Raw genomic sequence first — 245,619 nt, 5'->3', positions numbered from 1 at the left:
TACATTTTTTCTTGTTTATTTTAATCAAACATCAATTAATTAGAGAATTTTGATTCGTATCGTATTATTCTTTTTAATGTTTTAAATATTAAAATATAATAAAAGAACTATTAAACACATTCTTTTTCTAAGCAGTTTTCACTGGGGAAAAATTTATTTGATTTGAATAATTAATTACTTGACTATTATCAATTAAATATTTAGTTAAATCAAATAATTTTTATTTCAGTCAATTAATTGGTATTTGCTTCAAATACTAAAATTATAGGTTTAATTATAATTTAATTGATTTAAATCAAAATTATTTGATTCAAGCAAATGTTTATTTGTCAATAGAAAAGTAATCGATTATTTGAATAAAATACATTTTTTGATTGCAAAAAAAATTGTTTTTTATTGTAAAAAAGTACAATTATATTAAATAAATGTAATAAGGAGTCGATTTTTTTTTTATTCATAAGAATTGTTTCTTGGTATGATTTTTAATGGAGGGGTTGAAATAAAATTCATTTTTCTTTCATTTTATTGTATAAATATTATATGTATATTTTTTTTATTATTTTCCACGTAGTTCTCTTACTTTGAGGTGGTTCATTTATAGTCAGCATTCTGAGCATCCCCTTTAAAGTAAAGCTTGAGAATATTTTATAGTCGGCGCATGAAGGCAGTTTCTACTCAACAAGCATGCCATATAACTACAAATCAGACAACTGCCAACGAAACGACATGTTTAGTTTATTTTCCCTCCTTCCCTCTCTCCCCGAGCTTATTAACATTTTGACATATTTTGGTTATATGCAAATAAGAAAAAAAATATAAACAACTTTTTTTCTCCATTTCCAAAGTAAATGAAAATCGAAAAAGGAATTGACAAAATGTACCTATTTCTTTATCGAAAAAAAATTTCAAACAATTTTTTTTATGTTTACTGAAAATATTTTTAGTAAAAAATATTCTATATTTATTTTTATTTCTATTGAATATATAACATTTGAAAAGAAAGTGATTTTTGAAAATCACATTATTTTTAAATATTAAAACTTTTTTTTCGCGTTCAGCTTAAAATAAATGAAAGTTTGACAAAATAAAAAGGGAATCGAAAAACAGTAATAGTGTGATATCTTATTTCATTTTGTGATGCGAGAGAAGAGTTTTACAGGTCAATAAAATTTTATTTAAAATCTTTCAATTTCCAAATAGAGTTTTACAATTAAATGCGCGTATAGAGAGTAATAAAAAAAAGAAGCTTGTGTGACACTTAAACGTTTATTGATTAATGAAATACTGTATTTTATAATATATAGTGAAAATTAACTTTAATAAAATGTCACTCTCCAATTGCTTGTTAATTTTAAAAATCATAATAAATTAATTGATTATTTCGATCTCAAACAACATGTTAAAATTCCTTTCACATATTTGCATGACATTATAAATTGCCTCTGTACTCTCTGTTAAAATACCGCTTTGCACTAAATAGCCAACATAGCTTGCGGCCAGAATGTCAAATTATCTTCTGCCATTATGTTCCTTTTTTTATAATAAAAACTTTAATTCAGAATATTATTGCCATTTTTTAAAAATTTTATAAATTATTCACTATTTTTTATAGTATTTTGTTTTAATTTACTATAAATTTTCCGACAATATAATATAATAAAAATAATAAAAATAATAAATATAATAAAAATAATAAAAATAATAAAAATAATAAAAATAATAAAATAATAATAATAATAATAATAATAAAATAATAAATAATAATAATTATAATAAAATAATTTTTCTTGTCATGTTATTAAATTTCATTATATTTATTAATTTTTGTACAAAAAAAACTTTTTCTTTGCTGTCCGTTTATTCAATTGAATAGTTTAACAAAAAGAAACAAAAATACTTTGTGAAATTTTAATGATTACGAAACAATATTTTACAGTTATATGATAAAAATGGAATAAAAGAAAACATTACAAAATGAATGTAATGAAAATTAGCAATAATACACTTTTACAATATCTTGTTAATTAAAATCCATTTGTATCAAGAAGAAAGATACAAAAAAAATGATTAATTAGAGGAATGATGCAATCTCTTCACAGTAATATAGCAATGAAATTGTTTCTTTGATGTTAATGAGAAAATAATTTAGTTTTTCTTTTAAATTTCCCTTCTACTTTTATATGCGCAAATAATATATTTTCTAATTAATGTTTCTGTTTGATATATAACAAGTTGAAAATAATTAAAAGAGTTTATAATTTCAAAAAAGAGGAAAAAAAAACTTAAATGCATTTATTGCTATAGGAAATATGTATGTTCTCTCGTGTGAATTACAATCTCCTGAAGTAAGAAGAATAGAGAGAAAAATTTTATAACACTGTTGACGTTCTTTGAAATTGTTTCATGAAATTCTGACGAATTTCTGTGAGTTTCTCTCTTTTTCTCTCGTGAAAAAAATGGGAGAAGAGAAAAAGGAGGGAAAAAAAAGGATAAAAATTCTCGTATAAGAAGAAAAATAAGAAAATGTTACCTTGTTTGTATATTATGTGTTTTTCTCTGCTTCTCTTCTCCTGTGGTATAATATTCAAAAGAATTTGTGACATTTTAGTAGAAGAAACGAGATGATTATAATACTCAAGATAATGAAAATCTTTTTTTATAAACGATAATACATGGAGTTATTTTTTATTTTGCTGTTTTTTTTTCCTTCTATTTTTTCATCATAAAAAGATTCATTTTACGCACTACTGAGAATTCAATTTTTTTTTCTCAAATTCTCTCTCTTTTTTTGTCCAACGCACTCAACGTTAAATCTCCATAAAAGTCGCACAGCAAAATAAATCTTCGTTTGCGAATATAAAAACCAATTTTATGCTTTACAATTTTAAACAGACATTTCAATTATATATTAAAATGTTTTTCTTCTATTTTATTATGATTTAAAAAATCGTATTCTCCTCTGGACAAAAATATTAAATTGGCGAATAATATAAAATTATAACGAATTTAATTTATTTAAATAAATTCGTATTTTGAACTAAATATAAAAAGAAGATAATAAAATTATTTTTCAATTTAATAGAAAAAAGTGGATAAAATTATTTTTTAATTAAATAACAAAATTATTTTTTAATTAAATAAAAAAATATTTTTTATTTAAATAAAGAAGAAAAAATATGATTTTAAAGTTAACATAAAAAATAAATTAAATTATTTTTGGGAATAATTTGAAAAAAAGAATTTTTGTAAAAAAAACCCAAACAATTGTTATATAAACAGGATAAATTTATTTACTCCTTAAATAAATAGAACACCATATTGAACTCTATACAACAAAATTCATTATTTATAATAAAGGGTACATAATATTGAATCTTTTTTTTCTCTGCTCATCACTCTCTTAAACACTATTATAATTACACATCAGTATTTTATACATTTTCTCACGATCAAAAATTTTTATAATTTATTTTTATTTTTTTTACGTCAGGTTGACCATTGCAGTCACTTTATAGATGAAATTTGAAAGCCTTAAACATTTATTTATAGCAGATTTATTTTTTATAAACGTATGTACCCTGCACCAGAACTTCGATTCTTTCACTCACCGATACATTCACAAATATTTTAATATATTATTAAAATTGTGTCCATATTTAGTATTTTATTATAATTATATATACACATCGTAATTATATTTTCGTTTTTTCTTTCTTCATCCTAAATAATTAAGATCGACATTTTTTTTTTTTTTGGACAATTATAGACAGTTATGATTTCTTCTTCTTTTTTTTGTTTTGTTTGTACAATGACTATTTGAAAATTTATCTAGACACATATCGCTAACTGAAAATGAAAATACGCGTAAGGAACTTGTTTTAGATAAAAATAAAAGTGACTAAAAAAAAAATTTATTCTGAAAAATTATTTATTAAAATTATAAAAATTATTTATAAAAATTATTTATAAAAATTATTTATAGAAATTATAAAAATTATATATAGAAATTATTTATAAAATAAAAATATACAGAAATAATTTTTTTTTATCGATGATATGATAAAAATGCAGCAATTAATGGAATTTTTTTTTTTTAATGACAAATTTTGAAATATTTATAATAGTACAATGTTTTTTTTTCATGGTCTTATTGTCTGCATGTCATCGAGAGTAATTTAATATAATATTACAATGAAAAAATTTATTTACAAAAATCACATGAAATCATATGAAATATTTACTCACTAAATTTTTTAATTTATTCCCAAAAAATTGTGCATTTTGAAAAGAAGGAATTTTCTTTTTATTTGCAAAATAAATTTCATGTGCGGACTTATGAAAAATTTTGCAATTATAGGTAATTACACCGTTTAGGCTTAGGCAATAAGCTTAGGCACTTTTGACTGATTATAAATATAATTAGACTTCTGATTTCAATTTATTGCGGTTTGATTTCACTTTTATTTGAAATCACAAGTCTGAGACAATATATATGAAATATTAATTATTTTTATTTATAATAAATAATTAATGAACGAGTAATATTTATTATAAAATTAATGAATAATTAATATTTAATATATAAGTAATGAATAATTAATATATATTATATAATTAATAAATAATTAATATATAATATATAATTAATTTGCAATTAATATACAATTAATATATAATTATAATATATTAGTAATAATTTAATAAAAAGCAAGCTACAAATTAAATAATTTTCTTTTGCGCAAATTGTTATAATTTAAGCATTGTGACATGCACAAGTTGTTTTTTTCTATATTTATATATTTTATAACATTGTTTTTTCTTTCATTTTGCTCGTTTGCTTTTTTTGTAAATAAAAATGCAATAACACTTTAAAACGACAACGTTAATATTACTGACATATTTGATAACAATTTTTTAGAGTTATTCAATAAATTTTTTTTTGTTTATAAAATGGTAGACATTTATAATTTGAATTTCTTTAAAATTTCATCAAATTATTTTAGTTTTTAGTTTAGGAAAATGTTTTACAAAAGTTTATTCAAATTTGAAAGAATTGCTTTGCTATATCTTTTTTTTTTGTAAAGATGGTGCGAAACGTAATTATTGCATTATACAAAATTTTCTTTTTTTTATGGAAAAAAAAAATTAATTTACACTAAGAATTTGTAATTTATGTTATTGTCTCCTGGTGATTAGATAACCAATGACGATTAATAAAAATGACGACCTCAATATGGCAGCGCCTGTAAACAAAGTGATAGAGAAGAAAAAAATTAGTTTTTCCTTTTTTTTGGGGGGGGGGGAAATTGTTTATATTTATTATAAATATTCTGTTTCTTGAAAAAAAATTTTTTTTTTAAATTATAAATATTTTTTATAATTTTAATAAGGGGAAAATTTGGAAATTATTTTTAAAATGCAATAATGAATTTTCGGTTTGTAAATTAATTTTGTTTAATACAAATATTTGAGGCAATGTTAAATCGCCTTGGGAACAAGTGTAGGTATATTTTTTTTATAGTGAAAGAATTGAATTAATGTCATTTTACGGTATTTCAACATTCTTCTTACTAAAGGACAGAGCAGCGAAGGCTAATTTCCCTTGGGTTTCCATTTCGTCATTGTGGTTAATGACCTATGGGAACGTTCTATGTTTCGGGACATGTGAACAAAAAAAAAAAGCTAAGCACAAAATTAAGCAGTACCTTACGTTTATCACTTTATATCAAATATTTTCCGAGAGAAAATCAAAATCAGATTTTTTTTCTCTTTTTTTCCCAAGAAATTACACCGGAGAATACAGATTTTTCATTTTTCTGTCAAAATAAATTTTATAAAAAGAAATAGAAAAAACCTTTTTCAACAATATCAAATTAATTAATTATAATAAATTATATAATTAAATATATATCGAATTATAATAAATAGTTAAATATAAAAATAGTTAATAAATAATTTAGAATTAATAAATAATTGATAACTAACAAATAATTAATAAATATTAATAAATATTAATAAATATTAATAAATAATTAACAAATAATTCATAAATAATGAATAAACAATTAATAAATAATAAACAAAAAATTAACACTATATTAAAAAATAATTGCAGTAGTAAATAATATTATTAAAAATATTTTTTCCACCAATAAAATATTGGTAATATTTATTAACCCTTAACAAAATTCAAATAAGTATTTTACTCTATATTTTCATTTTTCTGCATTGCTGCGATTAAAAATTTACCCCGAAAAAAAATTATTTTATAACATTAATGAGCCTCAGTTTGGCGCAGAATTGCAGCAATTTACTTTGGTAGCGAGTGAGAAATTATTCCTCATAAAAATTTATAGCATAAAAAGAAAGATTGGTCGAGAGAAGAAAAAAAAAAGCGGAAAACAACAATTGAACGTCGTCGTTAAAGTCATTAAATATAATAGCAATAAAAAAGTTTTTACAAAAAAAAAGAAGAATTAAAAACTCATGACGCTTGAAAAATTTATTGTCGTAAAAAAAGAAACAATATCTAATTAAATTTTTGGATATGGAAACAAGACAAGTTTTGCTGCAAAAAAAATATCTGTGTCAGAGCTTTAAAGTAATCGAACATTTCATGTGTATGTGTATATATATATATGATGCATGTATTTAGGGAATATATATATGTATATATAGAAAGAAGGGGGGAAGGGGAGAAACCGCACAACACAAATACACTTGTGCAACGATGAAAGTGGTGTGGCAGGCGCCGGTCGTGCAAGCATACTATGCTTTGACTCCAGAAACATGTTTTACTTTGCGGACATTTTTACGATCTGGTAAACCTACCACTGCTTTATTTTTCAGTGTTCGCTAAATCACGCGGCCAACTGAAATTTTCAAAGAAAATTGCCATTTTTCCCCTTTGGCCCCACTATTCGAAAAAAGGAAACAATAAATGAAAATGTCAATTTGTGATCAATTAAAAACTAATTATTTCCATCGATTTTTTTCTTTAAAAGGTATTTTTTTGCTGCCAGACTAAAAATTACTGTTGAGTAAATAAACATTGTAAACTGTTATCCAATTATTGGAATGCTAAAAATGATTATTTATTGAAAAATTAAACTGCTTATTATTTATTGAAGTATTAAAAATTATTTATTAAAACATTAAAAATTATTTATTGAAACATTAAAAATTATTTATTGAAATAAATACTATTTAATAATTCAAATATGAAAAATGACTACTTAAATATCTAATCAAAAAGGATGAATATTATTATTCAAAAATATTCAAATACTCAAAATTATTTTTTAATTATTATAACATTAGAAATTTATATTTATTAAAACATTAAAAATTATTATTTAGTGGAATATTGAAAATTATTATTTAATGGAATATTAAAAATTATTATTTTGGAATAATTAAAACACTAAAACCTATTAATCAATTTTTCAAACATTAATAATTGTTTATTATTCAAACAGAAATTATCATTTATTACATTAAAAACTATATTATAGATTGGAAAAAAAAACATTTATTTATTAAAAGATTAAAACATTATTAATTATTGATAGTTTAGAAATTACCATGCAATTAAAATATTAAAAATTAGTTTTAAAATATTGAAACATTATGTTATTAAATAATCCTAATTAATTTGGTAACATTTCGAAATCTATTAAAAATTTTAAATTTATTTTCTTTTTTCCTCAAATAATTGGAAGTCAAATTAAAGAAAAATCGCATATTAGGAAAAAAATCCAATTTATATTAATCACCATTGTAAATGTATTCTTGAACGGAAGAATAATTTGCCTCTGGAATGAGGACCTCACATTGTAAAATTATTGGCAGTTGTAATTTATCAATATCTAAAACACCAATTGCTTCAACACTGATTTTACCATCAGTATTATTTTTGTAGTTCACTTTTAGATCCATTATTGGCTCTCTGAAACAAAAAAGAAAAGATTACATTTTTTTTTTTTTTTTTTTTTTTTGATGTGAAGAGAAGCAAAAAAGAAAGAGAAAAAAAAGAACGTTGAGAAATAAAAAAATTTGCGAGAGAGAAAAAAAACACTATAGATATTGTAGGAATGGAAAAGACAAGAATGAAAAATGCATCCAGAGAGAAATTTCTATTTTTATGTAACTTAGGGAAAAAGTTTAAGAGGCTGATTTTTCATGGGACAGTGCATTCAATTTTTACATAGGCGACAACTTTTTCAGCCCCCGCGGACAGAAGTGCCACTATTTCATTTTTATATCATCTTGAGATCATTTTTCTCCATCTATAAAAGGGGAAAATGTTTTTTTCCTTTTCTTTTCTTTTTTTAATTTATTTGAACGATCTTGTCTCGAATGTCAGTTTCTTAATTGAGTTATTAATTATTATATATATAGTAATAGTTTTTAAGTCTTTATAATGAAGTCAATTAAATTTTCCCTGTGGTATTATTAAAGTTATATAATTCCTTTTGATTTACATCTAATAATCGACAGCTTCGATAATTCTGTGTGTAAATAATGAATTCTTAATTGAAGAGGGAAGACTTTTGTTATGAAACTTTGTACCTATATTAAGATAGCAATAAATCGAAAGGATTCATATATTTTATGACTGAATAAATCAGAATTACTGATTTTTTTTTCTTTCTCTCTTTTTGAATTTAATTTAGAGTGAATGGATTTAAAATTATAATTTATAATTTAATTTTACAATTAATAAATCCGTATTGGAATAAAAAAGACGAAAGTCTATTTATAATTCTATTAATTAATTATATTTAAAAAAAAGTGGTTGATTATTGGAATCTTTATTAAAATAGATTTCTTTATATGAATAAATTTATTAATTAATATTAATATTATTAATTATTAATATATTTTTTTCCAGGTAAGTCTGGCATTCGGTTATTTAAGGCGAAGTATCTTTATAAACCGGTGAGTAAAAAACATTAACTAGACAATTTTGAGTTAAATAAATATATTTAATAATAACATATTTATGCGAATAAATCATTTATAAATATATATTTTATAAATTATTTTAAAATTATTTATAAATTATTTTAAACATGTTTCTAAATTGTTTTTAAATTGTTTTTAAATTCATTAATAAGAAAATAAAAGATAAATGGAAAATTTACTTGTCTTGTCTAATGATGATAGTTGGTTTTGGAAACATGTCTTCGGCTCTACAGCTAACTGTGACTTGATTCGTTTCTGGATCAATGCTCGAGTGCGATAATCGCAAAAGTTTCTCCGCAGCTGAAAAATAAAAGAAAAATGTTGTCCCATTAATTTTTGTGGATAATTCGTAAAGTAAAATTTTTCGAACGTAGTAATAATTTATTATACAGGCGAAAAAAGTTCTTTTTATATTTCGTGTGTCTGACAATGACGTATTTGTACTACTTAATTTATTATTATTTTCTAAATTATTAAATTTTACAAATCTTACTTTTACATACACTTTATTTTATTATTTATCTATTTCTTTTATTAATTTCATTTCTTGAAAAAAACTTCACTGAATAGTATTGTATTCAGTGAATTGAAATCAAATTAATAAAATCAATTTTTATGACTTTATCTTCACACCTATCTAAATTACTTATTAGTTCCTAAATCTTTTATTGCTCTACGTCTCTATGCTTCCAATTATGAAATAGTTTTTTTCATTTAATTCAAGTTTCCTATAAAAAGTATTAATTGCTTTGAAATATAATTAATAAAACAAAAGTGTCTGACTATAGCCGAATTAAACTACTTAAATGACTATTTTTATACTCTTTAAATTGAATTCGTATAAAATTTCCATATTTCTCTCAAATTCGTATACAAATTGTCTTTAGTATTATTTTTTAAATAGAAATATTCCTAAAAAATATTATCTGAGAATACTGTACTTATACTACTTAAATTATAATTTTACAACTATTCGAATTTTCAATTTTCTTAGACTTCTAATTTTTTTGTAAAACTTTTCAAATTTTGCATCAAAAGTGTATTCATTAAATAAAAATTTAATAAAAAAATGACGTCTGACTACAACCACCTTCTACTACTTAAACTATTATTTTTCTACTCTTGGAAGTTTCATTTGTCTAGTATTTTAATTTTTCTAAAAAAAAAACAAATTAAATTTTGCTTAAAAAATATTCACTACTCAAAAATTTAATAAAAAAACACTAGCGTCTGACTATAACCGTCGTATACTACTTAAATTAATATTTTTCCACTTTCAGAATTTTCTTCTTTCCTTGTCCTTTAATTTTTTTTTTTGTAATCTTTTTCAACTTTTGCTTCAAAAGTAAATTTATTAAATAACAATCTAATGAAAAAAAATTACGTCTGACTATAACCGACTTGTACTACTTAAACTATTATTTTTCTACTTTTGTAAGTTCCATTTGACTAGTATTTTAATTTTTCTAAAAAAACAAATTAATTTTTGCTTATAAAATATTTTCTGCATAAAATTTTTATAAAAAAACACTAGCGTCTGACTATAACCGTCGTATACTACTTAAATTAATATTTTTCTACTTTCAGAATTTCCATTTTTGCTTGTCCATTAATTTTTTTGTCATACTTTTCAACTTTTGCACCAAAAGTAAATTCATTAAATAAAAATCTAATAAAACCAATTACGTCTGACTATAACCGACTTGTACTACTTAAACTATTATTTTTCTACTTTTGTAAGTTCCATTTGACTAGTATTTTAATTTTTCTAAAAAAAACAAATTAATTTTTGCTTAAAAAATATTCTCTGCATAAAATTTTAAAAAAACACTAGCGTCTGACTATAACCGTCTTATACTACTTAAATTAATATTTTTCTACTTTCAAAATTTCCATTTTTCCTTGTCCTTTATTTTTTTGTAAAACTTTTCAATTTTTGCTTCAAAAGTATATTTATGAAATAAAAATCTAATAAAAAACAATTACGTCTGATTATAACAGACTTGTACTACTTAAATTATTATTTTTTTACTTTTGGAATTTTTATGTGGCAAGTATTTTAATTTTTCTAAAAAATCATCCCAAACTTTGCTTCAAAAGTGTTCTCTACATAAAAATCTTCTAAAAATACAGCTACGTCTGACTATAATAGACTTATACTACTTAAATTATTATTATTTTTATTCATTTCGAATTTTTATTTTTTGTTGTCTTTTTAATTTGTTTTGTAAAATTTTTCAAATTTTGCATCAAAAGTGTAGTCATTTAATAAAAATCCAATTAGTCCATTAGGTTAAAAGTTTCGTTTAAGAAAATAACAGTAAAAAATAATTCTAAACCAAGAAAATTTAAACGTTTGACTATAATGCCCCTATTCTACTTAAATTATTATCCTGCAAATTACATAAATATTTACTTGTTTTATTATTTTCCCTAATATATTTACCAAAAGGGATTGCCCTTTCAGTAAAAGTTTTTCGTGAATGAATATAATCGTAAAAAAATGATTCAAAACAATAAATCTCGTGCGTCTGACAATAACGTACCTACACTACTTAAATTGAGTAGACTGTTTCGACTGAAATATTAGTTCAGGTAAAAAACCAAGCATGTCTGACAGTGACGTATCTTCACTACTTAAATTGACTTTCTACGGAAATGTTCCTTCGGGTAAAAAAAATCAATCGTGTCTGACCGCAACGTACCTTCTTTACTTAGGAATCATATATAGTTATATATGATTTCCATTAGCATGATATCACTATATCAACTAACCAGGAAAAAAAATTTATTTCAAACAAGTTTACCATCTTTTTTTATTTTTTTCTCACAAAAGAAAAAAAAATTGTTTGAATTTTTTTTCTTTCCTTTCCCTTACGATAAAGAAAAGGGAGAGAATTCTTATTTTTATTTTACTGAAACTTGAGTCAAAAGAGATTTTTTTGAATTTCGAAATGATGTAATAGTGACATTAAAGGAAAGCTGTAGGCGACAGATGTGGGCATTCACTTTACTCGGTGATATTTTGCATCCGTCAATCAATCTTGTTGGGAACATATACATTTATACCACGAGTATGAGGCGAGATGAATGTCCTACTACTGGTGGACGAAACCACGGAGAGTCCTGTCGTGTATGCCTCTATAGAGAATATATACGAGCTTTGAACTTCCGTCTGTGTATGCATTTTGCCACAAAGTTTACGAAGAACAAATACAACATCATAAATGACTCGTTACACTCTAATGTCAATTTCCTTACTTTAGAAATTTCATTAATTACCTTTTTTCACTCATTTATGAATAGTATCTAAAATTAGTAAAAAAAAAAAATAACAAAAGAGATAATATGAAAATTGAGTAAAACTTTAATTGAAATTAAATTAGAAATTCAGTACAATTAGAAAAATATGAAAATAGAAAATATCAATTTGTACTCTGACTGTTACTGACTTTTACAAACTCGCTTAATTCGTCCGACTCACATCGACTTATTCCTATATTTCTATCAAAATTTACACTTTAGAAATACATTGTCTGACACCAAATTGACTTTTACTACTGATACCAAAGCTTTAAAATTTCCCAGCTTATGGGAAAACTAATTTTTATATCTGGGAATTAAAAAAACTAATATTAAACTTTGACAACTGTTAGTTAAATTAAAAAAATTTTAACCTCTGAATGATGTGACTACATTCTAATACTATAAAAATTACTTCGTCTGGGCATAAATTAACTTTTACTACTTAGAAAAAAGTTTCGAAATTTCTTACGTCCTACAAAAACTAATTTTCACTACCATCAAAAAAAGCTAATGTTGAACTGAAAAAAATTAATTCAATATTACCTTTCTCATACTGACACTAACTAGGTACTAATTGACCTTTAAAAAATTTTCGTTTACTACTAAAATTAAAATTAAAAATAAAATTACTTTTGCAATATACAAATACTTTTTATTTTACTACTCCAAGTTAGACTGAAACTAAATTTTACTAGTAATTCTACAATTATAAAAATTCTTTACTTTTTAAACTAACATACTTTGACTATTGTTTTTAATGTTAAATAAATTTAGAACGTCTGATGTTAAAAAAATTTTAAAAATGCCACGTCAAAATTTCAATTATCTTTAAAAATAATAAAATTCTTCTCCAAAATAAAATTATTTTCAAAAATTTTAATAAAATTATTGACAAAATTTCAATTATTTTCAAAAATTTTCGTCAATTCAATCATTTTCAATATCTACTATTTTATAATAAAATTTTTCAAGGGAAGAAAAAATTAAATTCTTTAAAAATTTATTGATAAAATTCTTTATGATGATTTAATTTTGAAAAACATGTATTTATTCAATAAATTATTTATTTTTGTATTTAAATAATTGAATTCTCGTAGAATTTTCTAATAAAAATTGATTTAAAATTGAATTTCATTTAAAATTCTACATAATAATTGAATATTAAAACCATTATAACATGAATTTTAAAAAATAATTGAATTTTGAATATTTTTGAAAATAATTACATTTTTCGAAGAATTTACTTAAAATTGTATAAAAAATAATTGAAATCCTGTGAAGAATTTTATTATTTATAAAAGTAATTGACTTCTTACAATGCATTTTATTACATTTTTTTAAAAATTTAATTGAATTAATTTAAGAAATTTTATTGAAATTGTAGATTTTGAAAATATTTGAATTTCAGCGAAGAATTTCATTATTTGTGAAATGTAATTGAATTCTTGTAAAAATTTTTGACAATAATTACATTTTTCGAGGAATTTATTTTAAATTGTATTAAAAATAATTGCAATCCTATGGAAAATTTTATTATTCATGAAAATAATTGAATCTTTAAAACGAATTTTATTTTATTTTTTATTTTAATAATATTTTCACATTTCTATTATGATTAGAGTCTAATAAATAAATTTTGCAACTGTTGTTTAAAATTATATCCACTTAAATCGGCTGACTAATATTGACATATACTACTACTCAACATTTACGTGTTGAAATCAGTTTGTCTGACCCATAATGGACTATTACTACTAATATCCAAAATTACGCTTTTAAAATACTTCGTCTGACCAAAATTTGACTTTTACCACTTACAAAAAAAGTGACTTACAAACAGATTTAAAAGTCCGAATAAAATTTGTTTCTACAACTGTTGGAAATATTAAAAATATTTTGTCCGAAGGAATTAAACTTTGACTACTGCTATTAACATTCGAAGAATTTAAAACGTCTGACCGACATTGACTTCTACTACTTATAGAAAAATTTGTACATTTTAAATACTTTGCTTGACTTTATACTGACTATTATAACTAATATCAAATTTACTGCGCATGAACAAAAACTACTAATTACCTAAATTTCCGTCTTTGAAGTCTGACAGAAATTTTCTTTTGCTACTGTTACAAAAAATTACAAGACTTTCTAGAGTCTGACTCTAACTGTATTTACCTACTAATTCAAAAACTTTTTTTACAAATGAGAATTATACTGTTTGACTGCAAATTTTTTCTGTATCATTTACAATTAGTAGAAAAACGAAAAGTTATAATGTCTGACTGATAATGTTGACTTATACTACTGATTAGAAAATTTATATCTTGGAAACAGCTTGTCTGACCCATAATGGACTTTTACTACTAATATCCTAAAACCCCCTTTTATATTTCTATTGCTTTTGAAAATTTGTAAAAATTCAAATATAAATATCAGTAAAAAAATAATACATTTTAAATTTATCTGTTAAATTTTATCTGTTTTGTTCTAAAGACTTTTTTCAGTGAAATAATTTTCAAATATTTTAAGTGAGTGAAATTATAATTTTTCACTTAAAATTTGCAATTTAGAATACACGTTAGTATAATAATATACAGTTGAGAATATCATTTTCCTTGAGTGACACAGGATACTCACAGTAAACCAGCATTTTCCTGCTTGCATCAGCCTCATCGTATTGCGTAGAGATGACACATCTCACGTTACCGGAAAGCTCATGTCCCGGACGAACTAACTTGACAGCACGATACATTGTATCTGGGTCGCTGCTCGCCTTATATGATTCGTCAATATATTTTTGAAATTCATCTGAGCCCATTGGCATGTTCCCATGTATCCATTGATACAATAAATCTTGATTAACAAACCATTTAATTACGAGGCCTGTTTTTGGTGAATTACCCATATTGTAGACACAATCAAGAACAACATGCTGATCAGTTCCAGCTTTCACCACTTTTGGTATATTTACTGTCGTTATATTTATCGCCTCGATATCTGTCAACAAAAAAAGGAAACAAATTTTATTCTAGATATAGTAAAATTTCAACTTTTGGTTTTATTATATTCTATTATATTATTATTTATAAAAATAAATTATATTTATTTACATGAAGTATGTAATTTTTTCGATAAATTAAAATTACAATTCGGTTTTTTTTTTTAGTCGTCTGAACATAGTCAGGGTTGGACCTTAGTTAAGGTTGGACTCCCTTAAATTTGACAACCAGTTTATAAATAAATATATAAATAATTTAAAAAAAGTTGTAAACCAAGTTCAAAGGGTGGTCCAACCCTGACTATGTTCCCCTATTTAACGAAAAAAATCTACACTTTTACGCATTTAGGATCAAAATTTTCTTTATGAGAATTTTTCACTAATAAATTTTTATCCCCCCAGCTGATTTTGATCCTGAGGGATAAAAATAATTGTCAAGTAAAATTTATTGTAGGCTCAAAATTTGATCCTTTCACGTCAGTGTTAATTGACAGAGAAAAAGATGTTTTATCAATATAAAAGATACAAGAGAATAAAGTGACATCGATATTATATAAACATAGTATATGTATATTGTAAAAAAGTATAACAAAAATCCACGATCTTTTCAGTTTTCAAAAGCAATAAACCTAGTAATGGCATAGAATAAACCTTAACGGTTATCGATTTCCGTTAGGTTTCCTAGTTTTTAGTATCCATTGCATTCGATTCAATCAGAAATTTATATCCGTGTTATATTCTATCGGATTGGCAGCAAAAAAAAAAATCTGCACATGACTGTTATGTATTGTTCAACAATTTTTTCCTTTATTTTCCTTTTTTTTCACAACACGAGTGCATAAACAATTTCTTTTAACTTTTATCGATTAATTTACTGCTCCATATACCTAATTTTGACTAAAAAAAAGTGTTATCACAGTAATAAAGATAAACGTACAACAGCAACTAAAAAAAAAAAATTGCATAATCTATTTTGATGTGTACTGTAAATTTTTTTTTACTTCACATTTTAAATATTGACCATACAGAATAAAGAGAAACTGAAAAAATTTTTTTTTGACGGTATTTGTTTTGAATTTTTCTATAAAAAATTGTTAGTAATAAATTTCTGTTAAAATTTTTTTAAATGCTAGAAGTTTAAAAAAAATTTTTTTCGAAAAGTCTGATTGAAAATGTCTTTTACTGCTGAAATGGAATTTACGAAAATTTAAAGGTCTGACTGAAACTGCTTTTTCCGGAAATAAATTATTGTCTGACTATAAATCACTTCTTCTGCTTCAACTACGCAAACAAAGTCATTGAGATTACAAAAATTTAGAACTGTTTTTCACTAGTAATAACAAAGTTTTAACATTTTTCACATATTAAAAATCTAGTTTTTTAAAAACAAATTTTGATCGACAAAATAAAATATTAAACTTTGGTAACAGTTAGTCAAAGTACAAAAACTCGGAAAGTCTGACTAATACTGACTTGTACTACTAATATCAAAAATTACACTTTTTAAAAACTTTGCCTGGCCCCGAATTTTGCTCCTACTACTAAGTTTTAACTATTTTTAATAATTATTTTTAATTTGGTATAATCTTCTAAGGATTATTTTATTATTTCACTTGATTTTTTAGTATTTTAAAATTTTCGAATCTCATTTCGTTTTGTTGTAAATTTTTGTGAATTTCTACCCAAAAATAAACAGAAACAAAAAAAAGCTTTTTGTTATTTTTTCGATATTTTTTATACACTAAATTAATATTAAATAATATTTTTAGTAACTCTTTCTGAAATTTGAATGTAATTTCAGTTCAATTTTTTCCCCGTTTAAATCGAAAGATTATTTTTATATTTTAATCGAAAATGATAATAGAGGGGAAATTGGAGAAAATACTTCCGCAGTGATAGACATTTTATCATTTTCTAAATTTGAATCTCTTAGGTTATCGCGTTGCATATCATAGTTTGAGTATTTAATAGCTTAATTCTGTATTGATCGGTCGACAAGTTAACCAGACCATATTGTGATCATGATCGTGTGTCGTATTATGATGGGGCGTGGGACCGACTTGCACGCCAAGCATCATAAAACCCTGTGTTTCTCTGTTATTAAGGAAAGCATAAAAGTTCTGCATGCAAAGTCACTCGCACTTGAATTTATACTTTTCAGATATTAACAGTAATACTTCACTATTTTCTTTTTTCTTTTCCTTCTTTTTTTTTTTATTTTTATTTCACCGATAACGTCTCGAAGGATATCAACCGTGAAACTTGTATAGGTTGTGACTTTATTATACTTTGGTGAGTTTAAAATTACTTTATTATACTTTTAGTGGCTTTTGAAAATTTACACATTTATTTCTACGTTGTACTTTCTTTTCATAACTATTTAAGGACTTCAAATAAATATTTTTTAAAAATAATTTTAATAATTAAATTATTCAAAAATAATTACAAATTTACAAAACTAATAAATCCGTTGAAAATTTATACCCTCACTATCTGACATGACGCCCCAAGACTAATAAATTTTCTACGTCATCTGGGATTATTATTCTTGTTAATTTCGTGACCCCTAACTCAACTCTCTGAGGCGAGTCAGCATTAAATTTTCATCGCTAACTGAGCTTCTTACATAACCCAGAAATTTCAGTTTACATACACACACACACATGAAACATAGTTTCCATTGAAAATTTTTTCTTTTGATGAAAAATTAATTTACCAATCTTTTTCGCGCTCTCTTAAAATAGAATATCGAACACTTGGAGAGTAAACTTTTTTTTCCCCACTCCACGTGTAATACATTCTTCTAAAAATCTATATACACAGAGATGAAAAAATAGAGTAAAAAAAATTTTTTTTCTCAAAAATAGAGTATAAAATTTAAAGAAAGGAAAAAAAAATTATTTATTTAGCTCAAGAGTACCGTGATTGGAATCGATATGAGTTTTAGTTGGTCGATATATATGTATATAGATACATCAATTCCCTTCCAACGATAAATAATTGATCCAGCAGCAGGTGGTACTCTACGTTCGTTATTACACTTGGTATTACAGAACGTGGTGCTGCAGGTAAAGCCTCTTCTTATATTCAGAGTCATGCATCACACCCCCTCGTTGATCGAATTGAAAATACAGCGTTGAAAATACTCTATATATATTATCCAGAATTGATTAAGTGTAGAATATCTTGTATAAAATCCGAGGAATTATTGGACACGTGTCGTGACATAATATTTATGCCTCATGACTAATTCCTGGCGTAAAGTTTATATATAAGTCGAAAGTACAATAAAGAATTATCTCAATGTGTCGAAATTTCAACAAATATCAAGGAAAAGTGAGAAAAAGAAAAGGGAGAGATTTATTCATATCGAAATTGTCCCTAATAACAGAAAGTGGGTCAATACTAATAGTGAAATTATTATTATTATTATTATCATTACCTTTTTTTTTTTTTTTTTTTTGCTTAGGGAATTTTGGGAAATCTGTTTACAGATACCTTGGATTCCGCACTCCAAGGTTATGTGGGGTTGGTAAAATAAAAAAAAGGGAATTTAAAAAAAAGGATAAATAAATAAATGTTATAATAAATTTAATAAACTGGCGACCTACTACCAGCCCGACCCACTAAAACCCGTAACCCTTCTTTTGGAGCCCTTTACCCTCCCTCGGAACTGTCGTAAGACTTTAGCCTTCGAGGGAGGCGCTCCAACTCTATCGCTGCTGCGACTTTGTTCTGTGTCTGCGGTTCTCCTGCGTCAATAGTTAAAAAATTTAAAACTATTTCAATATAAAAGCGGAATTAACAGCACAACAACAATAAAAAACAAAAATTTTAAGAAGTTTAAAAAGTCAAAAGATAAAATTATAAACGGATATATAAAAAAAAATAAAAATAAACGCGTATAAAATATTGAAAACATAAAATTGTACAAAGATGAATAAAAAAAACAAAACAAATTAAAAAAAATGTATAGGGACAAATAAATCACAAAATAAATTAATAAAAAACAAACAAACAAATTAAAAGCTGTTTAAATTACGCTTTTTGGCGGCCGTCGAGATCCTTCCTCGACATAACCGAGATTATGAAGTTCTCGACTTGCCGCCAATTCTCCTCTGACTGGGTCATCAGCGATACCATGTTCTCCGGTGTAACTTGACTGTTTACACCTTCGAACATGGCCCGCCTCTCCAAGTCCCATTTCTTGCATGAGAAGAGGGTGTGCTCCGCGTTGTCCTCAGGGAACTGGCAATATGCACACACCTCGTTCTCGCGTAATTTAAAGCGACACAGGTACGAGTTAAAACACCCGTGACCTGTGAACGCCTGAGTCAAGTAATAGGAAACCTGACCGTGTTTCCTATTTATCCAGGTGGCGAGTGTCGGGATAAGGCGATAAGTCCATCGACCTTTTTCCTCACCATCCCATCTTTCTTGCCATCTTTCTATGAGCCTGTGCCTCGCTTCTTTGCGGATCAGGCCCTTGCTTGGTCTTAATTCCTCATCCCAGGAACTGCTTTCTTTAGAAAAGAGAAACATTTCTTCCCTTTCCCTCGCCAAAAGATCTGCTGGCGGGACACTTGCAAGGACCTGCACAGCACTCGTAGATACCGTCTTATATGCAGAGATGATACGCGTTGTTATCGATCTCTGCGCAGACAGTATCTTTTCACAGATGGTCACACATCTTTTACTCCTCAGGGATAAGGCCCACGCTGGTGCTGCATAGAGCATTTTAGCGTGGGCGACACTCGCCACCAGTCTTCTTTTTTGTTCACGGGGTCCGCCAACATTTGGCATTAGCCGTGAAAGATTAGCCGCACACTCGATCGCCTTATTTGACGCCGTAGCCATGTGGTGGTGGAAGTTTAACCTTCCATCTAACTCCACACCAAGATATTTAATTTGCTTACTCCACTTGACCTCAAATCCGTCTATCACGATTCGTGGGAGCTCATGACCACGTCTGTCTGTGACCAGCAGTGCCTCGGTCTTTTCCAGGGCCATTTCAAGACCTCTGGTATCCAGCCAGCTTTTAGCTAGTCGCAGACATTCGTTCACCAATGTCCTAAGAGCCTCCTCACTTTCGGCAGTGCACACGAATAATGCGTCGTCCGCAAAGCCGATGATCACCGCACCTTCGGGCAGATCCATTCGCAGAAAATCATCGTAAGATACATTCCATACAAATGGACCCACCCTTGAGCCTTGAGGAGCCCCACGCTGCATCTCTTCCTTGAGAGTGCAGGTGTCTCCCTCATATATAACCCACCTGTCGCTAAGATAATTATCCATTATCCGCAACAAGTAGGGCGGCATGTTTTTCTTTTCCATCGACTCGATGAGATCTTTCCATCTTGCGGAATTAAACGCGTTACGTATGTCAATTGCTACCAACGCGCAGAAGCTCTTCTTTTTCCCAGGTCCCAATTTGTTTTTTCCTGCTTTGGCTATGTCCACAACTGCCTGGATGGCATCAACTGTGGACTTGCCTTTACGGAAACCAAATTGGTGATCGGACAGACGATTCTCTTCGGTCAAGTGGCCTTGCATTCTCTGCAGAACCATATCCTCTAGAAGTTTACCCATCGTATCTAGCAGGCATATAGGCCTGTACGATGAAACCTTATCTAGAGGTTTTTCACCTTTCCTTAGGAGGACTAACCTCTGTCGCTTCCAGTCGCGGAAGAACTCTCCTCTCTCAAGGCAAAGATTGAAGCATCGAAGCAGAATCTGGGGTAAAGTGTCGATTACCAACTTTAGGATCTCGTTACTTATCCCATCGATTCCAGGCGCCTTGCCTGTTTTCAATCTTTTGCCTGCTTTTTGCAGTTCACTAAGTGTGAAGAGTTCTTCCTCTTCGACTTTGCAAAAACTCCATACCCTTCTAAGGTATGGCTCCGCAGGAGGAAACAAAGAACTTATTATCTTTCTGACCCAATCGGGATTGTCCAGGCCGGGGGTCTTTTGCCTCGTCACTAATTTCTTAGTTACGATTTTAAAAGCCAGACCCCATGGGTCCTTATCGACTTCCTCGATTAGGTCCTTCCAGCTACGGCGTCGCGACTTGCGGATCTCTTTCTTGAGGTCCTTTTTCGCCTCCTTGAAAGCCTCTTTCAGCAAGGGATCTCCCTTAGATCGGGTATATGTCCTTCTTGCTTTGAGGCATTCCTTTCTCAAGGAGGCTAGCTCCTCTGACCACCAGTGCAAGGATTTTTTCCTTGGAAAGGCGCCTTTGCGTGGCATTGACGCATTGCAAGCGGTGACTATCATGTTCCTCACCGCTCGCACCTCCCCATCCAGACTGCTCGGCCTCTTCACCCAGCCCAAGTCCTCAATTAAAAGGGCTTCTCTTAGGGACCGGCCGAACTTTTCCTTGTCGAGTCTCTTCATATTCCACGAGGAGGTTTTGCGACTAGGAGCATCCTGTCTTTTTCCTCCTCGTGTGTCTCCCATAGAGACTGAGAACTCAATGTACTGGTGGTCACTTGCTGTATATTCCTCAGAGACCCGCCAGTCGCTTATGCGGCTAAATAGTTTAGACGATGCGATTGTTAGATCTATAATTGATCCGATCGCACCTCGTCTAAAAGTCCATGTATTGCCTCGGTTTACTGCCAATAAGTCGTTTCTGGAGATCATTTCTCCAATACGAATTCCTCTCTTGTCGAGTCTCGTCTCACCCCACTCTGGCGACTTTGCGTTAAAATCACCAGTGATGATGACATCCAGCCTGGATTCTGTGAGGCTCGATTCTAGGTCTTCGATATTGGCTTCGAAGTTTGTCAGTGGGTCGTTGGGTGAGAAGTAGCAGCTATACATACGTATATTAGCCACCTCTATCCACACGAACCCACTGCTCGTCTCCAGAAACTTGTCAACCCGCAATTCTGGGTTGCACAGCTTTATGGCGGCTCTCTTCGCCTTATCCTGATACCAAGGGGCGAGATCGCTTCCTTGATACTGCTCACTGCAGAACAGGATATCGACCTCATTTTCCCTTGCTGTTTGCATTAGGAGCAACTGTGCATCCTTACTTGTATGCAAGTTGACCTGCAAAAATTTTAAGGATTTGCCCTTTTAATCTTTTGCAGTTCTTCTCTGTAAACCGGGCAGGCTCTCTTTCCGGAATCGTGATCCGTCTCTGGCTTTCCCAGGTCCAAGCATGTAAGGCACTTCGGCTTAACTTTACAGCTCTTCGCGAGGTGTCCCTCTCCGCCGCATCTCCGACAGTTTTTGCTTCTGTCGGGGCCTTTGCAGGTTCGGGTTGAGTGTCCGTATGCTAGGCACTTTTGGCACCTAGCTACTTCAACATGCTCGCGAATTGGAGCATTTATCCAGCCGATTTTTATTTTACCAAGCTTTAGCAGAGTGTTACTTTCTGCCTCTGTCAGACGTACCAGAGCAACCTTAGTTCCTCTGTATCGCGGCAAAAGTCGACACTCCATCTTCAGGTCGGGTTTACCCAGCTTTTCTCTTAGTGCTGCAGTTACCTCATCCTCTGAGGTGGCTTCGTCCAAATCCTTAATCTCTAGAGACCTTTTATTCACTAGAGGTGTGACCTCAGCTTTACCATGCAGGGCCGAAGACAGTGCATCTGCAAATTTTAAGGTCTCTCCGCCCTTTTTTACTATCACGAGAACCTCCTGTTTAAAGGTTCTCCTGATTTTCCGGATCACGGTACCCGTATCTTCTGGGTTTACCTTTGCTTTTAGCAGCGGCAAGATACCCTCATAAAGCTTTGGGTCGCTTGCCGTAATTTTAACAGCTTCCGTGCTCCTCAGCTTCAAAGGGGGCTTCGGAAGCTCTTTTTTCTCACCTGAGGGTTTCTCTTTTGGAGTCCGTTTCTTTTTGCTTTTAACAACTTTGAAGCCGTCCCCATTGTCCGCTCCGTCCTTTAAAACGGTCTCAGCATACGAACTGCCAGGACTATTTAAGGGCGCCTCTTTCGTTCCATCTAGCGACTCAGAACCAAGCTGTGGAGCATCCTTTCGCTTAATTCTTTTCCCGCTTTGAGTCGCCCGTTGCGGACTCGCATCTGGGCTTGCACCTTCCCTGGGGCGCTTATTAACGCCCTTTGCCTTATTAGGGCGTGCAGTTACGCCGTCCAGAGCTGTAGTCGTGCTCTCCGTCTGATCTCGAGCTCCCACAGTTGGATGTTGCGGCGCCTGGTCTTTGAACGGCTCGGGGATAAAACGTAAATTTTTACAAATTGTTAAGAACGAACTCTCCAAAACCGCCACGCCATCCTGGATGTCACGACTGACGTTCTTTTGGCGCTTGAATGCCTGGTACACGCTCTTAAAAATCCCGGGAATAGCCAGAAACTGATTTGCGACATTTGATTCGTAGCATGTCAGCTGGCTATCTATTTGGCTCCCTCCAAAATCCTTGGAGCCATCTGCACCGACTATCGGGGCTTGCACCCGATCAGAATCGGTGGTGGGATTACCCTCTTTCGAGGTACCCACTTGGAGTATTTCGTTTAAAATTTTGTCCATTTCATTTGTGTTTTTTTTTAATTCTTTGTCCCGTGTCGAGGGACAATCGGGCCTTAACAGGGTACTACCATCTGGCCAAGATGGGCCCTGAACCGCCTCCGTTAGTTACATAGACGTTATAGCATTGCCGGAGCATTGATGCGACGTCTATGATATCCAAGGGCACGTGAACATGTGTGTTCGGACGTGGAGGTCGATGTGTCTCTCCAAGATAGCAGGAAGTTTCCGCAAAGGGAGTGCATCCTGGTATCTCTTCACAGAGTTTACCCTCATTATCATTACCTTTATTTTTATTACTATAATAAATGTTATTTTATTATTTTTAGTGGGTCAATGCTAATAGTGAAAATTATTATTATTATTATTATTATTATTATTATTATTATTATTATTATTATATTATTATTATTATTATTATTATTATTATATTATATATTATTATTATTATTATTATTATTATTATTATTATTATTATTATTATTATATTATTATTATTATTATTATTATTATTATTATTATTATTATTATTATTATTATTATTATTATTATTATTATATTATTATTATTATTATTATATTATTATTATTATTATTATTATTATTATTATTATTATTATTATTATTATTATATTATTATTATTATTATTTTTTTTTTTTTTTTTTTTGCTTAGGGAATTTTGGGAAATCTGTTTACAGATACCTTGGATTCCGCACTCCAAGGTTATGTGGGGTTGGTAAAATAAAAAAAAGGGAATTTAAAAAAAAGGATAAATAAATAAATGTTATAATAAATTTAATAAACTGGCGACCTACTACCAGCCCGACCCACTAAAACCCGTAACCCTTCTTTTGGAGCCCTTTACCCTCCCTCGGAACTGTCGTAAGACTTTAGCCTTCGAGGGAGGCGCTCCAACTCTATCGCTGCTGCGACTTTGTTCTGTGTCTGCGGTTCTCCTGCGTCAATAGTTAAAAAATTTAAAACTATTTCAATATAAAAGCGGAATTAACAGCACAACAACAATAAAAAACAAAAATTTTAAGAAGTTTAAAAAGTCAAAAGATAAAATTATAAACGGATATATAAAAAAAAATAAAAATAAACGCGTATAAAATATTGAAAACATAAAATTGTACAAAGATGAATAAAAAAAACAAAACAAATTAAAAAAAATGTATAGGGACAAATAAATCACAAAATAAATTAATAAAAAACAAACAAACAAATTAAAAGCTGTTTAAATTACGCTTTTTGGCGGCCGTCGAGATCCTTCCTCGACATAACCGAGATTATGAAGTTCTCGACTTGCCGCCAATTCTCTTCCGACTGGGTCATCAGCGATACCATATTCTCCGGTGTAACTTGACTGTTTACACCTTCGAACATGGCCCGCCTCTCCAAGTCCCATTTTTTGCATGAGAAGAGGGTGTGCTCCGCGTTGTCCTCAGGGAACTGGCAATATGCACACACCTCGTTCTCGCGTAATTTAAAGCGACACAGGTACGAGTTAAAACACCCGTGACCTGTGAGCGCCTGAGTCAAATAATAGGAAACCTGACCGTGTTTCCTATTTATCCAGGTGGCGAGTGCCGGGATAAGGCGATAGGTCCATCGACCTTTTCCCTCACCATCCCATCTTTCCTGCCATCTTTCTATGAGCCTGTGCCTCGCTTCTTTGCGGATCAGGCCCTTGCTTGGTCTTAATTCCTCATCCCAGGAACTGCTTTCTTTAGAAAAGAGAAACATTTCTTCCCTTTCCCTCGCCAAGAGATCTGCTGGCGGGACACTTGCAAGGACCTGCACAGCACTCGTAGATACCGTCTTATATGCAGAGATGATACGCGTTGTTATCGATCTCTGCGCCGACAGTATCTTTTCACAGATGGTAACACATCTTTTACTCCTCAGGGATGGGGCCCACGCTGGTGCTGCATAGAGCATTTTAGCGTGGGCGACACTCGCCACCAGTCTTCTTTTTTGTTCACGGGGTCCGCCAACATTTGGCATTAACCGTGAAAGATTAGCCGCACACTCGATCGCCTTATTCGACGCCGTAGCCATGTGGTGGTGGAAGTTTAACCTTCCATCCAACTCTACACCAAGGTATTTAATTTGTTTACTCCACTTGACCTCGAATCCGTCTATCACAATTCGTGGGAGCTCATAACCACGTCTGTCTGTGACTAGCAGTGCCTCGGTCTTTTCCAGGGCCATTTCAAGACCTCTGGTATCCAGCCAGCTTTTTGCTAGTCGCAGACATTCGTTCACCAATGTCCCAAGAGCCTCCTCACTCTCGGCAGTGCACACGAACAACGCGTCGTCCGCAAAGCCGATGATCATCGCACCTTCGGGCAGATCCATTCGCAGAAAATCATCGTAAGATACATTCCATACAAATGGACCCACCCTCGAGCCTTGAGGAGCCCCACGCTGCATCTCTTCCCTGAGAGTGCAGGTGTCTCCCTCATATATAACCCACCTGTCGCTAAGATAATTATCCATTATCTGCAACAAGTAGGGCGGCATGTTTTTCTTTTCCATCGACTCGATGAGATCTTTCCATCTTGCGGAATTAAACGCGTTGCGTATGTCAATTGCTACCAACGCGCAGAAGCTCTTCTTTTTCCCAGGTCCCAATTTGTTTTTTCCTGCTTTGGCTATGTCCACAACTGCCTGGATGGCATCAACCGTGGACTTGCCTTTACGGAAACCAAATTGGTGATCGGATAGACGATTCTCTTCGGTCAAGTGGCTTTGCATTCTCTGCAGAACCATATCCTCTAGAAGTTTACCCATCGTATCTAGCAGGCATATAGGCCTGTACGATGAAACCTTATCTAGAGGTTTCTCACCTTTCCTTAGGAGGACTAACCTCTGTCGCTTCCAGTCGCGGAAGAACTCTCCTCTCTCAAGGCAAAGATTGAAGCATCGAAGCAGAATCTGGGGTGAAGTGTCGATTACCAACTTTAGGATCTCGTTACTTATCCCATCGATTCCAGGCGCCTTGCCTGTTTTCAATCTTTTGCCTGCTTTTTGCAGTTCACTAAGTGTGAAGAGTTCTTCCTCTTCGACTTTGCAAAAACTCCAGTCCCTTCTAAGGTATGGCTCCGCAGGAGGAAACAAAGAACTTATTATCTTTCTGACCCAATCGGGATTGTCCAGGCCGGGGGTCTTTTGCCTCGTCACTAATTTCTTAGTTACGATTTTAAAAGCCAGACCCCATGGGTCCTTATCGACTTCCTCGATTAGGTCCTTCCAGCTATGGCGTCGCGACTTCCGGATCTCTTTCTTGAGGTTCTTTTTCGCCTCCTTGAAAGCCTCTTTCAGCAAGGGATCTCCCTCAGATCGGGTATATGTCCTTCTTGCTTTGAGGCATTCCTTTCTCAAGGAGGCTAGCTCCTCTGACCACCAGTGCAAGGATTTTCTTACGGGAGTGGCGCCTTTGCGTGGCATTGACGCATTGCAAGCGGTGACTATCATGTTCCTCACCGCTCGCACCTCCCCATCCAGACTGCTCGGCCTCTTCACCCAGCCCAAGTCCTCAATTAAAAGGGCTTCTCTTAGGGACCGGCCGAACTTTTCCTTGTCGAGTCTCTTCATATTCCACGAGGAGGTTTTGCGACTAGGAACATCCTGTCTTTTTCCTCCTCGTGTGTCTCCCATCGAGACTGAGAACTCAATGTACTGGTGGTCACTTGCGGTATATTCCTCAGAGACCCGCCAGTCGGTTATGCGGCTAAATAGTTTAGTCGATGCGATCGTTAGATCTATAATTGATCCGATCGCACCTCTTCTAAAAGTCCATGTATTGCCTCGGTTTACAGCCAATAAGTCGTTTCTGGAGATCATTTCTCCAATACGAATTCCTCTCTTGTCGAGTCTCGTCTCACCCCACTCTGGCGACTTTGCGTTAAAATCGCCAGTGATGATGACATCCAGCCTGGATTCTGCGAGGCTCGCTTCTAGGTCTTCGATATTGGCTTCGAAGTTTGTCAGTGGGTCGTTGGGTGAGAAGTAGCAGCTATACATACGTATATTAGCTACCTCTATCCACACGAACCCACTGCTCGTCTCCAGAAACTTGTCAACCCGCAATTCTGGGTTGCACAGCTTTATGGCGGCTCTCTTCGCCTTATCCTGGTACCAAGGGGCGAGGTCGCTTCCTTGATACTGCTCACTGCAGAACAGGATATCGACCTCATTTTCCCTTGCTGTTTGCATTAGGAGCAACTGTGCATCCTTACTTGTATGCAGGTTGACCTGCAAAAATTTTAAGGATTTGCCCTTTTAATCTTTTGCAGTTCTTCTCTGTAAACCGGGCAGGCTCTCTTTCCGGAATCGTGATCCGTCTCTGGCTTCCCCAGGTCCAAGCACGTAAGGCACTTCGGCTTAACTTTACAGCTCTTCGCGAGGTGTCCCTCTCCGCCGCATCTCCGACAGTTTTTACTTCTGTCGGGGCCTTTGCAGGTTCGGGTTGAGTGTCCGTATGCTAGGCACTTTTGGCACCTAGCTACTTCAACATGCTCGCGAATTGGAGCATTTATCCATCCGATTTTTATTTTACCAAGCTTTAGCAGAGTATTACTTTCTGCCTCTGTCAGACGTACTAGAGCAACCTTAGTTCCTCTGTAGCGCGGCAAAAGTCGACACTCCATCTTCAGGTCAGGTTTACCCAGCTTTTCTCTTAGTGCTGCATTTACCTCATCCTCTGAGGTGGCTTCGTCCAAATCCTTAATCTCTAGAGACCTTTTATTCACTAGAGGTGTGACCTCAGCTTTACCATGCAGGGCCGAAGACAGTGCATCTGCAAATTTTAAGGTCTCTCCGCCCTTTTTCACTATCACGAGAACCTCCTGTTTAAAAGTTCTCCTGATTTTCCGGATCACGGTACCCGTATCTTCTGGGTTTACCTTTGCTTTTATTAGCGGCAAGATACCCTCATAAAACTTTGGGTCGCTTGCCGTAATTTTAACAGCTTCCGTGCTCCTTAGCTTTAAAGGGGGCTTCGGAAGCTCCTTTTTCTCACCTGAGGGTTTCTCTTTTGGAGTCCGTTTCTCCTTGTTTTTAACAACCTTGAAACCGTCTCCATTGTCCGCTCCGTCCCTCAAGACGGTCTCAGCATACGACTTGCCAGGACTGTTTGAGGGCGCCTCTCTTGCTCTAACCAGCGACTCAGAACCAAGCTGTGGAGCCTCCTTTCGCTTAATTCTCTTCCCGCCTTGAGTCGCCCGTCGCGGACTCGCATCTGGGCTTGTACCTTCCCTGGGGCGTTTATTAACGCCTTTTGCCTTATTAGGACATGTCTTTGCGCCGTTCAGAGGTGCAGTAGTGCTCTCCGTCTGCTGTGGAGCTACCACAGTTGGGTGTTGCGGCTCCTGGTCTATGAAAGGCTTGGGGATAAAACGTAAATTCCTACAGATTATCTCAAACGCACCTTCCAAAACCGTCACGCCATCCTGGATTTCCCGACTGACGTTCTTTTGGCGCTTGAATCCCTGGCGCAAGCTTTTGAAGATTCCCGGAATAGCCACGAACTGGTCTGAGACATTTGTCTCATATATTATCGACTGATTATTGTTTTGGCCCCCCCCAAAATCCGTGGGGCCTGCGGCGGTGTTCGAAGAGACACCGTCGGGAGTATTGTCCCCTTTCGGGGTTCCTCCTTGGGGTAATTCATTTATATTATGATTCATAATCATTTTTTTTTTTTGGTTTTAGAATCAGGGTACCACCCTGTTGGTTGTCCTTTAGTGAAAAGCCCCGCCACCACGGCAAGGTCTACCGAACCTTATTATTATTATTATTATTATTATTATTATTATTATTATTATTATTATTATTATTATTATTATATTATTATTATTATTATTATTATTATTATTATTATTATTATTATTATTATTATTATTATTATTATTATTATTATTATTATTATTATTATTATTATTATTATTATTATTATTATTATTATTATTATTATTATTATTATTATTATTATTATTATTATTATTATTATTATTATTATTATTATTATTATTATTATTATTATTATTATTATTATTATTATTATTATTATTATTATTATTATTATTATTATTATTATTATTATTATTATTATTATTATTATTATTATTATTATTATTATTATTATTATTATTATTATTATTATTATTATTATTATTATTATTATTATTATTATTATTATTATTATTATTATTATTATTATTATTATTATTATTATTATTATTATTATTATTATTATTATTATTATTATTATTATTATTATTATTATTATTATTATTATTATTATTATTATTATTATTATTATTATTATTATTATTATTATTATTATTATTATTATTATTATTATTATTATCATTACCTTCATTTTCATTACTATAATAAATGTTATTTTATTATTTTTACTGTATTATTGTTAATACTATATTACTATCTTTATTTTTATCACTATTCCACGTCGAAAAATTCCATGGAAGTATCCCCTGGAAATTCCATGGAATTTACGTAGACATTTTTTGAAAATTTTGCAAGTTTTATAATTTTATATTATTTTAACATTTCTTTTATGAATAAAATCTAATAAAAAGCTTTGTTGCAATTTATTTGCAAAACTTGAATGAAATACGCAATTTAAAAAAAATTGCAACCATTGCAATTAGAAAAATATTAGAAAAAAATTGCAATTAGACTCTAATTATAATAAAAATGTTAAAATATTATTAAAATAAAAAACTTACAGAATTTCCCTAATTTTTCCCTGATTTCCAGACAAAATTTATAAATTTTTCCCTGATCCTAAAGAATATTCTGAATCACTCTAAAAATGATTAGCTACTCAAAAAACTGTTCTATTACTTTTAATTACGAACTCTTTTTAATTGTCAAATTATTCCAAAACACCAATAAATTTTTTTTAAAATAAATATTTAATCATTATTATTATTCCATAGAATTAAGATTTTCAAAAAATTTCAAATTCAAATCTTTATGAAATTCAATTCCGAGTCTTCGACTCGAAATAATTGATATCTTCATGTTTCATAATAATTTAAATTTCCATAAAATTTTTTAAAAACAAATTAAATTATTTACAAAAATTTTAATAAAATCCTTCCAAAGAATTCAACTATTTTCACAACTAATAATATTTTTCACAAGAATTCAATTATTTAAAAAAATGTAATAAAATTCGTTCTAAAAATTCAATTATTTTCAGGAATAATAAAATTTTTCATAGGATTACAATTATTTTTAATAAAATTTTAAATAAATTCCTGGAAAAATGTAATTATTTTCAAAAATTTTTACGAGAATACAATTAAATTTCACAAATGATGTAATTCTTCGATGAAATTCAAATATTTTCAAAATCTACAATTTTAACAAAAATTTCTTAAATGAATCCAATTAAATTTTTAAAAAAATGTAATAAAATGCGTTGCAGGAAGTCAATTATTTTCATAAATAATACAATTATTTAGAAGATTTTAATTATATAAAAAAAAAAATAAATAAAAATTTCGTAGCAAGAATTTAACCATTTTCATAAATAATAAAATTCGTCACAGGATTTCAATTATTTAAAAAAAATTTAATTAAAATTCTTTACAAGAATTCAATTTTTCTCCTAAATAATAAAATTCTTCACAGGATTTCAATTATTTTTAATACAATTTTAAGTAAATTCTTCGAAAAATGTAATTATTTTCAAAATAATTCAAAATTCAATTATTTTTTAAAATTCATGCTATAATGTTTTTAATATTCAATTATTATGTAAAATTTTAACTAAAATTCATTATTATAAATCAATTTTTATTGGAAAATTCTACGAGAATTCAATTATTTAAATACAAAAATAAATAATTTATTGAATAAATAAATGTGTTTTAAATTCATAAAGAATTTTATCAATAAATTTTCAAATAATTGAATTTTTTCTGCTTTTGAGGAATTTTATTATAAAATAGTAGATATTGAAAATGATTGAATTGAGGAAAATTTTTAAAAATAATTTAAATTTTGACGTGGCATTTTTAAAAAATGTTGAACATAATTGAATTTCTGCGAAGAATTTTACTACTTTTGAAAATAAATTTAATATTTCTGCAATCATATTTGTAACTTCTTCTAAATTTAATTTTTTCCAGTACTTTATAAAAATTCCTGCCTTTTCCCTGATATCGCTGACATAGTTTCCGACAGTTTACAAATTTCTAATACCAAATTTAGTCTGACTTTTTAATTGCTTTTTAATAATAATATTAGTAGTAAAAGTCACTTTCAGCCAGACTTCAAAAAGCAAAAATACTGTTTCCAAAATGAAAGTTTTCTTTCTACAAGTAGTGTAAGTCAATATCAGTCAGACATTTTACATTTTTGTTTTTCTATTAATTTTATTTGCTATGGAAATAGTAATTTGCAGTTTAATTGTAATTTCCATTATTTGTAAAAACTAGTTTTGATCAAACTTTTACATTTTTATAAATTTTCTTGCAGTAGTATAAGACTGTTTTAATAGATTTAATAATGTTACATGGAATTAGAGAAAATCGGGTTTTGATTAGTGTATTTTTTGTTTCTAGAAGTAATAATCTATTTAAAGTCAGGCAAAGTAATTAAAATGTATAAATTCTTGTATAAGTAGTAGAAGTCAATATCAGTGAGACGTTCTAAATTTTTTACTTTCTATTAACTGTAATTTATATAGAAAAAGTTAATTTGCATTCAATTAGTATAATTTTTATTTGTAAAAAAAATGTTTTAGAGTTAGTAGTGAAAGACAGTTATAGTCAGACGCTAGAAACTCTTTTCATTTTTCGTATCATTAGCAAAAGTTATTTTCTGTCAAACTTCAAAGACAGAAATTTAGATAATTAATGGTTGTTTTCTTCATTGGTAGTAGATATTAGTAGTAATAGTCCCTGATAGGTCAGATAAATTTTTTCCGAGATGTAAAGTTTGTTTATTAGAAGTAAAAATGATAAGAAATCGTTATATTTTTTTGCAAGTAGTAAAAGTCAATTTAAAGTCAGACAAAGTAATTTCACGAGTTAATTTTGATAGAAGTAGAATAAGTCAATATCAATTAGTCGATGTAAACGAATATAATCAAAGTTTAATTTTTGTTTTTTCAGTAGTAAAAAGTAGGCTTCGAAAGACTGGAAAATTATTGAAATTTTGCTATTAATAGTAAAAGTCATTTTAAGGTCAAACAAAATTTTTTAAAGTATACATCTTGATAAAAGTAGTAATAGTCAGTTTAAAGTCAGACGGAATATTTAAAACGAATAAGAGTTAGTTTAAGTAGTAGAAGTCAATATCAGCCAGACATAATGTATTGAATTACTCCTCTATTACTATAATAGTAGAGTATTGACCTTGAAATTAATTTACTTAATTAATTTGTCATAAAAATATTATCTTGTTGACACTGATTGCAATTCATTTTTTTTATATCAACACAGTTATTAAAATTACAAAAATTTATAACGAAATATTTTAACTGACATAAACTGAGATAAAAAATTACACTTTTCAATTATTTTGCCTTTTGTCTGACATCTAATTGACTCGTACTACTAATCAATCAAATAATAATAATTATTTAATCAATAAAATAATTATTGAATAAATTTAATTGATTTTTATTAAAAATAAATACTTTCAAAGTTCATATAAACATTAATTATACATATTTGTTAATATTAAAATTTCTATAATCATATGAAAATTTATAATTATAATTTATAATTGTAAAATTCAAAAGTAAAAACTAATTTAATTTAATTGAAATGTGAATAATTAAAAATATAATATCTAAACATAAAATTTTTTTAAATTTAAAATGAAAAAAAATTAGAAGTTAAAAAATGTTGTAATTTTCGTTTTTTTAATTATAAAAATTCATAAATTAATTATTATTCCGTTTCTGTTGGAGAACGAGAGTAGGTTTGGGCGGTAGGTAAAAAGAAATTTTTATACATATTTGTGAGTTGCATTGCACGAGTCGCATAATCATCGTCCTTTGCACTCAATTTCAAGCTTTCTTTGTTCGACATCAAAGGCCTTGCCGTTGGAAATTTTAGAAAGAGAGAAGCACGCTTACATGTAGGGTGCATATTTTTCTCTCCTCTATTCTGTGATCTCTAAAGCGCTGAAGTAGAAGGATGCAGGCGCACTCCAACTTTAGACTGCGGGAGCGAAAGGATTCGAGGGCGGCAACGAGCTAAAAACATGGGATAAGAGGTTCCGGTTCTCAGGAAACGAGTATAATATTAAAAACAATAAAGAGTCACTGCGTGGGGAATATTAGATTATGAGACAATATTTTCTGTGTTATATCTCTCACTGAATATTTACCTCCGCTTTTATTCTATTCTTTTTCTTTTTCCTTTTTTTCATTTTTTTAATATGTAGAATTATTTTTTTTTTAAATTATTTTTCTTTTTTTAAATTCGTAAAATTATTTACTTAATCATAGAATTATTTTTAATTTTTAATTATTTGTAAAATTATCCATTTCTATTTCTCTGTAAAGTTATTTTCTGTTTTAAAAATTATTAAGGTTTAAAGTTATTTTCTACTTATCAAATTATTTTCCCTTATTTTTCATTTATTCAAAAATTTCAATACGAAAAAAATTGAAAATTATTTTCAATTTTATTAAAAAAAAAAAAAACCAGAATAATATTTAATTCATTTGAAAAAAACGTTTGCGAGTAACAGGAAAAAATGTAATTTTTTTCTCCCGTTTTTTCAATTTTACATTTCTAGTTTATTCGTTTTCTCTACTTTTATATTTTTTTCCCCTCTTTTTTTTTTTTAAATTTTTATGATGCTTGTAAAAAGATTCGTATTCACTGACAGCTTTCAAACTGTCACTTTTAAAGCGACTAAAGTATTTCACACTTATTCGACGCTTTTGAAATGCCACTCACGTTCTAAAGATCTTTGAGCGTGCATTCCAATTCCACGTGGGTCAAAAGGCATTTAGAGGAAATATGGAAATCGTCGCAACCTTTCTCCCTGGAGCTTTCGATAGTGAAACTTGAAATGTTTAAAAAGTATTTCCACTAGTGCCATTTATGTTCAATCCATAATAATGATTTATAAAGAAATTTTTTTCTTTTTAATACAATTTTCATCGGTTAATTTGCAAAATAGTATTATACAAAATACTGTTAATATTTAATACAATAGAATTGCTTTATTATTAGTATTTATTGAAAATATGTACATCAAAATCACATTCCGAAAATGAATATACTATATGGAATAAAATATGAAGCATTAAAATTTTACAAAATTGAATTGTTTCGATTGTCACTCAGTGGTGAGATTTTAATTGTGCATTTGAAATTCAAACGCTTATCATTGTATCGTAAAACACTAAATTGTTTTATTATTAATTAAAGCTCGAGCCGAATATTAACTAATTTGTGTAAATTAAATTCAGTTTTGTAAATTTATTTTTTTTCCTTTTAATTTCTTTTTTTACTTCTATATTCTTTATTTACGTTTTTATTTTTATTTTCATTTTTTATTTACCTTTTCTATTTATTATTTACTTTTTTATTTTCTACTTCCTTTTTTATTTACTTTACAATATTCATTTACTTGTTCATTTACTTTTTTGTTTCCCTTTGTGTTTCCTTTATAATTTACTTTTTAATATACTTTTTTCTTTACCCTTTCTCAAGAGGAAAAATTTTTTAATTATTCACGAAATAATTTTCCTTCCATTCGTTTTCGAATACGAGAAAAAAGAATATCGAGAATAATTTTTTTAATTAACTATCGTTAGATTTAGAAAGTTAAGTAGAAAAGAAAAATTTGTAATTATTCGTGATATTAAATTCCAATACTCGTTAAATTCGAATTCAATTTGACTACACAAGTTCAAGCTCATCCTTCTGTGAAAGTTTAGATTTCTATTCGACTTTCTGTAAAAGTTATAACTGAATTTTGTAGGTAAACTTAGTTTCCTGTATAGATCAGCAATTTAGATGTTTCGAAATTGAGGAACGTATCTAGATACATAAGTTGATGAAAAATTTGTGTCGACTTAAAAAAATCAAGGAGAAAAGCAAAAATACAATTAAAAAATAAAACAAAAATTAGAAATAAATCGAGAATTAAAAATAAATCAAAAAGTGCAAATAAATAGATTTAAAATAAATAAAGTAAATAAAATACAATAAAATAAATGAAGTAAATAAAATACAATAAATTTAATAAAGTAAATAAAATTAAAGAAATAAAATTAAATCAAATGAAATAAAATAAATAAAGTCAAAATAAATCAAAAAGAGAAGTAAATTAAAAAACAATTGAAAATGAAAATAAATCAAGAATTCAACCTATTTTACTGCGTATTGTACAATAGATCAAAAGTAAAAAATAAAAAACTTTATCAACTTGCGAATTTAAAAAATAACTCGAATTCTTATTTAAGAAAAATATTTCTTCCCCCGGATCAATATTACGAAGAAGATAAAAAGCATATGTCTCATAAGAGTCGGTATCGAAAGTATTTGAAAAAGATACTTTTGGTCGAAAAAGCTTTTATTCCTTATATTGTGTACATATATATGTTTTATAGACGAAAAAATTTTATTATTATTTATTTTTATTTTTATTTTTATAGACGAAATTTTATTTTTAAGAGTTTTCTTGAATTTTATTTTTTCTTCTTTTTAGATTTCAAAACGCATTTCCCTTTTACAACTTGATATTTTCAAATTAGAAAAATTCCACTATTAAAGTATATATAGAGAGAGTGAGAGAGAAAAAAAATTAGATATCGATTTTCGATAAAAAAAAGAGGGAGGAAAAAAATTAATAGGCACTTCCTTTTCTTATATGTATATATATACTACGTATGATGATAAGGAGGAGGAGGAGAATAGTGAAAAGAAGGAGAAAGAAGAAAACAGAGAAATTAGAGAAGAGCGGCGAAGAAGTCATTTTGTAGCAAGGCTATTAAGCATAAATACTCATCTAATTGTTCCCACTTCATTAAGCCGGCTCATTACGACTCGTGAGAGGACAGCTATGGGTGTGCTCTGTTCTGACCTGCGGCAAACTTAACTGTATTCGAGAAAAGTACTCTTCTGGTTTCACAAGAGAGCTTTCTCATATGCGTTTCCACCAAAGTTAACTACTTTTATCTTAATTGTCAAAAAAAAAAAAAAAAAAAAAATTAGTCCAACTCATCCCCTTTAAGGTATAAACATTTTTTCTTTCTTATTAGAAAAATTTTATTTGCGACGGTATCTTACCTATTCTTGCATTTTTAATTAATTGAGAATAATTGAAAAAAACTTTCCTCTTGTCTTTAATTTTTTATTTAACTAATTATTGATTTTCTAATATACAGTTCATCTATTTACTCATTAGTTGACGACGGTGATTCCTTCTGGTTCATTTGCTCTTTTTCCGATTTTTTGTCAAATCAAATTTATATCATTTATTTAAATTTTTCATTTTGTCAATATAAATTTATTTTATTTATTTAAATTTTTCATTTTGTAAATTCAAATTTATTTTATTAATTTAAACTAAAAGTTTTTTTTAGTGACAAATTTTATTAATTAAAATTTTGTAAATCTAGTGCATACAATAGTTGATGACAGTGATTCATCCTATTTAAACGTGTTCATTTGTTTCCCAAACATACCAAAAAGATTTTTTTTAAATATATTTTTAGAATTAAATCTATAAACTATAAATAACAAAAATATAAGAGTAATTTAAAAACTATAATAATTTATGAATAAAATTTAAGAATAATATTTTTTTAAAAGGAAAATGTTATTTCTATTTAATTTATGTTACAAATTTAATTATGTAATTAAATATTAATGAAAAAAGTATTTTATAATTGAGTATTTTATTGTAGATATTTTGACAACTGTTTCGTATTATTTATATTTTCTCGATTAACAATAAGTTTCTTTCGAGTTTTTTCAATAAATGTTATATTTTTGTTATTATGGGTGTAAATTTTTTATTTTTATAAACAAAAAAATATTTTTTGAAAGAAAAGTTCGCGTAGAATTAAATATAGGAACCGACGGATCGTTAGAGCAGAATAAATATTATATTTTTCATTAATTGTATGCACAAAAAAGTATTAAATAAATAAATAAAAATAATTATATTAACTAAATTGATTGAATTGAATTTAATTGAATAATACATTTATTTTATATTAATTGAACTAAAATAATTTTAAAATTAGTATTAAAATTAGAAAAAAGCTTTCGAATGTTTTTTAACTTCTATAAACGTAAAAATATTTTCATTTTATCTCAAGTAGTACTTTGTTCCCTAAAGCATTTATCGTTTTATTTATTGATTTTAATTCCATTATTATTTCTTTTTTTTGTGGGGAGGGGGAATAAAAATGAAGTCGAGACAAATATTTGCATTTTATCTCTTCCAATAGCACTGCAGTGGACAATTAATGGCACGATAAAATGAAGCGAGTGAAAACTATAAATTTTCAGAATTGGAAATTATTTTCATTACAGGGAAATATTATTATTATTATTATTATTATTATTATTATTATTATTATTATTATTATTATTATTATTATTATTATTATTATTATTATTATTATTATTATTATTATTATTATTATTATTATTATTATTATATTATTTTTAATTAATATCATAATTTTTAATATTTCTATAATAATTATTATTATTTTTTTTTCTTCTGTTTCAACGTCGATTTTCAATATTTTCAATTATCGAATCAATATCCTCGAATTGAATGGATCAGAGGAAAAAAGGGGTGAAATAAAAAATCGACACGTTTCTATTCTCTCGATGTAATGAAGCCATTCAGGTTTCAACCCTGGTACACGCGAGTCGCTGAACCCACAGACCTATGTAATTTATATCAGTAGACATATGGCCTCTTAAACCAGAACCGGATTAAATAGCAAGGGTGACGAGTTGTAATTCGAGGTTATTCCTAAAGGAAGGTTATAGGGGTTTTGGAATTTATGAATTCTTCCTTTCCGATAAAACATCCGACACCCAATAAGAATTAATATAATTTTCCGACCAATACATAAATTGTACATAAAAAAATTTAAGAAAAAAAAAGATTAAATTAAAATATTAAATGATAAATACTAATAAATTATAAAATTAACCAAAAAAGTTAAAAAATAAAATGTAATATGAACATTAAAGAAGAGAATTAAATATAAAAATTGAACAAAAAAATTATGGAGTAAAATTAAATAACAAGACTTAAGTAAGAAAATTAAAAAAAAATAATAATATAGGAAATTTAAATAAAAAATTTTAATAAGAAAATTAAATAAGAGAATTAAATAGCAGAAGTAAATAATAAATTTGTTTCACGATTTTGCGTAATATTAAATAATAAAGTTAAAAAAGGAAATTACCTAAATAAAATAATTAAATAATAATTTTAAATATGAAAATTAAATAGGGAAATTAATGTATTGATGTAAATTAATGTAATTCTTCTCGTGAAGAATTTTATTACAATTTTTAAAAATTCTAATTAAATTCTTTTGAAGAATTTCTTTCAATTTTTTTTTTTTTAATTAATGGAGTTTCTTTCATAATTTTAATTAGAATTTTTGAAAATAATTGAATTTTATGAACAATTTCTTTCAAGTTTTTAAAATGATCTTGTTTGTTAATAATTGAAATTAAACATTTAATTCTTAAATTTTATTAAAATATTAGAAAATAATTGAATTCTTTTGAAAATTTTTTTAACAAATTAAGAAAAAAATTTAATTCTTTCGTGAAATTTTTTTAAAAATAACTTAATTTTTGCAAAGAACTTTATTGGTTATAAATATATAATTGAATTGTTTCGAAAGATTTATTAAAACTTACGAAAATAATTAAATTTTTTCGAAAAATATTTTTAAAATTTAATTCTTTTATGAAATGTTACTAAAATTGTATTAAAAATAATTGAATTTTTTCTAATAATTTTACTAAATTTATAAATAAAATTGAATTGTTTCGTGAATTTTTTTTTTTGAAAATAATTGAATTTTTTCAGACTTTATAACGATTTAAGAAAAAAATGGAATTCTTTCGTGAAATTTTTTTGAAAATAATTGAATTTTTGCAAAAATTTTACTATTTATAAATATAATTGAATTGTTTTGAAGAATTTATTAAAATTAAAAAAAATAATTGATTTTTTTCGAAAAATATTATTAAATTTTTTTTTTAAATTAAATTCTTTTATTAAATGTTATTAAAACTATTGTATTAAAAATCATTGCATTTTTCCAAAGAATTTTACTATTTATAATTAAAATTGAATTGTTTCCTGATTTTTTTTTTTTTAATAATTGAATTTCTGCAAAGATTTCATACTATTTAAAAAAAATAATTGAATTCTTTTAAAGGATTTATTAAAATTTTAGAAAATAATTATAGGTATTGGTTCGTGAAATTTTATTAAAATTTTGTTTAAAAATAATTGAATTTTTGCAAAAAATGTTAGTATTTCTAAAAATAATTGAATTCTCACGAAGAATGTTATTATTTATGAAAATAATTGAATTCTTGTGAAGAATTTTATTAAAATTTTAAAAATTAATAAACAAGAATAATTAATTAGCAAAATTAGTTAATAATTGAATTTTTTAAAGTTTGAATCTGAGATTTTTCAAAAATTCCTATTTGAAAATAAAAAATTTTGCAATTTACATATTTGAAAATAAAAAATTCTGTAATTTGCATATAATAATAAATTGCATATAAGATTTTGCGCGCATAACATTTGCTAGTTTCATAATAAACTGAAATGAGAAAATTAAATAAGATAATCAGATGATGAAAAATAATAAAACTAAATAATAAAATTATTAAAATTAAACAATGAAACGAAATAATGAAATGATAATTTCTAATAATTCGAAAATTCGCCTATGACATAAAGTTTGAATTTTAATTGAATAATAAACTTTTTGATAAGTTGGGAAAGTTTTAATTTATAGTTAAATTAGAGACGAGCGTTCTGAAAATTGTTCTTGGAGTGTCATAACATATTCAAGGATAACGTGTCGTTTTACTTCTATATACGATTCGTGAGAGCAAAACTCTTATATATATATAGTATATCTCTATATCACTAATGAAGATTCCTTGCTCAAAAGCATTTGCTAAATAAAGATCTATGGCACAGGTACTAAGTTTCACTCGCTGGTCTCAGTGGAATACGAATAGCCTTTATCCCAACGCCTTAGGATTAGAGCTGTGATACAATTAATTTTAGACGTGCATGACTTTTCACTTCTTAACTCGAAACCAAGAGGAAATCTGATAAATTGAAATTTATTTTCCTTCGAGAGCTTATTTTGATTCTTTTACTTCTTATCCACTCTCCGCTGGTGAACGAAAGCAATATTTATAGGCAAAGGGGTCAGAGAATAATGTCAATAAAACAATAAAGGAGAGGCATTGATATTTTCTTCTCTTTTAACAAAAATACACTCAATTTAATGCTTGGTGGGAATTTTACCAAATTTTATTATTTTGATTAGTTTTGTTCAATTTTATTGATTTCATTTATTTATTTTTTTTATTTATTTTTTTTATTTATTTTTTTTATTTATTTTTTTAATTATTTTTTTTTTATTTCGAATTTTTATTTAAATCAATTTTCAATTTTATCGAAACATTGAAAGTAATTTTTACTATATAAAGAATTCAAATTTTTTTTTTGTTTGGAATTGTTTTTGGAAACAATTTTCATTTAAATCGAATTTCAAATTTTATTTGATTCAATTTTTATACTTAAATCGAATTTAAATTTTATTTAAAGAAATTTTAGTTGCTTCATTTTTTCCGCAGTGTCAAATTTTCCCCTGGCTGCTCTTTTCTACTTTATGGAATTTTTTTGATAGAATTTCCCTGTCACAATTCGGAAATTATTTTTAATTTAATAATTTTTTATGCAAATCAGCGATTTTATAATAAAATATGTAACTTTGTACATCGTTTAAAAAAAAGAAAAGAATTTCATATAAAATATTTTAATATATTATTAATATTTTTAAAGTATTTTCTCATTGTCAGAAACAAATGCTTCCAACAGAAAAAACTAATTATAAAATAAACTAATTAAAGCGGAAAAAGAAGTAATTTAGAAATGTGTTACTGATATTCCTCTCCACTCTTGTAATTAGTGGCAAGAGGATAAAAAATAGAGTATGAGCAAAGGAAAGGGAAAAACATGAAAATAATCTCGAAAAATCAGATTAAGGGGGAAATTTTTTTTTTCTGTTGGCAGAATTCAGAAAAGAATTTTATGTGACTAACAGATGTCGGTCAGTACTTTAAGCATTTGCTTGCTGGCTGAAAATTCTGCAAAACGAGAGAGTTTAGGTTAAGTATAACTCCCAATGGGATCTTTAAGGTAAAATCTTATGGTGGTTGCTTTAAGTACTCTTCATATGATGTTGTCGATGAACTGCAGTCACAGTAGTGGTGGCTTGTTACCAATTTAACCCGTGGGAGTACTTTTGTGAAAAGCGATAACTGCTATAAACTTTTCCAATAATAATGCAGTCAAACTTAACTATTCTGTACTTTACTGAGTTAAATTGAGGTCAATAATAATGATTAAGGAACTCTTTAAGTGTCTTTTTCTAAACTCCCTCGACAAACATCATTTAAACCATTTTCTCTTTCTCTTATCAGCGAGCTTATCACTGACAGTTTGTAAACTAATTTTCCTTCTTGAATAACAGTTTTATCATTTACTTTTTGGAAAAATTTTAACTTTGGAATGAAAGTGTTTAATTTAAAATTATATAAACAAAACTAAATAAGTTAATAATTAAAATAAGTTACTTTTAATATTTACTAGTAACAATTCGCGCGTTTACGCTCGCAGCTAACTTTTTACTAACTTTTTAAAATAAAATTAACAATTTTAAAAATAATACAACGTAAAAATTTTTAAATCAAATTTATTTTCATAGAAATAAAATATGAATTGGAATAGGTATTTTTAATAATATAATAACTATAATAATCATATATTCCGATACTGGAAATTCAGGGAAAAATCAGGGATTTTTATTAAAAATACTAAACAAATTTAATTTTTAGAATTCATAAGAAAATTCTGAATTTTTGTTTCTTTTTTTGTTAGCCTCATAAATTATGAAATTACCACAAAAAATTATAATACAAAACAAAACTTTCAATTTTTTAAATTTCTGACAATAATTTGTTTTTATAACTTAATTTTTGAACAACTATCAATAAAATACTGGCTTATAAATTATAAAATGAATCATTTCACTCAAATATTTCACAATTAATTCAATTTTAAGAGTTGCGTTAAAATTTTTCGTAAATAGATCAACTTCAAAAAGGTTTTAATTGGAAATTTAATAAAATTTCAGTTTTGAATGAATTTAATTAGAAATTTCAAAGAACTTAGATTTTTGAAAAATTTTAATAACTCAAAATCTGCTAAAATTAGTTAAATTTGTCAATATATAGGTGCCTATTTAATTAATTATTAAAAATAATTGATTTATAGAAGAATTTTAGTTACAAATACTAAAAAAACTAAATTTTAAAGAAATTACAAATAATTGCAGAAATTCTATTAGATACTTTCAAAAGTAATAAAATTCTTATCACAAAATTCAATTATGTTCAAAATTGAAAAAAAATCTCGTCAAAATTCCATTATTTGCAATAATTTTCCTCATTTAAATAATTTTTAATATTTCTACTATTTTAATAAAACTACCCAAAAGAAATCAATTATTAAAAAAAATTTATAAAAATTGAACGCAAACATTTAATTATTTTCATAAATAATTAAAATTTCTAAGGAATTTAATTATTTACAAATTTTTTAAATGTTTCTTTTCAATAATTCAAATATTTTCATAAATAATAAAACTCATCGCAGAATTTCAATTATTTTTAATAGAATTTGAATCGAATTCCTTGAAAAATGTAACTATTCTTAAAAATTGTATAAAAATTCGCCAAAAGATTTCAATTATTTAAAAATTTTGTTATAAAATTCTTTATAAGAATTAAATTTTAAGAAACATTCAATTATTCAATAAATAATTTACTTATGTATTTAAATAATTGAATTCTCGTAGAATTTTCTAATAAAAATTGATTTAAAAATGTATTTTAGTTAAAATTTTAGATAATAATTGAATATAATAATTGAAAATAATTTTAAAGAAGAATAATTTTGCAATTAAAGAAATTCGTCAATAAATGTAACAGAACATTTTTTTGAGTAAAATTTTTTCCTTTATTTTCTAAAAATTAAAAAATTTTCATTTTCTATTAAAATTTGTAATGGACAAGTAGAACTTATAAACATTTTTTTCTTTAATTCTTAAAAAACTTTAAATTTTATTAAAACAATTGTAATTAAGAAAAAGAAATGATGTAAATTATTTCCTTATGAAAATTGAAAATTTTTTACAAAAATATTAAGAAACGGGAATATGAAATATTTTTTTTTTCCAAAATAAAAGTATATTTTCAAAGTTATCAGAATTTAATTTAATACAGAATCAGATCCTCTTTTGTCATCAAAGTTAAATTCAATTCATTTATTAGTTGCCGTGTATAAAATTCTTTTGTTTAAATAAATGAATATCAAAAGTCAACAAATCTTGGTGTTAGATTAATTTTAAATTAAATTGTTATTTGAATTATAAAATATATCAATTTAATTTAACTGTGGCTGTTTATCTTCACATTTAATTAAAAATTGCAAACAATTAAAATATAAAAAATAGCTTGGATAGCATGTTGTTTTAAATTTTCTCTTTCTAATATTCAAATTTGTTCTAAATTGAAAATTTTTTAATTAAAATTAAAGTGAAATATTGTTTGAATTTGAAATTATAATTCTCAAGTTGACTGTAATTTTATTGAAGTGAAATTATTTTCACCTCTCAAGCGGTCTGTTTACATTTAGATGCAAACAATGCCCAGGCGCCTTAAGGTGACTTAGGGGTGAGCTTACAATACAATTGTATTGCAGGTCAAAACAAGTTGAACGGAAAATTCATAGCACTAAATTTAATCTATTCTCATTAGTTACTAACAGTTATTCCTCCTGTTTAAACGTGTTCACTTTTTTTCGTTAACATACCGCAAAGTCATTTTAGAATATTTTTTCGAGAATTATTAATTAATTACTAATTAATATTAATTAAATATGAAAATTTCGAATAATAATAATAAGAATCTAATAAATAAATAATTACTAATAAAATTCTTTTCTATAAATTTTTATTATATAAGTAAATAAATATTTAGTTCTGGAATATTTAAAATACGATTTTTTACTTAAAAAATATTTGAAATAATTTTTAGTGAATTCTTTTGAAATAAAAATGAATTGCTTTAATAAAGTGAGTTTTTCGTGAATAGCGTTTTTTTATAAATGGTAGTATACTGTTGTTTACACGAATGCTCAAATTTGAAAAAGAACTCCATTGTTAAATAATAATGAATAATGAATAATAATAAAAAATAATAAAAAAAGGTTTTTTTTTCTAAATTTTGAATAACGGAAGTGTTCAAATTATTAAAACCACTATCACTTAATTAAAAAAAAAATTTTTTACGTATTATCAATATTTTTTCGAGTGATTCTTTTTTCCAATATATTTGTTTATTCTTTTTTTTCTATTAAATAAAAATTTCTAGTGAGTGTTTACACATTTTTTAAATTATAATCACCAATTCATCGAAATCAGAAAATTTTCCATAATTAATTTTGCTACACAATAAGTGTAAAAAAAAATGATAAACTAAACGTGTACCTATATTTATTTAATATAATATTTTTATAAAAATGTAAAATTCCGTTTTTCCAATTTCACCAGTGGTAAATTATTATTACACATTTTTTTCGGAAAAATGATTGACTGAAACAAAATATATATATGTGCTGTGATGAAAAAAAATTCTTTCTCTCATTTCACGAATGAGAGCACAAAAAGGATTTGAACATTTTTTTTTTCGAAGGTTTTAGCTCCATGAAAACTGACATATATTGGATAGCTAGTCTCTGACAATGAACTAAAAATACATAAACTAGAGAAAAGATTGCATTTATTATTATATTTTTGTATTATCTGGGCAAAAAAAAAATTCCAGTGTGTAAAAAGTGAATATTTCATTATTTTTTGTTATTTAATTAAACTTTGAAAAATTCATAAAACTTTTTTTTTATTAACTTTTTAAATTATGTATATTTATTAATTAATTTGAATTTTTTTAACAAAAAAAAAGAAGAGTGCCTCATTAAATATATGAACTTATTTTTTAATGACTGAAAAGTGAAATGTTTATCGTTATATTGGTCATTTATCTTTTTTCATGATAGGATATATAATCGTCCAGGGAATTCAATATCCGTTCCAATTTTAAAAATAAAACGGTAGTCAGATTTAAAAATAGTAAATGGGTGATATTGAACACAACAATAAATTTAAAGCCGAGCAATCTGATTCTTTTTTAATGGATGAATTTGGAATATAAATTTTTTAAATAAAAAATACTTTATTGACATATATAAATTTTTTTAATTACAATAGTCAAAAAATAACAATTGTTCCAGTTTTCAAATCAAAGCGAAAATTCTTTATTCCATCAAAATCTTTTGTATAAATAATCGCTGTTATTTAATAAATGAAATTCATTCAATTTAATTGAAGAATTTTCAGTGTGTCATTATTTTTTTTTATTAAATTTTAATATTTCCACTTTATTGATATTTTAAAAATGTATTTATATGTGTTTTAATATTTATTTTAATATCGATTGTCTAAATATTGGGTAATAATATTAATTAGTTAGTATTAATGATGAAATAAACAAATTTTTTTCCAGATAGGATGTTGTGTGACCTAAATTTGAAATGGTACTTAAAAGTTTGGATATTATCGAAATCGCAAAATTTCGCGTTTGAAATTTAACTTCATCGGCACTTCAAAGAGTCATAATTAATTTTAAAATTTATTTCGAATGTAAACAATTTTTGAAGCAGTTAATTTTTTTTATAAATTTTTTTAACTTTCAAATATCGACCATTGTTTATAAAAAATATTAAAAAATAAAAGTTTCTAAAATTAAATTAACAGAGAAGAATATTTAGTGAATAATTTTTAAAGACTAATTTCTAGAGAATTATTTTGTGGAAAATAATTTATAGAGAATGATTTTTGAAGAATTATTTCAGGAAATTAATTTTTGGAGAATAATGTATAGAAAACAATTTGTGGAAAGTAATTTGTAGAGAATAATTTTTGGAGAATAATTTCAGAAAACTAATTTTTAGAGAATAATATGTAGAAAATAATTTTTAGAGAATAATTTTGTAAAAAGTAGTTGATAATAATTTGTAGAGAATATTTTTTGGGGAATGATTTGAAAAAATTAAATTTTTAAAGAATATGTAGAAAATAATTTCTGGATAATAATTTCTTGAGAATAATTTGTAGAAATTAGTTGATAATAATTTTTAGAGAATAAAGTGTAGAAAATAAATTTTTATAAATTTTTAAAAGAATAATTTGTAGTGAATAATTTTATTTGTGAAAATGAAAATTTTGTAAAAATAAAAAAATTTATGAACTTAATAAACATACCTGTGAAAAGTAGAAAAATGAGAAAAATTGGAATTTGAAGAAGATGCAGCATCCATCGAATATCAGTTCCAAGTGTAGGGTCCGCTTTCATGATTTCGATTTAACCAACTGCTAACTTTAGAAATTGGGATCATTCACTAATAATCAAATTTTCCTTTGAAAGCCATCAATTAGTTCGATTTTCAACTTGCGAACACAAAACCACACAAACCGTAGTTGAACATTCAGATTGAAACTTTTTTCTAACTATGATAACGTTTTCATTAAAGTTGCACATTTCAGTTAAATTATTTTCCTCATCACAATTTTCTGTCTTTTTTCATTCACTTTTTTATTGTATTATTATTTTTTTTATTATTATTTGTAACTATTGTTCTTTATTATTATTTACTATTTTTTTAACTATTGTTTTTTTTATTATTTACTATTTTAACTATTTTTATTATTATTTACTATTGTTTTTATTATTTACTATTATTTTTACTATTTTTTTATTATTATTTGTTAATACTTTTTACTAATATTAATAATTCTTATTTATTACTGTTATTTATATTATATTTTTTATTTTTCATTATTATTTTATCACAAATAAAATTATAATTTTGTCCGTAACGGATTAAATTATATTCAATAAAAGTTTAAAATGTTTCCTCCCCAAGGATTGACATTTATGTTTTCTTTTTTTTATTTCTCTTATCGCAAAGTCTTTTCTTGAGAAAGGTTACACTGTCAATGAACTCACGTCAAGTAACTTAAGTGTCGAATTATAGTAGGTCTTTAAAGATCTCAAACTCTATCCATTCATTCTGAAGACTGATGATGGAGCGCCGCGAAGCTTCGGTTATTTAATTATGAGCAAAGTTTAATTTCTTCGAGGATGCGGTTCGTTATACTATTCAATGTGGCGTCATTAAACTCTCTCCCTCTCTCTCTATCACTTTTTCTCTCTATATTTTCACGCTTAATAGAACGTCTACTTAGAAAATCAACTATTAGAAATTTTATTATTTCCCTCATTTTCGGAAAATTTGCCTCTAATTAAAATAATCATAAAAAAATATGATTTCAAAAAACCAAAAGATGAAAATTTCAAAATCTTCATAAATGAAAAAATTGCTATTTTGTTCAATTTTCTCTCAAACAAAAAAAATAATAATCTGTCACCATATTTGGTACGAATTTCTAAAAAAAATTCAATTATAAAAAGTACTGAAAAAAAAATTTTGTACTCAAGTTTGAATTTGTTTTTTAAGGCATAATACAGAATATATCTATATAAAGTGTCTAAACTCGATTTTTCAATTTTTTTTTTTTTTTTTTTTTTATGAAATCATGCGTGAACGATAAATCATTTTTGGCTCTCGTGCCTGCTGCACGGTGCTGGTCTACTGATAACGGCTCACACAAAAATTTGTTATAATCCCCCCAGATTTTTCCCTGAGACAATTCTTTGACAATTTTGCTCGTTTTTTATGATTAATAATAAATGAATTAATAAATTTTAAAAGTTCTTCTCTATATGTTATATATACAATACAGGCTAATTATCGAATGGGTAATTTTTCTTCGATATTCGCGAAAATTATTGTCAATTAACGACTTAATGTCAATTCGCAGATAAATTTCCCAAAATATACATGAATTTGATGAGTTTATTATTTGCTTTCAATGTGCCAATTATTATTTCTCAATAAATTATTATTTATAAATGAAAAGAATAATAAAAACAAAAAAGAACATCTAATACTAAAATAGAAATAATATTTAAAAATGTTTAAATTAACATTTCACTTCGAATCAAGGAAAAAAAATAATTTTCATATTTTGTTAATAATAATTATAATAATAATAATAAAAAAGTTGAGATTAACGATCACTCCGAGAAAAAATAATCTTTATTTTTTTTAATAATAATAAATTTTATTATTATTTACTATTATCATAAAAGATAAGAATGTACACTAATAATCTTTTAAATAAAAATTAATCTGATGTAAAAATATTTCTCTAGTTAATTAAATTTTGAAGAATTGACAATAGAGACAAAATAATTTGTTTTTCAAATTTTCTAATTAAAATTGTTATTTAAGCGTAAAGTGATAAATTGATGCGTCATATAAAGAGAGTGAGAGAGAGAGACTGAGAGAGAGAGATGGGAGTTGATTTTCGCGCCTTAATTATGCAACCAAAAGTCGATGGCCTCGGTTACCCACTAAAAGTGAGCTTTTCTCCCCCTATTTTCAACGAAAATGGGAATTAAAGCTCCTTTTGGACACAAATTTTAACGAATGGCGCACTTCATTTCTATTTCGTTTATTCCCCCAACGAAAGCTTTGCGCACACACTGTAAACAACTTTTCCCTGTAAATGTTTCTCAAATCTTTAGTATTCAGGATAAAAATGCTAAAGCTCCGTTTATCCTATTGAAATTCAAATTTTTCAAAAGTTAAAATTTTTCTGCAAATCTTATATTTGAAAATTGCGATAAGCGAATTTTAAGGACGAGCTTTAAAGAAAACTTTATTTTATATTCTCCATCGTTCATTTTTTATTTATTTTTCTTTTTTATTATTTCTATTATGATATTTTTGTAGTTTGTTAGTCTTCTGTAGTATTTTTTAGTGATTTTTGTATTCAGTAGTATTATAATTTGTATTTTAAAGTATTCTTTTTGTATTTTTGTAGTATTTTTTAGTATTTTGTAATTATTTGTTTGGTTGTTTCTTGTATTTTGTAATATTCTTTGTATTTCGAAGCATTTTTTTGGTATTTTGTATTGTATTTGGTATTTGGGAGATTTTTGTGAGTGTTTGAATATTTCTTGTATTTTAAAGTATTGTTTTGTATTTTTGAAGTATTCTTTTAGTACTTTCTAGTATTTTTTGTCATTCTTTACTATTTTTGTATTTTATAGTATTCTTTGTATTTCGAAGTACTTTTTGATATTTTGTAGTATTCTTTTAGTATTTTTTGACATTTTGTAGTATTTCTTGTATTTTTAAGTACATTTCGGTATTTTCTATTAGTTTCGGTATTTTGTAGTATTCTTATGATATTGTGTAATATTTATTCTATTTAAAAGAACTTTTTTGTACTTTAAACTATTCTTTTAGTATTTTATAGTATTTTTTGTATTTTGAAGTTTTTTTGAGTATTGTTTTGAATACTCTTATTTTTTAAATTTTGTTGTATTTCTGGTTTTCTGAAAGTATTATTTTTGTGTTTTGTAGTATTTTTTGTATTTTGTGCTTAATCCTTTTCGTATTTTGTAGTACTTAATCCTTTTAGTATTTTGTAGTATTTTTTCTATTTTCTAATATTATTTTAGTATTTTGTAATTGCTTTTCTATCTTGTATTATTATTTCAGATTATTTTGAATTAATCCCTTATTTATTGTAACAATAATTAAGTTTTCAATCCCAATGAAAAATTGACACAAAAGCAACGATATTTGTTACAGTGGCAAAAATTTTCCGAGACACTTTCAAATTACATTTTAGCATTTTTTTTTCGATCTCGAAAAATATCGTTGGCAAGTTCTTGTTTTCTTTTTTAAAGCACCTTTTTTAATCCATCGAAGCACAAAAAGCACTAATGTATTAGAATTCCGATTCCAAAAAAATTACGACCAATTTCGATATATTTCTTTTTTTAATGAAAATTTGTTTACAAAATTAAAAAATTTGAAATAAGAGAAAAAAATTTAGGAGTAAAATCGAGATGACTTTTTTAAATTCAGAATTAAAGGGATAGTATCTGAGAATTTCGTAAAGGTCATATTTTTTTATCGTATATACGATCAAATACGTGTTTACCGTAGGGCACAACGCGGCTTACTAGCAAATGTCACGAATCTACTCTCTAAGGTGAAAAGAGAGAGAGAGAGAGTCCTCGGAGCTTGCGCAAGTTACGGAGCTTGCGCGACGAATGAAAGCATATTAAGCTTGTACGTGTGTGTGTGTGTGTGTGTTTGTGATCCTATAAAATTCCCCAGTTCCATTTAACTAATAAAAAATTCTATGGAAAAAAATAATTACTGAAAATAATTATTTTTTAAAGAAAAATATTAATAATTTTAATTTAATATTAAATTTGTTCCTTTTATATTCGGTATAAAGGTTTTATTTTTTTATATTCACATGGAAATTTAAATTGAATTTAAATATAAATTTCTCATGTTATCAAATGTTAGCTTTTTCTTGTATCTACAATATTAGGAATTTCTATGTAGGAGGAATTGTTCATTTTAAATTCCTTACTTCAAAGAATTTCAAGCAACATTTTACCATCTCTAAAGAAAATTCAGTGAAAATACTTTGTGGAATTTGTAAACGTAGTTCATTTAATCAACTTTGATGATAATTTAATTTTAATTTCTAGTGAGAGAAAAATTTGTACATAAACGAATTTTTTTATTTTTCTTTCTGTTGAATTTAATTTGCTTACTTTTATTTTTTATTTTATTTAGCTTTTTTTAAATTCTTTTTTTGCGCATAAAAGAATTTTATATTAATTTCATTTTTTTAGTTTTCGATTTAATTTTTCATTTTACTTTTATTTGCACGTAAAGAAATTTTTTATGTCTAATTCATTTGCTTTTAATATTTAATTAAATTTTTTTATTAGTAATTTTTATTTTATCAAATATTTTATTATTTATTTTCTGTATACTTTTTTCATTTATTTATTTTTTATAATCATTCTTTTCTACTTTATTTTATAATATTATTTTTCGTTTCAATTTTATTTTCTCAAAGAGCCTTAAAAAAGATAAAGAAACTTTGTTTTCAAGGGATTAGAGAGAAAATTTATATGTTTACAATTTTTAAGATTTTAAGTAAACTTAATTATTATTATTTTTATTATTATCATAATTATTTATTATTATTATTATTTTATTTTATTTTGTGAAAGAAATGGTGAAGCGGGAGAATTAATTTTGTTTATTAAAATTGTATTTAAGTACTTTGTAACAATGTTTGGGTGAATAATGTCTATATATTCCGGGTTAAAATAAACTACTTTTGATAGTCTCCTATAACTATACAACGAAATTTCCTATCCGCAGAAACACTTGGCCACAAATTCAATCTAAAGGGAAACAGGTTAGTTCGAAACTTCACAGCATGAACGTAGTACTCCGGACATAATAGAATCTCATTATAACATTGTAAAATTAGAATCGATGCATATTGCGTTTATATTAAAATATTTAACTTTGAATTCAATTCGTTTGTTTAGTTCCCATTTCAGTGGAAACACGTTACTTGTACATCATCCATAAATGTTTCTGCATAGTTTTGTTTCAAATTCAAATTTAAATGACAACTACAAAATTAAAATTAATTAAAATTAATTAAAATTAATTAAAATTACAACTACAAAATTAAAATTAATTATTATTTCATTTTGATTATGTATTTGGGTACAAAAGAAATAAATATTAAATAATTTATTTAAATTACTTTTAAACACAATGAATACTTTTTTATTAAATTACCTTTGGGTAAATACTTTTTTTCATTAAACTATACCTTTTAAGTAAATAATACTTTTTGCGTAAATAATACTTTTTTTCATTAAAGTACTTTTTAGGTAAATAATATTTTTTTATAAAATTACCTTTTTAGTAAATAAATTTTTCAATTAATTACCTTTTTCATGAATAATACTTTTTTCATTAAATTATCATTGGCGTAATTAATACTCTCCTATAAAATAACCTTTTTGCTTGAATAACAATTTTTCCTTGAATTTACTTTTAGGTAAATAAAATCTTATCACTAAATTACCTTTTAAGTACAGAACTATACTCTGTTCACTTAATTACCTACTATAGGTAAATAAATTTTCCTCAACAAATTACATTCTGTCTAAGTATTGTTTTATTAAATTATCTTCTGAATAAAATAAATTTCTTCTGATCTTCCAAAAGAATAATGTTTGCGAAATAAAGGTGACAAAGCAGTGGCAAAGTTTGGTAACAAATTTCTTTTTATTCTTCGGCAATTGTTTTTTATATATAGGAAACATTACACTGTACATCATATTTTTCAATATTAATATTACATTTATATTTATTTATATATAATATATTGATGTCGATTTAAACTTAACGTTTAAGACTTATCTGTCGCTTATTTGGTATATTTTTGTGTTGATTAGGTACAAGACTAGGTTTAAATTCATTAAAATTTTCTCCACTAAAACATGTGTTTTGTTTTCTCTTCTTTTTTAGTGTGCTTTTTTTATCCACGCTGAATAATTTTATACAAGATACTCGATATATATTTACACAAATACTATATTATTTTATTGTACAAATATTAATGAATATTAATGATTCCTGTTTCATTATATGTGCAATTGGCAAACAAAAGTCGAAAAATAATTTTTCGTTCCAAACATTTTTGAAAAAAATAAAATTAATGATAATAATAATCATAAGAATAAAAATATTTTTTAATTAAACAGGAATCATTTACATTTGATTGTGTACGTATTTTGTCAATTCATGTTAACATTGTAATTTAAATGATATATTTTTGTCTTTTTTGTAGAAAAATCGCAAAAAAAATCAGACTAGCAAGTTGTAGGAAAATTCCTGTACAGTAATTGTACTTTTATAATTAAATTGTCGATTAAATTCGATAAAATACAATAATTTCGACGGTTCATTAAGAAGAATTTTATAATTAAGGTGAATCGATGAAAGACAAATTTATCTTTTTAATTGAATACTGTTTTTTTTAACTTTTTAAGTGAAGAATCGTACAATATCGTTGTAGGGACAAAAAACATACTTTTAATATGTTAGTTTTACATTTAGTAGAAACAAAAAACATTTTAAAAATACACTTAAAAAACTAAATTTTTTATAAAAAGCGTTAACAAACAAAATCTTAAAATAAGCGCTTTTAAACAATTAGATTCACTCTTTGGTTTATTTTTCTTTATAAGAAACAAAATTAACAGAAAATTAATAAAAAAAACATATTTTCTTTACGAATAAAGTTACAATTTATATTACTTTCGTTTGTTATGATGAAATTGTAATAAATTTGTATTATAATTATAATTCATTTATATTCTAATTATTTTTTTATTATAATTTTTTATTATAATTTATTTATATTATAATTATAATTTTTTTATAATAATTTATTTTATAATTTATTTATATAATAATCATCTTATATCCGTATAATAATAATTTTACGTGTTATATTTACAGAAATACATTTCCACACTGTGTATAATTTTTTTTTTCATTTCTGCAATTGATTTTAAGCATTAATTGCAAAAAGAATTTTAGATATGATGATAGTAATAGTGTAGCTGTTATTATTTTACAGAAAAAAATTTCATTCTCATCACGTATAGAAATTAATATTTCATATTTATACTCCATACGGATTTGAATGTGTTTTCATTTTTATAAATAATTTTCTATTCCATAGACAATAAAATTTTACTTTTACATTTAGAGTTCATGTTATGCGCATAAAAATTCCTCTTGTTTTTTTTTTACAATTTTGTTTCAATATTTACAAGTACGATTATTTACAAAATTTACCATAAAATTTTCGATCCGGTAATTCGTTTTTATCAATTTAAATTTTTTTTCTTTTTATAATTTTAATGCTTTATAGATTTAAAATTATACTTAGTTAAAAGTATAGATTTTTCGAAAGAATTTCTAGTTTGATGAATTTTTTTTATCAATCTAGTAATTTAATTGTTTAGTAAATTTTCCTCTGATTGAATAGTAAATTCTTCATTTTGGATTTGTTCTTTCTTGAATTTTTGTTTTTTTTTTTGCGGAAAAAAGTGAATTCTCTCGAGACTAGTTAATCTGAAAAGAGAATTTTTTTATTAAAATTTTATTATTAAAAATATTTCAATTTTTGTCTTTTTAATTTCTTTCAGTTCTTTTTAATTAACAAATTTCGATTGAATAAATATTGAAATATAAGAATATTATAAGAAAATTTTTTTTGCAAAAATATTTTTAAAAAAACATTAAGTTTTTTCTAATCTAAAAATGAATATTTATGAGAAAGTATGAATAATAAATGAAGAATATTAATTTTCTTATTCTAATTGAATTATAATATTGGGTTTATTGTTAGAACTCACCTATATTAAAACAAAGAGGAATTGAAGTATTATTAGGACCAGGGCTAACGACCTTTTGCTGGCATTATTAACTGTAACAGAAAGAAAGGGAAATTTGATTAATTATGCATTTATATTTGTCAAATTATGTTTGTCATTTCTATCTTGAGAATATATTATACGGAAAATAATTAATTGCTTCTCATTTGTTTGTGAATATAATTTTTTTTTGTTTTTTTCTTTTCAATAATATACGGGAATAAAATAATTGCTTTCTCCGCGTGTATCCGAAAAGTGGAATAACAATTTATATTGCTATTATTTCTGACAATTGAGTGTGTATGTACATAGTTAGGAGAGGAAGGGTTAGGTGAGCCGGATAAAATTTAACGAGGGTGTACGATGTTAGAATTTATGGGTTCGCTAAACGATGACACTATACATGTACTTACATATGAATAGAGGAATATTCGAAGCAATCATGCAAATATCTCGGGTTGTTTGGTTTATCAAAAAAAAAAAAAAAAAATAAGAGAAAAAAACGATGGAAGCATCCTCTTCATGCTCTTGTTAGTTATGCAATAAATAAAGCAAGAAATAATTCTATATTCGATAATTTCTAACAGAAAACCTTTTTCATCATTTATCTCAGGAATCTGTATGCTTGATAATGCTTTTTTAAAAATAATTCTTCGAAAATTCTTTTTTAAAAATACTTTTTTTAAAAAGTTTTCGAAAATTTTTCTTTAAAAAACACCTGTTTAAAAATACTTCATTAAAAATGATTTTTAAATATATTTCATTATTTTCATTAAAAAAGCTCTTTTAAAAATATCTTTTTTTTTAAATTATTGGATACCCAAATTATTTTCAAGAAGCTATCAAAAAGTTTTCTTTAGAAAATACTTTTTAAAAATATTTCTTTAAAAAAGCTTTTAAGAAATTTTCTTTAAAAAAATTCTTTTTATAAAAATATTTCTTCAAAAAGCTATAAAAGATCTTTCTTTGATTAATAGTTTTTTAAAATACTTCTCTAAAAAGTTTTTGAAAATTTTTCATTTTATATATTTAGAAATATTTCGTTAAAAATGCTTTGTTTAAAAATTTCTATTTTGAAAGTCTTTTCTTAATAAAATTTTAAGTTCTCTTTACAAAATACTTCTTTAAAATAACATTTTGAAATTTAAAAAAAAAATTACTTCTGTAAAAAAGCCTTTAGAACGTTTTCTTTAAAAAATACCTGTTTAAAAAAAACTTTTAAATATTTAATTTAGAAATACTTCTTTAAAATCAATTTCTTAAAAGGATTTTAATAATGTATCGAATTTTTTTTTAAATACTATTTTAGAAAGGCTTTCGAAAAATTTATTCAAAAAATAATTTTTTAAAAATATATCTTTAAAACAGTTACAAAAAATCTTTACTTAAAAAATACTTTTTAAAAATACTTTCCAAAAGTTTTCTTTAAAAAATACTTCTTTAAAGGAGCATTCAGTACGTTTTCTTCAAAAAATACTTCTTCGAAAAAGCTTTCAAATATTTTCATTAAAAATACTTCTTTAAAATTTTTTAAGAAATTTATCAAAAAATTTTCTTTACAAAACACTTTTTTAAAAAAGCTTTCGGAAACATTTTTTCGAAAAATCCTTTTTAAAATGACTTCAAAAACGCTATTTCAAATAAATAATTTGTTAAAAATTCCTTAAAAAAGCTCTTCTTTAAAATAAATTTTTTTTAGCAAACTAGTTTTGAGTAAATAATACTTCTCGTTTTATTAAATATGCATAAGGTATGTATAATATGCGTAACTAAATTAATAAAATTATCGTTTCAGTCAATAAAGGCTGGAAAAAATGTCTGATTAATTTATTTATTAAGAATTAAATTCCCCTTTGGGTTTTATTTTTTACACATAATAAATATTACTCAAAAATACTTCACGAAAAAATTAGAATTGAATTAAAAGGCAAAATTAATTTTTTCACCCAAAAAAAAAGTAATTAAAAACTACGGAATATTTTATATTTTAAAAATGAGAAACTGTAAAAGTAATTATTAAAAAAGTTGACTGTATAGTATACACACACAAAAGTGGAATTTATTCATTGAATTTGCAATAAAAAGAAAATACATTGCTGCAAGTTTGAAACAGTTAATTTAAACTTAGTTCTCTAGTCATTGTATTTAAAATTTTATTTAAAGCGATCCCCTCTCTCTCTCTCTCTCACTCGTTCTCTTCCTTTTGTCTTAATTGCAACATTAACACATCCAACGATAACTGGGTACACCGAAACCACAACCGGAAATAAAAGGAACTATGTCCATTTGCATTGCATGAAAAATTCATAAAACTTTACTTTATATGCTTGTCATACGGTATATGGAAAAGAAAAAATTCATTTCCACTATATGAAGAGGGAGAGACGGAGAGAGAGAAGGAGAGTTAGAATACATAGTATATATATTTTGGGGTGTTTATTACATGAGGACCTCGTTGTTTATTACTTGAAAATTCTCGTTAAAAAATATTCCCGCGCATATTTAAAATGAGGAAAAAAAACCCAAAAAATAAAGAAAAAAAAAATTGCCACGAAAATTATAATAATGATGGAAAATGAGCAAACTATTTTGCATACTCTTGTCTCGTCGATTTCTTCTTGTTATTTTTTTTTTCTCATCTTTTTCACTTATAGCTTGTGAAATTATTCAGCAAGCAGCAGATGCCTATTTTCCTTCGGATACTTTCGAGTCTAAAGCAGGAAAAATAAAAAATAAAAAAAAGTACTCGAGAGAAAAATAGAACATTGCTGGTGCTGCTGATGTTAGAAGAGACAATGTTTTCTTTTTTATCTTAACGATTTTTTATTATTTGAATATCAACAGCAATAACAATTTTTTTATTTTTAGTTTATTTCTTTATTTCTATTTTCATTTTATGGTTATTTTATTTTCTTTTTTCTCTTATTTTCATTTTATTTATTTATTTCAATCTTTACTTTATTCCCACTCTGTTTATTTTTCTTTTATTTTATTCTTAGAAAAACTGTGATTTATTTATTTACATAAAAAATATTGAGAAATTCTTTTTTTTAAATTTTTTTTTATTTATTTTGAAGTCATGTTTCATCATAGACAGTTCAATTTTTCCGATTTTTAGAAAATAATTTTCCTGCAAATGATAGTTGGATAATAATTTAAGAGGCTATTTTAAAAGCAGTATTTAGATTGTAAATTTTATAGGAATTTTAAAAATCAATTGAAGTGTAATATGAATTTTTTTTAACACAATTCACTGATATAGAAACAAAGAAAAAAATATGATACACGGAAATAAAAAATTTCGATAAACAGTAGTTAAATGTCAAAAGCAGAATTTTCATTTTTTTTTTTAAAGAAAAATAAAAAATTCATCGATCTTTATTTAATTGTAAAATTGATTGAAACTATCTAAATTAAAACAGGATTCATTTGAAAAATAAAAATAAATGTTATACACAAGAATAAAAATTCTATTAATAATAAAAATAGACAAAAATATTTTATTCGTTGAAAATGTAATAAAATATTCAGAGATTTTTTTCTATTTTTAAAATTGATTTGAGTGTTAAAAATAAGAATGCAATTTATTTAGGATGTAAAAAAAGATATAGACGAAAGTAATCAACCCAATAAATTTTTAATTAACAACACTTTTCTCTTTAAATAATAAATATTTAATAAAATTATTGAAAAAATTAATTTTTTTTCTATTTGAAAATGAGTGGTTTAAAATATTTTTAGGTTAGCAAAGCTTAACGCAATTATTTTCAATTAAAAATCAGTAGTTAATTTTTGTTAAACAAATCTTTTCTTAGTATTTTCTCTTTCAAAATCTGTATAGTTTGTTAATTTTAGTCAGATAAAGCTTTATGGAATTTTTTTTTAATTGAAAATCTAAAGATAAAGTTGCAAATCAGATGTTTTCATTCTCAATGTTTTTAATGATCAGTTCAAATAAATTTTAGTCAGACAAACATTTTCACAATTATTTTACATTAAAAATCTGTACTTAAAGTCTATTTTATAAAAAGAAAATCTAATCAAAGTTTTTAGTTGAAAATCAATAATTTCAGGCAATGAAATTTCAAGCAAGAAAAAATGTCAAAATTACAAAATATATTACATAGGAAAATTTCAGTTGTAGAGTTGAACATTCAGAATAATTTATCCATAAATTTTTTTCTCCAAAACAAATTTTTTCCCCAAATAATATATATATCTATTTTTCAACTTTGAAATTCGAGTAAAAGAAAATTTTCTTCTCAATAAAAAAAAAGAAAGTCATCACAAATTCGTTGTCTCGTTGAGAGCAGAGGAAAACCTTAAATTTCCCACCAGGAATCGAGGTACCATCGCCAAAAAATAAAATTACCAGGCTCTTCGCCAAAAGCGAATTCTAAATCGTGTCTTGAAAATATTCCGAGAGAAAGGATTTGTCGTTCATATGCGATTCGACACTTCTTCGTCCTTCCAATGTGCCAATTCTCAGATCACCATTTACGTGAGCCATAGTCTGAGAATAAGGGGTGAGAGTAGTTGTAGGTGGTGGTTATACATATCGAGAATATATATAGATGTAAATATATATATATATGGAGAGAGAGAGAAATTCGAGAGAGAAATAAAAGAGAAGCGAAAAATATGAGTCAAGAAAAATAGAAAGAAAAGTGTACGAATCGCCTAAAGCATAAGGCATAAGCTATTTTATGCAACCAGTCAACGTCCCAGTGGCTTATTCAATGCCTTCGGTAACGTCTCCAACCTATCCCACCAACGCTTTTCCTCGGGAGTTCAAGTCCCATTGGGATACGTCTCGATCTTTTGTTGATATAAAGGAAGATTAGCGTCTACCAGTTAGACTATATCTTTAACTCTCTCAATATTTTTAAATTCGGAATTTTCAATTATTTGTAGGGAATATAAAGAGAATTACAGCGAGAAATGTTTATGTAACACCTGGAAAAGAATTTACAAGTCTGACTGAAAATGTCTCTTTCTACTGAAAAGAATTATCAAAAAGATTTCACATGTTTTTTTTTTGTAGCTGATGTCTGACAGTAATTGACATTTACTACTAATTTTAGAAAGTAAAATCAAGTCTGACCGAAACTGGCATTTACTACTAAGAGCAAAATTAAGCGATATACGTGTATAACAAATATTAGTAGTGCTAAAATTTTTTTTTTAATAACAATTTAAAAATTTTAAAGTGAACGCAACTTTGGTTAAAAAGTAGCAAAGTCTGACTAAACTCGATTTTACTACTGAAAAAATTAAAAAGAGCTGGACTTTAACTAACCATCACTACTAAAACCCAAAAAAGATTTTTCAAGTCTGACAAAGACTATCAGTTACTACTAAGACAAAAATTATTCGAAATACTTGAAAGACTCGAGTAATCAAGCTGAGTCAGCTCTGAGCCATATTTTGAAATATTGACCACCTATTTTCAAAATCTAGAAAATTGTAGGAAAAAAAAAGAATATTTTTAAACACAAATTTTTTGTTTTGAATATTCTGCCAAGTCCAAAATATATAGCAAACTATGGGCAAAGGCAAAAATAGTTTAAAATTTTTATATTTTGACTATGGTCAGAATATAGTAAACCATATATTTTTTACCGCAGTCAAAATCTATTAAACGATGGCCAACGATAAAAATAATTAAAAACTTGAAAATTTATATATTTTGACTCTATCCACATTCCTTGGTCCTAAATTTATTTTTGCCTTTGGCCAAGGTTTGATAGATTTTGGAAATGTTAATGATAAATCGTCCAAACGCCCGTCCTGCCGGAAGGATGTTCCGAAAAAAAGGCTTTTAAAAAAAGGGAATTCAACTTTTCTTTTCTGGCACTCCTTGGGATTAAAGTAGACGAAAAGACGAAAAAATCCATATTTTTGACTTTTTAAAATAATAATTTAAACCATTTTTCAAAGCCTTCAAACTTGCTATGTTTTTAAACAGTGAAAAAAACATTTTTTCGTAAATTTAATGTAAAATCCCCAAAAATCAATATTTTTTGACCGGACAAGTCTCTTTCTCTTCAGAAACGTTCAAAGAATGAAACCTAATTGTTCAATTAAAAAAAAATTCATTTTTAATATTGTTCAGTATATCTGAGTAATACTCAGGCGCGAGTCCCTTCGAAATTGCTCTATAAAATTAATATGGAAGCAGATAAATATAAAACTAAATATATCGCTGGAAAGGTAATGAAACAAGCTTTCAAATGATGTAAATATCGAGTCTTTAAATTTATAAACCTGGGCTAGGTAGTCTCTTAAATAAAGCGAAAAGCGTCCTGCCGGCAGGACCGGGCTTCGTCATTCTGTGACTAAAAATTATGTGAATTTTTGGAACATGTAACTTCTTCAAACTACCCAGCCCTTAGTTTTGAACTTACAAGCTCGATATTTATATGCGCTGAAAGCTTGTTTCGTTACCTTTCCAATGATATATATCATTTTTTATTTATCTGGATCCATGTTAGTTTTCTTTAGTGATTTCGGAGGGACTCACCTGAGTCTTTTTCGTCCTGCCGGAAGGACGTTGGACGATCTATCATTAAAATATAAACATTTTTGGATTTCAATAAACATTCAAATTATGTCTCAAAAAGTGTAAATTAAATTAAATTAAAAAAAGTAATTAGATATTAATAAAAGAAATAATAATATTTGTAAAAATACAAAATCATTTATTTCAAAGAAATTCCTTCGAGGAATTTAGTAAAAATTAATGAAAATAATTGAATTCTTTCAAGAAAAAATAATTTAAATTTAAGAAAATAATTAAGTTCTTACGATAAATTTAATAAAATTTTTTTAAAATAATGTAATTATTCTGAGGATTTTAATTAAAATTGCACTAAAAATAATTAAATTTTTCTAAAGAATTTTATCAAAATTAATAAAAAAAAAATTGAGTTTTTCAAAGGAATTATATTACAATATTTAAAGTAATTGAATTTCATCAAGAAATTGTATTGAAAATAATTGAATTCATCTAAATTTAATATCATTTACAAAAATAACTGAATTCTTGTTAAAAATTTTATTGTTCATAAAAATAATTGAATTCTTGCGAAGAATTTTAATAATATTTCAGAAAATAATTGAATTCCTCTGAAGAATTTTATTATTTATGAAAAGATTAAATTAGATATTAATAGAAGAAATAATAAAATTTGTAAAAAAACAAATTTAATTATTTCAAAGAAATTCCTTTTAAAGAAACTTAATTAAATGCCGATAATAATGAAATTCTTATAAAGAATTTTATTAAACATTTTTTTAAAATAATCCTATTCTTTCAAGGAGTTTTACTTAAGTTTTTAAAAATAATTAAATTCCATCAACAAACTTTCTTGAAATTGCATGGAAAATAATTGAATTTCTCCGAAGAATTTCTTTATTTATGAAAATAATTGAATTATTGCGAAGAGTGTTATTAAAGTTTTTAAAAATAATTTGTTTCTTAGAAATTGAAAATTGTTTTGAGGAATTTAGTTAAAATTAATGAAAATAATTGAATTTTTTCAAGGAAAATTAATAAATTGAATTTCCATAATTTTCCTTTCGACAAATTTTATAAAATTTTGTTAAAATAATGGAATTCTTTTGAGGAATTTAATTAAAATTATACTGAATATAATTAAATTCTTTTAAAGAATTTTATCAAAATTATTGAAAATAAGTGATATGAGTTTTTTTACTAGGAATTTTATTACAATTTTTAAAGTAATTTAATTTCATCAAGAAATTACATTGAAAATAATTGAATTCCTCCTAAAAATTTAATATTGTTTAGAAAAATTAACTGAATTCTTGTCAACAATTTTATTGTTCATGAAAATAATTGAATTCTTGCGAAAAATTTTATTAATATTTCAGAAAATAATAACTATAATAATAAAAAAAGACTGCGAAACAAAAGACAAAATAAAAATTTTGAATTGTATAAAAAAATCAAAGGATTGTTTAGAACAAAAAAAATGTTTCCATTGACAGCTTTGGACAGTTTTCTAATTAACTTCTGTTAATTACCTGTAATTAGAATTTTTAATTTTCAAAATCCATTACATTTTTTTAATTACAGTTAAAGCATTATTTTCCGCATTCGATTATTATTCGTGTAAAGAAGAGAAAAACTGAAAAAGTTGTTTTTTCCGCTTGTAGACGTAGAATTTTGATCGAAAACCGACAATCACCAGAAAGTTTTTTTTCCCCTATTTTGTATAGAATTTAATTGGAAAAAATCCAGTGTGAAAAAAAAACTTTAGATCGTATTTTTCGTAATTACGTGTATATTTATATTTTTTTCTGATCGTCAAACGCAGTTGTTCTACTAACTTGGGTAATATGGATTAATAATGAACTTCTTAGTTGATTACTCTAATTATACATTCTTAGCATATATATATCTCAATATTCTCTCTTTCTCTCTTTCTTTTTAATGTTCCTTTATATTTCTCTCTTGTACACTCTTGCAGTCTCTCAGTCTCTTTCTCTTGTAGAAAGTTACAAAACTCCAGTAATAAATTCAGCAATATTTAACCCCTTCGCAGTCTAGTTGAAAATCGCTTGTGGTCCAAAAACGGTCCGAAAAAAAAGTTTACAAAAAAATATGATTTAATCATATATAAGATTTTTGGGGTCGCTGAATTCGAATTTGAGGTTAGTTTTTGAAAATTCAAAATGGCGGATCCAATATGGCGACCAAATATGGTGGATAATTTTAAAATTAAAGCGTTTTAAGGGAAATTCATTTCTCGGGGGTTTTCGAGGTCGCTGAATCCAAATCTGAAGTCAGATTTAAAAAATTCAAAATGGCGGACCCAAAATGGCGACTTCAAAAAAAAATTTTTTTCAGATTCCCTTGAAACTCGTTACTCGGGAGTTTTCGGGGTCTCTGATTACAAATATGATGTCAGATTTTCAAAATTTAAAATGGCGGATCCAATATGGCGGATGATTTCAAGATTGATGCGAAAAAAATATGAAGTTACCTCAAAAACCCCTGAGTAAACATTTTAGACAAATTTGTCAACATTCAAAAAATTTGATCGACATATTGAATCCACAATTTAGCATTTAGAAAAACGAACATCAAATTCGAATTCAGCGACCCCAAAAAACCCCGGGAACCGAATTTCGATCGAAACGCATAAATTTTGAAATTATCCGCCATATTGGATCCAACATTTTGAATTTTGAAAATCTGACATTATATTTGTAATCAGAGACCCCGAAAACCCCCCAAGTAACGAGTTTAAAGCGAATTTGAAATTTTTTTATTTTTTGAAGTCGACATTTTTGGTCCGCCATTTTGAATTTTTTAAATCTGACTTCAGATTCGGATTCAGCGACCCCAAAAACAGTAGTATGTACTTCGCTACTAAAATCAAATCATGTTTAGTATTTTTTTTTTTGAGATGGCCATATATGGCCACAGACGTAAAGGTGGCACGACTTTTCGTGGCCATATATGGGCCATGGACTGTTAAGGGGTTAAGCTCGCATATCAGAATTTTCATACTATAAACGCTCCATCTGGAAAAACATAGTCAAGTGTTTGATACCGTTCATAAGTTTTAACAGCACTTTCAAAAAGTTTTCCTCACATTCCTTGTATAATTGGAATGTCAGAAATCGTCAACGTCGCTTATTGAATTTGACTTGCTTGAAAACTTTCATTTAAACTTGGCATTTTACTTAAAGGAGTCATATTCTCTATATTTATAAAATATAATTTGGAACTGCAAAAATTTTACGAAATTTTTATTTCAGACAAAAAAAAAGTTTATAAAATACAATCTCAGACTAGCAAGATTTATGAAATATCCAATTTGAGACTGAAAAATACCGATAAAATATATCATTTTTGTAAAAAGAAATTTTGTATTTTTGTAAAATACAATTTGAGACTAGAAAAAATATAAAATTCAATTTGGGACTAAAAAATTATTCAGAAAATATAGTTAAATTTAAATATTCGTAAAATATAATTTTAAGACTATAGGAATATAGAATTTACTTTTTGAATTTGTTTTCTCAATGTGATATAAATGAATATTTGTTTATATCTGAATGAATTTTAATGAATATTCTTTTCTTTACAATATTCTAAAATCATCATTCAATACTGTTGAAATTCTACATTCAATTTCGCTTACCAACTGTCCTGACCTGTTTGCAACTTGGAAGCAGTGGTTTTCGAGGTTTGCACTCTCTTTCCCCACACACAGTAGAGTTTCTCTTGGCATTTGTGTAAATAGACTTTGCACCTGAGTTGCACAGAATTATTTACAAGAAAATGGTGTGCCAAAACGACCAAAGGTTTGGAGAAGGGTATTCTCCAAAATGTCTCTTTTAGTTTGTCCTCCTTCGAAAGTTTTTTTTTTTTGTAATAAAGAAAAAAAGAACTCTGAGAAAACCAAACATTCTTTGCTTAAAATAAACTTAAAATATCTTTGCTCTACAGTCAAGATATATTTAAATTTAAGTGAAGCATATTTTTTGGTTCATTTCAAGAAATAAAATAGGGGAACACAGTCATGGTTGGACCACCCTTTGAATTTTGCTTATAACTTTTTTAAATAATAAATTCGAGACAATTTTAATAAATCCTTTTAAACAATTCAATTATTTTTTAAATAGTAAAATCTTTACAAAAATTCAATGATTTTCAAAACAATTTTCACTAAATTCCTCGGGAAAATTCAATTTTTTAAAAAAATTTTAGCACATTTCAAAAAAATTCAATTATTTTTATACATAGTAAAATTCTTCACAAGAATTCAATTATTTTCAAAACAATTTTAATTGAATTTCTCGGATGAATTTAATCATTTTTAAATATTTCCATAAATTTAAATTAATTCCTAAAATTGTAATAAATTATTCGAAACTATTCAACAATTCAACAATTCAATCAATACTAAAATTCTTTGCAGACATTAAATTATTTTTAACCAAATTTAAATAATATTACAAGAAAGAATTTAATTATTTTCAAAAATTTCCATAAAATTCAAGTTCAACAAGAATTAAAATTAATTAAATTATTAAATTAATTAAATTAAAATTAATTAAAATTCTCTAAATATAATTAAATTATTCTCAAAATATTTTTAAAAAAATTTCTTAATTTTAATAAAATTCTTTAAAGAAATTCAATTATTTTCGAAATAACTTTAATTGAATTTCTCAAAAAAATTTCATTATTTTTAAATATTTCTATAAAATTCTTCATAACAATTTAATTACTTCTTAAAATTTTAATAAATTCTTCGAAATATTTCAATTATTTTTATAACTAGTAAAATCCTTTGCAGAAATTCAATTCTTTTCAAAACAATTTTAATAGAATTCCTCTAAAGAATTTAAATTTTCAAATATTAACATAAAATTTATTTATTTTCTAAAATTTTAATAAATTCTTCGGAACAATTCAAATTATTTTTATAAATAGTAATTTATTTTTATAAATAACTAAAATTCTTCGCAAGAATTCAATTATTTTCAATAAAATTTTTAATAAAATTCTTCTTCATAAAATTCAATTGCTTTCAAAATTTTCAATTAAAATTATTAAAGAAACTCTATTAGTTTAAAAAAAATTAAAAGAAATTCTTAAAATGAATTTAATTTAGATTTTTAAAAATTTTAATAAAATTTTTCGCGAGGATTCAGTTATTTTCCTAAATAATAAAATCCTTTGAAGAAATTCTATTATTATTAAATTTTTTGATAAAATTCTTTGCAACAATTCGATGATTTTCAATACATTAATTTTAAAATTAAAAATATTTGAAAAGAAAAATTATAAAAAAGTTAAGAAACAAAAAAGCAAACATCAAATAACTTTAAACTGCGAACAGATTACCGGAACATGTACTTTATTATTATTAATTAATGTTATAATTATTTTTGACAAAAATTTTGTTAAATATTATGTTTTGTCAAATTGAAATTATGCAGATTTTTGTTCTTTACATCTAAAGAAAATTAGAAAATTGTTAAACAACTGTGATTAATGAATAGAAAATTGATTTATTTTGCATTATTTTTCTTTATGAATCACAATTTTTTTAACAAAATTATTATTTTGTTTTAGAAAAAGAAGAAAAATATTTGCACAATTTCTATTTTTAATCTTATTTTTGGAACAGGATTTTCCATAGGAATTAAGACATTCAAAAATTTTAAATTCAAATCTTTTTTAAATTAAACAACTTAACATCATTTTAATTCAATTATTATTTTCTAGAATTTAAAATTATTTTTTATGAAAATAATTGAATTCTTTTTTCGAAAATTGTTTGAAAATAATTGAAATTAGGACAAGAATTCTTTTGTCATTTATGAAAATAATTTGTCTTTGGAGAAGAATGTTGTTATTTACTTATTTATAAAGATAATTGTGATTTTTATGAGAATTTTTTTCAAATTTTGAACATAGTTAAATTTTATAAAAAAAATTTTCTTTTTTTTTAAATAAAGGCGTTATTGGAAATATCTAAAATTATTTTTTGTATTTGAATTAAGTGTGAAGTTTTCTGAGTGAAAAGCCGAAGAAAACGAGAAATAAAAAAATAGATTTTTTCTGTTATTTATATTATACTTTTGAAATGTATTATAAGTCAAAAGGGATAAATATAAATGTATATATTTATTCATAAAAATGGGATTGTAAGTGTAAGGTGAAATGCTTGTTGGATATGTAATAAATATTATCTTCCTGCATGTATGCAAAGTTAGAGTGGCAATGAATTACCTTTTGCGAGACTTCACCACCTGTTCCTAGAGTTTCTTCACTCCATTTGCGCGCCTTGTCAAAGGAAAAAGAAAGTGAAGAAAAAAAAAGATATTCTCTATATTCTTTTTAGCATTTATATACTAACTCTCGCATTACAAAATTCTCCATTAATAAGGTTTACAAAATGAGAAATTCAAAAAGAAATATACAGAAAAAAGCTAAGCTTTCACAGACATAGCTGATTTCTCCTCTAATTTGCATAAAAATAAAATATAACTCTTCCTATCGTATGTAATTTACAGAAATAAAGGTGAAATTTTTCTTTGGTCAGAGGAAAAAAGTGACTCTTAAAATTAACATCTATTTTTAAATATTGTAATCAACAGTACGAAATACCGTCGGGGGTTTTTTTTTAACTCGAGTACAAATATCTGACTAAAAACAGTTTTTACCATACTAAAGGGAAATTTTACTTTCACTAAACGTTCCTGCTAAACATAACTTAGTTTTTACTACTTTTACTTTTAGTTAACTTGACAAATATCGAAAAATCTAACTTTCAGTTTTTTTCCACTTAAAATAAGCAAAATTACAAAAAAGTCTAAATAAACTCGATTTTTACTACTTATATTTTATATTATTTTTTTATTTTAACTTATTTAGAAAAAAGATACAAATTTTACTAGAATGTAAATTTTCTTTTTAATATACAATATTTTTATATTTAAATATTAGGTGTATATTATTTTAAAATATATTCAAAAAATTTCTTCGGTAATAATTTACGAATACGGCGTGTATTGAATATTTAAAATTCTTCCAATAAGATTACATTTTCTCGCAAGAATTTTTATAATGTCTTACGAGAGAAATTTCTCCTTCCTTTTATTTTTTATTTTTCTTTTCATCATCATTGAGGAAAAAAAAATTGCATTTTATGTGTCACTACCGGAAGCTGAGTCGTGTGTGCTCGAAAATGTGAATAGCAAGTCTAACATGTGAAATTCAAATTACTTTTCTTTCTCGTATCTGAAATTTCCAATCAAACTTTTTTCATATCAATGCAATAAACACTTTAAATCGAAAAGTTACTTTTTATTTTTTTTATCTTTCTCTCTTAAAATGGCAATTTTAACTTGTTTTTTTCACAACAATATTTATTCGTTTAACATTGCAAAATTACCATCTTTTGAGAACGGCGTCGCTTCTCTTTTTTTTTTTATTGCATTCACTGAATAATCATGTTACTTTGAAACTATATAATTGAGTGAAAAAGACTGCGCGCCCCGTATTTGAATCGAATTTTCACTTGTTGAAGAAAGTTTAATATGCTTTTGTACATCGCGCTCTCGTGTGTATGTGGTAATTATTTTTAAGTAATTGCAAATTTATTTCAAGTTTCAATTCGAATTGCTATTTACTGAGTTGACATTTGCACATCTCGCAGGCTTTTGCTCATTTCCGTAACATTCTCTCGGGGAGATTGCAAGATTGTAAAAGTTTCTCAAGCACTGGAACTTGTACATCGCATCTTTGCAGCAAAAGCTTGGCACTGATACACCCTTAACCTCGACTATGTGTATAAATATATATATATATATATATCTATATAGTATTTCAAAGTCGACTTGCCACACCGTCACAGCCAATCTCCGGCACTATATTTCCAAGGAAATGAATCATTCGCATTCGTTTGAGGGCACGTGGTTGAGGGGGTTTGCCTGGATTGGCTGGTCGGTGAGCATTCTCAAATTGACTGTTAAATTCTAATCTGATTTATTTATTTTGCAACAAAAAATATCTCTTTTAAAAAAAATTTTTTTTTTTTGCTTTTTTAGTTTCTAACTATCTCTTCTGTTTTTAATTAAACACTTTTTCTAATCGTTACCATAGGGTTATTATTAATTAATAATTATTATTTCATTTTTTTTCGGTAAAATTTGGAATAAATTTAAAAATAAAAAAACTCTAATCTTCCCGATTTTTTAAAAGCTTCTTGACCTCTTTTTCGCTTATTTGTATAAGTAGCAACAATTCGCGCGGCTATATTCTTATTACATTTTTTAAAAATAAAATTAGCAATTTTAAAAACAATAGAATTTAAAAATTTTCTAATTTAAATTTTTGTTGACAACACTAAAAAAATTCAATTTTGAAAAAATTACAAATAATTACAGAAATATAATTATTTAAAAAAAAAAATTCTTCTTATAAAATTCAACTATGATCAAAATTCGAAAAAAATTCAATTATTTAAAAAAAATTTAAATAAAATTGAATGCGAACATTTAATCATTTTCATAAATAATAAAAATTTCATAGAAATTCAATTATTTTCATTAATAATAAAATTTATTTAAGGAATTCAATTATTATTTTTGTTTTAATTTGTTTAATTTAAAAAAGGTTTGAATTTGAAATTTTTGAATGTCTTAATTCCTGTGGAAAATTTCGTTCCAAAAATAATATTAAAAATAAGAATTGTGCAAATATTTTTCTTCTTTTTCAAAAACAAAATAATAATTTTGTTTAAAAAATTGTGTTTTTTTCCAATTTTCATTTAAAAATTTTATGCAAGATTATTTTTTTTTTTAAATTTCTCCACTATTTTGTTATTCGTAACCAGAGTTTACATATTTATGAATTTTCATTAGATTTATTCAAATTTTTAGTGCCATTTTGCTTACTATTTATATTATCAAGTTAATAAATTGTATTTATAATCTGACAAATTGGATTTATGTTAAATTTTCATAAAGATTTATTCTTAGATTTAAAACTACAAAAATTACTAGTATTTTACGGCGTATTTTAATAAAATGTAAACTCCGGTTCATCTGCTGAGTTTCAGTTAAAAATTATTTGCGAAAATGTTTGTCTGACTAAACTTAGCTTAAACTACTAATTTCCAGGTAGATAACATTTCGAAAAGCTTGGTCTGACTAAAATTGACTTAAATCACTGATTTTCTAATTTTCATTTGAGAATAATTGCGAAAAGCGTTGTTAAATTGAAATTAATTTACTGATTTTCAAGTACAAAAAATTAAATAAAGCTATTCTTTTTAATCTAAAATAGAATAAAATTATTGATATTCAAGAAAAAAAATTGAAATAAGCTTCTTTGACTTATATTGACTTTAACTGCTGAATTTCAGTTAAAAATAATTGCGAAAATGTTTGTCTGACTAAAATTAACTGAAACTATAATTTTCAGGCGGAAAACATTCAGTAAAGCTTGGTCTGACTAAAATGGACTTAAAATACTAATTTTCTAATTTTCAATTAAGAATAATTACGAAAAGCGTTGTTTTTATAAACTAAAATTGACTTTAAGTATGATTATTTTTATTTAGGAAAAACTTCAATAAGCTTTGTTTACCGAAAATTGAAGTTTTTAATTAAAAACATTAAATATATCTTTTTTGACTCAAGTTAACTTTAAATATTGATTTTCATTTCAAAATAATCGTTAAATCGCTTGTATGACTAAAATTTACTTTAACTACTGACTTTTCAGTTAAAAATAGTTGGGAAAATGTTTGTCCGATTAAAATTGAATTAAACTACTGATTTTCCAAAGAGAACATTAAGTAAAGCTTTGTCTGTCTAAACTTGACTTTTACTACTGATTTTCAAATTAACAATTCTTGAGAAAATCTTTTTTTTTAACTAAAATTGAATTAACTACTGATTTTTAATGAAGAATAATTGTGAAAAGAATTGTTTGAATGAATTTGTCTAAAAGTACAGATTTTCAGTTAAAAATAATTGCAAAAATGTCTATCTGATTAAAATTAACGTAAACAACTGGTTTTCCAGTGGAAAACATTAAATAAAGTTTTGTCTGATTACTCTTAAGTTTAACCACTGACTTTCAGTTAAAAATAATTGCGAAAAGTTTTCTTTAAGTAACTTTAATTGAAACTACTAATTTACACGTAGAAAACATTGTGTAAAACTTTGTCTGACTACAATTGACTCTTACTACTGATTTGCAGGTAAATAAACATTGAATAAATGTTTAGTTTAACAGAAATTAATATAAATACTGATGTTCAAGTAAAAAATATAAAAAAAGTTTTGTTTCCCCTAAAATTGACTTTAACTACTTAATTCATTTAAAAATAATTTCGTAAAACTTTGTCTGACTAAAATTAACTTAAACTACTGATTTTCTAGTTGAAAACATTAAGTACTATACAATGTCTGACTAAAATTGATTTTAACTACTATTTTTCAGAATTTTTTCCTTTTCGATTTTAACAAAACAGTAATTTTCTCAAAATAAGACAATTCATTATATAAATGTTGATCTACAACACAAAAGGGGGGTAGGGTGGGGGGAGATTCCAATTCGAAAGTTTTTCATGGTTGAAGAAAATTTTAAAGAAAACTATAAGTGACTCTACAGAGCTATTGGAAAAAGTTGCGGGAACTTTAAATAGGGTCAACGCAATTCGTGATCGTGAAATACTTTTTTCTTTTTCTCTTGTTTTTTTTTTTTTTTTTTTTTTTTTTTTTTTTTGGTTCATTGCGAGAGGGAGCAATGGTACTTGAATGTAGACATGGGATGCAGCTCTCGGGGGTAATTCCAGATTGCAAACTGGCTTTAAGCCCTCGAGTTCCCAATAAAACGGGGGAAAACTATTCTTACATTCTCAGGTTTTTGGTTGAAAATAGCTGGGGGATTAACTCGATTGACTTTCGCGATGCCGACTCCGCTTTCAGCAATTGTAACAGTTATAATAACAAATCTTATCAACGCTCTGGTCAGTAAGTTTCATTCAGTTGGTGTTTGAAACTAGATATGTATATATATATATATATATATGTATAGAGCACATACAATGGGTTTAACGATCTTCTCCCCCTTGTTTCACAAAGCTTTCCTTCCTTAACTGTTCTTTCATTGCTAAATGCTACTCAAATAAAATTATTCGTTTAGACTCCCATTCAATTACAATTTCACGGTTATAAAGACACTGACTATACAAATTTTTCTTCACTTCAATTCACATTATTAAAGTCAAATATTATTTATTATTTTAATTTAATAAATTTTCTTTTCTCTTTGTAATTACTTGAATGTATCAGAAAACGTCTAAGTAAGTTTGAAAAAATAGTGATTTTTAAAATATTTTTGTTTTATTTTTTGCGGACTATTTTCATATATACTATTTTTTGGTGACAATAGTATAAGATAATTTTAGACAAAGATTTATAATTTTTTGAAAATTTTAAATTTAATTTAAATTTTAAACACAGTAAATCGTGAGATATTAAAAAGTGTTGCAGATTAAATTAACACCAAAAAAGATTAAAATAATAAATTTTGGTGTTATTTTTTACAATGAATGAAATTTTAGTTTATTAAATTTTTTTATAACTATAAAACATGAAGATATCGATAAGTCCGAGTCTTCGACTCAAAGTGATCGATTTCTTCATGTTTTATAATAATTAAAGATGAACGAGGAATAAAATAATTATTTTATATTATAAAAATATTGCACTTCTTCAAAATTATTTTCATTTCAATTTAATTATTATTTTCAAGAATTTTTAACTACAATTTTACTTTATATCAATTGTTTTTAATAATTTTCGAAAAAGTTCTTTGGCAATTTACAAATCCATTTGTTTACAATATTCAATTTCACGAAATTTCAATTATTCCTAAATTCTTTGATTAAATGCATATTAGAAAATAAATACTTTAAATAATTTTAAAAAAAAATTAATTTTAAAATTCAATTATTTCTAAAAATTTACGTTATATTGCTTTTAATATTCAATTATAATTTTAAATTTTAACTGAAATTAATTTTTAAATTAATTTTTATTAGAAAAATCCACAAGAATTGAATTATTTAAATGTAAAAGTAAATAATTTATTAAATAATTGAATGTTTATTAAAATTCAATTCTCATAAAGAATTTTATTAACAAATTTTTAAATAATTGAATTCTTTTGTAGAATTTTATTAAAACTTGCATGAACATAATTACTTTTTTCAAGGAATTCAATTATAATTGTATGAAAAATAATTAAAACGCTGCGATGAGTTTTATTATTAGTGAAAATAATTGAATCCTTAATTCTTACTCTTGAAAATAATTGACTTTCTGCAATAATTTGTAACTTTTCTAAAATTAAATTTTTTTCTAGTGTTTTTTACTAAACTTCTTCAATAAATCTATTATTTTTAATAATTTTTAAAAAAGTTCTTTGAGAATTTTCAAATTTATTCGTTTACAATTCAATTTTACAAAATTTCAATTATTCGGATATTCTGCAATTAAATATATATGTTACCGGCAAAGTATGAAATCCAGGCATTTTATAAAATGCCTAGGCAGTATATAAAAAGCCTGTCCATTTCAGGCAATGTATATAATTAAATTATTTTTTCATATATTGCCTAGGCATTTTATAAAATTCCTAGGTATTTTATAAAATGCCCATCGAGCATAAGGTAAAGTATATAATAGTCTCAGCAGCTTGAAACGTCTACCTTTTTCTATAAACACTTTCCACGATTTTTCTATTATAAATAGAAAATAATAAGTATATAACAATAAGTATTTTAGCTATGTTTACATAGCTGCATGTTAGCAGTGAGTAATTTTATACAATGAAGTTCAATATTTCTAACTCTTAAGAATAATACTTAATTAACAGAAAATACAAATTTTGTCAGTCAATTCTCACATTTTGAGGTAATCAGTCGCAGAAACATAAATTTGAACTTAAAATGAGTGCAGAAATAGGAAATGTTTCGGTGACAAGGGATAGATTTTTTCCGAATTTTCTAAAATTAAAAATGCAATGGCAAAAAACAGTATATTTTTATCAGACGAACGGTATAAGCAGTTGATAAGTGATGTTAATAATGTTAAAGCTACCGAGAAAAAGGAACAGGCCAAGGTTTTGTAAAATGTTCTTGTAAAAAACTGTCAAAGCAACAAATATTTATGCATAAAAAATAAGGTCCAGTGTCAGTCGAAATGTCATTCAAGTATGCCGTGTTGTAACAAATAAATTACAAAAGAAAGTTAATATTTTTATAACAGAAAAATGTATATTATTTGAAATAAAACTAAATTTTATACTTTGCCTAAAGTCTAGTGGGCATTTTATATAATGCCTAGGCAATGTATAGAAAATCTTTTTTTTATACACATTGCCTGAGACAGACAGGCATTTTATATACTGCCTAGGTATTTTATAAAATGCCTGATTACATACTTTGCCGGTAACATATATATTGAAAAATAAGAACTTGAAATAATTTAAATAAAAATCTTATTGAACTTTTAAAAAGAATTAATTCTAGAGAATTGTTTGTCAATAATATAAAAAATTAAGAATTGGAATGATTATAATTTGAAGCTATTTCAAAATTTAATTCAATTATTTAAATACAAAAATAAATAATTTATTAATTTTATGTTCCTTGAAATTAAATTCTCATAAAAAATGTTATCAACAATTTTTATAAATGATTAAATTATTTGGAAGAATTTTAATAACATTTTTAAGAATAATTACATTTTTCGAAAAACTTGATTAAAATTGCATTAAAAATAATGAAAATAATTGAATTATTGCGAAGAAATTTATAAAAAAAAATTTCTAAATAATTGAATTCCTGTAAAAAATTTTATTATTTATGAAAATAATTCAATGTTCAAGTAGAATTTTATTCAAATTTTTTTTTGAATAATTGAATTCTTTTGGAAAATTTTATTGAAATAGTAGATATTGAAAATCATTGAATTTTAGAAAACTTTTGAAAATAATTGAAATTTTGACAAGAATTTGATTAAAATTTTGTAAAATAATTGAACATCAGAGAAGAATTTTATTATTTATAAAGAGAATTGGAATTTTTTTAAATTTTTGAACATAATTGAATTTAGTAACTATGTTACTAAGTTAGTTAGTGAGTTAGTAACTAAGTTAATAACTATACCTTACCAACTTACTATTCTCCCTGAAGAAGCTAAATTCGTTAAATTTTTACAAATCGTTGACTTTGGTGTTTTATTTAAAGTAAAATTTTATTCATTGTTAAAAATAACACCAAAATAAATTATTTTAATCCTTTCTGGTGTAGAACAGTATAGCATTAAATAGTTTGTAGTCAGACATCTAACGTATTTTACATTTTATCAGTAGTAATAGTAATTTTTAGTCAGACATTTCCATTTTTTAATAATTATTAGTAGAAATAACCACTTATAGTCAGACATTTCAACTATCAATGAATGTAAAATACTGTCAGATAAATTGCAGTTGTAATCAGACAGTAAAAACCTTTCTATTCCAGAAGACAGTAGTTAAAGTCAATTAATGTCGGACTTTCAGTAGTAAATGTCAGCTGTGGTCAGACTGTCAAAAGTTTCGGATTTCGGCAGTTAAAGTTAAAGGTAAGAAAAAATTCACAAAGTTCAAGTCCGTTACTATCACTGATGACAGTAGTAAAACTAAATTATTGTCAGACATTTTTCCTTTTCGTTTGAAATTCCTTTTTTTTTTAAACAAGCTAAATCTTACTTTTTGTCTTAATTTTTTGTATTTTAGAAAACAAGGAGCAAAACTAAGTAACTTTGGGACAATTTGTATTATAAAAACTGGTGGGGGAAGAACTTGGTGATATTATTAAGTTTTAGAGACGCATTTTGGTGTGAGGACAAAGAAAAAAAAAACTTTTACTTCTTTCATAGTTAAAACAGCTGAGGAATTTTTTGCTCATGTACATGAAAAATATGAGAAAGTGGTATGAGTAGGTCGCTTTAGAATTTTACAATTTTATCTTCTTACACTCTTCTCCTCTCTCTCACTCACTCACTCTCTCCAAACCCCTCCTTTCTCGTGCTACTAGGAAATTTCTCGTAGCATGCAATATTATGGACATTTTAAAGTTCCGCTCAGTTCGCTTAACATTTCGTTCACATCTTCCTGTTGCCGTAGCGAATGAGCTTCGGAACTCATCCCCAAAGTTCTATCCTGCCGCTTCTTTAGCTAAACTTTCACTGCCGTTCGTTCGTTGCCTGTCTACGACGTATTACTTTTTTCTTCTCCCAAGGCCGCCTTCCCCCTTCTATACATTGTCTTCGTTCATCGTGAAGAAATGTAGTCAATCTTTGAAAACTTTTCGACAGAAACACTCGTTCAATCCTTTTGCTTCTGCATTTTAACTTTTACGAACTAGTAATTTTTTTCTTCCTTTTCTTTCAAATTTTTTTTTGTCGATCACAGAAAATCAGTGATTGACGTGATATTTACTTGATTTTGTAGCTTTTGTATTTTAGTTTATTCAAAATTTGTTTTTTCATATCTCTATAGTTTAAATTGAAGATTTCGTATTATTGTTTATTTTTCTTCTATTCATGCGTATTTTGTTTTCATATCTCATTGATGTTTGATTTTCAAAATAAAAATATATTTAGAACATCTTTCTCTGACTAAAATGACTTGTACTACTTATTTTTAATTCAAAATAATTACAAAAAATACTATATAAATACTATATAAATAAATAAATAGGATTTTGTTGTAATTTATAAAATTAATATTTTATTTTTATTTTTTGTTCAATGCATTTATTTCACTTTAATATATATAAAAAAAATTGTTAATAGGTTTATTAAATACTGAGAATAATTTTTTTCCTTTTGTTTCAGGTAAGCCGTCAACAATTTTAAGCGAAATGAAGAATTTGTTACATTACACTGGGTAAGAAAATAATAATATTTGAAAATTTAAATTCTAATATTCTCGTATGAGTTTTGTAATTTGAAAATAGTTAATTTGACATTTTTGGTAATCAACTTGGCTAGAGATATGGAAACCAACTACCATTTTGCGGTAAATGCTAGATTACTCAATAACCAATCGCCCTACACGTATCGCTAACCTCGGTACTCTCGTGTTATTGGAACAACATGGTTTGGATATTAAAGCTTTAGGATAAGCTTGTCCTTTCGAGTGAATTTCACTTTCGCTCTGTGTCAAAATAGCCACAAAACAACTCATCTCACGAGTATAACAGTGACCAACGTAACTATTTTTTTTTCTTTTAACCTTTGCCTCTCTCTTTAAAAAAAAAAAAAAATTTTTCGAAATAAATCGAATAAAGTCCATACATACACATACAAAATATGCACTCATACTTGCAACTTTTGATGAATTGTTGTGGTTCGACTTTTCGCTCTGAAATTCGAGATTGGATTCATATTGAAGTGAATTCAGATTTTTGTTTTTAAATTCAATATTCTGAAATTTAGCGAAAGCAAATTTTTTTGTTTGCCCATCGTTAATTTGTGACAAATTTTTCCTTTCATTCTATTTTTGTTTATTTTTTACTATTTATTAGAAATTATTAGTTTTTCAAATAGAATAAGATTTAAATTAACTTTCAAAGGGAAATATACTGTTTGCTTTCTCGTGGACAAAGCTTTATTGTTTTTTTACTAACCGAGAATTTTGTTTTCACTTTTTACTGAAAATTAATTTAAAAAAAAAATATTTCTAACAGAAAAAAGTTTGTCTATCAATATTTAACTATATTCGTGGTAAATTTTATTGTTTCGAAAATGAATTTCAGTAAAAATTAATAAACTGTACTTCAAACGTAACAAAATTTAGTTTAAAAGAAAAAAGGTACAAAATGATAAAAAAAAAAGAAAAATGTCTGACTGTAACTTACTTACACTACTGGAAAATTTACAAGAATTTTAAAATTTAACTGAAACTTATAAAAATTTCAATAACTTTAATTTTTTAAAGTATTGCAAACAGAATAAAAATTTCTCGAGAATATTTACAAAGAATCATAAAAAAAGTTTAATTGTATATTTAACAAAATGCTAGATTAATATGAATTTAAGAGCCTTTTAATTGTTTAATTAATACATTAATAACTCAGCAAGTTTACTGCCCTTTTTTTTCCCAGTGACAGTGAATAATTATGAAAACCTGCGACAAGACAAATTTTACCTTGCTTCCCTTATTTTTCCTGTAACTATTTAATTACACCCGAAACCTGTTAAAATATTTGCAAAACTTTTTGTCCCTTGCTTTTTAATTTCCCAACCTTACGAGAAAAACTCTGGAGTGGAAAATATATCTTTTCTAAAAAGTGTGATATTAACATTGCATGAATTCGTCTTTACTCAAGGAATAATTGTTTTTTCTTGCAAAATTTACTCTGTGTTGTCGATTTTGGAAAATAGTTATTTCTTTAGCTTCAATTTTTACTACGACTCTGAAATATTTTAATTTTTACTGCAAACTTAAATAGAATTGACTTTAACTACTGATTTTCAGTCGAAAATAATTGCGATCACGTTTGTCTGACTAAAATTAACTTAAACTACTGATTTTCTATTGGAAAACTTTGAGTACTACTTTGTCTGACTAAAATTCACTTTAACTACTAATTTTCAGTTAAGAATATTTCTGGAAAATTTTTAATAATTGAGAAAATCTCTGTCTGACTGAAATGGACTTTAACTACTGGATATTCAATTTGAAATAATTTCAAAAATGTTTGTCTGACTCGAATTTACTTAAACTACTGATTTTCAACTAGAAAACATTAAGTAATAACTTGTCTGACTAAAATTGACTTTAACTACTAATTTTCAGTTAAGAATTTTCTCTGAAAAGTTTTGTTCCAAAAATTCGATTTATTCTACTGATTTTTGAGTAAGAAAATTTAAATCTTTGTTTGTTTAATTAAAATTGACTATAACTACTGATTTTCAACTGAAAATAATTACAAATATTATGTGTGACTTAAATTAATTGAAAATACTGATTTTCAAGTAAAAAATATTAAGTAAAACTTTGTCTGACTAAAACTGACTTTAACTGCTATAATTTATCTCTATTACTTCGTCTTCACTGGAATAATTTATATGGAATAATTAACACTTGTATAATAATGATACCATCGTGCAAATAAGCGGTAAAAAGGAGAGAAAAAGTACTAACAAGTGAATATTTGTAAAAAAAATTAGTAAGTTCTGTGAATTAGAGTGAAAACATTTTCTGAGCGTAAAGTATTATTTTCAGTCTCTGCGTTGTGGAGTTTTAAGCTAGGAAGCCTAGAGAATATAATATAAGAGAGACATTTTTCAGGATATCAAAGTATTAAACACGAAGTTATATATAATATAATATAATATATATGTGTGTGTGTATGTGATATAGAAGTAGACACCACTAATCCGGATTCCTGGTTTAGGTAGGAAAAATTGTCGGTTTATCAATGGAGAACATGCAGAAACTTTATCCGCTGAGAATGATAAAAAAAAAAAAAAAATTTTTTTCACGGAGAAGTACACTTCATCTAGTATAGCTCTTATATGACGACGATATCATTTGTGTTATCTATAAAGTATATATTTTATTTAGTGGTCCGCGTTTATTACTCATGTCTTATCTTGAACTGACAAGATTGTCGGAGCTATACCTTCTCTCTGACAAAAGGAAGAATACCCACGACGGAATGAAGTGAAACTTTACTTCCCATCCGGTCGCCACGTTTTTGCAAGCTTCTGATAACGAAAGGCAGTGATTGATAACACACCATCTTATATATTCAAAAGGCAAAAAGCATCAAGTTTAAAATTTTTTTTTTCATCTTTTAAGAGAGGCAAAGAATCTGTTAAACAATCCTGTAAAAGGAGAAAAAGATGATGAAGAAGAAGATTTACTTCCATCTGTCACTTTTTATCGTTCTCTTTTCTTGTTCATTTGAAAACAATTAATCCTTTCCTTGAATTATCATTTCTAGTTGAAAAGATTTCGTTTATTTTTGTATCTTAATTTTTGTCTGTAAATTTTCGGTTTTTGATGTAAAATAGTAAAAAGAAAAGAGTTATATTTTAATGTCTAAAATTTTTTTGTACTATTAAAAAAAATCACATCTGACTAAAATTTACTGTTACTACTGAAAAATGGTAATTCGTAAAATAATATTTTCATCATTTCAATTCAATTAATATTTTGAAGAAATTTTCACTAAAATTTTCCTTTAAATCAATTAATTTTCAAAACAGTTCTTCTATAATTTTTAAATCAATTTATTTACGATATTCAATTTTATAAATTTCTATTATTCGTTAATTTTTCAATTTAATATATATTAGAAAATAAAAACTTCAAATAATATAAAAAAATCCAATTACACTTTTTCAAATAAAATTAATTTAAAAATTCAATTATTTCTAAAAATTCACGATATATTGATTTTAATATTCAATTATTATCTAAAATTTTAACTAGAATTAATTTTTAATAGAAATCTCTAATAGAATTCAATTATTTAAATACAAAAAAATAATTTATTGAATATTTGAATGTTTCTTAAAATTCAATTCTCATAAAGAATTTTATCAACATATTTTTAAATAATTGAATTCCTACGAAGAGTTTAACTGTTTTTGAACATAATTAAATTTCTGCGAAGGATTTTATTACTCTTGAAAACAATTGAATTTCTGCAATAATTTGTAACTTCTCAAAAATTAAATTTTTTTAGTGTTAATTACAATTTTTCTATAAATCCATTATTTTTAATAATTTAAAAAAAAATATTTTGAGAATTTTCAAATTTATTTGTTTTTAACTAAAATTTATTTTTACATCAATTTTTATTAGAAAATTCTACTTGAATTCAATTATTTAAGTACAAAAAAATAATTTATTGAATAATTGAATGTTTTTTAAAATTGAATTGTCATAAAGAATTTTGTCAAGGAATTTTTAAATAAATAAATTCGTTTGACGAATTTTAATGAAATTTTTAATAATAATTACATTTATCGAGAAATTCGATTAAAAATTTATTAAAAATAATTGAAATTCTGCGATGAGTTTTACTATTTTTGGAAAAATTGAATTCCTAAAAAGAATGTTATTATTGAGCAAAATAATTGAATCCCTGTGAAAATTTTATTATTTACAATAAATAATTGAATTATATTGCGAAGAATTTTAAAAAAAAATTTTAAATAATTGAATTCCTACGAAGAATTTAACTGTTTTTGAACATAATTAAATTTCTGCGAAGGATTTTATTACTCTTGAAAACAATTGAATTTCTGCAATAATTTGTAGCTTCTCCAAAATTAATTTTTTTTAGTGTTATTTTGAAAATTTTTCTATAAATCCATTATTTTTAATAAGTTTTGAAAAAGTTTTTTGAGAATTTTCAAATTCATTTATTTTTATCTAAAATTCATTTTTAAATTAATTTTTATTAGCAAAATTCTACTAGCATTCAATTATTTAAATACAAAAAAAATAATTTATTAAATATTTGAACGTTTCTTAAAATTTTTTTTTTCTCATAAAGAATTTTATTAACAAATTTTTAAATAATTGAATTTGTTTGACGAATTTTAATGAAATTTTTAATAATAATTACATTTATCGAGAAATTCGATTAAAATTTTATTAAAAATAATTGAAATTCTGCGATGAGTTTTACTATTTTTGGAAAAATTGAATTCCTAAAAAGAATTTTATTATTGAGAAAAATAATTGAATCCCTGTCAATATTTTATTATTTAGAAAAATAATTGAATTATATTGCGAAGAAATTTATAAAAAATTTGTAAATAATTGAATTTTTGTGAAATTTTTATTAAAGTAATAGATATATTGAAAATCACTGAATTGAGAAATATTTTTGAAAATAATTGAAATTTTAACAAGAATACTACTAATTTTTAGTTAAGAATATTTCCTGAAAATTTTTGTTTCACTAAATTCGATTTATTCTACTGATTTTTAATTGAGAAAATTGTTCTGTTTGACTTAATTTAAGGTAAATTTTTCGAATTGAAAAAATAGGGAGTAAAAGATTGTCTAACTAAAATGGAGTTTAACTACTGATACTAAAATTGTCCTTAACTAATAAATTTAAAAATTACAAAAATGTCAAAAGTCTGATTAAAAATTGAAATTACTATGTAATAAATAAAAAACGAAATATAGTGCGATTTAATATTAGATAATAATGTAGGTACTTAAAATTATTTTTTTCAAAAAAAGTTTCTCACGTAATTTTTATTAATCTCTATTATTTTTTTATAATGATAATGATTCAGAAAAAAAATTCCCCACATTCTTATTAGTGTCTACTTTACATAAAATGAGTCCAATCAAAAGCAGTAAAAAAGTAATGTCTAGTTAACCTCTATTCGAAGTACATTTTACTTAAGGCAAACGTGAAGTTTAAAAATAGTTTTTAAGTGATTTAAAGTGATTCCAAAAAGTTTTATATCGTTTTAAGTTTCAAAGCACGTCGAATGGTGGTTTTAAATTTTCCCTCTATCTACGTACATTGTCAGAACGGATAACTTTTTTTCATGGAAAGTAATATCGATTACAATGAACTTTCTTTTTGTAAATGAACTCATTAGTAAATGAGCTTTTATATAAAATATATATCTAGATAAATTTTATTAAAAAAAAGCTTTTTGAAATCTTGTTTTTCTATAATTTTTTAATTATTATTTTCAAAAATTTAAATTATTTCCATAGAGCTAAGTAGGAGAGAATTGCTTTAAATAGTTTGAAATTGAAATAAATTCTGAAACAATATTTTCTAATGCTTCATGACCCATGAAAGAGTAGTTAGAAAGTGGTTGGTTGCTTATCTTCTCAGTAACGTTTTCTAAAGTCAACAAAAGAAAATTTCCATTATCGCAAAAGGCAAGTTGTTTTTGTTTGTGTCCAATTATTCCCTTAATTACATCCTTATTTGCAAACTCGAGAGTTTTATTTTTTAATTTCGCCTTTTCTGCCCAAGTTGTTTTCCTCTGTTTCTAATGAGGTTAATTTTATTCGTCGCGTCGCGTTTTCTTATCGAGGTGAAATATTCAAACCAAAATATTTTGAATATAATTAAATAATACGAGTTCAATGATTACAAATTTATTCTGAACACTTGATGTAAATTATTATATTAAAATTTTATTTTCCCTTGTTTGCTTTTTGTTAAAATCTTAAAATCGTTTTTTTTATTATTTTTTAAAAAATATACATAAATACACATTCAAGCCTATTTATTACAAACTAGAAGTTTAACTTTTATTATTTACAGTGTTTTTCAGTTAATTATTTCGATTTATAATTTTTTTTTTATTATTGTTACAAATTTAAAAAATATGTAAATAATCAAATATTTAACGTATTTTAATAATTTTATTTAATTCTATTTTTTTACAATTATTTTATTATTTTTTTTTTTTTTTGTAATTTAACATTGACAATAATGATATTATTATTCGGGACCAAAATATTTTGCAGAATACAAAAAAAATAATTAAAAAAATATTTTATGATGGATATAAATGAATATTTTCGGTTTTAAAAAAAAGTTATATTAGTGTATGAACTTGGAAAATGGTTGTCTGTATATGTATGAAGTAAAACTTTTGTTCCAGCTGTTTCACTGCTATCGTTAATTTTAACATTTAGCAGGGAAAGTTTGTTTTAACGGGAACATACAGCAAGGGCAAAATGTTGAACATAATCTAATTTCTGGATCAACTATTCACGAGCGGTTAATGAAATTTACTTAACTCTTAGGAACGTTTATATCATATTTTTCGAATGCTACAAACTGATTCAGAACTAAGTGACTGAAAGCACATTGAATAAGTTAATAAGAGCTTTTAATAGTAGACCAAGTTTCGAGATAAGTTATAAAAGTTTTTTTCTCGACGTTTTCCGATAAAAATACATAAAATTCTTGTTTTATTAAAAAAATTCACAGCTTCTATAAAATAATTGGCATTAAATGAAATGCAGAAGTAAATTATTATTTAACATTTATCTGAATATATTATTGGTAAGTATTTTTATTTTTTTTTTAAATTATAAAAGAATCATTATTTTAATTAAAAGGAATATTCAATTTCCCTGTGTAATTTATAACATGAAAAGCAGTTTCAATTTCTTTTCTTTGAAATATTTACTTATTTTATTTATTGTTTGTAATTTATATTTTCTTTATGAGGGAAGGCTAACTTGGCTATTACTACTGATATCTTTTACATGATGTTTATTAATTAATTTATTATAGGTACTTAATTAATTAATTAATTATTTATTTAATAAATTAATATAGTATTTAATGAATTAATTGAAACGACACTTAATTAATTATTAATATTAAAATAATAATTGAAAATTCAGTTAATTAATTAATTTATAAATATTACTGACAATTTCTCTTTCACTATTGATACTAAAAATGTAAATTCAGAAAAGTCTGACTACACTTGACTCTTACTACTGGCATCTTTTTGAGATTTTTTAACTGTTTAAAATTACAGCCATTTATTTTCAGTAGTAAAGATCAATTTCAGTCAGACTTACTAGATTTTTAAACTTTTTGTTTCAAGTAGTAAAGGTTAATTACAATAAGAATTTTTAGAATTGAAATTATTTATTTTCAGTAATAGAAGTCAATTAGACAGAATTTCTATATTTTAGAATATTTGCTTTAAGTAGTAAGAGTCAATTTCAGAAAGAATTGAAATTATTTTTTTTTGTAGCGCAGCCTTATTGTAGTTAGACTTTTAAAATTTTAAAATTATATGTTTTCAGCAGAAAAAAGTCATGTTTAGCCAAACTTTCCAGAATTGAAACCATTTATTTTCAATAGGAATTGTCAACTTTAGTTAGACTTAGTAGATTTTTAAAGTTGTTGCTTCTAGTAGTAGGAACCAATTTTAGTCAGACTTCTTAAATTGTAAAATATTTATTTTCAGTAGTAAGAGTCAATTTTAGTCAGACTTTCTAAATTTTAAATAATATTTTTTTTTCAGTGGCAGAGATAAATTTTAGTCAGACTTTCTAACTTTAAAATCATTTGTTTTCAGTAGTAGAGGTCAATTGAGATTGATTGAGAATTACTAGAAGTGAAATTATTTATTTTCAGTAGTAGAGCTCAATTTTAGTCAGACATTATAAATTTTAAAATATTTTTTTCTAGAAGTAAGAGACAATATTTGCAAAACTTTCTAGAAATAATACTATTTTTTCAGTAGTAAAGGTCGATTTTAGTCAGACATTTTAGATATTTTAAATTATGTATTTGTTAAATTATAGTCTTTCTAAATTTTAAAATATTTGTTTTCAGTCATTTCGACCTTTTTCACTTCAGTTTCGTTTTTTAAAACTATATATTATACTTATCATTTCGAGAAGGAATATCATTTTAATTAAAATACATTAAAACGCCCCCATCGGATTAGATACAAAAACTTTTTTTCCTTGATTGTCTATCTACGTCTTAATTTCCCTTTTTTAAGAACACTTACTATGTTAATACTCAATTTAAAATTCACGATAATTATCGACATGTAGGAAAAAAAAGAGGAATTTTATTAAAGATAGTTGAAAAAATTTTTTCCTTTCGACTTCAGAAAATATGAGACTCATAAATTGACGATTTTTATCACGAGGGACTTTATCACAGCATTAATTGTAATTTCGTCTTAATCGTTCTACTTGAGAAAGTAATAATCGTGGCTCTGAATCACGTCGTTCATTCACGTCCAGCAACAACGTTTGAATTTGCGTGTGCTTTAAAGAGCTTGTGTGCTTTCGTAGGTGAATATATACTTATATATATATATGTGTGTATAGAAATACACATATATATATATGTATGTATATATATATATAGCTATTCAAGTTGAGGATGTTAAAGACGGTTTTTGGTAGACGAGACGAAGGTGCAGAGGGGTATTATTTATTACCGCTGATTTATAAGACCCGTGTAGCTAGGTAACTACGCCCTTCTTCTTCTTCTTCTTCGTCTTCTTCCTCCTCCGTTACACCACAAGTGCTGAAGCGTCGAAATTCACGGAAACTTGAAGGAATTTAGAGGTTTACTGCTGCGATGGAGCAAACCTTGTGAAATCTTTTGAAAAATCCTCGTCTTAAAACGCACAGAATGCAATGAGACGTATTAAATAAATAATGTGATAAGTCTTATCCTTCATGTGAAAAACACGTTAGACGACTTTCTTAAAATCGTTTTATAAATATATGGAAAATTCTTAAATTCGAGAGCTTTTCAATTCTCTATCTCTAAAAATAGTGGAAAATTTGAATTAGAAACAAAAATAAAAATTATTTTTAATATGATATTGTTAAAAATGTTATTTACTACTGAAATATGAAATATATTTTTAGCTTGAGTAGAGAAAGACTATTTTAGTAAGACAAGTGTTAAACTCTTGTTTATTTAGCAAAAAAAAAAAAAAGAAAAAAAGAAAAAAACTATTTAAAAATTTCTTATTAGTGCTTTGTGCAAAGATTTGAATTTCCTAAACGTTGTTTGACTAAATTGTAGTTTTACTACTTAAACTACATTTTCATAAACTCTGAAGTTTATAATCTCCGAACAAAATTAATATCCTGGGACAAAATAAATAAATTCTAATTCTAATATTGTAAAAATCGGAGAATTTTTAAACTTTGAAGTCTAAGTGTACCGACTAAAAAATATAATTTCAGTTGTAAAAGTCAATTTTAGTCAGACATACAATTAGATTTTGTCTAGTTTTAATTAAAACCTAAAAATAACCATAGAAATTTTCTTTTTCTTGACTTCTGTTTGATGTTACAAAAATTTAGAACTCCAGTCTGACTGAAATCTTGGTTTACTACCAATAACAGAAATATAATTTTAGCTTCAGTTGAGAAAGTCTATTTTAGTCAGACAAGTATTTACATTTTATGCAAATTAAACTAAAACAAAAATAAGATTATGATTTATGAATCATCTTATTCTTGACTTCAATTATAATAATAATAATAATAATCAATAATTATTGATGTCACGAGAATTTAATATTCCAGTCTGACTAAAATTATCTTTTTCTACTAATAGCGGAAATACATTTTGAGTTACAGTAGCGATGGTCTATTTCAGTCAAACAAATGTTTCCTTCTTGTAATTTTAATAAAAAATAAAAGACAGCATTAAAAAAGTTTTTTTGTGTTTTCTATTAAAATTAAAATTTTTTTAATTTGTCTGACTGAAATTTAGTTTAACTCCTTAAACTCAATTTTCATAAGATCTTCATTGTGTTATGTCCGAGTAAAACTGTTTTTAAATACTAATTATAAGAATAATTTTTATAATTTCATATTAATAAATAAAAAAAAATAAATAAAATTCTTGATAATTTAATTTAAGTAGTAAAAGTCAATTTTAGTCAGACAGGTAGGTATATAATAATAATAACATTAGGAATCTTCTTTTTCTCTACTTTTATTGATATCACAAGAATTTCAAACACCAGTCTGACTGAAATTATGATTTTAACTACAGTAGAAATGGTCTATTTAAGTCAGACAATTTTTAATTTCTTCTAATTATAATAAAAAATCCGATTAAGAAACTTCTTTATATTCTTTTTAGTTAAAAATTACAATTAAAATCTTCTAACACTTGTTTTTCATAAAAGTGTAATAATAAATTAATAATACAATATATTTAACTTTATCTTCTTTAAAATTACTTTTTAGTAAAAGAAATTTTCAGTTTAAGAATTTTTAACTAAAATTTTTCTTTAAATCAATTAATTTTCAAAACAGTTCTTCTACAATTTTCAAAATCCATTTATTTTCAATATTCAATTTTACAAAATTTCAATTATTCGTCAATTCTTCAATTAAATGTATATTAGAAAATAAAAACTTCAACCTAATATAAAAAAAATTCAATTAGACTTTTTCAAAAAAATTAATTTTAAAATTCAATTATTTCTAAAAATTCACGCTCCATTGCTATTAATATTTAATTGTTATCTAAAATTTTAACTGAAATTCATTTTTAAATCAATTTTTAAGAAAAAATTCTACCAGAATTCAATTATTTAAATACAAAAATAAATAATTTATTGAACAATTGAATGTTTTTTAAAATTCAAAATTCAAAATTCTCATAAAGAATTTTACCAACATATTTTTAAATAATTGAATTCTTTCGACGATTTTTAATAAAATTTTTAAGAATAATCACATTTTCCGAGAGATTCGATTAAAATTGTATTAAAAATAATTGAAATTCTGCATTGAGTTTTATTATTCGTGAAAATAATTGAATTCCTAAGAAGAATTTTACTATTTTTTTTAACATAATTAAATTTCTGCAAAGGATTTTAATACTCTTGAAGACAATTGAATTTTTGCAATAATTTGTAACTTCTCCAAAATTAATTTTTTTTTAGTGTTAACAAAAATTTTTCTATAAATCCATTATTTTTAAGAATTTTTAAAATAGTTTTTTGAGAATTTTCAAATTCATTTGTTTTTAACTGAAATTAATTTTTAAATCAATTTTTATTAAAAAATTCTACTAGAATTTAATAATTTAAATACAAAAAAAATAATTTATTGTAGGTATATTTGAATGTTTCTTAAAATTGAATTCTCATAAAGAATTTTATCAACAAATTTGTAAAGAATTGAATTCATTTGACATCTTTTTATATAATTTTTAATAATAATTACATTTATCGAGGAATTTGATTAAAATTTGATCAAAAATAATTGAAATTCTGCGATGAGTTTTACTATTTATGAAAATAATTAAATTCCTAAAAAGAATTTTATTATTTAGAAAAATAATTAAATCGGTGTAAAAATGTTATTATTTATAAAAAAAATTAAATTATATTGCGAAGAAATTTATAAAACTATATGTAAATAATTAAATTTTGGTAAAATCTTTATTATTTTATGAAAATAATAAATATTGAAAATCATTAAATTGTGGAAAATTTTAGAACATAATTAAAATTTTGCCAAGAATTTTACTGGAATTTTTGAAAATAATTGAATTTTGGAGAAGAATTTTATTATTTATAAAGATAATTGAAATTTTTACAAGAATTTTACAAAAAAATTTTAAACAGAATTGAATTTTTGCTAAGAATTTTATTACTTTTGAAAATAATTAAATTTTGCAATCATTTGTAATTTCTCTAAAATTTTCCAAATTATATCGTAGAATTTACGAACTTTTTGTCCTTTTTTAATCAAATTACGGACTTTACGGACCTTTTTTAAAAAAAATTACTTTTAAGGACTTGAATCAAATTTACGGACCTTTACGGGATTTACGGACATACTTCGAACCCTATAGTAACCATATAATAATACAATATTAAAAAAAAATATTTCACGAAATTTATATTCTTTTTAGTTAAAAATTGTTAAAATTTAGTAGAATTTCATGTAGAAATTCTATAGAATCGTTCCAATGAATATTCTATAGAATATTCTCTAGAAATTATATAAAATGATTCTATAGAATGATTTTAGTGAAATTCTATGGAACTTTTGTAGCTGGGATGTAAGGAAAGTTGTTCATCGCAAAGTAGTTAAAAAAAAGAAAAAAATCAGAAAATATTCTCATTTCCATGTTCGTTAAATTCTGTATTCAACAAATAAAAGCTCAGTAAGTGCTTGATAATTTCTTTTTATAAACATATAAATTATATTTATCTATAAATGTATAAATACGTATGTAAATATCTATATATATGTATACATGTGTGTATGTATTATGTATGTAGATGCGAACCCTTAAAAGACAGATTCGATTCAAAAGTGTCCCACTATTTCAAGTAGAGAGCAAGGCAAGTAAATTTAGCTAAGACCCATGTAAATGCTCGCAGACAAGGAGATTCAGGATTGAAGTGAAGCTTCAGCTTTAGATAGACGCAATATGTACCAAAGAGGCACTCCTTGTACGTGTACTCGTTGGAAGTTGCTTCAACAGGGTATAATATATAAGACTGCATTAACACATGCCCAAGTTTGACTATTTATTACTCAAGCATGGTAATACCAACTGATGAGGTACAAGACGAAGTGTCTGTTTTCCAACATATATATAGCAACAACTAGACTCTCAAACTTCTTCTGTGTATGTATATATTACATGTACACACAAATATATTTATATACACACCGACAGTTATACGTACCTACACATTTATACACACATACATAATGGCTTATTAATCCAAATTCATGGTTTATTACCAACACAAATTTAATCTATATCAAGTAAATTTAACCCCATCGTATACTTGTTGTCCGAAATTAATATTCAATATTATATTAACTTTTTTTTTATTAATAAACCTGAATATACTGCGAAATTTATTAAGAGATATAAGAAATTTTAAGCGATAAAATAAGAGAATAGATAGTTCACCACTGTTTTATTTAATTTTAAAAAAGATTTGTTATCAAAAAAAAATATTCATTTAATAGTTTCGGGCAACAGTTATATTTACAATTTTTAATTAAAATTTTTAAAGCTGTGATTTTTTTTTTATATTTTTCTAAAATTCAATTATTTCTAAAACATTCTACCAAATTTTAGTTGTTTGGAAATTTTTTTATTGTATTTAATTATTGAAAAACTATTATCTTTCAAAAATTATTTTAAAATGTTTAAAAAAAAGCAATTGCTTCCTTATAGAGGAAGGATTGTATTTTAAGAATTTTATTATAATTTTTTGAAAATATTGTAACTAAATAACTTTAAAAAGTGGTACTGTTAAAAAATTGTCCACAGGGTATATGAATGACCTCTTAATTACTTATAAAGTGAGAGAGAATTTTTATTTTATATATACATATATATTCTATATAAATAATTAGAGAAAATTTTTAATCAACTTAAAAATGTTTGCTTGACAAAACTTTTTACCGACTCTTTTAGTAAAGTCACAAACTGTATATTAAAAAGTATTAAATTAATAAAGTTACATTTTCAATCAACTGACTAAAGTACTTCGATATATTCATTATAGAGTCTATTTCAAGTTTATTCAGTAAACTCTAAAAGGATATATATGAGCAGTACAATTTGATAAGAAATTAATTTCAAACTAAATTTATTAAATACCATAAATAACTGGAGTAGTAGACAATTAGCTGTATTTGCAGCTGAAAAATTTCTATAAAATTTTATAGAATTTTAAAGTTTTTTTTTTTTGAGTAGTAAAAGTCAATTTTTGTCAATTCTACATTCACTTTATTTTGGTATTTAGCAGTAGATGTCAATTTTAATTATTATTTATTAAAATTGGAAACTTTAGCATCAGTAGTATAAGTAAATTTTAGTCAGACATTATTTTTTTTAATAGTTTTGAGTATTAAAAGTCTTTCAATTAGGTTTTTCTAATTTTTAATTTTTTAAACATGTATTTTTAGTAGAAAAGGCTAATTTCAGTCAGACTTTCCAAATTTTAATAAATTTATTTTAAGTAGTAAAGGTCAATTTTAGTCAGGTTCATTAGATTTTTAAACTTTTCATTGCGAGTAGTAAAGGTCAATTTCAGTCAGATTTTCTAAATTTTAGAATATTTATTTTCAGTAATAAATGTCAGGATATTTTTCCTGATTTTTAACTATACCAATAAAATAATTTAAATATCATATAAAATTATTTATAAGGTTATTTTTTGAGAGGAATTCAATGGTTATAGAATAAAAGGGGGCGGGAATATTTTAATTTCTAACCATTTTTGAATTCTTATTTTGTTTAAAAATTTGGTAGATTCTGAAATCTATGCGTAATTTTCTAGAAGATATTTTTTTGAACCCAATAAAACATTTCCAAATGAAAAAGTTGATTTTTATCATTATTGAAGCATTTTTTTTTTAAAAAAGCCTAATATTTTCAGCCTAAAAATAATTTTAGGCTGAATATATTTTTTAAAAAATTAGATATTATTTAATTTCTTTTTTTTTAAATTCATTTGTTTATTTATCTAACTAATTTCAGATGATAATTTTATCACAATTTTGTTAATATTTTTTATATATATAAAAATTATGATCTATAATTAGTTAGAAAAAGAAACAAATGAATTTTTAAATATGAAAATTGAATAAAAATAGTACTTTTTACACAGAAAAAAATAAGTGTTAAATGTGTTGCGTGTAGTTTTCAGATAGTGTTATTTTAACCCCATTTAAAATGTATATTAATTTAACACTTTCTAGTGTTAATTTAACATGTTCTAGGGTTATTTTAACACGAATGAAGTGTTAAAATCACACAGTATCGGTTAAAAATGCTGCGTGTTGTTTTAACACTACTTTTATTGTTAAAATAACACTTCTTTATAGCATTTGTAGCCTAAAAATAGTTTTTTTTTTAAAATGCTTCAAAAGTTATAAAAATCAATTTTTGTTTGTCAAATTTCTTTGTGGACTATAAAATTACCCATGTATTTCAAAATCAATTAATTTAAAAAAATAAAAATTCAAAAAAAGATCAAAATTGATTTTATTTTATGACAATTGAATTCCTGTCAAAAAAGTAATATAAAACAATTTTATTGAATATTTAAATTATTTTCCTGCTATAGTTTAAAATATCTATGTACCCTCCCTTTAAATCAATTTTGTGTCAGACAAAACCTTTGTTTGATAATTTTTAAATAGATTTAGAAACTAATGACATTAGTTCTGTATTTCATTATTCAACTATCCCAAAGAGCTTTAGAATTTCCATATTAAATGATATTTTGAATTTGTCATTAAATTGAAAAATTCACGATTATTGAAGAACAATTGAAATTGCTATTAATCGCATATTGCTTTCAAAATTATATAAAGTATTCAGTGAACTGTGAAAATGAATTGAATCGTTTATTATATTTTACTGAATTTAAAAATATGACAAAATAATATATATAGGGGATATTATTGTGAATTGTGATATTTTTAAGACTGAAAAAGATTTCTCTTATTTTGTTTGGAACGTGATCGTCTCACGGCTGATTTGTTTGAAGCCGAAAGAAGCAATCGTCCTGCTAAAATGAATTCAATGTTGGTAGCGAATTTACTTTCTCTCATTCTCTCTCTCTCTCTCTCTCTCTGGGCAACGACTCTCGGGAGGTTCCGTAGGTTCGCGAGACCTACCCCGCTAAATCGCTTGTTTTCGCTTGAAAAACAAATCTCGCCAGCAGATAATTGCACTTTTTCAATTACGTTGAAATTCCAAGCGGCGCAGTACTGTGGTACGGATCGCTGAGCTTTTTATTTGCATTGCAAAGCTCTTACCTCTGAGAGTCGCATTTGGTACCCATTCTATTTTCACTCTCACGAGCAACACATTCTTTCCACTACGAGATCTACTCTTTAGTATTTTATAGATACAAATATTATAATTCCTACTTCTTCTTCTTCTTTTCTTTTTCTTCTTCTTCTTTCCTTTTCTATCCTCTTTATTCCACTCACAGACTCTAATTTCCTCAACAAAAAAAAATTTCCCATTTATTAATTTTGCAAAGAGAAAAAAGTGGAATTATATCCACCAAAAAAAAAAACTTGAAAAACGAAACAATTTAAAACACATCATTAAGAAAAAAAATATATAAAACGGATTTCTTTTTTCAATAAAATTGGTAAAAAAAAATTGGAGAAATTGTGTTGAGAAAAATACAAGAAAATAAAATTCGTTAAAACTGGCAACACGTTGAAAGGTGGGTGAAAAGAAAATGGCAAAGCAAAAACGGCTAAGAAAAGAACGGTCGAAAGAAATATGGCTCGACGATTTAGTGCTCTCTTTCTCTCTCGTTTTCTCTTTGTCTGTCTATGTGAAACTTAAAGGGAAGAGTGAAATGTAAAACTGAGAAGGAAGGAGCGATGGGAAAAAAAGGGTATCAAGAAAAGTGAGTGAATAAGTGAGAGAGAGAGAGAGAGAAGTCGGAAAAGCATTTTATGGCCTCTAAATAGTTGCCTGAATTTATTCAGACTACTAACAAATTTACTGTCGCTTAATTACTTCTTTCAGTTGTTTAATTTTATTATCTTCGGTCCGGTGTGAAGGGAAACTCAATTAAATGAAATTCTTTTTTGGGTTTCATTTCCAGTAATCAATGCTCATGAAAAGAGGCAGTATTTTTTATGCTAGGTAATTTCTTTTTTTTGTATTATTATTTTGATTCCCATTCACTACCATTGGGAAAAATGGTTGCTTACTTTAATTATATAATTTATTAAATATTAATAAGGGTTCGATGCATTGGGGAAAAAAGGTATGATTTATTATTAAGTGTTTTCGTTATATTAGTTTTTTATATTATTAATTATAAAAAACTGAAATTAATTATGAAAAAAAATTAATTTCATTCTGGACTTAGAAATTATTTTGGGAAATATATAATAGTAAACTTTCTAAATTTAAAAATATATTTATTTATTAGTAAAGCTCAAATTCAGTCAGACTTTCTATTAAAATATTTTTTTTTATCAGTAAAGCTCAATTTTAGTCAGACTTTCTAAATTTAAAATAATTTGTTTTCAATAGTATAGGTCAATTGAAATTGATTAAGAATTTACTAGAAGTAATTTTAGTTAGATTTTATAAATATTAAAATATTTATTTTTAGTAGTAAGAGTCAATTTCAGTCAGACTTTCTAAATTTAAAATAATTTGTTTTTCAGTAGTAGAGCTCAATTTCGGTCATATTTTCTAGATTTTTAAATATTTTTTTTAGTAGTAACTGTAAATTTAGTCAGGCATCCTACATATTAAATTTTTTCGTTTCAGGATAGTGAGAGTCAATTTCAATCAGACTTTCTAAATTTTAAAATATTTGTTTTCAGTAGTAGAGCTCAATTTTAGTCATACTTTATTTTTATAAATATTCTTTTCAGTAGTAAATGTCAATTTAGTCAGACATCCAAGATTTTAAATTATTTGGTTTCAGTAGTGAAAGTCAATTTCAGTCAGACTTTGAAAATTTAAAATAATTTGTTTTTAGTGGTAGGGGTCAATTAAAATTAATTAACAATTACTAGAAGTAAAACTATTTTTGTTTTTCAGTAGTAAAACTCAATTTCAAATAGATTTTCTAAATATTAAAATATTTATTTTCAGTAGTAAGAGTCAATTTCAGTCAGACTTTCTAAATTTTAATTTCTTTTTACGAATAAAGCAAAATTTCAGTCATACTTTCTAAATTTTTAAATATTTTTGTTCAGTAGTAAGAGTCAATTTCAGTCAGACTTTCTAAATTTAAAATAATTTGTTTTCAGTAGTAGAGGTCAAAAAAAAATTAAAAAATAAAAAAATCTTAAAATTGATTAAGAATTACAAGAAGTAAAACTATTTATTTTTCAGTAGTAAAACGCAATTTCAGATAGATTTTTAAATGTTCTTTTCAGTAGTAAATGTCAATTTAGTCAGCCATCCTAGATTTTAAAATATTTTGTTTCAGTAGTGAGAGTTAAATTCAATCAGACTATCTATATTTTAAATCAAGTGTTTTTTCATTAGTAGAGGACAATTTTACTAAGAATTTCTGGAATTAAAACTACTTATTTTAAGTGATAGACCTTAATCCATGTTAGTCTTTTTAAATTTTTAAATTTAAAGAATTTGTTTTCAGTAGTAAAGGTAAATTTCAGTCAGACTTCAGTTTCAGTAGTATAAGAGTCAATTTCAGTCAGATTTTCCAGAATTGTAATAATAATAATAATAATAATAGTAAACAATGCATTTAGAGAGACTAAAATTATTAAAAAAACTATTAGTGGTAAAAGCAAATTTTAGTCAGACAATATACCACAGTAGAAATCATAGACAAAATGTAGTCCATTTTTTTTAAACAAATTTCCATTTACTCAGTGGATAAAAAATTCCCGTCTATCCAGTTTTCAAAAAAAGATAAATTTAACATAATAAACAAAAATTTCAACACAGCAAAACTTTATCTAAATAAACAAGTGCACTTAAATTTATGTCGACTCGTCTAATATATTTAATAAATAACAATAATTCCAGTACGTGACTGGGATATGTTAGACACATGTATATTGGAGAATCATACTAGTATTCTCATCAGATGTAAAGCGACTGACCTATTTCATGGCTACCACGTCTTCGCAATACTTGCACTTCTATTCCCTAAGCGAAGTAAATGTAATCGTGTCGCGCATTGCAACAGAATACATAACCAAAAGACGGCGGTAAATTTTATCACCGAAAAAAAAAATATATCATTCAATCATCAGAAGATCGTTTTCACTCTTTTGAGTGAAATTTCAAATTTCTATTGAAATTGCATTCTATTTCAAATATTCTATTCTATTTAAAATTTTAAAATGAAAATATTCTACTACCAAATGAAAGTTCTACAATTCTAATCTAAAAATTAATGCCTTCTCATATGTGATGAGAATGAAAAAAAATTTAATTTCAATACAAGTGAAAAATCGAGAATTGTAATCGTTTCTATGCGGATAAATAAAGTTAGTTGTCATTTTTTAGGAACATGGTATTGGAAAAATCACTACATCTTCGTTTTCTGTATGTTATACACACATGTATACACCTTCTATACACTACTAAAAGATCCTTCAACCGTCGAGACTTTATTACTGTTTGGCGAACTTGACTATATCACCTCGAGGCATCACCAAAAAGCTTCTTCCTCTTCACGTCTAACGCATATGTAGTTAGTAAATATTTTACAAGTAGCGTAATGGCGAAGAGAGATATGGACAAATCTGTACCTCGAAACGAAAGCCATCAAATTTCTTCGATATCACATGCACCTTGTCAATATCGAACTCAAATAATTTTACTTCTTCAAAAAGTTCCTATTCATTCTTATACATTTGTATGTAGTTATGTATATATATATTTATATTTCCAACTCTAACTTTATTCTCAACGTTTATTTTAAATCTCTCCACTTCTGTTTTTATTGATTTTTTTCTCTTTAGAGAAGACAGTATGTTTTAAAATTTTATTCTACGCTCAATTTTGTTAATTCTTTCTAAGTTTTAAAGTATAATTAATAGATTTATAAAGCTTGTCTGACTAATATTGATTTTTGCTACTGAAATTAAATGTTAAAAAAATACATGAAGTGTGGTATTGATATTTTCAGATAATTAGATTAGAAAATTATTAGAATAGACAATTATTATTTTTTTTCAGTACTAAGAGTCAATTTCAGTCAGACTTTCTAAATTTTTAAATATTTGTTTTCTATAGCAAAAGTCAAATTTAATCATAATTTCTAGAATGAAAAGATTTAATAATAAATTGTCTGACTAAAATCGATTTTTACTACTGAAACAAAGTTTTCAAGTTCGTAAACCAAAAAAAAATGTAGAAATAATTTTTTCTACGTCTGTAAGTGATAGAAACAAATTTTAGTCAGACTATTTAACTTTTATTAATTATTTACTTATTTATTTTATATTCAGACAAATGCTATAAATTAAGTTTTATGCATTTCGGGGGGAAAAGTCCCGTTTAAGTGAGGCAAGAAACTTTCTGAAATCCTATTTTCTACTCTAAGTGGTAGAAACTAATTTTAGTCAGACAGTTGAACTTTTGGTAATTATTTATTTATTGTATTCAGTCAAAAAACTATAAACGAAATTTAATACATTCCAAGCGCAAAAGTCCAGTTTTAGTGATGCGAAAAACAATTTGAAAGCCTTTATTTTACTGTTAAGGATAAAACCAAAAATTTTATACAGACAATTTTAACTATTTTAAATTATTTATTTATTTATTAATTATATACAAAAAAGAATACTATAAATTCAGTTTATTTAGTTTTAAGTAGATAGGTCCACTTTAAGTCAGACAGGAACTGTTTTAAATCGCTTTTTTTGCTGTAAGTGATAGAAACGAATTTTAGTCAGACTATTTAATTTTTAGAATTATTTATTCATTAATTATATACAAAAAACACTGTAAATTTAGTTTAATGCATTGTAAGTAGATAAGTCCATTTTAAGTCAGGCAAAAACGTTCTAAACCCCTTTTCTCTACTATAAGTGATAGAAACGAATTTTAGTCAGACGTCAATTTTATGAATTATTTATTCATTAAATTATAAACAAAAAGCACTGTAAATTTAGTTTAAAATGTTTTAAGTAGATAAGTCCAGTTTAAGTCAGACAAAGAACTGTCTAAAATCGATTTTTTAACTTTTAAGTGATAGAAATGAATTTTAGTCAGACTATTGAAGTTTTGTTAACTATTTCTTTCCATTTATAAAAAGTAAAAAGTTCTCTAAAAATCTAATACTTGTAATTTTTACTTTGACTCAAAAAGAATCAAATAATATCCATAAAGATTTGAATTTTTCGAACAGATTTTTCGTTTTAATTAAATAGCAACAAAAAAAAAGGAATACATACAGAAAAAAATAAGAGAAACGAAGGTTCGTGGCAAAATGTTTTACTGATGAAGAGATGACACTGGCGATCGTTGTGAAAATGGAAATTCAAGATACTTTTCAAACAGCTACATTTTCACATTGTAGTCATGCAGTACAGTTGTAAAATTCCCAATTTTCTCCAGGTTTACAAAAAAATACCCTGCAGGGCTGAAGGATATTTCTATATGACTAGTTTTTTTTTCTCATAATACAAATGGGGGCAGTATATTGAATCAATAGCCCAAAGTAGAAAGCTCGTCATTTTTATTTTTAAAAAATTTAATTGAAAAACGGTTAGCTATATACTTCCTCTTTTTTTTTACTGCTCTCCTTTATTTTCGTTTTACATTTGAAGCCAAAAAATTGAAAATTTTTATGTAACAGCTCACTGTATTTTTCTATATATACACATTTATTTTTATGTCGTCAGTTAGTATTCTTGTTGATTCATTTTTATATTCATTTCTTTTTTGGGCACGATAAAAATTTATATCTTTTTCAAGATGAGAAAATTTATCGTACTCGTGTAATATTTTTTTGCAAAAAGAAAAAAATGAAAATTTCTAGTTCTTCTTTTACGAATTCGAAACTATTTTTGAAAAATTAGAAAGTAGAAGTTGATATTTTAAATTTTACTTTCTTATTTTTTTATTACTTTTTTATTTATTACTTTCTTATTTTTCAATATATTTTACAATTTAGTATTTCTTTAAATTGTGAAAAAGTATTTTTTTTTTAAACACTGAGTGATAAATTTAAGAAAAACGTTTTTAGTTTGTAATTTAATCTTACAGTTACGAGAAGTCCTTGTTTTTTAAGAGAGAAAAAGAGAGAGAGAGAGAGGGGGAGAGAAATGGGAATTTTTGTTGAAAGTTGGCTTTTTCAGACTTGCAAGATTCCTTAATTATTTTATGGACAATCTCGTGAGGTTTTTTTTTCTTCTTCTTCTTTTTTTTGTCGTTTCTGGTATAACTGTAGCACCTCGAGCTTTAAGGGTCCAACAGAGTCGTTGTTAACGATGAGATACTGTAACTGCGAAAGGAGCCAGGCTCACACACCATATCTCTTGGTATGTGCCAAAAAGGTGATGGGACGAAGAGAGGGTAATAAAGGAGTGAGAAAGTAAAAAAGGAGGAGAATTGGTTATATAGAGTAGTTGAAGAGAAGAGGAAGAGGAAAAGAAAAAGAAAAAAGAGAATTGAAGATGGTAAAAGAGAATTTTATAGAGAGAAAGAAAAGTTAGTGAAGGAAGAGTGAGAGAAAGAGACAAGAAAAGAAAAAAAAGAGAATAGGGGAGAGAAGTGGGTTGCTCGTATAATCTGCCAAGCTCCGCATTACTTGTGTAACCCTTTCGCCTCTCCACAAACGTGGCCAACATGTTCCAACACACCGCCACTGTCGCCAACTGCTAAACCTTTTATGTGACGTGCCTCGAAACGACCTATACCATTCGGAGGGAGGGCGAAGGGGTTGAATCGAGCATTTCTGTATCGAACCACTTCACGGTTTTCTCTCTACATTCCCAACGAAATTTCCTCCTCACAGTTGTATTTCAATGTGTGTCAATAATACACAGCTCGAAAATGGAATCCATTTGAGTCAATTAGACTTGAAAATTAATCAATTTTTTTTTTCATATTATTTAATAATTTTCGAAAAAGTTCTTTGACAATTTTCAAATACATTTCTTTACAATATTCAATTTTATGAAATTTCAATTATTCGTAAATTCTTCAATTAAATATATCCTATTAGAAAATAAAAACTTCAAATAATACAAAAAAATTGAATTAAACTTTATCAAAAAAAATTATTTTCAAAATTCAATTATTACATTTATTTACGAATTTCATTAATTGCAAAATTATTCAAAAACATCAATAACTTCTTTTTTAAATAAATATTTGATTATTAGGTATTATTTTTTCATAGGAATGAAGTTTTTCAAAAATTTCAAATACAAACCCTTTTGAAATTAAATAACTTTGAAAATATTTTTATAAAACATGAAGATATCGATTGCTCCGAGTCGAAGACTCGGAGTGATCGATATCTTCATTTTTTATAATAAATACAGATGTTCGAAAGATAAAATAATTATTTTATATTATAAAAATATTGTTATTGTAACTTCTTCAAAATTATTTTCATAATGAGTAATTCATAACGTATAATGAGTAAATAAATAAATATTCAATTATTATCTAAAGTTTTAACTGAAATTAATTTTTAAATCAATTTTTATTAAAAAATTCTACTACAAATTAAATTATTTAAATACAAAAATAAATAATTATTGAATAATTGAATGTTTCTTAAAATTCAATTCCCACAAAGAAATTTATCAACAAATTTTTAAGAAATTGAATTCTTTTAACGAATTTTAATAAAATTTTTAAGAATAATTACATTTTTAAGGAATTTGATTAAAATTGTTTTAAAAATAATTGAAATTCTGCGATGAGTTTTATTTTATTATTTGTGAAAATAATTGAATCCCTACAAAAAATTTTATTAGTTTTGAACAATGATTAATTTTCGTGAAAAATATTATTACTCTTGAAAGTAGTTGAATTTCTGCAATAATTTCTATCTTTTCCAAAATTAAATTTTTTTTCGTGTTTTTAACAAAAATTCTTCTATAAATCCGTTATTTTTAATAATTTTTGAAAAAATTCTTTGAGAGTTTTTAAATTCATTTATTTATAATTCAATTTTAGAAAATTTCAATTATTCGTAAATTCTCTAATTAAAATATTAGAAAATAACTTTTAATAATTTAAAAAAAAATGCTATCAAACTTTCTCAAAAAAATTAGTTCCGAAGAATTTTTAGTTAAAAATATGAAAAATTCAGATTCTCAAAGATTTTAATTTGAAACCTTTTCATAATTCAATTATTTCAAAAAATTCACAGCTCTAATACTTTTTATTCAATTATAATCAAAAATTTTAACTGAAATACATTCTTAAATCAATTTTTATTAGAAAATTCTATTAGAATTCAATTATTTACATACAAAAAGAAACAATTTATTAAATATTTACTTTTTTTTTCAAATCGAATTTTTATAGAGAATTTTATCAATAAATTTTTAAATAATTGAATTTTTTTTGACGAATTTTAATAAAATTTTTAAGAATAATTACATTTTTCGACGAATTCGATTAAAATTGTATTAAAAATAATTGAAATTTTGCAATGAGTTTTATTGTTTATGAAAATAATTAAATTCCTAAAAAGAATTTTATTATTTACGCGAAAATAATTGAATGCGTGTAAAAATTTTATCATTTATGAAAATAATTGAATGATTGTGAAGAAGTTTATAAAAAATTTGTAAATAATTGAATTCCTGTGAACTTTTTATTATTTTATGAAAATAATTAAATGTTTGCGTGGAATTTTATTAAATTTTTTTTAAATAATTGAATTCTTTTGAACAATTTTTTTTAAAATGGTAAATATTAAAAATCATTGAATTGAGGAAAGTTTTTAAAAATAATTAAAATATTGACAAGAAATTTATGAAAATTTTTGACAATAATTAAATTTTGGAGAAGAATTTAATTATTTCTAATTTTCTATAAAGATAATTGAAATTTTGATGAAAATTTAAAAAAAATTTTGAAAATAATTCAATATTTGCGAAGAATTTTATTACTTTTGAAAATAATTGAATTTCTGCAATCATTTGTAATTTTATCTTAAATTCTCCAAATTATATCGTATAATTTTTCGAACTTTTCGTCTTTTCTCAATCAAATTACGGACTTTACGGACCTTTTTTCAAAAAACGGATTTTTACGGACTTCAAGCAAATTTACGGACTTTTACGGTATTTACAGATTTAGTTCGAGCCCTGGTCTTGTGAAAATATCCTTTTCGGGATAAAAACGACTCGTGAAAAGAATTGTCCAAAAAAATGTAATTTATTCATATTTAAGAATTTTCAAAGTCATTAACTTTGATTACATAATTAAAAAAAAATTAATAATAATTAAGAAACGAAAACACTGGAAAAAGGGAAAAAGTAGAGAAAACTAGAAAAATAAAAACGGAAAACGAAAAGAAGAAAAGTAATTTTAGAATAGAGAAGAGATAAAAATACTCACAAAGTAATTAATTAGAGGAAAATTGGAAATCATCATTAATGTATAAATTAGAAATTTATTTTTGGTACTAAATTTTATAGTTTGTATCGTGTATTTAATTCACATATATATCAAATTCATTTCCAGTTGGAATATTTCTGCCCGGGAGTAATAATCTGTGGTATGCTAATCTACGCGAAGTACATACATAAATAGTCTATATTAATTTGGAAAGCTGGTTTTATCAGCTAATATTGACAAACTTGTGTTAACCGCCGATGTTAATTAATTTTATTAATTAAAAAAATACAGTCTCTTTACAACGATATAAAAAAATTTTATTACCTAAATTAATGATTTTTATAAAGTTTAAAATTGAAAATTAAATTTTACAAGACCTATTTGCCAAATATCTTTTTTCCTGAACTATTTTATTAGACTACGTACTTCAGAGGTTCATAGAAAGTTCTGCAAATATTTACAGGAAAATAACTTTTTTCAAAAAAAGAAACGTTCCGATGTCAATACTCTGTGTGTTTCATTAAAAATTAAAGGACTTGTCAGTGGGGACAATTTAACGAACCTTTCTCTCCTATCAATATCAAAGGGATGAAACCTTTAAAGAGTAATAATCGCATTTTTTGATATGCAAAAAGTTGAAGACTTTTTTTCCTCTAGTAATCATGTGTTTGTAATACCAATGTAATGATGGGAATAAAGTAAATCGAGAGTGCTCTAGGCAAGTAGTTTCTATCCCATATTGATTTCCCGTCAATGCCAGAGACCGGATTTAGATGATAAGCTATCAGCAAGTGATCCTTTATACCTTCGCTTCTGTACATATAGATCCTTAAGCGTCCATATAATGAACACGAGAGGATCCTCTTCTATATATAATATACAATCGGCTTAGATATATATTTTCGTACTTTTTTTTGATCAAAAAAAGGAAAAAAAGACGAAAATTCAAATGAGAAATGTTTTTCTAATCTACAATTTTATTATTTTTTAATTTTACATTTACTACTAAAGTAAATAGTAATAGTAATAGTGAATTGAGAAATAATAAATTTAGAAATTTATTTTAATAACCACTTTCACAGATATTTAGTTTCACTTTTATTTTCACTGGCAGAATTTTATTTCCTTCTTTTTCTTTGATAAATTTTTATTTTCATTTCCACTTTAAAACAATTTTACTTTAGCTTTTTTTTAACATTCAGAGTGAAAATGAAATTTTATGAAAATGGAAGTGAAAATGCAAGTGAAAGTCGAAATGAAATAACACACTCGACCACCAGTATTTAATTATTAATTTATTTAATAAATTTACAATTCACAGAAACTCAATTATTCAAAATTTTTTTTTATAAAATTCTTCGTAATAATTCAATTGATTCAATTATTTTCGTAAATTATAAAATTCTGCATTGGAATTGAATTATTTTCAAAAATAAGAAAACTCATCACAGAATATCATTTATTTTTAATACAATTTTAATCGAATTTCTTGAAAACTTTAAATGTTCTAAAAAATTTTATTAAAACTCGTCAAAAGAACTCAATTATTTAAAAATTTGTTAATAAAATTCTTCCTAAGATTTAAATTTTAAGTAGAATTTAATTATTCAATAAATAATTTAATTTTGTATTTAAATAATTGAATTCTAGTAGAATTTTGTATTAAAAATTGATTTAAAATAAAATGAATTTCGGTTAAAATTTGAGATAATAATTATTGAATAGTAGAAGCTTTATAGAATGAATTTTTAGAAATAATTGAATTTTGAAAATATTAATTTTAATTAACAATTTAATACAATTAATATTTTTACAAAGTTAGATGGAAATTTTTTTGAAGTTATTTCTAATTATTATTCTAATTATTATTTTATTTTAGAAAAAGAAGAAAAATATTTGCCCAATTCCTATTTTTAATCTTATTTTTGGAACAGGATTTTCCACAGGAATTATGAGACATTCAAAAATTTCAAATTCAAACCTTTTTTAAATTAAACAACTTATAAAAGTTTGATTTCTTCATGTTTTCTAATAATTAAAGATGATCGAGAAATTAAATTATTATTTTATATTATAAGAATATTGTTTCTTTAACTTTATAAAAATTATTTTCATCATTTTAATTCAATTATTATTTTCTAGAATTTAAAATTATTTTTTATGAAAATAATAATTAAATTCCTTAAAAAAAATTTTATTATTTATGAAAATAATTGAATTTCTGTGAAATTTTTATTATTTATGAAAATAATTAAATGTTTGCAATTTTGCATACAATTTTATTAAAAAATTTTTTTAATAATTGAATTCTTTTTGGGAAATTTTATTAAAATAGTAGATATTGAAATTAATTGAAATTAGAAAAATTTTTAATAATAATTGAAATTAGGACAAGAATTTTTTTGACATCTATAAAAATAATTGAACTTTGGAGAAGAATTTTGTTATCTATAAAGATAATTGGAAGTTTTACGAGAATTTTTTTTGAATTTTGAACATAGTTGAATTTTATAAGAATTTTTTTTTTAAATAATTGAATTTTTGCAATTATTTGTATTTTCTCTAAAATTGAATTTTTTTAGTGTTTTCAATAAAAATTTAAATTAGAAAATTTTTAAATTCTATTATTTTTAAAATTGCTAATTTTATTTAAAAAAGGTAGTAAGAAGTTAGCCGCGCGAATTGTTGCTAGTATTTTTTTAAAGAAGAATATTGTTCTCATGAACAATTTTATTTTAGGAAAATATGAGTTTGGAACAGTAATTTAATAATTACTATACAATAGAAAACTGATAATTCCAAATTTTAAATTACAAATTCAGAGAAATAATTTTTCAGGAACAATTTTAAAAATTCTTTTTCAATAGAATAATAATGTCTAAAATTAAATCACTTTTTCTATATTAATATGTAAAAGAAATAAGTCAAGAGGTATTTATTTAAAGCTTGTCTTTTTATTTTTCAAGTTTTTTTTGGTATCTTTGAGTAAGAAAAATAATTGGTACTAAAATAACTCTCAAGTATTTTCATTTTACACAAGAATATGCTTCTTTTTAAAACTTAAAGTAGAACATTTGGATTTCATCTTTTATTAACGGTTGTTTATTCAGTATATGAATTTCCGTTTCTCCCTCTTTTTCTCGATATATATAAATAGATCTGAAAACCATTTCAAAAAATAATTCGAACAAGGGATTTTAAAGAGTAATAGAAAGAAATGTTGAAGTCTATGGCTGATATTAAAATTGATCTTTTCTTATATGTTCCCTTTATTCAAGCTCTTATACTTACAAGAACCTCAAAGACTTACTATATTGGACTTTTGTAATCGATATTTTACCTTCATCTTTATTTGCTTCTTGAAGAAAATAATATAATTGGAAAAATTTATTAACAAAATCATTGCGAAATAGAGAGAAGTCCATATTCAAAAAAATGTATAGAGAGAGAGAGAGAGAGAGAGAGAGCAATTAAAAACGAGAAATATTATTGTTTCTCGAAAATTTTATGAGAAAGCAGTATATTTAAATGTTTAAAAAGAAATTAATAATAAACACATATCTTTGATATAAAAACACAAACTATTGGAAATTTGTACTGTCCATCCGATTGCTTCCTAATAACTCAAAATACATTCAATTTTGCTTTAAAAAAAAAATTAAAATGTAGACAAATATTTATTTTTTTTTCTCTGTGAATATAAAAAGCTTCCTATATATGAATTCATGGTCAATAGTTTCGTAAAACATGGAAAATGTATAAGATACTCCTGAAAACGAAAACGTTTTAATCTATTTTGCCCTCCGGCAATATAGCGACTCTCAACTGTGAGTTGATCTTTGATCGATTCACAATATTTTCTGCACATATCAAAAGGAATGTTCCACTTTTTAAATCTCATGTTATTTCCTCGAAAAAAAAGAAGAAGAAGAGCAGAAAAGAAAAAGATTCTTGTCATTTTGTTTTCGATACAAATAAAGAAAGAATATACATTTCTTCTTCTTTTTTTCACATACAATAAGAAACTTGTGTATCAAAAAGTTCGATAAAGAATTTCAAATAACTTCTACTCAACTATTGCTGTAGAAAAAAATTCTCAAAAGCGTATTTATTAACTCTTTGTACAGGGAAAAAAATTTGATAAAAGGCAATTTTTTTATTTTTTATTTCTTTTCTCTTTTTATAGCAATTTTAGCTTTCTTCAGTAATTTTAAGAATTTTTTCGTAATGTCAATAATTTTTAAAGAATTCTAACACCTTTTTTTAGTAGCTTTAGCAACTTTGTCGTAACGTTAGCAATTAATTCTTTGTACAAAAAGAAAGTTTTAAAAAAGGGATTTTTTGTTTCTGTTTAACATCTTGTACTCTATTATTTTATTTTTGTGGTAATTTTAGCAATTGATTAGTAATTCCAGCATTTTTGTAGTATTTTTAGCAACTTTAGTATAATTTTTTTTAGTGAACAGTAATTTATTATTTATGAAAAAATTATTCTCTAAGTTATTCCTTAATTTATTTTTATTAATGAATACTTTAAAACAAAATTCCAAAAATAATTAAAATTCTCTATGACTAAATTGATACTTATTACTGAAAACTTTAAATTAAAGAATAATAAAGATTTTGCCTGACTAAACTGATTTTGACTAATTAAAATTATAAATTTAAAGAAAAACAAGTATAATTCGTCTTACTAAATTGATTTTTACTACTTAAAACTATAAAAACAAAGAGTTTACAAATATTTGTCCAAATATACTGAACGCAGTACTACTTAAAACTATTAAAAATAATAACAAATAATTGTCTGACTAAATTGACTATTACTACTTACAACAGTAAATTTAAAGAATAACAAATAAGCAGTGTCTGACTAAATTGATTTTTACTACTTAAAATTATAAAATTTAAAGAAAAACAAATATTTTCTCCGTCTAAATTGACAATTACTACTTAAAACTATAAATTTAAAGAATAAGAAATAATTGTCTGACTAAATTGATTATTACTACTTAAAATTAAAATTTTAGAAAAAAAACAAATATTTTCTCTGCCTAAATTGATTTTTCTACTTGAAATTAAAATTTTAGAGAAAAACTAATAATTGTCTGACTAAATTCATTACTACTTCTTAAAAGTATAAATTTAAACAATAACAAATAATTGTCTAACTAAATTGATTATTACTACTTAAAAGTCTTTATAAATTAAAAGAATAACTAATAATTGTCTTAACTAGTAAGAATAAATTTAGTCAGACAAATATTTTTTATTGCTTAAATTTATAGTTTTCAATAGTAAAAATAATTTATTTAGAGAGGATATTTGTCATTCTTCAAATTTATAGTTTCTAGTAGTAAAAATCAATTAAGTCAGACAAATTATTTGTTTTTCTCTAAAATTTTAATTTCAAGTAGAAAAAATAAATTTAGTCAGACAATTATTTTTTATTCTTCAAATTTTTCGTTTTAAGTAATAAGAATCAATTTAGTCAGACAATTATTTAATATTTCTTATATTTATATTTTTAAGTAGTAGTAATCAATTTAGTCAGACAAAATATTTTATTTTCTTTAAAGTTATAAAGTAGTAAAAATCACTTTTTTAGACAGACAATTATTTGTCATTCTTCAAATTTATAGTTTCTAGTAGTAAAAATCAATTTAGTCAGACAATTTTTTGTTATTGTTTAAAATTATATTTATAAGTAGTAGTAATCAATTTAGTCAGACAAAACATTTGTTTTTCTCTAAAATTGTAATTTCAAGTAGTAAAAATCAATTTAGTCGGACAATTATTTCTTATTCTTTTTTATAGTTTTAAGTCGTAAAAATTAATTCACTTAAGCTACATAATGTTAATTCTTAAATTTTATAGTTTTAAGTAGTATAAGTCAATATATTCAGACAAATATTTGTTATTCTTTGTTTTTATAGTTTTAACTAGTAATAATCAATTGAGTCCGACAAATACTTGTTTTTCTTTAAATTTATATGTTTTTAAGTAGTAAGAATCAATTTAGTCAGAGAAATATTTTTTATTCTTTATAAATTTATTATAAAAAAGGGAAAAAAATAATTTTCTAATAAAACTTTTATTAGAATTAATTATTATTAGAGCCTTTCCGTATTTTCCCAGACGTCATTTTTTTTTTTGATTGACGAAAAAAAGCAATATCAGAAAGAGGGGAACTGTCCATTATAATACACAATGCTGCTTTTATGACCATTATAAATATCCTTTGAATTTTATTTACTTTTCCATCGATGCTATGAATGAAAGGCAAATTTAATTTGAAACATAATATAATTAGAAACCAATGGAAATTTGAGGAAAAAGAAAAAATGTATACAATAAATATTGTCTCCCCTAAAATAAGCAAGCATTCTTTAACAATAAACAATAGAAATTCAGAAATTATTTGAAAAGCTTTATCGCGCAACAAACTAAAATAGACAGTTTTTGAAATGAAGAGAAGGGAAAAAAAAAGTTATTGGCCATAGTGACCGTTTGTTTGGAAGAAAAGAACTTGGACAGCGCATCAACAAACCGTGAGATTTTACTCCCTCCCTTTCTATATATATGGAAAATAAATGTCTACAGACCTACAATGGTCTATTCTTCACTTTTTCAGCTCTTGAATGCTGTACCTTTTGCAGGACACAAGAAAACCGTTTGCGTTTCACAGTACACAGTGAAAGTTTCATTCGCGAAAGTGGTATAGCAGCTTTCATACAAAATGATAAGAAAATCATGAAACGTTTGCGTCTCGACTTCTGTTGAAAGTTGAATGTCGATAGGTGGGGAAGAAATGAAGGGAGGGGGGTTGGGGAGAAAAACAGGGAGTGGAAAAGGCAACGAACGGATAGTGTGGTGGTGGTTTTTGATGCAGGGTTGGGCGGATTCGTTCAATACGCGCAGGCAAAGACGAGGGATTTAGTTACACTTGAGTTAAAAAAAAGGAGAAGGAGAAAAAAAAGAAGAAAAAAAAAATGCTCAAGTAAAGAAGAGGATGTATGAAAACAAGAAATTACATTAGCGGTAAACTCGCCGAGCTTTCGTCTAGCGAGCAAAAATCCCGTTAACTTTTCGCTTGATTGAAGCAACTCTCGAAAAACCATTAATGTCGATTCGAAATAAAACTATTTACTTTTCGAGCTAAAAGTAAGTTAAAGTCTAGAAAACAATACTTGGACGTTCAACAAACGGAATCTCTTAACTTTCTTATTTTTCACTCTCTAGATTCCCCTCTCTTTTACTCGCCTTCTCTGTTCTCCGTCAATATAACGATAAAATTGAACAAAAATTCTCAATACTCTGCCTTTCATCTATTGTTCTTTAATAATATTCTTCACTGATATTACTATTTTCCAGAAATATTATCGATCATTTAAATTCGTGTCGATGATCTAATTTCATTTCTATATTTACTTTCATTTTCACTTTGATAATTTTCTTTCTTTTGAAAGATTGTTTTCATTTTTACTTTCATTTTGACCGATTCTTTTCACATTCATTTTCACTTTCACAAATTTTTATTTTTCCTCTCAATTTTAATTTGTTAGCTTTTTATTTTCGCTTTCATTTTCACTGTATTAGATTCTTATTGTCACTTTCAGTTTGATAAAGTTTTATTTACACTTTCAATTTTACAGATTTTTATTTTAACCTTCTATCAAATTGGAAGTGAAAATAAAAATTTGTCAAAGTGAAAGTGAAAGTTAGTGAAATTTTACTAATTGTTAATAGAAATTTTACTATTTTTTAGTCGAACAATTGAGGCGCATGAATAGACTCCAATTTTTATTTTCCGAATCTTTATTTTACCAGAGAATTTATTAATCAAATAAGACGCTTAATTATTATTTCTTTTAATCAAAATAATAATTTACAGAAACATTGTTTTCGTATGATCCATTGACGGAATGTTTATTACAGCGAAAGAATATTTTTTATCATCTTCAAATCAACTAATTATCATTTCTAAATATTCTGATATTTCATAAATATTATTTACATTAATATTTCCAATATCGGTTTGTCAATTTTGATAAACATTATTTTATATATTTGTTAATAATTGTAATAATTATGCTCTCGAATTAGTATTCAATATAATTTTAATATTACCTAATTATCAATTCTAATAAAATTTTTATTCCTAATCCTAAATTTAATATATTCAGATAAATATTTGTTATACTTGAAATTTTCTGTTTTCAGTAGTAAGAATCACTTTAGTCAGACAAATACTTTTTTCATTATATTTATAATTTTAAGTAGTAAAAATCTATTTAGTCAGACAATTATTTATTATTCTTTAAATTTATAGTTTTAAGTAGTAATTGTCAATTTAGGCAGAGAAAGTATTTGTTTTTCTCTCAAATTTTAATTTCAAGTAGTAAAAATCAATTTAGTCAGACAATTATTTATTATTCTTTAAATTTATAGTTTTAAGTAGTAATTGTCAATTTAGGCGGAGAAAATATTTGTTTTTCTTTAAATTTTATAATTTTAAGTAGTACAAATCAATTTAGTCAGACACTGCTTACTTGTTTTTCTTTTTTATAGTTTAAAGTAGTATAAGTCAATATATTCGGACAGCTTTTTGTCCGAACTTTTTGTCCGACTTTTTTTTTATAGTTTTAAGTAGTAAAAATCATTTTAGTCCGACAAAATATTTATTTTTCTTTAAAATTATAATTTCAAGTTGTAAAAATCAATTTATTTAGACAATTATTTGTTATTCTTAAAATTTATAGTTTTTTGTAGTAAATAATCAATTTAGTCACTCTCTAAACTTGAATTAGTAAAAATGTTTACTAATTTGAATTAGTCACTGACTTTTTGTTTTTGAATTAGTAAATTTTACTAATAAATAGTAACTTCTACTAATTTATTAGTGAAATTTACTAATTTAAAAGCAAAAAGTCAGCTACTAGTCCATATTAGTAAACATTTTTACTAATTCAAATTTAGATAGCAGACAAAATATTTGTTTTTCTTTAAAATTATAATTTCAATTTTCAAGTAGTAAAAATCAATTTAGTCAGACAAAATACTTGTTATTTTTTAAATTTATAGTTTTAAGTAGTGTTAGTCAATTTAGTCAGACAATTATTTGTTATTCTTTAAATTTTTCGTTTTAAGTTGTATGAATCAATTTAGTCAGACAATTACTTGTTTTTCTTTAAATTTATAGTTTTAAGTAGTCAAAATCAGTTTGCTCAGGCAATATATTTATATTATTCTTTAATTAATTAATTTAAATTTTCCAGAAGAAAGAATCATTTTTTTCGAATAAAAATTGTTATTAGCGTATGAATTAAATTTTATAATACTATTGTTAATAAGAATAATAAAAATTCCGAAATTATATTTTAAATAATTTTTTATTACTCGAATTTCTATTTTTCCTAATATTTATTTTTACATATAATTAATTATTATAATTTTTATGTTTCCTAATTCGTATTTTACATAACATTCATTTCTTTGAAGATTTTGAACTTTGTTTATAGCTTTGTTTAAAAAATAAATTTAAAATAAAATAAAAAAAAAATAAATAAAATAAAATAATAATAAATAATATAATAATAATAAAATATAATATATATAATATAATAATATATATTATTATATATAATATTAATTTTTTACATATGGTTGGAAATATGTATAAAAGAGGAACACTTTTGCTGAACATCGTAAATTGATTGGTGAAAAGTTAAAAATGTTATAAACATTAAAAAAAAGTCAAGGATTGACCTTATAGTCAGGATTGGACTATGCTAGTCCATAACTCACATTTCTCTATAAAATATTATAATTTTTCAAAATTACAAATTTAGTCGAGCGTAACTAAATAATTCAATAATAATTTTTTAAAATTTCAATGGAATGGATTATAATGGAATAATCCGGTAATGCGAAAGAAATATTTCGTACTACTGTGGAAAAATTTTATATAAAAAAACTTTCACGTCCCATTTCTACCCCCGATGTTTCCATAATTGTCCCTGTTGACGGTAATTGAGTTTATTTATTGAGATTCCCTGTAGAGATTTTTTTTTCCTTTATGATACTTAAAATAATTATGAGACATGAATGAAAAAGAGAGGAAAATTGAGAATCTGAACTAAATGACAAAAACAGGTAAAACCCACTACTTTCATTTTATTTCCTTTTTTTTCCTTTATCTGTCAAATCGTATTTATCGGATTTGGGATAATAAGACTCTTGATCGCATTTGTTTGAATATAAAGGTGAGAGGTGAAAATAGAGTCACACGGAATTAGAGAGAGGATCTTTGGGTTACTTGGGATTAAGCCTTGTATAAGAGGGGACTTAATTTGAAATCCAGTGAAGACAGTATGTATATATAGTCAAGTGAGAGAGCTAAATTCTCAACCTCCAGGGAACATTCAATGCAAAACTAATCAAACAGATTCTTTATCATGCGAGACACGGTCTCCGTTTCTATGTTCGTTCTGCTCCTCTGTATATATATATAGAACTATGATGGAACGCTAGGTTTGGTAAATCATTCGGTAATGCAAGCGAAGAACGTGCCTCGAATCTACGTGCACTCATTTGGCCGTTCGTTACAATCGTAACAATTAACTTTTCTTACAAATCAATCTTTATGCGTTTTCTTCCTTCAATAAAAATTAAATTATAATTATTCATTTTGCTTTTAATTTAATCACATCTTATCAATATTCAATGGCATATTTTTTTCTTTCCGGATAAAAGTTTCACTACATTTTTCTTATTAAACGTGAACTTTCAATTTTTTTCTTCTTCTAAATTTTGAAAGTCTGAAATTTATTGCAAATTTCAATATTTTTCGTGTTTTTTCTTACTCTCTAAATTTGAATTAGTAGAAATGTTTATTAATTTGAATGAAAAAATAAAGATTCATATTATTATTTATAGTTATAAATACTATAAAATAAAGAATTTTTCCCCTATTATAGTTTTTTTAAGGATATCAAATCGAGACAAAAACTCTAATAATTTAAAATTTCGGAGAAATGAAAGCAGTAATATCAAAAATATTTCTTAAAAATAGAAAATTGTTTCCATAAGTGATTATTAAATTACTTTCTTGAACTATTCAAGCATTATAAAAGTACGTAGACAAAAGTTTTTCTCTAGTTACTTTATAACAAGCAGAGGCATAATATTCAGTGAATTTATTGACAATACTAAGCAATTTTTATTGCAAATGAAATTATCAATTCTGAAACAATGGGTATAATTTTAGCTTTTAAGTAGTGAAAATCAATTTAGTCAGACAGATATTTGTTATTTTTACATTTATACTTTTAAGAAGTAAGAATTAATTTACTAACTTTTTTTATTCTTTAATTTGATAGTTTTAAGTAGTAAAAATCAATTCATTCTAACAAAATATTTGTTTTTAAATTTATATTTTCTTAAATAGTAAAAATAAATTCATTTCAATAAATATTTCTCTTTCTTCAATGTTACTGTTGTAAGTAGTAAAAGTCAATTTAGCTGGAAAGAATTTTTTGTATTCTTTAAGTTTATAATTTTAAGTAGTAAGAATAAATTTAGTCAGACAAATATTTTTTTTTGTTTAAATTTTTAGTTTTTAATAGTATAAATAATTTATTTAGAGAGGATATTTTTTTATTTTTTAACTTTATAGTTTAAAATAGTAAAAATCAATTTAGTCTGACAAATATTCGGTATTTGTAGAAAAAATTAATTTAGTCTGCCTGACATTTTTTTATTCTCTTGAAACTATAAATTTAAAGAAAAACAAGTATTTGTCTGACTAAATTGATTTTTACTACTTAAAACTATAAAAACCAAGAATAGCAAATATTTGCCTGAATAGGGTAACTGTACCAATTGTCGAGGGTTTTAGGCAACATGTGACTTTGACATTTTTTTTCTCGGAAGTAAATGCACTTTAAAATTTGATTTTTGTATATTTGGACGAAGGATCTAATAATGTTTAATATTCATATTTATTTTTTTAATATAAACTAAGTTGTTAAGCAAAAAATATATTTAAAAGTCAATCGAGCAAAAGCACCATTTGTCGATGGTCTTGTGCTAATTTCTCGAGGGTCTGTTCCAATTGTCGAGGGTATGACATTTTTAAACATATAACCCAATATAACCTAACAATTAACCTGTACAGATATTTGAAAATCAAGTAGATATTTATTTTTTCGATAAAAATATTATAGAACATTACCAGAAAACAAATATATTTATTTAACTATAATTGAATAATTTATAATATCGATATAAAACATTTTTATAGTAGATGATACAGAACAGAAAATTATTTAACTGTTTTTTAAACTTTTATAAATAAGTTAATTAAATTTAATCAATTTTGTTAATCAGACATTAATTGAAAAAATAAATTAATTTAAGTCACATTAAATTTGTAAACGAATAAAATAAACTTTTATTACGAACTGTAAATATAATGGTTAATTATAATTAAACTATAGTACAAAATTTTTTAGTTTTAAATAATGCATTTTTTTTATTATTTTTTTTCCGTCTTCCTCGTTTTTTTGGTTGATTATTTTCTGTTGGTTGTAAATTTTTGGAGCATTTTTTTTCTTTTTCTGTGTACCTATAAATGTTTGGCATTTATGTTTGACGTTTAGTAAATAAACACTTAACCATCGATAAATGGTGCATCAGCGAAAAAAGTGACTACACCAATTTTCGAGTCATTACCTCGAAAAATGGAACTGTCAAAAAAAAAGGAACCAAATACCGATGATTTGCTTTTAAAAAATATTAAATATTTTTTTAAACAAAAAAACATGCATACAAAATTAATTTAGTTCGTGTACAAAATTATAATAATAATTTTGTACACAAAAAGTCATTATAAATACGTTTAATTTGCATTTCTAAAAATCTCTTTTAATCAACCTGAAGTATTAAGAAAACGGAGATTCGTGTAAATTTCACAGCAGTGAATTATAATATTAATTAAATAATTATTTTAGTAGAATCGCTATGAAATTTGTATATATAAATATACAGTTGAAAATGCAAAGATTATTTAGAAATTTTTTTTGTTCTTAAATATTATATATTATACTATTTATCTAAAAAAGAAAATTATTATCCTCGACAATTGGAGCACCCTCGGCAATTGGTGCAGTTACCCTATATTGACTTATACTACTTAAAACTATAAATTTGAATAAGAATTTGTCTGACTAAATTGATTTTGACTACTTAAAACTATAAATTTATAGAAAATCAAAAATTTGTCTGACTAAATTGATTCTTACTACTGAAAACTTTAATTTTAAGAATAAAAAAATATTTGCCTGAATATATTGACCTTCACTAATTAAAACTATAAAATTGTTTGGCTTCAGTGGATTGACCTTTACTACTTAAAATTATTAATTTAAAGAATAACAAATATTTTGCCTGGCTGAATTAACTCTTAACTATAAATTTAAAAAATTAACAAATATTTTAATTTAAGAAGTAGTAAAAAGTAATTAATTTCAATAAATATTTCTTATTTCAAAATTTTATGCTTGTAAGTAGTAAGAATCAATTTAGTCAGACAGTTACTTGTTTTTCTTTTAATGAATTATAAACTTTTATTTAAAGATTTATTAATGAATAAAAAATGTTTACAATTTGGTAGGAAGATTAGTGACATATATAACGGTGGATATATAACCTCTGGCAAATTTATCAGAATAAGCACAAAATTGTACTCTAGGGACTAAACTTGAAATATACCGAACTATATTAACATATGCTGACAAAGTTTACATTTTAAATACCTATAAATAAAATATTCTTGACAATGAATTTAAATATTTAAAAAATTTATTTCTTTTTTCTTTAATTCTTTTTTTTCTGACATTTTAAGTAATATATGCTTTTTAATATAATTTAATTTTTCCTATACTGTATGAAACAGATTACAGAGATGGAGATAAATAGAGAGAAAAAAAAAGAGAGAGGTCTCTTTCATGGAAAAAAAATAATAATGAGGGAAATTTCATAATACGCTTGCTGACGAGTTTAAGGATAAATCACATCTGACCGTACATTCTTTTCTGTCGGACTTTTAAAAAGTGGAATATACACCAATGAAATATATTTTAACTATTCATTTATTCTATGAAAATATGAAAAGTAGTCGTAAAATAAATTCAAAGAATAATAAAAAAATTTTTTTACTTAAAAAAATACTTTTCTTTTTTTTTAATTCTTTTTCACTCTTAAATTTAATGGAGGAAAATTTAAAAATTTAAAAAAAGGACTTTTACTTGAATTGTAATTTAAAAATTTTGTTTAGTAGAAAATAAAATTTTTCTGCAATGAAAGAAAAACTTTTGTTTGAAAAAAAATTAAAATATTTTCGAAAATAAATTGTAGTACCTACCTATGAATAATAGAAACGAAAAGAGAGTTTATAGAAAAAAATTACTTTAGTAGAAAAAAATGTAAAAAATACGAAAAAAATACTAGAAGGTATTTTCTTTTTATTTCTAGTAAAAAAAAAATCGAAAGTGTAAATTTTAGCTCACGTAGATAGTATCAGTTGGACTATTGTTTCAACTTTTGACAAGTACTGCAATACAGTCGCAGGACAGGAAAGTTAGAAACTGAAGATCAACCATAGTCATCAGAGTGCTAAAATAGAAGCACGGAACAAAAGTAAAACTTGGTGACGGAAAATTAAGTTAAATGCCCTTTGCAATTGGATTGATTGCAGTTTAATGAAAATAGATTAGTTTGCTTTAAAGTCCCATATGTAACAAGTTTTCTTAAAGTTAACTAGAATTAAAAAAAAATCTATTTTTTTGTAAAATATTTTTTATTGTAAATTAAAACCTAAATTGTAGTCGATCAACAAATTTAAATAATAGTACATTCATTATTCAAAAATATTAAAATACTTTTCACTTTATAGCTCTGCTTTATAAGTTTATAGTCAATTTTAAGTAAACTATAACTAGAAATATATTAAAATATATTTAAATAATTTTATTATTTTGTAACAAAAAAGTTCTATTTAGATTATTTAGGCTTTTTTATTAGAAAATAATTAAAAATCAGTTTTCAAAGAAGGTAAATAATATTTTTAATTATGTTAATTATTAATAATACATTTTTCATCATTTGATTTTTTGGCAAATTTATTTTTTTTGCCTAAATTAATCAATAAGAATTAAAATAATATTTTCATAATTTTTTTTAGCAAATGTATTTTCTTTACCATAATTAACCCGTTGCCTGTTTCCGACCCACGGGTGGGTCGTGAAAAAGTATGGCCATAACTGTTTCCGACCCACCCGTGGGTCGTGTTCACTATCACTAAAATAAATATAATTTGTATATAAATTGATAGATATTTTTCTTCATATCAATATTATAAGAAATTATAAGGGTCATTAATGATATTTTAGAAAATAATTGAATAATTAATTATAATTTAAATATATTATACTATTTGAGAAAGTATTAGATTCCGCTGGGCAGTTTAGGACAATCATGTTGTATTTTCCTCAAACAGTTAAGGGGTTAATAAATGTGACGCTCCACGAGAAAAGGGACCTTATTTACTCTTGTCATAAGGTCCCTTTTCTCGTGGAGCGTCACAAATAAGAATTAAAATACTAATTTAACTCTTGAAATATTAATTTTTTTTTTGAGAATTTTAGTTTTCTTCGAATATTCTCTGCAAATTATTGGCAATCAATTTTTTTCCACATTACAATTTTTATATACATGCTATCAAAAATTGATTAATTTATACTTTTTTTAATAACATGCTTTTTTTGTTAGTTTACGATAAACTTTGTAAGACGATACAGAGAACTACAATTCGTAAAAGTGCAGTAGTGCAAAAAAACAATTTTATTTCGAATATGTGTGTGTGTGTTTGTGTAAACAGACGAAAAGTTTTAAATCAAGACAAGACAGAAGAAAGACCCTTGCTTTTTAGAAATTTTTTATCTTTTTTTTTTTGGAAAAAATGTGATAGAAAAATTATATTACATTTATATAGAGAGAAGAAAAAAAAGAATGTGCAAAAACCCGGGTGCGTGCAGGTGCGGCCACAATTTTCATTCAATTTAATAGTGTCACAAATTTTTTACTCAACAAAAATTGCGAACATTTTATTGTGGTTTTTAATTGAATAATTTAAATATATTTCAAACTTAAATTTAAAATTTAATTTAATTTAAACTAATAATATAATTTTATTATAAAATAATAGTTATATAATTATATCATAATGTTTATAATTATAATTTAAATAATTGATGTTAATTTCAAATTCACTAAAATAGTTCATGCAAAAAATTTGTAACACTTTTTCCATCTTTTAAAACGTTTAAGAACTTCGCAGTCTAGTTTTATTTCTGATAAAAATAAAATTATATAAAATGTTAATTTAATAATAAAGTAAAAATTTTTTTACTCTATAATATTTGCTGATAGTATTAGTAAAAAGAAGAAGACTTTTCCTGCAATTAATTTAAAAGTAAAAAATTAATTTACATAAAATAAAAAATAATAAATTAAAATTGTGTTTCTAAAAATGTTTCTACAATTATTGGGAATTGAAATTTAATTTATAATTCAAAAATAAAAAATGGTGAAGTAAAAATATTTGTACTTGATAATATTTGCTAATAATATTGTTAGAAAGAAATAAAATAATTCTATAGTTAATTTTTATTTATTAGTTTAGAAAACAATACAGGACATTAAAAATTTTAATAATTGGATAAATTTTGTACAATATTGAAAGTCATTAGTATTAATTCGTTAATAATTAAAAAAAAATTAAAAATTAAAAATATTGAGAAATATTAAAAATCAAATATAGAAATGAAAAATATTGAAAATTTTATAAAAATAATAGGAAATATTAAAAGTTAGGTAGAAATAGTGAAAATTAAATAAAATTTAAAATTAAATAAATAAAATATTAAAATATTAAAATTATAAATGAAGTAAAGAATATAAAAAAAGAAAAAGGATTATTTTTCTCAAACAAAAAATTGCTGTAATATTTCTACTATTTTTTTTTTTTTATTTGCTAAGTTCCTAAACGAAAAGTTTTGGAAATGCAGGTGGCCCATGGTGGTGATTGGTGAATTACGGAAAAGGGTTCAGGGTTGCAATATTTCAGTCTTACCACCACCATAGCCAAAGTCTGGTTCTGACTTGTCTAGCGCCTGGATCTCCATTTTTCTCAGCAGCTTCGTTGTAGCGGTGGTAGTAGTTGTGGGCGTTCCTGCACAACAAACACCACATACGGTAAAAAAATAAAAAAAAATTATACAACTTCGCCAGATCGAAATTAAAAAATATATATAGTATTTCTTTCATTTTTTTTATTGTTCTCTAAACCAATTCTTGGGTCTTGATTTTATTTTTGATTCCCGCTTTGATATTTTATTGAAAATCATACCGTAAAAAATGAGTAAATAAAAAGTAATAAGAGAGTAAATAACTGAGTGAATTGTAAGAATATTTAATTTTATTCTCGAAAATTGTATTTTTTTGAAGGCAATTTTATTTTTTAAATTTTAAATTTAAAATTTTGTATTTCTATTTTACATTTCTCTTATATTTTCTGTTTTACATTTCTGATTTCTGTTTTTATTTTCTATTTTTACTTCTTGACTTTTGTACCTATTTATTATTTTTTTTTACCAAAATAAAAATTTTTTAATTATAAAAAAGTTTTCGAGAAATAAAATGGTGGTTTAATTTCTTCACTTGAGAACGTCAAGGTCGCCACCAGGTGGCGAGAAGTCTGATTAAATCAACTGAACTGACACCTAGCGGTGACCTTGGCGTTCGCAGGTGGAGTCTCCAATTTTTTTTTAGAGAATTAATTTCTTCATTGAATAACTTAAAATTTTAAATCTCGGATTAAAAAAAAATACCAATGGTTGACTTTTTTTTAGCGAAATAAGTGTCATTAGTAATTTATTTATAAAAATAGTAAATAAATAGTTGTATGAAGTGAAAAAGTATCAACAGTTGCGTGACTACGAAACTAGTAATATTTTTAATTTATTTTCTGGAAATTACATTTTGTAAATGTTTTTAATTTATTGTTTTCAAATTATATATTTAAATAAAGTGGTTTAAATTATATTTTTTAATAAAATGTTTTAAATTATATTTCATGAAGTTATTAATTTTATCTCAAAAATGTTAAAAAATAATTATTCAAAAAATGTGAAACTTTTCTGCATAACAAACGGAAGTTCGATGTTCATAAAATGAAACGTGTAAAAGAAGTAATTTTATAATTTAAAATCCGTATGTGAGGCCTGTAGGGCTCAAAAATAAATTTCAAAAGAAAAGTTGATTACTGTATTAATTAAAATCTAACATTAAACAACAGTGCCAACGCCTGTTTTGCATGAGAAATAAGTTTGAACCAGTTTGAAAATCCAAATCACGTGCTCCAAAATGGCCCACCCTTCACCGGAATTATTAATACCCAATAGTATTTAAGCATATACATATACACAAAACTCTTACATAATTGAATTGATTTTCAATTACAGACAAAATTATTTTCCTATTCATTTCTTTAGAACCCTCTAAAGTTAGAAAAAAAGAGATATTTCCATATAAAAGAATTTTTATATAATGTATATTTTTCTTTGAAATTCAGAGAGAATCTTATTTTAAAAATAATTTTTATAATGAGATTGACAGAAAATTTTTCCCTTCTTTTTATATTATTTTTTTTTCTTTATACCAAAGACGAAGTTGGGTTTTATAATGGCAAATAATGTGTTACAATTCCAGGGGTAATGATATTTTCAAGTACTAATGCGTATTCAAAAAAAAAAAAAAAAAAAAAAAAAAAAATGTCGCATAATGGAATGAAAAGGATTTATATTACGTGACTTCAAAGAAGCTTAGAGTGAAAATATATTTTACATTCTTCAATTGGCAGTATGCGCGAAGAGCTTTGGAGCTTTCCATTCAAAGCAGATACATATTTTTTTTACTTTTCAATAATAATGGGGAAACTTTTTTACATAATCTTTACATTTACATTTTACAGTAATAAAATAATAATTTTTAGTTTTAATAATTTTTTTTTTAAAACAGTTTTTAACTGGAATTTTTATTTACACATATTCATTTTCAAATATTTTTAAATGTTTAGAACTTTTTTGAACTTTTTTGAACTGTTTATAACTATTTTAAACAATTTTGAATTCTTTTAAAATATTGTGAACTGTTCTGAACTATTCTAAAATATTTTAAACTATTTTGGATTATTTAGAACTATTTTAAATATTTTGATCTTTTTTTTTTAGTTTTTGAAACTATTTTGAACTATTTTTAACAATTTATAATTATTTTTAAATATTTTTTAACATTTTGAGCTATTTTTAAATATTTTGAACTATTTTAAACTATTTTTGACTATTTAGAACTATTTTTAATATTTTGAAATTTGAACTATTTGGAACTATTTGGAACTATTTTAAAATATTTCAAAACGATTTTGAATTTTTTTTTTAAGTATTTATTTTTAAATACATTTTTTGAAAAGAATTTCTATTTTAAAATATACTATTTTAATTTTATTTAATTTAAATTTTATTTTTTTTTCTCCCCGTAGAACGTGAATGACAAAAAATAAATAATTTTAAAAGCTTGATTTTATATTGTCAATAGTATTTTTTTTTTTTATAAAAAGAAGAGAGATCTCATAGTGATGTAAACCACAAATGTTCGATTTCGATAAACATTAAACGCTTCATTCTATTTGAATTTATTTCATGAAATTGGGGAAAATAGGACAAAATTTAATTTCAGTAAATATTCAGGATCAGTAAATTGGAAACTTGAAAATCCTTTCTAATCTTGAAAATTTAGCAGAACCAGGAATTTCGACCCCGTTGTTCTAAATTTATTTCACAGTGGCGTTGAGCCAGGAGCACTTTGAATTTACATTACTAAACTCAAATGAAATTTTGTTTCATTTAATGGATCGCTTTTATGATAAAATTTATCGTAAGTTTATCATTTGAAATAAATTCTCCCAAAGCAATGAAAGGTTTAAATGATTCTCTCATCTCAAAAAAAAAAAAAAAAAAAAAAAAAATGATAAAACAAACGAAAAATTTCATTTTTGTTATATTACCTTTTTTTATTTTTAATAATTAAATTAATTACTACAAAATGTATGATAAATTTTAATAAATCCTCTAACAATTTCTCTAACGAAATGTATATTCAATTTTCATCCACGCAAGCGATGAATTAATTTTTTTTTTCATTCATGAAAATTTTTCACCTTTTCCACTTTTTAAAACTGGTTCATTAAAGTTTCGAGGAAATTAATAATTTTTGGAAATATAAAAATTAATTTTTCATGTAAGATGTAAATTTTTAATATTAAAATTCTATGGAAATGTGAAATATTCAAAATTAAGGTTAAAATCAAATAGATTTTAATTAAATTTTAATCATAATTTTACTTCTGTCAGATGGATAAAAGATTCTTTTTTTTTAATTGAATTTTTGAATATTAAGTCGAGTGGAGAAGATTTAATTTTTTTTTAAAATAATGATGTCTATTATTGAATAAGGAACAAAGCGAGAGGGATATTTTAAGGGGGGCGTTCATTAATTATAAATATTGAAAGCTATTAAATTTTGGTTAGAGATTAATTTACAATTTCAGGGGATACTGACCAGGTTGGTAGATTAATTCACGGGAGACGTTATAATTAGCCATTGGTATGCTGAGGGTGCACTTCAGAATTGCTAACTCGGGCAAATCTTCATCCTGCAAGTCGACTCTTGTCAAAATATCGTAATATTGCGATCCCGGCGCCATTGTAACTACCGGTTTCGTTGAATATTTTGTCTCAACTCCCCTGTAGAGAAACAAATGTTATTATTAGTTTTTGTAATTTTCTTTTAGAGGGGGGACAAACATAAAATGAAAATTAAATCAAAATTTTTCTCTAAATTTTCTATCTAGGGGGAATTGTCTTTTTTTCAAAAATATTCTCTGTTTAGAAACAAAAATTAAATTATTAGTTTTATTAATTTTTGTAAAAGTAAAAAAAAAATTTCAAGTTTTTGAAAAAATAAAATAGAAACTAAATTTTTCTCAGGCATAAAATTAAATTCTCCATTGAGACGTAATTTTTTATATTCTTTTTTCGCAAAATTTTTTAAAAGAAAAATTTCTAGAGAAATATTTTATAATTACTTTTCAGAAACAAACTCTATTATTAGTTTTTTTCCAATTTTTTTTCCAGTGGACAAAAAAATCATAAAATCAAATAAAATCTTAATTTTTCTCTCATTCTCGATTTGAAATTTAATTTTTTCTCTCAAAATCAAATTTTTCCATTGAGATTGAATTTTCTCCTTTATTTTTTTTTTTTGCAAAAAATTTTTTTATACTTGAATAAATATTTCACCATGTAAAATTATTTTCTTAGCGATTTTTTTCCCCACCTTTGTTTTCAAATTCGTCCACTGAAAATATACGAACTAATGAGTTTTAGAGAGAGAGAATATTCATATGTTAAAGTTAAAAAAAAAGGGAAAACTACATGGCAATTTCGTTGTGCAATTTTCTAGTTTAACATCGAGAAGAAAAGTTGTAAATGGCAATGTCATCGCAGATACATACTCAACGGAAATGTCGAGAGTGGGTTGAGGATATAGCCCTTCGGCGAGACACGTCACTTCCAAACCCTCTTTTTCTTCCACGACAGTTCTTCTCGTGATCAATTTAAATTTTTTTTCCGTTGCTGAAACAAAATATCGTACCATTATTTGTTAACTGAACTCTTGACTTGTCTAAACTCTTGAAAATTCACTAATATATATATATATATATATATATATATATATATATATATATATATTTACAAATTTTTTCCACTCTTTGACAAATATATTTATTTTTCCCCTCATTTCTTTTTTTTTCTATACTTTTTTTCTATTATTTTTTTTTTACTATTTTTTCCCTTATAATAAAGCGAATGAAACTTTTAGCATCTACTGTCCAGAAAATGAATTCACTTTATTTCATATATGAAATTTTTCTTCTCTTGGTTATTGTGATTTTTTTTCAGTTTATTTTTCTGATTTTTTTTTTTTTTTTTTATTTTCGAATGTGAAAACCATTACGGAATTTTTTTTTAGAACAATCTTTTTGGTTAGTTCTGCTGACCCATTTGATGTGATAACAGCTTGCGTGATCAAATATAAAAGCTTTCCGAGTCTATTTTCTATGTTGTTGACTGCATTCTCTGATATGAGCGAGTTTCTTTTTTTTTTAATACAAAATCAAATTGTCTTTTTACCAAAACGTTTTTCTTCTTACAGTTCGAAAAGAAATTCTACATTGATGAAAAATTTATTTCATACAAATAACCGATTACTTCTTTATTATGGAATCAATCATTTACTTTTAAATTAAATAATTTTTATTTAAATCAGAAGAATTGTATTTGAATGAATTTCAATATTTTTAGCGAATAGAAATTTTTTTAAAAAAAGTAGATATCGAAAAACTAAACTTAACGACCAAAAAAACTCGTTTTAGACACTTTACAAAACTGAAAACAATTCTAATCTATATTTCATTTTTTTGACTTTTTTCTAATTTTCATGAAAAATATTTATTTCTTTCTTATCCTGCTAATAAATTGAATTCCTGCAACGAATTTTAATATTCATAAAAAAAATTTTAAATTTAAATATTTATAAAAATAATTTAATCCTTGCGAAGAATATTATAAAAAAAATTTAAATAATTGATTTCTTTCGACTAATTTTAAGAAAATTCTAATTTAAATACATAGTTGAATTCCAAAAAAATTTTTATTATTCATAAAAAGAATTGAATTCTTACGAAGATTTTTACAAAAAATTTTTAAATAATTGAATTTCTAAAAAGCATTTAATTATTTATGAAAATAATTTAATTCTTGCTAACGATTTTACTAGAATTTTTTAAATAATTGAATTTCCAAGAAGAAATTTATTACTTTAAAAATTATTGAATTCTTGTGATGAATATTGTTATTTATGTTAATAATAAATAATTGAATTATTAAGAAGAATTTTATTAAAATCTAAAAGAATAATTGAATTATTTCAAAAAACAGTAATTAAAATTGTATTTAAAAAATTGATTTCTTTTTAACAATTTTTTAAAAATATTTTTAAATAATTGAATTCCTGTGAAAAGCTCTAATATTTTTGTAAATAATTGAATTCTTCCAAAGAATTTTAAAATAATTCATCATTTTTCGAAAATAATTTTTGAGCAATTTTTGTAAAATTGTATTAAAAATAATTGAAATTCTACTATGAATTTTATTATTTATGAAAATAATTGAATTGAGTTGCTATAAGAATTTTATTAAATTTTTCAAAAATAATTGAATTCCTGAATAGAATTTTATTATTTATGAAAATAATTGAATAGTTGCTAAGAATTTTATTAAAATTTTCAAAAATAATTGAATTTCTGAGTAGAATTTTATTATTTACTAAAATAATTGAATTCCTGAGAAGAATTTTATTATTTATAAAAATAATTAAATTATTGCCAAAAAGTGTATTAAAATGTTTAAAAAGAATTTCTGTAAAAAATTTGTTCGAAATATAGTAAATATTATGAAAATTTTATTTTAAATAATTGAATTCGTGTGGAAAACTTTATTTGTGAAAATAAATGAATTTTTAATTAATTTTATTAATTTTTAATTAAACAATTGAATTCTCTTACGAAATTTTATGAAAATACTAGATATTGAAAATAATTGAATTTCGAATATTTTTTGAAAATAATTGAATTATCAAAAATAAATAATTAATGATTAAAAATTGAAATTAAAAATTAAAAAGAATTTAAAAAACCAAATAATTGTTTATTTGCTTCAAATAAATTATTTCCCATTATATTTTTCTACTCGAACGCAGGTGAGAGAAAAATTATCACTGAAAAAAAAGATACGTACGTTTTGTCTTTCAAACCAAAAAAAAAAAAAAAAAAAAAAATACTGTTACTGTTTAAATATGTACATTATGGATTCGATAGTAAAATTTTAAAAAATTCCACACACACACATTCTTTTGAATACGTTTTTGAGAATCTTATCACGCTCGTTGGTCGATTGCAGACTTTCCCTTCAATACAAAAGCCGGAAGTTACACTTCCGAAACATTGTCGATGGTTGGTGGGTGGTTTTGTGGAAAGAGGGGGGTAGAAAGGGAGCAGCACACGTACCGTTGAAAATAAAAATGTAATAATAATGGATCCGCGTCGCATAGAATGCGCTGCTGCATTACCGCGACAATGCGGAACTTCTTCCAGCTTCTTTTACTTCCATTTTATATTACCGCAAGAGACTTTTATTTCGAAAAAACGAATGACTCGAAGAGAGAAAGGGAGTAAAAAAAGAGAGAGAGAGAGAGAGTGAGTGAAAAGGAATAAATAAAAGTACACCTTGGGGTTAAAATCCTAGTAACAGTAGTCACGATACAATTTTGTTTCTCTCTTTTTCTCCATCTCTCTCTCTCTCTTTTACAATTGATCAAATAAAAATCGACACATTGGTGTATCAATTTTTTAAAATATCTAAGCTTTTTTGTAGATTCTTTTGTTTCTCCTTTTATAAAATAATTAACATTATAATTAAAAAATAATAATAGAATTCTTAAATTAGAATTAGAATTAGAATTCTATTATTACTATGTAAAATTCTAGAATTAGAATTAGAATTCTTGAATTAGAATTAGAATAAGGATCAAAATGATAATTAAAATTAGAATTCTTGAATTAGAATTAGAATAAGGATCAAAATGAGAATTAAAATTAGAATTCTTAAATTAGAATTAAAAATAGAATTAGAATTATACTTCTTGAATTAAAATTAGAATTAAAATTAGAATTAAAATTAGAATTCTTGAATTAGAATTAAAATTAGAATTCTTGAATTAGAATTAGAATTGAAATTAGAATTCTTTACTTAGAATTAGAATTAAAATTAGAATTCTTGAATTAGAATTAAAACTAGAATTAGAATTATACTTCTTGAATTAAAATTAGAATTAAAATTAGAATTCTTGAATTAGAATTAGAATTGAAATAAGAATTCTTTACTTAGAATTAGAATTAAAATTAGAATTCTTAAATTAGAATTAGAATTGAAATTAGAATTCTCTACTTAGAATTAGAATTAAAATTAGAATGAAAATTAGAATTCTTGAATTAGAATTAAAACTAGAATTAGAATTAGACTTCTTGAATTAAAATTAGAATTAAAATTAGAATTAAAATTAGAATTCTTGAATTAGAATTAAAATTAGAATTCTTGAATTAGAATTAGAATTGAAATTAGAATTCTTTACTTAGAATTAGAATTAAAATTAGAATTCTTGAATTAGAATTAAAACTAGAATTAGAATTATACTTCTTGAATTAAAATTAGAATTAAAATTAGAATTCTTGAATTAGAATTAGAATTGAAATAAGAATTCTTTACTTAGAATTAGAATTAAAATTAGAATTCTTAAATTAGAATTAGAATTGAAATTAGAATTCTCTACTTAGAATTAGAATTAAAATTAGAATGAAAATTAGAATTCTTGAATTAGAATTAAAACTAGAATTAGAATTAGACTTCTTGAATTAAAATTAGAATTAAAATTAGAATTAAAATTAGAATTAAAATTAGAATTCTTGAATGAGAATTAGAATTGAAATTAGAATTCTTTACTTAGAATTAGAATTAAAATTAGAATGAAAATTAGAATTCTTGAATTAGAATTAAAACTTGAATTAGAATTAGACTTCTTGAATTAAAATTAGAATTCTTGAATTAGAATTAAAACTAGAATTAGAATTAGACTTCTTGAATTAAAATAAGAATTCTTGAATTAGAATTAAAACTAGAAACAATATAAAAACAATGTATAATCAAAGAATTAGTATTAAAATTGAAACTAAAATTAGAATTAGAATCAGAATTATGATTAGAATTTGAATAAGAATTTTAGAATTTAAATTGAAGCTAATATTAGAATTTGAATTAGAAATAGAATGATAAAATTATAATTATAATTATAATTAGAAATAGATTTAGAATGTTAAAATAAGAATTAGAATTAAAATTAAAATTTGAATAATAGAATTAAAATTGCAAATGAAATTAAAATTAGTATAGAATTCGAACTAGAGTTTAAGTCCGAACTAAGTTTAAATTTAAAATTCGGTTTAAAACTAGAAATAGAATTAAAATTAAAATTAGAAATAGAATTAGAACATTAGAATTAGAGTTAAAAAATAATTATTTATTTTTTTATGCATTTACTCACATTCATTTCTGGCATGAATTTAAATTAATATTAAAATTCCGTTTAAAATTAGAATTTGAAAATTCGAATTGGAATTAAAATTAAACTTCAATTTCAGAATTTGAATAAAAATTAAAATTAGTATTTTAGAATTCGATTTCGAAATAAAATTAAAATTTTAATATCAGAATTTGAATTAGAACAAAAATAAATTAAAAATTGAAATTAGAAGTGAGATTCGAAGTAAATGAACAACTTTAAATTTTGCATAAAAATTAAATTTATAGTCTTAATGAAAATTCAGATAAATATTATATGTAGAATGTAAATTAGAATTAAAATTTTATAATTTGAATTAAAAGTAGAATTAAAATAAGAAATAGAATAAGAATTTCATAAATATGATTAGAAATTAGAAAAAATTAAACTTGAATTACAAATGGAAATTCAATAAGAACTTGAAAAATATAATTAAAATTATCATTTTTCGATAATTAATAAAAGTTGAAATAATTATAAAATTAAAATTAGAATTTCTCCATTTTTACAGTCTAGTAAAATTTATTTGACAACGAATTGACGAAATTTTAGTCTCTCTATTGTTTCTCGGCTGTTGGGATTGAAATTTTCTATTATGAGGATCGGATTTGATTAACATTAGTCAATTTCGGTTTACTAAAGGCTTTAAGGTGGAAGCGCACGCGTGCTACAACATTATACTGATTAACTAAATCAATTGTTCAAGCTCAAGCTATTCCATGCCTGAATTTCAGTCAGAAGCTTGTTACACTAATCTACCTCAAGTTAACTACTCAAATGGATTAATAATCTTCGAACTAACACTGCAGTGATAATCCACAATAATTACTCTATTTCATTTCATATAGGAAAAGAAATTAATTTTCCTTTTTTTTATTTATTTCTCAGAAAACTCCAATTTATTTTCTAGACATTAAATGAATGACATAAATTAATTAGAATAAAATAATTTAGTTTAAAATTTATAATACGTACAAATTACAAATTTAAATGAAATTTAAATTAAATATTCTATTTAATAAGCTTCGATGCAATTTAGAATAATTTGCTAATTAATGAAAATAATTCAGTTTTGAAATGTAATTTTTCTTTTAAAAATTAGATGAGTGAATATTTTTTTTGTTGAAACTTACAGTAAACAACCATGGAGCCTTTGGCTTGAGTTTCGTCGGCAACAGTTGAGATGTCACACATATACGTGCCAGTAAGATCGACACTGGGGTTAATCAATTTCATAGCGCGATACATTGTATAGGGATCTTCGCTCGCTTTGTATTGAACGTCTATGTATTTCTGAAAACTGGGTTCAGCCGTTGGTTGTCGTCCATAAATCCACTGATATGCAACATAGCCATCATCTGACGATGATTTATCGTCCTTAAAGTACCACCATTTCACAACTAAAAGTGTACTAGAAGTTCCTTCAAGATCATAATCACAATCTAAAATCACAAAATCCTCCTTTCCCTCCCTCACTGTCTCTGGAATGCTCACATCTTTTATCTTCAATTCCAATGATTCTGAAAGCAAAAATAAACAAAAAAATTTATTTATTTATAACAATTATATTAAATAACAATTTTTTATGACAAAAATAATTTATTACTTATGTCTCATGTTGAATTGAGTATAAATAAATAAACAAATAAATTAACAAATAAATAAATATACTGATACATTTTTATTATAAATTTATTAATATTACATTTATGGTCCAAATGGACTGCGGGATATTATCATAAATAAATAAATAAGTAAAGAAATAAGCAAATTAATAAGAAAATAAATAAACAAATAAGTAAATAAATAAATGAACATACAGATAAGTGAGAAAATGAATAAATTAAAAAGGGAACAAACAGACAAACAAAAAAAGGTAAATAAACAAGTAAATAAATAAATAATTCAATAAACTGATGAGTAAATAAAAAATGTAAACAAATAAATAAACAAACAGACGAATAAACGAATAAGTAAATAAAAAGATATAAACAAATTAATAAACAAATAAAAATAAAAAATAAAGACAAACAATAAACAGATAAGTAAATAGTAAATTTAAGTAAATAACAAAAAAAAAACAATTAAGCAACTAAATAAACAAGTAAATAAACAAATCAATAAATAAATAAACAAATATGTAAGAAAATAAATAAATAAATTATCTAACAGATAAATAAGAAAATAAGTAAATTAAAAAAGTAAAAAACAGACAATTATACAAAAAAGTATATAAACGAATAATAAATAAACAATTAAGTAAAAAATAACTATAAAAACAGATAAATAAAAAAATATATGAACAAATAATTAAACAAATAAAAAAATAAATGATTAAATGATGAAGCCAATTATTAATTTTTAAATAAGAAAATAAACAAATAAATGAACAAAACAAACGAATAAAAAAATAAGTTAATAAATGGATACAAATAAAAAACAAATAAATAATCTAATAAATCAAGAAACACGCAGATAAACAAATAAAAAAAAGGAATAAATAAATAAATATTCTAACAAATGACCAAATAAATAAACTAAAATAAACAAACTAAATACTAATCTAATTAAACAAATAAATAAACAAACAGACAAATAAACAAATAAGTAAATAAATAGATAAAAATAAAAAAGTAAGTAAATTAAATTAAATGAAATAAAAAAAATTAAATTAAATTTATTTAATTAAATTCCAAGTCACTTTTCATAATTATTATTAATATCTAATAATTTTTTTATACAATTTTCTTTATTGTATAATAACCAGTTTTTATAATTTCATTCTACTCGAATAATTATTTTGCATAATTTTTTTGTCACCGAAATTATATTTTAAATAATTTTTTATTACTCGAATTTTTATTTTTTCTAATATTTATTTGTACAAATAATTAATTTTTCTAATTTTTATTTTTCCCAATTTGTATTTTACGTAACATCCATTTATTCTGAGATTTACAAATTTATTAAATCTAATAATAAATTTAAATTTATTCTCTAATTTACAGTTTTTGAATCGTTATTTGACAGAATAAGAAATGCAAATAATAGTTATTTTACCTATATTAAACTTCTGGTTAGACTGTCAATTGGTCATTCAAAAACATAGTGTTTCTAAAAATTATTTTTTCGATTAAAAGAAATTATAATTAATTCTTATTAAATAAAAAGAATTTCGATAAAATAAAGATTTGGAAAATAAAAATTGAAGACTTTTCATGCGCCTCCAATAATTAAACAAATACAATCCTTCCTGTATGAGGAAGCAATAAATAAATAGATGAGTAAACACTAAACACTGAACAGTAAATTCAAGTAAATAAACTAAAAAATAAATATAAATATTTTAACAAATGACCGAATAAATAAATCAAATAAATAAGTAAATAAACAAGTAAATAGCAAAATAAATAAAATATAATAAATAAATTTAAAAATAAATAAATATACAGATATAAAATTTTTTTCTTTTAGAAATTCAATTTTCCCAGTAATGAAAATTCTTAACTTGATGAAGAGTGAAACAATTGGAAAAATCAAGTTGATTATTTTCTTTTTTCGCTTATATAAAAACAAGAACAATAGTTCATCAGAGGAATTGTTGAGAAACAAGTTTTCGATTTTGGACGTACAAAAAAAAATCAACTAGTTTGTATCGCGCGGAATATCTCCTCTCTCGCTCTCTTTATATCTCTATACTCTCTAGTACCAGCATATCGGGTGCATATGTGGATCAATAGAGCGTGCTCTTCCATGGTATATAGTATATGTAGGGAGAGAGAGAGAGAGAAAGCCATAACGCATGGTGACAAACTGCATAAGGTTATGCAAGCATGACATCAAAATATTACCCGCACCCGCTAAATTTCGGCTCGACGATTCGCGGATTAATTCAAGCGAATGGTCAAGCCGTTCAAGTGTGAAATCAGTGTCAAAAAGCAAAATGAGCAAACGACAAAACTATGACAGATGATAAGGGTTCGAAAAGTGTAAAACACATTTTAACAGATTCCACAATTTAAAAATATTTTAAATATTACTTTTGTAAACAGTTTTCTCACTATTTAGAACAAAAGTGTGAACTATATTTCAGTCAGTTCTATACATTTGAAATTCATTTCTATTGAAGAAAAAAATTTGTTTTTATATTCTATCATATCTAAAGCTTTATTTTTCGATATTCACGAGTCGCTGGAATTGAAACTTTATTGAGTAAATTTGACAATATTTTTTTTCGATAAAATTTGATGAATTTAATATGAAAATAATTGAAAAATTCATTTACAAGTTAAAATAAATTTTTAAAGTAATATTTTTGTAAAATGGTCAATATTTAAGACTTATAATTATATTCAAGAGGTGGAAATTTTCGTTCCTGTGCATTTGAATTTCGCGCCAGTCTAGTTTTCAAAGTGTGTTTAATTTTTAATAACGTGAGGAAAATATTTACAGGAATAATAATTATTTTCAAAATAATAATTACGTAAATAATTATGATGAAAAAAATTATAATTCAAAAAATTACAAATTCTAACATTTCTTTTGAAAAGAAAAAAAAAACTTTTCTGTATCGTTTTAAAAATAATAATTAAAAAACAAATTATAACTATAATAAATAACTAGCAACAATTCTCGCTTGATTTTTTTTCAAATAAAATTACCAATTTTAAAAATAATAGAACGTAACAATTTTTAATTCAATTTTTTTTTTTAATAATATATGTGAATTGAAATATATAGTTTTAATATTATTATAATTATACTAATCATATATTTTAACATAGGGAATTCAGGGAAAAGTCAGAAATTTTTATTAAAAGTACTAAAAAATTAAATTTTTAGAATTCATAAGAAAATTTTTAATTTTTGTGTCTTTTTTGTTTGATTCATAAACTAAATATTTAATAATTACCGTCCGGGATTAATAATGGACACAACAATATAAACTATAAAATTACCACGAATTCTAATACAAAACCTTTAATTTTTTCAATTTTTGACAAAAATTTCTTTTTAAATAACTGAAATCCTGAACAACTATCATAAAATAAATAAATTATTTAATGAATAAATTTACTTAAGTATTTCAAAATTAATTCAATTTTAAAAGAGTTGCGTTTACAATTTTCATACATAAATTAACTTCAAATGGTTTCAATTTCAAATTTTATAAAATTTCAATGTTTAATGACTTTAATTAAAAATTTTAATGAACTTCGATTAAAATAGTTGATTTATAGAAGAATTTTAGTTAAAAACACTAAAATATTGAATTTCGAAGAATTTACAAATAATTGCAGAAATTCAATTATTTTCAAAAGTAATAAAATAAATAAATACAAAAATTCTTCAAAATTCAATTATTTTCAAAAATTTTAATAAAATTCTTGTGAAAATGTCAATTATTTAAAAAAAGTTTCCTCCTTTCAATGATTTTCAATATATCTACTATTATAAAAAATAATCAAAAAGAATTTAATTATTTAAAAATTATAAAAATTATTTATAAATAAATGAATTTCAAACGTTTTAAATTTTAAATTTTATGAAATTTCAATTTTAAATGAATTTAATTAGAATTTTTAAAGAACTTACATTTTTGAAAAATTTTAATAATTCAAAATTTTCTAAAATTAGTTAATGTAGGAAATTATTTGCTGATTGAGAATTTTTAATTAAGGAAGATTTCGACTATATCAGCAATTAGTGACATCTATTAGACGTCAATTGAACTCTTTGGTTTAGAGTCAGGTGTTATTCTTAAGATAATTATTCCGATATGGTTGTCGGTAAATAATTATATTTTTGAATTTAATTTTTGATCTGAAAAAATAAGCTGCGTGAACGACTGCACTGTGCATCTGTGAGGACTCGAACCCCAGTTAATAGCTGCCTTTCGCGGGACTAACGCCTACCAATGCACCATGCCAACACAGCCTGGACGTTCACGTTTCTTATAATCTCAGATCAAGCCCATACACTAGTCGAAGAGCTGTATAGTTAATGTAGGAAATTATTTGCTGATTGAGAATTTTTAATTAAGGAAGATTTCGACTATATCAGCAATTAGTGACATCTATTAGACGTCAATTGAACTCTTTGGTTTAGAGTCAGGTGTTATTCTTAAGATAATTATTCCGATATGGTTGTCGGTAAATAATTATATTTTTGAATTTAATTTTTGATCTGAAAAAATAAGCTGCGTGAACGACTGCACTGTGCATCTGTGAGGACTCGAACCCCAGTTAATAGCTGCCTTTCGCGGGACTAACGCCTACCAATGCACCATGCCAACACAGCCTGGACGTTCACGTTTCTTATAATCTCAGATCAAGCCCATACACTAGTCGAAGAGCTGTATAGTTAATGTAGGAAATTATTTGCTGATTGAGAATTTTTAATTAAGGAAGATTTCGACTATATCAGCAATTAGTGACATCTATTAGACGTCAATTGAACTCTTTGGTTTAGAGTCAGGTGTTATTCTTAAGATAATTATTCCGATATGGTTGTCGGTAAATAATTATATTTTTGAATTTAATTTTTGATCTGAAAAAATAAGCTGCGTGAACGACTGCACTGTGCATCTGTGAGGACTCGAACCCCAGTTAATAGCTGCCTTTCGCGGGACTAACGCCTACCAATGCACCATGCCAACACAGCCTGGACGTTCACGTTTCTTATAATCTCAGATCAAGCCCATACACTAGTCGAAGAGCTGTATAGTTAATGTAGGAAATTATTTGCTGATTGAGAATTTTTAATTAAGGAAGATTTCGACTATATCAGCAATTAGTGACATCTATTAGACGTCAATTGAACTCTTTGGTTTAGAGTCAGGTGTTATTCTTAAGATAATTATTCCGATATGGTTGTCGGTAAATAATTATATTTTTGAATTTAATTTTTGATCTGAAAAAATAAGCTGCGTGAACGACTGCACTGTGCATCTGTGAGGACTCGAACCCCAGTTAATAGCTGCCTTTCGCGGGACTAACGCCTACCAATGCACCATGCCAACACAGCCTGGACGTTCACGTTTCTTATAATCTCAGATCAAGCCCATACACTAGTCGAAGAGCTGTATAGTTAATGTAGGAAATTATTTGCTGATTGAGAATTTTTAATTAAGGAAGATTTCGACTATATCAGCAATTAGTGACATCTATTAGACGTCAATTGAACTCTTTGGTTTAGAGTCAGGTGTTATTCTTAAGATAATTATTCCGATATGGTTGTCGGTAAATAATTATATTTTTGAATTTAATTTTTGATCTGAAAAAATAAGCTGCGTGAACGACTGCACTGTGCATCTGTGAGGACTCGAACCCCAGTTAATAGCTGCCTTTCGCGGGACTAACGCCTACCAATGCACCATGCCAACACAGCCTGGACGTTCACGTTTCTTATAATGCAATGTTTCTTCACGCATTGGTAGGCGTTAGTCCCGCGAAAGGCAGCTATTAACTGGGGTTCGAGTCCTCACAGATGCACAGTGCAGTCGTTCACGCAGCTTATTTTTTCAGATCAAAAATTAAATTCAAAAATATAATTATTTACCGACAACCATATCGGAATAATTATCTTAAGAATAACACCTGACTCTAAACCAAAGAGTTCAATTGACGTCTAATAGATGTCACTAATTGCTGATATAGTCGAAATCTTCCTTAATTAAAAATTCTCAATCAGCAAATAATTTCCTACATTAACTATACAGCTCTTCGACTAGTGTATGGGCTTGATCTGAGATTATAAGAAACGTGAACGTCCAGGCTGTGTTGGCATGGTGCATTGGTAGGCGTTAGTCCCGCGAAAGGCAGCTATTAACTGGGGTTCGAGTCCTCACAGATGCACAGTGCAGTCGTTCACGCAGCTTATTTTTTCAGATCAAAAATTAAATTCAAAAATATAATTATTTACCGACAACCATATCGGAATAATTATCTTAAGAATAACACCTGACTCTAAACCAAAGAGTTCAATTGACGTCTAATAGATGTCACTAATTGCTGATATAGTCGAAATCTTCCTTAATTAAAAATTCTCAATCAGCAAATAATTTCCTACATTAACTATACAGCTCTTCGACTAGTGTATGGGCTTGATCTGAGATTATAAGAAACGTGAACGTCCAGGCTGTGTTGGCATGGTGCATTGGTAGGCGTTAGTCCCGCGAAAGGCAGCTATTAACTGGGGTTCGAGTCCTCACAGATGCACAGTGCAGTCGTTCACGCAGCTTATTTTTTCAGATCAAAAATTAAATTCAAAAATATAATTATTTACCGACAACCATATCGGAATAATTATCTTAAGAATAACACCTGACTCTAAACCAAAGAGTTCAATTGACGTCTAATAGATGTCACTAATTGCTGATATAGTCGAAATCTTCCTTAATTAAAATTAGTTAAGTTTGTCAACATATATTTAATTAATTATTAAAAATAATGGATTCATTGAAGAATTTTAGTCAAAAACACTTTTAAAAAATTGAGTTTTGAAGAAGTTATAAATGGTTGCAGAAATTCTATTGCTTTCAAAAGTAATAAAATTCTTATCACAAAATTCAATTATGATCTAAATTTACAAAAAAATCTCGACAAAATCCCAAATTATTATCTTTATAAATAAAAAAATTCTTCAAAATTCAATTAGTATAAAAAATTTTAATAAAATTCTTCCAAAAATTTCAATTATTCTCAAAAATTTTCCTCATTTCAATTATTTTCAATATATCTACTATTATAATAAAATCACCAAAAACAATTTAATTATTTAAAATCAATTTTAATAAAATTGTACGCAAACATTTAGTTATTTTCATAAATAATAAAAATTTTACAGGAATTCAAATATTTACAAATTTATAAGTTTCTTTTCAATAATTTAATTATTTTCAGAAATAATAAAACTCATCGCGGAATTTCAATTATTTTTAATACAATTTTAATTGTATTCCTCGAAAAATGCAATTATTCTTCAAAATTTGATTAAAATTTGTCAAAACCAAGTCAATTATTTAAAAATTTATTAATAAAATTCTTTAGAAGAATTAAATTTTAAGAACCATTTAATTATTCAATAAATAATTTACTTTTGTATTTAAATAATTGAATTCCTGTAGAATTTTCTTATAAAAATTGATTTGGAAATGAATTTTAGTTTAAATTTTAGATAATAATTGAATATAAAAATAATTTTGAAGAAGTTACAGTAACAATATTCTTATAATATAAAATAATGATGAGACGAAGACTCGGAGTGATCGATTTTTTCACGTTTTATAACAATTTTTTATAAGTTGTTTAATTTCAAAAAGGTTTGAATTTGAAATTTTTGAAAATCTTAATTCTTATGGAAAAATAATAATAATAACAATAATAAAATTAATATTAATAAAATAAAAGTAATAACTGCAAAAAAAGAACTTACAATTATAACAATAATTACGATAATAACAACACGAAAATAATAATATACCGATAATATTCCAATCAACAAAGTAAATTTCATTCCTAATTGCAAATGTTTTGTTTTTTCATAATTGCATTATTTCTCCAATGCTGTACATTCTCGGATTTAATGTTCTTCCAACAAGACAACACTGTGAATTCTGTAAATGTTTTCTAAAGAAAAAAATAAAGAAGAAAATAGAATAGGAAAAATATTCTCATTTATCACTCGAGTAGAGCAAGGGTAAATTAATCACGTTAAACGAATACAATTTAGCGAAGATTGAAGGCAAGCATAAGAAATTGTAATTGCATGGAAAATTTCAAGAGTCACAGTGAGTCATCATTCTTGCACTGATTTATCAAAAGAAAAACAAATGAACGAGAAAGAAAAAAAATTGTTAATAACCCCCTTTCATCTGCGGTATTTGTCATTTATTAACGGTAGCAATTAAATTTAATCTTGATAAATTAACAAGTAAAAAATATGTTTTCTTCGTACTGTATAAAATCGACACACTAGAATATAAGTCGACACATATATTTTGTAGGTCCTGATGGTTTGTAAGGTGTTGGCACTGATTAAGTTGGTCGTATGCAAATCGTTTGTTCCCTCCCTCTATGAACCCTTTATCATCGAGATAAACTCTCTCTCTCACTTTCTTTCTCTCTCTCATTCTCACTTTTCCTTTCCCCTCTCGCTCCGTTTTTCTCTCTCCCTCTCTTTACCAGCTCCCACAAGCGTGTGCTCCACCTTTGCGTAATTATACGTAATTTATCATAATTGAGAATGTTATCGAGATCGCCATCTAACAAGAAACAATATGAGAGATAGCAGGTCAACTTTTGCAAATGTCCTCAAGAATAATAGACATTTTTTTTCCTTTCTTTTTTTTTTTTTTTTTTGACTTTTTGTTATACTCTTTTAAATGTTCCAATTTGAACCCGTTTCACACGTAATTATATGTAAAAAAAATACTCTGCTTTTAAAAAGAAGAGTTCTCTGGTGAGTTTGAGGAAGAATTAACTTTAAAACACGTAAAGTAAACTTTATGAGAATCGTTTCCGTCACCAGGGGAAATAACTGTAATTTATTTCATTCCACTTAAAAAAAACAAAAAAAAAAAGTCTAGTCAGCAGCGTTACTTTTACGTAATTTAATTAATTAAAAATCTTCGTCACACAGAGGAAAAGGGAATTTATATGCAAAAAAAAAAAAATTTATGTTCCCTCACTATAGGCACTGTCTTTTGTCAATTTAAAATATTTCTATTGTTATTTAAGTTTATTCTTTATTTAATATATTTTCGAAATAATTTGATATAATTGTTAGTTTAATATATTATATTTATTTACATTTTTTTTTCCTTTTTTTTTGCTTTTTGTTATACTCTTTGAAAATTAATTTAATCTATTTTAATACTTTATGATTATAGGAAAAAAATCCAATCCAAAAAATCATGATCGAAAAATTCAAGAAAAAAAGTCTCAAAGTATAAAAAATACAAAATTAAAATATCCAAAGTCGAAAAATACAAAATAAATAAAAACGTGTGAAAAAGACACATTTTTACTTTGTACGCTATAAAATTGGAATGTAAAATGTTAATGTTTAAATCGCAGGAATTTAATTATTTACCTACATAAATCATAAAATTTTTCACAACAATTCAATTATTTACATAAATAATAAAATTCTTTACAAAAATTCAATTATTTTCATAAATAAAAAAACTCTTCACAAAAATTCAATTATTTTCATAAATAAAAAAACTCTTCACAAAAATTCAATTATTTTCATAAATATAAAAATTTCTAGAAAAATTTCAATTATTCTATACAATTTTTAAAACAATTATTCGAAAAAATATAATTATTTTCAACAAGTTTGATAAAATTCTTTACAAAATTTTATATCTCAATTTTTTCCATTGGACTTTTAATTTCTTTGGACTTTTTGACCAGTCTGACTAAAAATCGTATTTACTACTAGTCAAAAAATTACGAGAATTGTGAAAACAAAATTGTGTTGAATTAAAATGGATTTTTATGGCTATTGATAAATTGGCATTAATTTTTAAACTTCGTCTGACCTAAAATATTTTTTACTACTCATACTCAATTAACAACAATTTCAAACAATTTATAATATTTTGTCTGACTAAAAAGTTATGTCATTACTGATTTAAAATATAATAAATGCCAAAATCAGACAGAATATTTTGATTTCATCCAAATTTTTTGTAACAATTCGATACTTCTAAGTGAGCATTGAGTATTTTTTTGACCAGTAGTAAAAACGTTTTTAGTCAGACGAAACCTTTCCGCATTTATTTAACTTTAAAATCAGTGAAACAAATGCTTTCTAGTCAGACTAAATGTTAGAAATTGCTGTTGATTACATATCAAGTAGTAAAGAGCAATTTAAGTCAGACGAGACTGTGAAAATTGATGGTTATTTATTGTCAGTAGTAAAAAGAAGTTACATTTGTAAATTTTTAAAAATTAAATTCTTGTTTTAGTTGAGTTATTGAATAAAAATTCATTCTTAGTTGTTAAAAATCCATTTTATTTCGACGAAATTTTTTTCCAAATTTTCGCAATTTTTCCAATGTTTAATACAATTTTTTTAAGTAAAAAATTTTGTCAATATATTTTGTAATTTAGATAAAATTTCTTACTAGTAGTAAAAATGACTTTTTGTCAGACAACAATTTTTTTTTGCATGTATTTTATTTTTAAATCAGTGATGACAAAACTATGCAGCAGTTATTAATTGTTAACAGTTATTTTTCACTTTGTAAATTAATTATTAACAGCGTTATCAATAACGCTAGTAAAAATGAAGAATTTAGTAATATTTAGTCTCACTAAAATTGCCTTTTACTACTGACAATAAATAAACATTAATTGATAGTTCTTTGTCTGACTTAAATTGACATTTACTACTGATAACGAATTAGTAGCGATTTTCACAGTCTTGTCTGACTTAAATTGCTCTTTACTACTCGATATGTAATCAAAAGCAATTTCTAACATTTAGTCTGACTAGAAAGCATTTGCATCACTGATTTCAAAGTAGAATAAATTTGGAAAGTTATCGTCTGACTAAAAATCATTTTTACTACTAATAAAAAATATTATAAGAATTAAAAAAAAATATGTTGTATCTGATTGAGTTGGATTTAACTACTGATAATAAATTGTCATCAATTCTCGGAGTTTAGTCTGACCTAAATTTGTTTCTACTACTGAATCATTTACATTACTTAAAAAAGAAATTAGCAGAAGTACAAAAATTGTTCCGTTGGATTAAAACTGTTATCTTTTACTAATTACAATGCATAGATAATAATTTTTCAAGGTTAGTCTGATCAAAATTATTTTAAACTTCTGATATTAACTTATTACTACTGATATTTGTTTTCGCTGATTGAAAATTACTTTTATCACTGATTTCAATATAAAATAATTTCATAATCGTTCCGTTTGACTAAAAATCGCTTTTACTACTTGTAAAAATTACATTCGTGAAAAAAATTGTTTTTGATTAAAACTTACTTTTACTACCTTAAAAAAAAATTAGAAATGAATAAATTTTAATTTTTCAGTTTGACTGATTTAAACTACTTCATATATGACGGGTTCCACGTTAAGTGACCCAGGTCAAAATTTTAAATGTTTGGGATCGGGTAAAAATTTTGCAAAAACAGTAGTCCTATTAGATACAATTAAAAATACCAAATATTATTAATTTATTTAAACAAATATAAAAACTGGAGGGGGTCAAAGTTTAAATTTTTGGTCTAACATGGAATATTTGAAAAATTTGTAGTTTCTTTAAAACAAAACGAAAATACGTTTTCTATTTTGGGTTTTTTTGCTGTTTTTCAACACTTTCTAACGGTGTAAACAAATGTAGAGAAAAAAATGTTTGACCTTGAAAAATTAAATTAAAAAATAAAATTTCATTTTTTCATCAAATGGACAGTTTTTATTTTTAAAAAAAAATTTTTATCATAAAGGTGAGGTTTTTTCCTAAAAAAAATGTATAGGTCAAAACGTGGGACAAGAACTTTTAACTGGTCAAAATAAACATTTACTTCTGCAATCCACCGCCCCTGCTCGTTGTTGGGCTATATATTGTTTATAACAATTGAAATAAATTATTTTATGCTTTATTAATTATCTGGTGGTCATATTGGATGAATTTAAATTTATTTAGATCATGTGCATCAACGGAATAAGAAAATAAACCTCCTTTTTTAAAAAAGTGTATTAATTTGTTAACTTTGATTTAAAAAAAATTATAAATAATTAAAATCTCCAAAATCGGCCTCGAAGGATGTCTTAAGAATTTATTCCCCTTTAATTTAAGACAAAGAACACTCAAATCGGTTAAAAATTGTAAGCTATAGACATTTTTTAATAGTAAATTGTAAAAAAAATTCCACTGTGGGACGGTGCACGGCAGAAGTAAATGCTTAATTTGACCAGTTAAAAGTTCTTGTCCCACGTTTTGACCTATACATTTTTTTTAGGAAAAAACCTCACCTTTATGATAAAATTTTTTTTAAAAAAATAAAAACTGCCCATTTGATAAAAAAATGAAATTTTATTTTTTAATTTAATTTTTCAAGGTCAAATAATTTTTTTTCTCTACATTTGTTCACACTATTAGAAAGTGTTGAAAAACAGCAGCAAAACCCAAAATAGAAAACGTATTTTCGTTTTGTTTTACAGAAACTACAAATTTTTCAAATATTCCATGTAAATTTTTGACCTGGGTCACTTGACGTGGAACCCGTCATATATATATATGAACTGTTGTCAATTAAATTTAACATTTTGTGTTACTGAACAGGACTTCCATCACTGATTTCCAAGTAAAATAAATTCACCAAATTTTCGACTAAGTAAAAAATTTATCAAACACTGGAAAAATTTCGAAAATTTCGCAAAAAATGTTCTATACAAAAATTTGTCATTTTTTTACATCTCAAATGTAAAATACTTTTATAGATTCAAAATTTGTTCACATTTTCCTTTATATAATTCGAAAGAAAAGAACTATCTATGTATAAATGCGAGGTAAAAAAAATTGAATTTTCCAAGTAACAGCCACTGACTATCAGTCAGCAGAAATTCTAACATTTCTTTTGAAAAGAAAAAAAAAAAACTTTCTGTATCTTTGGATCATTCTGCATACTTCGTGACAGGTACATATTCACATTTGATATTCGAGACGCGAAAAATCAATGCAATTTTCTGCAACATCAGAGAGCGCGGTACCATAATATATATACTTATATATATATATATATATATATATATATATATATTCATATGTATGGAATAGTATGGCTTGCTTACACTCTACAAGAATTTATAAACGTATTTGCATACACAATTTTCACGCTTAACCTCGTGGAAACGGGATTGAATTTAAGATAATACGAGGTCGAATATGCATAGATTTTTTGCGCTCTCTATAATAAATTGGTGGAGATGTTCATTCTGTATTTTTATCCATTCCTTTTATTTTAATTTCAGCCCACTTTGTGTGTGTGTGTGTGTGAAACCCCTATCATGCCCATTCGTATATAGATCATGACAATTTTTTTTTTATTTTCACTAATTGATAAAAATTTTCAATATAAATCGAAAAAAGAGATTTTCTACTCTTTTTGTTTTTTATTTAAAAAAAAATTTTTTTTGTTATTCGAATTCGAAATTTGTATATCGTTTGGCTTAATGCGAATCCCATGACGTAAGAGTGTGGAATGACGAATGAGGCAGCGACGTTGTCGCCGATGCACAACAATGGCACCTGCGTCGATTTGCATTTATTCTCGCTAAATTCGCTTCTATCATGAAAGAGAAAGAGAAATTCCCCTCGCCCGCATAACAAAATACTAAAATAGTCAAACTGTCAGATAACAGCTCTCTGATATTACTAAATATGGAAGTAATAATTAGAATTTTTTTTTCAAAAGGTAAAATTAGAATTTTTTTTCAATTCCCCACAGACGGATTTTTTTTTCAGTACAAACACCGAAAATTCAATAAAAATTTTAAAAATTTAATGCAATGGAACAAAAATTTATTTATATAAATTATTAAATAATGTATCTAAATATTTTTAAAAATTGAATAAAAAAAAAAAATTCGAAAAATTTCTTTTTCAAAATTGTGTTAATATGAAAAATATATCTTTTCATATAAAAAGAGATGAGAAAAGAGTTAGCATTAGAATGTGAGAAGTAGTATCCAAGGATCAATCGTTCAGAGCAGCTGCATATGTAACCAAAAGGAAAGTTTACAAAAGTTTTACTCACGACTTGCGGCGAAATAAAACTTTCGATAGGAGATGCGGAAACAAACAGAGAACACTGCAATCGATTTATGCATGTTCAAGCCAGAAGCAATTCGAAGTCATTCTTGTAGACACTTTGAATCGAATGTCTACACCTTCTGGAAAATTTAAAAAAAATTTCTTCCTCCCCCTTCTTTTCAAACGACGAGTAAAGTTTTAAAACTTCAAGTCATAACGTGATTGTCAGGTTTTCTTTCTATTTTATCAAAAATAGAAACGAAGAAAGTTTGCAAAAAATCTTTTTTCCACAAGTCAGAAATAAAAATTTACTTATAAAATAAAAATGATTTAATTCCATACTTATATTACATATTTTTATTTTTTGCGAATTTAGAGAAATTTTACTTAAAATTAAAAATAGTAATTAGTAAATAATTTAAAAAAATAATAATTAGTAAATAGTGATTATTAATTACAATTAGTATCAATAAAGAATAAACATAAATAATAAATAATATTTTATTGAATACAATTTTAAATTTGTAAATATTAAAAAAAAAAATTGCAATGAAACGAAATTCTTTTTGCCAAATATAATCAATTTAAAATTATTTGGCGAAATTTTTCACATTTATCAATATTTAAAAGCAATATTTTATATCAACTAAAAAGGCGTATTAATTAAAAAGTAATATTAATTAAATATCCATAAAAGTCAACGTTATATTACAAACAAAATGATTTGATTGCTGATTTATAAAATGAATTTGTAAATTTTTCAAAAAGCTTTCACTCTGATCAATGTTTAATAACATAAAAGCATTAAAAAATGAGGGAGAATATCATTCGAGCATTATTAAAAAAGAAAAAAAATATCTACAGCTACTAAAATACTAGAAAATTGAAAATTGTCGAAATGAAAATTTTATTTTTGTAAATAAATCCATTTTAGAATCATTTTTGACAATCCCATTAATCATTCATATATTCGACACAAATTGAATAAGAGTATAATCTGTAACTGAATATTAATTAAAAAATTGCAAAATTTCTATAGTTCAATTTTTTTTATTTTCTGAAAAAAATATACAAGAATTCTTTTAAAAGAGTGTAAATAATTTTAATGTTATTAAAAAATATTTGTAAATTGATAATTAGTAGTAAAAGTAGAAAAAATACAAAAAAAATCAAGTTTAGTCAAATGGAGTGTACAATTTTTCTGTTGAAAACAAGTAGTAAATATGAGATTTTAGTCAGACGTTAAAATAAGAAAAATAAAGTAGTAAAAATCAATTTTAGTCGGACGAGATACTTAGAATTTGTGCGGTGTAATTTAGTTAATAGAAAATTTTTACAACTTGGGCAATAGAAAAAAAGGGTGACAAAATATTTTCGAATTCTCGTAAATTTAGAATCAGTAGTAAAAGTGAATTTCATTCAGAAAGAACGGTTTAAACTTGTATAATTTTAAGAGAAGTATAAAAATAAAATTTAAGTGAGAAATAACGTTTTATATTCTTGTAATTTTAATGCCAGTAGTAAATGTATAGCAGACACATACGAGTTCTTAGAATTTTTTTTTTTGTTTCAATGTAGTAAAAGTAACTTTCAGTCAGACAAAACGTTTTCAATTCTTTTTTTCTTTTATACTTTTAGTATCAATTGCGAATGGAAACGAATGTTTGAATTTTTTTTTGTAATTTAAAAGTCAGAGGAATTCTTAGTCGGATATTTTGATATTTATTAAAACTGCCCAAGTGGGATTTTATCTAGAGAGAAAATTTTTATTTCCTTCATTCCTTTAAAGTGATCTTCCAGAAAGTATAATTATTTTCCAATAAGGAGAAATTTTCGGAAAATATCTATAATTTTTGAATTAAGGATTTGTTTTTTAGTCGGAGGACAGATTTATTTGAGTTTGAATTTTCAGTACCATTAGTATCAATTTGATCCAATTTGGTTGCAATTGGATACCTTCGAAAAAACAGTGTTAGTAGTAAGAAAGTTTCTCGTACCTTTTTTATCTTCAAGTAGCAAAAGTGGATTTTCGTCAGACGTACTTAAACTTTACGAATTTGTCAATTTTTGTTACAGTAGTAAAAGTAAGTTTCAATCAGAAAAAACTTTTTTTCACAAATTTACTTTTTTACAAGTAGTAAAAGCTATTTTTAGTCAGACGATACCTTCCCACATTAGTTCTACATTGAAATCAGTGAAACAAATGATTTCGAGTCAGACTAAATGTTAGAAATTGCTTTTGATTACATATCAAGTAGTAAAGAGCAGTTTAAGTCAGACAAGACTGTGAAAATCGCTACTAATTCGTTATCAGTAGTAAATGTCAATTTAAGTCAGACAAAGGACTATCAATTAATGTTTATCTATTGTCAGTAGTAAAACGCAATTTTAGTGAGACTACATATTACTAAATTCTTCATTTTTAGTAGCGTTATTAATAAAGCTGATAATAATTAATTTACAAAGTGAAAAATAACTGTTAACAATTAATAACTGCTGCATAGTTTTGTCATCACTGATTTAAAAATAGAATACAACCAAAAAAATTGTTGTCTGACAAAAATTCATTTCTACTACTTGTAAAAAATGTTATCTGAATTAAAAAATATATTGACAAAATTTTTTACTTAAAAAAATTGTATTAAACATCGGAAAAATTTCGAAAATTCGGAAAAAAAATTTCGTCGAAATAAAATGATTTTTCAACGACTAAGAATGAATTTCTATTCAATAACTCAACTAAAAGGAAAATTTAATTTTTAAAAATTTACAATTATAACTACTTTTTATCACTGACAATAAATAACCTTCAATTGATAGTCTTTTATCTGACTTAAATTGACATTTACTCCTGAAAACGAATTGGTAGCAATTTTCATGGCTTTGTCTGACTTAAATTGCTCTTTACTACTTGATATGTAATCAACAGCAATTTCTAACATTTAGTCTGACTAGAAAGCATTTGTTTCACTGATTTTAAAGTGAAATAAATGCGGGAAGGTGTCGTCTGACTGAAAACGTTTTTACTACTGGTCAAAGAAATTACTCAATGTTTACTTAAAAGTATCGAATTGATACAAAAAATGTGGATAAAATCAAAAGTTGATGCAAAATATTTGTTATCATTTTGATACCTTTCAAGAAAACTGCAATTTAAAGTTTTTTAAAAATAAAGGAAAAAAAATTTTATAAATTATATTTGTCAATAAAAAAATTGATTTTTTCATATAGGAATTAAGATTTTCAAAAATTTCAAATTCAAATCTTTTTAAATTAAACAACTGATAAAAAATTGTTATAAAACATGAAGAAATTTAACATGATTTCTTTATGTTTTATAAATATTAAAGAGGATCGAGTGTAAAAATAATTATTTTATATTATAAGAATATTGTCACTGTAACTTCTTAAAATTTATTTTCATATTCTATTATTATCTAAAATTTAAACTAAAACTCATTTTCAAATCAATTTTTATTAGAAAATTCTACGAGAATTCAATTATTTAAATACAAAAGTAAATTATTTATTGAAGAATTGAATGTTTTTCAAAATTTAATTCTTAGAAAGAATTTTATTATAATTTTTAAATACTTGAATTCTTTTGACGAATTTTAATAAATTTTTTTAGAATATTTACATTTTTCAAGAAATTTGATTAAAATTGTATTAAAAATAATAGAATTATTCTATGATGAGTATTATTATTTCTGAAAATAATTGATTTTTTGAAATTTTGACAAGAATTTTATTAAAATTTTTGAAAATAATTGAATTTTGAAGAATTTTTTTTTATTTATAATGATAATAATTTAGATTTTGTCGAGATTTTTTTGTAAATTTTAAACATAATTGAAATTTGGGATAAGAATTTTATTAGTTTGGAAAATAATTGAATTTCTGCAATCATTTCTTTCTTCAAAATTCAACTTTTTTTTGGTGTTTTTAACTAAAATTCTTCTATGAATCTATTATTTTTAATAATTAATTAAATAATAAATATATATTGACAAACTTAACTAATCTTAGAAGATTTTGAATTATTAAAATTTTTCAAAAATCAAAGTTCTTTAAAATTTTTTATTAAATTCATTCAACATTGAAATTTTAAAAAACTTAAAATTGAAACCGTTTGAAGTTAATTTATTTATGAAAATTGTAAAGGCAACTCTTTTAAAATTCAATTAATTTTGAGATATTTAAGTAAAACTATTCATTAAATAATGTATTTATTTTATGATAGTTGTTCAAGATTTAAGTTATTTCCAAAGAAAATTTTGTTAAATATTAAAAAAAATTGAATGTTTTGTATTAAAATTCGTGGTAATTTTATCGTTCAAGAGTCAAACGAAAAAGACACAAAAATTCAGAATTTCCATATGAATTCTAAAAATTTAATTTTTTTAAGTACTTTTAATAAAAATTCTTTTCTTCTCCCTGAATTCCCTATGTCAGAATATATGATTGTTATAATTATAATAATATTATAATTATATATTATATTCTAATTTGTATTTTATTTTTATGAAAAAAAATTTGAATTGAACATTTTTACGTTCTATTATTTTTAAAATTGCTAATTTTATTTTTAAAAAAAATTGAGTAAGAAGTTAGAATTGTTGCTAGTTAATTTTAATTGTATAAATAAAATCAAAAATTTTTGCATGTTCCAAGCATATATATTTTGCCCCACTTCATAGGAAGAGAAACGCGAATATTACGAACCTAAAGAGAATAGATTTGAATCGAAGTAAGTGAAGTGCCACGAAAATGCTTTTGGAGAGAGGATATTAAAGGGGGAGGTTCTCTGCAGGAAACTTGGTGGATGATTTTTTCACACTACATCCATAGGCGATAAGAGGCATTTCCGACAGAACCGGAAGTGACGCGCTAGCTAACGTTGCAGGAAGTAGTGCAACTCAATTACCGACCATGGCAGGATATCTTATGGAACGCGTGGGTGGAGCTCCTTTCTATACTAGTTGGATGAAGACATAGAGGTTCGTAGGCTTGTAATCAGTTGTATGCGCCTAGTATATGTGTATATATAGTAAATATAGTACATATATAGTAAATATATAGTACTTATTCCTATACCTATACATACTCATATGTATATATATACATCACACACGTATAATACGCATGGCGTGGCCAGGTAAGAGTAACGCAGTTTGCACATGCCACGTGAATTGTTGCTTTGACGGGGGACCTTTAATTTCTACCTGCTCTCGGTTCTTGAAGTAACGCTCTTTACTCTCGGTTCCATGCGGCCAAAGAGTCAAACCACACGAATTCTAGAACGCGTTTAATTAACGTGCACTTTGCGCACGTCGTTGACACGCGGCGCGGCATACTTCCTCCTTTATGGTACAAGAGACGTATTCTCGCGGTTTTCCCGACATTCAGCTTCCACCAATAATTGGAATTTATTGCCAGAGGCACCAATTAACTACGGATTTTGTCAAGCTTCTATATACATACATACATATATATACAGAATATACGACTTCCAAGACGTTTTCAGTTCTTGAAAATTTCATTAACTATTTATAGGTAACAAAAGTCGGTGAAATTGTCAAAGGCAATTTGCTCAATATATTGGGCTCAAGAAACTCCTGTCGACGCAAGTTTCGACCAAGGTCCAAGATACACAAGAATTTAAATATCGGAGAACAAAAATTTACCCAAGGGTTTAAATATTATAAAAAAAATTTTCTTTTTCCCACGTCGAAAAATTCCATGGAAAGTACCCCCTGAAAATTCCGTGAAAATTCTGCAAGTTTTACATTTTAATATTATTTTAACATTTCTAAAATAATTAGATATTGAAAAAACTGTTCTATTACATTTGATTACGAATTTTTTTAATTTGTGAAATTATTCCCAAACACCAATAAATTCTTTTTTAAATAAATATTTAATCATTATTATTATTCCACAGGAATTGAGATTTTCAAAAAATTTCGAATTCAAATCTTTATGAAATACAACTTAAGAAAATTATTATAAAACATGAAGATATCAAACACTCCGAGTCTTCGACTCGGAATGATTGATATCTTCATGTTTTATAATAATTTAAATTTCAATAAAATATTTCAAAAAAAAAAATGTAATTATTTACAAAAATTTTAATAAAATCCTACCCAAGAATTCAATTATTTTTACAAGTAATAAAATTTTTCACATGAATTCAATTATTTAAAAAAATAAAATAAAATTCGTTCTAAGAATTCAATTATTTTCATAAATAATAAAATTTTTCATAGGTCTCCAATTATTTTTAATACAATTTTAAATAAATTCCTCGAAAAATGTAATTATTTTCGAAATTTTTTTGCAAGAATTCAATTACATTTCAAAAATAATGAAATTCTTCTCTGAAATTCAAATATTTTTAAAATCTACTATTTTAACAAAATTTTTGAAATAAATTCGATTATTTAAAAAAAATGTAATAAAATGCGTTGCAAGAATTCAATTATTTTTATAAATAGTACAATTCTTTACAGGATTTCAATATTATTTAAGGGAATTTGAACCATTATGACGTCACAATTTGTGCAAAGCATATGTTCTAAAATTATGATGTCATAATGGTTCAAATGCCCTTAAAAAAAAAATTTAGTAAAAATTCGTTGCAAGAATTCAACTATTCTCATAAATAATAAAAGTCTTCACAGGACTTCAATTATTTTTAAAAAGATGTAATAAAAATTCTTTACAAGAATTCAATTATTCTTAACTAAATAATAAATTTTTTCACAGGGTTTCAATTATTTTTTATACAATTTTAAGTAAATTTTTCGAAAAAAATAATTATTTTCAAAAATATTCAAAATTTAATTATTTTTGAAAATCCATGCTTAATAATGCTTTTAATATTCAATTATTATGTAAAATTTTAACGGAAATTCATTTTTAAATCAATTTTTATTAGAAAATTCGACGAGAATTCAATTATTTAAATACAAAAATAAATAATTTATTGAATAAATGAATGTTTTTCAAAATTGAATCCTCATGAAAAATTTTATCAACAAATTTTTAAATAATTGAATTTTTTCGACGAATTTTAATAAAATTTTCAAGAATAATTACATTTTTCGAGGATATCGATTAAAATTGTATTAAAAATAATTAAAACTCTCTGATGAGTTTTATTATTCATGAAAATAATTAAATGTTTGCGTGGAATTTTATTAAAAAATTTTTTTAAATAATTGATTTCTTTTGGTAAATTTTATTAAAACAGTAGATGTTAAAATATTTTTAAATGTTAAAATATTTTTAAAATAAAAAACTTGCAGAATTTCCATGGAAACTCCACAGAAATTCCACGAAAAACAAGATCCATGGAATTTCCAGGGAGTACGTCCATGGAATATTTCGACGTGGGAACAAGAATTTTTAAAGTTAAAATGTTATTTTATATTAAAAATTTTAAACCATCAACAATTCGTGCGCTAACTTCTTATTTACTTTTTTATATTAAATTAACAATTTTAAAAATAATAGAATTTAAAAATTTTTAATTCAAATTTTCGTTTAAAAAAAATTAAAATATGAATTACGATATTGTTATAATTGAATTTTAAAAGAATTGTGTATGCAGTTTTTATAAATAGATGAACTTCAAATGGTTTTCATTTGATATTTTATAAAATTTCAATTTTGAATGAATTTAATTAGAAATTTCAATTATTTTTAAAAATAATACAATTCTTCTCTGAAATCCAATTATATTTAAAAACATTAATAAAATTCTTGTCAAAATTTCAATTATTTTCAAAAATAATAAAAATTTCCCAGGAATTCAATTAACAAATTTTTTATAAATTTCTTTGCAATAATTCAATTATTTTCATAAATAATAAAATTTTTACAGGAATTCAATTATTTTTGTAAATAATAGAATTTTTTTAGGAATTTAATTATTTTCGTAAATAATAAAACTCATCGCAGAATTTCAATTATTTTTAATACAATTTTAATCAAATTACACGAAAAATGCAATTATTCTTAAAAATTTTATTAAAAATCGTCGAAAGAATTCAATTATTTAAAAATATTTTGATAAAATTCTATATATGAGAATTTGAATTTTAGGAAACATTCAATTATTCAACAAATTATTTATTTTTGTAATTAAATAATTTAATTCTCGTAGAATTTTTTAATAAAAATTGATTAAAAAATTAATTTTAGTTAAAATTACCGACTTACAATGGCGCGAAATTCAAATTTAAAAGAAAATAAAGAGAAAGAATAAAATAAATGAAAAAGTGTGGAAATAAATAAATAAAAAAGAAAAACTAAAGAAATAATAGAAAATAAAACAAGAAAGCGAATATGAAAAATAGATCTTGACTAAATTTCAACTGATAAATTCGAGGCAAGTAATATTTTTCTACATTTTTAATCAATTTTAAACAAAATATAAAACTTTCAGTCGATTAAAAATTACTTCCAAATGAAAAAATAATTTCTCCCTTCTAAATAAAAAATCTCTTTGTTAATTTGCATTTGAGTTTTATTCTAAAACGAGTCGAATCAGTAGTATAAAGCGAAATACAGTCAGACATATTGTGAAGCGTTATCATCATGTATATATAATAGCGAGAAATATATTACCCAGTTCTATTAAATCATCAACACAAAAAAAGCAAGCAAAAAAAAAAAATAGAAGAATATGACTTTTATGGTCTTGTGCTTGTGTATTTTTTGTTTTATTTCACCTACTTTCATTTCGTGAATTTTTATATAGACACACATATATAGAAAATATTCTATCGGAATATAAAATATGAGCCATACGTCACATTAAAGCTGTAAAGCAAATTTCATACAAAAAATTGACATTTATGTGTCTTTTCATCACTAAAATATTTTTCAATAATATTTTTCATTTTTCTCAAATATCATAAACCTTTTATATTTCAACAAACGCGTGAACATTTTTAAAATTACAAAAAACAGGAAATGAAAAAAAAATATATTTATTGAATATAATAATGAAAAAAATTGTGTATCAAAATTTAGCAACGATACGTATTTTTAATTAATTTTTATTCTCACATAACTTTTTTTGTGTGAATTTTTTGTTATTAAAGAAATAAATTATAGAAATAATACCTTTTTTCTACATTTAAATAATTTTTTTTCTAATTCATTCATTTTTGTATTTGAATTTCTTGTGTTGAAAAAATATGTCAATAATTGGAAAAAAATTTTCAAAAAAAAAGATCTAAACTCATTCTAAAGAGAATGGAAATTTGAAAGAATATTTCGCAGTAAAAGAGATGGGAATAAAACTATATAGTACGAGGGAGATGAAATGCAGTGACATACGAGTCAGACGTCGCATAAGTTATCATATATAGAAAATGTGCAGAAAGAACGCAAAAATAACGTCAACTATATAGGTAGAGATGATAGACGTCGCCGCAGGATACGTCAAGGAGTATCGAATTTATGCATCGACAGCCTCTCACTGGTCACATTGGTTACTTTTTTTCCCTCTTTTTCAAAATCAATTTTATTTTTATTGAATAAAATAAAATATAATTTTCGAAAAAAAATGTTTTACTCATTTTTTTCAAATATATGTTATTAATTTTTTTCTATTTTTGGTAATTAGAAAACAACTCTTAAAAATAAAATAAAAAATATATAAATAAATTATTATAAATCATATATTATAAATAAATAAATATAAAGAAAATGTAAACAAAAAAATAAATTTAAAATATATTCATTTTTTATTAACAAGTAAAATTATATTCACTTTAGTATTCAACTGATAAGAAAAGAGAATCATCATCATCAGTGAAAAAAGCTCTTAGAATTACTTCTCGACCTATTTTTTAATGACATTCCCTGACGTGTTAAAAAATATTAAGTTTGTGCGTGTGATAAAACACCGGCGTGAAAAATGATATTATCGCACAGCTAAGACAAGGACTCTTTTATAATGCTTTAGGATAAAAATGCAAATGAAATTAACTTCCACTAACGATCAATGAAAGTTATTCTTAATTGTCCAATTCATTTAATAAATTAAATTTATTTTATACTTAAATTTTTTTTTTTTTTATAAAAATAAACCTAAACCTTGTCTTGGATTGATCTTTAACTTCAATTTTTAATTAATTAATTAAATTTATTTTTCTTATATTTATTATCATAACTAGCCGAGTAACTATCAAATGTTACGCGCATTAAACGAAATATTCAATTTATTATTGCTATGCAAATTATGTACAAAATTTTTTATTTTCAAATATAATTTTTTAAATAATTTCATAATCAAAATTTAAAATATTCACCTATTAAGTACAATATTAATTATTACTATTCATATTTTCGAAAACATTAACAAAATTTCACAAAAGAATTCAATTATTTTTTAAAATTTTAATAAATCTTTCTAAACAATTCAATTATTTTTTTAAATAGTAAAATCTTTACAAAAATTTATTTATTTTCAAAACAATTTTAATTAAATTCCTCGAAAGAATTCAAATATTTTAAAATATTTCCATAAATTTTAATTATTTCCTAAAATTTTAATAAATTCTTCGAAAAAATTCAATTTTTTCTAAAATTTTAATAAATCCTTCGAAAAAATTCAATTATTTTTATAAATAGTAAAATTCTTGGCAAGAATTCAATTAATTTTATAAATTGTAAAATTCTTTGCAGGAATTCAATTATTTTCAAAACAATTTTAATTGAATTCTTCGGATGAATTCAAATATTTTTAAATATTTCCATAAATTTCAATTATTTCCTAAAATTTTAATTGAATTCTTCGGATGAATTCAAATATTTTTAAATATTTCCATAAATTTCAATTATTTCCTAAAATTTTAATAAATTCTTCGAAACAATTCAACTATTTTTATAAATACTAAATTTCTTTGCAGGAATTAAATAATTTTTAATACAATTTAAATAAAATTACACGAAAGAATTTAATTAGCTTCAAAAATTTTCATAAAATTCAATTTCAACAAGAATTTAAAATTCTCTAAAAATAATTCAAGTATTCTCAAAATAATTTCAAAAAATTCTATATAAAAAATTAAATTACTTTCAATGCAATTTTTAAATATATTCGCCAAAAAAATTGACTGAATTTAATTATTTTCAAAAAATAATAAAATTCTTGTGATGAATTCAATTATTTTAAATGTACTTAATTTTAATAAAATTCTTTAAAGAAATTCAATTATTTTCGAAATAACTTTAATTGAATTTCTCGAAAATAACTTCATTTTTTAAATATTTCTATAAAATTCTTTATAACAATTTAATTATTTCTTAAAATTTTAATAAATTCTTCGAAACATTTCAATTATTTTTATAAATAGTAAAATTCTTCGCAATAATTCAATTATTTTTATAAATAGTAAAATCCTTTGCAGAAATTCAATTATTTTCAAAACAATTTTAATAGAATTCCTCAAAAGAATTTAAATTTTCAATTATTAACATAAAATTAATTTATTTTCTAAAATTTTAATAAATTTTTCGGAACAATTCAATTACTTTTATAAATAGTAAAATTCTTCGCAAGAATTCAATTATTTTTAATTAAAATTATTAAAGAAACTTCATTAGTTTAAAAAAAAATTCAAAGAAATTCTTCAAAAGAATGTAATTAGGATTTTTAAAAATTTTAATAAAATTCTTCGCGAGAATTCAGTTATTTTACTAAATAATAAAATTCTTTGAAGGAATTCTATTATTATTAAATTTTTTGATAAAATTCTTTATGAATTATAAATTTAAATACAAAATTCGTATCAATAATTAATATTTTTATGTGACACAGACATGCTTGTTGGACCATAAATTCTTTAAATAGTTAAATTTAATCTCAGAAATTATTTATTAATATATTTTATAACTCGTTTAGTTAAAAGTTGCGAGTAGAAAATACTTCTATCATTCGATACTCATTTATATTACATATGATTATCAGTTAAGACAGGAATATGATGCTTATAAACGGTAGTAAATTTATAATAAAACGTACTTCACAAGTGTCTTGTTACAGAAAGGTTTATAAATTTTTAATGGCTTATTGATGTATATGAAAGTGTGCACCAAGGGAACTAAGATGAACTTTCTCATAATATATATAAAGAAAATATAGCGGTGCAATAAGCGAGCTTATTTCTCCACAAAAGTTTAATATTATTAAAAATTATCTTTCATATTAATTATAATGGACATCTCATTATATACATATTCACTCTTTTATCATTATACCTATAATTACAAAGAATTGAATATCTGACATAAAACGAATCAATTCTGAAATTATTAATAAAAAAGTAATTCACTTATTTTTTTTTTATTTGGAAAAATTTTCATTCTCTTATTAATAAAGTAATAATTTTTACAAAAAAAGAAAACAATAAAAAATAAAAAAGATTACAGAAATTTTTAGTAAATTTAATAATTTTTAATAAAAAAGATAAGAACTAAATAATTAAAAATAGAAAAAAATGCCATCTATGTCAATCAATTTGTATGAAATACAAAAGACAATATTTTTCATTGAAAAAGTAAACTAATATTTAGAGAGATAAAACGATATTTGACAATTTCCATTCATTTTGCATATTGTCACTTTTCCATTGAAACGAGTAATATTGTTCCTCTATTAAAATGTTGTCTGTATGAAGTTTATCATAAGATCACATTTCCACACGTGAGTGGATTTAACGAGATTCGAGTCCCCAATTACTGATGGAACTCTCTCTCTCTTTCTCTCTCTATATAGTATACACCGTTGGACCGTTATTATCCTGTCGTAAATTGATTCTTTTTCCCTTCTTGTTTTATTTTTTTTATTCGCAATTTTTTTTCCTATTTTATTTCCCGGTTTATCCTCTTCTCGCGTGACTTTTTGGTCTTTCAGTTATTTGGACCCAGCATTCCACGTATCAGTGTTCATCTCTTTCCCTTTTTTTTTTCTCTCTCTCTCTCTCTCTTTCTCTCGTTCACTGATGTAGAAAATGTACAGCGGGCCAAATGCCAAGTTTTATCATCAGCGACGTGGAATTAATTCTTATTTAAATAATTATACGTGGACTCTCATTCTAAAACCGCAATCTTTACTGGGAGAAATTCAAACTAAAAATGGGGAGAAAGCGATACGCTCGAGGGAAAATGCGTAAAATACATATATTAGAGTCACGCAGTATGAAATTAAAGTGCGAGGGGGAAAGTTATGAAATTTCTGCATTCAATTTATTCATGTATATATGTGAAGATTGATTGATAACATTAGGTATTCGCGTAATTTCTTCATATGCGCGAAGAAAAAAAAATTTGTAGCAATGAAGAAATTTTTTTACAGCAAATTTTGCTCATTAATATAATTACTGTTTGGTAAATATTTTGAATTTCTAAGTAACATTTTTTAGGGTAAAATTTTCTTTGGAAACGATTGCAAAATTAATAGTAAACATAATTAGGAAAATTAGTAGATAAAAGATTAAAGATAAAATTTAAAGATAAATTAGTAGATAAATTAGTAGTAAAAAAAAATTGGCAAAACAATTAGTAAAATAAATTGTCGAAACAATTGGCAAAACAATTATCAAAACGAATTTTCGAAACAATTGTCAAAACAAATTTTCGAAACAATTAGCAGTAATAAAAAAAGTAATAAAAAAATAAGTAATAAAAAAATTGTTGAAATAATTAACGAAACAATTAGTAAAATAAATTTGCATAACAATTAAAAATCAAATTGTCAAAACACTAACAAAACTTTGCAAAACAATTAGAAAAATAATTATCAAGATACAAATTTAGAAAACAATTAATTAAAAATTATTAAATCACTCAGTCGTAAAATTAATAATATAATTAGAAATAAATTAGAATTATTTTCTAGAAAAAGAAAAATAATGACGAAAAAAAGAGAAACGTATCAATTTACAATAGAAATTTATAATAAACAAAAAAACAAGTATAAATGAATAATAAATATTTTCTAGGATGAAACAAATTGCAACAAGAAACCAATTTACAAATTTAACTGTAAAATAATAGATTTTTTTTTTGGAAATAAAAGAATAAAAAAAAATTAGAATTTCATTACTAGAAAATGAGAAATGGATATAACTTCAAACATTTAAATAAAAATATAAAATAATAAACTAATTTTTACTGAAGAAGAAATAAATGAATAAATATTTACTAGAAAAACAAGAAATAAATACAATAATCGATTAAAACATTGTAGTTTGAATTTCTTACAGTAATCATTGCGGTATTAAATAGAGAGTCCTCGTATGATACACAAACAATAAATATAAATAAATAAAAAATATTTCCTAGGATGCAAGAAATTTTTACAAGAAACCGATTTACGAATTTAAAACTTAAATATAAAATCAAAGATTTTTACCTGAAAATAAATAAACGAAACAATTTAAAGAGTAAAATTTATAATAAATAAAAGAACATAAATAAATAACAAATTTTATTTAGGAAGCTACAAAATACAACAAGAAACCAACTTACGAATTTAAAATTTAAATAATAAAATAATAAATTTTTACTTGTAAATAAATAAATATTTACTAAAAATACATGAAAATAGAAATTTATAATAAATAAAAAATATAAATAATATAAATAAATATAACTCTAAACGCAACAAATAGCTTCAAAGAACCAATTTACAAACTTGAAATTTAAATATTACTAAAATTTATTAACTTTTACATAGAAATAAATATTTATTAGAAATGGAAGAGAATCTCAATGAATACTAAAAGGGAAGTAGGGTTGGGGTACAGTTTTTCTAAAATGTATTTTCTAATTTTTTATTTTCTAAAATTTTTTTTTCTAATAATGGTGAATTTCTAAAAAATACTTTTTTCTAATGAATGTGAATTTCTAATTTTCTTTCTTCTAATAAAGGTCATTTTCCAAAAACTTCTTATTCTAATAAAGGTAATTTTCAAAATTTATTTTTCTAACAAAAAAATATACTTGAGATTTCGTTAAAAAAATATAATAAAAAATATAAATTATTCAAATTTTTTAACAAAATTATAAAATAATCTAGTTAAAAATCGTAATTATCGTAATTATATTATAAGAATATTTTTACTGTATTTTCGTGAAAATTATTTTCATAATTTCAATTCAATTATTATTTTCTAGAATTTTAAATTATTTTTTTTTTGCAAATAATAATTTAATTCCTGTGAAATTTTTATTATTTATGAAAATAATTAAATGTTTGCATACAATTTTATTAAAATTTTTTTGAAAATAATTAAATTCTTTTTTGGGAAATTTTATTAAAATAGTACATATTGAAAATAATGGAAATAAGAAAAATTTTTGAAAATAATTGAAAATAGGACAAGAATTTTATTCATTTTTTTGACATTTATGAATATAATTGAACTTTGAAGAAGAATTTTGTTATTTATAAAGATAATTGTGATTGTTATGAGAATTTTTCTCAAATTTTGAACATAGTTGAATTTTATTTTGCTTGAAAATAATTTAATTTCTGCAATTATATGTAATTTTTCAAAATTTTATTTTTTTAGTGTTTTTAACAAAAATTTTAATTAGAAAATTTTTAAATTCTATCATTTTTAAAATTGCTAATTTTATTTAAAAAAGGTGGTAAAAAGTTAGTCGCGCGCTTTAGCGTGAGAATTATTACTACTTGCTATTCAGAAAAATAAAAATAAATGATATTTATTAAAAAATAAATAACTACAATAAAATAATTTTCCAATTAAACTAATTTTGTTCAAAAAAAAAAAAATACTGTAAACTTAATTGAAAGGTGTCATGTGACAAAAAAGTGGATATATAGATGAGTTTAGGTGTATCTGATACCGAATCTCTATCTCCCTCTCTCTCTCTCACTCTCTATTCCGCCAAACTAAGCCAAAGCAAGGTAATGAGTTTCGACTGCGATATCTTAGCTCCATCGCAAACTAATTTCAAACAAAGTTTCTCTGGTGATCTGAGCGGGTTGCCGCATTTGCCCGGTTACAGCAGCAGTGACCCAAACGGAAATCAAAGTTTATCCCTCTCCCCCTTCCACTCTACTCTTCTTTCAAGAAGATTACCCATGTAATGTCCTCTCCTTTCTACCCCCCACCCAATAGTAGATTACTTTTACCCGCATAGAATCACTCTTTATTTTATGCGCTGCAGAAACTTTGGTATCTGCCTTTAAAATTCTCAGCGATTCTATTAGCATCACAGCGATAAACTTGTTCACTTATTTACCTCTTTGAAAACTAAATTAAACTCAATGTATCAATTTACATTTATTAAAATTTCATTTCTAGAATGAACGGAAAATAAAAAAAAAATGTTCAGACTTTCTTTAATTATTTAATTAAAATGTGGAAAATATTTATTCGTATAATACAATCATAATTTATATTATATTATAATGACAACAAAGATATCTAAATGAAAAGCACATTTATTTTACCAACAAAAATATTTTACGAAAAAAAATGTTTTGGCTTGATTTTTGAAAAAAAAAAAATAACGGCAGGCGTGATTTAATATTCAGTACTTGACACAGTGACGTAAGTTAAAAAAATAATAACAATAAGATTAAAAATAATATCAGAATTACGAAATTGCAATATTATTACGTGTCGGGGCGAAATATTTTCATGCGCCGCTCCTGAGTATATGCGCAACCAATAGACGCTCGTGCGCTCCCCACCACTCACCCGGCGGACTATATAAGCCAGTGACCAACGCTTGACCACTCACTCTACGGAGTGGTTTCACCGCAGAATGATGTAAAACTAAAGTCGTAAAATCTAAAAAAATTAATTAAATAAAAATAGAACAAAGTATATCAACAGAATAAATAAAAAAAAAAATTAATGGTGCTAAATAAATAAAAAAAAGTAAATAAAAATACATTCAAATAGAATAAATTGATATAAAATGAATAATCAAAAATAAATTCAAATGGAGAAAATTGTTATAAAATGAGTAAGCATAAATAGAAATAAATTAAACGAAAAATAAATGAAGGTAAATAAAAATATCGAAAAACTGTTTGTTTAATTTGAGGTGGAAATCTGTTTGAATAAACACCAAGCAAAATGATTCAATTTCACTTGCAATTAATTATTATCGATTTTAACAATCGTTGGTAATAAATAGTTGCGTAGAAACACTTTTGTCAAGTAGCAGAGAATTTGTTATGGGAGTTTCTGCACACTTACGTATACATATACATATATATATATATATATAATGTATTAGGGAAATGTTATTAAATATAAGTTGGTTCATTTTATTTTATAGGATATAAACCGTTATTTATGGTAAGTGACACTAACTTCCGTTTATGACATCGACTCAGTATGATAACGTTCCCTGCGTGTTGTGAATTTTACCATTTAATTAAATTGTAGCCAATAAAACTGATGTAATAATCAGAGGTGAATAAAGTACAAAGTTGGTTTTATGTTTTGGAATTGACAATCTCTGTTCGGTATCACCTGTGACTCTTTCTCTCTCTCTCGCTCGCTCCCTTTTTTCCTCTCTATCTTCTGTATTATTCATATTGGTTTGTTATACTTTTCATAAACTTTTGCGTTAAAGTTTTTTCATCGTTCTGCTTTTATTTTATATCATTCATTACAACTTGCTAATTTAAAAACCTCTTCTCTTTCTTTTGCCCACACCACATTTCTTTTTACAGTCGCTTGTACTTTCTTGAAAGGAAAACTCTATTCCAACTTCTTCTTTTTCTTTTTTGTTAAAGTGAGAAATAGAGGAGGCTGAAGAAAAGCAAACCAGATTTTCATTTTGTTCTTTTTAAAGTGGAGAGGCGCCATTAAAAAATTTTTGAATAATGTTTCTTCCCTCTTTCTCTCTCTCTCTCTCTCTTTCTTCATTTTCTTATATTATCGATAAGTACTTTAAGTCAGAAAGTCGAAGATTAACCGAAGAACTTTTTTCTTGATCTCAATATAGTTCGGATAAGAAATGGCCAATTAAATTTTCAACTATTTTTGAATTGTTCATGATTTTTAAATCAATTACACTTTTGATTATTTTTAGCTTTTTTGCAAAATTTCGAGAGGGAATGATTTTCTGTCGAGAATGTAAAAATAACAGATCGACTTCTTCTTTTGTACAGTCGCATAAGAAGTGGATAAATTGCATTTATTTTTGAATTATCCATTTGTGATTTTCTATCCGATGACAGTATATTATTTTTAGTTTTTAGGATTTTCGAAAAAGAGATAGAGAGAGAGAGAGAGAAAATGTATAATTGGAAAATTTTCTATAAAGTACACAAATAAAATGTCATGTCCTATGAATAAATTATAATGCACTTCATATGTTATTCGAGTTCTATTAAATATTAAAGTTACCTTATCGAGAAATTAAAAATTTTTGCTTCAGAATATTATTAATAGGAATATGTATTTATATGACCGAAACATTTTTTTTCAAAATTGAATTCGTCCCTATTGACCAAGAAATTTTTATGTTCCAAATATCTCTATTGAGAGAGTCAAAGTATGATAATAAAAATTTATCAAATATAAACTTTCCTTACTTAAGAATGAAGCAAAGTATAAAATATTTTATAAAAGAATTTTTTAAAAAAATTGTTATTCGTAAAACTTCAATTAAATCTTTTTTGTTGCAGGTGAGAATCTAATTGCTTGTAAGGAAAACAAAATAGTGTAAGTATTTATTTTAAAAAAAATCCATTTATGGAAATTATGGAGAAGAGCAAAAACCTGAAAGCTTTCGTTGTGATGAAAGGAAACTAAATTTGACTTACATTTGTCCTTAATTCGTTTGCAATGCAGAGAATCGTGTTTTAACTCTCAGTCGTAAAAAAAGAAATTGATTATTGAGTGTTTCATTTTCATTTCTTTCTTTTTTCTTCTTCTTTTTTAATTTTTTTTCTTTTTCCTTTTTTTATTTATTTTTCCTTCTTTATTTCGTTTTCTTCTCTCTTTTTTCTTCCCTTTTTTCCTAAATACGACAAAGTAAGTGTAAATCAAATAACAGTTTCTCTATCTTCTTATATAGAGAAGAAAATTTTCTTGCAAAAATAGAAAAAAAAATCCAACAAATTTAAAATAGATTTTTTTCTCCACATCTCGAAAGGAAAAATGAAGCGGTATTTTGTTATAATGCATGCACGATTTATGTTTTTGGGAAAACAATAAATTTCAATAAGTTGAGTAAAAATTTTCACCTCGCGTTGTTGCATATACAAAAGAGTTTGATGCAAGCGGTGAGGGAACGAATGAAAGAGTCTTTCTTTTTTTACTATCGCAAAATTCCCCGCAGCCTCGTAACGATAAAGCAGACGTAGAAAAGGAAGAAGGATATTTGCAAGCTGAAAGTATTCGCCCGTGGCCAATTTACCCGAAGCCATATTCGAGCAAGTTAAATCGATTCCAGAACCAGAAAACGTATATTGTATGTTTAACATTTCTATCGCGAAGAAGATAGAGAAAAGAACATCCAAAATATTTTAAACTATTGTAAATTAATTCCCATTTTCATAATTTTTAGCAAAAGAAAAAAGTATTTCAATCAAAAAAAAAAATTGTGACTATTTTTTTCTTAAAAATATTTCATTTCAAGTTTTATACAATTTTTCAATCCCAATATTCGTTAAATTTATATTTATATTATTAAACTTTCACTATAAAATATCAGACAATTGAATAAATAATAAATTACCTTTTAATATCAGAAAATTTAAAAGTTACTCAAGAAAATCAATATCATTTATTTTTAAAAATGAAGAATTTATTAGTTAAAATTATAAAAATTTTATAATTACGAAATATCTCAAAAAAAAAAAAAAATATATAATATATTTCAATCATTTTTAATTATATTAATTTATTAATTATTAATTTATATTTAAATTAATTTGAAAAAAATTTTGAAATTTTAATTTTTTGGCCAATAGCAGTAAATAATAGAAAAAGAAAATGTACGAAATTTCTCAACTGCTTTGTTATAAAAATTTTAATGTAATTGTTTGATTAAATTTTCCCATATAAATCCTTAATGAATAGAATTTAATCAATTACAAAATTCTATTTTCATTTCTATAGAGAAAATATTCAGGAATAATAAATTTAAAATTTCTAATAATTAAAATATTCAAAAGCAGGGAATCGAAAATCGTTTAATTTGCAGAGAAATAAAATGTTCGCATCCTTTATTTAAAAATAAAATGTCAATAATTGTATTTCTGTTAAAGTTAAATCCTCTCTAACTAACAATTCAATAGTAATTAAAAAATTTATGTTAAATTGTCTGACTAAAATTGATTTCTTTGTACGAATTTCAGAAGTCTAAATATGTTTAATTAAAATACTTTTATTTTTTTATACCAAAAATGTAAAACTAATTACAAAATTTAAATAAAAATTGAAAAAATTGGATTGAATAAATTTTAATTATTCTACTACTGTATAAAGAATTTATCACTAAATTTTTATTCTCTTTTTAATTAAATCAGATTTTTACCAGTAAAACAAGAAATGACGAAATTAGAAAATTTGTGTCTGACCAAAAACTTTTTATACTACTGAAACTTTAATTAAAAATTTACAAAATTCCTAAAATTTGTCTGTAGCTTTGCTTTGAAATTTTTTTAGTAGTAACAGTTAATTTATGTCAGATAAAATAAATTTTTGTAACTCAAAAAGAAGTATAATTACAAAACATTTAAATTAAGCTCGTTGGAAAATATAAATTTTACTTCGTAAGCAAATTAATTAAAAATTTAATTAAAATAATTAAATAAAAAATTTGGAAAAAAAAATTTAAATATAAAAAATTAAAGGAAAGTGAATTACAAATTGGCCCGTTTTTCTAATAGTATTTTTTGTTGTATGGAGTACAAATAAATTTTAGATAAAGTATGGCTGACTATGAAATTTTTTGTTTCAGTAGCAAATGTTCTTTTAGGTCAGACTGAAGAATTAAATTTTTTTTAAGCAGTAAATTTCGTTTCACTGAGGTTCATTTTATTAATTCTTTTCATTCACGTTGAACAAAAAATTATTTTTAAAAGTAAAATTAAAATATTATAAATAAATATAAATATTACTTACAAAGAAATGGTCTTCAATTGTTTTCTATTGAAATTAAAAGTTTTTAAAAATTGTCTTACTAAAATGAACTTTTACTAATGAAACTGAATCTCTTTATTTTGAGTAAAACTGTTTCTACCACTTATTACACAATAAAATATTTTGTATTTTGTTACGGTCTTTAATTTAAAAATTCAGTTTCAGTAGTAAATGGTTTGTATGAGACAGACATGATTTAAAGTTTTATAGCTTTACTTAAAATTTGACAATAAGATTAAAAATCTTTCGTTTCTTTTTCTATTAAATTGAAAATTCACAAATATTCGAAAATAGTACCTATAAATATAAATAAAGAAATATTTATAAATTTATAATAAAATAATAAATAACTTCGTTGACTTCAATTAATTTACAAAACTGTCTGAAATAAATAGAAACTATTTTATTGACAGAAAGAGCTTTTACTCTTAAAATGATTACATGAATAAAAAATAATTATGTCTGACTTGAAACTGCCTTTACCACTGAAACTTTAATCACAAATTCAGAAATTTGCTTACTCTCAACATTTATTTTAAGTAGTACAAGTTAATTTAAGTCAGACGAAATTAAACCCTTTTATACAGAAATTCAAAAATTAAATTGAAAAATTAAAAATAATAATAAAAATAATAGTCTCTAATTTTCTTTTTTTTTATTTCGACACTGAAAATATCTGATGGAAATTAACCGAAAAATTCGTTTTTCCGTAAAATATTCTTCAAAATACAATCGTAATTATTATCTCTACTGTTTGTATTTTTAATTCTTTTTTATTAATGAAAATAACACAAATTTTCCCTCACCATCTTAAGCAATAATTATTCTTGCCTCGAAATGAATGAGGAAAATAAATATCATCTTGAATGTATATAGAGTGGAGGTAACCGTAATTTTCTCACGCCGTGAGGAAAATTCCTGAGATTCTCGTGCTTTGTAAAATTGTCTGTTTAAAGTCAGGGTATCGAGAGGAGAGCGAGAGAGAGAGAAAAGGGTAATTTTCCAAGTAGGTATACATATACACCATAATAAACGCTTTTAAAGTGATATGAATGTTATGTGTATTTAAACAAATCTTTCAGTCCGGAGAATAAGTGAATAATTGATGTTTCTTGTTGTATATATAAACATGTATATATAGGGGACAGAAGATGGTAATTAGCTGTGTGCGAGGAGCTTTCCCTGCTTTTCATGCGGCTCTACGCGAAACGTACACTTAAACAAGGGAAGGGGAGGGGGGGGCGGGACAGTTCAGTGTGCCTGCATTAATATAAATTAACACGGTTGCAAGTTTTGGGCAGACACTGCTCTTCCCTCCTCGAAAACTTGAGACCTCCCTCCTTCAATCTCTCCTCTTCATTCTCTCTCTCTCTCTCATTCTCTGTCATGTTTTCTCTCTCATTCTCTATTATGTTTTCTCTCTCATTCTCTATTATGTTTTCTCTCTCATCCTCTCTCATGTTTTCTCTCACATTCTCTCTCATGTTTTCTCTCTCATTCTCTCTCATGTTTTCTCTCTCATTATCTCTCATATTCTCCCTCTCATTCTCTCTCACATTCTCTCTCATTTTCTCCTTTATTCACTATCTCTCTCTTAACTCTCTCTCTCTGCCCTCTCTTTCTCTCCTCCCTTCTTCCCACGGCTTTTCTGAAACAAGCGCCTTGCAGCTTTAGAGTAGAGCCCTGCACACTGTAAATACTTGTTTCCCTATTCGTGAATAGTATAGACTCCGCAAATGGCTTGCCCATTTAACACCCAGCACTTTCATCCACGCAGCTATATGCTCAAAACTGAAATGCATATATACCCTTCTCTCTTGAACTTGGTTTCCGTCCTTTCAGTCGTTTGCCGCGACGCATTTCCTCTGCGGATGTGTTGCCGTACGAGCAATTTAAGCTTTCTTCTTATTGATCGTTATTTGCTTGTTTATATGTGAATATAGATTGTGGATAGAAAATACGAACATTGTAAATTTAAACCACAATATCTTGGAATAAATCTATTTATAAACTAATGATTATTTAAAACAAGTAATTTCGTGGCGAATTACATGAATTCTTTACGTCCTTTACAATTCCATCTGAATTCATACTAGTAATAATAACTCTTCAAATATTTTTGAATTAGATTCTGAGTCACAATTCGAAAATGTAAATATTAATAGATTAATATACTTTATCATTATCATAATCATAAGTTTCCTCTCCGTTAGCAAATTCTCTGCATTTATTTGTTTGTTTTGAAAATTAATTTTTGTGGGTTATTGACATTTTTTTTAATGTCAAAAACGCAAAAAAAACTCGTTTTATTCACTTCACAAAATTGACAAAAAATTCCATTCCATATTTTTTATTTTCCAGATTTTCTCCTAATTTCCAATGAAAAAAATATTTACTTTTTTCTTAAACTGATAATAAATTGAATTTCTGCTACGAATTTTATTATTCATGAAAGAATTTAAAATATAATCTAAAAAATAATTTAATTCTTGCGAAGAATTTTTCTAAAATTTTTCAAATACTTCATTTCTTTTGAATAATTTTATGCAAATTCTAATTAAAATAAGTGAATTAATAAAATTTTTTATTATTTATGAAAAGAATTGAATTCATACGAAAATTTTTATAAAACCATTTTTTTTTTAAATAATTGAATTCTGTTTGTAAATTTTATGAAAATAGTAGATATTGAAAATCATTGAATTGCGAAAAGTTTTTAAAGATAATTAAATTTTTATTATTCATAAAAAGAATTGAATTCTTACGAAAATTTTTACAAACCATTTTTTTTAAATAATTGAATTCTGATTGTAAATTTTATGAAAATAGTACAGATATTGAAAATCATTGAATTGCAAAAAGTTTTTATAGATAAATAAATTTTACAAAGAATTCTATTAAAAAATTTGGCAATAATTGAATGTCTGTGGAAAATTTTATTACATTATTTTGAAAATAATTGAATTCATAAAAATCATTTTATTATTTATGAAAATAATTGAATTCTTGCGAACGATTTATTAGAATTTTTCAAAATCATGGAATTTCTAAGAAGAAATTTGTTACTTTTAAAAATAATTGAATTATTCTGATGAATATTGTTATTTATGAAAATAATTGAATTTTGCAAAGAATTTTTTAAAATGCCTCAAAATAATTGAATTATTAAGAATAATTTTGAAATTCATTGACATAATTGAATTATTTCGAAGAATTATTTCTGTAAATAATTGAATTCTTGAGAAGAATTTTATTAAATTTAAAAAAATAATTGAATTATTACAAAAAAATTTAATTAAAATTATATTCAAAACAATTAATTTCTTTCGAATAATTTTATTAAATTTTTGAAAATAATTATTCAATTCTTCCAAAAATCATTAAAACAAACATTTTTTTAAATAATTGTTTTTTTCGAGGAATTAAATTTATGTTTTTAAGAATAATAACATTTTTTGAGCAATTCCTGCAAAATTGTATTAAAAATAATTGAAATCCTGCTATGAATTTTATTATTTATTAAAATAATTGAATGGTTGCTAGGAATTTTATTATAATTCTCAAAAATAATTGAGTTACAGAGAAGAATTTTATTATTTTTGAAAATAATTGAATTATTGCTGAAAAATTTATTAAAATGTTTAAGAAAAATTCTGCTAAAAATTTTACTATTTATAAAAGTAATTGAATCCTTCAAAAGAATGTTATTATTTATGAAAATAATTAAATATTTGAGTAGAATTCTATTAAAATTTTTGAAAATAATTCAATTGTGAAGAAAAATATAATAACTTATAAAGATAATTGAAATTTTGAGGAGAATTTAAAAAAAATTTTAAACATAATTGAATTTCTGAAAAAATAATTTTATTATTTTTGAAAATAATTAAATTGTTTTTTAGAATTTTATGGAAATTCATAAAAATAATTGAATTCTTGTGAAGGATTTTTTTTTTAAATAATATTCAAAAGAATTTAGTAAATCTAAAAATTTTGCAATTTATGTAAATAATTAAATTCTTGAGAAGATTTTTTTTACATTTTCTAGAAATAATTGGAATTCTTTGGACAAATTTAAATAAAATTTTTAAGAATAATTACATTTTTCGAGGAATTCGATTAAAATTGTATTAAAAATAATTAAAATTCTGCAATGAATTTTACTATTTAGTATTTATGAAAATAATTGAATATATTGCGAAGAAATTTTTAAAAATATAATTACGGTGACTAACTTCCCTTGATTATTTTCGAAAAATTAAAATAAAATTCTTTAAAAGAATTTAATTATTTTTAATAATAGAATGTAAAGAAATTTCAATTATTTCAAAAATTTTCAATTAATTTTTTATTAAAATTCAATTATCTTGAAGCAATAGAATAGAAAAATGTCAAAAATCTTATTTTTCAGAATTTTCAAAAAAAAATTTGCAAAAATTCAATTTTATTATAAAATTTGAAGTGTGTATCTTTTTTTAAATTAATTACTAAAAATTTTAATTATTAATCTTCGCACTAAGAAACATGAATACATTAGAATGTGACTCTTTATAAAATTTAATTATTAATCAATTATTAAATTAAAATACTTTGAAAATTCGGTTTTTTAAAAAGTTTTTAATGAAATTCTACAAATTTAATTATTTTTAGTTGAATTTCACAAAATTTCTATTAATTCGATAATTTTTTAAAAATTTATTTACATACTTTATTTGAATCAGTTACTGAATTTTTACTATCAAATCAATTATTTTTAACTAATTCAAATTTAGAGAACAGTATAAATATCTATAAAAATTGAAATAAAAAGCGATTTTTTAAAGACAAATTAAAATAATAAAACTTTTTTTTAAATAAAATTATTTTTAGACGTTGCTTTAAACATATCTCAATAAATATAGAATGTTATGGAGCTATTATAGAAACCGGCGCTGAAGGGAAACCCGGCAAATGTCTTGAGTCGTGTGTCGACTTCCTAATAACCTTACGACTTTTGAATGGTTCTAAGGGCCCTTTCATGATTTCCAAAGGTTCATGATAGCCTGGTATTGCTGATTAATTGGTAATTTAAAAAATCCCCTGGTCATAATACCTCAAAGTACTTTTTTCATATTTTTCGCTTTTTCCACAAAACCACATTTTTCGGAGCTGTGGTTTCCTCAGAACGATTTTCTTAAAAATTTAAACACAATTTGTCAATAACATTTTCTATCGTGTCACTTAAAAATTAAAATCTTTTCCAAACGATTCAATTTTATTATATTTTTGTAAATTTAGATTCATAAATTTTAGAGAATATAATCTATATTATTAAAATGTTTTATCTGTAATACTTTCTTTAAAATAAATTTTTAAAGAACCGTCCAATTAATTTTGCATTTCTTTTTAAAAGAATGACCCTTTGACAATTTTTCATTCAGCGAATTTTAAATTTAGAGTTTTTCAATTTTAACAGCAATTTTACATTCTATTCTAATTTATAAATAATAGAATTTTTTAAAGGGCAATATTTATTTAATGGAATATTTAATCTTCCTAAAAACGTTAAATCTAATTTTATATTTCAGAGATTTATTAAATAATCGAATTTATAAAATTCAGGTACTCCTCTAGACATGAAACGAGTACTAGTATTATTTTTGAATTTTTTTTTTATAAAATTTTAATTTTAAACGATTTTAAATTTCCTTCTGAAAAGAATGACTATCAGACGAATTTTCATTGATCGAACTTTAAATTTAGATTATTGTAATTATAGTAGCAATTTTTCATGCTGACTAATTCTATTAAACCAAATTTTTTTTTGAGTAATAATGATCTAATTGAATATTGAATCCTCGTAAAAATGTTCATTCAAATTTTTAGTTTTAGAAATTTTGTAAATAATTGAACTTCTTGAATTTCTATTCCTTTTTTAATTTTTAGATTTTTCTAAGTTTATTATTATTTTAAAGTCTTATTAATCATAAAACTTCGAAAGACTCAATTAAAATAATTTAATTCTTTTTTTAATTTTTTTACTAACTTATTTAAATATATTTATTTTATTTTCTGTAGAAAAAAATATATTGCAATGATTTTTAGAGAATCAATAAACATTAATGTGAATGAAAAAATTTTTCTTTTAAAATACTTGTAAATGAAAGAGTAAAGTATTTATTTAAGTTTTGAAACTATAAATTAAGGTCAAGTCGGTGAATCTTTGTTTCTTGTTCCTACCAACAAAAATAGTTTACGGATGTAAACAGAAATTCTGTTTATCTTGGAATAATATTGGAAATTCTATTATCTTATTCACATAAATTAAAATATAGTTTCTAAATATGAAAATTACTTTTTTATTTTCACAAAAATGAATTGCATTTTGACTCCGACGTGACGTCATGTCAGTCGAAAAAAAATTCTAAATACTCTCAAAAAATTTTTATAATTAGCATCAAACTTTAATTTGCCGAGAAAAAAAAAGGTAAAAAGCAACTTTTTTTTTTTGTTAACAAAGAAAATTTTTCATTTAAATAATCAAAAGTTTAAGAGTTAGTGACTTTTTTTCATACACTTTTTTTTCTTATTCAGAGTCCAAAATTATATTTTGTGCCATTTCCACAAAGATTACATCTTCCAATTACATTCATCACATCTTGTAATGAAACTTTACATTCCGGAAACTTTTAAGTTTTTGTCTCGGGGTTTTTTCTCTCCCCATATTCTTAAATTACAAAGGCAAATGTCACTGTTGGGTTCTCATTCTTTTTAAATTAGAAACTTACTATTTAAGGTCTTCTAGCTTTAAAATTACCCTTATTTATAAAAATAACTAATATTTTAATAATTATTAATTGTATTCACTTCTTTTTGTTTGTTTAATTAATTATTATGACTCTGTTATTAATTTTACTATGATTCTCTTACTGTTTTTTTTACTATATGATTATTTTTTCCTTGGCATTTATGTATTTTATTTTATTCCCCTTTTTTGCTTCTCAAACTTTATCCGCACTTATTTTATTTATTTTCTTTTAAATTTGACATTTAAAAAGGAAAAAAGTCAGTTGATGTGGAAAATAAGTTTTAATTTTTAAAAATGCATTTATTTTAGCATATTTTTTTGTGTTTTAAAAAAGAACCTCTCCTGTTGTACTTTTCATAATTTTCCACCTTTTCCTCGTTGTATTACAAACACTAATTGTAAGATATTACACTACTTCCTTAACAAAAAAAAAATGTTTTAACTTTCTTTTAAAGTTATATATACTTTCACCGCATTACACTAGAGAAAAAAAATCAATTTAAAAGTTTAAAAATTTACCAACTGTATATGGAATCTTCTTTTCGTTTTAGGATAAAGTTAAGAAAAGTTGTTTTTAATAATATAAAAATAGCTAGGTTATTAGAAAAATGGATGAAAAGAATTTCAGGAAATAAGTGCGAAAAAATGTTTTTTGAATATAAAATACTTTTACTAAATAAAATATTCTATTAGCAGAAAAATTCCTATCTGATATAAAATACAGATCTGAATATTAATTAGTACAATAAATATTAATTAGTAGTATAAATGTTAATTAGTATAATAAATATTAATTAGTAGTATAAATATTAATTAGTACTATAAATATTAATATTGATTATAATTTTAAATATAAATTGCAAATAGAAATGTTAATTATTGGATAGAAATTTTAAAGCTGAAGATGAATTCAAATATAATTAAAATACAAAGTAAAAGTTCGAATTCTTCATTCGTAATTTGAAATAGAATAGAATTAATTATAAATTTTATTATAAATACAATATAAATGCCAATGAAAATTATAAATATAAATATCGTATATCGTAAATATTAATTAATATGGTAAATATGAAAAAATGCTAAATAGCCTTTTTATTTATTTTCAGCGAGTGAAAGCATTTTTTTCTCGTCCTTTTTTGTTTTATCCAGCGCCTCGGAGGAATTTTTTAACCGCGAGTATAAAAAATTAAGATAAAGCTTCATTAGCCTTGAGCTTATTTATAACAAAGTGAGCATATTATATATGATGAAAATTGTACTCATAGGAATTAATTTAACTGAAAAGAAAATAATACAAAAAAAAATCTTATCATCTACTGGTAAAAAAAAATTATTAAATCGACAATTTTTTTTATTTTACATAACATTAAAATAAAATCAAGAGTTTAGCGCCTATTTGATGATGTTGCTCGTGTAATATCTCGCTGAGCCATCAAGAAACCCAAAGGAGAGGTGAAATTAGTAACTAAATACCTCAGTTACCTCGGCAATTCATCAAATTCAAATAGGTTTTTGTGTAACGTTATCGTAACTCGAAATCAAAAGTTGGGGTGTCGCTTAATAAGACGTGACAAGTGGTCACGTAACTTCTGACACGTATTGTATACAGCACACATAGTGAAGCTTCGATCATTACTTTGTTGGTCACCCATCATAGTGGCAACTGATGTTACTGATCGAACGGCACTTCGCGTGAATTTAGTCATTAGGCAAAAAAAAAAAAAAAAAAAAAGAGTGAGAGAGAGACGTGCTTTCAAATTAGTGACGAGCGCTCAAAGAAAAGGAAGTCACTTTTTTTTCTCGTTTCATCTACAAACGATAACACTCGCGCATATCCAATTTTACTTGAATTTAAAAACATATCACCTGCGAAATAATTCTCTCTTTTCTTTACCCCTTTTTATGACAAGAGAGAAAGCACGAACGCGGAAAAAAAAATAAAGTCTAATATTACTTGCGTGTGATATTTCTCTCTCTCTCTCGAGGTGTTATTTTCATATGAGTAGGATAAGAATGAGGAAAAAAATGAGCTTAAATCTCCACCGTGATCACTAGGCGTGTTGTTAATTTTATATATCGTATTTCTATTCTTCACGACTTTTCACATTTTTTATCGTGCGCGCGAATAATTCGTTTGATTGAAGCGTGGGAATTTTTTTTTCTTTTGTTTTATTTGCCATTTTATATTTTGTTTCTCGATATTTTTTTGTTCGAGAAATAAAGAAAAAACCGTGTGTTCAGTTAGTCTCTATTAAATTATTAAAAATGTTTATTAATAACAAACTTTTTGCTTTAGAATTAGTAAATTTTACTAATAAATTAGAAAAAATTACTATTTATTAGTAACTAGGAAAACGAAACGCGAGCGTGAAATTTTCTTTGCCACTGTTACCTTAAAAGATTTGCTTTTTGAAATTTTAATAAAAATTATTCATTTTTTAAAAAATATAACTTTTCTCACAGTTTTTCTTTAAATATAATTATTGAAGATATTTCTAACAACAATTCGAATATTTTTGATTAAATAATAAGTTTTTACTCCTGGTAATACATTTCTTATAATTTTTTTTTTAAATTCAATTATTTTCAAAATTTTTAATTCGAATTCTTCAAAAATACGATTATATTTACAAATACTTAAAAAAAAAACAAATTTTTTCGGAATTTCTAAATTAAATTATGCAAAACTTCAATACTTTTGTTAAACAAAAAATTATTATTTTTATTGTAGTTAAATTACTATTTTTCCGCAGGAATTAAAATTTCAAATAGTTTCAATAAAAAAAAACCTCATGAAAATTAAGTACTTCTAAAAATTGCAACTGTAATTCTTCCAAAATTCAATTATTTTTTTAGAATTTTTGAATAAAAAATCATTGAAAAACTTTAAAAATTTTTAAAGAAAAATACTGTAACTAATAATTTTTTACAATAAAAATTTACATATTTTTATACTTTTGATTGCCTTAAATTTTTAAGGAATTTACTTTAAAAACTTTTTAAAATCTAATTAATTCCTAAAGTTTCTGTTATAACATTTTAAATATTCAATTATTTTCTAAAATTATAACTGTAATTTTTTTAAATCAATTCCTATCAGAGAATTTATTTAAATTTAAATAGAATAATTTTTGTAAATTTATAAAATAATGTATTTTTAAAAATACAATTATATTTATAGATAATTTTTTAAAATAAAAAAACAATTCTTTAAGATACAAAATTTTAAAAAAATTCTAATTGTTTCAATTTTTCTAAATTATTTTTGGGAATTCAAGTATAGCTTCAAAAAATTTTAATTACTATTTTTCCAAAATCTAATTTTTTCAGAATTTCCAAATTAAATCTTTCAAATTTTAATCATTTTTGTAAATTAAATATTTAAATACTTATTGTTTTTTATTCGCTTAAAATTTTAAAATACTTTCAATGTAAAATGGTTGGAAAAATTTTTTACAAAAATTTGAGCTGCAATTCTTTATTTTAACTGAATTAGTGACTGCGTTTTTGCTTTTGAAATAGTAAAGTTTATTAATAAATTAGTAGAAATTACTATATATTAGTATAGTTTACTAATTAATTAGTAGAAATTACTAATTCAAATTTCAAAAGCAAAAATTCAATCACTTATAATTCAAATTAGAATATATTTAAAAGTAAATATTTTTATCTTAAAATCATATGATGTGAACTTTGTAAATAAAAAGAAACGTTTGAATTACAATTAATGGCATTGCATTTTAATTAACAGCATGTGACTGTTACAGAAATCAATGTTAATTTTTTCGACCACTTTTCTCTTAAAATATTAAATAAATTAAGCTAGTTTTTTGTGAATAACTCTAAAATATAATAAAGAAGAGCAGTGATGTGCAAAAGTTTTAATAATTCTAAAATAAATTATAAAAAAATACTTTGAAATCGTATAAGACGAGAAATTGATTAAAAGTGATTTTGAGAACTGATAATTTTAAAGTTATTTTTTAATAAATAATTTTAAAAATATTAAAACTTTTTCACATCACTGCCCTTCTTTATGTTATTTTAGAGTTATTCACAAAAAATTAGCTTAATTTATTTAATATTTTAAGAGAAAAGTGGTCGAAAAAATTAACATTGATTTCTGTAACAGTCACATGCTGTTAAATTAAGATTCTGATGTTTCATAAGACGAGAAATTTATAGTCGTTTATTGGACATTTATTTATTGGTTTATTTATTTAAGTGTACTTGTCAAGAATTAACAACTGAATTAAAATTCAATAAATATTTATACTTAGTCGGGAACCAATTTTAGTTTTCAAATTGAAATATTGAGAAATATTTTCAAATAATAGATATTTATTCGTATTCCATTGTTTCTGATAAAATTACAAATTGTAGAAACTATTTTTACATTTTCATTTAATTGGACAATATAGTAGATATTGGAAAATTGAGGAGAAAATTTTAAAAAATGGAAAATTAAAAATCGTTACTTAAAATACGATTTACAATGTCAATCATAATTTACTGTTAAGATAGGTACAATTTGCCTTTATATATAGATAACCAGAGCGTTCGTGATATGATCCTGGATTACAGAAATCCTCGAATCTCTACGAAGTCCTTGAAATCCGTACAAATTCCTTTCTACAAGGATTTCCGTATGTCCTCGTGGATATTCATCTCATGGTCTCACAATATTTTATGAAAACCTCCATAGAAATTGCTACTACTATTACTACTACAGCTGCTTTTCTCCTATTTTTACTACTATTTCTACTATTACTACTACGATTGCTCCCACTACTTCTACTACTATTAATGCTACCACTGTGCTTAAAAATAATTAATTCAGATTTATTTTTAATTTCTTTTTGAATTCATTTAAAAAAAAAACCCAAAGAGGAGGATGCATTTTGAAAACTAAAATATTTTCAATTTATTTTTAACGTTTCGAAACTAAAAATCAACTCTCTTTTCAAAACATTTTTGTGTTTCAAATAAAAAATAAGGACCATAGTCAGGGTTGGACCACCTTTTGAACTTTTTTTCACAACGTTGTTTAGAAGTTATAAAATTATAATTGAACACGTTAATGAAATATTAAAATTGTTATACTTTGTACAGAAAAAAAAATTCAAAGAAAAATTACATATTCTTCAGGAGTAAAAATTAAAAAAAATATGAGTATATGGTTTGTTTATTAATGAGAGTATAAGGTATCGACGTTATTAAACTCTTGCAGAGGGAAAAAAAAAATACGGAAAGAAAAAAAAAGAATGCTTCATTGGTGAATTTGATATTACGCTATTAATTTTCACTGCTTTTTATTGCAAACATTGCAACACATGCGTTCTTTACAACTTTCAAAATTCCCCTATCGAATTTCAATGGGCTTAAGCCAATAAACGAGGCTCGTATCTATAAAGTTTTTACAAAAAACTCTCCATCGACTTGGAGAATAGATATTCTATGACCGCGGAAAGTAATAAAAAAAAAATTATAGTGATTAAAAATGAACTAAAATGAAAATAACAATTTTTAATATTCACTATTTTCTAATTTTTTCCTAAATTATATTTTTTTGTTAACATTATCAAACTATATTCTTATAAATATAATTGTAATTATGAATTTTTTTAACGATTTCGAGATTTTTTACTCAATTATCTTGCGTCACTTTTTTTTTTTAATTTGAATCTTTTATTTACTTTGATTTTTTTATTTTGCAACAATTTTAATTCATTTTCTTTTCTAATTTCATATCCTTAGAGAAAATTTGAACAAATTAAAGAAATCGAAGTAAATAAAAAATTTTTTCTATTTAATTTGACTGTAATTAATTTAAAATGACTTTTTCAATTTTATTTTCAATTTTTTGTCAAATCTTTGTAATTCAAATTTTTCTAGTTATGTTAATAATAATTTTAAGAATTAATTACCAACCCAATAATGAGAAAAGTTACAATAAAATCGATAGAATTTTCTTTTAAAAAAAAAAAAATATTTGTCCTTTTTTTCTCTCTTCTCTCCCCAGACGTAAAGTGATTTCATTTAAGATAAATGTGAACTTTAAGGCTATACTTTCCTTATACTCGCTGCTTCTTGTGCCAGAAGGTTGTACACATTGTTTTTTAAGTTATGTTTTCAACTTCGATTCGAAGACCATTTTTTATCCCCTACTTTTTTTCCCTCTTTTTTTTTTGGAAGAGAAGAAAGAAAATTTCTCACATTAATGACTTAAGACTGGACCTATAAGTCAATGAGGTCGAAAAACACTCAAGCAAATTGGCGTTTCACACTGATAAGTTGAGAAAAAGTGTGTCTCTGTAATAACAGTTAGGTTACAATGAACTTACGATCAAGTAATCGAACAACCAACCCTTCCCCCCCCCTCCTACCTTCTTACATTCGCTTCGATTCAATCTCCAGATTCCAGACCTTCTTCAGGTCATTGCAATCTCGCACTACTCGATTTCCGTCTTTCGTTTCTTTTTTTCTTCTTCTACTTTTCTTTCATTTTTTTTTTGCTTAGAAATTAAATGGAAATTCTTCATCAATAAAAATGCTTCAACAACTGATAATCTTGTCACGTTCAGAAAACGAGATAAAAATTCATTCTCTAAAGAGATATTGTTTCTTTTTCTTTTCTCTCTTTCATTTCAATTTTTTTCTATTAAATAACCAATTGCTATGGAATATTATTTCGTAAAGAGGTGATGGCGAATGATTTATTAATATTTAGTTCTTTAAAATTTTTCTCTTCATTTCTAAATATTTTTCATTTTTGTATAGAATATACGTTTTTACTCAGATTTTTCGAAAATTTTGCTAATATTGTAACAAAAGTAAATAATTTGAATTAACATGATATTTTGATATTGATATTGATTTTGATATTGCAGTATTTTTTGTCGGTAGTAAAGCGATTTTTTAGTCAGCCGAAAAGTTGTAAATTAACTAATCAGCGGTAAAGCTCTGTTTTGTGTCAGACAAAACATTCCTGATATTTAATTTAATTGAAATCAGTAGAAAAAATTCCCTTTGGTCAGACAAAATATGTAAATTAAAAATAAGTAGTAAGACTTTGTTCCAGGCAGACGGAATTTTGTTGAATTTAATTTTTCTTTACATCAGTAGTAACGCCTTTTTTAGTCAGACAAAACGATGTGAATTCAAAAGTCAGTAGTAAGCGTTCTACCAAACCCAGACACAATTTTTCAGAATTTAATTTCTCTGGAAATCAGTAGTAACGCTATTTTTAGTCAGACAAGCGTCGATAAATTATTAATAATATAATAATCAGTAGTAAAACTGTGTTTGAGTCAGATAAAAAATTTCTGTAACTCAGTTTAATTAAAATCAGTAGTGACAGTAATTTTTGGTCAGACATTTTTTGTCGAAAGTCAGAAATTTCTACTTTAATACAGTACATTTAAAAGAAATTATTTATTTCCAGATGAGTTCAAAGAAATAAATTTTCTATAAATAGAAATTATATCCATTTAGTAGGGAAAGTCAGTGACAGTTAGACGAACCTTTTACACATTTATTTCTCTTTAAAAGCAGTAGTAAAATTTGTTTTAGGCATACAGTACACTGTAAATGCGATTTAAGTTATTTTTACCCCAAAATTTTCAATTTCGATCAGGAAATGATTTTTCAAAAATCTAAATTGTTAGCGAAAGTAGTAAAAATATTTGCCTAAGTAGAAAATGTAAGTTTTAGTCAGACGCATTTTTTCAATTTGGGTAATTTACGTTTTTGTAATAGGAAGCAAACTGAATCAGAAATATTTTTTTTTTAATCAGTAGCAATAGTTTTTTTCGTCAGACAAAATTCTAAAGTATTTTACTAATTTTCAGTAGAAATTTCCCGTCCAGAACAGACTGAACTTTTACTTTTTTTACTACAAGAGTTAAACTTTAATTATAATCAGACTATTTAAATCACACTTTCCTTTTTAATTTGAAGAATTTTTCTCCTTTTTTTTCTATCAGTAGTAAAAATTACTTTTAATCAAATGAATATTTTCACTTTGTTTTAATTTTAAGTACGTTTTCAATTTTTCATGAGACAATATATTTCAGACAATAAATTTGTTTTATTGATTTTTAGTATAATTCCAGTTTGCGATGGACGGAAACTTTCTAAAGTCTCAATTTTTAGTATAAGTAGTCAAAGAAAGTTTCAGTGAGACATAAAAGTTTCAATCCTCTTTATTATATATTTCTTTTATACAAATATAAAACAATTAGTAAAAATTTCTCCAATTTATTTCTTTTAGATTTTTATAAAATATTCCCATCTATCAATTTTTTTTTTAAATCAAATTTTCATTATTTCTAATTTCAAAAATTTATGAAAACTCGTAAAATTTTCCATTAGTTTCTTGTGTTGGGAAAATTTTCCATATATATATACATATGTGTGTATATAGAACAGTATTTCCGAAAATAGGTTTTGGTTAATGAGCATAACTGAAAATGAGCAATGAGACTTGAACAAGTTGTACAACTGTGATGCAAATGTTATTCAAAGTTTAGTGCATTTAGAAGTTGAACTTTGCTTAACGTCCTTCGGGTCATGACTTCGCCCCTATATGCCATTCCCTCGTCCCCTTTTCTATTCTCACAAAGTGATGTGATTAAATTCCAACGTTGACATCTCCCGCCAAAACAAACGCGTTAAATTCAACGTTATAAAAAAAACTAACAGTAAAAAAAACTCCCATTTTCCCCTTTTCTAAAATAAACGACGAACAAATATATATAGAGAAAAATCTGTTCATCGTAAATGTGATTTATGAGAAATATTTTTCCCCCTTTTTATAATTTATATTATCTCCAATAAAGCTTTTAATTTAAATTTTTTTGTTTAATAAATTGTTGTCGTCGTCGTCGTCGTCGTCGTAAGAATTTTTTTTCTCACATTAAAAAAAAAAGTATTTTATTTATTTACTTTTTGAAAATACAATTATAAGAAGAAAGAATTAGAAATTTATAAAATGCTTGACAATTAGATTGCTCTTTTATGTTTGTAAGCATTTCGTTTCCAATTCGTGGAAATGAAATTAACGGGGCGTGAAAAGCAAGCTGCTTAAGTTCTGTCTTTGTCAGTCGCTAATGGGTTAATTTGTTGCTTATCCACTTTTTGGGTTAAAGGAAGATCTCTCTGGACTACACGAAACTTGTAAGTCACGTTCTCGCCGTAAAGTAGATCGCAAGTCGTCCGACGGCACGAGTCTCGCTTTCATAATGAAGAAAGTAAATTCCGTTTGAATCACAAGAAAATATCGATAATTTTTTGCACACAAAAAAAAGAGTAAGCAAAACGGTAAACTAAAAAGACGAATTTTTTTTTCTCAAACGTCAGGACAACATTTATTTAAAAAATACTTTTCATAATTATTATTTATAAAATGAAAACGAATCGAGAAAAAGAAAAGTAATGTAAAATACAAAAGTAGAAAAAAGAATATAAAATTTTCCTAGTGTAGTAAAAGTACAATCAGTAGTAAAACCTTTTTTTAGTCAGCCAAAATGCTGTAAATTAAATGATCATAACTTTTTTATTTCTAACTCCAGTAATTTTCAGCCCCAATTTAATTAATAATTTTACATATTCAAAACGAAAACTAATCTAAATTATCGAAAAGATTGAAAATAATGGAAAATAAGAATACAATTTTGTAAATTAATTCACAAACTACATTAATGTTTGCAACGAGTGAGAATGAAAATTAATATCAATTTATGAATTGAAAAATAAGAGAAAGAATATTCACCATCTATTAAACTAGATACCCTGATTCAATACAACAATTACTGCCTGTCAGAGGTTACTGAATCACATGGAAATTTATGATAATAGCCACTTCTGATCTTGTTCGGAATAATAGCCAAATGCTCTGCAGTCATTTGATGGCTCACATGAACACTAATTATTGCAAATTAATGTCACATGCATTACCCATTTGAAGTAGATTTTTATCGATATTTCACATCCGCGGGCTAGTGAAAACAAAAAAAAAATGCTGATTCACTTATAAAATTGATTAATTATAAAATGTCTGACATTTGCAAAATGTATTCAATGAATTGAATGCAAATCTTCATTTTCATTGTTACTCAATAATTAATATTTTTAAATAGTGCGGATTTATTATTTAGAGGTATTTTTTGGCAAAATTTTATAGCAGTAGAAAAAGAGATTTTCATTCAGACTGAACTTTCTTTTAATGTTATTTTTGCACTAGTAGAAAAATAAATTTTTAGTCAGACAGAACCTTTATTTCATGTTCCTTTGCTACTAGTAGTAAAAAAAAATTTTTTAGTCAAACAAATTATTCTTCCATTAATTTTTGAAATCAGTAGTGAAAGTAGAATTTGGTCAGACATAGATTTTCTATTTAGATAGTAAAAGTGAAATTCACTCAAAGCGAGTTTAATTTTAGTAAAATTTTATAGTAGGTAGTAAAAGAGATTTTTATTTCGACAGAATATTCTGTAAATTATATTTTGGCACTAGTAGACAAAGAATTTTTTAGTCAGACAGAACTTTTTTAATGTTTCTTTGGTACTAGTAGAAAAAGAATTTTTCAGTCAGACATAACTTTGTTTAATGTTTCTTTGGCATTAGCAGTAAACAAGAGTTTTAGTCAGACAGAACTTTTTCAAATCTGTTTCTAAAATCAGTAGTGAAAGTAGAATTTGTTCAGACAAAGATTTTCTATTTCAATACTAAGAGTAAAATTCAATCACAAAAAGTTTCAATTTAGCGAAGTTACTATTCATATAAGAAAAAAAATACAATTTTTGTTAGACAGATCTTTTTTAAATCGTTTTTTAAAATCAGTAGTAAAAGCAGTTTTTGGTCAGACAAAGATATTCTGTGTTGATTGTAAAAGTAAAATTGAGTCCGAAAATGTTCCAATTTGGGGAAATTTTTTAGTAGTAGTAAAATTTAGTTTTCGTCAGACAGATGGTTTAAAAAATTTTTTTTAAGCAGTAGTGAAAGAGATTTGTGGTCAGACATAAATTTTCAATTTTCAAAATAAATATAAAATTCACTTATACACCGTTTGAATTTAGCAAAATTTTATAGTAGTAGTAAACGAGATTTTTAGTCAGTCAGAACTTTCTTTTAATGATATTCTGGCACTAGTAGAAGAATAGACTTTTATTCATACAAAATTTTCGTATTTTATTAATAAAAGTGAAATTTAATCACAAAATGTTTCAATTTAACGAAAATTTGGTAGTAAGAGCAAAAGTTCGTTTTAGTCAGACAATTTTTTTCTCTTTTCCCCAAACAGTAACATTTATATAACCAATTCATTATTAACAGGAAAAATTTCTTTCTTGTATTACAATTCTCTTTTCAATTTCGCTTCGTTAAATTTTCATTTCTTTCGAAAATAATGTCTGGAAAATTATTTTTTTCTGATTTTATTTACTAATTAATGAGATTGAATTCACTCGGTTAGTGACTTGAATGAAGTTGAAAGTTTAATAATGAAAATGAAATCAATTGAATTGAAATATTGAAAATTACTTGTGTTTATGAAAGTAGTCGTTAATCAATATTTGAAAAGGTTTTTGCTCGCAAGATAAAATAAAGGAAAGTTCATTTGAAAGTACTTATATCTATCTGTGCGAATAAGTAGACGAGAACTAATTAAAACTTGATTATTGCCTCTTAAGAAACGTTACCGGTTCGTTCAGCAACCCTACTGGTTCCGGCGCCAAGTTTGCTAGCATCGATCCTTTATTAACGATACTTGTTATTTTACGAATCGTCAGACTTTAATGGAATTAATTACTGTGATAACATTGTCCCGCTAGTGCTTCAAACACGAAGGAGAAATTAAAATTATAAGAAAAATATTTTTTTTTTTATTCTAGACAGAAAAATTTTTTATTTTGATTTATTTTCATAAATAAAAAATTTTATTTTTTGTAAATAAAAATCTAGATAATATTTAAGACAAAATAGTTTTATTTTAATATAAGTATAAATAAATATTTTTTCATGAAACAGAATTAAAAAATTGAAATTTAATATTTAGTATGAATTATTTATAATTAGAGATTTTATAACGCAAAAATGGAACATTTTTTTTATATAATCAATAATAAAAAAAGTATTAAAATATAATATACGTTCTGTTTTACTTTTTACTTGTGTATAGAAAATATTGTTTAATTGATCATATAACGTAGTAGAGGGGAATGTATTTAAATTATTCATAAACTGAAAATGATATAATAATGGAAACAAAGGGAAAATACAAAAGGCGTAATTATTCTAGCAGTTTAATGCAGCTATTAAATTATATAACAGAATCCAGCTACTTACTTCTTATAATATTTAACAAATTTTTATAAAGTAGATTTCTAGTAGAATTAACAAATTAAAAAATTACTAAATTTTTATTATATTTATTATTTATTATTTTTATTATTACTATATTTTAAAATTTTTATTATAAGTAATATTAACTTTTTTAAAGAAGAAAATTATTATTTCAATGTAAATAATATTAAAATTCTTGTTTATTACAAATTTTATAATTATATTATAAGTCAGAGCAAAACGTCATAAAGTACAATTTAATTGAAATCAGTAGTAACAGTCCTTTTTGGTCAGACATAATCCAGAAATTCAAAAATCAGTGATTAGTCTCCGTTCGAGTCAGAAAAACTTTTCTGAAATTTAAATTTAATATAATCCTTTAATTGGAATAAGTAGTAATAGTTCTTTTTGGTCAGTCAAAATCGTTAAATTAAAAATCAGTAGTAACACACTCCCTTTGAGTCAGACTTTTTTTCTGAAATTCAGTTCAGTTGTAATCAGTAGTTTTTAAAGTCGTTTTATTTTGTGACCAGTAGAAATAGTGGTTTTTTGTCAGACATAGCTTGGGAGTAAAAATAAAATTATACAACTTTTGAATTTAGAAAAAATTTTTATAATAGTAGAAAAAGTTGGTCTTCGTCAGACAAAACTTTCCTTTAATATTACTTTGAAACGAACGGAAAAAAGTTTTTAGTCGCACATATGTTGTAAATTTAGAAAACCCTCTCTTTTAGTAGTAAAATTCAGTTTCAATCCTACAGGGTTTCAATTTATCGAAATTTTTATAGCAGTAGTAAAAGTCCGTTACTGGCAGACAAAACTTTCTATAAATGTTAGTTTGGAACTAGTAGAAATAGTGGTTTCTGGTTAGACAAATTTTCTCTAAATATAGTATTCTTTTCTTCGATAGTAAAAGTGAATTTCAATCGAAAGATTTTAAATTACACACGGAATTTTTACACCAGTAGAAAAAGTAGTTTTTTCCACAACTTCTGAGACAAAAATTTAGATTTTTAGGGCAATTTTGTCTGACGTTAACCGTCATTTGCTACTGATTTGAAATTGACACGAATTTTTCAGAAAATTTTTTATTTGAAGATTTTAAAGTTTAATGATTTTAAATTAAAACTAACTTTTTTGCATAAATTTTCATTTTTTTGTCAGCAGTAGAAAAAGATAGTTTTAGTGCAACTAACTTTCGCTAACTTAGTTAATATGTGCAACTGTTTCAGATAAAAAATTTTTTTCGTGAATGATTCTTTGAATTTATTTATATGTTTAAGTAGTGCTTGTCATTTTTGGTCAGACCTGAATGTACTGAATAATTAAATGTGTTTTCAATTTTAATAATAAAAACTGAAGAATAAAAAGCAGAATCATTTTTCAAACTCTTGTTTTTCGTTTCAGTAGTAAAAAAAATATTTACGGTCAGACTAAAAGTTTTCCAAGTGATAGTTATTATGGTAAAAAGGATTAAAAAAAAAGTTTTCAGTCTGAAAAAAAAAAATTTTCAATTTTTTATATTTTATATGTGAAATAAGAAACACTTTCCACCACCATATGTTAATTAAAGTGTTATGTACTTTTTTCCTTCCCATAAATATCCAAATGAAAAAATTAAATATTAATTTTCTCATTTTACAGAATCGTCTCAATTATGTAAATCTGAATAATAGAAAATCATCATATACACAGCATTTTGATTAATAGACAAGTAAAATTATTCGCCTTATGAATTGTATAAATGTGTGTAGTGCAATTGAAGGTAGCATGTTCAAACAGTGCTTTAGCATTACATCAGGAAGAGTTTGCACAAGCATTGAAATTGCTCATTTCAAGGAATACATGTTTAGGAATGTCTACAAACTGACGGAATTTCATTAACTCAAATGCTTTCCATTTATGAAGAAAAACAAATTCTCTTGTTTGTTATAATTATTTCACAAGCAAGTGAGCGAAGGGTTTTTATGTTCTGAAACTGAAATGAAGAGAGTAAGTCAAAGTCAAAAAAAATGAGTGAAGCTTGTCAGTGGAATTACAAACATACAAAAAAAAAACTTTTTTGACGTTACTTTACTAAAAAGGTTTCAATGCGTTTTTTGGGGGGGAAAACAAACTTTATTCGACGAAAATAAAAATTTATTTTATTGAAAAGAATAACTTTAGTGAGAAAAATAACTTTATAAAAATAACTTTTATGAACGAAAAAGAAGTTTAACAAACAAATTTTTCCAAAAAAGATTCTTTTGTGAAAAAATATAAAAAGAAAGGGGAATCGCTGGTGATTAAGAGATGAAAAATGATTCTCACCCTTTGAAATGATAATATTATCAAGGAAAGATGGAAAAATGATGAAGGGTGGCGAACACTTCATTCTTTTTTGCGACAAACAAATTTTTTTTCCCTTCTCTTCTTTTTCTTATATATATGTGAAAATCTATTAGCGCCCTTTTGTGATTTATTAGAATGAATGTGTAAGTCCGTTATCCCTTAAATCGTAGAGAGAAAAATCCCCCTCCCCTTGTGCCGAAACGGAGAGAAAGGAAGTGGCGTGATTAATGGTGGAAATTTTTGTTTTCGGTATTTATTTACTTTTTTCAACGAACAGACGTTGTGCCGCAGTCGGATAGCTGGCATTCTTTTACTATCGTACTACGATCCTTCACCCACAGCAGTTGAGCTATTTACGCCGAAAAATGGCTATCCAATCCTCATCTAATCTTGTAATTTGTGCGGATTTCTCTAAGCATCGATCGTATACTTTCCATCTCTTTTTACATTTAACCATTTTCCTCTCAAATTACTTTCATTTCCTTTTTTTTCTTTTTGTTGTTGTCTCTTTTTTTTATTCACCCTGTTTTAAATTATTTTCACATTTTTTTTAATAAATAAATAAATAAATAATGAAACAAAGTACTGTGTGCAAAAAAATATTTTTTTCGATTCTAAATTTGTAAATTTGTTAATTTACGAATTTACAAATTTGGATAAAAATAAAATTAATCTGGTAGAAATAGGTAAAAATTAAATTGGCATAAAAAAAGACATCTGTTTATTTTATTCAAAACGAGAAAATTGAGATTTAAATTTAAGAAAGTTTGTCTGTCTTATAAATAATTCTACTACTTCTACCTAAAATTGGCAAGTTTTCTCCAAACTATATCTGACATAATAATTAATTCTACTTTCTTCAAATATGCATTTTAAATATTTTAAACAATAGTCTGGTTCGAAATGATTTTTACTACTAATTTCAAAATTAAAGTGGATGCAAAAAAAAGCGTGTGATTAAAAATTACTAATACTACTGTCGTAAAAAATCCTTCTGAATACAATAAGAATGTATGACTTAATTAAATTTTTACTACTGAAAAAGAATTTTAAAAATTTAAGAAATTTAAATTTGAATTCAGTGACAAATTTTTTAAATAAAATATTATCCAGACCACTCGTGTCAGGTGTACAGTTCAAATGTTCTTTTAAATTTAGAATCAGTAGTAAAGCTCAGTTACATTCAGACGAAATTCTATAAAATTTGAAAATATTTTTAATTTTCACTTGATGTTAAGTGGCGTGTTTAGAATAATTCTGAATATTTCAATAGTGTGACTCAAACTAAATTGCACCCATTGTATTAAAAATTTAATTTTTTAGAAATTTTATGTCTGACATAAATTGAAATTTTCTACTGAATTTAAATTAACTGGTTTTAAAATTGAATACAAAAAAAAGTACTTGATTAAAAATTCTTAGTAAAACTGCTGAAAGAATTTTAATTAACATAATAATAAAGTACGACTTAATCAGACTTTTACTACTTGAAAGAGAATCTATAAAATTATAAATTTTTGGCTGACTTAACTTAGTTTAACTACTATTTTTTTCTATAATCAGTTAAAGTAAATATTTAGACAATAAAAATTTTTAAAATGAGTGAAGATCTCCACTTACAGTCAGACAAATCGTTAAAATAATCGTTTAAAATTAAGAATCAGTAGTATAGGTAATTTAAAGTCAGACTAAAATTCTAAAATATTTTTAATTTTCACTTGATTTGAAGTGGCACGTTTAGAATAATTCTAAATATTTCAATGGTATGACTTAAACTAAATTTTACCCATGGTAGTAAAAATGCAATTTTCAGGATGTCTGACATAAGTGGGAATTTTCTACTTAATTAAAAATAAGCACAATTTTTATAGAATTAAATTAATAGTTAAGAATTCTAGAGAGTTTTGTTGCTAGTAGTAATAAATAGTTTAGGACAGCCTAATGTATCCTAATTTTTTTCTGTAAGTAGTTAAAGTAAGTGGTAGTCAGACTATTTAAATTCTTTAAATAAGTAAAATTATACACTACTAGTTAGCCTTATCGTTAAAAATTCATCTCAATTTAAAATCAGTAGTAAATAACAGTCTACGTCACATAAAATTTTCCTGGAAATCTAAATTTCCTGTGTCAGTAGTAACTGTAGTGTTTACTCAGACACACTTTTCCTAAACCGATTGTATAAGTTTATGATTTTTTCAAAAATTTAAAAAAGGTGAAAATTAAATTAAAATAATAAAAAAAGAAAGTTGTTTTATTTTATTCGAAACGAAGAAAAATGAGATTAAAATCTTAAGAAAGTGAGTGACTCTACTTTGGTTTCACTTCCTATATGTATATGAAATATAGAGATATATATATATGTTCTCTTTGAAATCCCAAGAGATTGTCTTCGACGAGCAATGCTCGGATATCCAGTACATACCGTGAAGTCCAATTATACGTCAGTAGTGAATTTGCTCGCAAACGGAGAATGCGAATGTACAACTCCTTTGGGATAGGTATTATCTTGGCAGCTGTTAGCGCTCGCTTTAGACCAGATCTGCCCAAATGTGCGGATTTTGTCAATGGAATCGATCGGTAAATCGGATCTCAATAGAGAAGGATTTTGAAACCGTCGTGACTCGAATTATGCACGTGCAGTACTAGTACACGATTAGTTTCTAAAGTCCATATTGAATTTGGTACTTGCATTTGAAATTCACTTCAATGCCAAAATGTCATAAATCTCCATTTTCGAAATCGATTAAACCGATCATAGCACAAAATTTAGGCGATGAAATTTTTGATTTCTTTGATTAATTTTAATATAGAAGCTAAACACTACAGTTACTACTGACGCAAATAATTTAGATTTTCAGGAAAATTTTGTCTGACGTTGACCGTCATCCACTACTGATTCTAAATTGAAAAGAATTTTTTACGATTTAAAAAAAAAAAAAAATTTGAAAGTCTGACTAAATCTTTCTTAAACTACTCATAGAAAAAATAAGCCTCAGGACACTTTTGCCTGATCTAAACTGTTTAATATTACTAGAACAATTATTTTTGCAAAAATTCTTAACTATTTTTTTAATTGTTACAAAATTCTGTTTTATTTACTTTTAGTAGAAAATTCTCGTTTATGTCAGACAGAATGAATATAAAAACGATTTGTCTGACTATAAGTGGAGAAATTTACTCATATTAAAAATTTCGATTGTCTAAATATTGACATTAGCTGATTACAGAAATAAATAGTAGTAAAACTAAGTTATGTCAGACAAAAATTTATAATTTTATAGATTCTATTTTAAGTAGTAAAAGTCTGATTAAGTCATACTTTCTTATTATGTTGCTGAAGATTTTTTCACCAATAGTACTAGTAATTTTTAATCAGACACTTTTGTCTCTGTATCTAATTTTGAAATCAGTAGTAAAGGCCGTGTTTGGTCCGCCAAAATGTGTTTACCTTATTTTCACTAAAAAGTTACAGTTTTTCAATAAGAAAAAATCTTTTCATATTCCGTACTTTTATGCCAAACAAAATATAGAGAAAACTTTCTAAAATCCTCTCTTTTGTAGAAAGTAGTAAAATTCTTAAGTCAGACAAAAAATCTAACGAAGAAAAAAATAATTTTACAATTATATACTTTTAATGTCAATAGAAGTAAATATTTCTAAAAAATAAGTTAATAGACGTAAAAAAACACGTAAAAATTAAATCTAAATGTTAAACAAATTTACAATTGTTAAAAAGTACACGAAGAAAAAGGAATTGTTAAATCTACTAAAATTAATTGTTAATATAGAACTAGCAAATTTGATTTGTTGTTGCAACAATTTTTTTTGTTCTACTAACAAATTAATTGTTATCACAACAATTTTGATTTGTTAGGAGAACAAAAAAACTGTTTCAACAACAAATCAGATTTGCTAGTTCTATATTAACAAAATTAATTAGTAGATTTAACAATTCCTTTTTCTCCGTGTAACTTATTGGTAAAGGAATAATAGAAACAAATTATAATTGAATTATTCCCATTAGATAAATGTCAGCGAGTTGGACTTTTCTCGGGAAACTTTTTAAATTTGCATTATACTCTTAATATTCTATTTGGAGTATTAATCAATGAGAGTGTTGAATTTTCGCAAAAAAAAAATGATAAATTACACCGGAAAGTTTAAATCACGTTTGAAACATACGTCAAATTTGCCATAAGATGATAAAACCATTTGCCATTTATAGCGGACCATCGTTATTGCAACGAGCACGTCTTTTTCAATGTTACGTATCATTATTTCCATAAATAATGCACGCAACGCTTTAGTAAATTTTAATAGTCACCAAAATTGCTTCATATTTTCCAATCTATACATTAGCGTGTCTAATGCAGTCATGTTTTGTCCATAAATTATCAATAAAGTAAATATTGACCAGGTAGTCAATATCCCCCCCCCCCCCGCCGCCAATAAAAAAATACAAAATTTCCCTTCATTAATTTCCTAAAAATAAATTTTAAATCTAAATTCTCTCCTGAAATTCTTTTCTTATTTTATCACATTTTAAAAATCCGAATGTTTTTAATTCTTTTAAATTTCCTATTAAAAATCTAATTTTGTTTTCATTATAATATATAATAATGTAAAATATAATTTTTATCATTTTACAATAATTGAATAGTAGTGAAATTTAAACAATTATAGAAATGTACATTAGTATTGAAATTATGTTTACCTTTCATAAAAAAGTAAACTTTAATATGACTTATTTTTTATACAGTTGATTTTATTGTTGATTTTCGAACAAAATGTTGTTTAATTATTGAACAAGAAAAAAGAAGGGTGAAATTAATTTTTATAAACATTGTTGTTTATCGAATCTGATTGAAACAGAATTGTTTGCGGATACTCAACAATATGGAGCCTGGTATATACGGAATAAAGTTTTTAACTATTGGAATCGTCAACAAACCAGCATCCAAGATAAGCAAATATCATTCTGCAGGAGTTCATATATCATGATATAATCGAAAAACGGAATACCGAATATAACAGAGTTATTTACATTAGCTACCGTTTGGATAAAATTTACCTTTAATATAACACGCATATGTATTAATAATAATGAATCCATCAAACGCATATTTAATAAATACTTCACAATTTATTGCAAAAATAATAATAATAATATTAATAATAAAAATAAAAATAATAATAATAATAATAATAATAATAATAATAATAAATAATAACAATGAGTATTCAAAAAAATGTTTCAAACATTCCAAATTATTTTTCAGGAAAAATAGTTATAATAATTAAAAAAAAATTTATAAATTTTTCGCCTTGAATTTTTTAATCTGATATTTTGAAAATCACAATTCATAATTTCACTGCGAATAATAAATTTTGTTCCGAAAATAAATTCGAATTTTCAGTGCATATAATAATTATGATTACTGTGTTTTTAATTTGTCTTTTTCTTCTTTTAAATTGTTGGACCGACAGTTATTAATTTTAAATTTGTAATTTCGCTATTCTCACGAAAAATTTGATTTTTCATTTGAAATTGAAATGGAATCGATTATTTTTTTTAAATAATTAATTTGGAAATTTAATTTTTCATTTTTTACATGTTGACTGAAAATTTGTCAGACATATTTTAAATTTTTCTCCTATAATATATTTATGGAAGAAAAAATTGATTTTAATAATTAGACAAAAAAAGTCTATTATTATTAATTTTATATAAATACTAGAGAAAATATTAATTACTCTCAAAATTTGAGGATTAGTAAAAATGTTTACTGATTTGAAATAGTGACTGATTTTTTCTTTTTGAATTAGTAAATTTTACTAATAAATATTAATTTCTACTAATTAATTAATTTAAATAAATTTAATTCTACTAATTAAAATTAATTAATTATTTTCTACTATTTAATTACTACTAATTAATTAAGAAAGTAAATTTTACTAATTAAGTACTACCTCAAAAATTTCCCCTTGTTACTGTGATTAATTAATCATGAATACAAGAAAAAACAATAAATTAGATAAAAAGGGGATTCTTCTATAGTGCAAACGGTCACGAATTACGAAAAAAATTAATGACAATCGAAATTAAATTAATATTTCATATTCATATTCGCTTATAAATATTTGAAAAGAAATTTTGAAAAACGTACAATATTTTCCAATATTTCCCTTCAATTTAGTTAATTACCTATCATTTACATAAAAATATTGTAGAGCTGATATTTTTCGATAAATAAGCGAATTAGAATTTTAAAATTGTTCCTTTGATAATTATATTTTACTAATAATAGAATTATATATTTTCAATATATATTTACTTACGAAATAAACTCGACAAGAACATATGTTGTTTAACTCACCTGAAACAAGAAGAATAGAAAATTCTTTATATAAGAATTATTACAAAACAAGTAATAATAATGAAAACAGATAATAAATTCTAAATTCTATTAAATGATTGTATTAGATTATTTATAATAATAAATGTTAAAATAATAATTCAAAACTATTTACAACTATTCCATGAATTTTACTACGTAACCTAATTAAATTTCAGTAAAAATTCTTGAAATTTACTTCGAACTTGGCAAAATTTCCTCTAAAAATATTGAAATTCACTTTTTAAAAAACCTTTTTTTTTTGTTATTTCCAAAATAATTTTAACTATTTCCGAAGAAAATTTTGTTTAAAGAAATAAATTAGAAAAGTTTATTTTAGACGTAGTAAAATTTACCCTATACATAATATCAGGGAACCCAATGGGAAGTAAACGATTGGTTCAATAATGGACCATGCTTGGCGAACTCCGTTCCATTATTGGAACATTAATGGCAACCATCATTGGACCACCGATGGTTTAAACTTGGGATGATCACGCTACTGCCAATGATCGGTAGCCAAGCATCGGGCCATTATTAGTTGCCAAAGAATTGCCAAGGATACAAAATCGATTTTCAAAAGCTTGATTTTTTATTGGCAGCCAACAAAAAACCAAGGTTTTGAAAATTTATTTTTTTTTAATTATTAATTAAAATTTATTTTTTTTTAATTATTAATTAAAATTTATTTTTAAAAAATATATTTTTCAAAAATATATATTTTTTTAAATTAATAGAACATATTAATTTAATTATTCACCTCTGGTAAAACAAAGGCGATAGAGTGATAAAAATTCCCTCACTGTGTATCTCACACTGGAAGGAATCTTGTGAATGCCTTTGCGGTAGAGGAGCAGGTACTTATAGTGTCACTGAAACAGCTTACTAGCGAGTAGAAACCGCTAGCATGCTACCTGACGGCACTTGTCGGAATGATTTCCTGGCGCGCATTGCTTCGCGCAACGCGGGAATGTTTAAATATGATTCAGAAAATACATTATGTACCAAGAAAAAAAAAGATATATTATAAAAGTAATTATTTTTAAAAAGCCTATATATTTTGGACAGATTAATTATAACATAATAATAATCTTCAACTCTGTTTACTATAATTTTTAATGTAAAAATGTTTCTTTCAATTAATGTAAATAATTATAATAATTATAAATTTTCAAATTTAATTTTTAAATATTATGTAACCTGATCTAAAATGTTTTTATTTTTTTCCATAACTTTGTATTCACAATTATTTAAAATATTTTTTATAATTATTATTAATAAATAAAATAAATTATTATCGTTTTAAAATTATTTTAATAAATATTTTTTTTCATGCGAACTATTATAATGATAATAAATTATAATTATTAATCTGCATATTTTATTTTCAGAAGAGCTTTAAATCTTTCTCACAAAAAATAATTATCCGATAAAAATAACATACTGGACGTATATTATATTGTTTTATTTCAACGGCAAATAACTTGTAGTCGTGTAATAAAATTGTGAGTAAAGGCGAAGCATTTTTAGGTTATAAACGTGAAAACATGTTTTGACAGCTCCGGTAAAATGAGTTGCAACAAATGTGAGTCTAGGTTTTTTCTGTGGCTTTAGTAATTTTTAAATTTAATTCAAATAAAAAATAAACAGGATAAAATTTCTTCGTGTTTCAGCACGATTGAATTAAAATTAAAAAATTTAATTTATCTGGATTCAGAAATTTACTTTAAAATTAATTGATACAGTGTTTATTGTTTTTGATAGATTTAAATTAGAAGAAAAGTATAGAAAGGCGATTTTTTATGTTTAATAAATTGAATTAATTTATAAGTATTTCACTATTATTAACTATTGATATTATATGAAGTTTGAGTAAAATTTAATAAGAATAATTCTTAAAAAATGTTTTTAAGAACGTAGAAAAAAATAATATATTCTTCAAGGGAAACTGTAAGTTTATAATTAAAAAATATTTTTAATAATTTAATTTCTCAATGAGCTGTATTAAAATAATTTCAAAATAATTAATTTGATGATAAAATATAGACATAAAATTTATAAATAACAAAATTTTAAAAGATTTGAAATGAAAACTCTTGTAAATTTGATTTTATCAATAATTTTATCAATAATTATTGTTACAAAATTTAAATAAAGCCAAAATTATAAAAAAATTTTAATTCATAAGTATTTTAAACAACAAAATTAAAAAATGAAAAGTCATAATGAATAATATAAGAAATATTTTAATAAAACAAATTTTATGAAATACATCATAAAAGCTAAGTGTGATTAAAATAAAACGAAAAATTTTTAATACTCGTAGTATTTGAGGCCTGCTATATTTAAAATAACCATAAATTATATTATTGAAATATTTTGGCGTGATGGAAGTATAAAACGATTCCAAATATCTGTTAATATAACTAAAAATTAAATCTTTTATCATCATTGTTAGTAAAGAACTTTTACAGTTCCCTTATAAATGAAATACATAAAACTGACTGACAAAAATCGGGTTTTTTAATTCCTATGCTCTAGTCTTTCTGAAAATGAGTGTAAATTCTACTAGATTGAAAGGTAATAAGATTTTCATCAATGCCATTAATCCAACCAACTAAAATACAGCAACATCTGTACAGTTTTTAGAATAAATAGTCCAAAATTAGCTCTTCGAAACTTCTGATTATTATTGCAAAAATCTCTTATTACCAAATGTCCAAAAGTGAAATCCACATAAGGAAAGTAACAATAGAAACCAGTGCTATCAATGTTGATATACCTAAAATTAAAAAAATATTAATAAAATAAATAAATATAAAAGAAAAGTTAATTAAATTTAAAGAATTGTATTACCTTTTGCATTGTCTAGAAATAGAGTAACGAACGTGTTGCTAAACATTTCGATGATGATGTGAATAAAATTCGTAGCATGTCCAAATTAATGCTATTTTCATTTGAGAAGAAAGCCTTTTGAATTTTAATTGTGCAATAAAAAATTAAATCATCGAAAACTTTAATTATATCGCAAAAAGCATTGGTGTCCAACTGTTATAAGAGTTTATGTACTTCCAAAAATTAAATAGAGAAGAAATATTAATATTAATTTTGTCGATGTCTACGTTGCTGAATTTGATGTCGCCATATTTTCGGTTTATTTTCTTCGATCTTTACAGTTGTCATATTTTAATTTTTGTCCTCTGATTTTTGACCACCTGAAAATATTTGTTAATATTCATATTCTTGTTACAATTATGATTACTAAAATTATTCTTTGATATTTTTAATACTATTTTGCAATTCGAATAATTTTAAATATAAGAAATTATTTTAATATATTTTTTAAGCGTGCAATAGATCAGATTACAACAACAATTCACGTGCTTTCTATATTTTATAATATAAAAATTTCGTATTGAAATTTTGTGTACTTACCGTTGCAAAGAAATTTTTTATTCTACGTGTAGAAAATTAAGTGCATGCTTCTCATTTTCTATGTCCAAAACGATACACTTATTTTTTACTTGATTTAAATTTATCATCATCCTTGTAGAACTTGTTGAACCTAATTTCCAAATTCCCAATATTGAAGATTTGCATGGATAGTCAAAAGAATTACCAATGTTTTGAATTTCGTGACCTTCTACAAAAATATTTTCATCGACTTTCAAGATTCCTGTAACCTCAAGAATAGTGTTATTATTTAATAACACCGTATTATCTGGACGAATAGTGCGAATTTTAATTTCTTTTACCGTGACAGCTTGAATTTCTTCCGTTTGGTTTTTATATTCGACAAGTGGGTCTTTTTGAATTCGTTGAACAGGTTGATTTACTGTCAATTTAAATTCAGGCAACAACGTAGGACAATTTTCAATTTCAGAAATCCTTTTAATGAGTTGTGGAACAACATCTTTTCGTCCACTTATTAATGATTTCAACATGCCTAAACAATTTTCGAAGGGAAAAGCCGAAAAATCTGACAAAGATTTTCTCATTCGTTCCACATCATCAGCAACGTGTAAAAGATTGTGATTGTTTAACGTTTGACAATCTTCTCCAAAATAGGTAGGCATCAAAATAAAAAAATTTTTTAAAAGCGTCTTCGCGTAACTTTGATGTTTTACTGCAAATTCGGAGGAACTTAAAATTCGACAGGCTACAAAATATAGCAGGAAGTGCTTGTAGGCGCAAGAACCCAAAACATGCTTTAGAACAATTGCACTGCAGTATAACAGAACGAAACGAAATTGTGTAGCCTTCCAGTAAGACAAATCTTCAATTTTCAAAGTCTTTCGCTGGAACTCAAGAGGTATCCCTTTTGAAGCACTCTCAAACAATTTACCTAACTTTTCTCGGTTTTTACCATTCAATTTCGCCATTCGTTTTTTTGAACTGAACCACTCTTCCAGACAGTATTTCATGCCACCTTCGGAGAGCAAGTGCATTGAATCTAAAAATACATCTCTGACTGGGTCGAAATCGCGTATTTTTAAAAGGTAGCAGTCTGCTACGTGGTGCTCAATTTGGGACTTCTTTCGAAATGATTCATTTGATCGTGGTGTAGAATCGATTTTTGGAAACACTCTTTTCCTGTTCACTGTCAATCCATGTATTTCGCATCTTTCGCAGCAATTAAAGCCAGTATGACCTTTTGAACCCTTGATAAAGGCTCTCGCCGGAGTGTCGCAAACAAATCCATGAAATTTTATTTGGTAAAATTTTTCTTTAATCTCTATTCCATTAAGGAGTAGAGAATTCATTTCCTTTACAAATTCCTCAAAAAATTCTGCCGCTGACTTGGGTTTTCCATCGCCGCCAAAAAATCCGATAAGAAATGGTGCTGATTTGTACCCCATGTTGTCTATCTTTCCCAAAATAGGCCATAACTGTTGACGAGATTTTTCAAAAATTTGCATTCCATCCACATTTACAATAAAAGTTATTGTATCTTCAACAAATATGGATGGATCTATAATTTTTTGTAATCTTTGCGTAATTCCAAAATATACAAAAGAGCCAAGATTCCCTCGTGAACTGTACATCTCTTTAATGTTGAAGTCGGATGTGCATTGTGATGGAAGAAGCATTGCTGCTGACGATGGAAGATCTTTATGGCCTTCTTTCTTTAAAGTCTTCAATAGCTCTTCTATACAATTTCTAGTTAAATTCTTCCTGAATTTAATTGCCCAAATTTGCATTTTTATCCTGAAATTCTCTTTTTTATTTTTTTCCAAATTAATTATTGATGCTTGAGGCTTACTCTCGTCAAACTTCTCTTCTTCATCATTCTCTGATGAATTGTAATCAGTGTCAATATTGTCTTTAATATCGACATCTTCTTCTTCTTGACAATTTATATCCGGATCATAAAGTGGATGTGAAGTGCTTGAAAAATTTTCATCTTCATTTGTGTCCTCAATATTTCCCTGTTTTTGAAAAATAATTCCTTTCACAAGGTGCGAATATTCAGGGTCAGTAATTTCGTGTATTTCTTTGTCGTTTATAACTGCTTCGTCATTGTTTGATAGTGTCGGTTCGTTATTAACTGCTTCGAAATATATCAATGGCTTTAGGTTTGTAAAATTTTCTCTCGTATCGACTTCGGGAAATGAAGTGTCTGAGAAGTTGTTTTCATTCATTTTTTTTAATTTAACGCTCCTACTTGACAATTCCTCTTCTGACTCTCTTTTTAGGGCTCGATACTTCTTAGTCCGTTGATAACTTGACATTTTCTTTTTATTGGATTTTTCACCTAAAAACGAAAATATGACAGAAAATGAGGGAGTTGTTAAGGTTTTAGATTTTCAAAATTTCATGACTTTTCTAGGTTTTCCAGACAATTTTTAGAAAAATTCTATAACCAAATTTAATGTTCTTGCAATATATTTTTAGAACTTTATAACAGAAAGTATACAATATTCGAATTAAATTTTAAATAATAAATAAAGTAGTAATAACTAATATAATAAAATATAAATAATAATTTTATAAAGAATTGAAACATCATTATTAAAAAATAAAGAAAATTAAATGGATTAAAAATATATTTATAATTTATTATATTTATTTATATTATTTATTATTCCTTCGTTAATTGAGATTTTCTCGATTATTTCATGATTTTCATCGGGTAATATCAACATCCTAATTATATTATATTAATTATAAGATAAAACAATATTATTATTGCATTTACAAATATGAATTTAATTTGATCCATTAAAAATATTGCTACACGAATATAAATTTGTTTAATATATTTATAGAATCTCAATTTTAAGTTTGCTTTTTTTAATTACTGAACAATTATGATTTTTACCTAATTTTTACAAAGAATTTCATAAGATATTTGTAAAATCATTGCTATTTTAAAAATTTACTAAAATTTCGATCGTTGAATTTTGATGACAATATTTTGTTCAAATATTATTCAAGTAATAAAATTTTTATTTTCTATATATTCTTTAAACAAAATATTATTTAACACTAGAAAAGAATTAAAATTTGTAGATTATTATTCAAATAGCAAACTAAAATATTGATAAAAACAAAATAATTTTCTAATTTTTCTCAGTATAAAGAGTTACATAACCTCAATACTAACTTATTTGATCATACAAAAAATATTGAGTTCTGCGTTTTTTGACAGAATACTCATTTATTTAAATTAGAAAAAGTATTTTTACTTTGTGTATTTTTGTACTTACTTCAATGTATTATTATTTTGTAAGATTGTAAAGAAAAAAATGTAGTAGTAGTTGCACATCGAGACAAATGTTTAACTGCTCTAACTTTGATAATAAAAATTTATCTATAAACTACTAATTTTCCATTACTTAAAATCCATAAGTCGTAACAAAGTACTTTAGAAAAATGTAATAAAGTGTTTAAAATACTGTTAAATTTTCAGAAAACAAATAATGTAAACACAAAACAAATGGAGAGAACCAAAAACGCTGTGTGTAGTCTGCTACAGCGCCTACGCTGCTAAGTGTCAAGTGCGCAGTCGCATTCGATATTTAAACAAGTTGACTGTAACCACCCGTATAAAAATTATATTCCTTACAAATATTTTGAATTTTAAAAAGATTTCAATAACAAAAAATTATATTCATAAAAAATCAGGAATTCAAGACAAAACTGGACGACCTTTTTCATCAGTTGCTAATAAAATAGTGAACTAGAAATTAATTAAAAAATAAAAATTATTTCTTGTTAGTTTGCAACACTGATTGATCAGTTGAATACGTAAAGATTCATAAGTGTGAAGTTGCTGTTGATTTTCTGTAGCCGACAATATTTTAAGTGATTGACTAAACGTTTGGACCACGCGAAGTAATTGTATGTGTAACGAACTTTTGTCATATAGTTTATTCTGAATCGAAAAGTGATCTCTAAAAGGTATGTAATTATAATTAGTTTTTTTTTACGTGTCCATTGTTTTAAAATTATTATATTGAAAAGATTGAAAATAATTATTAAATGCAGGCAAGACATAACCTGCACCAAGAAATAACATGAAACGCGATATGAAATGCATGAAAAACTACATTAACTTTTTATCAACAATGTAATTTAAATATTTAAAAAAAATTATAAGAGAAACAAAGTTTTTAAATAACTAACTAACCATTCAAATAGCAATTTTAAATTATAAATAAAATTCCGGCATGAAATCCTATACGAATTTCAAATTTCAGCCATGTGACTGTCATCTCATTTTTGCAATATGTTCATTTTTTCAGCAAGATTAAATGTGAAATTCTAAGTTTTTAAAGCAAATTTTTTAGATTATTTATTATTCATTATTATTAAATTAATACAAAAAATTAAGAAATTCTTAGTGTCACCATTTCCACATTTTCTAGATTATTTTAGATTATTTATTATTCATTATTATTAAATTATTACAAAAAATTAAGAAATTCTTAGTGTCACCATTTCCACATTTTCTAACAATTACAAAAATTTATAATAATTTACTTAACAAGTTTTTCACATTATTACCTACTTACATCATTTTTAATATTTTTTTACAAAAATTTACATTAAATCCGCCTAGAAAAATTAATATGGTAATTGTATTTTATAAACATGTTAAATCATTATTACAAAATATCGTAATTTTTTAAAAACAGTCGGCAACAACATTGACGAAATATTTTAAATTGGCTCATTTTCAAAATTTAAAATGTTTTCAGATGTCGGAATATATAAAATCAATAGCAAGATTTTTTCTAATAGAATTTTCTGCAGACCTTAAAAAAAAAAAATCAAAACGTCCCTCGAAAAAATGTGTGGACATTATTCCTATTTCTTGGGCTGCAGAAAATAGGAAAACATGTAAATATCCGGATGAAAAAGATTATCCCAATTTGGAAGACTGGATAAAACAGGAAGTACCTCCCGGGCCTACATGGAAAGAATTTCCTATTACAGTCATTGCAGAAGCTCGTGAGTACCTTTTAATTTACAGTTTATAGTCTCGAAAATATACCAATACCATATTTTCCAATTATTAATTAATTAATTAATTAATTAACTATTAACTATATTTGAATGTTCTTTCATTCATTCACTTTTTCTGTCCCTCACACTCTGAAGTTGTCCTTTATTTATACTTTTGTTTTTGTTATCTTTACATAGATTAATAAATATATTATATTATTATACTAGAAAATTTTACTTGCGGAACGTGATATTCAATTTACTATTGTTATGCAAATTATAAATATTTTTAATCTTCAAATATAAATTTTTAAAATAATTTCATATTCAAAATTTATAAAATTCACTTATTAAGTACAAAATTAATTCTTACTGTTCATATTTTCTAAAATTGTAATAAATCCTTCGAAAAAATTCAATTATTTTTATAAATAGTATAATTCTTCACAAGAATTAAATTATTTTTAATCAAATTTAAATAAAATTACATGAAAGAATTTAATTATTTTCAAAAAATAATAAAATTCTTGTGATGAATTCAATTATTTTGAATATACATAATTTAAATAAAATTCTTTAAAGAAATTCCATTATTTTCGAAACAACTTTAATTGAATTTCTCGAAAAAATTTCATTATTTTAAAATATTTCTATAAAATTCTTCATAACAATTTAATTATTTCTTAAATTTTTTTTTTAATTCTCGCGAAACACTTCAATTATTATTTTTAAAAATAGTAAAATCCTTCTAAACATTTCAATTATTTTTTTAAATAGTAAAATCTTTACAAAAATCCAATCATTTTCAAAACAATTTTAATTGAAATCCTCGGATGAATTCAAATATTTTTAAATATTTCCATAAATTTTAATTATGTCCAAAAATTTTAATAAATTCTTCGAAACAATTTTTATAAATAGTAAAATTCTCCGCAGGAATTCAATTATTTTCAATTCACTTTTAATAAAATTCTTCGTCATAAAATTCAAATGCTTTAAAAAATTTTCAATTAAAATTATTACAGAAACTTCATTAGTTTAAAAAAAAATTCAAAGAAATTCTTCAAAAGAATTTAATTAGGATTTTAAAAAATTTTAATAAAATTCTTTGCGAGAATTCAGTTATTTTCCTAAATAATAAAATTCTTTGAAGGAATTCTATTATCATCAATTTTTTAGATAATATTTGAAAAGAAAAATTATTAAAAGTTAATAATAATGCAATTTATATAGCATTATGTTTGTTTATGAATCACAATTTTTTAAAAAAATTATTATTTTGTTTTACAAAAAGAAGAAAAATATTTGCACTATTTCTATTTTTAATCTTATTTTTGGAACAGGATTTTCCACAGGAATTAAGACATTCAAAAATTTCAAATTCAAACCTTTTTTAAATTAAACAATTTGTAAAAGTATTGTTATAAAACATGAAGATATCGATTCGATTTCTTAATATTTTATAATAATTAAAGATGACGAAGTAATAAAATCATTATTTTATATTATTATAAGAATATTGTTACTGTAACTTCATCAAAATTATTTTCATCATTTTAATTCAATTATTATTTTCTAAAATTTAAAATAATTTTTTATGAAAATAATTTAATTCCTTAAAAAAAATTTATTATTTATAAAAATAATAATTGAATTCCTGTGTAATTTTTATTATTTATGAAAATATTTAAATGTTTGTATACAATTTTATTAACATTTTTTTTAAATAATTGAATTCTTTTTGGTAAATTTTATTAAAATAATATAGATATTGAAAATCATTGAAATTAGAAAAATGCATTTTATTTTTAAAAATACAAAATGATATTAGGACAAGAATTTTTTTGACATTTAGGAAAATAATTTAACTTTGGAGAAGAATTTTGTTATTTATAAAGATAATTGCGATTTTTACAAAAATTTTTTTTCAAATTTTGTTATATTTGAAGGTGATTATGATCAAGTTATCAGGAGAGTCAATCGAATGTGTGCCGATGGTGTCGTCGAGGACAGTGCTGTGGACACTGATGCAAATAGTTCACAACAATCACAGGAGGAACTAAATATATTGACCCAAAAAGAGGCTGCTCTTAAACTTCAAAATATTCCACAATTGACACTTGAAGAAGGTAACAAAGACAGGGCTCGGATTGTACGACTTTTTCGACTTTTTTGTGAAAAAATGCGACTAATCGACTTTTTTCACATTTTTCAATTACTTTTCGACTTAATTTGTAAAAAATGGCAAAAATCTTTTTTTTTTGTAAACAATGTTGTTTACAAAATCATTCTTCTCTTTGGGGAAAAGAAACATAACATATTATCCCGTTTCTTAATATTTTTGAAGGAAATTCTCAATTTTCATAAGGAAATAATTTGCATCAATTATATTTCATAATTGAAATTGCTTCAATAATATTTAATAAAATTAATGAAAAAAAAATTGTTTATAAATTCTATTTGTCAATGAGAAATTTAAACATTTGAAATTTTTAGTAAATTAAAGGAAAAAGTTTTAGTCAAAAAAATGTTCTGTTACATTCATTTACAAATTTCTTTCAAATTTTCCGAAAACATTAATAACTTTTTTTTTAAACAAATATTTAATTATAATTTTTTATAGGAATTAAAATTTTTCAAAAGATTCAAATTCAAACCTTTTTGAAATCAATATTTTATAATATAAGAGTTTATAAAACAAAAAATTTTTTAAAATTATTTTTTATGAAAATAATTGAATTATTGGGAAGATATTTATAAAACATTCGTAAGTAATTGAATTTGGCAGAAGAATTTTGATATTTACAAATATAATTAAAATTTTGAGGTGAATTTAAATAAAAATTTTGAAAATAATTGAATTTCTGCGAAGAATTTTCTTACTTTTGAAGATAATTGAATTTTGCAAAGAATTTTATCAGAACTTTTGAAAATAATTAAATTTCCATGATAAATTTTATTTTTTATTATTTATAAAAAAATTGAAATTTTGACAAGAATTTTATTAAAATTCTTTGTAAATAATTGAATTTCGGAGCTTTGCATTTCTATTTCTTGTTAAATTTGTATTTATTTCCATAATTAATTTTTTTCAATGTATCGATAAATACTATTACAATTTAATAGCAATTGAACTTACTTATTTTTTATCTATTAAAAACTTAAATGTTAATTATTAACAATTCCATATACTGTTTTTAGATTTGGATACCATGGATATTTCATCTCAAGCATCTTTTCCTTTTCCGGTGAAAGAAGGGACTAAGAGAAGGAAACCTTATTCAATTCAAACTAAGAAAAGTACGTCTTTTTTCTATGTTCAGTGTATAAGTATTTAATAGGAAAGTTCTTTGGTATTTTGAAGTATAACAAGAAAATAATTTAACAGTGTTGCTACAGGTCAGCGAAATCAGGGAAAAACAAAATTAAATTTTTGTGTTAAACCTGTTTAATTATTTTATTTATGTAGTTTAAAATATCGATAAACACTCATTGTAAGGAGGGAGTTTGACTACATTTTTAACTATATCAAGAAATAATTTTAAATCATCCAAAAAATTATTTTTATTGAAATTTTTTGAGAAAAATCATTGGTCTGAAAATTATAAAAAAATTATGATTTGAAATTAGAAAAAAAACAAGTTAATTTACATATAAAAAATGGAATAACAATGGCATTTTTTAGCATTTTCAACCTAAAAACAATTTTTCTTTCAAAAAAGTGCTTAAAAATTATAAAAATAAATTTTTTCATTCGATGATTTTTGTGTAGATATACAAATACATGTTTTCTACAAAATTATAGATGTATTTTAAAATTTATCAATTTTTAAGTAAAATAAAAATAATATATTTAAAAATGTAATTAAAGTCTTTCCTTAATTAAAGTTTTTTATTTTCTTTTATAACATATTGGAAATGTATTCAAAGATTACTATATATATTTTCAAATAGAAAAACCATACCTTGCACCCCCTTCCGATTACTTCTCTTCAAGCGATGAAGATACGATTCCAAGGAACTCCACATTCGATTCAAGTAAGTTTTGAAAAACATTGGAAATATTTAAAACAAACTAATTAAAATTTTCGAGTTTATTAATCTTTATACAATATTGTTTTTACTTCGAATAACACATTTATAAAAAATTTATCATTTTTAGTTTAAAAATTAAATCGTTTATACCCCTGATGAATTTAACAATATTTTTTTAAGTGCAATATGAAAGATTTGTAATGAATATCACAAAAGTTATTTACTTAAGTAAATAAATTTTTGTTAGTTTTCTTTTAAATCTATACTAAAAGATATATTATTTTATTATCAATTATAATTTGTGTAGGAGAATCATCTTTGGAAAAGGCACAGAAAAGTCTTGAGCATATTCATCAGGGGTTCTCTGACAGCAAACAAACAGAAGAGGTTCAATCTGAATTCTCTGCAAATTTGCAAGAAGAACAAAATGTTCAAGCACATGGAAACACAGATTTACTTTTAGGCAATGAAAGTATAAAATATCGTAAGTTGATTTTTTCATTTTGTTTTTAGTACTTATATCATTTTTCTAAATGAACTTTTTAAAATTGTTTACAGTTATAGAAGAATTTTTTAATATTGTAAATGCTACAGAGAAGAAAATAATGGATCGTGTAGATGCCGTCGAGAAAAAAGTAATGGATGAAGTTCAAAAAAGGATAACTCTTATGGAACGTAGAATTCATTACGATTTTAAGCAACAAAAAGAAGAAACCATGAACGTTTTAAAAACTTTATCAACGACACAAAATGTCGAAGAATTTTTACAAAACCCGTCAATGAGTGAACTTCCCATTAAAACTTTGGAAGAGTTTAAAATGTTCAACATTAATCTTGATGTTAAAGACGATTTGCAAAAAAATTTGGTAAATATTCACATTACTTTCATTTACAAAAAAATTTAGTTAATTTTACTTTAAAATCTGTTTTTCTTAATTCTCAGAAAGCCCATATTTTACGAGAAATTGTAAATTGCTTAAACGTTCATGATGCCGTGAAATCACTTATGCCAACCTTAATAAAAAAAGAGGTCCAAGTACATTATTCTGGAACAGGAAAAAAATCGAAAGGGACCGGGAAACTCAGTTTCAAAGATACACCCACTTTCTCATGTATTTCAGGTAAAATTAATAAATGTTAAATTTTTTATGGATTAATTTTCAAGCTTATACTTTCATATTTCATATTCATATTTTCAAGCTTATTATTATATACACTGAAAAAAAATTTGATTGATTCAAATAACCGATTAATTGACTATTATTAATTCAATATTTAATTAAATCAATAATATTTAATTGATAATAGTCAATTAATTGGTTATTTAAATCAATTAAATTTTTTTTCAGTGTATGCTGATTATGAATCAGCAACTATTAGCTGATTCAAAAGAGTGTTTACTCATAACTATTTTAATTTAACTTTAACACCCTAGACAATAAATTTTAAGAAAAAATAATTATTGTTAAAAATACAAAATTTTTATAATTAATAACAATTTTGGTTGAAATTTTTATTTTGTTTCAGGTATAGTTAAACATCATATTAAAGATGCGAAGGAAACTGATATAAGCAGCGCAATCGGAATTTGGTTATCTCAATCTGGAGATAGGGAAGGTGGTAGAAAAAAAAGATGTGAAGAAAAGAAAGATGAAAATGCATCTACTTTATCTAAATCAACTGATGAAACTCAAGACGACACTGAAAATATTTAAGAACTTGTTAATTAAAATTAAATTTAAATAAACATTTTTTTGTTGATATTAGGGTGAGATATACCACTGCTCGAGTTTTGGTCACTTTTATAAAATTTTTATTTAATTATTTATTCTAATTAATATTTTTCATTATAATAAGATAGTACTATATGATTTCGGTATTTCCTTAAGTAAGAGGACTCATCTAAAATTGAAAACATTTTTCCGTGTTGTAATAAAAATATTTTTCCAAAATTTTTGCGTTGTTAACTTATCTTTAAACCAAGCTTTTTTCGTATATTTTGGTTATAGTTTGAAATTATAAAATTGCGCAAATACAAAATGATTTAAAATAATAAAATAAACAAAAATTTTTTAATTATAAAAAAATTTTATATTTTGAAAAAGTTCTTAGACAAATCAATTTTTGATGGTATAATAAATAATAATAATTACTAAACTTTTATATATTTATTATTTACTTACTTTAATTATTTTCTATATTTTAATAAAATTCCTTGAATAAATTATATTATTTTAGAAAAACTTAAATTGTTTTAAAAACTTGAAAGAAATTGTTCATAAATTTTAATTTCTTTAAAAATTTTCAATTAAAATTATTAAAGAAACTCAATTATTAAAAAAGAAATTGAAAATAATTCTTCAAAAAAATTTAATTACGGTTTTTCAAATGTTTTTTAATAATTTCTTAGTGAGAATTTAATTATTTTCATAAATAATAAAATCTTTTGAAGGAATTCAATTATTCTCAAATTTTTGCCAAAATTCAATTAATTTACTTACTTGCTTGCTTCATATGCTTTCAAGCATTACTTTTAGAATATAATATTACACTTTTTATTACTTATTGGGTTCATATGCTTCGAATCATATTTAAACATTCCCGCGTTGCGCGAAGCAATGCGCGCCAGGAAATCATTCCGACAAGTGCCGTCAGGTAGCATGCTAGCGGTTTCTACTCGCTAGTAAGCTGTTTCAGTGACACTATAAGTACCTGCTCCTCTACCGCAAAGGCATTCACAAGATTCCTTCCAGTGTGAGATACACAGTGAGGGAATTTTTATCACTCTATCGCCTTTGTTTTACCAGAGGTGAATAATTAAATTAATATGTTCTATTAATTTAAAAAAATATATATTTTTGAAAAATATATTTTTTAAAAATAAATTTTAATTAATAATTAAAAAAAAATAAATTTTCAAAACCTTGGTTTTTTGTTGGCTGCCAATAAAAAATCAAGCTTTTGAAAATCGATTTTGTTTCCTTGGCAATTCTTTGGCAACTAATAATGGCCCGATGCTTGGCTACCGATCATTGGCAGTAGCGTGATCATCCCAAGTTTAAACCATCGGTGGTCCAATGATGGTTGCCAATAGTTTTGCCAAGAAAAAATCATTGGGTGCCAAGCATGGCCGATTATTAACCCAATCGTTACCGTCGGCAACTTCCCGTTGGGAACTGACCGTGTAAATAAATAAATATTTAATAAGAATATATTTTCAATTTTTAAAAAACTAATATTTATTCCAAAGTTTGCAAAAAGTATAAATTTTGCTTCAACTTAACTAAAAAATATCCAAATCGCAAAATAAATTAAATTAAAAATAAAAAGTAACTCTCGGTCTAATATTGGTCCAATTTTATTTAAATACTACGCCAATTCATGCAAGGAAAAATTAATTCTGAACAATGTAGAAATAAAAGACTTGATTTTATTAACGTAAATAAAAGTAAATAAATACCTAAACGTTTTTATATTTATCATATATTTGTTAGAGAAAAATCGCAAATATCTTCCCTTCAGAAATTTTTTTCAAAAAGGATCAAGGGAGGAAACAATTTTTTTTTATTTTTCAGTAAAAAAATGCATTTTTAAGTGAGAGAAAAATATTCCATATCGAAGAAATTTGTTTTATTCAGATATTATTCAACTTTATGTACCTATATATATATATATATATATATATATATATAAAATATAGAGAAACGAAAATGTTCATGTAAATTATTAGTTTTCTCATGGGTATCAGATCGTGGTAATCTTTTTCCTTTTTATTTTCTTCTTCTTTTTTTTAGAAAAGAATCTTTAGTTTTAATGGGCAGAAACACGGTCTGATAAGTAGAACAGAAAGCAAAACATTGCGGTTGATTTCCGCTGGGTATTTCGGGTTGGAAAGTGTATATGGATTCATCTTCTCTTGAGGAGGAGGACTGGTCGTCGAGAGATATAACTCGCGGGAGGGAGAGAGAGAGAGAGTAGAGGATAGAAGAGAAGAGATGTTACGGTTTCCTGTCGAGTGAGATCGTATCCGTAACTATTATCATATGCATCCAACTGTGCAGGCACGGGCCGCAAGCGTTAAGTAGTAAAAGGACATGACGAGACGGCTGCAAGACGGCTGCTTCAATTACTAAACAATGTCTCACGAGTCAGTGAACACCCCTTTAAACTCTCTTCTTCCCCCTCTCTTCCAGCTCCCCCGTATTTAGGCACGAGCCAACTTCCGGCAGAAATTTTACTTAAAGACTTCTTATAAAAGTATCTTCAATATTTGAAAACAATGGATTGTATAATGAACAGATTATATAGTCAGCTGTTTATTCTTCCGAAGGGAAATATTATTCTAACGAAAGAATGTATGTATGTCGAAAAGAATGTAGTTTTTTTTATGAGGCACATAAATAGACCCCAATTTTTATTTTACGAATCTTTATTTCACCGAATTTCTTTTTATCTAATAGGAATTAGAACTTTATTTAAGTATTATTTAATTATTATTTAATTATTATTTAATTATTATAATTATAATTAATTAAAACTAGCAACAATTCTCACTCACTTTTTTCAATAAAATTAGCAATTTTAAAAATAATAGAACGTACAAATTTTTAATAAAAATTTTTTTTTAATACAATATGAATTGGAATATATAGTTTTAAAATTATTATAATTATAATAATCATATATTCTGACATAGGAAATTCAAGGAAAAGTTAGGAATTGTTATTAGAAGTACCCGTGTGGAAAATGAAAATTGGTCCTAGCCAGGTCCTACCTATTTTGCCCTGTTAATAGCTTGGTCCTAGGTTGGCAGTGTAGGTTGGACCAACAATGGGTGGTGATGCGATTCTAGTCTGGTCCTAACTTGGGAGCCTAGTTAGGACCAGTTTATGGGTCCATTTTAGGACCTAGAAAGGACCATCTCAGACAGTATTTTCTATTTCATTATAATTTTAATTAGTTAATAATATTTGTTAAAGAAATAACCTAAATTATTAATAATAAGTATTAGTTTTAATTAATTATTATTTTTTTCAATTAAGTGATGACCAAAAGCGAATTCATAAATAATGTTAGTATATGTAGAGATTAATATATATTCCTCTAATATATACATTAAAAATTATAAAAAAAATTAGAAACTTGTTAATTAAATTATTTTACAGTATATATAATCATTAAATTGCTTACTTATACGAATACAACGCAGAAAAATCGGAATAAACGCAAACCTAAGAAGTAAATAAAATCTAACGCACGCGGGAATCGAACCTACGACCTACGGACTACGAGACTAACGCCCTAACCACTTTTTTTTTTTTTTTTTTTTTTTTTTTTTTTTTTTTTTTTTTTTTTTTTTTTTTTATTTATTTTTGTAACAAAATTTAAATACATATATACAAACAAATAACGCAATAAACAAACAAAGAGCGTTTCAAAACAATAGTACATAAAAACACCTTTTCATCGTTCGGACCAATGTGGTCAAAAACTCGACGACACTTCAAAATACATATTTTTCCACAATAAAAAAAATTAACACACTATAATGCTAGATTGCATAACCCAAATCATGGCCCACAAGCAAGAATTTATTTAGCCAGAAACACCGCATGGAGAAAAACTGGCCATCATACATATATAAAAAAAAAAAAAGAAAGGACGGAAATGCAAGGGGAGGGGAATAAACTCTTCATTTCTCAAAAAAGGAAATGTTTCATTATAAGTATATGACTCAATTTAAAAATTGCTCTCCAAGAAGGGAAATCACAATAAATTAAAATGTATCAAATTGAATGTAAATATGCAAAACAAAATAAAATTCTTCCCAAAAAAATCATTATAAATTAATCATATAAGAAAAATTATTATTTTATTTATTCCCTTTTAATAAAAAAAGAGAGCCAAAAAATGTGATTTATAATTTGGAGAGGGAAAGATGAATGCCATAGTCATGAGGAAACAGGGTTGAAATTTCCTATGACATGGCATTATCTACACTCATCCAAACTTTATCTTATCTGTCTCTAAGCCACCAGTATTTTTCCTTTAAGTGATTCCCCGTTCTTTTCTTATAATCACAATTCGAAAGACTCGTGGAGAAGCGCATCGCTATACTTGAATCATTTCTTATGTCTCTAGCATTAAACCTTATTTTCCGGTCTCTAGCATGTCGTTTCACGTGATACAGGATCGGGACCCCGCCCCCGTCCACTACGAAACCATGCTTGTCAAGATAGGTGAATGTCTCGGGCGTCAGGATTCCCCCCATCACCAGACTCTTCAGCAACTCTTCCTCTTTCAAAAGAGCGCACGATACCAGCGGGTTTCTATGATTCCTTGTCGCCCTCGCTATATAATCGCCAATGAGTCCCACGATGAATACATCAATTCTAGGAATACCCGCTGCATCGTACAATCTTCTGGTGGCAATATACCTTTTAAATCCAGTGTCAGGGTCCCTGTATAGCCCAAGACAAGCCCTTAAACACTTTCTCTCAAATTTTCTGAGTTTCTCCATGGTCGAGGGCGCGATCCCGAACCAGATCTGACAGCCGTACGTTAAAATTGGCCTTATCAGCAATAAATAACAAATGATTTTAACTTTAAAGTTTAATTTAGCAGAATAAAAAAGTCTTTTATAATTAAAAAATGAATTTTTTGCTTTCTCTAATGCCCTCTCCACGTGTCCATCGAACTTGAGTCTATTGTCAATTTGAATTCCTAAATATTTTACCGAATCTTTATGTGCTATAAAAACGTCATTCCCCTCTCTTGACTTGATCCTGAATTCCCTCCATCCTTCTCTATTTTTTGTCGATAATTCTTCAATAAGCGGTCTAAAAAGAATAGTCTCGCATTTTTCTACATTGCAGCTCAACCTCCACGCGCTAAAAAAATTACAGACATTGTGAAAGGCCAACTGCAATTGATCCTGCGCTATTTTTACATTTTTATTTGATATATATATAACCAAGTCATCGGCGAAACCTATGCTTTTTCTTTGAGTACCAATATTAAAACCATACATCTTAAGTACTCCGCTCATATATAAATTAAATAGGAGGGGGGAATTTACAGCTCCTTGTTGTAGTCCATTCTTTAATATGTATAACTTACTATTAATTTTATTTGTCAAACTTATATACATTTTTTTGTTTTTAATCATGTTCCATATTATTAATAAAAGATGATTTGGGATCTTTTGTTTAATTAAACGAAATAACAAACCTTCCAGCCATGCGGAGTCAAAAGCTTTCTCCAAGTCGATTAAACACGCCGCCGTGCATTTTTTCTCACATAGGGCTTCACCTATATCCGAAGTAAACTTCGCTACCGCGTGTACTGTTGACGTTTTTTTTTTAAACCCAAACTGTTCATGTGGAAGTAAATTGTTTACTTCCACATAATTATATAAAGAATTATTTATTAAAATTTCGTACAATTTTCCCAAATTTGGAAGCAAACTTATGGGCCGATAACTGCTAACCCTGCTTGGATCCTTGCCTTTTTTCAGTAGTGGAACAACTTTTGCAATTTTCCAACAATCCGGGAAATGACTATTGTTTAAAAGATTATTAAATAGAATAAGCAATAATATGACTAAGTTATTCGGTAAATTTTTTAAAGCAATATTTGGAATGTTATCTATACCAACAGATTTTTTATTATTTAATTTGTTTAAAATTTTTTTAAGTTTGAAAAAACAGTAAAAATAATCGGGATCAGTATCAAATTTCGGTGCAACAGCAGTATTTTGATCATCAAATAAAATTAATTGTAACTGTGAGTCATTCTCACTAAGCTTATTAGTTTCCATAAAATTATTTACTGTTTCTTTCACAACTCTTTCAAGAGCAGGGCTATTGGATGTTCTTTGTTTATTATTGACATCTGAGAGGTATTTTGCCAAAATATTTGCTTTGTCTTGTGGGTCCGAGATAATCATTTCATTTTCCATTTCGCTACAATTTCCTACATTTATAGTTTCATTATTTATTAAATTAGTATTATTTATAGGGACAGATAAATTGGGTATACCCACGATTTCATTATTTTTAAAAATGGCTTTAATCTGAGTAAACATATTTTTCGAATCGTTGCTTTTGATGTTAGAAATTCTATCCATCCAATAATCATTTACCGAATTGTTAAAAATTTTTTTTAATTTAATTTTTATTTCAGCAAGGAATTCTCTATAAAATAAATATCTTGGATTATGTAATTCGCCAGCTCTCTTTAATTTATGAACCTGTGATAATAAAATACCCTTTAGCTTTTGTAAATCTAATATTTCTTTATTTAGATACCTTTGTAGTGAATCATTTTGTTTGTATTTCGGTGTAGCTGCTTGCAGTTCATTTACGATTATTTCTGTAATATCTTTCAAATATTTTTCGATTTCTATATTTTTTAAATTTATATTACTAGGAATGTTTAATTTTAATTTTGTTAATTTATCTTTAAATTTTTTCCAATTAGTTTTATTATAATTAAATACATTATTATGATTTTGAGTGAATAAAAATTTGTCCAAATCTACAATTTTTATACAGAGAAATAATGCCATATGATCACTATCGAAGGGCAAGACCTTGCAATTATTATTAATACTATTAGTTATTTCAATTCGCGTATCATGAATAACCAAATCAAGGTAAGAATTTCCTGCTGGGAATGAGGGTTCTATCGGACCCATAATTGATGCTCTATATTTTAATTGATTTTCAAACAACCAGTCATATAATGCTACACCTCTACTATTTGAAGTATGGTCATTCCAATACTGATGTCTAGCATTAAGATCACCTGCCAACAAATAATAATTATTAATTTCATCCAATTTTAGCTCCTTAAATATTTCACTAATATCGGGAGCAAAACTGCACCTTGTGCTTCCAGGTGCATAAGCACTTAATAATATTAGATTTTTATTATCGGAGCATGGTATTTTAATTATTGTGGTTTCAAGCGTTTTTATTCTTATTTGACAAGCAAGGCTAACAGGTTCAAAATTTATTAGATTCTTTATTAATATAGCTGTACCCCCCCCATTATTCTCAAGTCTATCATTTCTAATTATTTTATAATTTTTAAAATATAATTTATGTTTTGGTTTTAATTTGGATTCACTAATCATTGCTATGTCAATCTTATTTTTTGTTAAAAAATTCAATAAATTAAATCTTCGATTGTTTGCCACCAGAGAATTAACATTTATGGATAAAATCCTCAATTTATCAATCGCAAAAATGTTGGAATTTGCATTTTTTTGTTTAATCGATATATGCTCATTACAATCCATTTTTACGATTTAAAATTGAAAATAGTTGGTCAATCCTTTGTGAGTTCTGCTGGATGCTGCTCTTGACCTCGCATAGCTGGTCGGATAGAAGTGTTTTTATTTGTCCCATGAAAGAATTCAGTATCGAGTCTAACGAATTTTCTGTGTTAGTAATCGGCTTACTAGAAGGATGATTTGATAAAGCATCACTCACACATTGTGATTTGTTTGAGTCTGTGTTTTGGTTATTATCGATAATTACTATCTCGTCAATTTTATTATTGTCCTGCTCTTTACAAATGTCTAATACTGTTTTTATTGCGTTTGATTGTGTTACTTTATTTGTTAATATAACATTTTTTTGTATTTTTAATAATTCGTTTTTTTTTACAATTGATGAATAAGATATCTCAGGATTTGCTAAATTATCTAAAAATGCTTTCTTTTTTTCTTTGATTAAATTTAAATTTTGTTTTTTCAAATTGTAATTATTTTGAATTTCTAACAACTTTGGACAACCTCTATAAGAGGCAGGGTGACCATAATTCTTACAATTCACACAAAAAATTTGTTTACCTGAATCTTCACTCTTAATAGAAATCAAACATTCACCCGGGCCATGATCATTTTCACATTTCACACATCTAAATTTCCTGTTACAATAGTTGGCTGTGTGCCCAATTCTTTGACAGTTGTAACATTGCAAAGCATTTTTGTGCATAATCTTTTCCCACCATACTACTTGATTGGCCATTCTTGTTACGCTTGTTAATTCAGAAACATTACTGTTAGAGAAAATTTTTACGAGAAAGGCATCCCCACCACGTCTAGCTCTAAAAAAGGTTTTTAGGTTTATTTTTTTAATTTCTTTTATATTAACATTTTTCAATTCGAGTTTTTTAATTTCTGTGCGGATGTCCTCCTCGTCAAATTCACCTGAAATCCCTTTCAGAAGCCAAGAAAAAATCTTCTCTTCTTTAGGGATTCTTGTGTGAAATTCAATATCATTTTCTTTAAGAATTTTAAAAGTTAATTTGTAATCATTATAATTTTGGACGTAAATAGCTACTTTATTGTTATGTAAATTTTTGAAGATAAAATTTTGAGACTTTACAGTTTTTTCTAACATACCTGAAAGTAATGCTAATTTTGTAATTGTAATGATGAATGGTGGCCCTAACCACTATGCTAATGAAACTAGTTGAGATCAAAATTTTTATTGTCAGTGACTTGTGGACTTGCTTTTGATGATTCAATATAGTAATTATTGACACTAATACACGATAATAAATAAAAAAAATAGTTTAACAACAACAATAATAATAAAATAATATCCAAATATAAAAATTCAAAAATTAATATTTTTATATTATATCAAGAAAAAAAATATCTGTACATTTTCGTTAAAAACAGGTTTTTCATTGTTCTCAATCATTTTTAACATTAATTTCTTGGTCTAAAAAAATATTCGTCTTTTGGACTTGGAAATTTTTCCTAATTAATTAAGCGGGTGATCCACTTTTTAAAAAAATGTCAAAAAAATTTATGTTAAAAACACGTTTTTCATTATTCTAAATCATTTTAAGCATTAATTTTTTGTTGCAAAAAATTTTTTAGACTTGGACTTAGAAATTTTTGCTAATGAAACTAGGAAGCCCAGGTAGGTCCTGGGTTGGACCTGGGTGGGTCAGCCCACATTCGAATTGCAATATCTCTTAGTGTTTAGCACCAACTTAAACGAAACTTAAAATCAGCGAACGAAATTAGAAATATATTTTACTAATGATAATTATATTGCAGTCTGTATCTGTTTAAATAAATAAATAAATTTTGCTGTTATATTAACTTTTGTAACAAATTACTTAAAAATTTGCAGTTTTTATCTAACTTCGCGATTATTACACTTGAGTAGTGAAATATGAAGATAATTTATAATTTTAACAATTCAGCATTTGTTTAAACAAAAAATTGTTGTTATTTATTAATTCTTAAGACAATAAAGCGTCTAGACACTTGTAGTCTTTTAAAATTTTGCAATTAACTAATCTGAGTATTTACTTATTGCAAAATTAGAAAAAACTGCTAGTTTCTAGGTTGATTGTGTAAAAAGTTAGTAAATAACAATTATTTGTTTAAACAATTGCTGAATTAATAAATTAATAAATTAACTTTATTTTATAGTATTTGTATAATTTTCTGATTTATGTCAAACAATAAATTGTTTAAACAAATATGATTATCAATTAATTTTATAAATATTAATTGAGAATATTTATCAATTTTTACATGTTTTTCATGTATCAATTTTGACACTTTATTTTCTTAAAAATTTTTCTAAGTCATAACTGGATCTCCTAGCTAGTACCAAGTTAGGACCAGCCTAGGATATATAAAAAGGGGTTGCCAAGTTAGGTCCAAGCTAGGGCCAATAATCATTTTAGGCATAGCATGGTGATTTCTACACGGGTACTGAAAAAAATTAAATTTCTAGAATTCATAAGAAAATTCTGAAATTACTTCCTCATAGAGGAAGTATTTTGTGTCTTTTTTGTTTGACTCATAAACAATAAAATTACCACGAATTCTAATACAAAACCCTCATTTTTTTCAATTTCTAACAAAAGTTTCTTTTTAAATAACTTAAATCTTGAACAACATTCTTAAAATAAACAAATTATTTAATGAATAATTTTACTTAAATATTTCAAAATTAATTCAATTTTGAAAGAATTGCGTTTACAATTTTGATAAATAAATGAACTTCAAACAGTTTCAAATTAAAATTTTATAAAATTTCAATGTTGAATGAATTTAATTAGAAATTTTAATGAACTTAGATTTTTGAAAAATTTTAATAATTCAAAATCTTCTAAACTTAGTTAAATTTTTCAATATATATATATATTTAATTATAATTATTAAAAATAATGGATTTATAGAAGAATTTTAATTAAAAACACTAAAAAAAATTGAATTTTGAAGAAGTTACAAATGATTGCAGAAATTCAATTATTTTCAAAAGTAATAAAATTCTTATCACAAAATTCAATTATGTTTAAATTTTAAAATTTACAAGAAAATCTTGACAAACTCGCAATTATCATCTTTATAAATAAAAGAATTCTTCAAAATTCAATTATTTTCAAAAATTCAAATATTTACAAATTTTTTATAAGTTTCTTCTGAATAATTCAATTATTTTCAAAAATAATGCAATTATTCTTAAAATTTTTATTAAAATTAATCAAAAGAGAATTCAATTATTTAAAAATTTGATAATAATATTCTTTATAAGAATTAAATTTTAAGAAACATTCAATTATTCAATAAATAATTTACTTTTGTAATTAAATAATTAAATTCTCGTAGAATTTTCTAATAAAAATTGATTTGAAAATGAATTTTAGTTTAAATTTTAGATAATAATAGAATACGAAAATAATTTTTAAAAAGTTACAGTAACAATATTCTTATAATATAAAATAATGATTTTAACAGTCGATCCTCTTTAATTATTATAAAACATGAACTAATTAAGATTTGAAGAGAACAATTTGAATCAATAATAATTTACTTTTGACTTCAAATTAGTTATTTTTAACTAATTCTAATTTAGAGAGTAATTTAATTATTTTATTTTATTCTTTTTATAAATTCACTTAGGTATTGTATTTGAAAATAATAAACTCGAATTTATTTTGTCAGTTTTATATTTAATAAAAAAATAATTGTTATTAACAATTAATTATCTTTAATTTTAATTTCCAATTAATTATTATTAATATTCATTAATATTGTCAATTATTATTAATTTTATTTCTGATTTTTAAACAAGTTTATTTAATTTAATTTATAATCTACTTCTACAATTATGGAAATTAAATTTTTAAAGTAAATTACTATTTTTCTCTTAAAATATGTGTGTAATTATTCTAATTTACATACAAGTAGATTTAAGTGGACAAATTCTTCACAATTGTTATCATCAATATTAAAACAGAGACGAAAATTGATGCTCGGAATATAACTGGGACAACAATATTCTATTGGATTTTGTGGTTTTTTCCCCTGGATAAAACGATTTACTCGTTTATAAAAAAAAACATTTGAGTTTATTTTTCTTCTTTTTTTTAACTGCACAATTGAAAAATGTTTTCCATTTATTTTAGAAAATTTATTTACCAATTATTTGCGGATAAAATAAAATTTACCAGTAAAGTCGAGTGCAATTTGTAATTAATATAATAGATACTGTAATTTTTCGCTATTAATTAGTAGAAATTTGTATTAATACTACACTGTAAAAAATTTAGGGAGTTAACGGACTCAGGAGTTGGGAGTGAAATTTTTCGAGTTAAAAATCAACTCCAAAAGAGAGTTAATTTCTAACTCCCTTCATTCAACACCCGCGCGAGTTATTTTTTCCTTGGGGAGTTAGCATTTGGGTGTGAAATTTTAACTCTCTTTATTTAACTCCCCTGGCATTAACTCCCCAATGGGTGCGACTTTTATAGACCCCCCGGGGGAGTTAAAATTTAACTCCCTTTTTTTACAGTGTAATTTGTAACATCTATTTTTAATAATAATTTTATTTTTAATAATAGGTCTAAATAAATATATATGTAATACTACAATAATTGATACTGGGATTGACACTATAATTTGATACTATAGAATTGAAACTTTAATTGATATTAAAATTGACACTTTAATTAATAGTATAACTTTTAATTAACTTTTAATATTAACTTTTTAATTAATTAAATTAATAGTATAGTACAGTTATCATTAAATCGATATAAATAGTATATTTATAGTAATTAACACTAAAGGACTTTGTACTACTTTTTAGACAAAAAATAAAAAATAGAGAGTAGAAAACCTTTTTGAAAAATATAACGTTATAAATTGTTGAGAGGGGAAAAAAAGAAGTTTCTATTCACTTGAAAAAGGAGTTTAAAAAATTCATCAAGTAATAGCAGTGATGAAATATATGCCTGCCTTGGCATCAGGGGTCGTTTAAAATTCATACAACCAGTTGTTGCATTCCTTTGCTTGTGAAAAAAGGGCCATCGCAAGGTACACAAACAGAAAGAGAGAGAGAGAGAGGGAAAGAGAGAAAAAGAGAGATAATAATCAAGTACGTTACCAAATCGGTCACTTGATCCAATATGCTTACAACGCGTTAGGGTCAATTCGACTTCCGGCCGAGCTAATAATATAAACGTCTGCCAACCATCGGTCGACCCAATCTCAACTCCATATTTCATATTCAGATGCAAAAAAATTTCAATACATTTATTATTATTTTTCCACATGAATTAAAACTTTTAAAAGTTTCAAATTTCAAATCTTTTGAAATTCAATAATTAATATGAATTGATACTGTAACTTATCGAATATTATTTTGAAGATGTCAAATCTATTATTTTCTTGAATTTTTAAGTAGAATTCTTTTTTATTTCAATTTTTTAAAAATAATTTTCGAGAAAAGTTCCTTAAGAATTCTACTATTTATTTAAGGTAAAAAAAGTTTACCTAAAATATTTTTGAAATCCACTTTTTTACAATTCAATTTATTCATGAAATTTTTATAATTTGAAAATTTTTCAATTAAATACCCATATATTCAAAAATACAACTAATTTAAAAGAAAGAATAAAAAATGTTTAACATCCATTTAACATTCTAAAATCTAAAAATAGTTACTTATAAATTATTGTATAGAAAAACTAATTAATATTAAAGAAAATTACGGTTTTTGTAAAACTTATTATCTAGGAAGAACATAATTTGATTTATTTTAATGTCTTGTCCTATAATGAATTAAAAAATTAATTTTTAGAGAATTCATATTACTTTTGTTCTAATTAACACAAATTTTTACTAATTCAAATTAAGAGAATAAGTTTTGTGATAATATTACTTATTAAATTCTCTTGAGAAATTCAATTAAATTTATATTTAAATTAATAATTAATTTCAAATAAATTAATTGCATTCTTATAAAGAATTTTATAAAAATTTTTAAAAAGTATAATTAAATTCCTGCGAAGAATTTCATTTTATTTATGAAGATAATTTATTGAATTCCTGCAAATTTTTTCGACAAATTTAATTTAAATTGTATTAAAAATAATTCAATTCTTATACAGAATTTCATGAAAATTTATTAAAAATAATTGAATTCTTTCGAGAAATTTTATTAAAATTATATTAAAAAATAATTGAATTGTTTTGAAAAATTTCATTAAAGTTAAATTTTAAAAAATTTTGAATCTTAAATTATTAAAAAATTGAATTAGATTTTTAAAAAAATTGTAATTAACATAAATAATAAAAAATTAATTACTACGTTTCGTGCGTAACATTTGCTAGTTATTTATATTATTTATAAAAACTGAAAGCGCAGCTTTTATAAAATAATTATTTTTTGAATTTTAAAATAAAATTATTCGCAAAATAATTTATAAATAATAATTATTCGATAGTTTTTCGAGAATTAAATTATTTAAAATAAATTAAATTTTAAATTTGTAAAATTCAATTATTGTTGTAGAAATAGAAGGAATTTAAAATTAAATTAAATCTTTTCAATAGTTTTAAAAGGCTCTTGGATCTTATGAATTTACTTACAATTTTTTTTTTAATTTTCATATGTATTCTATAAATTGAATATTTTTCCAGTATTTTTGATAAAAATCTCTGACATTTCCCTTACTTCCTGACCAATTTTAATTTTCCTGACTTTTCCCTGATTTCCTCGATTTGTACGGCAACCTAATTTCTATTTAATTTATAGTAATTTATTATGAATGAAATAGAAAATATTATTATGTATCAACTAACATTATTACTAATTATAATTAGACAATATTACTAATTAGACACTTCACTGAGAAAAAAATTGAAAAAAATTGAATCAAATATAATTACCTTTGTTATACAGTCAATAAAAAATTATTTTTGAATTAAACATAATTAATTTTATAAAACATAATTAATTATTGTAAATAAATAAATAATAATTTTGAGTCAACATATAATAAATTTGATTCAACGAAAATGAAGTTTAATTGAATTATAAAATATGTTTAATTGAATTCAAACATATTTTTTTGATTGGCTACAATATTTTTGGATTAAAAAGAATTTTTTCTCACTGTTCAAAAAATTGAATAAACATTTTCAATATAAACAATATAATCATACAATTTTCTCTCCAACAAAACGAAAAAATTTACATCTATAAGAAAATTGTAATATTCGCGCTTCAATATTTTCCCTTCTTTTTTCCGAGTTGACAAAAAATAATGAACGTCCATAGTTGAAATTCTCCGACTCTTAATTGAGACTGGTCAGTCGTAAATGACTCCATTGGAATGGAAGCAGAGAGAGAGAGAGAGAGAGAAAGAAGAGAATGCTTCTATAGTTCCTTCATCATTCGTTTGCGCAGATCCAGTGAAATTCACAGACAATGTTTGTTGAACAAGTGTCACACAGCACGTTGTGCATGTGTTTGTGCTTAGCCAGCAGGGCGCAACGAGCTTCCGGATCCGGTGAACATGTTGAGTTGAGTCTTGCCTCCGTACCACCTCCCACAGAAAAACCCTCTCTAATATATAAATTTTCAACCCTCCAAGTGTGTTAGATTGTCTGAAAACTGAATTTCCTTGAAAATATAACAAAGGAGAAAAAAAACAATCAAAAAAATTCTTTCACACCACACAAACACAATTTTTTTCATAAATAATTTTTTCACCTTATTTTTGGAAATAATTTTTTCAGAATTAAATTGGAAAATAATTTTTTCAGAATTAAATTGGAAAATAATTTTTTCAGAATTAAATTGAAAAATAATTTTTTCAGAATTTAATTGGAAAATAATTTTTTCAGAATTAAATTGAAATATAATTTTTTCAGAATTTAATTGGAAAATAATTTTTTCAGAATTTAATTGGAAAATAATTTTATTATTATATAATTATATAATTATTGTTTAATTATATAAAACAATTATATTAATTAACAATTTTCTTATTAAATTGGAAAATAATTTTATTATTGCAAATAAATTCTACAATATAAATTCAGATAAAAGTGTAAATTTATAATTCATTTTAATTTAAGCATGCATAATTAGAAATTGTAATTGCAATTTTTTCGTCAAGTCCATAGTCTGATTTTAATTAGCGAGGGCAGAGATATCGAGTCCCACTTTAATTATGATTCTCGAAATAATTATACATTTAAACAATGAATCAAGAAAATGTCGGTTCTATTATTATTATTATATTTTTATTTTTTAATACCATTATTAATATTTAATTATTATTATAATCGATCTTGCGTATTTGAATGGTACAAAAAATTTATTTTTCTTTGAATAAATTATTATTCGATTTATAAAATTGGACTAATATTGGAACAAGTGTTGTGAATTAGAATTTCGCGCCAATATAGTTTCGGGAATTCCCGCCTAGACGGCGTGAAAATTCGCTCGCAAACGAGATAAGTTTGGCAGATTGAAAGTACTGGTGCCTTTTCGACATAATAAATTTCACAGGAATTCAATTATTTAAAATTTTTTTATAAATTTCTTCGCAAAAATTCAATTATTTTCTTAAATAATAAAACTCATTGCAGAATTTCAATTATAATAAATTTATATTTACAATTTATTAAAATTTTAATAGAATTCCCTTAAAAAATGTGATTATATTCTTAAAAATATTATTAAAAATTGTCAAAAGAATTCAATTATTCAAAAATTTGTTGATAAAATTCTTCGCAAAATATCAATTATTTTCATATAAATAATAAATTTTTTCTCGAAAATTCAATTATTTATAAAATTTTTGGTGAAATGCTTCATAAATTTGAAAAATTACAATAAAATTGATCATAGAATAGAATTATTTTCGTAAAATATAACATTCTTCCTAGGAATACAATTATTGGCAAAATAGTTTGTAAAAATCTTCGAAACAATTCAATTATTTAAGAAGTTTTAATAAAATTCTTCCCAAGAATTCAATTCTTTTCAAAAATAAAATTTTTCACAGGAATTCAATTATTTACAAATTTTTTATAAATTTCTTCGCAATAGTTAAATTATTTTCATAAATAATAAAATTTTTACAGGCATTCAATTATTTTCGTACATAATAAAATTCTTTTTAGGAACGTAATTATTTTCATAAATCATAAAACTCATCGTAGAATTTCAATTATTTTTAATACAATTTTAATCGAATTCCTCGAAAAGTGTAATTATTCTTAAAAATTTTATTAAAATTCGTCGAAAAATTTCCATTATTTAAAAATTTGTTGATAAAATTCTTTATGAGGATTTAATTTTTAAAAACATTCATTTATTCAATAAATTATTTATTTTTGTATTTAAATAATTTAATTCTCGTTGAATTTTCTAATAAAAAATTGATTTAAAAATGAATTTCAGTTAAAAAATTTCACATAATAATTGAGTATTAAAACCATTATAGCCTGGATTTTCAAAAGTAATTGAATTTTGAATATTTTTGAAAATAATTACATTTTTCGAAGAATTTACTTCAAATTTTATTAAAAATAATTGAAATCCTGTGAAGAATTTTATTATTTATGAAAATAGTTGAATTCTTGCAACGAATTTTTACTACATTTTTTTTTAAATAATTGAAATCCTGTTAAGAATTGTATTATTTATAAAAATAATTGAATTCTTGCAACGCATTTTATTACACTTTTTTTAAATAATTAAATTCAATTCAAAAATTTTATTAAAATAGTAGATTTTTAAAATATTTGAATTTCAGAGAAGAATTTCATTATTTGTAAAACGTAATTGAATTCTTTCAAAAAAATTTTGAAAATAATTACATTTTTCGAAGAATTTACTTAAAATTGTATTAAAAATAATTGAAATCCTGTAAAAAATTTTATTATTTAGAAGAATAATTGAATTCTTGTAAAGAATGTTTATTACATTTTTTTAAAAATAATTGAAGTCCTGTGAAGAATTTTATTATTTGTGAAAATAGTTGAATTCTTGGGAAGGATTTTATTAAAATTTTTGTAAATAGCTTAATTTTTTTTTTTGAAAAATTGTATTAAAATTTAAATTATTATAAAACTTGAAGATATCAATCATTCCGAGTCGAGGACTCGGAGTGATCAATATCTTCATGTTTTATATTAATATTCCTATAAGTTGTTGAATTTCATAAAGGTTTGAATTTAAAATTTTTCAAAATCTTAATTTCTGTGGAATAATAACAATGATTCAATATTTATTCAAAAAAATATTTATTAGTGTTTTGGAATAATTTTACAATTGAAAAAAATTTCGTAATTAAATGTAATAGAACAGTTTACTTGAGTATCTAATCATTTTAGAAATGTTGAAATTATATTAAAATAGAAAACTTGCAGAATTTTTACGGAATCTCTAAAAAATTCTATGGAATTTTTCAAAGTGGGAAATTAAATTTATAAAATTAGGAGAAAGTTGGAAATAATATAAAAAATAGAATTTTTATTTTAACTTTTGCGGCGAAATACACATTGAAGACTCGTACGTCGTGACAGCAAGTTTTAATATAGGAAATAGGGGAAAAAAAAATTTCTCTTTGAAGCAGAAATAAAATATTTTATACAGTAGAATTATTTTTATAGAATGACATACATATCTGTAAATAAAATTTTCTTTTGTTTTTTTTTGGAATTAAAAACGTGACATATAGGGTATATAAACAAGTTTCTTTTGTTTGTGAAGAGACAATTGTCTTTCTCAACGCGAGTGTGACATATGGTATGAGTTTTAACAGAACCCAACGTCGTATGTCAAGAAACGACACTGATATGTTAGACGTGGACGAACATAGATAGGTAGAAAAAAAGTGGTATTCCAGACGGGATGAACGAACGCAATATGGAGACTCGAAACTGTACGTGAGTCGAACGAAAGACCAGGTGGGTGAGCAGCCGAGTGCACTTCCGTTTCCGCCGCGGAGATAATCGTATATACATATATATATATGCGAGAATAGAAATGAAGGTCCTTTGGTCTAGTCTTTTTTTTCAATTTGACCACCAACCGAATCATTAATTCTACTAGACTATTAAATTCTTTTTTTTGCTTTTTTTAAATTTTAACAATCCCTTCCCCTAACAAATAGACGCCCTCACGTCTATTCAAAAGGATTAATTGTAAAATTCCTTCTTTATTATTTATTTCCTCTAAAAAATTTATTTTAATTTTTAAAACTACTTTTTTTTTTATTAAAAAGCAAAAAAATATTTTTTTTTTTTTGAAATTCTAATTTGAAAGTAGAAATTAAATTAAATTATTATATTATAATTACAATAATACTATACGAAATTCAAATATTAAAAATTTTTCCTGCAAAAATAAAGAGGCAAGAAATTATTTATATCAAAGAAGCAAGAGCAAAGGGTATTAGAAAAGTTTCTTTTGAAAAAAAATATTTCTTCTTAACACGAGTAAAGCGCTCGCAATTTCTAACGACGGAATTTCGAAAAAAAAGAAAGCAAACTTCCAATGCTGATGAAATTTTTTTTTTTTTTTTTTTTTGCAACGTTTGTGGATATTCCGTCTTTTTCTACACGCGTCAAAAGCGTGAACCATTAACGTGAAGCTTTCATCGTAGAAACAGCGAATAGCGCTAAGCCTATAAAGTTTCCGACGATATTCTACTTTACGGTGTGGTACTTTAGAAGGAGGGGGGTTCGACAATGAAAAGCTTGAAAATGCTACGCCTCACAGAATAGCTGGAGATTGCATACGTTATTTGAAAAATTTTCACGTTCATAAAAGATGTTGTCTTTTTTTTTTTTTTTTGCACCGTTAGCTTTTTGATAGATTACTTGTCATTTATATCTAATCTGTCAACGTTTTGTGAGCATGGTTGTTTTTTTTTTTGCCCCTATACTATATAAAAGCACTGATATATTGATGATCCCTCTGGCAGTGAATAAGCGACGCACAAGTCGCTAAACAAGACAAGAGATGAAGTTTTTTTTTGTCTTCTTTTTTTAGTGATTCTTTTTTTTAAATAGGAAATTCGGGTTGAAAAATTGACTTTACGAAATGGGAATTGTGTGTTTTTTTTAAATAATGCATATAAATATAGAAATTAGCACAGGATGTATTTATTGTTAAAATATCAATAAGTGAATGAGTGAAATTTCATTTATTCATGTATTACCATATTGTATTGAATTAGCAATTGTGATTTCTCATTAATGACGAATAATTTTCATATTTCAATGTATAGCACGATGGGAAAAATAATTTATTTGATTTCAATTGATTCAAATTATTCTCAATAGCGTTTAGTTAGATTGATTTTCTTTTAATTTGAAATAGAATTTTTTCCATTTAAAACAAATATTTTTATTTTTCAGCTGAATAAATTAAAGTTTTATTCATCTGGAAAATTTATTGTTAATTAAAACAAATATTTTTTATTTAGAACAAATATTTTTCATAAAAAAATATTCCTCATTTGAATTGAAACTATTTTAATCAATTTATTTTTAAATATATAATATGTTTCATTTTCAATAAAAAGTATTTTTAATTTGAAATAAATGTTTTTAATTAAAACAAATATCTTTTATTAAAAAGCCATTACGATTCACTTGGAATAAATATTTTTTCAATTGGAACAAAAATTTGCTAAAAAAATTATTGAAAGGAACTAAATAATTTATTTTAACGATAATAATCAATTATTTAAACAATTATTCCGGTATTTTTGTGTTCTTTACTCGAAAAAGTTTCAGCAATGATGTATTCTAAAATATTTGATATATGTAATTAAAAAATGATTTAAAATTAATTCGATTCAATTAAAGAAAAATATGCGATACGAGAGTAATTTATGCTTTTAGCGCCAATTATAATTATTATAATTTAACGTTTTATCACTTAAGAAGTGAGAAACTTGTCATCAGTTAAATAATTTATTAAAACAAAAACGATTTCAATCAATTTACTTCCGTCAAGTTAATTTATATAATTAAAAAATTACATTTAAGTAAAAATAGTAAATTGTAAAATTTATTTATTTCAAATAAAAATTACTTCATTCGAATAAAAAAATTGTCTGCGAAAAATATTCAACTTAACATTTTTGATTTGAAAATAATTTTTTTCTCTCCATTCAGTGAATGATATAGTGAATTCTGAAAGTATTTAAAAAAATTTTTGTTTCAAATGCCATTTTATATCCAATGATAGACGTGTAATCGGTAAAGTGACGCCATATGCCATATATATTATAATTCCCAAGCGAGTGTGCTAGATTAAATCCGCTTCTGACAGGAAACTCCAATCGAAAGCGCAAGCATGAGAGAAGATTAATATATAATCTCGCAGTTGTCACTCTTTTATATTTCAAGACTTATGAGTCTATTTTCGTAAGCTCCAAAGACATAATGACATAATGGGGCTTTTTGCATGATCCGACAATGAACATGAAGCTTTATTGTAACCTTCAGGATATATACCAAAGAAAGAGGAGACAACTATTCATGCATACGTCATATATATTATAATTTTAAAACCATTTTCAACGCGTCAAATATTATTTTAGTTTTATTTTCCTAGTCTATTAATACAGGTCCCCATAAATATATATCTCCATTCTATTCAAACGAGTAAAAATTAAAAAGAATTAATTTCAAGATTATCACTTTACTAAATGTCGGTTCTTTTTATTATCATCATTACTTTTATTACAATTATTATTTTTTTTATTGTTTTTACTTTTATTATTAAAATCAGTCTCAAATCTGTAAATTTTTATTTTTTCTCCATTTACTCTTTCTACTTAATTTGAATTTCGCGCCAATATAATTCGGAGAATTCCCTCCTAGGCGGCGTGAAAATTCACTCGCAAACGAGATAAGTTCCAATAACTTATCATTCTTGAAAAATTTATTTAATTTTTTATTATTAAATGTTTCATTATTAAATTTTTTAATTAATTATCAAATGATACGCACGCCAGCGCTCGGTACGCGATATTCCATTTGTTATTATTTTGTTAATTGAAAAATTTTATATTTTCAAGAATAAACATAAATTTTTCAATAATTACAGATTCAAAATTTAAAGAATTCACTTATTAAGTACAGAATTAAATATTATTGTTTATTATTTTTCAAAAATTTAAAAAAAATTTTTAGCAAGAATTTCATTGTTCTCATAACTAATAAAATTTCTCGAAAGAATAAAATTATTTTCAAAAATATTAATTAAATTCCATTATTTTTAATAATTTTAATATAGATTCAATTATTTCTCACAATTTCGATGAAATTCTTTTAAAAATATCATTATTTTCAAAATTTTTAATAAACTTCCTTCAAAAAATTCAATTATTTTTAAAAATTTAGATAAAATTCTTCGAAACAATTCCATTACATATTTTTATGAATTGTAAAATCATTCGTAAGAATCTAATTTTATTTTTATAATTATGAGAAAATTCTTTGCAAGAATTAAAATATTTTCATAAATAAGAAAATTCTTCAAAGGAATTCAATTATTTTCAATTTCAATACAATTTTAATAAAATTTCTCGAAAGAATACAATTAATTTTATAAATATTATTTAAACTCAATTATTTTAAGAGTTTTAATAAAAATTCAATTCAATTATTTTTATAAATTATAAAATTCTTGGCAAGAATACAATTATTTTTGTAAATAATAAAATTCTTTAGATAAATTCAATTATTTTCAATACAATTTTAATAAAATTTCTCTAACGGGTTCAATTATTTCTAAAAATTATAATGAAATTTTTTAAACAATTCAATTGTTCTCAAAAGTTTTTAATCAAAATTCTTTGTAAATTTCAATTATTTTCAAAAATTTAGATAAAATTCTTCAAAACAATTCAATTATTTTTATGAATTGTAAAATTCTCCGCAAGAATTTAATGATTTTTATAAATAAGAAAATTCTTCGCAAGAATTAAAATATTTTCATAAATAAGAAAATTCTTCAAAGGAATTCAATTATTTTCAATACAATTTTTAAAAAATTTCTCAAACGAACACAATTATTTTCATGAGTTTTATTAAAAATTCAATTATTTTCAACAATTTTTAATTAAAATTACTTTAAAAAATTACATTATTTTTTTATGAATTTTAATGAAATTCTTTAAAAGCAAAAAAAAATGTAATTATTTACAAAATGTATAATAAAATTGTTTAAAAGAATTAAATTTTCTATGAATATTTGTAATATAATTCAATAGGAAAATCGTTAATTACAAATTATTAATAAACACGATTATTTTAAAAACTTAAAAGAAATTCTTCTTAACATTCAATTATTTTCAAAATTTTCAGTAAAAATTATTAAAAAAAACTTCACTATTTTCAAAAATATTAAAATAAATTCTTCAAAACAATTCAATTATTTTAAAGAATTTTAATAAAAATCATTCCAAGAATTAAATTATTTTCAATACAATTTTAATTACACTTTCTCCAAAAAATTCAATTATTGAAAAAAATGTTGATAAAATTCTTTGAAGGAATTATGTTATTATCAAATTTTTTGATAAATACTTTGCAAGAATTCAATGATTTTTAATATACATTAATTTTAAAATTGAAAATATGTAAAAAGAAAAATTATTTAAAAAGTTAGGAAACAAATAAGCAAGCAATAACTAACTTCAAAACTGCGAACAGATTATTAGCGGAATAGAACGATTATTATTAATATAGATTATCCTATTAAATTAAAAAAAGTTCTTTTCTTTAAATAAACCCTTTTAAAAAAATTTTTTTACTTTTAAATTTTTATTTGAAAAAGTTTTAATTTCTTACTTTCTAATTAAGAAATAAATAAATTTAATTTAATTTGTCTTTTTAATTTTAATTAAATTCAAACTAATTAACTAATGTTAATTAGTTTGAATTTAATTAAAATTAAAAAGACAGAAAACTAAATTAAATTTAATTAAAAAATAGCTTTCTACAAAATATAGAATTTAGCAAAATTTTATTGAATGTTTTTTCCGTTTTAATATGTTGACGATCAATTTTATTCTTAGCGATAATAAATCTATTATTATATTATAGAAATATTATCTTCATACTAAAATTAAAATTATTCTTAAATATAATCGGAAATAATTCCCATATTTATTGTAATAAAATGGAAAAATATATTTATTTAGAAATAAAATTCTCAAAGTATTTTCTAATTGAAATTAAAAAAAAAAATTCTTGTGATATCGTGTTACAGTGAGGAATTTACGAGGGAGGAAATAATCGGTGTTTTTCATTCTTTTTTTTTTTTGTTTTTTCGCACAGGGTTTCAAGTATATATAAATGTTCGACGGAGACACATGGCACGCTGGATATTGAGACTTGGGATTCTCGGATTACAAAAGAAGTTGGAAGACAAGAAACCGAGGCTTATTGTTGTATATAAGGTAAGGTAATGGTACGTAAGCGAGCCTTTAAGTTAACACGTGCCCTGCATGCACAGATTGCAAGTCACTTAAGGTGTTTCGCTCCAGCTAGAGTTACGAGACTAAATTAATCGCAGTGGAAACTATTCAAGGGGAACTAAGAGGATTCACGGGTCACTGCTTACTTCTGAGAGTTATATATTGAACCATTGAGAATCTTATATAGAGATGTGGGGGGGGAGAAAGGGAGATTCAACAATCTCTATTTATAACATCACTTTTAGCTCCCCTCTCTTTCTCTCTTTTTCTATTTTCTGCAACGAAAAAACAATTTTGTTTATTTTATATTTAAACAGTCGGAGAATACGAAGAAAATAACTTTTCTTTTTTCGTTCACTGGAAAAAAAAATGTATTTCATTCAAATAACCGATTATTTGTCTATTATCGATTAATGATTCACTCGAATCAAATAATTTTTCTTTAAATGAATTAAATGTTTCGATAAATCAATTTCAAGAGAACAGATTTCGATAAATAAATTCCAAGAGAACAGATTTGTAAAAATAAAATAAAATCCAAAAAATAGTTTTCTGAAAATTAAATTAAAAACAAATTGTCTAAATAAAAAAGTCGTAAATAGTTTAAAAAAAATTTTTTTTATATAAACGCCTATGTTTGAATTCATTGGGACAGTGTGTGATACACAAGTTTTGTGTCGATTGCAACCCGAGTGTAACGTACATTGAGTGTCGCGAGGGAACAAGTAATTTCGAATCGTGTCAGTTTTCGCAGTCCCTGACGGAATGCAAAGCCCGTACGGAAATCAAAATCTGCTGGCAAAAAAAAAACAAATTTTTTTCCTGCTTATCTTTTACATCGAAACATTATTTACAATTTTATTGTCATATTTTTCTACAAAAAAAAAAAAGAATAAAAAGAAAAAAAATTTTCCTCCATTACAGTCCCTTTGGAAAAAGTTTTTCTCCTCTCTTGAAACAATGGATATAAAAAAAAAATTTCTCTTTTATAATCACACAAATACTTTTTACTTCTGTGTATAGTTTTTTCATTTCGATATCGATTTTTAAAACTTTTTGATTCACTCGGCGCACTTCTTTCACATTCTTCAACAGTACTTTCAACTTAACAAGATAAACTTTTTTTTTTTTTTTTTTTTTTTGGTTTTTATAACTGCTCCTTGGATAAACTTTCTCACTTCAGAGCTGATGTTCTCTCATCGAAGAAACCATTGCGACAACTTTTACCTAAAGAAGATGAGCTTCAATCATTTTTTTTCTTCGCGCTTATAAAATTCAGTTGTGGGAAAAAATTTTGGAAATAAAAAAGTGTTTTTTGTTTTCGAAAAAAATACGAATTTAAACCGAAATATTATCTTAATATTTATTTAAATTATTCAAATAATGGTAAAAGAAACACTAATAGAAATTAGTTTTTTTAAAACCTATTTTTGGAAATTATTTATCGAAATCTGTCCTTTTGGATTTATTTCCTTGAAATTTTCAATTCCTTTGGAATTAATTATTGAAATCTATTTTTTCTTTCTGAAAAGTGAAATCAATTGAAAAAATTAAATTTTGAGAGACAGAGGTGAGAAAAAATATCAAAGAGGATAAAAAAAGCATAAAAAACAATCAAACTAAAAATATTTAAAATGATATTAAATTATTTAATGGGATATTAAAAGCTTCCTTTTATTTTGCTGGAAATATTTTTCCTCGATGAAAGGTAAAAAAAGAACTCCATAAAAGCTTCATTCTAATTGGATATTATAATTTGCTTGCTTTGTAAATAAATGATATTCTTTCTTGAAAATGACCTCTTTAAAAAATTATTTCAACATTAAGCTATGATTCTTTCAATTAAAGAAGAAAGATGAATAAATTCCGTTTATTATTTCTTTCTCTGGAACTTCTTTATTTGAATAATTTTCGTTTCTATTATTGGAAAATAATTCTCTATTCATGGAATTAGCACAATTCTTTATATATATATACAGTTCTTTTTACTGATTTTCGTTTTTGGAAAAATTATATTAAATCGCGTGATGTAAATTTGAAACCATGATGCTTGAACATTCGAATATAGGTATATAAAAGATCATTGCTCCAAAGGAGGCGTAAACTAAAATCGAATATTTATGTCTAATAATCACGCCATGCTCCAATTATCGAAACGACTAGATTCGCCGCTTACAATTTGTGCTATTATAAAGATTGTTTTCTGTCCTGGCTGGTCGCCAAAGACGTTCTTAAATGTGTCATGGAATCCCTTTGATTTTTAGAATTTTTTTCTTTTTCTAGGTTTTTTTTTATTTTTTTTTACTTTATTCTCTTATTTTTCTTTTTTCTTTTTTTTTCGATTTGGATTTTTTTCTCCTTTGGATGTTCAATAGATCTTTTCGTTCGGCAAGTCAAAATTTCAACAATCGTAAATCTTATTCTTATAGTATATTCAGAAATTTTTGTCATATTTTTCAGAGTCGAGGAAAAAGAATTTTTCCTCTCGGTATTGTTACAGTGTGTGAGGGAATTTTTTGTTTTTAGACAAAAAAGGGAATAAAGTTGCTCAAATTTTTCAAAACTTCTTTGGAAAAACTTTTTTGGAATAAAAGAATACATACATTGCCAGGAAATAAAAAAGAATAGTAAAGTTAACTTTTGAAAATAGAGAAAACAAATTTCCATGATTGAATTGTAAATTCTTTTTTGAAACAATCCAAAATTCGGTGATAATTTTTTTTTTTGGCTGAATAAGAATTTCAATCTGATTTTAGTCGAAAATGATCGCTTGCGATAATTGCTCTCGAATACACTAAAATTGTTACAAAATAAATTTTCTATTTTTAATTAAAAAAAAAAAAAAAAAAAATAGAAAAAATGAATTAGAAATATTCAAATGTTACCATATACTTGTGAATTACAAAGTTTAATAAACAATAATATGATTAAAAAAATATTTTTTTAAAAGTAAAAAAACGATATAAATTTATAAATAATATAAAAAAATATAAACAGTAAATTATTATATTTTTATATATCTGTTTTATAATCGTTCTTTATTTTCACTTTCTTATTACTTTCATTTTTCATTTTTTATATATTTTTTGTATTCTTTGACATTTTTTTATTACATCAAACTAAGCACAAATTTCAATATATGGTTTAGAATAATTTACTTATATTTGAAACATTTTTTCTGGATTTTAATAAAACTTTATTAAATTCTGTAGGAGCTCTTTTCGACATTAGAATTTTTTATATTAAAATTTGGCGTTTTGTCCTAAAATTGAAAAAATTCTTGTATAAAATTTAACAATTATTTTCTTTTTTAATTCAAATCAAACTTATCAAAAAAGATATTTTTTTATTGTAGTCAATCATCATCAGACAATATTACTGAATTCTTCTAAAGATTTATTTTATTCAATATAAATTTTTTTAAATTTTAGACTTTTCAATCAGACGTTTTTGATTTTAATATTTTTAAAGGTAAAATTTTTTTAAAAGGTCAAACACTTTGTTGGATAAACATATCAGTCCGATGTGAAGCAATATATTCATTTCAACCCGCATATATATATATATATTTTTTTTGTACATATATTTCTGTGTGAAGTGTTCGTTACATTTGCGGAGACTATATTCTCATTTTGCATAAAGACTTATATTATGAAGTCTAACAATTTCCACGCAATAGGATAAAAACTCACGGGTGAAAAGTTTCTTTTACTAAAAAAGAGTTCTGAAACACCTTTTAAAACCAAAAGCTGTCGAGGATTTGTGCGTTTGAAATTTTTTTTTCCACATGCGGAAAAAGTAGATTGCACTTGTATGAATATATATACATATACTTAAACAGTATACAGAGCGCATGTGACCGTATTCACTTCTCTTTTTTCTTTTTTTTCCCCCTTTCTTTTCTGCTTTTTCCCTTTTTTTTGTTTGTTGCTTTTTTTCCTATTTTTTTTTTCTTTTTTTTTTTGCTTTTTTCCACTCCATTGAACGCCACAACCGGAAGTAAACGTTCTTAATACAACAAAAGGTGCCCCACCGGGACCATTAAGTCAAATTATACTGCCGTAGAATTTACGCGACTGGCGCAAGAATTCACAAGAAGGGTGTGAAATACCCCGGGGAGTTGAGATTACTAACTACCCTTCAGCCACAACTTGGAACGAACGCTTCCGATTTCAATTGACGGCGAAACTCGTTTTCTCAAATCGAAAAGGTAGGCGTGATGCTTACAAAACACTATAGAACGATCCGTTTTATTTGGAAAGTTTTATTTGTGTAAAAAAAAAATTAAACGAAGAAGAAAACTTGACGTCTTTTAGCACCAATTTTCCTGGCATTTTTATCTTTTTACTTTTCAAAAGTCTAGTTAAATCAAAATGCTCTTTTTAAACTTCTTTTTAATAGATTTTCTCCTTTCTTTTTATTATTGTTATTATTATAATTATTTTTTTTAGCATTATTAGTTTATTATTTTTTATCTATATTATCATTAATTATTTACCATCAAAAATTTGCCCGCTTACGCGCGCGGCTAACTTTTCACTCACTTTTTTTAAAAATAAAATTAGCAACGTCAAAATTTTTAAATCAAATTTCTTTCCGTAAAAATAACATATGAATTAGAATATAGTTTTAATATTATTATAACTATTAATAATCATATATTTTGACACAGGGAATTCAGGGAAATATCGGGGATTTTTATTAAAAGTACTAAAAAAAATTTAATTTTTATAATTCACAAGAAAATTCTGAATTTTTGTGTCTCTTTGTTTGCCTCATAAACTATAAAATTACTATGAATTCTAAAAAAAAACTTTAAATTTTGTCTATTTCTTACAATAATTTATTTTAAAATAACTTACATATTGGACAACTATCATAAAATAATGACTTATAAATTATTAAATGAATAATTTTACTTAAATATTTCAAAATATTAAAAAAAAAAATTCAATTTTAAAAGAGTTGCGATTACAATTTTCATAAATAAATGAACTTCAAACTGCTTCACTTTGAAATTTTATACAATTCCAAAGTATGAATTTAATTAGAAATTTTAAAGACCTTAAATTTTTGAAAAATTTTAATAATTCAAAATCATCTAAAATTAGTTGAATTTGTCAATAGGTATATATTTAATGAATTATTAAAAATAATAGATTTATAGAAGATTTTTAGTTAAAAACAGTAAAAAAATTGAATTTTGAAGAAGTTACAAATGATTGCAGAAATTCAATTATTTTCAAAAGAATATAATAAAATTCTTATCACAAAATTGAATTATCTTCAAAATTTACAAAAAAATCTTGACAAAATCTCAATTATCTTTATAAATAATAAAATTGTATTCTTTTCAAAAATTTTAATAAAATTCTTGTCAAAATTTCAATTATTTTCAAAAATGTTCCTCATTTCAATAATTTTCAATATATCTACAATTTTAATAAAACTACCAAAAATAAATCAATTATTTAAAAAAAAATTTTAATAAAATTGTACTCAAACAATTAATTATTTTCACAAATAATAAAAATTTCACAGAAATTCAATTATTTTTAAAAATATTATTTAAATTCAATTATTTTCAAGAGTTTTAATAAAAAATTCAATTATTTTCAACAATTCTTCGAAACAATTCAATTATTCTTATAAATTATATAATTCTTGGCAAGAATTAAATTATTTTTGTAAATAATAAAATTTTTCTGAGAAATTCAATTATTTTCAATCACAATTTTAATTAAATTTCAAGGAAAAAATTCAATTATATTCAAGATATTTTTATTAAAATTTCTCTACGCAAAAGAAATCAATTATTTTAAAAAAATTTTAATAAAATTGTACTCAAACATTTAATTATTTTCATAAATAATAAAAATTTCACAGGAATTCAATTATTTACAATTTTTTTTGTAAGTTTCTTCTGAATAATTCAATTATTTTTATGAATAATAAAACTCATCGCACAATGAAAAAAATGTAACTATTCTTAAAAATTTGGTAATAAAATTCTTTATATTTCAATTTTAAGAAACATTCAATTATTCAATAAACAATTTACTTTTGTATTTAAATAATTGAATTCTTGCAGAATTTTGTAATAAAAATTGATGTAAAAATAAATTTTAGTTTAAATTTTAGATAATAATTCAATATAAAAAAAATTTTTGAAGAAGTTACATAAAACAATACCTATTCTTAAAATATAAAATATTTTATCTCTCGATCATCTTTAATTATTATAAAACATGAAAAAATCGATTGCTCCGAGTCGAAGACTCGGAGTGATCAATTTCTTTATGTTTTATAACAATGTTTTTAAAGTTGTTAAATTTCTATAAGGTTTGAGTTTGAAATTTTTGAAAATCTTAATTCCTATGGAAAAATAATTGGATTGTTTAAAATTTAACTCACTTTATTAAATTATTTTTTTTAATTGCAAATTTTAAATAAATCGACAAAAAGGAAAATATAATTAATAGAAAAAAAAAGATGAATGAGTATATTTATTATATCGGGAAAGAATTTTCTAATTTTGTCTTTAATAATACATAATTAACGCTTATACTATATTATAATTAAATTATAATTAATTGAAAATTTATTATCTGGAATAAAAGTTCTATATTGAAATATGAAAGTATTTCCTGTCAGTTAAGAATAGTTCAGGTTTGACTATATATGCATTATTTTCCCGGGTGCAATATGCGCTCCAATTCATATTATGATAAGTGGAATAGTCTGTGTCAAACTTTATTCATTTCACCTCGACTTAATTTATAAATTAATGCATTCACGATTCAGACCAAAATGTGAAGTTTATAATGTTACGAGACCAATGTTTGACTTTATATTTCACTGGAAATGTCACAGACATAAGTATTAATATTAAGCTCCCTTTTTAATTTTTGATTCTCTCTTTTGAAACTATATTGAATATCAAATGTTTGAGAATTTTCATTAATCCTAAATATATGCAAGAAAAAAAACGAAACTTTGTATTTTATAATGTTTATTATTTGTCTTTCTTTATATTCTTAATTTTCATTTATTATTTACAATAATTAATTATTATTTTATTTATAAACACAATTTTTCTTTATGCTACAATTTTTATTAATTAATTAATTTTTTTATAACTTTATTTTTTAAATTAATTAATTAATATCAATATATTTACATAATGTACCTATACATAATATAACAAAAAAAATCTTCAAGCATTTTTTTAATTTTGTAAATTAATGTTATTTTAAAAACAGTAAAAAGCAGAAAGCAATTAAAAAACCTCCTTTTAAATATATATTTTTTAAAAACGTTACAGGAATTTTTTTAACATTTTTGTTGCACTCTGATTAATGAATTTTAATGAAACAATGACTCTGGATTTATCAAGTGAAGTAAATTCAATTAGTGAAATTGTTTTGTGGCGTGGAAAAGGAGACAAGTCTGGACATATGATGAAAAAAAATATGCGAGAAAAAAGGAACAGTCTATTAAGCCTCATCATTATGAGTAATGATATTATCACCTTGGCCTGCTCTATAAACGCACTAAACGAATCAATTTGAAATCCAAAACATTTTTTTCATTCCCAGAAACGTAATATTACTTTCTATTTTTCTCTTTTTTTATAGTAAAAAAATATTTTTTTTTGTAGTTCATTTACAAATTTTTTTAGTTTATTTATTTTTCGTATTCAGTACTTTCAAAAAATTCATTACTCTAAATTTTAATTAGTTAAGAATTAATTTGTTAGCAACATTTTTTTAGTTTATTTATTTTTTTATTTTTAGTTATTTTGAACAATTTCATATTTAGAGAATGATGAAAATTTTGTGAATAAATGAAATATATTTTGAATATTTATATTTTATTTTATACATTGAAAAAAAAAAAAATTGCAACACAAAAATATTTTCCTATTCTCAATATATATATATAAAAGCATGTATATATTTTCCTGGGGAACGGGAAAAGAAAAATGCAACAAAGAAAAACTTTTTCATAAGCGAGGAAAACCAGTATGACTTGAGAACAAAACTTGTTTAGAAGTGCATTTATTCGCAGGGTAAAGCAAAATTCACGATCTTGAAAGTTTGACAATGGAGAACGACTTCCGGACAATCTAGTCTCAAGATTGGCTGCTATATACTGTAAAAAGTTTTCTCTCACTCGAATCAGGCAAAATGTTTTGCAAAATTATCTCTCTCCACTTTTGCTCGACCAATTTTCAACTTGTGTGTCTGGTATATATATTCTGTACAAATTACATTTTCCACCCCCCCTCAACTTAATTAGCCCTTCCAATTTTCTATGTAAAATTTATTTATTTCTCCTGCAAAATAATATTTGGAAACAAAATTATTTATAAATATATTTATTAAAATGTTTAATTTTAATATACACAATTTACGGAAATTTTTTTCTAGTTTTCAATTTAGTGTATAAAAATAATAGTGTAAATAATAGTGTATTATAAACTATTATATTAAATAATAAATTATTTTATATTTACTAATTCAAATTCAGAGTGTAATATTTGTTATAATAATAAATATTTTTAATTTAATAATTTAATTTTAATATAATATATTTTTTTATATAACATTTATTATTGTTTTATTCTTTTTATTATTATATTAAGGGCATTTGAACCACAGTTTTAAAACTGTGACAATATGGTTCAAATGCCTTTAAATTAAAATAAATAAAATTTAATTAGTCTCAATTTGAAAAAAATCCTTTTTAAAAATATTCTTCCATTGTGGTTCTGAAAACTTTTTATTAGATTTCTCTTTTTTATAAATTAGTTTTACATAAAAAATTACGAATGCGGAAATGTAAAGTCGCATTTTTTATTACATAATTTCATCTTTAGAAAACATTCTCTCATCTTTTTTTTTTTTTTTTGTTATTTTTATTTTTTACACAAAAGCAACAAATCTACTTCTTTAGTTGACGAGGCAAGTAATGCTAATAATAGGGGGTCCAACGACGTCTGGATTTCATGAGACCACAGTTGCAAAATCTATTTTTATGTTGCGTATTGTGACCTAATTTTGTGACTCTACTCCAGAGAGAAAGAGAGAGAGAGAGAGAGGACATTTTCAAGCCTTTGCTTTTGAAAATAAACCCAGAAGTAGAACTCTTGAACTTTGAAACACACTGCTGTATATGCAAATTTCCTAACAAATTATATTGCTTTTTTCTATATATCTATATACATATACAATATATAGTAGAAAAATAGAATCACAAAAATGGCCTTTGAAAGAAAGTAATTATATTTTATGAAATAAGCTTTCAAACAAACGTATTTATACTCTATAATATTTAACGACTTTAATATACACAATTTTTATGAAATTTCAAACGTGAAGCAACTTTGAGAAAAGCTTTTCTATTTATTTCCTTCTACGATGTAGAATGATACACAATGTTTGATATATGTGTATATATATACACAATATTGTCGTGAGACTATATTTCTACATGTATATATATATATAGAAAAATAAAACATGTTTTTTTTTCTCTAAAGTGTACATGATCGCATATGCATCAAAAAAGTAAACAAAATTTCTGTTATTAAAACAATTTTTAGAATGGAAAACTTTTTCTTTATATTTGTATTCGAAAAAATTAATTTGTCGTTTATTTAAGTTGTTTTCATTATAACTGGAAGTGTAATTATTTTTTCATTTAGATGAATAAAGAGGAAAAAATTAATAAAAATGGTAAATTTTAAATAATGAATATTAAATTGTTTCGTCTACTATCGATTTCTTATTATAAATTGAAACTAATATTATTTCATAATAATTATTAAATTATTAATGATTTTATTATTTTTTCCATGCAACTTTGCAAAATTTTATTTTATTCCATTTTAATAATTTTATAACATTAAATTAAACAATCACTCAATATTTCATTACTTAAGGCGATCGAAAGATAAAATATTTAATTATAATTAATTATTTGCATTTAGTTTCTTTAAATTTTTATTAAAAATTTTTCATTCACTTTACAATTATATGATTGTCAGTTTAAATTTATTTTATCTTTGCTCTATATTAATTTAAATTTTATTTTAAATCGATTTTATTTTATTGCATTTTTAATTTAAATTAATTTTCTCTTTATTCTTTTATTCTATTATATTTATAAATTGTAATATTGCATATTAATATTATTCTATATTGATTTTATTTTTATTGTATTGTATTATTATATTATTATAATTTTATAATTTAATATTTTAGAAAAATTTTATTGTTATTTAAAATTTTATAATAATTTTATTATCACTTAATATTCTATAATAATTTTATGTTCCTTTTAATTAAAGTGGAAAAAATTTGATTGTCTCCTAATAAAATAAATATTTTCTATATCGAATTCCCGACCCAGGTGTTAATGTTTATTGAAAGGGTTCGTTACGCGTTACATGTGTTTGATTAAAAAAACAAAAAAAAATTGGTCATGTACGATTAAATTTTAAGCACTCCGATCCGTAATTAAGTTAACCAAATAGAACAGTAAATAGTTTAACAATATTGTTTTTTGTTCACTGATTTTCCTGCAAAAAATTTTCGCCTCTATTTTCTTTATCACTATAGAATTTGTTAATTTTCAAAATGAATTTCTCTCTAGTTAATGTAAATTTAATTTCAAAATTTTATTTTCGGATAAACTTTAAAGTTTAAACTATAGAATTATCAATTTTTCGAAAAAGGAAAATAAAGAAAAAAATTAAATTGAACTTGTTAACAATTAAAGATAAAAAATCACAAAAGAAACAAATTAAGTCAGTGCAAAATTTAAAAAAAAAAATATATCAATTTAAACATTTTTAAATAAGAGCCAATATTTCAATAATAAAATTTCAAAATTCGTATAAAATAAAAAATTGGAATAAAATTTTGCATCAAGTTTTTTTTAATATAATTTTCATATGCAGTAATTCCACAATTTAAATTACTTCACTCCAGTTTCGTCAACAACAATTTCACAAAAAGATGAAAATTTAAAAAAAATAGTATATTAACAGAAAATAATTTTTAAATAAATAAATAAATTTTTAAGTAAAATCAAAGTAAAAAAAAAAAATTGTAGACAAAAATTTTCGCGCGGGAAGAATTTGACCACGTGGTTTATTATATCCTACCTTGAATGTGACCAATGATCAACAAGCAGCACATCAATAAACAAGCAGGACACCCCATAATATTTGATTCTCGATCCTTTCAATTTTGAAGAAAAAAGAAAACCAGATTATTTCCAAAAATCTCACTTTTTCACGCACAAAATTGTTTCACGACAAATTTCACTTTTCATTTAAATAACAAGAAAAAAAAAGAACAATGGTAAATTTTCAAAAAAAGAAAAGTTTTTCAATTCACTAAGAACTAAAAATTTTTCAAAAATAAAAATTTTTTGCGCCAGAAAAAAAAACACATTCACACTACACGATATTTTATCGATATGTATATATATATATATATATATATATATGTATATATGTGTAAATATATAAATATATATAGAAAAGAAAACACTACCTCGCGTGTTGCAGAACCGAGCCAAACTGAACGAGTTTCCCAGACTGAACTGAAACCCCCCGCCCCCCTCCAATACGGTTACCCACCCCTGTGTTACGGTTAAGGGCTCTTCCTTACCGACAATCACATATACATATTACCTCGAACCTAGGTTTTTCATGTGTGATTGTGCCACACTTCCACCGGGCACTTCACCTGGCTTACTCCTCTAACACCTGTTACCAGCCAACACAACTTTTGACTTCCTGAACCCCTGTCGGTTATAAAGCCGGATCTCTACTGTCGACGACCCTCTCGCAAACCCCTCTCTCTCTCTCTCTCTCTCTCTCGCACTCTCTTTCCCCCCTCTCACTTATGCTATGCAAATTCCTTGCATTTTAAAGAGTGAGGTGAAAAACTTGATAGTCGATCTTTAAAATATAAAAATATTTTTTTCAAAATTATCAAACTTTTTCTTTTGTTTTTAAGTTGAAAATTTTGTTAATATTTATATTTTTTTACTATTTTTACATTATTAATAATATTAATAATATTATTAATTAATTAATTAATATTGTTAATAGAATTAAATATTATTATTATTATTAATAATAATATTATTATTATTATTAATAATAATATTATTAATATTATTATTAAGGGGAGACTTTGTCTACATTTTTAGAGGCGCATAAATAGACCCCAATTTTTATTTTCCGAATCTTTATTTTATCGAAATTCTTTTTATCTAATAAAAATTAATTTTAATTTGTTT

General features: G+C 24.6%; 4 protein-coding genes across 5 annotated transcripts; 1 reads left to right on the top strand and 3 right to left on the bottom strand.

The window, feature by feature from the left end:
• Positions 1–4,722: 4,722 nt before the first annotated feature.
• LOC122512910 lies at positions 4,723–47,869 on the bottom strand. Its single transcript, XM_043629055.1, has 5 exons — positions 47,477–47,869; positions 14,911–15,270; positions 9,147–9,267; positions 7,776–7,948; positions 4,723–5,243 (listed from the first exon to the last, which is right to left on the bottom strand). The coding sequence occupies exons 1-5, from the start codon at positions 47,565–47,567 to the stop codon at positions 5,176–5,178; spliced, it is 813 nt and encodes a 270-aa protein (XP_043484990.1). The 5' UTR covers positions 47,568–47,869; the 3' UTR covers positions 4,723–5,175.
• Positions 47,870–54,687: 6,818 nt separating this feature from the next.
• On the bottom strand, positions 54,688–244,901 carry LOC122512907. Of its 2 annotated transcripts, XM_043629052.1 has the most exons (8): positions 244,866–244,888; positions 244,472–244,712; positions 131,338–131,724; positions 125,484–125,604; positions 124,529–124,713; positions 120,984–121,082; positions 55,620–55,690; positions 54,688–55,335 (listed from the first exon to the last, which is right to left on the bottom strand). In XM_043629052.1, exons 2-7 carry the CDS (start codon positions 244,527–244,529, stop codon positions 55,620–55,622), a joined length of 921 nt encoding a protein of 306 aa, XP_043484987.1. In that variant the 5' UTR covers positions 244,530–244,712; positions 244,866–244,888; the 3' UTR covers positions 54,688–55,335. The 2 variants fall into 2 exon arrangements, with proteins under 2 accessions (XP_043484987.1, XP_043484988.1); XM_043629053.1 differs by lacking the exon at positions 120,984–121,082 and having other exon boundaries at positions 244,472–244,901.
• On the bottom strand, positions 197,416–199,410 carry LOC122512906. The gene is made up of 3 exons (XM_043629051.1): positions 198,457–199,410; positions 197,878–198,236; positions 197,416–197,803 (listed from the first exon to the last, which is right to left on the bottom strand). The coding sequence occupies exon 1, from the start codon at positions 199,401–199,403 to the stop codon at positions 198,474–198,476; it is 930 nt and encodes a 309-aa protein (XP_043484986.1). The 5' UTR covers positions 199,404–199,410; the 3' UTR covers positions 197,416–197,803; positions 197,878–198,236; positions 198,457–198,473.
• On the top strand, positions 202,201–209,268 carry LOC122512901. The gene is made up of 8 exons (XM_043629036.1): positions 202,201–202,425; positions 205,422–205,601; positions 206,674–206,772; positions 207,427–207,510; positions 207,815–207,991; positions 208,066–208,373; positions 208,451–208,628; positions 209,035–209,268. The coding sequence occupies exons 2-8, from the start codon at positions 205,457–205,459 to the stop codon at positions 209,220–209,222; spliced, it is 1,179 nt and encodes a 392-aa protein (XP_043484971.1). The 5' UTR covers positions 202,201–202,425; positions 205,422–205,456; the 3' UTR covers positions 209,223–209,268.
• Positions 244,902–245,619: the final 718 nt, after the last annotated feature.

The sequence above is a fragment of the Leptopilina heterotoma genome, unplaced genomic scaffold, assembly GCF_015476425.1.
Source record: "Leptopilina heterotoma isolate Lh14 unplaced genomic scaffold, ASM1547642v1 Lhet_13, whole genome shotgun sequence".
Classification (NCBI taxonomy): Eukaryota; Metazoa; Arthropoda; class Insecta; order Hymenoptera; family Figitidae; genus Leptopilina; species Leptopilina heterotoma.
Note: the sequence above shows the minus strand (reverse complement) of the source record. Positions and strands in the feature narration are given on the sequence as shown.

Coding starts and splice junctions, on each gene's coding strand:
- LOC122512906 (XM_043629051.1), bottom strand. CDS start 199,403: ATGGCGAAATTGAATGGTAAAAACCGAGAAAAGTTAGGTAAATTGTTT.
- LOC122512910 (XM_043629055.1), bottom strand. CDS start 47,567: ATGAAAGCGGACCCTACACTTGGAACTGATATTCGATGGATGCTGCAT. Junction 9,268..14,910: donor CAGGAAAATGCTGGTTTACT/GTGAGTATCCTG, acceptor TTTATTTTTCAG/CTGCGGAGAAACTTTTGCGA. Junction 5,244..7,775: donor TCAAGAATACATTTACAATG/GTGATTAATATA, acceptor CTTTGTTTACAG/GCGCTGCCATATTGAGGTCG.
- LOC122512907 (XM_043629052.1), bottom strand. CDS start 244,529: ATGGGGTGTCCTGCTTGTTTATTGATGTGCTGCTTGTTGATCATTGGT. Junction 121,083..124,528: donor TGAATTAATCTACCAACCTG/GTCAGTATCCCC, acceptor TTTGTTGTGCAG/GAACGCCCACAACTACTACC. Junction 55,691..120,983: donor AGACTTTGGCTATGGTGGTG/GTAAGACTGAAA, acceptor TTTCTGTTACAG/TTAATAATGCCAGCAAAAGG.
- LOC122512901 (XM_043629036.1), top strand. CDS start 205,457: ATGTGTGCCGATGGTGTCGTCGAGGACAGTGCTGTGGACACTGATGCA. Junction 206,773..207,426: donor TTCAATTCAAACTAAGAAAA/GTACGTCTTTTT, acceptor ATTTTCAAATAG/AAAAACCATACCTTGCACCC. Junction 207,511..207,814: donor GAACTCCACATTCGATTCAA/GTAAGTTTTGAA, acceptor TAATTTGTGTAG/GAGAATCATCTTTGGAAAAG.